General features: G+C 36.3%; 5 protein-coding genes across 15 annotated transcripts; 2 read left to right on the plus strand and 3 right to left on the minus strand.

The window, feature by feature from the left end:
* The first annotated feature begins 3,237 nt into the window (after positions 1-3,237).
* LOC149805847 (tektin-4-like) lies at positions 3,238-12,976 on the plus strand. Its single transcript, XM_089950570.1, has 6 exons — positions 3,238-3,919; positions 5,259-5,329; positions 6,299-6,442; positions 8,100-8,322; positions 9,679-9,833; positions 11,746-12,976. The coding sequence occupies exons 1-6, from the start codon at positions 3,374-3,376 to the stop codon at positions 11,960-11,962; spliced, it is 1,356 nt and encodes a 451-aa protein (XP_089806696.1). The 5' UTR covers positions 3,238-3,373; the 3' UTR covers positions 11,963-12,976.
* Positions 12,977-13,761: 785 nt separating this feature from the next.
* LOC149805848 (uncharacterized) lies at positions 13,762-65,219 on the minus strand. 2 transcript variants are annotated; one of them, XM_089950572.1, is made up of 12 exons: positions 65,177-65,219; positions 61,935-62,027; positions 61,299-61,360; positions 59,414-59,535; positions 58,188-59,011; positions 41,784-41,928; positions 36,674-36,782; positions 33,607-33,708; positions 32,609-32,710; positions 30,391-30,553; positions 29,426-29,579; positions 13,762-14,053 (listed from the first exon to the last, which is right to left on the minus strand). In XM_089950572.1, the coding sequence occupies exons 1-11, from the start codon at positions 65,209-65,211 to the stop codon at positions 29,456-29,458; spliced, it is 1,881 nt and encodes a 626-aa protein (XP_089806698.1). In that variant the 5' UTR covers positions 65,212-65,219; the 3' UTR covers positions 13,762-14,053; positions 29,426-29,455. The 2 variants fall into 2 exon arrangements, with proteins under 2 accessions (XP_089806698.1, XP_089806697.1); XM_089950571.1 differs by lacking the exon at positions 13,762-14,053 and having other exon boundaries at positions 27,139-29,579.
* A 46,799-nt stretch (positions 65,220-112,018) lies between these two features.
* Positions 112,019-189,562, plus strand: LOC149805849 (uncharacterized). Of its 3 annotated transcripts, none has more exons than XM_089950573.1 (21): positions 112,019-112,175; positions 117,464-117,578; positions 122,376-122,407; positions 131,752-131,907; positions 135,035-135,133; positions 136,270-136,407; positions 137,911-137,962; positions 139,971-140,643; positions 141,668-141,705; positions 142,313-142,398; positions 144,409-144,558; positions 146,007-146,100; positions 147,647-147,916; positions 149,297-149,613; positions 175,933-176,096; positions 178,486-178,614; positions 180,471-180,626; positions 181,826-182,050; positions 182,369-182,640; positions 183,103-183,264; positions 187,779-189,562. In XM_089950573.1, exons 1-21 carry the CDS (start codon positions 112,056-112,058, stop codon positions 188,129-188,131), a joined length of 3,801 nt encoding a protein of 1,266 aa, XP_089806699.1. In that variant the 5' UTR covers positions 112,019-112,055; the 3' UTR covers positions 188,132-189,562. The 3 variants fall into 3 exon arrangements, with proteins under 3 accessions (XP_089806699.1, XP_089806700.1, XP_089806701.1); XM_089950574.1 differs by having other exon boundaries at positions 181,826-182,041; XM_089950575.1 differs by lacking the exon at positions 181,826-182,050.
* A 13,618-nt stretch (positions 189,563-203,180) lies between these two features.
* LOC149805850 (serine/arginine-rich splicing factor 2-like) lies at positions 203,181-216,408 on the minus strand. 4 transcript variants are annotated; one of them, XR_016419805.1, is made up of 3 exons: positions 215,975-216,408; positions 206,366-210,314; positions 203,181-205,682 (listed from the first exon to the last, which is right to left on the minus strand). XR_016419805.1 is itself a non-coding variant. In XM_089950576.1 (2 exons), the coding sequence occupies exons 1-2, from the start codon at positions 216,310-216,312 to the stop codon at positions 210,059-210,061; spliced, it is 594 nt and encodes a 197-aa protein (XP_089806702.1). In that variant the 5' UTR covers positions 216,313-216,408; the 3' UTR covers positions 203,181-210,058. The 4 variants fall into 4 exon arrangements, 1 of the variants encoding a protein (XP_089806702.1); XR_016419806.1 differs by having other exon boundaries at positions 203,181-205,112; positions 205,498-210,314; XR_016419807.1 differs by having other exon boundaries at positions 203,181-204,101; positions 204,808-210,314.
* Positions 216,409-227,768: 11,360 nt separating this feature from the next.
* On the minus strand, positions 227,769-242,234 carry LOC149805851 (serine/arginine-rich splicing factor 2-like). Of its 5 annotated transcripts, none has more exons than XR_016419810.1 (3): positions 241,765-242,231; positions 230,832-231,161; positions 227,769-230,283 (listed from the first exon to the last, which is right to left on the minus strand). XR_016419810.1 is itself a non-coding variant. In XM_089950577.1 (2 exons), exons 1-2 carry the CDS (start codon positions 242,130-242,132, stop codon positions 230,903-230,905), a joined length of 627 nt encoding a protein of 208 aa, XP_089806703.1. In that variant the 5' UTR covers positions 242,133-242,231; the 3' UTR covers positions 227,769-230,902. The 5 variants fall into 5 exon arrangements, 1 of the variants encoding a protein (XP_089806703.1); XR_016419809.1 differs by having other exon boundaries at positions 227,769-229,114; positions 230,069-231,161; XR_016419808.1 differs by having other exon boundaries at positions 227,769-228,535; positions 228,961-231,161.
* Between the last annotated feature and the right edge of the window lie 1,559 nt (positions 242,235-243,793).

The raw sequence follows: 243,793 nt of genomic DNA on the forward strand, positions 1-243,793 counted from the left end.
AAGTCTGCATTTAGAGATTGGCAGTACGCAATAGGATACCATAGTCCACTATAGCCATGCCCAGAATGGAGAGAATGAAAGTTCAACTGAAGGAGGGGAATATCACTAAGAACAAATATGATGTGTTGGCAGCAGTTCTGGCCCTCCGAGCACGGTAGTCAATCTCAGTCACCGAACGACCCACACCAGTCCCCAAGCGATAAAAGGCCGCACCGGCTCCATGGCAGCCACCCATGTCGGTTCAATTCAGGCACCAGCGCCAGGTTCTAGGCTGTTAAATCCATCCTCGTTGTAGGGACGTTGCAGGGAGATAACCATACTGGTCATGATGCTATCCAAAGCACCTCCAAGAGCGCTCCCATAGTACCCGCTACATGATACACTCTATCCACTCTCATACAATAAGTAAGTCATTCCAGGAATTATAAAATTGTAGTCAACTATCAAGCCATGGCACTAAGAGGTCAACTCCAAGAAGTTGACCTCTTTAAGTTACTCAGAGCCATGACCCCTAGATTGATGAACATCCTGACACTGGAGATCTTAAAAGGTGCGTTTTATTTAACTTTAGCGTTAAGACTCAGTTAGGAAAGATTACAAGAGAAGAGGAGGCCTGCTTCTGCGACAATGTTGCCGGTTTGAGATAGCACCAAAAAAAGATTTGAATTGTTTGGGTGGATTGGCGGCTATCCTCACACTACTGTTTTTTTTTTTGTTTCTTTCTCAATATGTTTCCTACCCGCCTCTGTGAAAACGTCCGCTTCCTCTGTTTTGTCCTGGACGTATAGAAAAGCACCTTCTTCAACAGGATCTGCCTTGAGTGAACTCCTCTTACTCCTTCGCCGCTTGAACCCGCACACCGACGGGCTCCACCTCCATCAGCAAAGGCTCCAATGCTCTATTTGAGCTTTTCTGCGTTCCCACTCACAATCTGAATAATATTCTCACTGACATTAGACTTTGAACGTCATGCGCCGCTCTTGCCAAACTGCCACCCACCATCCCGAAAGTATCATGGAAAGATTCGCTAATTAGTGATCTAGTGTTCTATACGCCGTGTTAACAAATTTTTTTACACCAGCACCCTCTTCCAATCCCACCGTTGCCAACAATTTTTTGCGTGACGTGTAAATATGCGTGGATAAAAGAAGGTAGGGAGCCAATCCCTTACTGTTCCTACTCTAGTTCTCCAGAGAGTGGTATCATTCTCTGACGAATCTTCTCGAGCAATGGCACTTACCTATTCGTACAAGATAAAATAATTATTTATTTTATCCATTTTGTATTTGTTCGGGTATTTTTCAAAACTAATCATCTCTATTTATGCATTATGAGATTGCCGACTATAGCAAGATTTACTTACCTCCAACAATGAAAAGCTTGACAGCATGTAAAACTACTAAAACTACTATTATTTCACATTTTATAAAGCTATAGTGAAGCCAGCAAGCTTTTACGATGTAATTTAAGGTGAACTTATTAAAGAAGGATGAATTGCTCTAACTTGCCAGAAAATATTATTTACTTAGGCGAAGGCTTCTTAAACAAAGCAAGAAATAATAATATTTTGGTCGAATATTTAATGGAAAACAATGTTTTGGAAAATGTTTTGGATTTGATTAGTGGGTTTCCATCTAGCTCTAACATAAAATGTATTGTATTGAGATTAAAATACAAGAATGAAATAAAGTTAACAAAGATTGAGCTTCAAAAAGAAGAGACAAATGCAGTTACAGAAAGAAAGAAAAAAAAAAACAAAATGCAATTGGAGAAGGAGGAGAGAGAACGAAATTGCACAATTAATATTGCAGAGAGAGAGAGAGAGAGAGACTGACTAATGAAAAAAAATTATATATATATATATATATATATATATATATATATATATATATATATATATATATATATATACACACACACAATGAGACAAGAAGGAAAGACAAAGAGAAAAGGAAGAAAGAGAATTTCAATTTAGATTAAAGGAATTAGAGGTGGCAAGTGAAATTCACGTCCCCACTTTAGACACAAATTTATGTATGAAGTATATTAGGTTAGTACCACCATTTAAATAAAGAGAAGTAGATAAATATTTTCCTCATTTGAGAAAATTGCTGAAAATTTGATCTGACCAAGAGAGCATTGGACTCTGTTATTACAAAATGCATGTTTTGGCAAAGATCGTGACATCTACACTTCCCTGTCAGTAAAACAAAGTGTTGATCATGGTCTAGTTAAGGAATGCATTTTAAAGGGTTGTGATTTCGCACCTGAGGTTTCTAAGCAAAAGTTTAGGAACTATAATGAAAACTAGACAACTCCATGTCGAAATTGCAACAACAAAAAATGCAATTATTTGATAAATGGTTGTCAGCCAAGAAAGCTGGGTAAGATTAAGAAAATCTAAGACAACTCATATTGGTTGAAGAGTTTAAGAATTGCGTAATTTTATTATGCAAGTTCAAAATTGATGTATTTCAATATTTTTTATTTCTTTTTAATTTTTTTATTTTTTTTAGGGCACCTTTATAACATATACTGCAGGTCACACACTAGCTTAATCTGGCACTGGTAACCAATCTTCAGAATTCAGAAATTATGAATAATCTGGACGCTTTCACATCTGCACTAACAAGAAAACTGAATTTATTCAAAGTTATGTTATTTTTCTTCAAAACTCTCAAATTTCTCACTCGCGTAAACTGTACGAAGGGAAGTTAGGACAGGGAGATGATCAGATATATTTGCGATCTGAAACAATATTCGCAACTTCGAGGTCAAGAGACATATATAACACGTGTTATATTGGCCTTTGATCCTCCGGATCATACCTGAGGCGTATTTTTCTCTTTTCTCTTTAATAATACTCGGCTGTGATACTTATGTTCATCTTTCGAGAAAACAAACGCGTTCACCGAGTCAACCAACATTTATTGAACACAAACGTATGTATACATAATCATGCTGGTTTAACGTCTTTATTGTTTTGTTTTATATATATATATATATATATATATATATATATATATATATATATATATATATATATATATATATATATATGTCTTATCGGAAAACAAAAATGCTCATCAGAGCCTATGGTGAATTATTGTTTCAAATCATGCCGACTAGACATATAACTATTATTAATAAATACTGCGGCAGTAGTCTCCCTGCCAGAGGGCAGCATAAACCACGTGACAGCCGTGGACAGGAAGATAATGCAACCATAGCGACATGAAACAAATAGGCTGTTGCCAGACTGCAGTACATAGAGTTGCAATCGGTGGACGCATGAAAAAGTCGACTGGCAACTCGTGTAAATAATACAGGGTTACGTTATATTGCAACTTTAGGGTTAGAATTAAGATAGAGGATGGCGACTGCAGTTTTATCAAGTCGTGAAATTCCTCCAGAGAGACCCGAAATCCTTGTTGATACATCGGGAGGGTCTCGTAGTGCTGACATGGAGATAGCTTATACAGGAAACACAGGCTATGATATGGGTATATCTACTATGGGCTACAGGTCGGCCAAGTACAACCCTGCTGAATGGCATGAGAATAATTATTCAAAGTATTACCAATCCTTTGTAGATCGCGATAATGCTGAAAGAATCCGCCACGAGTCAAAACGCACTATCAACGAAACAGAGGAAACTACCAACAAAACACAGGCAGAGGTAACAAAGAAATTGGGGGAGCGCATTCAGGACATTAATTTTTGGAAGTTCGAGCTGGAAAGAGAAATAAGAGATGTTATAGATGAAACTGAACTTCTTTTGTCCCAAAAGAAGAGGTTAGAAAATGCATATCGAGCAACAGAGATCCCCCTTCATATTGCCACAGATAACCTCAACTGTCGGCAGAGAAGACAAGGTGTCGATTTGGTACAAGATGCTGTAGAACTTGGATTGCTCAAGGTAATTGTATGTTTTTTATTTGTAAAGCTTACAATATACTTAGATTGAAATAATTTAACTTTTAGTTTAGCCATCATCAAAAAGTTGTAGAAATAAAGCACAAGTCATACAGGTCATGTCAGCGTTGATGCATTTAAATGATAATTATTCACTTCATTTCAATCCCCACGCACTCATGTTCCTTTAAGGCCATTTTATACACACTCCTAAAAGGTATGGAAAAACCAATGCTAAAGTATGTGGATATTTTTGAACTAGGTCAACCTAAAGGTATGATCCAGCATCAACCAAATTGAATGTTGCATGATGTAATGTTACAGTGAAAGCTGCATGTTTTGAAAAACAACTGTACTACCCTGTTGTTGGTTGATTTGACCTGATGTCCTTTTTTTCAACCCAGTTAACTACTTGGCCATAGGTTTGTAAAAGTCCATCACAATCAATGATTTTCAGCTGGATGTTTTTTGATGAGATTTAGTGTGCAGAACATTCAACAATCAGGATTGAATAGACTTTGCTTAAACCTTAATAGTATTACATTTTAGAACAGTTAATAGTTAAGATAAGTAAATGTGCCTACATCACCACAGTGACATACACTAAAGTTCATTTAATTCTTAGTACAGAGTTTGTCTAACACAAATTCAGACCAAAACAATAATATATTTTTTCAAGGTTATTACAAATTATATGGTAACTGGTTTCTTGTGACAGCTAGTGTAGACTCTTTAAATATTGATTCTTGGAAAATGTCTGAGTTAATGTTGAACCATGGGAAAATGAATCACAGACAGTATCACATGCAAGAATAATACTTGTAGATAACGTGAAAACCAATATCCTTGTACCCTCAATAAAAATAAACCTCCTACATAACTCATTCAAAGGTGACATATGTTTGGTTTGATTTTCTGGGATTTAAGGCCATTTTTCAGCACATGATATGTTATATACAGTGGCCAGTATATTTGGTGGAGGACAAACCCAGAAAGATCCTGGGAAGAACCTTTGACCTGAAGGAAGCTAATGGCAAGTGAAAAGAGACAAACATTACTTATCAATCCTTTAAAATATGTATTTGCTTTGCACTAAAAGTAATAACAACCATATTATTATCTCTGGATATGTGAACCATTTCAAACTGGACAGTTATCATATTTACATGTCTTTGATATGGCACATAACAATGTTGATAGTATTTACTCAGCTCAATGTTAATTTAATCTGGCCAGTATAGAAAGACACTGAATATGTCAGCTTTGAAGATAATGCTTTCTTCATGTTTGAAAGCATATAAACATTGTCAATTATTAGTTGTCTCACTTTTCTTTTGTTGCAGGAGGTAGAAATAATAAACAATGTTCAAGATTTGCTCAAGAAAACAATAAATCAAGCTGAAAAACAGATAAAGTAAGTATTTCTTCTTTCAAATCACAGCATAATAAAAATGTTCAAAGGATTTGGTGAACTTAGTCATGTTGGAGATCCTTCAGTTATTAAAGAAATGTCTTAAATTCATATAGAGAGGAAAAATAGGTATCATAGCCTGTTTTATTATGGGCTATTAATTTGAAAATCATTTAAACACATATAAATAGTGTTGCATTATTTGATTAACAGAAGTAAAGTTATAAATCTGAATTTAGTTTAAGACCACCTTTTAATGCTTACTTGTCAGAATAAACTGATAGTGTTTATTTTGTTTATATAAATATATATATATTTTTTAAAATAAACCAAAAGATGGTGAGTAATAATATGCATTAATAAAAATTTGTTAAAATAATAGTGTCAACTATAGCTAAACATTTGTGTGTCCCAATAAGTTTTGTGTGACAAGATATTCATTGAAACAAGGTATGCATTACATACCAGAACTCTCATTGGTGAGTGCCTCTGCTTCCAGGACTAACAGATTTTTATGAAATATATAGACTTTCGTTTAAACATATTACAAGGAGCTCAGTATACATACTCCATGGTTCAAAATGAGTGCTAAAAGGTCCAGAAATTCATATTAGCTGAGTTCCTCAAGGGATACATCATTTTTTTTAATGAATTTTATGACTGCTTTAGGATCCATCTTTTGATGATGTTCCAGCTAAGAAGGACTGAGAAGGAATTTGTGAAAGATTGTGATTTATTAAAAAAAATTACTTTGTATTTTAAGGATTTGACCCTTTTCTATTGTTTTATTCATTATGCATGTTAATTTTATGAAACCTGAACTTGCTCTGCACTATAATATCAGGATTGTGCTGATGTGCTGTTAAACCCATACATACATCCATACATACATCCATGTATACATACATACATACATACATACATACATACATACATACATACATACATTACTAACATTCATTGTTTTTACAGAGCAAATCGTGATGCCAAACAGAATCTGGAAATGGATTGGAGTGACAAGAAAGAAGCACTTGAAATAGATTCATTATCGGGCGCATTGAAAAACCACCACACAAACAAACAGTTCTACCCAGGATCAGCAAAATTCCAGGAAATGTAAGAAAAAATGATGATAAAATCATAAATAGATAAACCATTACTTGTAAATTGAAAGTTATTAATTGAATTCATTTACATAATTAACAAAATCAGTCAATAAATTGATTGACTGCTTAATTCCTGACTGATTGTACTCATAATTGTATTCAAAGGTTGATTATGAATATCTGAATGATGAAAGTCACTGATTGATCAATTTATGTCTAAGTTTTCAGGTACCATAATCAATTGATTTATTAATTGGTCAGTTGTATGGCAAGTTATTTAATTTATTAATTAATTCTGTATCCATTGATTGATTCAACTCAGAGTGATACAGTTAATAATTAACAAAGCTAGACAATGTTAAGATCACTGAGAAGGATTCAAGAAGTCAGAGATCCAATGGATTGATAAAATGATGTAATTAAAGGTAGTTGCATCTTTAATTGTTGGCATATTTGTGTGTTTGTGTATGTATATATAAGGTAAAAGTATTAACCTGTGCTCCAGTGTGACTTGTTGCCTTGGAAAGTTAACTGTTGACTTAAATTGACTTGACTGACATAAACTGTATGTAGAATCACTTGATTCTGATGATTCTGAATGCCAGTTTGAAGAATTGGTAATATACAATATTGACATGGTTAGCTGAAGGTCGACGACTTGATGACATAGGTTCGTGTACATTTTATATGAAGTAAACACTGTTTACAGTATATTCAAATGTGAACACAAGTACTTGCTAAAAGTGGTTGTTTTGAATAGGTAGACTTTATATTAAACCAAATATGTATTGATATATGTCTAAATTGGACTCATTAAATTTAACCTTGTAGGAACATACTGAAGCTGGTTTGAGTGTGGTATATTCTAATATAAACAAAGGCACTTGTGAATAAAATAGTGATAACAGGAGTCATCTTATGTGGAAACCCATAGTAATAAAGAATGTCAATATTGATTTTCTTATTAATATTAATGATTCATGTGGACATTTTAATACAATTTAAGGTGTGAGTTACATTCTCGAGATCTAGGGTGTAAATTAATGGTTTTATCCGTAGCTCATTGTTCCAATAATGGAGAGTGTGGGTAGCTCATACTATTTTGTCCTCACATTCTTTTTGATGGAGTTGCTTTTAGGGTCACATTTAACATAATTTTAACTTTCAAGACCAAATTAAAACAGTTCTTATTGAATTGAAAGACTTACAGATGATGAAATAAAATTTGGTTCTTCTAATAAGATAATTTAAAAATGTAAGAGCATGAAATCAGGGAGAAGATTATTGTTCATTATACAAATATCTTGTTCAGCATATTTTATTCATTATATGATCAGTTCTGCAACTCGTTTATAGCTGCTTTTGCACCAGTACAATCAGACGTGAATTGTAAAACCTGAAAGATACTATTAAATAAACATAGTATCTGATAAACATAGTAACATATAAACATAAAACTGCACAAAGTAAATTGGTTTCCATTTAAGTTAAATGTTCCAATTCTCTGCCCAGTAAGGTACTATGTATCATAAAAATATTCAGTCTATATTGTACAGAGTAAAGAATTTCTGTGAAAATTTGTGTGTATACACATATTTTTGAGTCACCCTCTTTAATCAAACATTTATTATTTCTATTAATTTTTATTTTAAAAAACTTCCTTATAGTCAATCTACCCCTGAGTCCTGGGCCCAGTTCTCTCATGATAACATTGTGCGTGCAGAACATGAGAGGATGGCATCCATTCAGTTGCGTCAGTTGATTGACAATGTCCTGGAGGATACATCCCGTGATATGCGTGAGCAGTGCGACACTGTTGATATGGCATTCAACAAACGAGTCCAAGAGATGGAAGATGCTAAGACCAAGATGGAAGAGAACTTGAAAAAGGTACAGCTTTTGTAAACTTAACATGGAGAACTTTTAAGAACTTGCCAGTGTATGACTGGGACTGGTATTATTCAGGATCAGCTGGTATATTAAACAAACCAAAAAGAATGATAATAAATTTATACCATGTGATTTATTTGACATGGCTTTGATTTCTCTCCTTCCACTGTATTTTATCATTAGCAACCACCTATGGGAAAGGGCAGTGTAGTCATGTGTACACAGGGGACCTATGCATGCAGGTTCACCTTTTCAGACTTGGTTTTTAACAAATATCATGCATCAAATACTATTATTATTATTATTATTATTATTATTATTATTTGTATTGTTATTTTTACATTTATACTACATTACGAATGCAACTGTAACATACATGTACATGTTGTTCTCCCACAAACTTATGAGCCACACAAAATTAATGTATCTGCTCACTTTAATCAATCCTCTAAGTGAAATCATCATTGTCTCTTAAACAAATCATTGATCTTAGTTTTCTGCACCATGACAAAGCAAGTACCACTGTTAACTGAGAACCTACAAATGACAGTGAAACAGTGGACTGATTCTTTGTCTTGCAGGCTTGTATAATTAGACTTTGAAAAAGCTGTTCACATTTAAAACAATATTCAGATTATCCAGTTGCTCAACTTGCTTAAATCAAAAGGCAGTTGGCTTATGTGAGAGCATGTGATGAATAAAGAATGAAAATAAGCCTTATTTGTCTGTTGTTAGTAATACATAAATTGAAACATCACATGTCTTTACAGAGAAGATGTAAATAATGAATGATCCCTCACATTAATGAAAAGGGATGTAACTCATATCTCTCTTAAAAAAATGAAGCTTTTTTTTTATCAGAGACAGATTTAATTCACAGGTATATAACATGTAGATAAAGATATTGAACTATACCTATCACATTGGCACAAAAGATGACTCCCATTTTTGCTGCGATAACACAACTGCTTTTCTCACCATTCATCTTGGAGTTACACTGACATTTTGACTGGGGTACAGTGATCACAGGTGATACAAGAAAAATAAATTTACACATCAATTTACATTATGATAAGACTTTTTCTAAATAATGCCTTCTTCATGAGGCAGACATTTAGTTTGCATAAACAGAGCAAAAAACTTTGTACATTTTTTTGGCAAACAACAGTACTGGGTATGTTTCCTTTACTCATGTTGTGACTGTTGAAACTTTGGTGATCATTTGAGTATTTGATTTAGCCTCTTATATTTTGCTGACTGAGAAGTTTATTATTTGGTCTTCATGGTGAAGTGTGTCATTATAAATTTCCTTTACAAAAATAAATATTTGTTAAAGTTTTCTTTAATTTTCTGTAGGTTTGCACCGAGATTGCCAGTATGGAGAAGAATATTGACAACCTGAAGTTGGCTATTCGTGATAAGGAGAACCCAATGAAGGTTTCCCAGACCCGATTAGAAAACCGAAGCTACAGACCTGGAGTGGAATTGTGCAGAGATCCAGTGCAATACAAGTATGATGCTAGCTTGCAATAATCATGTTTATTATATGCTCATTTTTTTCCCCGTTAACTTTACATTGTCAGAATCGTGCAGTATTACCTGATATTGAATCCGTGCGACAATACACATATAGCATTCACGTACATAAAGGAACTACTTTCTTTTGTAAACAAACAAAGGACACAGATGCCAGCACTTTTGATTTGTACACAAATCATGTACACTCGCGTAAGAGGCTCTTTACATTGTGGTTGTTTAAATTTGTTTCTGAATGAACTAAAACAGATGTTTCATGGACTGCCACGTACCAGCTGCTTTGGCACATTCCGCATTGATACAATGTTACGGATTTAGGCTAGCTACATTATATAATTGACACAAGATAAGGTCCTTACAAATAACATACAAGTGACAAGTCATATACTCTCTTCTTTAGCTGGTGATAAGAATGGCAAAATAATATATACTTAAGTTTTACATCCTGAATTTCCTCAACATGTATTTTCTTAATTCTGCAAATCCGAATTACATGAGCCATGTCATAGGTTTTCAATCTGGATTACACATTTCGAAATTGTGCTGTAATTTCGATGATAAGTGTAATTGCATCCTTCTTACTGCACTCAAAATGAAATAAGCATTAAATTCCATAGCGTCTTTTTGATAATTTGCAATTGAAAGACTTCATATTTTTCCCACATTATGATTTCAGACATTCAGTGACAGAAACAGAAACACATTTGCAGATGTCAACACGCTTCTTCAGTCTCATGTATTTCATGAGGAATTGTCACATACAAATCCAGTCCATAATCATGAAATTACCTAGAATCGAGAACAATACCAAAATCTATTCATTCCAGATCAAATGGAAAAGTTGTTGCAATGCACATTCATTCACAATATGACTCCAAATTTCAATTTTAACTAGACACGCCATTTTCTTTCGAAAGTTATGTCAAGCGCATGACTAAGTTCAAATTTATCTTTGCGGAGTTATGTGCGCAGTAATAATGTTGATTTTTGTAATGATGAATATACGCTTGTGTATTTAGTTTGGAATGCAGCATACATTCATTTACGTTGTTTCTTGTAGTGTATTTTGTTTATATAATTAAACCTAAGGTAGAATTAAAAAAATGAGCATATAATAAAAAGGTTACTGCATTTGTATGGGAAAATATGAACTAATTTTGTCGGAAGGATATACTGCACTCCCAAGGTCGTGCAGTATTCCATCCAAAAACTCATTCATATTTTCCCATACAAATGCAGTAACCTATAAATATTCTGAACTAGCCATATCATTGCCAGTGTCCTATTGAGGACTTCTACTCTTTACTATAATTACTAAATAACCATATCATTGCCAGTATGCTATTGAGGACTTCTGCTCTTTACTATAATCAGTGAAGTATTTAAAAGACATCTTAAAATGAATATTTTCTGACTTTTGTAATTGGTGTTGCAATTGGATGCTGTTAAATGATATGGCTTTTAAGTGACATTTTTGGCCTGTTGAACTTGTTTGCCTTAGTTACAGAAAAAAATGTGTTTCTCTTAGGGGATATTTCAGCCAGCATAAAGCATACTTTTAATGGATTCCCAGCTCCTTTTTCTTGACCCCCCAACATATTTGAATCTAAAGAAACTAAACAGAAATTGGGAACGTTGCATATCATGAAGTATTTCTATTAATGGCCTTTCCCGTAGAACTATACAGGCTTTTAAAATGACAGGTGGGTTGTTTATTTAGTAGATTTTATCAATTTATCTCTCTATCTGCAAAGGAAGAATTTTACTGCCTTGTCTTTCATGATTGTGACTGGGATTCTGATGATCATGATGATGTAGTAATGGTTATGATGTGATGATGGTAGTGATAATAATGATAATAATATGAATTATTGTAAACTTTTCCAGGCTGGTAGGAGAGGTGAATGAGATCTCACAGTCAATTGATGCACTCTATGAGAAGTTGAACCATGCTGAAAATTCCCTCAAAGATCTGCAGGATAACCGAATGGCCCTGGAGAAGGAAATTTCCTGCAAGAAGAACAGCTTGTTCATTGATAGAAATAAGTGCATGACTGTCCGCACACGGTTTCCAACAACCCTTAAACTGCAGGGCTACCAGTGAACTACAGTGACTTGCTAGGAAATCATTAGTAATTGTGCTTATTCTCACCGGTATTATTTCATATTGCCTTGTGACCCCTGGGTGGTAATGGTATTACGGGAACATTATATTCAGTAACATGGTAGGGTTTCAGATTTAAATAATTTTTGCATTGATTGATATGGTAATCTTTAAATTTTTATATGGTGTGGCAAGGTGACGTTTATGTACACACATTTTTTTCAGATTTGATGAAAATTCCTTAATCTTTTAATCAAAATGTTAAATGTTTATCTGGCTTTAATGAAAAATGTACCAAAGTATATATTTAAATGCACTGCATATTATCTTGGTAACATGGAATGGTCAGGAAAGGAAAAGTTTGCATAATTAAATCATGGAAGTTAATTGGAACATGAACCAAGTAAATAACAGGATATGATAAACCTTGTGACATTTAACTTTGAAGTGTGTGAAGAATCACCATTTTTCATGTGAATATTTTTTTTTTAAAGAAAGAAAAAAAGTAACTTTGTTCAAGAATTCCCATTATTCCATTTGTATATGCTGCTTCCTACCCAAGTCATTTTGCTCTGTACCACTTGGCTGTAAGTTTTACCTGCACCCCTTTTGTGTTGATGTTTTTTTCTTGTATGAACTGTGATATTAGATTTGCAAGAGTCATCCCTATACAGCTTCTAAATGGAACAAAACAGGTTTCTTGTGGCACAAAAAGAGAGCCAGTTGAAATGAAACGTAACCTGTATTTTTCTTCAGACTTGTTATAAGCCATGTAATTCATGAATTTTATCCAATTTCAGATAGCTTTGCATTCTTTTCCCCCAGATATGCATTATTGTTATATTGGCAATGGGCTTTAAGTTGCATGTATTGTTCGATTTAAGGAGAATTGAAAGGATATAAGATTTGTGCTTATTGTAGTCAAGAATATGATGTACATATTGTTTGCATAAATCTTTGCTATTATATATTTAAGTGAAAACTTGTGTAAAATAAAACTTGTGAATTTATTAAGTAATTTTTGTCTCTTTTTATCCCCCAGACTGAAGGTGCAGGTGAAAAAAAGCAATAGAGCCATTTCCTTGTGTTGGTCCACAGACAAGGTTATGTCTGCAACATAACTTTAGTCTGCTGTAGTCTTTTTTCCCTCAGTCCTCATATGTGGCATGCAAGTTCAGAAGTTTTTTGATATTCATGCTTCTAGGTCCATGGTCAAAGTCAATGGTGCTGAAAATGCGATTTTATTTTCTGCACAAAGAGTTTCCTTGGCATCAAGCTTCATAGGCAGATTGTTCTTTGCATGTATTTTGGTTTCTGCCTGATGCAAGTAAATTTTCCAGAATCAAATTTACATCAAACTTCATTGGTGGCACAGGCACCTCTCTTTTGATTCTTGGGCCCTGAGGTCAAAGATCAAGGTCGCAGGAATTAAAATTTTCATTTTGAGTTGCATTTGATATGTCTGCTTTCCTCAAGTTTCTCACAACCAATTTTTATTGACTTCATAGTTGCATTTATATTTGTGGATTGGCAGCTCCCGATTGATTCTGCAATTGATATATCAAAGGTCAGGATCACTTTGTCATGATCCAGCTATGGTATTATAAATAATAATGCAGACGATGTACAGTAACAAATTTTGAGTACCCTGTCAGCAAAACTGACAGCCTAAATTCAAATAACAACTCAAGATTCAATAGATAAAATTTTATAAAAATGTAATGGATTAAATAAATATATTCAAAATAAAGACTTAAATTTCTGCTCAATACAATAGACATATTAATTGATCTGGTTAATGCAGTTCCCATTTAACAACTTAATTAATTCTGAATGTTTACGATCTACATGTGAGAGAGTCACTATTCTTTGTATTGTCCCATCTACTCATCTGCTTCAATCTTTCTCTTCCTTCCTTCCTTCTTCCTTTCCATCTCTTTCTCCTTTCTTTGCCCTTCCTTATTCCTTCTACTTCTTCCTACTTCCAACTTTTCTCCCATCTTTCTTCCTTCCTTCTTTCTATCATTTCCACCTCTTCCTCCTTTCTCCTTCCTTCTACTATTGTGCCACCTTGTCCATGCACCCTGGAAGCTTTGGAAATAATACAACAATGAACATAATTTCTTGCATTCCTACCCTATCTTTCAGGAATCCATCACTCTCTTGCGGACCCTTCATTGAATTTATGGACAACCAAGGTCCTATGTACAACCACAAATCTGTGTTTACATAGCTCATACATGCCTTGCACTACTACATATAAATAATACTACGTCTATGAATATAGTAACACACTACATATAAATAATACTATGTCTATGAATATGGTAACACACTACATATAAATAATACTACGTCTATGAATATAGTAACACACTACATATAAATAATACTACGTCTATGAATACAGTAACACACTACATATAAATAATACTATGTCTAGGGCCCCGAGTGGCCGAGTGGTCTAAAGCGCTGTCCGTTACGGATCACTGCCATCTCACCTCTGTCTGCGTGGGTTCGAGTCGCGGATTCAGCCAATGTGGGTATGTGAGAAAGCTTGCCAGTAGCTTCTCGTGGGTCGGTGGTTCTTTCAACGGTTTTCCCAGGGTTCTTCCTCCACCATTAATACCGGCCGCCATATATGGCCTATCGTGTGCTGAAAAATGGCGTTAAACCCTACAACAACAACAACAACAACTATGTCTATGAATATGGTAACACACCACACATAAATAATACTACGTCTATGAATATAGTAACACACTACATATAAATAATACTATGTCTATGAATATGGTAAAACACTACATATAAATAATACTATGTCTATGAATATAGTAACACACTACATATAAATAATACTACGTCTATGAATATAGTAACACATTACATATAAATAATACTATGTCTATGAATATAGTAACACACTACATATAAATAATACTATGTCTATGAATATAGTAACATACATACACCATCTAAATATTGATATATTCCTATATGGGAACCTACAAAATAGTTAATGAAGTATCATTCATACTGCATGTATAATAAAAATTAGGAAATATATGTCTAACTCAGGTTTTAACTTTGTACAACTATCGATCTATGCTTACTACATTTAATAAATGCAAATCCACATCCTAACAGAAGCATTCTAATAAATGCAAATACATGTCATAACTCAATTAAACATAATTATAGTAATTGAAGATAATATAATCTAATTAATTCAAATCAAGTACAAAATTCGGCCAAGATATATGATCTTACCTTTCGAAGCTTTTAAATCCAATTCCAATTTTCCTTTGTGAGAACTGTTACCACAAATCTCAGAGCAGCTTTTATTTAGAATTTGCTTAAACACAGTTTCCCTTTTCTCTGACACTATGATCTGAGTCAGACTAACATGTCTGTACTCTTCCAGAATTCTCAGCACACTGAAATCTTAGTAAAGTTTTCCTACACAAATGATGCCTCTTCCTCCTTAAATTTTACATCATGCGCCCATTCTGTTTGAGCCCTTAACACAACTATATTATAATGGTCGTTTGAATTTAACTCGGCATCAACCATCCCACTCTTATCAGATTTAATACAGGGGGTATAAGAAGCCAACTATGCCTACTGCATAATCAAAGCTAATCAAAGGGTTATGTTCCTTTGAAGTAATCTTGGTGGTTCTGGAGGACTGCATATTGCCTAGGTAGAACATGCCTTTAACAGGTATATGTAAATTAAAAATTCTACAGTTTGTTACACACTGGATGTGAATTTTTGTAAATTTTACATTTGTAATAGCTATGCTCAATCTAGAGGGTCAGACATTCTTCTGATGGCTAATTTTATATAGTAACACTAATGAAATTAGTGTATTCAATACAGACTTGACGTAACTAATCTTTCTAACCAGATGTGATTGTGGTTGTTAGGTACTTCATTTTCACTTCATTGTTTATATAAATATCAGCCAAATGTAAAGATGGATTCGAATCCATTGTCCTAGTCATAAATACATTTCTTCAGTTCCATTGTAATCTATTTATTGCTCCCTCAATACAAAACTCTCAATATACTCCCACCCTTGTATAATATTGGTATGGTAGTGATTCAAATTTATTATTTTAATTTTGCTTTCTCATTGCTAATTGAATAATATACATTTTAATCATGGGCTAGTGAAAACCATTTATTAGGTGATTTGGGATCCTTATATATTCTAGTTTTGTCAGTTTGTTTATGTGCTACTGTATTATGATAAAATCTTGCCGAAATACCACTCTTGGTAAGGCACTCTCACTAAACAACAACAGAGTTATAAAAAGGGAGGACTGTACTAGGTGTGCTCAATCTCCAAATTTACTTTTTGCATAGTCATACTTTGTTTAGCCACTAACCACTCTATGCCTTAGCATATTCTTTCATTTTATTAACCACTCTATGCCTTAGTATATTTTAAATTTTACTAACCACTCTATGCCTTAGCATATTCTTTCATTTTACTAACCACTCTATGCCTTAGCGTATTCTTTAATTTTACTAACCACTCTATGCCTTAGCATATTCTTTAATTTTACTAACCACTCTATGCTTAGCATATTCTTTAATTTTACTAACCACTCTATGCCTTAGCATATTCTTTAATTTTACTAACCACTCTATGTCTTAGCATATTCTTTAATTTTACTAACCACTCTATGCCATAGTATATTTGAAATTTTACTAACAACTCTATGCCATAGCATATTCTTTCATTTTACTAACCACTCTATGCCTTAGCCTATTCTTTAATTTTACTAACCACTCTATGCCTTAGTGTATTCTTTAATTTTACTAACCACTCTATGCCTTAGCATATTCTTTCATTTTACTAACCACTCTATGCCTTAGCATATTCTTTAATTTTACTAACCACTCTATGCCTTAGCATATTCTTTCATTTTACTAACCACTCTATGCCTTAGCATATTCTTTCATTTTACTAACCACTCTATGCCTTCTTTAATCTATATCAACAGGATTTAATAGATTAAAGTGTATTTTGTTAAAGTTTATGGAGAGAAGAAAAACAAATCAATACAAATATTTATTGTCTTTCTGCCTATTACAGAAATAATATGAATACAAGAAGACCATAATAGATGTTGTGAATTTGGCAATGAACACACACATACACATACATACCTAGTGTTAAATTGACTAAATTAAGGATTCAATGGCAGTCTCTGTCTTGCATACCACATAAATGTACCATGTCTGCCTTAAGATTGGTAACAAATAGACATTAAGCATGACTAAATTACTGTTCAAAACTTTCACACAGTGTATTTCTATTTTGAAAATTTCTCTGACTTTTGCTAGGAAATCAGTTATAAACAGTATGGTGCTCTATAAACTTAGCAAAAATGTGGCAAGTCTGGCAAAACATAAATGTTGTCAAAATTAGATTCACACAGTGGGTTCGAGTCTCGGGCTCGACCAATGTGGATATGTGAGAAAGCTTGCCGGTAGCTTCTCGTGGGTCGGTGGTTCTTTCCGGGGTTTTCCCGGGTTCTTCCTCCACCATTAATACTGGCCGCCATGTATAGCCTATATTGTGCTGAAAAATGGCGTTAAACCCTATAACAACAACAACAACAAGATTCACACACTCTTCAGTTTGGCTGCAAGCTAAAACACAGCTCTTTGAAAATTAAAGAGGAATAACCCAATTTCCATGGAAAGTTGAAAACAATGTGCAATTTCAAAAGTGGATGGTTCATGTTTAAAAAATTAGGTATTTATAATTATTACCAGAAGAATAATTGTGTTTGAGAATCCATTGCAATCAAGATTTGTTAATATCATCCATATTGTGCATCAATGTCAGACCAGAATCGGTAGGGCCTTGAGTGGCTGAGTGGTCTAAGCACTCTCCATTATGGATCACTGCCATCTCACCTCTGTCTGCGTAGGTTCAAGTCTCGGATTCGGCAAATGTGTGTATGTGAGAAAACTTGCTAGTAGCTTCTTGAGGGTCATGGTTCTTTCTGGGGATTTCCCGGGTTCTTCCTCCACCATTAATACTGGCCACCATGTATAGCCTACTGTGTGCTGATAAATGGCGTTAAACCCTACAACAACCAGTACTGGTCATTTAAGAACTGATGCTGTTACATGTAACCTTAAACAAGCAGCATGTTCAGTGATTAGGTATTAGCACTTTACCAATACATACCGTACATTAAGCCAACAAAGATTTATCTATCAATTACTCACTGATGTTTTGCAAAAGATCCCTATAGCCTTTGGTCTTGAAAGTGATGCCTTTATAATCAAAGGGTTATTGCTTACTCAGAGTACTTGTAGCAGTTTGTGTGCAATTTCGATTTTAAACATAGCTTTAACAATTTTTCAGTCATATTGCTACTTTGTCTGCAGTGTGGCAATTTATAGTGATGTCTAGCACTGGGGCATCATGCTGCAGACATGTGGCATCATGTCCGACTCTGTCACATTATCCTGACACCAGGCTGATCAGTCCTAACACTAACCTTTTAATGCTGAGCGCCAAGCAATTCAGCTGCCAGTACCATTTTTATAATTCTCATATATGACTTGGCAAGGGTTTAAACCCGCAACCTCCCACATCCAAGGCAGATGCTGTAACCACTTAGGCCACTGGAGCAGTCAGCACAGCATTTTAACACCAATATACTCTTGTCAACTGAAATTCTGTAAGGCAAATGGCTGAATGGAGAATGCCTTTAATTACTTATTAAGATTAATTTGTTCTCATATTATTATTAACCAAACACATAAAATGTTGCCTTAAATGCCTTAACAAAGTTTTGTGTTCTGTAAAGGGGTGAAATTCTCACTCTTATATAATTACAATCTTCACAAACAATTTTCATGGCAATAATAATGTATCACTGCATTTCTGGACATGTACAGATAGATGTACCCGTTCTTACGTTGATATGACCATCAGCTCAGGAATAGTGAGATCAATAGTCAAGATGGCCACCATTGTGGAAATATTGGATGCCCAATAGGCACCATTTTCATTTAGAACCATCTTGACATCTTAAAAAGTATTTTAGAAAAAAAAAAAACATGCCTATAAGACCATCCATTCAGGAGGAGTAGCAATAAAAACAATTGTTAAGATGGCCACTTTGGTGGCCATATTGAATGTAGATCAAGCACCATTTTAATATAGGACCAATTTGACAACATAAGCAATCATTTAGTGAAAAACCACTGTTGATATGATCATCCTTTCTGGAAGACAAGATTTTCAGCAGGGCTATGATGGCAGCCTTATGTCAGATAAGCAAGATTTTCATTTAGATTTGACTTTTCAAGATGGCAACCATGGTGGCAATACTGAAGGTCAGATTGGCATAATTTTCATTTTGGACCAACTAGACATCATACAATGTAAACCCCATGCTGATAAGACTTTCCATCCAGGAACAGTAGTGACAAGTTTTTAAAGATGGCTGTCATGGCAGCAAGGTCAGACTGGCATCATTTTCATTTAGGACCACCTAGACATCAAAAGATGTCTTCTGGTGAGAACTGTATGTTGATAAGGCTTTTGTTTAGGAGGACAATACAAGATGAGATTCTCAAGATGGTTGCCATGGTGGCCATATTGGATGTCAGATTGATACAATTTTCATTTAGGACCAACTTGACATCATAAAAAGTCTTTTTTTCTGAAAAGTTCATATTGATATGACCATCAGTTCAAGAGGGGTAGCAATAGCAATTGGCGATCATACTGGATGTCCAAGAAGCATTATTTTCGTTTAGGGCCAACTGGACATTAGGATGAATGTGTGTGCAAAGTTTTATGGCAATCCTCCACATAAGTTACAAGGAATAGCAATAAAAAACATGTGTTAACGGACAGACAGATAAACAACTATGGTATGTTACCAGTAGACCATATTCACATAAGAATGCAGTATTGATTGAGAAAGATGAAAATTTAGCCAATTTGATAGAACTGAACTGTTTCTTGGCATAACACGAAGATTTAAAATACACAGCAAAACTGCTTCATAATTTTGAAATGTGGAGGAAGTATTTTAGAATTGTTGGTTTCTTACATCTTCTATCATTATTGATCATGTGACAGATGTAAGAAATATTGTCAGTAATATGCTTTGTTGTATGAAATTTTACAAGCACTGTAAAACTTATTGTGTGCCAATTTTTAACCAACAACTATACCAATAAGTTTAATAAAGTCCTCTGGAATATTAAATATTAAGTAATATAATAATTTCATCAAATATGTTATTAAATGTACAACAGTGACTGCACTTGTAAAACTTTTACAACCATTCTGCCAAGAACAAAGTCCGAATCCACTAAAAAGTGGATTTAAATCCAACTTCTTTGCATTGCATCCAAAAAATGATTAACTATAACCAGTCTGCAGCAAAGTAGCTTCATCATCATAGTTTTTTAACTCTGTTATCCCTCTTTCTTCTTATATATTTAAGCAAATGTATCTCCTCACCCAAGATCTGCCCCAGGAGATAGATCAAAATTCTAAACCTGTTGTGTCTGTCTACAGAATATCCCCATTCTTATCTAAAGGTCTGAAGTTGTTATCTTCATTGATATAGGAGTTGCAGCACATTAACTATATAGTCATACAAACACATCCAGATGATGAGTGGGACACTGGAATTCCAGTGTTCTCTCCAGGTCAGTAAACTTTGGGACTCTATTGATCCCCCTACACCTTCTCACCCTACTTCACCATAACTGGTGTTGCCCAATCACACCTTTGACTGCTTCGTTCAGACCACAACGAGGCCAGTATTTAAGATCAGTATATAAAAAAGATATTCCCCTCTTTTTCTTTCATTTAACGATAAAGGCATGCATAAAAGGAAAGTGACTAACTAGAATACTGAGGTTGATCTAGGGTGTGGATGGATATATGGTTACGTATGCACATAGATGCTAAAGTGGTCACAATCATGACCTTCTGCCAAGGAGATATCGACAATATTGCATTTCTTAAGACTTGTACAGTATGTGAATCCCAACTGTAACATATTTTTTTGTTGCAATAACTTGGTTATAGCATGATCATTGTGTGGCTCTGACATTTTTTAACAATTTCAGAAGCTGATGTTGTTGTTGTAGGGTTTAAAGCACATGATAGGCTATGCATGGTGGCCAGTATTAATGGTTGAGGAAGAACCCGGGAAAACCCCGGCAAGCACCACCGACCCACGAGAAGCTACTGGCAAGCTTTCTCACATACCCACATTAGCCAAATCTGAGACTTGAACCCACACAGACAGAAATGAGATGGTAGTGATCCGTAATGGAGAGCGCTTTAGACCACTCGGCCACTCGGGGCCCCAACAGAAGTTGATAATTGTTAATCTAATTATTACTGAACCATCAACAATGAAACCATCAAGTCTTTCTTTGTGTTAGTGTTCGATGCTTCCTGTGAATAATTGTTGCTCAGTCCTGGGTAAATAATAGCTCAGTCATCTGCCATACTTGACCAAGCATCAACCCATGCATAGGTCTTAAAAGTATGTCATCCAAATTTAAAAATCAATTTATTTATCCACCCATTTAAAGGAAACAATAGACCACCAATACCTACTCAATCAACCATTATACCTGTGTGTTGAAACGTTTATCACCTAATTTTAGCCATTGTCACATCCCTGCCTCTTATTCCTTTTATGTCAGAGTCAGAAATGCAAACAGCATCAATTCATATATACAAACAATTGTAATGGTAAATATATATTTTGTACTGCTTTGGACCACTGACTGGAACAAAACCATTTAGGCTGTTGGGGTGTAGGATTTGCTACTACATGTATAATCAAAAATACTACCCCATTTTTTCATCTGCAGTAATGCAAAATCCAAGTCATAAAATAAATTTTTTATTAATATGTCATTTACTTTATATAAAAAATTGTTTTAGAGAATGACTTAACTCTTTTTTATGAAGATCTATTGTTACCATGAAACTAAATGGTTACTACCATACTGGATCCAGGCAACCATACACAAATTGTTACAACTCTATGGTCTTAAATTAAGTAACAGGAAAAAGCAAAACTAATTTTGTTTGCAAAATTCAACCAAAAATGTAATTCTCAAAGTTAAAAAGTGAACATTTAAAAGGAACTTACAGTAATGTGAATCCCCAAAAATCCTAAACGATCTATCACAAGTTCAAAAGTATAGAATATTCTGAATGAATTTCAATATTGCATTTGCTGATGTACCAATGGTCTTGAATATGTCAACATGCCAACAGCCTTGCTGTTTCACAATGATATAATCCAGAATGTTTTTGAATGAGTTCACAATTATCCCAAAATAGTGTTTAAGTCCAATACTCAATAATTACTTTGTAATTTCAATAAACAATTTAAATAAATAAATCCTCTCAAATTATAACTGAACAAAAAGTAAATTTGATTCCACAAAGACTGCTGTTAAGATAAGATACATTGCAATACATTCCCACCTGACACACATCGCAACAAATTCCCATCTGACATACACTGTAATACATTCCCACCTGACCTACATCGTAATAGATTCCCATCTGACCTGCATTGCAATAGAGCCCCACCTGACCTACATCGTAATACATTCCCACCTGACCTATTTCACAATACAGCCCCACCTGACCTACACTGCAACAATTCAACCATCCCAATGGAAGATTACCCCAAACTATAAACAGGTTCATTTTCTTGAACCTTCTAAGGTCATAATCAAGGCAGGGTCTAGAACTAAACCCATGTAAACAGCCTATTTATAACATACTAACAAGGCAAAGAACAGGCATGCACCAAGACTCTATTCTCAGTCATGGACAAAGGTCAAGCACACAAAATAAATTAAATATACATACCAAACTGTACAAGTAATAATGTAAAGTATATTACAAGGTCAAGGAATTTACAGTTTAAGTATTTTTTTTCAAGCCTAAATACATGCTTCTTTTAAGAAACTTCCAACATCTGATTTATACATTTTAGTGTCAGTCAGAAATCTAACCCTTTGAACATATTCAGCAAATATGTTTCAGAAATATAATGTTTCCTAAGTAAGTGTGAGTGAAATAGCATGAAAAAATTTGAATTCTAATGGATCTATAAAAAGCCCCACAGAAACTATGCTTTGTTATGGAATTACATGTACTATACCATGCACATACCCAGAGTTACTTATGGACTCTAATAAAAATAAACAATCAGCATATAAAAATATAAATCAATTCATAGACTCAGCAGGGCTTAGGAACAAAATATAATTACTATCCCCACAAAACCAAAAGACCCAGTAACTAGCTAAATAAATTTAGAAGCCACCACATAAAAACCCATAACATATCATTCAATTTTATAAAAGTATTAATAAACAATTCACTTACGAAGCACCTATAAAAAACTAAGGAAACCGCAAAATTGGATGTCCTAGATGTCCTTAACGAACCGAGTAATCAGCTAGGATTCCGGTCCTAGATGTCCTTAACGAACCGTGTAATTGGCTAGGACTCCGGTCTCTTGCTAAATAAAGTATAAATAACATTCAATCTCTAAAAACATCAATTAATAAATAACTTAAAGAGGTAATATCTAAAAACTTATAAATAACATAACGTAGGAAACACCCTAAACACCTCGACTAGTAATACCATAATAACCTTGAAAATCTCTCTTCATACATGATATCTACTAAGAACATCTATAAACAGCATAGAACATCCCCCCTCCTTTTAGAACATTTTGAAAAAAAAAAAAATCGAGGAAACAAAAAAACCCAAAAAAACCCCGCAAGAAACACCAGGCAAATGCAACAAGAAACTAGTGATGTAAAGCAAGCAGGACCGTTCCCGAGCTCTCCTTCCAACTAATGACAGTCAACCATTCAACTGTAGGGACCTTTATGGACCCACAGACTGAAGCCAAACTATCAGGGTTCCTTGAATCCATAAAAGCCTGGGGGAGGTGGCACCATCCCCTTCCCCAGGAACAACTAGCAGGCTGCGTTGCAGTCAGAAAAAAGTGGCACATGCACAATTGTGCCCACGCCACTACAATTAAACTCAACAACAAAAAAACCAGATCAGCACATTGTTATGGAATTACATGTACTATTAAGGATATAACCAGATCAGCACATTATTATGGAATTACATGTACTATTAAGGACATAACCAGATCAGCACATTCTTATGGAATTACATGTACTATTAAGGATATAACCAGATCAGCACATTCTTATGGAATTACATGTACTATTAAGGATATAACCAGATCAGCACATTCTTATGGAATTACATGTACTATTAAGGATATAACCAGATCAGCACATTCTTATGGAATTACATGTACTATTAAGGATATAACCAGATCAGTTGGCAATTAATGAGTACTCTATTTATACTTAAGTTACCGATTTTCAAACATATTTACATGTATGTACCAATAAATGGTTTCTCTGCCCAAATAATATTTCAACATACAATAGTTTTTTCTGCTGACTAACTTGTTTGCCTGTAGCATGATATGGTATATTGCATGACAGTATTCTGTGGACCCTGTTCAACATGCTATAGAGGGGTTTCACTGTACTTTATGCATATTTATGGTCAGATGGACTCTTTGTCAGTTACACTGCCTAACTGCTGATGATTTTACCACAATATAAGATCTGTGGAGAACACTGTAATCCCCATGTTTCTTTGAAAAGCAAATGGATAATAATACATTATTATGTCCCGGTTCCATTGGATTTGGAGATTGATAATGAGTGTTAATTACAAGTTTTTCTTTAATAAAGTTCCTAAAATTTAACTTTAAATGTAAGCTATCAGGAGAAAGTTTCAATAACATGGCTATCATTTGCATGTTTTAAATCTTTGGCATATTAGTCATAAAAATTAATTCATGTAGCCCTGTGTTTTACTGGAAAAGCTTGATTATTATCTCACTGCCTCAGACACAAATTCTTTATGCAGAAGTGTCTCCCATCCCCACAAATTATGACTGTCTCACTATCTTAGACAACAAGTCATATTTCACCTGCAACACTCTTGCATGATCCACCAAAAATCTAAAATAAACATTAATGCAATACAATTATATGTCACTGTGACCTATATCATAGGTTTATGAATATTAAAGCCTGAAAAATGAAAACAGTATTTATTTTATTAAAAGTCCAGGCATCTTGTATACTCACTAAACAGTAGTGGGATGGCATTGGCTTTAAATTATATAATAAATGTGTTAAATGTTTTATTGTGGGATATTTATCTAAATGCAAAAACTTCCAATTCATGTCAAGGCCACAACCTAAACAAGAGTCCCTCGAAGGAAAAGATGCTTTACTGTCCAAAAGAATTTCTGGGAATTCAAGATAATTTTTGCATTTTTATTTGCTGATAAGTGTTAGAACCATCTCTAATATTCTTCAGCAAGATTTTTAAACTAGCCACTTTAGTGGCCATATTGGATGCAGAATTGATACCATTTTTATTTACAACAAGCTAAACACTATTAGAAGCCTTTTGGTAAAAAACCCATGCCAATATGACCTCCATTCAGGAGAATTACTGACAATAAAATTTTCAATACGTTAACTGTGACACTCATTGGATGTTTGCTCTTCTCAATCTTCATTTAGGACCAACTAGATATTATAATAGGTCTATTGGCAAAGACCTTATATTGATATGATGATTACAATGATTAGATGACAATGGAGGATATCAGAACTTTACCAGACAATGAGGATGAATTCTTGGACTTTGTACCATCAGATAGTGATATTTATAAGATATTGTGAATCACAAAAATGTGGCTTCAACTTTGATTATTTATTTGTATAATGTGTGGAATTAACACATTATGGAATATTTTGAATCAGTATGTGACCTACATGTATTATTGAATTCATGGATTTATCATATAAATGTATGCCTAAAATGTTAAGTATTATGGATTTTAATTGATTTAATTAGGACAAATTTGTAAGTTGTCAATTTATTTGTGACATATTTCACTCAATAATATAACTGTATTTTACACTATTTCATCTTTATTTTCCCCATCTTTTCATCTATCTATCCAGTTTGCCTTGTTTATTTTTCCAAAGTGCAACTCTGGAAACTGATGGCAACTGATGACAAGTCACTCCTTGCGACATTTCTGACTGCAAAATTCACTCCAACTTAGAGAGAAAAGAGAAGCTGCCTTTTTATAGCCCTAAATGGGGGGGGGGGTTACTTATAACTGAGTATATATGGTAACCATCCATTATGCTGACGTAGCTGTGGAGACAATACTGGATATCTGGGCATCACCAATTTCATTTAGGACCAACTAAACAAAATAAGAAGTCTTCTGGTGAAACCCCGCAGCAATATATGATTTTTCATTCAGGAGGGCTAGCAATAAAAATATTTTTAAAATGGCTGACATGACAGCCATACTGGACATTGGATGAGCACCATTTTCATTTAGGGCTAACTAATATCTCATAAGAAATATTCTGGTGAAAACCTGATGGTGATATGACTTTCCATTTAAGAGAAGAAGCAATAACAAGATTTTCAAGAAGGACACTGTGGTGGCCATAGTAAATTTCAGAGTGGCACTATTTTTGTATAGGATCAACTAAACATGATAAAAAGTCTTGAGGTGAAAATGACATATCAATATGACTTTCCACTGAGGAGGAGTAGTGATAATTAGATTTTCAGTATGGCTGCTGTGGTGTCCATACTGAATGACAGATCCACACCATTTTCATTTAGAGATCATAAGAAAGTCCTTTAATGATTACCCCATGTTGATATGGCCGGCCATTCTGGTGAAGTAGCAATAACAAGATTTTCAAAGACAGCCAATGAGATGGTTCATATGGGATGTCCAAGTGTAACCATTTTCAGATAGGAAGAAAACTGCCAATTTGTTCAGGTGGAGTAGCGATAACAAACATGTAATAACAGATGGTCAGACAATGGAACTTAGATGATGGACTCTAGTCTATAACCAATAGAGATGAAACTGTAACAATACTGTCAAAAAATTATATGTGTATCTGTGTCTCAGTTATGAACTGCCTGAGACATAAAAACTGAAAACAAAATTAAGCAACACTTAAAATGTATATAATTGGAACTTTATTAATTTTATCACAGTAACGAGTAAATCCATGAAACAATTATTATGAAAATAAATAATCTTAACAACACTGGAAACTAACCCATGGTAAACATAATGTTGGTCCTTGAAAACTCTTATATAAAAATAAAACTAGTGTAGGGACCTTTACTGGGAAGTATTATAAACTGAAATTAATATATCAGATTGGTACTTACTTTTAAGGGGGAAAAATCATTTTTTTAAAAACAATTGATAACTTCTATTGATATAAAATCCGATTATTATGGATTTGAGCTTTAGTTATCAATGCTCAGGTTTTCCTTATCTTACTTTACAAAATATTTAAAAAAAGACATGAATCATGACAAGGATCATATATAAATAAATTGATCTTTATTTCCACAGACTATAAAGCTCTAAAATAACAATGATCCTTTGTTGTTGTTGTTGTTGTGGGGTTTAATGCCATTTTTCAGCACACGATAGGCTATGCATAGCGGCCAGTATTAATGGTGGAGGAAGAATCTGGGAAAACCCCGGAAAGAACCACCGACCCACAAGAAGCTACTGGCAAGCTTTCTCACATACCCACATTGGCCAAATCCGAAATTTGAACCCACGCAGACAGAGGTGAGATGGCAGTGATCCGTAACGGACAGTGCTTTAGACCAGTCGGCGACTCAGGGCCCCACAATGATCCTTTGATTTATTATGTAACAGACAAATTTATTTAAGCATGTTGGCTAAGGAAAAATGAATATATATTTTCAGCAGAGCTACCTTATAAATGCACATGCTTGATGCCCACTACCAGCTCAAATTTGGCCTAGGCAACTTCAAATTTTCACTTGTCCATGGGGCCAAATCCAAAAATATTAATGGAAGTTCTCATCAGTTCATAATGTTTTATGTTTTTCAAGTTTTATACTCTGTGATCTCACCAAAGTACATATATCAGTACTTCAGTTAGGCTTCATTTATACATACCACATTCTTATATTACATAACTGCCCCCAGTTCCTTTCATCTACTGATAGAGTTTTTATTTCCAATGATATCCTGTCAAATTTTGTTGTTTCAATATTGTAGTCAATGTCAGTCCCACATTTTCAGTTGCAGACATGATAATGTAAATATTTTCTATTTCACGTGATTTTTTATAAATAGGGAATAAATATTTATATTTTAATTGTCATATTTGTACACATATGGCATTAGCTGATTTTCATGTCCTAATTTTGCCATGGTCAGGTTTGAAATGAGCCTAGCTTGCCCATTCACTTTGTTCTGACACATGTCACTGATTTCAAGATGACTAGGTGATAGGCAATAATTCTTAATAACTTGTAAAATTTCTTTGACAGGTTCTTGTCTCTAATGTCTAGACACCTGGAGTTTGTTAAATTGATGTACCAAAAATTTAGCACCTATATTTGATGTTTATCATCCACTATTGTTTATGTGAGACAACTTAGAGAGACCAATACACACTCCTTAGCAAATAATTAAATGGTTAAAACAAACTGATCTCAAATCATTCTCAAAAGATTACTTTGATGCACCAATTTCAACGTGGTATAGAAGTTTCAGCAGGCATGAGCTGACACAACACTTCACAGAAAAAAGCAAATCGTAAAAACAATTGACATTGGAATATTCAAGTGACGGACATGTTTTTTTTACTGGATAGATACTTAAATCTGAGAACTTTAGGCTGGAAAAGTAGATAATAAGTGTTATGATGTACTATTATTTAAAATTATTTTTTATTTTAGGTGTGATCTTATGTTGTTATATTTTGTAGCAACTCAAATCTCCCAAGGGCAAGTTCAATTTTCCAGATAGCTTGTGCAGTTGTGTCACTAATTTTAACCACATAAAAAATATTGTCTTCTACAACCACAATTCTACTTGTTTTAAGTAATTTTTAGAGAAAAGGGTAGAAAACCATTATAAACCTTTAGATTCTATTATCATGATTGAGTACATAAGTGGACAGAAATGAATAATAAAGGGTTCAATATGTAAGAGTAAATGACATGATGGGAAAGAGCCCATTTCAGGCCAGCATAAATCATAATTCAGGCAGAGTATACCAAACATGAATACAAATCTGTATACAAAGTCAAGTTGTATTTTCACAAGACCATTTTCTACTTATTGTTGTCACAAGCATCTCCAGCTAGATGCATGGAATGATAATGAAACAATACACATCAGCCAACTAATGCTTCTGAAGCAGGTAAGATCTTTGGATAGGTTTAAAATGTGAAAGTAATTTGCATACATTATTAATTGTCCTTATATGCAGTATTTGTCATTCATGGTCTGGATTACTTGGTTCTTCTGGTTCCTGAATCGTATCCTTGACAACCACTGGGCAATGTTTGTTATCCATTATTAAAAGGTCATAAGATGCTCTTAGAACCCTGATAAACTCACTGAAAAATAAAAATAAAAAAAATAAAAATATATTTTACATGATTAGGCCAGAAATAATCTGACTAATGTGATCTTGTTACTTAAGGTGTACTTCAGAATTAAAATATGCCACTGAGAACAGATTTTATTTTATTTTATTGGTTAATTATAAACAGTGAATTAATTACTTTGCATGGGGTAACATTTGTAGACTTAGTGGTTGCTACAAATTTAAAGATTCAGAAAAAAATAATCCTTCTGTGGAATCAATAGCAACCCTTCCCTAAATTACAAATTTAAGTACAATAAAAGTTTCATTTTCTTCCAAACCTTGAAAATTTACACCAAAAAATAAATTCCCCTTTCCTTTTTGGCCATCTTTCTCCTACCCCTGGTGGAATATTCTCAGAACCTTCTATGCACAAAACTACTAACTATATAACTAGTAACAGAAAATAAACAATTTGGACTCTGATCTTAAGCTTCAGCTTTTGTTCAAATAAGTGTTGAGAAGATAAACTAGTTATCAAATAATTATTGTATAATATTCTGTCCTCCAGCACATATTAAAGTTTTGACAAGAAAATAACAAGAAATGTCAAAGTAATAGAAAACTTGGACATATGACCTTTTGTTCCTACCTCCCACCCCCAAATTGCTTTCCACAATTTTCATGGTCTCCAGGGGAGGGAACTCAAAGATTATACCCTTAAACACATGGTAACCATATGGATGAGGAATCTACCTAGACTGATATATTTTGTCAAGCATTTCAGGAAGAGAAAAAAGTGTGTGGATAAACATAAAGAATGTGGTACTGAAAACAGTTACCTAGAAGCAGGATTCAAAGAGTGAAGTAAGGGAATTAACTCTTTTGCTGCTGTATCCATGGAATCCATTTGAATTTTATGATGCTGCAACCAAAACAGAAGATCTCTATATTTTTCCAGTTCTTTTCTTGACCTGTAGAACATGACCTTTGGACTCGGATGACCTACAACACAACATAAAGGCATATGAATAACATTTATGACTTTCCAGACTGAAAGAAAATGTTTCTTTTCCTTTCTCTTTTTAGGTATAAATTATATTTAAAGGAAGATATTATATTGTACTTATGAAAACAAGGATTTAGTAAACTGCTGTTGATAACTGGGTACAGATTCTGAGTAAAAATTATCTTGCAATATTTTTGTTCCTTAGATTGTTAATGCCCAAAATTTCTTTCACCAAAAACAAATTACAGCCAGAAGTTTTCCTAAACAAACTTTAAAGAGAAACAAATCAAGAATAATTTTCATCCTCCATTGCTTTTAATATATCTCATCATGTAGACTTGTCAAGCATAACTATATATTTGATATTATTCATCTGAAGCGTACATAGAGAAGAGATTACAAATTTCTAAATGAATTAAGAGTATTTACAATTGGTATTATAATTAATCTTTACACTCTACAGAAAACTAACATCTACCATTAAAGAAAGCATAGACATATGAAATAACTTTTTAAAAAAGTATTTACCTATCATATCATATAATAGAAAACCAGGCCCCACCTTCATAAAACAATTTTTTTTCTAGTAAAATATGTTTCTGCAAGAATACTTACAAAATCATAATACCTTATGAGAACAACTACTACCTTGCAAATCCAGCACACCCAGATAACATGTTTAGGGAGCGCTCACCAGTTATTATGTACTTTTGAGAGAGTGGCGTATGTAAGGCGCAGTTGTTTGCATTTGAAACATGCACAGTGGAGAGAATGTTGGCATATCTCTGTGCTTCTTTCATGTAATGTGGCTGATATTTCTTCAGATATTGTACTTATGGAAATTGTACAAACTAAAATGACTGCTCCCTTGTGCTAAAAAAATCACCCTGAATTAGTCTAAAGTACATACTAAAGTTCAGCTATTAAAATCGGGAAAATGAATTTTGCCAGATTAGACAATACCAGCTTCTGAAAGTGCAATGAATGAATTGCCAAACATATCAAATGTAAAAAAAAAGTTATCAGCTCTTTTGTATACAATTTACCTATGAATTTCAGGAAGTGAAAATGACTAAGTGGAGATAGCACTGTTTTGAAAGGTGCACATCTGGAGTAAGGCCAAACTGTATACTCTATAACCCATATTACACCCATCAATCATACACCAAAATAAAGGGAATTAAAGGTTCTTTGAACTATACCAAAGATATACAAGGTCATTCTTAAATAGCCAGTATAACCATGGAGGAAAGCCAGGGAAATTCTTTTTCTTTAAAATTCTAACCCTATGCAAAATATGAAACTGTACAGCACCACCTTATAAGTGGGCGAATATGGTAAGCTTATTTACAGTGTTTGATAAATAAATACTGTCTCAAGGGAGATAAGAAACAAAGCCACTTGTCATTTTATTAATATGTATAGAAGTGATTCCTAACTCAGCCAATCCAAGATATTATTGATATGATTGACCAAAAACCTGATTAAAAAATCCAGAATCTAAATCATTAAAGAGCTCAGCCAGTCTGGCATGAAATCATTTCATTAATATGTACAGATGCTGTTTTTAGATTATGTAAGGATACATACCAAAATCTGATTAAAATGTGTCCAGGAATACAAACTCTAGAATGTAAGCATCTCTACCAATCAGCTGTCAGATCATCTCAATAGCACATGCATAAATCATGCATAATAAAATTAATTAAAAATGTTAACAATTTAAAACATTCCAAATCTTATCAAAATCTGTGACAGAAACAATGCCTCTGGAACAGTAACAAGTAATTTTGGATACCAAACACAATGGACAATAGAGGCAAGGTCATGCCAAAAACTGGCTTTAAAGTCAGGTTTAGTTATAAAGTCATTAATTGTCATCACAACTGCCATGTGAAAAATGAAAGATTTTAAATAAAAATATGTTTTAAAAAGGTTTTTGGTGGAGGAGTGGATAGAAGCTATCTGATAAAAAAATACAAACACTAAGAAAAAAAAACATTTTAAAATACTTGTAAACTTTTTCACAAGGGAGCATGCTTCTCTCTTACCTGGAATATGAAAATCCGGAATGATTAAGGAAGGTGATAATATTTTTGTTTTGGGTACATGCATCACATGTTGAGCTGCTGTGGACAAAGGTGTCAAATAACCTGAAATAACAAACCAAAACCTGGATTTTCATGAAGAATCATGTCAAATACAGAAACCTGAGAAAAGTTCTGTCTCATAGAAAAAAAAGCTGAGGTAAGGACTGTGTCACATTGAGAAAGATGAGGGAAGAACTGTGTCAGATACAGAAAATTTGAGGGAAGTCATCTACCCAAGAAAAAATCCAAAGAAATAAAGACATAAATTTTGGACATCTGAAGATAAGCATATTTCATTAGATCATTGAACAAAGAATTTGCAAGCTAGGACCCAAAAATATTTATGTGACAAGATGAATAACAAATATATGTCAGACTGTGAACTAAAATATTCATTGTTTAAAAAATCTCCAATACTGTCATAAATTAATTTATATACAATAAATAAATATAACAATTATTATTTTTATGTACTCTGTGATAAATGTTATGATGACAAAAACAAAAAAGTTATAAAGAACGATTATGTTCATCATCATATTCTAGAGATCTTATAAAACAAATGCCAAGCAAATCACATCTTTAAATGAATATCTGAATTTAAATAGCAAGTTATGATTGGTGGAATGCTAATGATGAGGTAACTTCTGATGGGTGGAATGCTAATGATGAGGTAACTTCTGATGGGTGCAATGATAATGATAGGTAACTTATCATAGTGATATGACTGAAAAACTTTTAAAAACACACACACACATGCACACACACACACACACAGAGTTTGGTGCAGTACTAATGATACAATTTCTGTAATGCTAATAATGAGGTAACTTATTGGTGTGATGCTAATGATGGGATAATTCTGAAAGGGGAAATGGTGATAACAAAAGTAACACTATATTGTGCACTGCATGGTACAGTGAATCAAATATTTGTATTGTTTACACAATGTCACTTACCATTATAATCATGATGGGCTTGTTCTTCTAGGTCATGAAAAGTTATCAGGAGAAATTCCATTAACTTCCTGACTCTCAGAATTTCATATGTGGAAGAATTTTCTAAAACGAGAAAGAAAAAAATCTGGTTTTGCCCCATTAAATTACCATTATCTATTATTCAGTATAATGTAGACCCTAAATTTACAGACAAACTCAAAAGAACAGAAACTGAAACACATCTAAGTGTGAGCTAGGCATTGCATAAAATGAAGCAAATACAACACATGCAGGTCATGGAGTTTATTATCTGTCAGGAAAACATACGAGATAAAAGAAGAAAAAAACTACAACGAGACAGAACAAATACTTAAATATACAATACTAAAGTAGAACAGAACAAATACTTAAATGTACAATACTAAAATAGAACAGAACAAATACTTAAATATACAATACTAAAGTAGAACAGAACAAATACTTAAATATACAATACTAAAGTAGAACAGAACAAATACTTAAATGTACAATACTAAAGTAGAACAGAACAAATACTTAAATGTACAATACTAAAATAGAACAGAACAAATACTTAAATATACAATACTAAAGTAGAACAGAACAAATACTTAAATATACAATACTAAAGTAGAACAGAACAAATACTTAAATGTACAATACTAAAACAGAAGAGAACAAATACTTAAATATACAATACTACAAACGAGACAAATACAATAAACAATGATACATAACCTGCATGCCATTACTTCTGAATATCAACACCATGATAACCTACCAGATATGAAGACCCTAAATATTCAAATGTGACAATTCTTTTGAATTGTGATTGCCACCATAGGCCTAGACAAAATGAGTAAGGTGTTGTTAATCCTGAGCCAATAGGACGGGTGCCTAGGGCTTTTATTAGATGCCAGGTGCTTGATGTTATCGCCCCCTTCATGGGTTTCATACAATGATCAATCATGCACTCATTCACGCACTCACTCATGACAAACACTCACCTGGGTCACATAAGAAGTTGTGAACAACTACTTCATCACTGTCATATTTTCATGTAACACAGCTTAAATTATAGACTTAAACCTATTAACAGGGCATATATATCATATAGATAAACCTGTTTGCTGGGTGCCAGTCAGAATCACAGTAATATTTACAAGATAAAAAGGAAAAATACATGTATTTAGTTTACATAATCAATGGACTTTAATAAATGACTTTATTAGAAAAAGAAAAGGGCTAAATACAATTCTGTTAAATGCAGCATCTATTCATCACAGTGTGACCATCACTATATCATTTGATGTAATAACACTCCTGGATCATTATGGTGTCGTCCTCACTATACATACACCACAGCCTCTCTTGTGATGCAGTAGTAGTCCTGGATCATTATGGTGTTTTCTTCACTATAGACTGCAGCCCCTCTCATAATGCATTATCAGACCCAGATCAATGCAGTATGGTCCTCACTATATACTGCAGCCCCTTTTGTGATGCCGTAATAGTCCTGGATCATTATGGTGTTTTCTTCACTATACATTTATTGCAGCCCCTTTTGTTATGCATTATCAGTCCCTGATCAATACAGTATGGTCCTAACTATACACTGCAGCCCCTCTTGTGATCCAGTGATGGTCATGGATACAAATAACTTAAATAGCTTGTTTTATTATTTCTACTTAATTTTTTCACTAAAGATTAGTTCTTAGCTGATGACAATCAACTATAATGTGGTATTTCATCATGAAATCTCCTATTTTGTGGGTTTTTGTTTAATGCCATGACACACCTTGCTGCAACATGCTACAGAACAGGGTAAGCTGATATATAACTCTGGTCAACCTTGCTGAGACGTACCTCAGTATAAGGTGAGCTGATATATAGTGCAGGTCAACCTTGCTGGGACATATGTTAGTTGTTGTTGTTGTTGTTGTGGGGTTTAACGCCATTTTTCAGCACGATAGGCTATACATGGCGGCCAGTATTAATGGTGGAGGAAGAACCCGGAAAACCCCGGAAAGAACCACCGACCCACGAGAAGCTACTGGCAAGCTTTCTCACATGCCCACATTGGCTGAATCTTTGACTCGAACCGCCGCAGACAGAGGTGAGATGGCAGTGATCCGTAACGAAGAGCGCTTTAGACCACTCGGCCACTCGGGGCCCCGACATATGTTAGTACAAGTTGATCTGATATATAATGCAGGTCAACCATGCTGAGATATACCTCAGTACAAGGTGAGCTGATATATAATGTAGGACAACCTTGATGGGATGTATATCTCAGTATATGGTGAGCTGATATATAATGCAGGACAACTTTGATGGGATGTATACCTCAGTATAAGTTCAGCTGATATACAATGCAGGTCAACCATGCTGAGACATACCTCAGTATAAGGAAAGCTGATATACAATTCAGGTCAACCATGCTGATAATATACTTCAGTATAAGTGGAGTTGATGCATACCTTGCTCGGACATACCTCAGTATAAGATGAGCTGATATATAATGCAGATCAACCTTGCTGAGATATATACCTCAGTATAGGTTCAGCTGATATATAATGCAGGTCAACCTTACTGGGTGATACTTCAGTATAAGGTAAGCTGATATCCCATGCAGGTCAACCTAGCTGGGACATACCTCAGTAAAAGCTGAGTTGATACATACTTTACTTGGACATACCTCAGCAAAAGGTGGCTAACATACCATGCAGGTCAACCTAGCTGGTACATACCTCAGTATAAGATGATCTGATATATAATGCAGGTCACTTTTATAGTTTTTGGGAACAATGTTAAAAAGTAGAAACTCTTTATTTTAAGTTATAACAAATTCATGAGCAAAAGTTCTATTTCTGTAGAGGTGGGTAGTGGATATAAACCACAGCTAATGAAGATAAAATTAAGTAATTATACTGGGTATTTATATCAAGTTTTATTAAAAAATGTCAAGAGGAAAATTATGACATTTTCTATGACACTTGTCCACATGAAATATAAAGCCAAAACAAAAAGAGGTCAGGAATTTGTACAGTTCATTCTGCTTTATCCTTACCACTTAAGTGATCTAGTCCCATATGGTTTATAAGTCTTGTGAGATTTTTGTACATGTTTGTCATCAGACAAAGCTTTCTGACAATTTTCTGTTCTGCCATGTTGTCAAACTGAAACAGAAAAAAATATTGGGATATCAGTTTTAAAAAAAATAATTTATATAATTTGTATTTTCCAAATTTGTCAACCCTTGGTGAAAAACAAATGTTTTCAATGCATTTAAATGCAACAAGAAAATTATCCTTTCCACTTAACTAGGAAAAACAGACACAAAGGAAGGAAAATGCAAATAGTAGCAATGCTGTGCATCTCCTAGCAACTAACATGTCCTGAAACTTGACAAGGACTGATAATTTGGCATGTTAGAACACAGAAAACTGTCACCTCCTGATTGAGAAATTGAAATTAAATTCAATATTGGAGATATTACATATAAGGGAAAGACTACCATATATACTTGCTTATAAGTGGAGTCCAACTACAAATTGCACAAACCCAGATCTGGCATTGCATAATGTGCTGGCAGATCTGGGTCTGTGAGTTTGTTAGGAGTAGACACATTATGTTATGGCAGATCAGGATCTTTATGGTCTGCTGCTCGACTCGACTTATAAGTTAATGTATAGGTATGTAAAATACAAGTCATCTCAAAAGAGACAAGAGATGAAGTCACATAATGTTATTAATATAGTGGAACATTTGTGTTTTTGTAAAAAGAAAAAAGGTATATGAACAAGAAAGGCAGACTACCTTAATGAAGGTAATCAACTATCTATAACAAAATAAGTGTACTCAATTAAAGCTGAATCATTCTGGTTACAAGGATACTGTAGTGTTGTATATAGAATTTGTGAAAAAAAAGGCCAACTCCCTCAAAGGAACTTTAAAAGAGGGCTATACCTGCAAATAAGTGAGTCATATAGTTTCATGACTTAGGGTCAAAAATGTTAAATAAAATCCATCAATACTCAGTACACATCTCGTGGATGCTATGCTATGTCACTTGCTTACTTTATGATGATATGCTATGTCACTTGCTTACTTACAATGCAATGCTATGTCACTTGCTTACTTTATGTTGCAATGCTGTCAATTGCTTAATTTATGTTGCAATGCTATGTTGCTTGCTTACTTTATGATGATATGCTATGTCACTTGCTTACTTTATGATGCAATGCTATGTCTTTGCTTACTTTATGATGCAATGTTATGTTGCTTGCTTCATGATGCAATGCTATGTCACTTGCTTACTTTATGTTGCAATGATGTCACTTGCTTACTTTATGATGCAATGCTATGTTGCTTACTTCATGATGCAATGCTATGTCACTTGCTTACTTTATGTTGCAATGCTGTCACTTGCTTACTTTATGATGCAATGCTGTGACACCTGCTTACTGACAAACATGACATTATTTAATTGCTACTTATTCTTCAATAGAACTAGTATGATAATTTATACATGTCCTGGACTGCGTTATTATTGTTTTGCTTAATACATACATCACACAATGTTCCGGTATCTTTTTCTTTTCAAGGAATGGCTATTTTTTGGTCCACCTTGTTTGAAACATGATACCATATTTCACCATTTTCAATGGCAGCAAAGACTCTGCTGCCCTAAAAATCAAAACCCTCTTCCCCAGTCTGAGATCCAGATGTCTGATTCACCCCTCTTAATCAGCTGAAATGTCTATATTTTCTAGAAATTGTTCTTTGGGATGTCTTCCAAAAATGAAAAAATTGGCTTTGGATTTTTAATGTTTTCTGTTGACAAACTATCTTCAACTATGTATGAAGGACAAAAATAGGCTATGTCTGTCATGTCCAGTTAGACTGCTAGATTACTGAAATCTAACAGATCATTACCTGCAAACCCTACATATTATAAATCACACTGCTGATAAGACTTGAAAATGTCTATAACATGAAGAATCTGAGCAACATGGATGCAAAAAGCCTTGATACATCAGTCACATTACACATCAAAACAAGGGAAATATTTCATATTTTTGAACTAAAAGAGACATTTTGTTGGCACAACTAGTAGCAGGGTTCCTGCGCTAAATTTGAGAGAGAAAAAATCCACACCTTTTCCAGTCAAAATAAAATTTACAGACAAAACATGACAAGTTTACTGACCTAATGGGGGTCTAAAATACTTAATAATTGCAAGTAAGATGTGAAGAGATAAAAAATATAATCTAAACTACATGATTTTATCTGTATACTAAAACTTCTCACAAATGCAAAGGAGCAGTGCCACTCTGGTTTCAATATTAATGAAAAATTATCAATTTTTCAAAACCTTTCTTCTGGTCATTTTTCAAATTTTCCAGACATTTACAAGACCTTGAAAAGCAATTTTCAAATTTCCGTCATGTTCAGTCATAGACCTACATCTATTGCATAGAATGCATGTGTCATAGACCTACAAATATTGCATACAATGTATGTGTCATAGACCTACAAATATTGCATACAATCTATGTGTCATAGACCTACATTTACTCCACAGAATGTATGTCATAGACCAACATCATCTATTGCATAGAATGTATGTGTCATGGACCTACAGTTATTGCATAGAATGTATGTGTCATAGACCTACATCTATTGCATAGAATGTATGTGTCATAGACCTACATCTATTGCATAGAATGTATGTGTCATAGACCTACATCTATTGCATAGAATGTATGTGTCAATGACATACATCTATTGCACAGAAATACATCTACTGCATATAATGTATAGGTCATATACCTACATCTAATGCATATAATGTATGTGTCATAGACCTACATCTGTTGCAAAGAATGTTTCATAGACCTACATATTATTGTATAGATTTTAATGTGCCATTGACCTACATCTATTGCATAGCATGTATGGGTCATGACCTACATATATTGCATAGAATGTATGTACCATAGACATACATCTATTGCATAGAATGCGGGGCCCCGAGTGGTCGAGTGGTCTAAAGCGCTCTTCGTTACGGATCACTGCCATCTCACCTCTGTCTGCGGCGGTTCGAGTCAAAGATTCAGCCAATGTGGGCATGTGAGAAAGCTTGCCAGTAGCTTCTCGTGGGTCGGTGGTTCTTTCCGGGGTTTTCCGGGTTCTTCCTCCACCATTAATACTGGCCGCCATGTATAGCCTATCGTGCTGAAAAATGGCGTTAAACCCCACAACAACAACAATTGCATAGAATGCATGGGTCATAGACCTACATCAACTGCATATAATGTATGTGTCACAGACCCCTACAGTTATTGCAGAGAATGTAGGCCTAAGACCCACATATCTTATACAGAATGTATGTGTCAAAGACCTACATCTATTGCAGAGAATGTATGCATCACTGATCTACATTTAGTGCATAGAATGTATGTGCCATAGACCTACATCTGTTGCATAGAATGTATGTGTCATAGACCTACATATGTTGCACAGAATGTATGGGTCATCGACCTACATATGTTGCATATAATGTATGTGTCATAGACCTACATCTGTTGCATATAATGTATGGGTCACAGACCTACATCTGTTGCATATAATGTATGTGTCAGAGACCTACATCTGTTGCATAGAATATATGGGTCATCGACCTACATCTGTTGCATATAATGTATGTGTCATAGACCTACATCTGTTGCATAGAATGTATGTGTCATAGACCTACAACTGTTGCATATAATGTATGGGTCACAGACCTACATCTGTTGCATATAATGTATGTGTCATTAGACCTACATCTGTTGTACAGAATGTATGGGTCATAGACCTACATCTGTTGCATAGAATGTATGTGTCATAGACCTACATATGTTGCACAGAATGTATGGGTCATCGACCTACATATGTTGCATATAATGTATGTGTCATAGACCTACATCTGTTGCATATAATGTATGGGTCACAGACCTACATCTGTTGCATATAATGTATGTGTCAGAGACCTACATCTGTTGCACAGAATATATGGGTCATTGACCTACATCTGTTGCATATAATGTATGGGTCATAGACCTACATCTGTTGCATAGAATGTATGTGTCATAGACCTACATCTGTTGCATATAATGTATGGGTCACAGACCTACATCTGTTGCATATAATGTATGTGTCATAGACCTACATCTGTTGTACAGAATGTATGGGTCATAGACCTACATCTGTTGCATAGAATGTATGTGTCATAGACCTACATCTGTTGCATAGAATGTATGTGTCATAGACCTACATCTGTTGCACAGAATGTATGCATCACTGATCTATATTTAGTGCATAGAATGTATGTGTCATAGACATACATCTGTTGCATATAATGTATGGGTCATATACCTACATCTGTTGCATATAATGTATGGGTCACAGACCTACATCTGTTGCATAGAATGTATGTGTCATAGACATACATCTGTTGCATATAATGTATGGGTCACAGACCTACATCTGTTGCATAGAATGCATGTGTCATAGACCTACATCTGCTGCATAGAATGTATGTGTCACAGACCTACATCTGTTGCATATAACATATGGGTCATAGACCTACATCTGTTGCATAGAATGTATGGGTCATAGACCTACAGCTGTTGCATATAATGTATGGGTCATAGACCTACATCTGTTGCATAGAATGTATGTGTCATAGACCTACATCTGTTGCACAGAATTTATGGGTCATAGACCTACATCTGTTGCATATAATGTATGGGTCACAGACCTACATCTGTTGCATAGAATGTATGTGTCACAGACCTACATCTGTTGCATATAATGTATGGGTCATAGACATACATCTTTTGCACAGAACGTACAAGTCACATGCCTAGTTTTGTGGCACAGAATGTATGGGTCATAGAACTGAAATTTTTTATAAAATAAATGCTTACTTACTTGCATTTATGAAAATGTGGCAACCTTGGCAACTTAATCATTAGTCACTGATATGCAATAGTATTCATGTTATGTTGTGTTACATATCTGTCCATAAAAAAACAATTTTTTTTCAAACTTATTGCAATTATTTGCTCAATTAGGCTTTGTAATTTCTAAAAAGCAAACTGTTCCACTTTATAATGATGCAAATTCCATACCTGCTGCTGCAATTTGACAAGAAGTTCCTGGGAAACTGGAGACTGGTTCACTTTCTTTGTTACATTCTCAGTTAATAACTTCTTTCGCAGTCTAACATTTGCGGCATGCAACCGTTTCAGCTTTGTTGGTATACAAAGCTTAGCACTGAAATTAATTAAAAGTAGCACAAAATAAGAGACCCTAAATGGGACTGATGCTCTTCTGGCCAAAAAGAATTTCCAAGAATTTATCATAAAACCGTTATTATTTCAAACTGCTGAGTGTTGAAACCATCTCTGATATTTCTGAGGAGTAAACCCGAGTTACATTGGTAGCAATGATGGAAGTAAGAACAGTATCATTTTTATTTTGGACAAACAAGACATCATTAGAAGTTTGGTGAAAACCCCATGTGAATATAATCATAAAATCAGGAGGAAAAGAGATAACAAGAATTTCAAAATGACCACTGTTAGCCGCAATGTATGTCACATCAGTATCATTTTCAATTAGCTCCTACTAACACCTTATGCACTCTTTTGGTTAAAACCCAATGTTGATATGACCATCCATCCAGGCAGAGTAGCCAAAACAGATTTCCAAGATAGCAGCAATGGCAGTAATAATGGATGTCAGATTGGCAATTTTTTCTTTAATTCAAACTAGAAATTACAAGACATCTTTTGGTGAAAACCAAATGTCAATATAACCATCCATTTAAGAGTAGCAATAACAAGATTTTTAAGATGGCAACCATCGCCATATTATATGTCAGATCAGTATCATTTGCATTTAAGAACAAAATGATACGGTCATCAATCAAGGAAAAGCCGACAAAACAGATTTTCAAGAGAGCAATCATGGCAGCCATACTGGATGTCTGATTGACAAAATTTTCATATAATTCCAACTAGATATCGTACAAGATTATGGTAAAAAGTCCATCTGAATATGACCATCCATCAGCAGCAGAGGAGGTGAACAGACCACTTGTCTGAAACGACATTTGCTTAAAATAAAAGCTCCTCCGAAATAAAAAAAATAAGGTCACAGACCACTTGTCTGAAACGTCATTTGCTTAAAATTACAAAATAAAAAATAAGGTCACTGACGCTATAAATCAAAGCGTCTAACTTGACCGAGAGTTTCTCTAATTGGATTACTTTATTTTTGTCGAAATTTGTGTTTACCCATCGGACGTCTCATTGAGGTCCCGCCCCCTCTGCTGCTATAATTAAATCATCATCATATTAATAAATGCCACTGGCTAGTAAATCTCACACCGCTAGATTAACTTGAGAGAGACTAGAAGCAATAAAGAAATTTCTTCCTGTTAGAGATTCATTTAGAGAAAACTTACGAGTGTAGCAGAAAGTACAAGTTGAGTATGAAGAAGACACTAAAAAACTACAGCTAGTGAAAAAGCTTCAGCGGCTGCTGAAAAAACTATATGGGGGGATATTAAGGAGGATGATGAGAAGGGGAAAAAGGGTATTTTTCCAGTATTAGAACAAACCGCAGAACAAACTGAAAAAATAGCAGGAAGAACTAAAAAAATAAAAGGGATTTTATGAAAACTTCCAACTGATATAGCTGCAGCTCAACCTCCTCCACCCGATGAAAAAATACTTGAAGGTATTGACAAAATTCGTACTGAAATAGGTGATATGAAAGATCGTGTACCAGAAACGGAGCAAAGGGCCAGGGTTGACATAACCGATAAATTTAACTACAGCAGTATTGATCAGATAAGAGGAGCTAGAAATGTAAGTGAACTAGCTGGTTTTGCTGTGAGAAGTTATGATAAAAGAGATAGCGTTTTAAAATCTGAGTATGCCAATGATCCGGTGAGTCGTGATAATTGGTACAAATGGATTTTTCGCATACATCATGGAGTTGATCAAGCTAGAAGCAGTGATACTAAATATATTGAATTTATTGATACAATAAATGAATATTCTACACTAATACAACAATGACGATCTTCACTGTGGCGATGAACTCCTCAATGACAATCTCCACCGCAGCGACGATCTACTCAACCACAATCTCCACCACAGCAAGAAGAGTTTCATGATGATGCACCTGGAGTAACAGGAAGTGGTCTTATTACTTGTCCTAACAATGTTCTTTCTGACGTAGAATGACTAGAAATACTGACTGGAGGTAAACGAGCTGGAAATAACTCGCCGGAGATAATTAATGAAGCAGTTGATATTTGTCAGCGATTATTTCAAGGTGGTATCATGGATATCAGTGTTTACTGAGAACTTATCGATGAACTTGTTGATGATTACAGTGACTAGTTGTTAGATAAATGGTAAATAAAATAAAAATGATTGTACACAATAATCATCGCAAATCTGTACCTGTCAGAGTAGTGAACTCACGATTACCAGTCTACGAGGTATTTTACGGAGATGGACTTGGTGATGTTGTACGGGGATTATTTACAAGGATGGCCCCAAAAGCAGCGCCTATTGCAAAACAATTATCGTTGAAGGCTATTGATATTGTTCATGAAAAAACTCCTGCTGCAATTGTCAATGTTGCTGGTAAGGCTTTCTTGGCAATCAAGGATAGACTAGCACGATTAATAAGACGAAAATCACAACCAGTAAAAATACCAAGTACTGAAATTATGCCAGCAGATGTCAGTAAATTAATAAATCAAGCTGCAAATCAGAGACAAGCAGCACTAGCAGATCAAGGGCTCGGTGAACCAAGGAATAATATTTCAAGTTTAATATCAGGAAGCGGAATTTCCTGAACACTATGATTCTCGTGTTAGACATAAATAATTATAATAAAATGTTCAAGCACGTATCTGATGAAGCATTTTATATGGAAGTACCTGTTCGTAAGGATGAATCGGTACGTGATTATCAGTTTTATTCTTATGACACATGATTACCAGATCAACCTGGAAGAATTGAACTACAAGTTCATGACACAAGTAGATATTTTTTACCCGCTGAGGCTTTTACTGAGGTAGAAGGTACAATTGTAAGAACAACCGATGCTAATTACACAGATGCAGTACAAGTTGGTTTTGTCAACAGTGGTATTATGGCACTGTTTGATAGCGCCACATATATGATTGATGGAAAAAATATTGAATCGATTCAGAAAGATGTCGACGTTGCTACAACAATAATTGGTCTAGCAAGATATTCTGATGATTATACAAGATCAGCAGGTCCCACAATAATGTTTGAAAAGGATAATACTGGTCACCCCGATGATATTCCGTATAATATAAGACGACCAAGAAACAATGCCAATAACGCTGATGCTGATGTGGCGCCAGTGGTTCATGGTTCTAACCCAAATTTCAACTTGGCATTTGCAGCGCGTAAAAGTATGTTGCTAGGAGCCAACAGAAGTTTTTCATGTACAATTCCACTATCGCATATTTTTGGATTTTGAAGGAATGTTAGAAAAGTTATTTTTGGAGCTAGACACACAGTTGTTTTTGCAAGAAAGAGTGATGATAACGTTGCTCTGTGGAGACCTGCTGGTGATGCTGGTAAAGTAGTATTAACAAAATTTTCCTTGTGGATGCCGGTGATGACTCCAATGAAGAACAAAAATTACTTTCTTTCATGGACACAGGTGGTAAATCCTTGTTGTCATGGTTGTAGCAAAAGCAGCCGCATTAGGTGCTGTTGGAACCGCTGCTGGAATGACATTAAAGAAAGCAACATGGCGAGGATTAAAAAAATGAGGACTGGGTCTAAGATTACCCAGATCTCATCGAGGAAGAGGTCTGAGGCTTCCAGGAACACTTCGTTAATTATTCCAGCATCAAATTTTGATTTACGTGATGCTGCTAAACAACTAAAAATAAAAAACTTCAGAGGTGTTTTTATGTGAGATCAATTGCCGGACCAACCAAACAATATTGAAATGGGTATTATTAATCTTGATGATAATTCAGGACCCGGTACTCATTGGGTATTATACGCAATTGATCCACGTGGGTTTATTTCGATTCATACGGGTTAGCTCCACCTCGTGAATTTATCAAGTATGTCGTGCCACTTCACTCAGCGGTTTGGTATTCAATGCTACCAACACAAACAATGACGGATCCGCCAATATGCGGCAGTGAAGTAATTAATGTACTTGACGCTATATCAAAGTCCTCCGCGGCACCTCATAAAGTCGTGCATCATTATACAAGTAACCGCTTTGTTTTAAACAGATCTTAGATCTTATATAATGGTTGATATTTACAGAATATCTTCTTCTACCAGTAAGAAAAAATCTGATGACACTGATTTGTCGAAGTACGCGACTAAAGATGAACTCGCTGATATTATGAACCTGGCTGGAGTTGACTGAGATGAAGTTGTTGTTTTTCAGGACCGATATGGAAAACTAGAAACGAGAACATCAAATGGAATGATATAGTTCGATGAGTACTCAGTGTGGTCATGGATAACATTCCCGTGTTTACTGACAGCGGTAGAATCAGGGATTCAAGTATATCGTTTACAACCATCAGAGATGAAATTGCAAAAAGTGTTACTAATCGTTTAAAAAATACTGGTGACATAATGACAGGTGAACTCAGCATGAACGGAAACAAGATAACAGTGTTAAGAGATCCAACATACGACGAAGATGCCATGATGAAAAAATATGTGGACGTCGGCTACAGCACCGTAGATGGTAAATTATCCACATTGCGAGCCGAGTATGACGTCGGCTACAGCACCGTAGATGGTAAATTATCCACGCTGCAGGCCGAGTATGATGTGCATGTGGGCGCTTTTGTAAGATTTCGAAGATTTTCAAAAAACCGATGAAGCCATAGATAAATTCTTTGGCACTCCGCATACCATTGACATAAAACTTTCTGATATCAAAACTAACCTAGACGCAACTAAAAAAACACTCGAAGATGTCGTAAGTGGAATTCCTGATATCGTTAACAAAATTAGTCTGATTAAAATTCCAGCCGGAATAACTCCCGGGCATATTACCAATATCGTATGCACAGTATCATCCAAGTTTGCAACATGGTCACAGCAAAATAAAACTATTAAATATACTGCAACAGTCACTGGTGTGTACAGGGTGTCTGTGTTCAGTGCTGCAAAATTCAAGATTTTCACAACGTATCCATGGTGTCATTCCACCGACATGTTTTCCAGAGTTGTGTCTATCATATTAAATAAAAGAAACGAAGAAATATTTATTCTGGAAGCAGCTGATAAGAAATTAACCGCAACATCTTTATGGTGGTGTCTAGAATTTGTAGCTGAAACACCTCAATTGGTTACTGTATAAAATATAATGAGTACCTCAATCGACGCTGCATCGCAACATTACAGGTAAAATCAAGCACGTGAATGACAAACTTAAAAGATCGAGTCAAACAATACACTGTAAAAATAAAGAAATATCAATGACGACCAGTTATTGTCGACATAATCGTTTATTCAGTATCTGCTATTGTTGTGTCCACTGGCGCATTATTATCAATGATAACAATGATGGTGTTAGTAGCCATAATAATCTGTCTTTCAGCTACAACAATGATTGCAGGTGTTCTTAATATCATCGCAAAAAAAATAAGTACTTGCACGAATGAAAAATTATCTGATTACATGATAAAATTACACACAGCGATGGTAGCATACTCGAAGTTATCTTCGTTGTTATCAGTGAGTCTTAATGATGGAATTATATCTGATTTTGAGTTTTCAGAAATGATTAAAATATATCACGAATGTGATGGTATTAAAGGTACAAATATATTAAATAATGACAACATCAGTAGAGCTACTTCAACAGATCGTGACAAACACAACTCCACCAAAAACAACGATGATCTCAGTAAATTCGACTAATCCTGAATTTAACGTCAGTTTTCCAACTGCGACTCCAGTAAAAGAAATCGAACTAGCACAATTACGAGTGTATTACAGCTGGCCAAATATCAGATCGAGATCATTTACTGGTACACCAGCAAATAATTTGCTTGTATTTGCTAATAAAAATAAAGATGATGGAACACCTGACTGGGTTGTTGTTGGGATACCCACTGGCAGTTATGAGATTGAACAAATCAACGATGAATTTGCGCATAGAATAAAATCAATAACCAGAAAAGAAGCAAAATTATCAATTAAAGTTCATAAGCCGACTTTATCTTCTACGGTTGAGATACATTCTCCTGATTATGCCGTTGATATTTATCAATCATCGATAAGATCCATACTAGGTTGGCCTGATATTGCGCCAGAATACCATGGACCACCAGAACCACGTCGGGATGATTTTATTACAGATGAAAAGAAATTTATAACAATTCCAAAATACAGAGAGAAATTTCCGTGGAATGGAGCCGGTGTGTATAAGCTTTATACTTTTAGTGGTGAAAATAGATATTTAGAAATTTATGAAATGTATTCCGGCCCTATTAATTCTGAAGTCAAACAATCAATCAACAATATACAAAATTTGTTTTTGTCATTATAACGATGATATAAAACAACAAATCGTTGAGTCAATAAAACATCTAAATCAATTAGAATCAGATTATAATTATGTTAATGAAACTTTCATTAAGGAAGTATTTATCCATGCTACTTCTCCCCCCCCCACCCTAGAAAACCATTTATCAATTATTATAGAATAACAGAAAAGGAATATGAAGGGAAAGATTTTGAGTTTTCAGTACCAAAATTTAATAAATTATTGATACAAATTTTCCTAAAATCATCGATGCATGGAAAACAATAGCTCCACCTCCAGTTGTTCTCAAACATGACAATGATCCATATGGCGGCGGCATACATATTTCACCAGGAATTGTCAATATAACATCAACGATCGCAGTTAATCTCGTTTGTGTAGTGATCAATGGCAGCTATCAGATAGATCTTGGAAAGTCAGATCAGGCTCAACAAGGATATATTTTATATACATTCACATACCACATGTCCCCCCTGGAAGTTTAATCGTGCAAGAACCAACTAATCCTGTTTATCTGCAGTGTCATAATAATATGTTAACACGAATAAATTTTAAGTTCACAGACCACCTTGGATGCTTAATTGGCCTGCGGGGAGAGGAATTAATTGTGAATCTGTATGTGAAATTGTAGATTTTTCAGAAATATTTTATTATTTTTCAGAAGTATTTTATTATTATTCTGAAATATTTTATTTATTCTGAAATATTTTATTATTATTCTGAAATATTTTAATATTATTCTCAAATATTTTAATATTCTGAAATATTTTATTATTATTCTGAAATATCTTATTTTTTATGAAATTGATGGGGTGGTTGGTACTTAAAATCATGTAAATCAATCAATTTTGTAATTCTGATATGTAGTTAGGTACTCAAAATTATACAACTCAATCAATTTTGTAATTCTGATGGGGTGGTTGGTACTCAAAATTAACAAAATCAATTAATTTTGTAATTCTTATATGTAGTTAGGTACTCAAAATTAACAAAATCAATCAATTTTGTGTAGTTTGGTACTCAAAATTATACAAATCGATCAGTTTTGCAAAAATTACTACAAAAAAATATTTTATTATTATTCTGAAATATTTTATTATTATTCAGAAATATTTTACTTTTTAAGAAATTGATGGGATAGTTGGTACTCAAAATCGTGCAAATCGATTAATTTTGCAATTCTGATGGGGTGGTTGGTACTCAAAATCGTGCAAATCTATCAGATTTGCAAATAATCTGAAATAATTATTATAATCTGAAATATTTTATTATCAAGAAATATTTTATTATTCTGAAATATTTTATTATTATTCAGAAATTGATGGGGTAAATGGTATTCAAAATCGTGCAAATCAATCAGTTTTGCAAATAATCTGAAATAATTATTATAATTTGAAATATTTTATTATTATTCTGAAATATTTTATTATTATTCAGAAATTGATGGGTAGTTAGGTACTCAAAATCATGTAAATCAATCAGTTTGTTGATTTTGATGGGGTAAATAGTACTCAAAATCATGTAAATTAATCAGTTTGTTAATTCTGATGGGGTGGTTGGTACTCAAATCAGATTTTATGATAAATAAAAAATATTTCAGAATTAAAAAAAATATTTCAGAATAAATAAAATATTACACGTACTCGGCATTTCACGATAACATAACAAAAATAAACAGTAGCCATGATGAGCAGTTATCTTTCATGGGGTCACCTCAGGCCTGTGTGTCTCCATGGGATCCTTTGTTTGATACTTTTGTCTTCATTTGAGACCTTTCTTATAGTCTTCTCGGCATCCCATGAACGTTTCTTTTTGGTCACATTCTTTCTGAATGTACTTGTGAGAGGTACCCCGATGAGACTTAGAGATTATACATCCACTCTACTGTTTATTTTGGGGGCGTCATAGACATATCTCCGGAGAATTTCCTAACCGAAATGAAATGTTAGAATATTCAGAAGATTGTACATGTGCCAGTTTAATGTACACCCCCCAGGAGAAAACCTGGGGTTGCAAAAATGCACTCACACTACGTGGTTTTTGTAGTGTGAGATGTACACAGGCTGCTGCCGCCCCCACTTTATACAGGAAAAACCCTACCATCGGTACCATCGACAATATGCCCGTTACGAGATTCGAACCGCTGACCCATTGACTGAGAATCAGCTGCTCAACCAACTGCGCCATGGCTGTAATCAATTCATATATGTTTCAGAAGTTATTATATATTTACCTTACAGATCGATTTCTGAGCACACTGTAAATTATATATATTTCTGCATTAAAACAATGATTTCTGCCTTGAAAAAATCTAGTCTTTTATCATAATAGCGAAAGTATCCTAAAAATCGAGTTATATTCACCAGAACTCTAACCACTGTGCCATCAAACGTTTTATAGTTACCTACAGATCGGTTTCTGAACGCTGCACTCAAACAGCGTGTTCTGCCTTGATAAAATATATGTACATCTCCTACCACGGCGCCGTTTATAATTATCCACAGATCGGTTTAAATATTTCTGCATTATAACAGCGGTTTCTGAATAGATTGTAAATATCTGCACTAAAAAAACAGCGTGTTCTGCCTCGATTTCTCGTAACAGATCTAAAAATAACTCGCTATATTGTACAATGTAAAATACGTTTATTCTTCTATTTTGTAAGTTAGAAACCATAAATATCCTTCTACTTGTTACATTACTGATATTAATTACGACGTAGATGGTTAAATGACTAATTATGACCGTAAAAATCACAAATCTAAGGAGAAAGATATATTTACAGAATTATCTCCCTTCACTATAGTCAAAAATTAAGTAGTATACGAGTGGAGAATGCTGACCACAAAAATAAAAATTAAACAATAGTTAATAAATATAATTTGAGGTAATTACTTGCTAAAGATGATAGTTTATACTCAACAATAATAGAAAACAATTTTCTGTTTATATTTTTCTGAGAAAGCAGATCTGGCTATATTTTCTGCAACTCTTTGTACTGAACATGGATTAATATCAAAATATCGCGCAGCCGCATTCATTGATTGAAACATTCTCTCCTTATCTGTCTCTGTGTTGATGGATTTGATTGTTCTAGGAATTTTTGAGTATTTACCAGTCCCTCCCCGTGCAGAGTTCTCACTCTGTGTAATAGCCTGAAGGTTGGATAAATTATTGTCGGTTTTAATACCGTTGATGTGATCGATCACAAGACCATCTTTGATCACCCAGAAGAAACACTCATATGTGAATCGATGACAGAAATACCTTTTCTTCCCAACAGTAAATTGGAGATAACTGGTATTAATAACAGTACCAACTGGTCTTTTCAACCTATAGTGTCTGATCACACCATCAAGATTTGATTCATAGTCTGTCATTGTAGGATGCTTTACAAACTCTTGGCTCATTTATATAATAATAGTATTTGTTTAAATCATAATGTGTCTGAAAACTTATTTAGATAGTCCTCTACAGATTTTATAGATCTGTCACTGTCATTATTTTTTTTATCATAATATCTTTTAAGTTCTCTGTATCTTTTACCACCACAACGTGCACACAACTGTGTTTTTCCTCGTACTCCGACACATCGTAGACATGGTACTGGTCCTAGACTTCCACCACGAACACTCTGTAAGTGTTGTCCGCAGAATTCCTTTTTACAGGATTTGTTACAAGGAGTTAATGAACCGATCATCAACCATCTGCACTGAGCCATTATACATAATATTTTAATTTAAATACTTGTTTGAAATATAATATGAACGAATTCGAAAGATTATCCAAGATCAAGCCCTGGAAAACATATAAATTTAATCTCAACAGGATATCTCCCTACCTACCAATGCGAGATCTGGTTGATCAGAAAAATAAAAGTTTGATCAATAAAATTCATGGCGCCAAGAAAGAATTTCACACAGATGGTGCATCTCATGTATGGTCAACATTCAAGAATATAAGCAACGGTGTCATCGAAGCTACGATGAATGACGAACGATCAGCAACTATCATTAATTACATTGATAATCGCAAATATCTTTTCAGAATAAAAGTTGTTGTGCTAACAGAAACAGGTAATTGGATTATCCGTGACAAATATGATCCTGTACACAAGGATGAAAAAACTGTCGTACTAAGTAGAAATTCCAAACCAGGAATATTGCCTGGCATTAACAAACCGTATTATGAGCGAGCGTATCCTGTAACAGCAGTTATTTATGGAATCTATCCGATAAATGAAAAACCCAGCACTGATAATCTGAAACCGATGAAATTTTCAAAAATAAACTGTGTAGCTGAACAAGAAACAGAACATTTTACCATTTTGACTCGTGGAAACGGTCTAACGGTCTAACATTTTTCAGAAAAAAACGTGGGTACCAACAGTACTTTTACAGTATATGCTCGATTGTGCGATATTAATATCGTTGATTGTAAATGAAGCAATTATATCATATCGGAAACAAACTGAAGTTTGGTTACCGCAACAAAAACAGTATTCTGATGATGAAAACCCGGACAAAACCGATTATGACAATAAAATTACAAAAGATCTTGGCAGAAAAATAATTGGCAAGTTCACTCAAGGAGGATCATACGATCATAAACGACATTGTACAAGACTGATCATGGACGATGCTGAGTTAGATTTTATAATCGCTGATACAACGAAAAGAAATACATTTATAAATCGAGAAATAGCTTTCTTGCCAAATGGAAAGAAACTAGGTACAATTGTGAGCTACATGGACGGTGAGTCGCCTCAATATACTCATTTAAGATCTTCAATGCTTGCATATGTTTCGATAAATCTATTATCGATGATAAGTAAGGTTTCTAAGTTTGCTATCAGAGTCACCACGGATTCATTTTATATCAATAAAAAATAATCAGGATTGCTAGAACAACTACATATCGATAATTGTGCACAGTGGGGTTTGTGGAGAAAAAAAAAAGAAAACATACTCGATTATTCCGAATCCGCTGATGTTATGATTAAAGATATTTACCTGATAAATAATCAGGTATCAAAATTATCATCTGCACCATCGGTGTACGATCCAATAACCAGAAATAAAATGGTTTATCTGAACGGACCGGGAGGTTCTGGTAAGATGACTTGAGCAATCAAATTATTTCAGAATTCAGATATGATTTTTTTAATGCCTACACATAGACTTGCGCGAGAGATGAAACAACGAGGAGTGCAGTCGTGTACCTATCACAGCTTCTTCCGATACAAGGGTGAGGCATGGACTCCTGATCGAATGGGAGAGAAATATATTCCAAGGATTATCGTTTGGGATGAAATATGTACAGTATCATTAGAAACATTAAAAACATTTCTTGATTGGCTATTAACAAAAAATACTGCTGTGATAATGTGTGGTGATCATGGTCGACTACCACTTTTTGTTGGACCATCTCCACATGATTGGCTGAAAGATTTTGTTGATTATTACTCGGAGATAACTGATATCATAGAGCACTTGATCCAGAATTAAGTGAGTTAAAAAAATTAATCAGACTACAGCCGAATAAAAGTCAATGTGAAGTAATGCGAGGGATAATTTCAGAAACTTCAATGAACGACTTTTTGCAAACGTGGAGACCAAACAATTTGATAGTTGCAAGTAGAAAGATAGTCAGAGACACACTTCAGCAGCAGTTGTTTCAGTTACATAAAGAAAAGTTTCCAACGTTGCCAGTTCCGTTATGTTATCGACCAGCAGATACACGGCAGCAGAATATTGATGTTGATATACCAGGACAGATCGAGAAACAGAATTTAGTATTAAATGATATTGTCACAGTTAATGTCAATGTTGTTGAGGATGCGCTAAAAACAAATAAATCCCCGTGGACGCTAGGATACGCGATGACGATTCATTCATCTGAAGGATTAACTATTACTGATGCAGTTGTTTGGATCATCGATGATCGTATCGAGTGGTCAAATTTGGTTTATCTCGCAGTGTCTCGAGTCAGAAGAATATCTCAACTACGAAGGATTATTATGAACGAGTCAGTGATCAATGATGATGATATTGACAGCGATATAATAAGAAAAAAATTAGCTGGTTATAAACAGTGTGATAAAATAAAATAAACGTGATTTTGATCTTGACACTGATTTCATCAGCGCGCTGAAACAACAGCAGAATAATCATTGTGCAAGTTGTAATTGTATAATGCTGTGGAAGTACTAGAGTAATAATCCAAGACAATTTACCACGGATAGGAAAGATAATCATCTTGGCCATACACGCGAAAATGTGATGCTGACCTGTCTTGAATGTAATCGACGTAGGAGTGCTAGTTAAGCGATTGCGGTGGTAATTGTGTATCCTCAGGAATCACCTGCAATTGTTCATGTGTAAAACCATGTTGAGGAGCAGCTGAATCCAGTCTGTAGATTGCGGGTCTACCACTAGATCTTACTATGTTAGATATCTTGTGTGTCGTAATACTCCAAATAGGATCAGTCGCTCCTTTTTTACCACCTTCAAGTTCACCAGATTCATATAAATATCTTACAGTAATATTACCCAGTACTGGCTGTGCTGAAAAATCACGTCGTTGTACAGGTATATTTTTTTTGGTAATTGCGTTAATAGGTTTCATGTTGGTTGTTTGAGTAATCTCGTTATTTAACGCAGCTATCACACTTGGTAATCTTGCAACCCATTCGCAAGATCTTTTATCTTGAATGAATTCCTTCACATATTGATATCCAAATAATTGCTCAGCAAGTGTTAGATTAAATCATTCAACAATTGCCTGATCACGATGAACTGCAGTATGTCCTTGTCTGATTTTGACATTATGTTGCTTCATTAACGATGATACTGGACTGAGAAATTCTTTGCCAGGATCAACCTGTAATAGTTGTGGCCATCGTAATGGTCCTCATTGATAAATTCGTTCAAACACATTAGAAACTTCAGATGATGTTTTAGTTGATAATTTTTCTGCCTCTTTATATCTACTTGCAACGTCAATGACAGTTAACACGTATTTGTATGTTATTTGACATCTACGTGCTTTAATCGTATCATGAGGTAAAAACAGAATATCAGCCTGATGAACTTCATTAGGAACACTAACATCGAAATATGCATACTGAATTCGTTTTGGTGATGGTAGGTAAATTTGCCATATTGCTTGTTTGGATAACCACGTTTTAGCAGTAGAATGTTTGACTTTTGCTGCATCAGGAGTTTATTAATTGCTGCTCTACCCCTCCAGTATCCCCTTGGACTATAATAAATTGATTCCATTTATAATTAATTACCAGCTCCTAATACGAGTTTACCTTTCATTGCAGATTTTAATAACCAATTAGCTAATGATTCTCTTGTATTTTTATTTTTTATGGAATCTAGCGAATGAATCAACTTCACATCTGCAATATGCCTATGTTGTAGATCTTTATTTTTATAAGCCACATCATGAACGTGACATGCTTTATCAATATCATTTATGGGATATTCACCTGGTTTTGGTTGATCCTGATTGTCAAGCCTAACATCAAGTCGAGTACTAGGACCACAATAATTATATCCTGGTAGATGTTTTTCTCCAGGGTATTTAGCCCTGGGGTTCCTATTTAATGTAGCAATATCACCACTGTCTTTTAATGGGTAAAAATAAAAATTTCTTCCTATTACATATTGCACATCTTCCACTGTATGCTATTCTTTTATTTTTTGTTGTTGTAGATAAAAGATCATTAGTTGCAGTTTTAGCTCTACAACGCAAACAATATAAAGTCATATTATTTATAATATGGATATAATTGATTTCTCAGTGACACGAAAGCAAGAGCCAGTTAAACACCATCCTGTGCTATGAATTCCATCAGAATGATAATAATAGGTCCATCTGGATCGGGTAAGATGCAATTATTACTTAATCTGATAATGAGATGGTTAAAGTGGGATAAGTTGTATTTAGTAGCTCCGTCAGTTGATGATCAACGATGTTATGATGTACTTAAAGATTTTAATGAAAATGCAAGATTACTGGATGAAGATAATGATGTTATTGAGTTTATAACCAATATTGATGAAGCACCAAGTGTTGATGTTTTAGACAGATTTATTAATAATTTAGTTGTATATGATGATGTGATGCTGGACAAACAATCAAATCCTGCCAGAATTTTTTCACGTGGCAGACATAAAAACACTGATGTGATTTATGTTACTCAGCAATACACACAAATACCAAAAGTGATCAGAGATAACTGCAACATTTTAGTTATGTTTAATGGAGTCGATACGCGAAATATTCATCAAACTTGGTGTAGCGGTGACAATGATATAATTAAATTCAGAAATTTCTTTTCACGAGCACAATCAACCCAGTATAGGTTTATAACAATAAATTTACATGATCCTAGAACAAGATATCGTATTGGACTTGATAAAATTTTTGGATAAATTTATAGCAGCAGAGGGGGCGGGACCTCAATGAGACGTCCAGTGGGTAAACACAAATTTCGACAAAAATAAATTAATCCAATTAGAGAAACTCATGGTCAAGTTAGACGCTTTGATTTATAGCATCAGTGACCTTATTTTTTTATTTTGTAATTTTAAGCAAATGATGTTTCAGACAAGTGGTCTGTGACCTTATTTTTTTATTTTGAAGGAGCTTTTGTTTTAAGCAAAGGACGTTTCAGACAAGTGGTCTGTTCACCTCCTCTGCTGCTCCATCTCTGTGGAGCAGTGATAACAAGAATTTCAAGGTCAGTTCAGATCAGCACAATTTTCAGTAGGGGGCATCTACACATCATTAGAAATCTTCAGGTGAAAACCTCATGTCATTAGGACTTTCCATTAAGAAGAAGTAGCAATAACAAGATTTTCAAGATGGTTGTCATGGTGGTGGATCAGCACCATTTTGATTTAGGACCAACAAGACATTATCAGAAATCTTCAAGTGAAGAAGTCCCATGTCAGTCTGACCTTCTGCTCTAGTAGTGATAATATTTACAAGATGGCTGTCATGGTGGCCATACTGGATTTCCATACTGCACCATTTTCACTGAGGACCAAGAAGACCATCTGATGAATGTGTGCATAAAGTTTCAGGGCAATCCTCCAAATGAAGGACTATGGATGAAAGACAATAAACCATCCAATATGCTCATCTGGTCTATAATTAGAAGAGCTAAAACTTAAAGCAACTACACTGAATCTGACAAATTCAATGCAACACTCTAGACTGAACAATTTTTTAAAAATTTCAAAATATTCAACATTCCTATAATGTCATTAAAATCTAATCAGCCTATCTACATATGCATACAATTATACATGCACCATATTTCATTTTACTGAGTGGCAGAGTGGTCTAAAGCGCTCACCGTTACGTATCACCTCTGTCTACATGGGTTTGAGTCTCGGAATCGGCCAATGTGGGAATGTGAGAAAGCTTGCTAGTAGCTTCTTGTGGGTATGATATTGGTATGAGTGCAAATGTTACACAATCTGATAAAGGTATTTGTGCAAATGTTTATGAGTGCAAATGTTACACTAACTGATATGTTTAAGAGTCCAAATGTTAAACTACCTGATATAGGTATGTGTGCAAATGTTTAAAAGTGCAAATGTCACACAATCTGATATTGGTATGAGTGCAAATGTTACACAATCTGATCCAGGCATGAGAGCAAAATTGCTAAATCTAATATGGATATGAGTGCAAATGCATTTTTCTTGAGACAAATATAACTGTGGACTCATTTACTTTCATGGGTAGTCAATCATGTGGATTTGAAAAACAGAGGACATTTTGTGGTGGAATAGGCTAGAAGCCTTATTGCTTCCATATAAGAATACGTCTGTTGGGTTTTTTAATTCGCTATTGTAGCATGAAATTTGTTGATTTATGAAAACTATATAATACTCAGTATTCATACTCACCCATCAGTCAAAAGATTCAAGTCTGTTGTTCTTTCTGATTCCTTTTCCACCTTATCTTCTGATAAATTTATATTTTTTAATGACTTCTCCGATTCCTGAATGTCCATTTCAGTATGTCTCAATGAATCATTTTTTGAAACATCTGCTGATGAAGTGATTTTTCCGTCAACTACATTCTTTTCTTCATTTACATTTATATGATGATCCTTTTCATGGCTGACAGGAGTGATTCGTTTTGTTTCCAAATCATCATTACAGTAATACTCTTCAATGTGACTATCTGGCTTTGAAACAGATTTAACTAAATTTGACTTCTTCACATAAGAGTTATGTGTAACTGCATAATCTCCCTTGGCTTTACTTGTTTTCCAATTAGATTTACCAGCAGTCACTGTAGCTGCTCTGTATGTTGTTGTTTTGTATGTTGAGGATGCCACTGAAGGATTGGTTTGAAATGGAGCCTTTATGTGGACAGGATGACTTCTTTTCTTACTGGATGCACTGGATGATCTTGTTTTATTTACCTGTGTTGATACTGCTAGACTATTGCTAGATTTTGAACCATCTAGTTTTGAGAGTCTGGCCTCAGCTGCAGTTTCTAGTGAGGTAGAAAGAGGTTGTGCTGTCAGAGGTTGATGTGTTGAAATGTCTGGAAAGGTTGCAGACACTGACTTGTTTTTTATATTATTTTCAGCTGTATCGCAATTCTCTGTGCTAGAAACTTTTTCACTCAAGTTCTTTTTCTCAACAGTGTCAGACTTATCAACCTTTGTGCCTTCTGAACTTGAATTGTGCCTCTGCTTTTGTTCCTTATTCTTAATGACCTACATTGAAACAAACAAGTTTGTTTTTTAATTTCATTTTCAATATGGATTTCTTATTTACTGTTACTGTGAGACACTTGGTTTAATCATTACATTTACATTTTATTAAACTTTAAATATTGTAAATACTATGATTAATGCTATTTTTTTATGATTCCTGAAACCCCACCCACATTCACATACAGTAAGAAATACTGACATAATTTCATATCAAGCATACTTGAAATGCTGCTTTGAACACTGATACCAGAAAATTTGCTATGACAAACTAAGGTTGGGGTGTGAATGTCACAATATAATTACTGAACAAAAGTGACAATATTGTAAAATGGCAAGTCTTCATATAGCAGCGCAATGCATGGGCAATACAAAATTATAATACTCTGAAAGTTATTAAATTACCCTTTTCTGGATTTCTCTTGCTTTCTGGGCCTTTGTTAGCAGTTTATCAAACATGTCCAAATCTGCTTTTTCTGTACTAGATAACTGCTCTGTCTCTGTTGTCCCCACATCACAACTGTTTTCTGTGCAGAAAAAAAATTTGCTGAATATTTACTCAACATAGAAATAAAAGACTTTTAAACTGGAAGACAAAATCTTTCATAGTAAGTGTATCAAACCTCAAGTTTTTAAACAAATCCTCAAGTTTTACATCAATCATAATTTGAAAATTCAAGCAAAACAAAATCACAAAAGTATGGTAGTCAATATTGTTTTCAAAGAATACAAATAATACCTTCTTCTAAAGAATAATTCTTCATAAAGAATTGAAGGTTCCTGCTGTACATCCCTGTATAATTTTAACATGCAAGGGCATCTGCTGAATGCAGAGTGAGCACCCTTTCTTTTATCCTAAATGTACATTAACCTCAAGTCCATTTGAATACGTCTATAAAATTGGTTCCACTAAACATTCTACTAGAAAGCTTTCATTAGGAACTTGTCACTCTTTATAATGAGAACTGTATTTGTTGGCTTATGTGTCAATGCAAGGTATAAGTTGAATTTGCAAATTTAGTAATTTTTCCATCCTTCATCTTCATATAAGTCAATGCTGAGTATAAGACAAGGCCAGATCAATACATCAGCTTCGTCTTTCAGACATGATTTTGGTCTTCCATAAAAAAAGCTGAAATTTTTTTATGGGGGTTTGGGGGGTCCACCCCCAATGGGATCTCAAGGGCAATGTACCCAATCCAAGGTTACAGGCCAAAAACGCATTTTACACTCATAAAAACTGCTCCTGGTGCAACTTATGATCATAAAATAAACCAAAATAATCATTTGAAGAACTAATAAACTTACCAAATATGTTCCATTTGACCTCAATAATTTCACAATATTTATTGTCACATGAATGTGTTCTCCAATATTACTGATGCTTAAGTCATTTCATGTGCATGTCAGTGTTCACATCATAATTAAGTCACAATAATTTGTCAATCTTTGCAGCAAATATATTATACTTATCTCTTTTCATACAAAATCTATAAAATAAACACCCAAGTACATTAACTATATACAAATAATCCCATACATTCACTTGTCTTTTTCTCCACTGGACACAACCTGTTGATATGCCAGTCACATTATCCTGATACCAGGCTGACCAGTCCTAACACTAACTTCTTAATGCTGAGCACCTACTGAGACACCTGTAAGTACCATTTTTGTAATTCTATGGTATGACTCAGCTGGGGTTCAAACCCATGACCTCCTGCATCTGAGGTAGACACTATAACCACTAGGCCACCGGAGCAGTCTGATAAAGAGTAGGTGGCTGGTCTCATTACGGACAATAATTAATCATAGTTGCAATATTGTTTTATATTCCAGTTCAAGTTATAGAGGCATTTAGGAGTCTGCATCAACTTATTACCCCAAAATAAGGTAGATGTGGACAAATACAAAAATCTGGATATTAAATACTCTGATAGACATAGCTCCTTTGTATGTTCATATTTCCATAGATATTCAGCAGAAAGAATTCTCTTGGAAAATATTATCCCCCAAATATTAAATCAGTGAGAGTAACAACCCAGTAAGTGAAAACTGATTACAATTTTGTCAAACAAAGAGAACATTGTTTAAATTTTCATCTATGTTATATGCATAAACGGAACTGTATTTGATTTCCATAACAATGCAAGGCTTTCAAGTGCATATGAAATCCTAATTGTCAATCCTATTTTATGCGTCAGGTGTACTAACAAACCAAAGTAAAGATTTAATTTTGAATATTGCTGACACATATTGAGTGTATCAGCTTAATGATATGAACAAACACCTGTGTTTTGTGCTGATCCTGCTTGATCCGTAGTATACAGACTACCGTCCCCTGGGGGAGGCCTGCAAAAAAATGTTGGAAATTCAAATGTAAATAGGAACCATTTTATATATCATGATATACCATTATACAAACTCTGAACCCAAGCAATTCAATCCTGTTAAAAACAGATAAAACTATAACCATATCAAGCAATACATGCATTTTTTAGAACTGGGTGAATTTAGAAGAGGAATAAATCCAGATTAATTTCACCAAATGTATTAATCTAACTTTATTCAATTAATTTTATTATGTTTGGAACATTTAACTGAAATAGTCAAATATAACATCAGATTGTGGTCAACCGAGACAAATAAGAGTTCTTTCCCTTTGATTGTGATGACAGTATATATCTTTTTAAGTAACAACAAATGTTTTTTATTTGTATACCGTATGATGAACAAATTCACGTTATAGAATGTGTGTATATATCTATATGTATCAACTCATCTTTCCTTCAAGTTTGATATGTAAACTTATTTTCTTTCACATACACAAAAGCTGACAATGCATCACAACAATTTTAGACTGGATCCACCTGAGTTGTAAATTATTTACTCACTAGAAACAGTGACTCAAATTTAAATTACTTACCAAGGTTTAAATAACTGGTGATAGCAATGGAGAACCTTCTGCAGTGTTTCTAGCTTATGCTGCATTTTTTCATACACTTGTAACACAGATATGCTGAAACACAAAGGATTTCAGAAACTGAAACACTTAAGTAAATACAAATGCAAGACAAATTTTGTTTGTCTTTTAATAGTTTTGTAATTAAAATAGAACATCTCTTTAAATCTTTAATCTTCATAATGAGAAAAATAATTAGGTCAATGACATATCTTTGTATATCACCATCATTCCGAGCCATGAACAGAAAAGTCTGAACCATATGACAATGTTCCAAGATAGCATATCTACACTGCCTCTATGGTGGGGGTATTTATAGTGTTATGCCCCTGAGGCAAAGTTCCCTAACCCAGAGGCATGACCCAGGGCCCTTTGTTGGATGAATATGTGAATTTTTCTGATGTTCATAAATATTTGGACACAAGCAAATGGACACGTTTACAAGTTCCACTGACCTATATTTCAGTTGGCTGGTATGTGATGGAAGCCAGGAATACTGAAACCAGATTAAGTTAAAGTATGTTTCTTTAATAAAATGTATAAAAAATATACTAAGATAGACGAAAGTGTTTAGATAGCTTCTGTTCAAAATTCTTCTTATCCTTTTATCCGATTTCAGCATTCCTGACTTCCATCACATTCCAACCAGTTTAAATGTAGGTCAGCCTCATGATTTCTGGGAATGTTTCATGCCTACCTCCCGAACTCATAATATCCACTGATATTTTGCAGAGAACTCCTGATTATTATTACATTAAGTCTGTTTATTTTCATTTCTCCCCCAAAAATTCCTACATAAATATATTTATATATATATCATGCAATCCATAGATGCCATGTTCTATTTGATCAAACAGAATGTTAAGTTTAAACATTATTCCCATAAATTTCAAAATCTGTAACCCTTACAACAATACTATAGTCAAAAGAAAATAAATCACAACAATAAATTGTCACCAATTAGTTTCAATGCAATCAGTGATAACTGTGAATGCTGTTCATTTTTCTATGCAACCAAAATAGCATCTCCATTTCAACCAAAGAAACTTACACCAGTAAACACCTGGCATTCCTGTACTGTGTGTGTGTGTATATATATATATCCAGAATCAAACACAAAATTTGTTCTCTGTGCTATGGTTCACTGTCGGACTCTAGTCCAACATACCTATCCGACCTCACTCATGTGTACACACCAGCAAGATACTTACGCTCCTCTTCCGACAATCGTATACTCATTATTCCAAGTATGAAAACAAAGTCATATGGACAGCGTTCTTTTGCATAAAAGGGCCCAGCAACATGGAATGAATTGCCCACTGAACTTAGACACAAAGACACAGTGATCACATTCAAGAGGGCTCGCAAAACTCACTTATTTCGACCGCAAGAACAAATTTAAAGACCTAATAATGTTTCCTACCTTAAATATTCTCAGCATGTTTTTTAATGTTTTCTAATTTCATGGTGTTTGTTTTTGTAATCATATCATTATGTTTTTTATCTTATAGGTGTTGTCTAATGTTGTAAAGCACTTAGAGCTTCTAATGATTAGGCGCTATACAAAGTCCTCATTATTATTATTACATACATACATACATACATACATACATACATACATACACACACACACACACACACACACACATACATACATTACCATGATTTAATTAAAAGAAGGAATGAAAATAAAATACATCGCACTGTATGTTCCCCAAAAGAACTAATTCAGAATACATATTTTATTTAGTAAACAGTGTTACATGCCTTATGAGCTGACCCTAAGAAATAAGGTGGGACATACATGGGAACAACATTTGCCACATGTATGGTAGCTGTGACTGCAGAACTGAACTGTTAAAATGAAGTCATAGGCATTGTAAGTTACAACAATACAGGGCAAGTTTTTTTTGCCAATCAATTGCAGGTGCCCCCACCACCATGAAACCAAAAAATAAAAGGTGTTTTATGTGTATATGTTTACCTCCTGATATGTTGTTTGTATTTTTGAAAAAGGTTTCTGATCAAAAATTTATTTTAAAAAATTTTTCTCAGGGTATTTATTTCAAGCCCTAGTGCTTACATACAGTTCATTTAACATGATAAATGCAATGACAAGGGTTAACTGTTAATTAGTCAGACTGGCTTTATTGCTTGTGTACATAAGTCTAACCTTTAGCTTTTGTGCAGTTTAGCCACAGCTGACCACAGTAGAAAAAGGAGGCATGTCCTGGGGAAAAATAAGCACATCAATGGGAGAACTGTGCATCCCATAAGTGTCCCCCCACCCCACCATTTCACCTTTAAACACGATTAATCAGCATCCTTAAAATTTAGTAGTTGACCATTACATGTCTGTTCCCCCCCACCCCCACTTTTCAGAGGGAACCCCTGGCACCTTTGAGAATTTCATGCATATTGGACCTGGAAAATCAATGTTTACATTTTATATGCTGAACAAAAGCTTCCCAATTTTAGGTCCCAATCTCCCTATTTTTTTATTCAATCTAACTACTTGGCTTTTGAAAAGTTGACAGGTATGGATCAAGCAAAAGGGTTCTATAATGAGACAACTGGATGTATTAATGGCTTCATTTTTGGTTCTGGGAAGCAAAACCAGTACCTAGGAATGTCCAAATAATGGCCAGATTTTGTACTTAAACATAAAAAAATCAAGTTGTTGCAACATCTGGCTATAGTGGGATTTTTTAAACATATGCATAATTCTTTATTTGATCAATTGCTTGTGTGCCAAGGTCAGATGGCAACAGACCTCTGATCAGTCATTTATTTCTTCGTTTGCAAAGCTCTATAAGTTATAACCATTCTCTGTGTGGCTTCATTAATAGTAACTCCGTGGTTAGTCCTACAACGTAAGACACATAATCCAATATTTTTGTTCGGGGGGTGGGTGTGATGGCACCAAAACATAAACAACATGTGATACATATTACACAGTAGGACTGCTCCGTGGTGACAACAGTTTGTCATCGTCAAGTAATTACATCAGCCCTTGCATGGCTTTTCTGGTTTCATAAACTTTGCTGACGAACAGCATTGACAGACAAAAACATATATTAAATTATCCTACAATATAACTTCAGATATGAAGCAAAGTAAATAATATGTACTTTCAAATATTATATAATCCCCTAGGTCATTAAAAAGAAAGATACATTTAAAAGGCTAGGGCGTCAAATATTTACCGGGAATCTAATTTCGAGTAGATGGGCGAAGCCATTTTGCTTTTTTAGTGTTGATGTTTCTAAGCAAAAAGAGAAAGGACAACCGAAAAACACCAGACTGGTGTAGGATATTGCTGACGGTCATACTAAACACCCCAAGACACCACAGGACACCCCCACCCCCACCCCCCCAAAAAAACCCATTAAGACTTTACAAAATGTCTACTGAAAAATTTCAACAACAACAAAATCAAACAAACAAATAAAAGGTATTAATAGTTAGCTATTGTTTGTGTAACAGGAAAAGTGGTGAGGTCAAGAGTTGCCAAGGGAAATAACTCCCGTTTTGACGAAGAGTGTACGGGTACAGTAACCTGAATATTTCAACATTTATCAACAACTAACAATACGATAGCGGAGCGAGACATTTCGAGAAAATTCCCAAGATATTTCGACCCCAAGACATTTGCACTCCAGCAATGGGACAATGCGATCCAAATTCATGCATATTTAAAACAATAGCTAGGACATTGCTAATGGTAATTTCCACTAATCACACGATTATTCAATATGTCTGCAATTAAAGAAGATACTTCTACTTACCGCTCCGGTGGCGTAGTGATCAGAGCGTCCGCATCGGATGCGGGAGGTCGTTGGTTCGATCACCGGCCGAGTCATACCAAAGGCTTAAAAAAATGGTACAAACAGCTGCCTCGCTTGGCGCTCAGCATTAACAGGTTAGTGTTAGAACTGTTCGACCTGATGTCAGGATAATGTGACTGGGTTGGAGATCATGCTACATGTTTGCGACATTATGCCTCATCGCTATAAAATGCCTCACTGCAGACATCGATATGACTGGAAGATTGTTAAAGCTAAGTTAATAATCCAAATCACACACACACACACACACACACACACACACACACACACATGCATATATATATATATATATATATATATATATATATATATATATATATATATATATATATATATATATATATATATATATATATATATATCATTAAATGACCTATATAATCAAACAGTTTAGACAAATTACATCCGCTATATCAAGCAATATACACACAGCAATTTTTCTTGACAGAGAAGTAAAATCAAGGGAATTGTAGAGCAATTTTCCTTCTCAGCTAATTAAAATCAAGGGATATCACTCCCGTGAAGTTTGTAACGATCATTGGTCATGCATTCTAAAAGTCTCTGTAAAAATATTTCGATGTACGATTTGAAATGAAAATTTGTATATAAACAGTGTATAACAAAATAAATGAGGTAAGAACGGTGTATTGCCACTGAATGAGGATTTTTTTATTAAAAAAAAAAAAATTAAAGAGATTTGATGTATGAGAGTTATTTTTCGTCGGTTTTCGGAAATAGGGTCATCAACCAAGTATATCTATCATTTATAGTATCAATGTCCATGTGTGTATGTGTTTGCTTTTTTTTCGCTTCTTGGTACGTGTTTGTGAGCTTTGGTGCGAATATATGTAATATTGACGTGTTCTTGGAGAGTCTTGTTGTGTTTTGTAAGACCGTATTGTTGCTGGAGCAGGCCAGTAGTGTATGGGGCCACCCTAGCGACAATGGGAATTAGCATTACAGAACCCCTTGGGCCACTCTAGCGACAAGGGAAATTTAACATGGAGAAAAACCCTGGATCACTCTAGCGACAAGGGGAATTGAACATGGAAATTGAACATGGGAATGTCACCTGGGGATCAGTGGGAATTAAACATTGGTAACGTCATAGGTTTATAGGGTCAAAACCTTCTATAGGGTGAAATGTATTTGTAGGGACAAAGGGTTGATAGGGACAAACATAGACATACAGAAACAAACAAATACACATTCAAACACACAGAAAAGAGGACAGAAATATTCTAAAGAAAGACTCACAGATAGAATAGAGACTCGATAAAGAAAAGTCTGTTGTATGGGTTCAAAACATTTATTCAAGTACATATATACATGGGCTCTCTGGCCTGTGCTTTGGTCTAAGCACTATCCATTAAATACATAAACATTTGAACATAAAAGAAACATATTTACGAGTTGTTTAGTTATTGACTCTAGTAAACTAACGTTTAAAATTAACGTTCACTCCTTTCTAAAATCACTTCATATGCAACGGATTTACATTAAATGTTCGTTTATAAGAAAAAGTTAAAACAAAACAAGTAACAAACAATCAAATAAGAGAAAGTTCGTGTTTGTCTCTCTATCCGTTACACACGTTGTTTAAAATCTGGTCAGCTACCACTTGTGTCCCAGCATAGATGTTTCCGATCTCGTATTCCCTGTCAGTCGTAAATCTGCTGTTACGTCCATCGTGCTAGGTACACTTATCGGTAAGCAGATCAAGAGCAGTGATCGTCTTCTTCCCATGGAGGTACAACATATGCCATATGAATAGTCACTTTTCCATCGGTGATGTCAAATTTTTCTCTCACCGACCGCACGTCTTCAATAGCCCTCAAAAGTTTGGAAGAAGTTATTTCTGCAGGTGTGCTAAATCCGAGACATACAGGCGAGTTAAAACTGTCGTGATACATAGATAGGCTCAAACGACCTTCATCTTTGACTTGGCAATGACATTTGAGTTCCTCTAACAGTGAGTCAAGTAGATCCGTAATGAAACCTGATACTTCCTCGGCTGGAGCGTCAGACGCGAAGTCTTTAAATTTCACGTTGTAGGTGTAAGTTGTCGTTCTAAATTTTCTCGAGGTCGCTGTCTGGGTCATTTGGATGCTAAAATACTCCTTTAGGTCTATTGAATCCTTTCCCTTCTTGAACGCACTTTGCTGTGACGGTATGGTGGTGAAAGAGGTCAATGATGTTTGTTCCTTCTCTATTTTCTTCTGCGTAGAGTTATTCATCTTTCTCGTCGCTTGTCCATGCAATGAAGTGTCGTTCTTGGAAGTCGTCCCTTTTTATACTGGGTGATATCAGCATGTCCATAAGGTAAAGTTTTGTGGTCTGGAAGTTTCACTGGTTGCACTTAGTTTGTCATGGCATTAGTACATAACAACTAAGATGTGGTATTGTATTGGTGATGTGATCGTGAGGCATAGAATCACACCCGAGTTTCTCGTTGGACTTGAGTCTTACGCTCTATACTTGCTGTTTGAAAGGATTCATTTTTGTCGTTTGGTCTTGGTAGTGACAATGAACTATTGGTCTTGGACGTTGTCCATTTTTATATGCTGACCAATATCGATGTGACCGTACGGCAACGTAAAGTGATTGGGAAGTCTCACTCGCTTCTGGTACACGATTTGATAGATTTTTTCCAGGGGTCGACTGACGATGTGGTGAGTGGGTAAACGTACAATCTTGTTCGGTTGGTGAGTGGTCACTTTAAAGTTTCCATCCTCTCCCGATTGCAAGGCTTCTTTCAATACCCCAAAGTTGACCACACGACTGGTACGATAATTCAGAGTCAGTCCTTTCACTTTACACTCTGTGTGCACTTCTCCTTGTTTGTCCCGGTATTGGTAGCCGTAATTTTTAGGACCACCACTCGCGAAACTTAGAATCTTGTCGTCGGGGTGTTCGTCTGTCCAGGCTCCTAAACGGTTTTCTTCGATGTCAGGGTGTTGCTGACCCGGTCGATCGATGTAGATGCAACTGTCCGTGTCAAAGTACAGGACGCGTTCCCCTAACAGTTCTAAAGCTTCGTACAATTTTAAGCGAGCATGAGCTGTCACGTAAGCCGCAATGATGACATTTCCAAAAGGGTCGTCTTGTACAAAGTCCAGATCTTCTTCGTAATTGACCAAGATCAAATTCTCTCGAACGACGTCCACGTGTTTCATGTATTTGGTTTTGTCGTGAATCATCTGGAAGTAGCGGGAAGGTTCTGTCAAATATTCCGTCTTGGGTAAACACGGTCGTTGTGCCATTTTACCCCACAAGCAATTTAACATCACTTTGGCAAACGATCGCCTGCCTTCGTTTTTCTCGATGTGGTCTAAAGAGATGCCTTCTTGTTCATAGTATTTCTCTTTGAATTGTATTTGGTCTTCGGGAGTGTGACACCAGGAAGGATAGCCGCTGGCTTCTTGTTTCAGTTTCAAAAAGGCATCCACGTAGTCAGCGAAAATGCCTTTCTGACTGGGATCACCCTTGTGGTATTGTTGTGTCTTGGGAAAGTGGCAAATTTCGTACACTTCTAACAGTTGGTATCCCATGTCCAGAGCTTTGAACAATTCTACGCTGACCCAGGTTCCCGTCAAGGCACGTTCTTCCTGGGTGTGCTGACAAGGTTGGTCTTGGTTGCACGTTTCGGCACAAGTACGGCACAATGGAAACATCAGTTTGCCTTGACAATGGTGAGGTAAGACGGGATGGTATAGGTTCGTGGGAGGCAAAACTTTACACTTGATCAGGCCTTCGTATTGTCGAATGTTTTTCAGGTCGATGTGTTCCGTTAACAATTGCGGGTGCCCTACAGGAAAGCGACAATATTTGCACACGTAGGATTACAGCGAACACACGTCCAAGTATTTGATTTCTTCTCCTTTCTCTTCGTCGGCTTGGTACAGCAAACAGGTGGCATTGGTCCTTCCTCCGTACAAACTATCCCTCGGGTTCAGCGGGTCCATGAACTGGTAACTTTCTTCCATGGTTCGTTGTAAAAACTGATTTTTAGTGCTACGATCAGGGTAACAGACGGGACATCCGTGAAATAAGCAACCGTTAAACTCGTACACGATCTTTGAGTTTTCTAAGTCCCAGCCATCTACCGAATACGTTCCGATGGTCTTTTCACCCCCTCCGTTGCGGGCATGCTGAATCCATTTGTTTTCCTTGTCGCACAAGTAATGTAACCAACGTAGGGCTTTGACCGAGTATTGACGTTTGACAAAGTTGGTCGTTTGAGGGCTGATGACAGCCACGGTGTTTTCAGGCATGAATCGTTGTCGATACACTAAGGAACACGCTTTGGCAATGGTGCAAGCTTCCTTCAAAGGATCGACCCCTCCGTGTTCCATGAACAGTTCTCGAAATTTTCCACAGCAACGCCGTAAAATGTCCACGTCGGAACGACAATACTTTAGCATTTCTTCCTGAAAGTCGAAAGGGTCCGAGGCGTGAGCCTGGTACCAAGCGTAGAAAGCTTCTCGTTGTTCGGTACGCATGTTGTCGGGGTCGTAATAGTGAGCCTCAGGTAAATGGGGTAGAACGGCGTGTTGATTGGCTTCCGTATTGAAAAAGTGTGGAAAGTACCCTTTAGCCATTTCTGTCATTCCAAACGTTTTAGGCATTCGACTCAAAGGCATGGCCAAATAGCTCATCGAATCTTTAAACTGTACTTGTCCCACTTGCGTGAAAATGATTTTGGCTCCGTTCAAAGTCACTTTAGGACGTTCGGTGCCATGTTCCGTATAGTATCTGAGAAGAAACTGTCCATCGTATCCGGAGAAATTGTGAGCCATCACCGTGGCATGACGATGACAATCTCCGTAACGTTCGATGTCCTCTTGACTCCACGTCTTGTCGATGGGGTCTAAGACCCATCGAGCGAAATCGGCTAGCGTGTTCGGTCCCCGAAAGATTTTTTCACGTCCTCCAGGAATCTTGCTGCAGTGAGGGCAATGACTGAAGATAGGTTCTTGAATGCACTTCTCGCACGCTCGATGAGCCACGCAGAAATTAGGAATGTGAATGCCAGTCTCTTGCATGCATTCGAAATCGAAAAAGATGAAATTGCTTTTCTTCTTGTGACCATCCTCTTTCTCTGGTTGGGGTTGGTATTTTTGCACGTAGCATTGGTGTTTCAAGTCCACGATGTGATGACAAATGTGACATTTTTTTCCCTGAACATACGTGTGCCTTGGTACTATTGGTACGTATGCCTTGTCTACACGTAGGGCACAATCTCAGGAGTTGACAAGCACATTTCTGCTGTGAACCTTGCGTCTTCAGATGTTGTTGGTAACAGGCAGGGCTGACAAACGTGCGCAGACAAGCAGGACAATGCAATGGTTTTTGCCTTTCGCTCAGACAGGGTGGAGAGGCCAAACATCCTGGGCATTTCGATCCACAATGTTTGTGTTGCTCTCGATTATTATAACCACGGTCACATTTCTCACAGTAATATCTGTATCCCAGGAATCCGGGGATGGCAGTAATGGTATCGAAATGTTCATTGTGATAATAGACATGAATGTATTTTCCGTCCTTAAAGTCTTGGCCTCGAAACAACAGAGGTCCGCGCACTTCTTGAGGGTGCACTTTCAAGGTGTATCGTGGAGCTAGGGCATCTTGCAATTTTTGCATCTCAGGAATGCCACAGGGTGTGTCTTTGGACAGTCCGGCTTGTTGTAACAGGAGTTCTGCTTCATTTCGTTGTTTGGCTCGATCGGATCGTTGAATAGTTTTCCAGGTTCTTTTCCATTCTACCGTGTCGTTCTTGTTGGCATAGGTTCGTCCCACCACGATGGCACGGGCTAAACACATCTGGTCTTGAGGGTTGTTAATTCGGACGAGACTTGTTTTGGTGTTGCGAAGGTCGTCCACCAATAAGACCTTTTTGCGTCCAGTCCCTTGAGGAGGAGAGACGTGGGCCATTTTCAGTGTGGCTTTACCATCGGTGATGTCAAACTGATCATTAGATTGTTGTACGTGTTGAATCTTGTCCATGACTTTGGAAGGGGCTAGTTCTGCGGGTCTGCTAAACTCGATCCAAACAGGGGATTTCAAGCTGTCGTGATCTATGGATAGTGTCAATAAATCGTCTTCTTTGGGTTGACATTGTCGCTTTAGTGTGGTGAGCAAAGAATCCCACATCTCGGTGATAAACCCTTCTGCTTTCTCCAATGGTACGTCGGACTTGAAATCTTTAAACTTCACCGTGTAGGTGTAAGTCGTGGTTCTAAATTTTCTAGAGGGTCGCTTTTCCGTCTCTCGAATGTGATAGTACTTTTCAGGGTTAACTGGTGGACTTTGGTTTGCAGTGGGCTCTCTATGTCTGGTCGCAGACGTGGAAGGTGTTGGTTCAGGTTTGCTCATGTCTTCGTTTTGAGCGAACACTTCTTTTCGTGCGTGAGGCGATACGTCACTTCGCTGCCTCTTACGTTCTTCTTCTCTCTCACTGAAATCGTGCGATCGTTTCATCTCGATTGCTGATTCAGAAATGATTTAACCAAGTTCATTCTCTCCATATATACCCTCTCTACCTCTTGTTGTCACAATGACTTGGTATATTTCACAAGGGCAAGTGAAAGCCAAGCATATAGGAGCCCAACGACAGCGGTGCGTCTTAAACACCTCATGCATCTTGATGACCCTTCGATTCAAACCCTACCACGAAAGAAAAAAGTTGCAAGAAAAAAAACCCAGACAGTTGGTGTCTTCAAGAGAGCTAGAGACGCCGGCACTGTGTCGCTGGGACACGTACGTACTCCAGAAAACTACGCCACTCGACAACGTTGTCTCCTTCTCTCAGTCACTTCTACTTTGTCGCTGAATACATTCTACCAACCCTGTTTTTTACACACGTTTCTTCATCTGATATTTTTAAAAAATATACTAAACGCATTTTTAAAAGAACTACCCTTTTTCGACAGCAGTGACGGTGTCTCCTCCTGCTGTTACCACTGTTGCTGCACAAAGATGATCTTTCCTTAAGATCAAAATATGAGACAGAGCAAGTAAGTTGTGAAGTTGAGCGGAGGTGTCTAAACAACAACTGTCAAGCCCCTATGTTCCATTTCTGTTTGTGATAATAACTTGTGATACTTCACATTTTCTAAAGTGGAAATCTTTACAAACCGTACAAAAGTTATATGACTTTGGCTTCTGACAGTTGTACAGACTCTTCACTTTATAAGTGTCACGAGAAAATAGTGTATCCAAGTTTTACCATTTTCCAGAACACCCACACACTTGCAACGTGACCAGAATCTGTACTTCTTTATTTGTGGATATCCAACAGACCCGTCCCAGCATATATAGCTGGTTAAGAACTGTAGGAATATCACCTCATTTTTTTCAGAAATATCAAAGCTTTTATGTGTATCTTCCCTGTTCCACCCTTTATTAGTGCTTAGGTATATTCCCTAAAAACACAAACAATTTGGAACAAAATAAAATTTTGAATTAAGGTTTCTCTCTGTTTATACATTTTTTTTTCAAGTTGTTGGTACATGGCATATGACATCCAAATACTTTCTCTAACTGAGAGGCATTTCTACACATGTCATTGCCTTTGTTAAATTCGGTTTTGTTGGTTAGTCATCGTTAATCTTTAATTCTATTTTTATGATGTATTTCTTTTTTGCTAGAAGATTTAATTTATTTATGTTGTTTAGTCTGTTGCTGCAATGCATGTATCTATAGCAAAGTGTTTAAGTTTGTTCAGTTTTTTATTTCAAGCTCTACAAAAGGTACCAAGTTTGCCTTTCAAGGGGATTGAAACTTTAAGTTACGCGGACGTGAAGGAAAACATACCTTTGTTACTACAATTTATTGTCTTTGTGTTCGTTCTAATCATGCTTGCCTTATATCTTTTTGTTTTAGGATCATATTTCTTCTGATGTAAATACATACATCAATGGATAGACAGCTTGGGTTATCATCCTTGAGGTTCACTGTACTTTTAGTTTCTTTACTTCATACAAACCCCAAAATCACTAGCTTGAAGGGAAAAAAGAATAACAAAAAACTGACACCTGGTACTGTAACACATCTGTCTCTGTTGATGTGAGTGTGCTTGACAAAGTGTTTGAGTAAGATTAAAAATGTTTGTCAGTTTCAAAACTCGAACCAGTACTGTGGCCGTTTAATATTTTCATGTGGCAAGAAGAAATGGTACAATACGCAACAAAGGGATTGTACATTTACACTCCAATCTGTCTGCACTGCAATGGTAACAACGCTCTTGCGTTGACATTATTTTGCCACACTACCTAAGAAAAAACAATTCATCACTCATCATAAACGATTTCATTGGCTATACATATTTTCTTACCGCTTTCGCTTCGAATTGACTTCAGTACCTTTTCGCACAGTGACAAGATCGGACGTGTTTTTTGTTTGTTTTTTTTTATTCTGCGGCTGGTCGCTACACTACTTGCTCTGAATTTACAAGCTAACATTGTGTTACGCATTGTAAGTGATTTCATTGACCAACCGATATTTTACACTTCTGTCTCTATTCATGTGAGTGTGCTTGTCAAAATGTTTGAGTAAGATTAAAAATGTTTGTCAGTTTCAAAACGCGAACCAGTACTGTGGCCGTTTAGTATTTGATCTGGCAAGAAGAAATGGTACAATACGCAACAAAGGGTTTGTACGTTTACACTGTCCAGTCTGTCTGCACTGCAGTGGTAACAACGCTCTTGCGTTGACATTATTTTGCCACACTACCTAAGAAAAAAACAATGCATCACTCATCATAAACGATTTCATTGGCTATACTTATTTTCTTACCGCTTTCGCTTCGAATTGACTTCAGTACCGTTTCGCACAGTGACAAGATCGGACGTGTTTTTTTTTTTTTTATTCTGCGGCTGGTCGCTACTCTACTTGCCCTGAATTTACAACCAAACAATGTGTTGCACATTGTAAGTGACTTCATTGGTCAGTCGATATTTTCCACCGCCTTAGCTTCAAATTGGTTTCACTTGTTATTCGCACCGCGAGATGATCAGACGCGTTTTTCTGTACCTGACCATTAGTCACTTCACAAACAATAAACTAACACACAAATGATCACGCCATGGGCGACTCATGGAAATTATGTTAGTCATGTTACGAAATATATCACGACTTGTTTGGATGTACTTTTCTGTGGTCACTCTTTAATCACATGCGTCTTCAGTTCACTCTTGTGATATTTTTTAAAGGGTGTATTTTTTCTATGGATGTGATTGTTATGTTCTATATGTTCTTTCATGTTTTCAGTGATTTTACTATATATCTGTATTTTAATTTAGATGTATAGACTATGTAGTCTGAAATAAAGAATTCTTATCTTATCTTATGTAAGTGGAATGAGTGTTTCTTTGAAACTTTCATAAGGAAAATATACCGTAAAAAAAACAAACGTACGTGCCGTGATATTTTTAAAGTAGGAATACATGCTTTCTCTCTCTCTCTCTCTCTGGTTTTGATTTATACCCTAATGAAATATGTTCCCGTTTGAAGATACCTCTCCAAAATTGTGATCAGTGGTCACCATAATTACGCGAACTGTTCCGTTTGTCATCTTATTTTTTTCAAAAGTTTACACTCTAAAAAATTGTAGAACGATTTTTTTTCTTCCATCAGTAAATCTTTGGATAAAATAAAAGCTTGAGTTTGCACAATTCTGGTATCTTAACTTTATCCTATTTTGGAACTGCAACATGTCACGGAATTTTTTTTTCTTCTAACATTAGATTTACAGTTTTTCAGAAAAAAAGACAATCACACGGCTTTTTCAAGAATGAAGCAAGCGACATTGCACTGTATAACCCTGCCTATGGTTAACTCTGAATTCTAAAGTCAAAACATGGGTTCAGGAAAAAATACAACAATGTTCGTCCTATCCTCCTAAGACGAACATTGTTACATTTTTTCCTGAACCCATGTTTTGACTTTAGAATTCAGAGTTAACCATAGGCAGGGTTATACAGTGCAATGTCGCTTGCTTCATTCTTAAAAAAGCCGTGTGATTGTCTTTTATTTCTGAAAAACTGTAAATCTAATGTTAGAAGAAAAAAAAATTCCGTGACATGTTGCAGTTCCAAAATAAGATAAAGTTAAGATACCAGAATTGTGCAAACTCAAGCTTTTATTTTATCCAAAGATTTACTGATGGAAGAAAAAAAATCGTTCTACAATTTTTTAGAGTGTAAACTTTTGAAAAAAAATAAGATGACAAACGGAACAGTTCGCGTAATTATGGTGACCACTGATCACAATTTTGGAGAGGTATCTTCAAACGGGAACATATTTCATTAGGGTATAAATCAAAACCAGAGAGAGAGAGAGAGAGAGAAAGCATGTATTCCTACTTTAAAAATATCACGACACGTACGTTTGTTTTTTTTACGGTATATTTTCCTTATGAAAGTTTCAAAGAAACACTCATTCCACTTACATAAGATAAGATAAGAATTCTTTATTTCAGACTACATAGTCTATACATCTAAATTAAAATACAGATATATAGTAAAATCACTGAAAACATGAAAGAACATATAGAACATAACAATCACATCCATAGAAAAAATACACCCTTTAAAAAATATCACAAGAGTGAACTGAAGACGCATGTGATTAAAGAGTGACCACAGAAAAGTACATCCAAACAAGTCGTGATATATTTCGTAACATGACTAACATAATTTCCATGAGTCGCCCATGGCGTGATCATTTGTGTGTTAGTTTATTGTTTGTGAAGTGACTAATGGTCAGGTACAGAAAAACGCGTCTGATCATCTCGCGGTGCGAATAACAAGTGAAACCAATTTGAAGCTAAGGCGGTGGAAAATATCGACTGACCAATGAAGTCACTTACAATGTGCAACACATTGGTTGTAAATTCAGGGCAAGTAGAGTAGCGACCAGCCGCAGAATAAAAAAAAAAAAAACACGTCCGATCTTGTCACTGTGCGAAACGGTACTGAAGTCAATTCGAAGCGAAAGCGGTAAGAAAATAAGTATAGCCAATGAAATCGTTTATGATGAGTGATGCATTGTTTTTTTCTTAGGTAGTGTGGCAAAATAATGTCAACGCAAGAGCGTTGTTACCACTGCAGTGCAGACAGACTGGACAGTGTAAACGTACAAACCCTTTGTTGCGTATTGTACCATTTCTTCTTGCCAGATCAAATACTAAACGGCCACAGTACTGGTTCGCGTTTTGAAACTGACAAACATTTTTAATCTTACTCAAACATTTTGACAAGCACACTCACATGAATAGAGACAGAAGTGTAAAATATCGGTTGGTCAATGAAATCACTTACAATGCGTAACACAATGTTAGCTTGTAAATTCAGAGCAAGTAGTGTAGCGACCAGCCGCAGAATAAAAAAAAACAAACAAAAAACACGTCCGATCTTGTCACTGTGCGAAAAGGTACTGAAGTCAATTCGAAGCGAAAGCGGTAAGAAAATATGTATAGCCAATGAAATCGTTTATGATGAGTGATGAATTGTTTTTTCTTAGGTAGTGTGGCAAAATAATGTCAACGCAAGAGCGTTGTTACCATTGCAGTGCAGACAGATTGGAGTGTAAATGTACAATCCCTTTGTTGCGTATTGTACCATTTCTTCTTGCCACATGAAAATATTAAACGGCCACAGTACTGGTTCGAGTTTTGAAACTGACAAACATTTTTAATCTTACTCAAACACTTTGTCAAGCACACTCACATCAACAGAGACAGATGTGTTACAGTACCAGGTGTCAGTTTTTTGTTATTCTTTTTTCCCTTCAAGCTAGTGATTTTGGGGTTTGTATGAAGTAAAGAAACTAAAAGTACAGTGAACCTCAAGGATGATAACCCAAGCTGTCTATCCATTGATGTATGTATTTACATCAGAAGAAATATGATCCTAAAACAAAAAGATATAAGGCAAGCATGATTAGAACGAACACAAAGACAGCAAATTGTAGTAACAAAGGTATGTTTTCCTTCACGTCCGCGTAACTTAAAGTTTCAATCCCCTTGAAAGGCAAACTTGGTACCTTTTGTAGAGCTTGAAATAAAAAACTGAACAAACTTAAACACTTTGCTATAGATACATGCATTGCAGCAACAGACTAAACAACATAAATAAATTAAATCTTCTAGCAAAAAAGAAATACATCATAAAAATAGAACTAAAGATTAACGATGACTAACCAACAAAACCGAATTTAACAAAGGCAATGACATGTGTAGAAATGCCTCTCAGTTAGAGAAAGTATTTGGATGTCATATGCCATGTACCAACAACTTGAAAAAAAAATGTATAAACAGAGAGAAACCTTAATTCAAAATTTTATTTTGTTCCAAATTGTTTGTGTTTTTAGGGAATATACCTAAGCACTAATAAAGGGTGGAACAGGGAAGATACACATAAAAGCTTTGATATTTCTGAAAAAAATGAGGTGATATTCCTACAGTTCTTAACCAGCTATATATGCTGGGACGGGTCTGTTGGATATCCACAAATAAAGAAGTACAGATTCTGGTCACGTTGCAAGTGTGTGGGTGTTTTGGAAAATGGTAAAACTTGGATACACTATTTTCTCGTGACACTTATAAAGTGAAGAGTCTGTACAACTGTCAGAAGCCAAAGTCATATAACTTTTGTACGGTTTGTAAAGATTTCCACTTTAGAAAATGTGAAGTATCACAAGTTATTATCACAAACAGAAATGGAACATAGGGGCTTGACAGTTGTTGTTTAGACACCTCCGCTCAACTTCACAACTTACTTGCTCTGTCTCATATTTTGATCTTAAGGAAAGATCATCTTTGTGCAGCAACAGTGGTAACAGCAGGAGGAGACACCGTCACTGCTGTCGAAAAAGGGTAGTTCTTTTAAAAATGCGTTTAGTATATTTTTTAAAAATATCAGATGAAGAAACGTGTGTAAAAAACAGGGTTGGTAGAATGTATTCAGCGACAAAGTAGAAGTGACTGAGAGAAGGAGACAACGTTGTCGAGTGGCGTAGTTTTCTGGAGTACGTACGTGTCCCAGCGACACAGTGCCGGCGTCTCTAACTCTCTTGAAGACACCAACTGTCTGGGTTTTTTTTCTTGCAACTTTTTTCTTTCGTGGTAGGGTTTGAATCGAAGGGTCATCAAGATGCATGAGGTGTTTAAGACGCACCGCTGTCGTTGGGCTCCTATATGCTTGGCTTTCACTTGCCCTTGTGAAATATACCAAGTCATTGTGACAACAAGAGGTAGAGAGGGTATATATGGAGAGAATGAACTTGGTTAAATCATTTCTGAATCAGCAATCGAGATGAAACGATCGCACGATTTCAGTGAGTGAGTAGAAGAACGTAAGAGGCAGCGAAGTGACGTATCGCCTCACCCACGAAAAGAAGTGTTCGCTCAAAACGAAGACATGAGCAAACCTGAACCAACACCTTCCACGTCTGTGACCAGACATAGAGAGCCCACTCCAAACCAAAGTCCACCAGTTAACCCTGAAAAGTACTATCACATTCGAGAGACGGAAAAGCGACCCTCTAGAAAATTTAGAACCACGACTTACACCTACACGGTGAAGTTTAAAGATTTCAAGTCCGACGTACCATTGGAGAAAGCAGAAGGGTTTATCACCGAGATGTGGGATTCTTTGCTCACCACACTAAAGCGACAATGTCAACCCAAAGAAGACGATTTATTGACACTATCCATAGATCACGACAGCTTGAAATCCCCTGTTTGGATCGAGTTTAGCAGACCCGCAGAACTAGCCCCTTCCAAAGTCATGGACAAGATTCAACACGTACAACAATCTAATGATCAGTTTGACATCACCGATGGTAAAGCCACACTGAAAATGGCCCACGTCTCTCCTCCTCAAGGGACTGGCCCAAAAAGGTCTTATTGGTGGACGACCTTCGCAACACCAAAACAAGTCTCGTCCGAATTAACAACCCTCAAGACCAGATGTGTTTAGCCCGTGCCATCGTGGTGGGACGAACCTATGCCAACAAGAACGACACGGTAGAATGGAAAAGAACCTGGAAAACTATTCAACGATCCGATCGAGCCAAACAACGAAATGAAGCAGAACTCCTGTTACAACAAGCCGGACTGTCCAAAGACACACCCTGTGGCATTCCTGAGATGCAAAAATTGCAAGATGCCCTAGCTCCACGATACACCTTGAAAGTGCACCCTCAAGACGTGCGCGGACCTCTGTTGTTTCGAGGCCAAGACTTTAAGGACGGAAAATACATTCATGTCTATTATCACGATGAACATTTCGATACCATTACTGCCATCCCCGGATTCCTGGGATACAGATATTACTGTGAGAAATGTGACCGTGGTTATAATAATCGAGAGCAACACAAACATTGTGGATCGAAATGCCCAGGATGTTTGGCCTCTCCACCCTGTCTGAGCGAAAGGCAAAAACCATTGCATTGTCCTGCTTGTCTGCGCACGTTTGTCAGCCCTGCCTGTTACCAACAACATCTGAAGACGCAAGGTTCACAGCAGAAATGTGCTTGTCAACTCCTGAGATTGTGCCCTACGTGTAGACAAGGCATACGTACCAATAGTACCAAGGCACACGTATGTTCAGGGAAAAAAAATGTCACATTTGTCATCACATCGTGGACTTGAAACACCAATGCTACGTGCAAAAATACCAACCCCAACCAGAGAAAGAGGATGGTCACAAGAAGAAAAGCAATTTCATCTTTTTCGATTTCGAATGCATGCAAGAGACTGGCATTCACATTCCTAATTTCTGCGTGGCTCATCGAGCGTGCGAGAAGTGCATTCAAGAACCTATCTTCAGTCATTGCCCTCACTGCAGCAAGATTCCTGGAGGACGTGAAAAAATCTTTCGGGGACCGAACACGCTAGCCGATTTCGCTCGATGGGTCTTAGACCCCATCGACAAGACGTGGAGTCAAGAGGACATCGAACGTTACGGAGATTGTCATCGTCATGCCACGGTGATGGCTCACAATTTCTCCGGATACGATGGACAGTTTCTTCTCAGATACTATACGGAACATGGCACCGAACGTCCTAAAGTGACTTTGAACGGAGCCAAAATCATTTTCACGCAAGTGGGACAAGTACAGTTTAAAGATTCGATGAGCTATTTGGCCATGCCTTTGAGTCGAATGCCTAAAACGTTTGGAATGACAGAAATGGCTAAAGGGTACTTTCCACACTTTTTCAATACGGAAGCCAATCAACACGCCGTTCTACCCCATTTACCTGAGGCTCACTATTACGACCCCGACAACATGCGTACCGAACAACGAGAAGCTTTCTACGCTTGGTACCAGGCTCACGCCTCGGACCCTTTCGACTTTCAGGAAGAAATGCTAAAGTATTGTCGTTCCGACGTGGACATTTTACGGCGTTGCTGTGGAAAATTTCGAGAACTGTTCATGGAACACGGAGGGGTCGATCCTTTGAAGGAAGCTTGCACCATTGCCAAAGCGTGTTCCTTAGTGTATCGACAACGATTCATGCCTGAAAACACCGTGGCTGTCATCAGCCCTCAAACGACCAACTTTGTCAAACGTCAATACTCGGTCAAAGCCCTACGTTGGTTACATTACTTGTGCGACAAGGAAAACAAATGGATTCAGCATGCCCGCAACGGAGGGGGTAAAAAGACCATCGGAACGTATTCGGTAGATGGCTGGGACTTAGAAAACTCAAAGATCGTGTACGAGTTTAACGGTTGCTTATTTCACGGATGTCCCGTCTGTTACCCTGATCGTAGCACTAAAAATCAGTTTTTACAACGAACCATGGAAGACTTGTACCAGGACACTTGTCAGCGGCGCCTAAAGTTGGAACAGGAAGGATACCAAGTGGTGGAAATGTGGGAACACGAGTACGATCACCGTATGAAAACCGATCCCGAGTTTAAACGCCTCGTGGAAAGTTACCAGTTCATGGACCCGCTGAACCCGAGGGATAGTTTGTACGGAGGAAGGACCAATGCCACCTGTTTGCTGTACCAAGCCGACGAAGAGAAAGGAGAATAAATCAAATACTTGGACGTGTGTTCGCTGTAATCCTACGTGTGCAAATATTGTCGCTTTCCTGTAGGGCACCCGCAATTGTTAACGGAACACATCGACCTGAAAAACATTCGACAATACGAAGGCCTGATCAAGTGTAAAGTTTTGCCTCCCACGAACCTATACCATCCCGTCTTACCTCACCATTGTCAAGGCAAACTGATGTTTCCATTGTGCCGTACTTGTGCCGAAACGTGCAACCAAGACCAACCTTGTCAGCACACCCAGGAAGAACGTGCCTTGACGGGAACCTGGGTCAGCGTAGAATTGTTCAAAGCTCTGGACATGGGATACCAACTGTTAGAAGTGTACGAAATTTGCCACTTTCCCAAGACACAACAATACCACAAGGGTGATCCCAGTCAGAAAGGCATTTTCGCTGACTACGTGGATGCCTTTTTGAAACTGAAACAAGAAGCCAGCGGCTATCCTTCCTGGTGTCACACTCCCGAAGACCAAATACAATTCAAAGAGAAATACTATGAACAAGAAGGCATCTCTTTAGACCACATCGAGAAAAACGAAGGCAGGCGATCGTTTGCCAAAGTGATGTTAAATTGCTTGTGGGGTAAAATGGCACAACGACCGTGTTTACCCAAGACGGAATATTTGACAGAACCTTCCCGCTACTTCCAGATGATTCACGACAAAACCAAATACATGAAACACGTGGACGTCGTTCGAGAGAATTTGATCTTGGTCAATTACGAAGAAGATCTGGACTTTGTACAAGACGACCCTTTTGGAAATGTCATCATTGCGGCTTACGTGACAGCTCATGCTCGCTTAAAATTGTACGAAGCTTTAGAACTGTTAGGGGAACGCGTCCTGTACTTTGACACGGACAGTTGCATCTACATCGATCGACCGGGTCAGCAACACCCTGACATCGAAGAAAACCGTTTAGGAGCCTGGACAGACGAACACCCCGACGACAAGATTCTAAGTTTCGCGAGTGGTGGTCCTAAAAATTACGGCTACCAATACCGGGACAAACAAGGAGAAGTGCACACAGAGTGTAAAGTGAAAGGACTGACTCTGAATTATCGTACCAGTCGTGTGGTCAACTTTGGGGTATTGAAAGAAGCCTTGCAATCGGGAGAGGATGGAAACTTTAAAGTGACCACTCACCAACCGAACAAGATTGTACGTTTACCCCACTCACCACATCGTCAGTCGACCCCTGGAAAAAATCTATCAAATCGTGTACCAGAAGCGAGTGAGACTTCCCAATCACTTTACGTTGCCGTACGGTCACATCGATATTGGTCAGCATATAAAAATGGACAACGTCCAAGACCAATAGTTCATTGTCACTACCAAGACCAAACGACAAAAATGAATCCTTTCAAACAGCAAGTATAGAGCATAAGACTCAAGTCCAACGAGAAACTCGGGTGTGATTCTATGCCTCACGATCACATCACCAATACAATACCACATCTTAGTTGTTATGTACTAATGCCATGACAAACTAAGTGCAACCAGTGAAACTTCCAGACCACAAAACTTTACCTTATGGACATGCTGATATCACCCAGTATAAAAAGGGACGACTTCCAAGAACGACACTTCATTGCATGGACAAGCGACGAGAAAGATGAATAACTCTACGCAGAAGAAAATAGAGAAGGAACAAACATCATTGACCTCTTTCACCACCATACCGTCACAGCAAAGTGCGTTCAAGAAGGGAAAGGATTCAATAGACCTAAAGGAGTATTTTAGCATCCAAATGACCCAGACAGCGACCTCGAGAAAATTTAGAACGACAACTTACACCTACAACGTGAAATTTAAAGACTTCGCGTCTGACGCTCCAGCCGAGGAAGTATCAGGTTTCATTACGGATCTACTTGACTCACTGTTAGAGGAACTCAAATGTCATTGCCAAGTCAAAGATGAAGGTCGTTTGAGCCTATCTATGTATCACGACAGTTTTAACTCGCCTGTATGTCTCGGATTTAGCACACCTGCAGAAATAACTTCTTCCAAACTTTTGAGGGCTATTGAAGACGTGCGGTCGGTGAGAGAAAAATTTGACATCACCGATGGAAAAGTGACTATTCATATGGCATATGTTGTACCTCCATGGGAAGAAGACGATCACTGCTCTTGATCTGCTTACCGATAAGTGTACCTAGCACGATGGACGTAACAGCAGATTTACGACTGACAGGGAATACGAGATCGGAAACATCTATGCTGGGACACAAGTGGTAGCTGACCAGATTTTAAACAACGTGTGTAACGGATAGAGAGACAAACACGAACTTTCTCTTATTTGATTGTTTGTTACTTGTTTTGTTTTAACTTTTTCTTATAAACGAACATTTAATGTAAATTCGTTGCATATGAAGTGATTTTAGAAAGGAGTGAACGTTAATTTTAAACATTAGTTTACTAGAGTCAATAACTAAACAACTCGTAAATATGTTTCTTTTATGTTCAAATGTTTATGTATTTAATGGATAGTGCTTAGACCAAAGCACAGGCCAGAGAGCCCATGTATATATGTACTTGAATAAATGTTTTGAACCCATACAACAGACTTTTCTTTATCGAGTCTCTATTCTATCTGTGAGTCTTTCTTTAGAATATTTCTGTCCTCTTTTCTGTGTGTTTGAATGTGTATTTGTTTGTTTCTGTATGTCTATGTTTGTCCCTATCAACCCTTTGTCCCTACAAATACATTTCACCCTATAGAAGGTTTTGACCCTATAAACCTATGACGTTACCAATGTTTAATTCCCACTGATCCCCAGGTGACATTCCCATGTTCAATTTCCATGTTCAATTCCCCTTGTCGCTAGAGTGATCCAGGGTTTTTCTCCATGTTAAATTTCCCTTGTCGCTAGAGTGGCCCAAGGGGTTCTGTAATGCTAATTCCCATTGTCGCTAGGGTGGCCCCATATACTACTCAGGCCTCAGTATTAAGGTGGGCCACCATAGGGACAATGGGACTTACCATTAAAAACACCCCTGGGCCACTATAGGGACTATGTAAATTTAACATGGGGAAAATTGCTGGGCCACTATAGGGACAATGGAATTTAACATGGGAATAGATTTTGGGCTTGTTTAGGGACAAGGGGAATTTAACGTGGGAGAAAAAAAACTACTTTAGGGACAAGGGGAATTGAACATGGGAGAAAAAAAAATAGCAATTCTAGGGACAAGGGGAATTTAACATGGGAATAGAGTTTGGGTCTGTCTAGGGACTAGGGGAAATGGAACAGGGTCGGGACCCTATTTTAATACGGTCCCGACCTGATGGGTCTCTATTTTTTTGTTTCTTTAAAAAATAAAAAAATAAAAAAATGGGGTAGGCAATTGAAAGTCTATCTCTTTTCGAGAGATGTGGGTGGCCCTGAAAAGGGTCTTTGGATTATATATGTCCTTAACATAAAGGGGATCTGTGACTTCTTCTTGTCCTTAGGCTTCGTCTAATGGTAGGACCATACACTAACACTCTTTTGAGGCATCCTTGCCTCTCCACGTAAATCCTACGTATCCATAGGCTTGTGGCGGTCCTATGGACAACTGTCCATTCGGACAGGTGAATCAATGCAGTGAACTGCGCTTATTTATAGGTAGAGGAAGGATTGAAACGGATTGAGTTCATTGACCAATCCAAACACGTGTTACAAAATTCAGTCAGCCCTCATCCAATCCGAAGATAGCAGCCTGTGACGTCACGTGGTCTATATAGATTCCCTAGCGCCTGTGTGCAGTCAATTCATGCGACAGTTATTCAACATGACGGAAACTCAGAAAACGATAAATTGGGGTGCACCAGCAGTGGAGACCACCCTTGGGAACCCGGACTTACTTTCAGAAGAGGTAAATTGAGATTTTGTGAATTTTCTTACCTCGCAAGAATTTGTTCCGGAACCTTTGTCACCTTCTTCATTACCGCACGTGGAGAATTTTAGACAGAGACAGAAAGAAGAATTGGAGAAATTTATACAACAGCAAAAGGAAGCGGAACAAGCTTTTCTCCTACAGCAACAACAGCAAGAAGAAGAGGTAAGAAAAAAACAACAACAAGAAGAAGCAGTAGCAGCAAAGAAACAAGATAGTGAAAATCAAACGGTCACGGTACTGTTAGACATTTTAGCGGAGTTAAGAAGTCTGAAACAAATGTATCAGACTTCTTTATCACGACCGAAGAGAATACGACCTTCCCGAGCTAAACACGCCAACCCTGTGACTAAGCCTACCATACCACCCTTAGTGATTTCAACCAAATCATCATCATCAGAAGTAGGCCTCGGCCGTGGCAAAGGCTTAAGGCAGTTAAAGTTGATTGCTTAAACTCACCCCTACACCAAAAAGACCCTTTTCAGGGCCACCCACGTCTCTCGAAAAGAGATAGACTTTCAGTTGCCAATAACTAAAAAATAACCCCAAACATTTTACCCTATAGTACGTGTGTATGAGTGTGTGAGTGTGCGTTCTTATTTTAAAATCAAAACTCAAAGACACTTACCTTTTATACCTAATTTATTCTTTTATAAATATTTACAATCCAATTCACAATTCACAATTCTCAACAGAACACTTTAAAAAGTTCATACACTTCTTCTGTCTCATTGTTTAGTCTCTCTGTTTTTAAATTTCTTCACCGTCACAGTCTTTTCCTCGTCTTCCTCCTCACTTTCTTCCCTTCTTCTCCTGTTTCTTTTACTTCACCTGTCTGCTTTCTTCCTCTTCTTCTTCCTCTGAACAATCCCTCTATTCTTCTGGCTCCTCTTCTTTCTTTTTTTGGGCAATCTGGAGACCAATGTCCTTTTTCTTGACAATAATAACAGGTATCTTGACTTTTGTCTTTTCTAACCCCTTTTTTTTCTTTTTTGACGGTCTGGACACTCTGAAGACCAATGCCCTTTCTTCTGACAGATATAACAAGTATCTTGACTTTTATCTCGCAAGAAAGGAGAGTACTCTGTTGGCTGGTCTGAAGAAAATTTTCTAATGACCCCTCGCAACGCTCTGATGAAACGTTCGATTTGTGTAGTCTCTTCCATCGTTGTGCTCGGTTTGAGAGTGAAATGAATAGTGAAAGGACACACACCCTTTTATACACGCTGGTGTGCCATGACTATAAATTAGTTCATGGTGTTTAAACTGTAGTTATTTGACTTTCTGCTATCAAGATGAAACGATCCAATTCATTCAAGAAGAAAGAAGAAGAAAGTAAGAGGCAGAAACGTGATCTATCGCCTCGTACCAGGGCTGAAGTCTTGGCACAAATTCATACCAGTGATTTTGAAGAGGACATGAGTGAACCAGAATCCAAACCCTCTAAACAAAGTTCACCGCCCTTAGTCAACCCTGAAAAGTACTATGACATTCGAGAGACAGAAAAGCGCTCCTCTAGAAAATTTAGAACCATGGCTTACAAATACACGGTGAAGTTTAAAGATTTCAAGTCCGAAGTACCGTTAGAGAAAGCAAAAGGGTTCATCACCGGGGTGTGGGATTCTTAACTTACCACACTCAAGCGACAATGTCAACCCATATAAGACGATCGCTTGAGACTTTCCATACAACACGACGGTTTGAAATCCCGTTTGGATCGAGTTTAGCACCCCTGCAGAATTGACCGCTTCCAAAATCATGGACAAGATTGAACACGTACAACAATCCAATGACCAGTTTGACAACACCGATGGAAAAGCCACACTGGACATGACCCACGTCTCTCCTCCTCAAGGGACTGGTCGCAAAAAGGTCTTATTGGTGAACGACTTTCGCACCACCAAAAAGAGCCTCGTCCGAATTCACAACCCTCAGGACCAGATGTGTTTAGCCCGTGCCATTGTGGTGGGACGAACCTATGTCGACAAAAACGACACGACAGAATGGAAAAGAGCCTGGGAGAACATTCGAAAATCGGACCGAGCCAAACAAAGAAACGAAGCAGAACTCCTGTTGCAACAAGCCGACTTGCCCAAAGACAAACCCTGTGGCATTCCTGAAATGCAAAAATTGCAAGATATCCTAGCTCCACGGTACACCTTGAAAGTGTACCCTCAAGAAGTACGCGGGCCTCTGTTGTTTCGAGGCCAAGTCTTTAAGGATGGAAAATACATTCACCTCTATCATCACGATGACCATTTTCATACCATTACCAGTTTCACTGGATTCCTGGGATACAGATATTATTGTGAGAAATGTGACTATAGTTATAACAATCGAGAGCAACACAAGCATTGTGGATCGAAATGCTCAGGATGCTTGGCCTCTCCACCCTGTCTGAACGAAGGACAAGAACCAGTGCATTGTTCTGCTTGTCTGCGCACGTTTGTCACCCCTGCCTGTTACCAACAACATTTGAAGACGCAAGGTTCACAGCAGAAATGTGCTTGACAACTGCCGAGATTGCGCCCTACGTGTGGACAAGGCATACGTACCAATAATGTCAAGGCACACGTATGTTCAGAAAAGAAAAAATGTCACATTTCTCACCACATCGTGGACTTGGAACACCAATGCTACGTGCAAAATTACCAATTCTAACCAGAGAAAGAGGATGGACACAAGAAGAAAGGCAATTTCATCTTTTTCGATTTCGAATGCATGCAAGAGACCGGCATTCACATTCCTAATTTCTGCGTGGCTCATCGAGCGTGCGAAAAGTGCATTCAAGAACCTATCTTCAGTCATTGCCCTCACTGCAGCAAGATTCCTGGAGGGCGTGAAAAAATCTTTCGAGGGCCGAACACGCTAGCCGATTTCGCTCGATGGGTCTTAGACCCCATCGACAAGACGTGGAGCCAAGAGGACATCGAACGTTACGGAGATTGTCATCGTCATGCCACGGTGATGGCTCACAATTTCTCCGGATACGATGGACAGTTTCTTCTCAGATACTATACGGAACATGGCACCGAACGTCCTAAAGTGACTTTGAACGGAGCCAGAATCATTTCCATGCAAGTGGGACAAGTACAGTTTAAAGATTCGATGAGCTATTTGGCCATGCCTTTGAGTCGAATGCCTAAAACGTTTGGAATGACAGAAATGGCTAAAGGGTACTTTCCACACTTTTTCAATACGGAAGCCAATCAACACGCCGTTCTACCCCATTTACCTGAGGCTCACTATTACGACCCCGACAACATGCGTACCGAACAACGAGAAGCTTTCTACGCTTGGTACCAGGCTCACGCCTCGGACCCTTTCGACTTTCAGGAAGAAATGTTAAAGTATTGTCGTTCCGACGTGGACATTTTACGACGTTGCTGTGGAAAATTTCGAGAACTGTTCATGGAACACGGAGGGGTCGATCCTTTGAAAGAAGCTTGCACCTTTGCCAAAGCGTGTTCCTTAGTCTACCGGCAACGACTCATGCCTGTAAACACCGTGGCTGTCATCAGTCCTCAAACGACCAACTTTGTCAAACGTCAATACTCGGTCAAAGCCCTACGCTGGTTACGTTACTTGTGCGACAATGAAGACAAATGGATTCAGCATGTCTGCAACGAAGGGGGCGAAAAGACCATCGGAACGTGTTCGGTCGATGGTTGGGACTTAGAAAACCCCAAGATCGTGTACGAGTTTAACGGTTGCTTATTTCACGCATGTCCCGTCTGTTACCCTGATCGTGACACTAAAAATCAGTTTTTACAACGGACCATGGAAGACTTGTACCAGGACACTTGTCAGCGACGCCTAAAGTTAGAACAGGAAGGATACGAAGTGGTGGAAATGTGGGAACACGAGTACGATCACCATTTGAAAACCGATCCCGAGTTTAAACGCCTTGTGGAAAGCTACCAGTTCATGGACCCCCTGAACCCGAGGGATAGTTTGTACGGAGGAAGGACCAATGTCACCTGTTTGTTGTACCAAGCCGACGAAGAGAAAGGAGAAGAAATCAAATACTTGGACGTGTGTTCGCTGTATCCCTACGTGTGCAAATATTGTCGCTTTCCTGCAGGACACCCGCAATTGTTCACGGAACACATCGACCTGAAAAACATTCGACAATACGAAGGCTTGATCAAGTGCAAAGTTTTGCCTCCCACGGACTTGTACCATCCCGTGTTACCTCACCATTTCCAAGGCAAACTGATGTTTCCTTTGTGCCGTACTTGTGCGGAAACGTGCAACCAAGACCAACCTTGCCATCACACCCAGGAAGAACGGGCCTTGACGGGAACCTGGGTCAGCGTAGAATTGTTCAAAGCTCTGGACATGGGATACCAACTGTTAGAAGTGTACGAAATTTGTCACTTTCCCAAGACACAACAATACCACAAGGGTGACCCCACGCAGAAAGGCATTTTCGCAGACTACGTGGATGCCTTTTTGAAACTGAAGCAAGAAGCCAGCGGCTATCCTTCCTGGTGTCACACTCTCGAAGACTGAAAGACATTCAAAGAGAAATACTGGGCACAAGAAGGCATCACTTTAGATCACATCGAGAAAAACGAAGGCAGGCGATCGTTTGCCAAAGTGATGTTAAATTGCTTGTGGGGTAAAATGGCACAACGACCGTGTTTACCCAAGACGGAATATTTGACAGAACCTTTCCGCTACTTCCAGATGATTCACGACAAAACCAAATTCATGAAACACGTGGACGTCGTTCGCGAAAATTTGATCTTAGTGAATTAGGAAGAAGATCTGGACTTTGTACAAGACGACCCTTTTGGAAATGTCATCATTGCGGCTTACGTGACAGCCCATGCTCGCTTAAAATTGTACGAAGCTTTAGAACTGTTAGGGGAACGCGTCCTGTACTTTGACACGGACAGTTGCATTTACATCCATCACCCGAGTCAACATCACCCTGACATCGAAGGAGACCGTTTAGGAGCTTGGACAGACGAGCACCCCGGCGACAAGATTTTAAGTTTCGTCAGTGGTGGTCCTAAAAATTACGGCTACCAATACCGGGACAAACAAGGAGAAGTGCACACGAAGTGCAAAGTGAAAGGACTGACTCTGAATTATCGTACCAGTCGAGTGGTGAACTTTGGGGTATTGAAAGAAGCCTTGCAATCTGGAGAAGATGAACACTTTAAAGTGACCACCTATCAACCCAACAAGATTGTACGTTTACCCACCCACCACATTGTCTGTCGATCCCTGGAAAAAGTCTATCAAATCGTGTACCAGAAGCGAGTGCGACTTCCCAATGATTTCACCTTACCGGATGGACACGTCGGTATTGGTCTGTATATAAAAAGGAACCCTAGGCAAGATCGATAGTTCATTGTGACTACTAAGACCAAGCGAACAAGATGAATACTTTCAGAGAAACACAAAACAAGTTCAGAAAGGCACAATTCAAGTTTGGGACTTCTGAAGTGGAATGCGATTGTGAGCCTTGCGATGGGATCGATGCTGTACGTTGTGACCTTAGCGATGCCGTAAAGCATCATGGGAACTTTGTTCTCACAACCCCTATCATGGAAAGTGATGCTGTTCGTGTCAAACCTGAGGGATGCGAAAGCGATGCCGCTCGTCCTGTTGGACACTTTACTGGGTTTCGTTTTAAAGGTGAATGTTCACCTTCACGTCTACCCCCTATGGATGTCATTCAGCCCTGAGCGAACTCCTGTCCATGTCACCCAACCCTCATCGAAACGAACCTGTGAAAGACGAATATTCGTTCCCTGTGCGTTTGTCGGAATACTGCGAGTTTGAAAATCGTCTTCAATCGTTCAAAGGAAAATGGCCTAAGTATCTGGGAGGACCGACCCCCGAAGAATTAGCCAGAACCGGATTTTTCTACTTGGGCGAAGGGGATAAAGTCAAGTGCTTCAGTTGCGGTGTGTCACTTCACCACTGGGAACCGCAAGATTCGGCCTACCTAGAACATGCTCGATGGTCACCGAATTGTCATTACTTACCCTTAGTGGGACCGAGACATTGAAGTAACTTACCATGTCGTTGAAGAAGAAGAAACCAGATTGGTTAGGAATTAAATGTTGGACATCACCGAGACCAGTATTTAAACTCCATTTCAAAAACGATATTGAATCATTACCTAAAGAACTGCAAGAGAAGATTTACAAGGAAGTTTGGCAGGGGTTTGCCACAATGAAATCTCAATGGGTAACTGTAGAACTTTTGTGCCGAGAAATTCACAAGAGGAAAGAGAAAAAAGTCAACCAGAGTGTTAGATTTCTCTGGGTCAAGTGTGCATTCGTCCTATTATATTACTCTAGACCGTTTACATCAAAAGAGTTCAACGACATTCTTGGACGTTACCCTGAATGGCAGTGGTCAGAAATTACTCACTATGTGGATTACTTTTGCTCTAGGAGAAGATTGTGAATTGTACGGACTGACCTATTCATGGATACTTTACAAGAGAACATTTGTGTTTCGCCTGTGGAGTTGAGAGAACGCATTTACCGAGAGCTGGTCAAAATGCAAGTCAAACGTAAAGAACAGTTGCATCCGTTACGTCACCAGATCTTTAACCACTGGTACCTGAATGGTATAAGAGGACTGATTCGTCAGAAATTGTTTTAGTGGTCAGACCTTGTTCAACACTTTCAGTTAGTGAATGAACTAAATGTTCGTAATTTTGGTTACTTCGAGATTCACCTAGAGCAACGTATTGAGGAAGACGAGTTAAAGGACTACCAACATATTTTACGTGGAATCTGCTTAGCGGAAGACGAATCATCTAAACAAACTCTGAAGTGTAGGTTACAGTATGCAAGATTTAGATTCCCTACTGGAGAACGAAGATGTCTAGTTAGAAAGTACCTTTATTGCTTCCGAAATAAAGAGACTATAAAATCAGGAATCCATGCCACGGCTTATGTCACAAGTGATTGAACAGATTCCGTGGAAGGAACTCAATGACCATATTCAAACCGTGGATCATTACCATCAACTATTACAAAAACTGAATCCATTCAATTTGGGTCGAGAAGTGGTGTGTGTCTTAGTGACTTGTTTTCTGGGATTTCGTTTACCATCCGATTCTTTGTGGGCTCTTTACGATCAGTACTTACCGCCCCAATGGCCTTAAATGGTCACGAAAGACTCCTTTTGCTCAAAGCCTTGCGTTTTCATCTGGATACTTCTCGACCTCAACAGGAAAAAAAGATTCGTCAACTTTTAGCTACCCAAGACGTGTATGACGATGTGTTTGTAGCTTGTGACTTACACCCCAATTGGACAGATGTCCGTGACTAGAAAAAATGGGATTTTGAGGCTTGGACCCAAGAAGTGGCCCAGTATGCACGAGAGTTGTTCAAGGAAAAAAGTCACTTTTCAACCAGTGTTAATGACAGTGCCAGAAGAACCCGTCACCCAGGACAGAACTGTCGTGGACATGCCTGAAAGACCCTTTCGGGAGGACACTTGTGTGACCTTACCCCCTATGGAACTGGTCAGAACCTTACCCAAAACATGTTGTACAGACACTTGTTTTTATTCCACGTTAATGGTTTTCATGTGCCTTTTATCGTTGTACTTAAGCCTTTGGCTTTTATGTATTTTTGTCTTTCGTATTCATGTTTAAAACATTCAATAAACGTGTTCTGAAAAAAGTATATAAACTCTTGTCTTGCTTGTTTTCGTGTCACAAGTGACATTCCAAACACTATGACTACCTCTGCTGTCTCTGCTCCCTCTTCCTCCACTGTCAAAGTCATCGACAAACACTTAGATCGTGTCAGATGGGAGGCTTTGTATCTTCGCCATCCCTTTAACATGCTCATTGCTGGACCTAGCGGTTCAGGCAAAACCGAATTTGTTAAACGTTTGATCGAACATACACATCATTTGATGAATCGACCACCTCAACGCATCGTATGGTGTTACAAAGAGTGGCAATCGGCGTACAGCCTCTTGCGAGAAAGTTAAGGCGATTCCATCGTGTTTGTGGAAGGCATTCCTGAAGAAGACGACGGCATCGCCTCTGACTCCCGTCAAACCCATTTGGTCATTTTCGACGACATGTTAGGAGAAGACGAAGAAGAAATTAAACTGTGGTTCACGCGCAAAGGGCATCATCGTAATGCGAGTGTCGTTTACATCACCCAGAATTTGTTTCAACAAAGTAAAGCTCACCGCACCATCAGACTCAATGCACATCACGTGGTCTTGTTTAAAAGCCCTCGAGATAAATCGCAAGTGCAAGTCTTAGCTAAACAGTTAGGAACGCCTTGGCTGACTCAGGCGTACGACGATGCCACTCAAACTCCACACACTTATTTACTCGTCGATTTGAAACCTACGACTCCCGATGATTTGCGATTTCGTACCCACTTGTTTCACCACTGGTGCCAAGACGGAGGGACTGTCCTGTACACGTCTCCGTCCTCGACTTAACTTCACTCAACAAAAAAATCTAGAAAAACCTCAGACACTTTTCGTCTGTCTCACACAGTTTGACCATGACGTCCCTTCAGTCGCATCTTCCCGTCAAATTGATTCGTGCCTTGTATGGCATCAGTCGAGAAAAATTCCACAAATACGGGCTCGTGTCTTAGAAGCTAGTCTCATAGAAGTCTTACGATGGTTCACGGTGACTGCACGTCAATTACTGCAAGGGATCATTCAGATTCCTCATCAAACCAAACGCTTTTTTGATCGAAACAAAGTCGCTTTGACCCAACTGGCCGATCCCCGCATCGACACTCAAACCAAAAAACAAATCATTTTGAAACCTGGAGGGAGCGGTACTCTAGGAGGGGTCATGATTCGCTCTCTCTTAAGATGGGATCCTAATGCCCCCAAAGTTCTCCCCAAGAAAAAAGTCAAACGAAGCTCCAAGAAGAAGAAAAAGACCAGGTCCCCAAGGAGACCTGTGTCTCCAAGAACTTCTCCAGTGGCGGGACCCTCCTCTTACCAGACACCACCCCGGAAAAAGAAAAGAAGCCCCCAGAAAAAGAAGCAGAGAAAAAGTCCCCAGAAAAAGAAAAGTCCACAAAATACTAGTCGCAAGAGAGGCACTTCGGCCAGGACGCAACCTTACACTCGCAAACCACGACCTGCAACGGCTGTGACCGCGTCTCCGGCAGCCTCAAGTTCATCCACTTCCCCGTTGATGACACCAAGAACTGAAGAGTACTTGGAGACGTTGATCACTCCAAGAACTTCTCCGTTGATGACCCCAAGAACTTCCCCAGTGGCAGGACCCTCCAATTTAGTGGCAGTGGCTGCTGCTCACAAAGTACCTGCTCCCAAAATCAAAGTTCAAGAAAGATCGGGCATGTTACAAAGTTTACTGGATTTGTCCAAGCAAGAACTGGCTCGATTTAGTCCGTTACGTACCCCTGCACAACGTGTCATGCCTGTCCTGAAGTTGATAAGACGTAAAGACAATCAGTGGCGACGCGTTCCAGTATAAAAAAGGTGTGTGACAAAGTAGGGTATCAGTGTTTTGGTGCTCCTGAAGATGTCATCCTCCAGAAAACATCCCTCTTCTGAACAAGCCCAAGGAAAGAAAAGGAAAGGACTACCTCCTCGTTTAGTCAAACATGGGGACATGTTATCTGTCCTGTCCGAAGCTTCTCCAGCCCTACGAAAAAAACTCATTCAATCAGCCTCCAAAGAGGTCATCGATACCGTGTGCGAATGTTGTTTGAACGTCTTGAAAGGCACGATCCATTTGTCCAAACACCAGAAACAATGTTAGGCAAACATCGTCACGTTCTTCGCCAAATGGTTCAAAAGAAAATCCCCATTCGTCAAAAAAAGAAGATGTTGGTCCAACGTGTAGGAATTTTACCCCTCTTGTTAGGCCCATTACTGAAAGGAGTCTTGGGAACCATGTTGGGAGGACTGATGGGAGCAAGATAAAAAGGCCCTCTGGAGTCCCAAGATCTCAGAATTGACCCCTGACATCCCATGGAAGGACGAAAACTAGCTTTAGTGCCTTACAAACGATGGATGGAATACCATCGTTAGAAAGAACAACGTACCCCGCATTTACCTCCCAATCCCCATTTGAGCGAGATGTCCCAGTTACAACACGAATTGCAGTCCTTAATGGATCGCCAAGATTTGTCCGAAACAGAAAAATCGCAAAAGTACGGCCAACTCTTGCAACGAAACCCTCAGACGAAACAGCTCTTCCCACTCTGAAAGATTTTAAGATCTTTATGAAAAGTCCAGCACCATCACCAGTACCACTACCACCACTACCAGTGATCAAGACAGAAAAAGGAGAAGAAGAAGAAGGGTTTCAAACTCCACCAGAAAAAGTACGCAAGTTAACAACACCACCTACCTCCAGAATTGGATGGATTAAAAAGATGATGACAACCCCTTCTTCATCACAAGAGAAAAAGAAGCTGAAGACAGAAGTGAAGACAGAAGTGAAACAAGAACCGATATCCCCTGTTCAGACATCCTCCTCCTCGACACCTATTGCCGGTCGCACACGCAAAGCATTGCAACCCAAAAAAAATACCCCAAGAGAAAAAGAGTAGCATGCTCCAAGAGTGGGTGTCTTATTAACAAACAAACAAAAAATGGAAAAAGTGCTAGCCAGTATTTACTACGATCCCTCCCATCCTGCAGGTTGCGCAGGAGTTCAAAAATTGTATCGTGCTGCCAAAACGCGACTGAAAAGTCTCCGTTTAACTCAAGTGCAACGATGGTTACAAGAACAAGCTACCTACACTTTACACAAACCCATTCGACACAAGTTTTCCAGAAGTCGCACCCGAGTGGAAGGCATCGATCATCAATGGCAAGCCGATTTAGCCGATGTCTCTCATTTGGCCAGCTACAATCGCGGCTACAAATATTTGTTTTGTGTCATCGACGTCTTTTCCAAATTTGCCTGGGTCGTGCCCTTGACTTCCAAATCGAGCAGCGAGTTAGTGCGAGCCCTGCAACAAGTGTTGAAACAAAGTGGTCGTCACCCTCTTCGATGGCAAACGGACAAAGGCACCGAATTTCTGAACCAAGCTTTCCAAAAAGAATTAAAGAAACGTGACATTCATTTTTTTACCACCGAGAATCCCGAAACCAAAGCCAGCATCGTAGAACGTTTTCAACGCACTTTGAAAGAACGTATGTGGAAATATTTTACGCATCACCACACTCTGAAGTACATCGACATCTTACCGCACCTGGTGCAAGCGTACAACCAATCTTACCATCGAAGCATTGGACGTGCCCCGTAAGAAGTGACTCCCGAGAACGAAGTGTTGGTGTTTGAGCGCCTGTTTGGTACGTCCCCGACGAGGGCTGCCCCCAAGAAAAGTGGAGTGTTGACCGTAGGAGATTGGGTGCGCATTGGCAAAACCAAACGCACTTTCGACAAAGGTTACTTACCTAACTGGACTACCGAATTGTTTCGTGTCACTGGACGAGTGCATGGCCGTCATCCTGCCGTCTATAAATTGGAAGACATGAACGGAGAAGTGCTCAAAGGAACGTTTTACTTACCCGAGTTACAACGTGTCACCAAAAAAGAAGACGACGTGTACGACATCGAAAGCATTCTCGACCGCAGAACCCGTAAAGTGGGCAAACGACGTGTCAAAGAAGTCAAAGTACGTTGGAAAGGATATCCACCCAGTTTTGATTCTTGGATCGACGCTTCGCAAGTCATCGACTATAAAAAGAAGTGACCATCATGCCCTTTCACACAGACGCAGCTACGTCGACCACTCCTTCACCTAGTTCTTCTCTGCAAGATTTACAAAAACAACCTTTGTGGGCGTGGTGTGGAGAACGTGTGCCTAAAACGCAAATCGTTTTTTTCTGCGAAATCTTCGTAGTGTATTGTGTCATCGGGGCAGCCATCGCCAATTTGAGTTTGCAACAAGGAGACAAACAATTGTGGACCATTTTATTCAGCAGTTGCATCGGTTACCTGCTTCCCAATCCCTCCCTGAAATTCTCCTCGAACGGGAACAACGGGAACCTTGTGTCCAGTGCCAGTGTCAGTCAGCACTCCAATAGCAACAACAACCCCATTTTGGGCGGAGACACTCCTCTGACGTCCAGGAACCCCTCGGACAGCCACAGAACTCTGGAATTATGAGTCATCAAAACCAATTTTACTTAACCTTACCCAGTGACAGTTCCATGGAGGTGTTTCCCAAGAGCACGTTGTGCTGTTACACGGCCAAATTACCTCAGGCCATCCCATTAGATCACGAAGCCCATTGGGAAGTGGCTTTGGTAGAAATCATTCACCCGACCCAAGTCTTTAATGTCCTTCCCAATCAAAATTTTTTTGATGTGGAAGTTCATGACGAACAATTGCAACAGTACTTGGATACCTATGGCAAATATGACAAGAAAACCCCTGGCACAAAAAATCAAAAGTACACCACCTATCACTTGTTCGTTCCCCCAGGCTATTATTTTGGTGGTCAACATTTGGTGAGCACCATAGCCTCCAGGTTTAATGTCGTGTTTCTGAAAGCTTTGGAAAGTGTCAAAAAAAGTGTCACCATGGAATACCACAAAGCAGCTCGTCGCTTCTTGATGAAATTTGACGGGGGTAAAATCATGTCTATTTTATTTTGTCGTGAATTGTTTGACATGTTGGGCGGAGACATGGACATGAGAAAGGCCATGCTCAAGAAAAACGAATTACCAATCATTTACGACAACGAGTCTTTTAGCAAGTTATTTCGTGCCCCGGTAGAACTGAACCAAGGACTGAATTTGATGTTTGTGTACTCCAATGTGGTGGAGTATAACGTGGTGGGACACACCTCTGTGCCGTTACTGCGTGTCATTCCTTTCAAAGTGGATTCTGCCACGACCGCTGACGAGGAAAGTGGAAACACTTACCACGTTCACCGCGAATTTGTCCATCCTCACTATTTGCCTGTCAGCAAGTCGTATTTGGACACGGTCAACATTGCTATAAAAGGAGATCTGGGACAAAATATTCCATTCACCAAAGGAAAAGTCACGGTGAAACTCATTTTCGAAAACGGTTCTCTTACGACTCGTAAGTCATGTATCCAGTGTACCGAGGGGTTGCTCGACAGCGAGGACACGGTTTAGGAGATATGCTGAAATCGGCCTTTCGTTCAGTGGCCGCGGTGTTGAAACCGATGGTGACACGCGGATTGCACGCCTTGAAAGATGCGGCACTGACGCAAGGCAAAGAATTTCTCCAAAATGTCATCATCGACAAACAAAACCCCAAAGAAGCTTTCTTGAGGGCAGGCAAAAATGCCTTGCTGCAAACGGGCAAAGACCTTTTGGGCCGACGAGAAACACCTATAAATGCCCTGCACGATACCGAGTCAGGCATTCAGCAAGGACAAGGCAGAAAAAGACGACGAAGAAAGCACCCTTTCACCAGACTTTACACTTCTAAAGCTAGAAAGGCAAAGAAAAGAAGAACCGTCCGAGACTTAGACGTTTTCGATTATTGAGACACAGAAAAAATGATGCACCGAGAGTCTTGCGCCTGTTCCAAGTCGGAACTGGATCTGTTTGCCATGCCCCCCACCATGATGACGATGCAAGAATCCCAATGCGTGGAATTTCACCCCGTCTCCTCTTTGACGGATTCCGCTCCCATCGAGTTTGAAATCAAGGGACAGTCCGAAGATTACATCGATCTGAATAGCAGTTACCTGTACTTGAAAGTGAAAGTGATCAAAACGGACAACACCAATCCAGGAGGCGATGCTAGAGTAGCTCCTGTCAACAATTTCATGCATTCCTTGTTCAGCGAAGTGGACTTGTACTTGAATAACAAACTGGTCAGCAGCAACATGGATACTTACCCGTATCGTGCCTACTTGGAAAATCTCTTGACGTACGGAAAAGAAGCCAAGAATACTCATCTGGATGCTTGCGTGGTATGGAAACCTGACACGGCAGGTGTAGGCACGTTTATCGACACAGCCCTAACAGAAGATGACAATCCTCACAATGTCGGGTTTAACGACCGTCGTAAGAAAATTCTGCAAGGGCGAAGTTTAGAACTGATGGATCGTTTGCATTTGGACATGTGGTTACAAGAAAAGTATTTGCTGAACGGGGTGGATATCCATCTGAGACTGAATCGTAGCAGTGCCGCTTTCCATTAGATGGCCCATGCCAATGAATACAGAACTATCATTCAAGAAGCCCGACTTTACGTGCGTCGTGTGGAAGTGTTACCCAAAGTGGGAAACGACGTCAGTCAGACGTTGAGCAGAACGACCGCCAAGTATCCGATACGACGCGTAGAAGTGAAAACGTTCACCATTCCTGCTGGACAGCGATCTATGATCGAAGATCATCTGTTCCAAGGACAGTTACCCAAACGTTTGATTGTTGGTATCGTCAGGAATTCAGCCTTCAACGGAATGTACAACGAAAACCCTTTTGAGTTTCAACATTTTGGCGTGTCCAAGATTGAAGTCAGTCGTGATGGAAGACCTTGTGTACCCGACCCTTTCAACCTAACTTTGGTGCCGCGAAGAATTACTTGAGATCGTACTTGTCCCTGTACGAAGCCACGGGACAGTTAGGAACCAACACCAGTCACGGTATTTCGTACGACGATTATGTAGGAGGCTATGCTTTGTGGGGTTTTGATTTCACTCCAGACCAAGGCAGCGACGAGGGACATTTCCACCCTATAAAATCTGGTCAGATTCGTGTGGAAATTCAGTTTGCAAACCGAGACCCTGATGTAACAGTGAACGTCCTCCTGTATGTAGAATTCGACAATGCCATAGAAATCAACAGTTTGAGAGAAATCATTCTAGACTATTAGAAGCCATGGAAGACTGTTATCCCTCTTTGCCTAGTGGAGAAACTTTGGAGATGGAATGTGAGGAGACCGGTGAAGAAGAATCTGAAGACAAAGACGAAGAAGTTATCATGATGAAGTCAAGATGGCCAGAACAAGAAGCCCATTTAGTCTCCTTTTTTGCCAAACACTTGGTCGAAAAAATGACGGAATTGATCAAGAAAGATTGCTATGGATGTCAAAACGATCATCCCAGTCAAATTCAACACGATAAATGCCTGATGCTGAGTCAAGAAGAAAAACTGAACGAGTATGTGGACGAAGCTTGGAGTCTCATCTCGGACGAAGTCGTGTTGCATCAGTGGTATAAAGACTTGCGTGAACATTCTTGTCCACCATTAACCACTCAAGAGATCCATCGTATCGAAGCTCTTCTGAATCAGAGTGGGGAGACGAAGCTAAACGCCTTTTACTTGTCAGACATTTTCAAGCAAAATGTCAGGATCGAATTGATCACTTATTATTACCTGTGAAGAAGAAGAAGAAAAAAAAAACACACAAATCAATGGATACCTGGGAACTTTATTACCTTTTGAACCACAGCTCGCACACGGCTTCTTGGAATCCTGTCGTCTGTGCTAAAGATGAACTCCCTCATCGCAAACCTCAAGGCCATCAAGCTTATGTGATCAACACGGACAACAGTCATCTCCCAGGAACCCACTGGGTAGCCGTCTACTTTCCTCAAGAAGGATGTGTGGAATATTTCGATTCGTATGGATTGCCTCCTTTGGAAGACGATATCATTAACTTTATGAGAAGAAATGCTCAGATCACCCGATTCAATAATGTGAAATTACAAGGCACAGATTCCTTGGTGTGTGGACAATATTGCGTGTATTTTCTGCATCATCGCAGTCAGGGCTATTCCTTTGAGTATTTAGTGAATCAGTTTGATCCTCGTTCTTCTTCTAGAAACGATGTGAAAGTAGATCGATGGTTTTGTGACCATTATGCTTATCTTTTGTCTCTAGCTAGGAAACGTAGTGTCCATCAATGGCCTAATGACTTCCAACAGTGGAAAACACAATTTCATTCACAACGTTGTCAGCCCTGTCCAAAATAATGTGTGAGTTGAAAAAAAATGTTTGTGATTTGAAAAAAAATGTTTGATGTTATATTGTTGGATTATTGTTAAAAATGTTAGAGTTGTTTGTTAGTGTTAAGTGATTTTTGAATAAAAAATGTTGTGTTTTGAAAAGAAATGCCTTTGTGGTTTGTTTGGCTATAGGAATCTTGATTCATGCTCTTTGACTTCTTACTATCCCTCTCATGACACTCATTGAACGTTGCGGCTCGAAAACCGTGGAGGGATGTTTTCCTTCACGTCCGCGCTTTGACTTTAAAGCCGGGGTAGTTTCCAGTCTAACCATCCATTGTCGACTCATCCTCCTACGAAGATGTGCTCCAAACTAGCTAAGCTAAACGAAGCCTACGTGAATTTGCATAGGGTCAGACACAGTCTGATACCGAAGCCAGAAGAGGTAGAGAATGTGAGAATGTTAAAATCACTGAAGACCTGATAGAAGAGCTCTTCAGAGAAGAAGTGAACAGGGAGAAGGAAGAATGGACAGAGAAGTACAGACTTCAGAAACAGCACAGAGAGCAGCAACAGCAACAACAGCAGCAGCAGGAACCTGAACCTGACAGAGGCTTTGTCGATTGTCGTATCGACACCAAATAGTTCTTCTTCTCTTTCCGAAGAAGCAGACCTATCGTCAGAAAGTCTATCGTCAGAGGACGTCGCATTCTTAGAAACTAAAAGATCGCCCTAGCTTCAACTTCGCACACAAAATACAGCCCTTTTCAGGGCTACCCAATACTCTTGAAAAGAAATAACAATAGATTTGCCAATGTATGTATGTAGAGTAGTGTGAATATAAACACTGACTCTTTTGTGGTGTGAGTGTATGTGTTTGTGTGGATAGTAGATAATGATAATGTTTTGTTTTTTTTTGCTGTTTGACGTGCGTGGAGAGTAGATTTGAGGTTTGATTTGATTGCTTTGAGTATGTGAATAGTATATTGAAGTGATTAATGAAAATTTTTAAATTAGTAATGGGTAGTAAAAAAGTGAGTGAGTGTTTCTTTTAGGTCCGCGCGTTGTTTGGTCATGATCTAGGTAATATAAATTTTGTTTTAGGGGATGTTTTCCTTCACGCCCGCGCTTTTAGTATAAATTGAAAACTGATCGTCAGTTGGGCTACCCATCGTCGACCTGTTAACAGCAAGACAATGAATACAAGGACTGTGAAACTGCTAGAACTCCAGATGCACCTGGAATATGCCAGGCGCATAGTAAATGAACTGGCTGCGGAGACCATAGTAGAAGAGGAAAGAATAAAGAAGGAAGAGGAGGAGAGAAGACAGAGGGAAGAGGAGGAAAAGAAAATAGGAGAGAGGATGGCTTACAAGATACCAGAGACAGAGGATTGGGGTGCTGAAGCCAATCATCCTCCCTCTGCGCTCTCAAGAAAAAAAGTAAAAGGAGACTGGGGAAGAAGATGTGTGTGTGGTGCCAGGCCTGGAAGGTGCCATCATTAACCAGGTGTCACTGGAGTTCAAAAACAAACAGCCCTTTTCAGGGCTACCCAAACCTTTAGAAAAGAAATAGTAATAGATTTGCCTATGTGTGTATGTAGAGTAGTGTGAATATAAACTCTGACTCTTTTTTTTCCTAGTGTGAGTATGTGTTTGTGTTTGTAAGCGCTCACGTACGTTTGTGTGGATAGTAGATTATTGGGTTTTGTAAGTGTTTAAGTTGTTTTGTGTGGATAGTAGATTTGGGTTTCATTTTAACGCTTTGGGTGTGTGGATAGTAGATTTGGAATTTGTTTATTGCTCCTTCACGTATGTGGATAGTAGATAATATGAAATGAGAAAAGTAGGGGATGTTTTCCTTCACGTCCGCGCGTTGTTTGTTCATAATCTAGTAAGATAAATTTTGTTTTAGGGGGATGTTTTCCTTCACGTTCGCACTTTAACTATAAGAACCCACAGTGTTCGTCGTTCGCACCATTCTACGGAATAACCAAAACGAAGATGGAGGTGTCACAACTGTTTAATGATTTAAGGCATGTTTATTTTTGGATGGTGGATGGGGAATATGGAGTTGAAAGGACTGAAAGAGATTGGAGGTTAAGAACAAGTCTGCACTACGTGAACGAACTAAAATTAGCCAGGGAGATGATAGAGGGATTAATTGAAGAAGAAGTGAAGAGATTGAGAGGTCTGATAAATCCCCCTTATGTCAGAGTGGGGACAATAAAAGAGGCCATGGAGAAGGTAAAAGAAGTAAGAAGGTTCTTGCAAGAGATAGAACAAAGGTCAGAGTGGCCCTTTGTCAAAAGGAATGTTGAACAATTGAAAAAAGGGGAAGAAAAGATGAGAAAGGTGATAGATGAAGTGCAGAAAATCAAGGACAGGTGGGCAAAAGATAGGAAAGAAGAAGAAAATAGAAAGAAAAAGGAAGAACTAGAGAAACTGAACGCTAACTGGATGAAAATCCAACAGCAGTTCCGAGCCATGGGTCACCCGGACTGGATACCGGAAACAGAAAAGAAGAAGAAAGGAATGATGGAAAAAATAAGGGGATGGATAAAGAAGTTACGGAGTTAGAAGAAGAAGAAGAAACCCAAAGGCCCTTTTCAGGGCCACCCACATCTCTCGAAAAGAGATAGACTTTCAATTGCCTACCCCATTTTTTTTAATTTAAAAAAAAAAATAGAGACCCATCAGGTCGGGACCGTATTAAAATAGGGTCCCGACCCTGTTCCATTTCCCCTAGTCCCTAGACAGACCCAAACTCTATTCCCATGTTAAATTCCCCTTGTCCCTAGAATTGCTATTTTTTTCTCCCATGTTCAATTCCCCTTGTCCCTAAAGTAGTTTTTTTTCTCCCATGTTAAATTCCCCTTGTCCCTAAACAAGCCCAAAATCTATTCCCATTTTAAATTCCATTGTCCCTATAGTGGCCCAGCAATTTTCCCCATGTTAAATTTACATAGTCCCTATAGTGGCCCAGGGGTGTTTTTAATGGTAAGTCCCATTGTCCCTATGGTGGCCCACCTTACTACTGGCCTCAGCTTTAAACCGCCGCTTCACTATGCGCCATAGTCGCTCATTAAGCGACTCTGCAATCTGGCGATATGCTATATATTTTTCGATATTACCCCTATGCCGACCAGCCCTAAGGACACGTTTGTATATATGCTAAGAGTAACAAAATAGTTCCAAACACTTGGCACGACCACTTTGTTTATGTTGATGACTTTTTACGGTCTTTCTAATATATACCTTGAATACAATTTCAACTAAGTAAAATTCTTCGTAAAAGTCTGTTAACACGTGTTTTTGCAAAACGCAGTATTTCTCATGCTTTTGGAGCGCACCCGTTTTCAAATCTTTAGCACAGGTGCTCGACGCGAGTTTGCTGTTAAAAAAAAAACAACAATATTTTGAAGGGGAAAAAAATATACCGAATGACAAAATTATCTCAGACTAACCCCATGACCCGTTCAGACATAGAACCCTGCCTAAATAGTATAGGAAAGTTTATGGATGAAACAAATTTTGTTCCTATCCTTGAGTTTATCGGATAACAAAGAAAACTAGCATATACATGTAACAAAGTTAATAACAAGTCAAAGGAATCAAAATAATTTTAGTCGGTAAGGTAAAAGAATTTATAAATATAGGCGTGCATTAGACGGATTTTCTGGTTATTCTGAGATGAAGACAATAATATATAATCTTTATAAAATTCAGACTATTGTTATAATAAAATCTGGTCTGTGTAATTTTGATGATAAGCGACATTGTTCTGATGGCATTAACACTTTCGCGTTAGGATATAAAAAGCCTGATAATGTTGATTTTAGCAAGGTGGATTTTTATATATATAAAATTGGTTATTACAGTATATTTTGTGTGAATGTTAAACATAGATGTGATAAACCTTTAGTATCTATCTCGAATAACCGCAGTAGTCTTATATAAGAGGATTATTTCTGAGCCAACACTATTTTTGTTTGACGACGATGATGGTCATATGTTGGTAATCACTGATGAAATCGATTTTGTTGAGAAAAAAATATTTAAATACGTTTTGATAAATCGTGAGGGGGGTATGATTGCGGTAGGGTGGGGGTAAAAATCATGCTGTCGTCCAAGTCCAAAAATAGCGTTTGGCTAAGAAACCCCCTTATATAAGATTACTCACGCCATAATTTTTTTTTTAAAGGAATCGTATGTGAAATCAGTTCTGTTAAGAATTCGTGGTAATTCACTAAGTCATGAACGCTGCCATTGACTTCCCTCGGAATTTGTTGCAACATTAAAGACAAAAGTTGTGATATATTAAATTTTATATCCACGTATGGTTATGTGTCGATGATAGTCTTTCTGTCTTCTTAACAATGTGGAAATAGTAATAGTTTAAAAATCGAGAAGTACTTTTGAGTTTGCGTTGCACTTGTATCTTGATAAACATCTTTGTAAATCGTTCTCGCAGCTTCAGAGGTCGATTCTGAATGTGCTTTTCTAAATTAGTCATTCGCTGACACGTCTTTTGTTGCAATGACATACTTTCTGTATAGTGCATCTGCTTGTACAGAGTGGAACCAAACTGTTTTGCTCACACACTGCACGACGTTTCGTCTTGAGGTGACATTTCTTGTGTTCATTATCTGAAAGAATTCTTTGTAGTGTTACATCTTTGTCGGTTTAAGTCCTGGCATTAAAATTATTCTGAGTCGTTGGTAGTTTATCAGTGTCTGACCATTTGAACACTTTCAAGAGAATAAAACCTCTTACAGCATTCAGGAATCACCGATTTAAAAGCCTGTGTCATAAAGGATGTAATCGTTCTTTGCGTTTGACTTGAATCTATACGAGCTCATTGTAAATGCGCTCTCGTGGCTCAGGAGGCAAACTGCCAATGTTATCTTCTAACGTATCCATGAGAATAGTAATCATGTCCACTAATGGAAGGTAGTGACAACACAGAGATCATCTGGCATGACCCAGGAAAGCTGAGTGTTTCTATTCCCATTCGTGGATCTTCACACCCTAAAGGGAACACGGTATCTGGGCTTCTCGTCGAGTAGACAAATCCGGATGTGGCTAACGTTTTTTGGTATATGGCAATCCATACAAATCTTTGGGCCATTTCTGGAATCGACTTTCAAAGTCACAATAGCATAGCAAAGACATAGGAAACGTGAAATCTTCTAAAAATTTGTGGATCTCGATGAGCTAGTTGTATTTTGGGTGGTTTGCAGTTTCCCCACTAACAATTTAACATGATTTTGGCAAACGATTGTCTTCCTTTGTTCTTGTCCACCTGTTCCAAAGTGATGCCATCAAAGGACCGGTACCGTTCTTTGCATTTGTCTTCGTCTTCTTGAGTCTGATATGAAGATGGGTAGCCACTAGCTTCTTGTTGCAGTTTGAGAAATTGGTTGACGTAGTCAAATATATTCCCTTTATTGCACTCGGTGTTTTTTTGCATATGTTCTGTCGTAGGAGCATGACAAATGATTTTTATCAGTTGGTATCTAAGATCCAGTGCATGAAACAATTAAATATGCATCCACGTTATTTTCAATGAACGTTCTTCATCCTTTTGGCAATAAGGTTGGTCTTGATTATATGTTTTATCACACATACAGAATAAAGGAAACATCCGTTTTCCTCGGCAATGATGTGGTAAGACAGGGTGGCACAAGGGGTTTGGTTGCAAGACCTTGTATTTGATCAATCTTTCGTTCTGATGAATATGTTCCACGTCGATGTGTTCTTTCAACAGATCATGGTGATCTGTAGGAAATCGAACAAAAATGCACCCACAACGATACAAAGAACACAACTCGATGCATTTGATTTCTTCTCCTTCAGATTCTTCCATGTCGTACAGCAAGGGTGTTGCTTTAGTTCGTTCTCCAAACAAACTGTCACGTGGATTCAAAAGTTCCATGTCCATCAAGCCGTAACTTTCAGCTATGCGTCTAAATTCTGGATCAGTTTTGATACGTCGATAGTACTCATGATTATACATTTATATCACTTAATATCCTTGTCTTTCTAACCTCAGGCATCGATGGTATGTTTCCACGAACAACTCTTCCATGGTAAACTGTGAGAAAAACGTTCTAGGTTTCAATAAGATAAACACTTGGTGCATCCGTGAAATAAACATCCCTGGCGTTCGTAGACGATCTGGGAGTTCCTCTAAATCCTAGCAATCCGCATAAAAATTTCCAAAGAACTAAATGGCCCTGACATTTCTTTCCGCAATAAATGTGTTGGTCCAGTTTTAAGAGTACTGATGAAACCCTACGATGGTAGTAATGTTAAAAAGTGGGCACGATGATGATACATTTGAATATTTTGTTTACATCTAGTAAATCAAGTCCTCGAAAAACTAGAGCTCTGCGGACGACTTGAGGTTATACTTTCAATGTCTAAAGAGAAGCCAACACGTCTTGAATCTGTTACATTTCCGAAATGCCACACACGGCCTCTTCGGAAATGCCTGCTTCCTGCAAAAGAAATTCTCATTGTTGTTTGGGTCTGTCCGATTTTCAAATGCTATCCCATCCTCTTTTTCATTCTGCTGTCTCGTTCTTCTCGGTATACGTTCGACCCACGACGATGGCCCGGGCTACGCACATGAGGTCTTGTGAGTTAATAATAATAATAATAATAATAATAATAATAACAATAATACAGTGTACTTTATTCATTAATTTAGACTACCAGCCCATATCACAAAATACAATACAAGTAAATATAGTGTGTGCCATGGTGTATAGCAATAAGTATATATACATAATTGTCCAATAAATAATCTTAGCATAAAGTTATAAAGGTGTTAATGCCACTAGGTATAGCATTCACCATTCGTATGAGTTGATATAGTTGATATAGTAAGACAGATTGTTTATTATTAATAAATCACTATGACTCACGATGGATACAAATTTTTCCACAGACGGATAAAGAAAGTAAACTTCATTAAAATATTTCTTTCTTAAATGACCATAAGCTGGACAAGCGCAAACAAAATGGAATTCATCTTCTACCAAATACATCTGTCTCAGTTACCTTAACTCCACAAAATGTCTTTCAGCACACACAGCGTTTGGCTTTCACTCAGTCCCTTCCGTCCTTCACAATTCTAAATTCACGACTTCTATTCTTCTTCTTGCTTTCTTTTCTTCTTCATGTCGTTGTTGAATAAATTCTTTGTGTACGTTTCTGTCTTTGCAAAAAGTCACCAATTCTGTCTTTTGTTTCGTCTAAAGTCATCAACCAGTGGTAACGACGGAGGCGGTGAAGGCAATACTACCATCGCAGGCAAAAATTCTTTGGGAGACGACATAAAAATCAGTAAAAGCAAGATGGCATCGTAGTATTAGAGAGCTTTGCATATTGGTCAAGATACAAGGTATAGGATAAACCTTGCGTAAAAATATGGTCATTCAGAATCAGTAAGGTATTTAAATGGTATATGGGTGGGTGGGGGAACGACGTGCATTGTCTTTTTTACAGTGGTGAAAATTATGAATAACTAAATAAGCAGACAGTATAGAAAAGGGAGGATGGAGTCAGTGAAGAACAGATTGTGAACTGCGACAGTTAATCAGCTTGTGTTTTTTGTTTGGAGCAGATGAGGGTACTATTATTAGTTTCCTTCTTTCTATTTATAAAATCAAGTTCATAAGGTAAATGGGGAGCGGGGGAACCAGGCAATAGCTGATTTCAGTCTTTTAATATCTATATTTAATTTATTGCGCCTTAAGAAGTTAGTATTTTCAACACTCAAATTCATTTTCAGAAGTTAGTACTGTCAACTGTCAAAATTTATTTTCCCCGTTGTAATAACAGCTAAAGTTAGCGCTCTTTGGACTAGTTTAATTTTTTCTATAGAGCAAAAGAGAACAGAAATTTCTATCAGTTTTCGGCTATAGACAACGTTTTGTTTCGCTAATACCACATAAAAAGAAATTTCAGTCACAGTACATGAAAACAGCATAGTCATATAGTTCTGCTAATCGGAAACACGTCGTAGCTTTCTACGTATTCAAAGTGGTTCTGGGAGAGAACATGTTTTACCGAGGCCTGGAGCTCACCTGGTATCACGGTACCAATTGTTTTTCCATAGACCTCAATGCTAATGTTTTGTGAAATAAATATACTTTCTATCCTACCTCAGCATGCATGTCACACACTGTCATAGTGAACAATGTTAGATTGTCAATTTGACAAGGACAAACCAGGTACTCCGTTACATTTAAGAGAGATAACTCTGCTGGAACCAGACGGGGTAAGAGTTATCTAGTCACTACATGCATTTTCAGACATGTGTACCACATTAAAAAGAAAAAGAATAAAAAATACTAAATACGATCTATATATATATATATGAATTAACATAATCTCACATGTTGCCAAGAGGCTTAACGTCTTTTTAAGCCTAACAGAAAGTACAACTCTTACATAATGCACCAATCACAGCTAGTGTTGTTGTTTATTCTGAATGCAATGTTCCTAGACCTTAAGCTCCGCCCACCTCGGGTTCGTACAATTGGTACCGATAAACCACCAAGGGCGGCCTGGCGGATACTTAGGACAATGTGACATTAAACCAGTCTGAGTTTGAGAAGGGCTTAAGGTGGCGCTCTTCAGATTTGTAATTTCCCAGGATGTTCTCACTACTGGGTATTTAATAAATGACTTCTATATCTCGGGTATTGTTCAAAGAACTTTAATTATTTTGGTGTATGAATGCTGTGTGTAATATGGGTACATAGAGCAGACAGCTTGGCCTTACTTCAGATATGCATCTTTAAAAAAACTGCTAGCTCCGCTTAGCTTTTTCACCTCCAGGACGTCAGAAGTAAATGGTAAAAAATCTCGATAACTTTTTTGTTTACACTTTATATATTTAGCGATTCATTCATTGCACTTTTAGAAGCTGGTGTTTACTAGTCTGGCAAAACTCATTTCCCTATTTTAATAACTGCTAACGAGACTGTATTTCAGACCAATTCAGGTTTGTTTGTTTTTTTTAGCAAAAGGGAGCAGTAATTTTAGTTTGAAATGTCCCTAGATCACGTACGGTGTCCACAAGTACAATATTCGAAGAAATTTCAGCCACAGTACATGAAAATAAAATCGAGTCTACCAACATTCTCTCTAATATGCATGTTGCAGATGTAAAGAACTTCATTCTACACCTGTCACTGTATCGAAAGTTCATAAGCGCCCCCAAAAATAATAAAGCATGTCACACATGGCAAGCTCAATTGGTTGGTGCCCAATTTAAGATAAACTGTTTAACTTGTTCCGACGATGGATCCTACTTATATAGACATGGCAATATTCCATTATTCGATTGAGGTTGTATCGGTTGCGCTAATCCCTCCCCCCCCCCCAGATATGATGCATATATAGGTGCAGATATGCCTCCACATCTGTCATAACACAGTGTGCAAAATGCACTCTTTATCTGTCTTTTAATGGTGCTAATCTCCAAACAAACATGTCCATAATAAACATCGCATCTTCACGATGACATGTGACATTAGTCAGAACAAGCATACATAAATGTGGTCTCGCGTCTAGTTTGACTTATCGGTATTTTCATATTTTGTTGTTTCTATATGTTTATGTTAACAACTGAACTGGTACTTTGTACCTTAGGAAGGATCGCATAGATCGAATTCGGCAAAATAGACTCCAAGAAATTAGAACGAGGATCAGATATGATTAGTTGTAACTTATACATCGTTCTGTATATTTACGTTACTTTAACTACATGTTCTGAAAGAAAGGGATCGCGTTCTTCACTTAGATATGCATCTTGTCTGCTTAATCATTAAACTCCTAAAACTGAGGGAATATTTAAACTCAAACTTTGACTTGAATATTTTCCAGGATCCGCAACAAGTTGAAATAAACTAGTGGAAACATAATACATTTAAAGTTTTAATTCCTGTAAAAACAGCGATGTAAAGTTTTCCAAACATAACCGTTTTTCTGTTTTAATTGTCGAAAGCGCCCGGGCTAGTTAGATACTAGTTTTGCACTGTTCGTTGTTAGTTTATTGCATACATTCATTCATATATATATATATATATATATATATATATATATATATATATATATATATATATATATATATATATATATATATATATATATATATATATATATATATATAAGGAATAAGAACTGGAGTTTGAGAGCACACTCAGGTTGAGGACTTGAACGTATGCGGGTTACTGAGAGTTCTTTTCTATACGTTTTATTAGCTTGAGACTCTATATGAAATAGAACGCAGCCATAGCTATTTTTAGCATGTTTATTTTGTGCGGAGATCAGTCGTACGTCGACTTAACATCCGGGAACTTCACTCTGGGCAGATGAAAAATGGCGACAGAAAAGAAGAAATTAGTCGATTTAAGAGTTGTCGATTTGAGGGCAGAATTGGAGGAACGGGGTTTAGATAAAACTGGAGTAAAGGCCAAATTGCTTGAAAGATTACAGAAGGTATGTATTTGTTTAAATATTGGGTTGTTCAATTCATACTTCCCATAATTGCTAAACATGGTTGCCCGCCTTGTTAGCTTCTAGCGTAACCACGCGGTCGTATCGAAAACAGACTTCAATTCGAGCGATTTTCACCACCGCTATTTTATATTTAATTAAAAACTGATGCGCTATAGTTATTTATTTATTTAAAAAAAACGCGTAAAGGGTCATGACTATCAACGTCCCATCAGAAAAATGTAGTGCTTCCGGACTACTGTGGTAGATCTTGTTAACTTTTTTAAGGGCAGTTGGTAAAGCACAGGTCAGTACAGGTGGGTGGGGGATGGTACTCTGAATATTTAAAAAAATTGCTAAACTTGCGGTATTATAGTCATACATTATAAGACTTCTCCCATATATAAAATGCCTTGTATATGGTGCTTGTATTATTTATAGAAAAATTGTACACATTTTAAACAAGTATCAGTGTTGCTTTTTGAATTGCACATAAAGTAGTATTTACAGCGACTGTTATACCTTAAAAAATTGCAATACATACCATGATTGTTACAAAAAATGTTAATGCTTAAAAGAAATTGGTGTGACAGTAACAACATTGAGTTGTTATGGAAATTCAATGAAAATAAATAAAATTGCTTCCATTGAAAAACTGCTGCTCGAAAAGGTTCTCGAATGTTTCCACATTTAAACTTTTTTTTATACTTTCAAGCAAGAACATGAATGTTTTTCACTCTGCAAAACTACCAGAGTTGTAAATCTCTTGAACATCCATTATGAAATGCATTACTTAAAGAACAAAAATTGTAGACAGTCTCAGGGTTGGCAACTTTTAAAAAATCACAAGCCCAGAATTAAATTCCACAAGCTCAGACTACAATTTCTACATGCCCAAGATGTCTCCTTTTTTAATATTATTTGTCACAGAAAATTGGACTGAAACACCTCAAATATGAATTCAGTAGGGTTCAGTGAGTAGTTTGAAGCTGATGCAAATGTTGTCAGTGTTCATCACTTCATTCATTAGAGACTGAAGTTCAGACTTCTACTGGATATTGAGTTAATCCTTTTCAAAACCCAGTTGTTCTGGACTAGTATGATGTTTGCATTGTTAAAACTATCATGCAGGCTGATCACAAGATGTGCTTGTGATGTACATAACTTTTATGACTGACCATTTCATTGTTGGAGGTGGTGGCATATGTTCTTGAACAGGGACTTTACAGTAATACAGCAGTAATAAATGCCTCTGTCCAGTATGGGTGCAAATACTTGATCAACACAAATCAGCTGTACAAACAATCATTTGCTTATTATGCCTTTCGATCAGTATTAAGGCTAAAATCAGCCTGACAAACATAGACAAGTTAGTATTTTAATAAGATTAAGATACATTGAGAACTAATCTGAATGTTCAGTTCGGCTTGTTAGATATGCAGACATGATTTTTCTCTTTTACAGCGGAATTCTCTCTCCTGGTTTGAATTTGTTTTTCATGGTATAGTCCATTGTTTATATCATCTCCAATCCGTTTTTTTAATAACTGTCTTTCCGGTCCCATTCTTTAACAACCCTTGTAATTTATTCATTCCATATATTAGGACACGACTCTCATAAAGTGTATTCTGATTGGTCAAAGGTTTAAATTCATCCAATGAATTTTCATGTAATGGAAACTGATGGCAATGGAAAGAAGCATACTTGCAAAACATGTCATCCCGAGTCAGACTTGCCATACGTCTTACGAAGACTTATGGCAAGTCAGACTTGCCATAAGTCTTACGAAAATTACCCTTAAAATACGAACTTACATCATGCAAGCAAAAACTATGGAAAAATGATGGTTGCCAAAAATTCTGGATAATCGGTTCATCCGTGTTTGAGATGGATCCGGGTTTCATATTAAGATTAATGAAATAAGTCAGGGAACCAGACTAATTTTACAGCAGCACTCCAGGTGCTTTAAACTGCACCTATCTGTTCATGCAAAGCGCCTAAATGATGAAACTGTTGATTATAGAATTTTTTTTATGACGTCCAGAAAGCGATGCATGTTTAGACAAAAGGGAAAATAGGTTTCTAAAAAAATATTAATCAACACAGAAGAATAAAAAGGAGTATTGAGATTATTGTGAATAAAAGCTGGAAAGGACACAATTACATTTATTGGACATCACATGCCAATTTTGAGTATGTCTCATGGCGGGATATATGATTGCCATCATCATGTGATATGAAAAAGAATTTCCAAGAATTATGTCAAGTTGAGAGATAGCAACAAGCCATTGAGTTGCATAGGGTTTAGAATTAAAGTTTGTGCAGCTGTTAAGTAAAGTCATTGCATACTTTACAAACTTTTCAGTTGAACATAATGTTTATTGTCGCTGTGTCGAACTTTTAATTGCATTTTCCAGCTTTACAATAGCAGTTATTAATATTTTGTTGCACGTTACTGAAAACTGGTCAATATTGTGGGGAAGAATCAACTGCCTTACATAGACTCGTCAGGATTGGCAGGTCTGCCGAGTTGAGAGAGAGAGCATGACACCAGAGGTTTACATAAAGGTTTTTAAAAAATGTATAGAAATTGGAATGGTTGGATCGAAAAGTTGACTGAAATTTAGTTGGTCACTTTATAAGAAAACTGAACGCTGGAGGACTGGCATTTTGTGACCTCTGCAAGAAAGATGTGAAGTACAATAATCACGGTTGGAAGAATTTGGAACAGCACCTACAAAAGAAGCTGCACACAGAAAAATCAAAGCTCAGAAGGCATCTGGAAAAACTGCAATTAATTACTCTAAAAAGAAAGCTCTCTTGCATGAGAGAACAGCTGTAGCTCTGTCAGAATATGTGCACTGCATGTCACCAATACAAGCACCAGCTTGAAAGGAAAAAGGCTCTCATTGAAAAGGAAAAGGAACCATTGCACATTGTGCGAAAAAAGTCAGTGGTGACAGAAACGAAGGCTAAAGAAATCTTTGCCAAAGCCACAAAATGAGCTTGACTGTCATATCAACAGCTTGTGTCCATTGGAGAAAAAGACAAGTGAATGTATGGGATCATTTGTATATAGTTGATATTCTTTGGTGTTTGTTTTACAGATTTGTTATGAAAAGAGATAAGTATAATATATTTGCTGCAAAAATTCACAATTTATTGTGACTAAACTACACTGTGAATACTGACATGCACATGAAATAACTCCAGCATTAAAAGTATTGAAAAACGGATTCGTGTGACTATAAATAATATGAAATTATTGACAAGTTTATTACTTTTTCAAGTTTATTTTATGATCATAAGTTGCACCAAAAGCAGTTTTTTATGAATGCATTTATGGTTTATTAAAAATGAGTTTTTGGTTGGGGGCTTTTGGCCCCCTGGATCCTTAGATTGGGGTGCTGCCCCTCGAGATCCCCATTTGGGGAGAATTCCCAAAACCCTATAAAAATGTTTCAGCCTTTTTTTATGGAAGACAAAAGTCGTGTCTGGATATGTTATATAGTGGGTTTGCCCTTATTTTGACAGACATCAGACACAGGAATGACATGTCAGTATGTTTGCCGTGTGTGCAAAGAATGAAATGCATCGACCCTTATCTTTTTCTGATGTGCTTCACAGAGTAAAAGTCGTTCGACCAAGAGTTTTGACATTTTATTTTTGCTTTGCCTTGCTTCCTAAATCGCCTTAAAAATCACACTTGAACATGTTCAACAGCTGAAACATTTCATTTTGTTTTATATCTGAAGTAAAATCTGACTTTAGAAACTTTGCTGCTGATAAAAATTTGTTAGTGTCTTTATGCAAATGGTATAAACATCCTCATTCATGGCAGTGATTTGTAATAACTTTTGTTCTATACACATCTTGCATCTTTGTTTTACCTTTGGAATTTGACTTGTTCCACTTTGTAGTTGTTGGGTTTAACGCCATTTTTCAGCACACAAATAGGCCATTACATGGCAGCCAGTATTAATTATGGAGGAAGAATCCGGGAAAACAGAAAGAACCACCGACCCACGAGAAGCTACTGGCAAGCTTTCTCACATACCCACATTGGCCAAATCCGAGACTCGAACCCACACAGACAGAAGTGAGATGGAAGTGATCCGTAACGGAGAGCACTTTAGACCACTCGACCACTCGGGGCCCTGTTCCACTTTGTAATGATTACCTATATAAATTAGCAAAATGCGTTCACCCACTGCCAATCGGCTTTAATAAGATCTTCACTCTTACATGATTTAAGTAATACATGAAATGGTGGTTTATACCTGACCTTTTAGCCTCTATTTAGACTGCCCAAAAGACATCAGCTCCAACCATGACTGTTTATTTTTCATACATGCTATGTGTAACGGGCATGCAAATTAGTACAATGGCTTGCCCACTGCAGTCTTCAAACATATCAAACTAGCTTTTGTCAAGACTGCTCCAGTGGTCTAGTGGTTAGAACGTTCGCCCCAGAGGTCGTGGGTTTGAACCCTGGCAGTCATACCAAAGACTTCTAAACATGATACTGACAGCTGCCTCGCTAGGTGCTCATCATTAAGAGATTAGTGTTAGGACTGGTCAGCCTGGTGTCAGGATAATGTGACTGGGTGGGACATTGTGCGGCATGATGCCCCAGTGCTAGACACCACTTTAAACTGCCACACTGCAGACATTGTTGTGATATGACTGAAAAATTGCTAAAGCTACATTATAAATCTAAATCACACACAGACACATGCACTAGCTTTTGTCAGCCAATTAATATAACAATGTGGTGGTTTACACCTGACCTTTTATACATGCCATATGTAACGGGCATATACTGGAGTGTTATTTTTGGGTAATATTTCAAAAATTATAGAAAATTGTTTTTCAAAACATTATGTCTGGTTTTATAAGTAAATATATATTGTTTAAGCTTAACACTGTGTGTTATGGCAAGCCAAAATCTTGAAAACAATTTTCTGCATTTAATCAGTGCGATTGAAGTTTTCCCAGGCAAATTAGATTATTTTAGACAAGCCTGATGAGCTCCTTATTTAGAATAATCTGAAATTAGAGTGGCTGTGAACATCATGCTGTTGGGTTTTTTGAGCACTGGAAATGGTAGGGTTTATTGTTGCATCATTTTAAAAAAGCGTCTTATACACCTAATTTTAAGGCTTTACCAGTCATTATTTAAAATATTTTCAACACCATATATATTTCGTATTTATGAATTATATAGCTAATGCAGATAACTTAGGTGGGTACAAATTTTAAATGTTTTTTTTTTTTCTTCCATACCATAGGCCTTGGAGGATGAAGGGAAGGATCCAAATGAATGCTTGTTTGAAATGGGAGATTCTGGCACCCCAAAACGCAGTTCAACAGCAGCTGCACCAGGTAGTGCCAAGAAATCACCAAGTAAGTTGACCACAAACTACTCCTTAATTTTAGTGTTGGCAAAAGTAATCCATTTTAAAAGGTAAATGTTGGGTTTTCATTTAAAACCAATATTGTAAATGTTTGGACTCATCTTACTTTTATAACTATTTATAACTAATTTTATTACCCTGGTAATTGAGGATAGGTGGGTACCCATGTACCCATTGACACCTATTGCTTGGCATGGTTCAAGTGTGAACAAGTTCTGATGAAAGCTGACAATATATTGACTAGCATAAAATTGAAGTATACAATATTAAAGTTCAAAACATGAAAGAAGGCTACCTTTTGCAGTGAACAACTGAAATTGAATGAAAAATGTAAAATTGGATGAATTAATAGAACCAGTCTTGTGTTCTGTCAGCTGTTGCAGGGATCATATTGAGGTTTGCAAATTGTGATATTTTTTTCTTTTTATTGGCGATATTTTTGGCTGTTAAAAATTGTATAGACAGTCTTGCGTTGGGATTGGAGAAATTCAAAGGCATCATGTCAGGAAGCCGAGAACTTGGGATATATAATCTTTTGTTCATATTGACAAACAACCCTAACAGTACATTCAGAGTTCCCATGCTACCGGGAAATAAGGGAAAAATCGTGAGAAGTGATAAAGTTTTCCCAGAAACAGTTATGTAATTGAGTTATAACTGAACTGTTCATGAGTTAAATTTATCGAGTTCTAACCAGAACAACTGTTATGAGTTAAATTTATCAAGTTCTGACCAGAATATTTGGAGATTGCAGAATGGATCATTTAGGTGTTTGCCATAAACATATTTCATAGCTGCCAACCCTCACAAATTTGGTGTGAATTTCACGACTTTTTCAGCGATTAACGGATTCATGCCACAAGCCAAAAATTCACTAATTCTCCATTTCTCAATTATTTTAAATCTTTAATAAAATAACTGATTTTCCGTTAAGCGCAAGATGTGATATTCGCAGTTGGTGAAACTGTCCGGTAATGCTGGTCGCGATATTAGTAGATCTACAGCCGATTAGTACAGTTGGCCCGGTAGCAAGCACTTTAGCCTAATTTAGTCTACATGTATAAGAGTAGTTTTACAAATGCTTTTGAGAGAAACGGGGCCTAACCGGAATTTTTCTCCGCGCATGTGCCACCAACACTGATTTGAGTTACTGTTCCGCATCGCATTAAGATCTTGAAAATGTCTTCACCACCAAGGAAAAAGAAATGTATTGCTCAAAAAGTGAAGTTTAATTTGGAATATATCAAAAATTGGCCATGCATTATGCCATTAAACATTGATATTCATCATGCTTTTTGCACTCAGTGTGCCATCGCAGAGACGATGTGAGGAAGTACATCTGTTGCAAAAACACGTATCAGTTGGGAAAATTAAGAATTTGCAAATTTCAGCTATGGAATATTTTAAGCCATCGGCGGAAGACCTGCAAGCTACCAACATTGAAGCTTGTTGAGTTTTCTTGTCGAACACAGTCTACCTTTATCAGCTGGAGACTGCTAAACATTTGTTCCGCCAAATGTTCCCCGACTCGAAAATCGCTTCCAAATTTTCCTGTGGAAGAACCAAAAGTGCTGCAGCTCTTGTGCATTCCTCACAGCAACAGTGACAGCGAAAGAGTATTTTCTCTAGTGAGGAAAAATAAGACAGACTTTAGAGCCTCATTATCTGTAGAAAATTTGTCAGCAACTTTAGTCACCAAGATCAACCAGCAGGCAAGAAGTCTGAACTGTTTTGAAAAGAAATTTACGATCAAGCAGTTGAGGAAGTTAAGTCTGCCACAGTATCATGTCTTGATAAATAAATAGTTCTGCATATATGTAGTGTTTTAGTTTTATATTGAGTGTATGGAGTTATTTTCATGGTATTTTTCACTAATTCGTGTCCACTTCACGACTTTTTATCCCTATTTTCACTAATTGTGAGCCTGGAAGGTTGGCAGCTATATTTGTCGAGCCAGTCCAAACATTTCAGTGTATTAGATTAGGCTAAAATACTTGATGTTGCACAGACAGCTCGATATCGGCATCCTTTCTTAACTGAAAAGTTGAAAGCCAGTCTATCATCACTAGAAGCCATCATGGTGTTGGCAAAGCAGTGTCGCTTAACACATGCCTTAGAAAACATGAATGCTGTTACATCGTGATATATCTGCTTGAAATCAATATGAAAATTATATATTTTCTGAGAAATGTTTGCATCGTTATGTCTTTAATCTTCTGAAAGACGAGATGAAACTATGGCATTGATGAAAATTTGACCTGGTAATCATGATTTGCACTGCTAGGCCTAATTGCACGAGTACACAAATTTGCAACCCACATGTTCATGACATCATAGTTACAGTAGTCATGTGATATCAATAATGACCCATTTCAAATGTTGTAGCAAAAGAATTTAATGAAAGTCATATACTGTTTATACTAATAAAATACACAAAACGAAAAAGAAAAAAAATTCTTTAAATATTTATTCCGACAAAAACTACATTGGGTTTGTTGTATGACATAACTAACAGCTTTGACATGGCCTATATGCTTGATGAATATGACTGTCCACATTGCAACTACAGTGACAAGTTTGTGGTCGTTCTCAAAATAAATATTTTGAGAACTATGTGTTCTTTCTGGTTTTTACAAAAGATATCCAACTTTCATTTAATATATCAATTTTTTTTACATCAACATTAGGTGTTTGCGCTAATATCACATGAATATTGGATCTCTGATGTCGTAGTCATGCTTGCCATTTCTGAGGAATAAATCATTTTTCCTATTGATTTCATGCAGGTATGACTTGATATAATTTAAGTTTGCTAGGTCTGCTGGTAGGTTACTACCATATGCTGATATTGCAGCGTGGTGGCAAATTCCAATTGTTATATATATATATATAGTAAAGGCAATTTATCTGACCTCACATTCCAACCTAGATGTCCAAATGTGAAAAATGTGGTGGGAATATTTGGAGTAAACCTGAATTAGAAAAACAGACTGACATTCATTTTAACCCTTTACCTCATGCAAGTGCAACTGCTCCGGTGGCCTGGTGATTAGAGCATCAGCCTCGGATGCGGGAGGTTGTGGGTTTGATCCCTGGCTGAGTCATACCAAAGACTTAGAAAAAATGGTACTAACAGTTGCCTCGCTCGGCACTCAGCATTAAGAGGTTAGTGTTAGGATAATGTGACTGAGTGGGACATTGTGCCACATGTCTGCGGCATGATGCCCCGGTGCTAGACATAACTTAAAACGGCCACACTGCAGGCATTGTAGCGATATGACTGAAACATTGTTAAAGCTAAGTTAAAAATCTAAATCACACACACACGTGCAAGTGCCTTTGGGCACTTCTACTCCATTCGCGTGAAAGTGCCTTTGGACGCCTGCTGTAAACATCAGCCATTTTTAGTGTGTTTTTCATAGTGCCACCTTCTGGGAAAACCATCTATTAGATACCTCATTGATTCCCGTGAATGGCCATTATGTCAAATCACGTGGTCGCTGTTTATGATCTGGTCGAAATCTGCTATTTAAAGTAACTGGGTCGTATTCTCCAATCTCCAAAAATGAGATCGCGGATTTCGTTCAGTACTTTTCATGATTAGAATCACAACTACGAAAGCTTCAATAACTTTGATAAAGGCTCTGATGTTGATGTAGGCAGCAATTAGTTTTTATAAATTATCAAATTCAGATGACTTAGTGATGTAGATGCAGACAGATAACTTGTAAATTTCAAGTATGAGAAATGGCAGCTACAGTTGGTCACGCGGTTTCATTGACTTGGCGATAAACAAGCTCTCTCAAGATTTTAAAGCACATAAAAAATTCTTCCATGAAAAATAATTACACAGCTATAACAATCGGACTTTACTCTTAAATATTTCCTCACATAATAGATGTGTACCAAAAATGTAAAATGGTTAAAATTGCTGTTAAACATGACATACACCACATTGCTTAACAGTTAACAGGCAGGCTTATGCGTATGTAGTTGAATAGGTAACAGGTGTTCTATTTGTAGCGTGCTGCACTGGGTAACTTTAATCTATGAGGTAATGAGTTAAACAACCCAGTTCCCCCCCCCCCCCTTTGCCGTTCATAGGACGTCTTAGAGCGGATTTTTAGGAGATTCCTCAATAACTCGTACCCTCGCTTTTAATGTGGTCTCTGTTTTTGGGCACCGATGTGCACGAGTTACCAAGGGAGAGGTGTAGTTTGTTGCTAAGAATAACCTGTTGACCAATGAAATTTGTAATTATTTTTTTTTTTTTTGCATTACATCGTAAGAGTTGTCCAGAACTCATTGGTATGATTACCTTCCTAAAACAAATGCCAACTACTTCCTTCTTTACAGAAACTACATAGATTTTTGTTTCATGTACACCTATCTTTCTGTCTTGTTTAAGTAGTCTTGTACAGGTAATATTCTGTGGAGTTTAATAGAATGGGCAGATGTAGAAAAAAAAATGAATGTATTGGTGCATAGTTTACTCTTGCCAATTTTACTTTCACAAAATATTATCAGACTCCTGGTGAACAGAAATATCTGAATATCTAGTTTTAGAAAAGATATTTGCTTCCCCCCCCCCAGTTTTATTAAAATGTTTGGTTATTTGTTTCAGCTCTATATATTTTGGGACAATCTCAAACCTTTCAATGGCAAGTTCAAGTTTCTTTGTAAAACGGTAGCCCTTTAGCAGCGAAAATAAATCTTCAAAGTTTTAAAAGATCTTGTGTTTTTTAATATGTAGAAATTGACCGTTTTATCATTCTTTTTATTGCAGGATTGAAAGACAAGGGGGAAAAAGAAGATAAGGTAAGCAAGTTTTAACAATTAATGCAGAAACTGGCAAAACAAAAACTCAGTATTGTGTACAATTAAATTGATATTTTTGGGAGTTGATGTCAGTGTCAGTCTTAGCTGATGAACTTCAAAGTGTCCATCAGGTAAATTTCTGGTCCCGATGGCTGATTCTCATCGTTTTCCATCATTTATTTGCACCATCAAAATAAAATTTTCTTTCGTTTGTACTGTATTGTTTCCTCTGTATACTGAAATTTGATTGGTTGAATGACCTGTGTACTTGGCAAAATTAATTAATTAGAAATCGGTTGATTTCCCACATACACTGGTCCACCTTTTCTTATACCCGCTGCCTGTTCTCTTGGTACTGATAAGTTTGTGTACAAAAGTAGCCCTTATGGGCAGCTACCCCTGTGATGTTGCAAGCGGACACATTTTATATAATATTTAATTCATATGGTAAAGTAGGCAGTCTGATTATCTATACTTGTGTCTGTTTCCTGTTGCCAGATTTTCAATACTGAGAGATTGATGGCTGCAGGTCAGGGTTGCCTACCCTTATGATAATGGTGTAAGCCTCAGTTTTCAGGGATAAATTAATTCCATCACGGTTTTACGTTTTTCCCTTATGGATTGCAAATTTTTTTGTAAATCCTGATAGGGAATTAGTTTCCGTTTGTTCAGGTCCAGTATTACTCCGTAAACATCACTCGCCACGTCTGTGACATCATGAAATAACCTCAGAAGATATTGTATGAATACACATCAGTTTTGATGTGTTACATGATTTGTGTTAGGCAGCATGCACCACTTATGTTACAACAAAGAAGACGATGATTGTTTACATTGTGACCCTGTCTTTCGCTGCCATAATATACTGCGGTATGAATGAAGTAATTCAGAGTATAGTACTCAATGGCAATGAATTACATCTAGGGTTTCATTCTTAACTTAAAAAATAAATGCATTTGTTTCTTGATGGAAACAAACAAGGATGCTCCGACTGAGTATTAGTGACTCCAATGATGGGCAACCAAGATAGATTACACTACAACAATGGGCACAGAAGTTCAAACCAGAATGCATGCAATTCTTCCCTATTATCCAGAGATCAGTAAAAAGTGAAACATTTTAATTTTTGTAATTCATGTAGTCAGCATTTCAACATGGCACACATATGGAATGATGATTGTGAAAACGTTTGTATTGTAGAGATATTGAAGATATTGTATGAATACACATCAGTTTTGATGTGTTACATGATTTGTGTTAGGCAGCATGCACCACTTATGTTACAACAAAGAAGACGATGATTGTTTACATTGTGACCCTGTCTTTCGCTGCCATAATATACTGCGGTATGAATGAAGTAATTCAGAGTATAGTACTCAATGGCAATGAATTACATCTAGGGTTTCATTCTTAACTTAAAAAATAAATGCATTTGTTTCTTGATGGAAACAAACAAGGATGCTCCGACTGAGTATTAGTGACTCCAATGATGGGCAACCAAGATAGATTACACTACAACAATGGGCACAGAAGTTCAAACCAGAATGCATGCAATTCTTCCCTATTATCCAGAGATCAGTAAAAAGTGAAACATTTTAATTTTTGTAATTCATGTAGTCAGCATTTCAACATGGCACACATATGGAATGATGATTGTGAAAACGTTTCCACAAAGAAACACAAAGATTTAGCTGTCTTGCTATGATATATTTTAAAATTTCATTCTTCTTTGAGCCCACAAGGAATTTTTGCACTTAGATGTTGCCATTATCTATAAATAAGAGTGTCAATCATGCGAGCAAGTTGTTTTTCAAAATGTTGCCCAACTCTAAAATAGCTGTCTGATACAGCTGCAATGAGTAAAACTTCAGCATTTGTAAATCAGCTTTCTTTAGTAAAGAAGGAAAACATTTTTGACATTATAAAATGCAAAGCCTTTTCTGTTGCTTTAGTGGGAAGTAGTGAGACTTTCAACTTAGAACCGTGTCCAGGTGTAAGATACTTTGAGAATAAGGGCAAGTTATTTCTAGGATGCTGCCTGTTCTTATTTGTGAAGAGAAGGCCTCTGGAGAAAATATATTTATTAATTGATTCTGAAATGAAATGTTCCATATAATAATGAAGTTGCTTTTGGATGTGATAATGCTAATGTGATGGTTTGAAAAAACTGACTATTTGGTTATTTCTTACATAAACAGCCAAACTTATAATGCTCCAGTTGCCCATTCATTTAATTTACATGGTAGCAGAAAAGGCTTCTGTCAAACTTAACAAGATTTCCTAAAATTATAATAAGAATTTCGCAGCTAAGAAAATCTAAAAATGTTAGAATGTATCTGTACTCAGTGGTTATCACTATTCAAGTGTTTGAATTGTCTCTTGGACCATTGCATCCCTTGGAGGATTTTTGTAGGATATAATGAAAAGGGTTAAACTCAGGTTGTAAGCAGTTATTTAAAGTAACTGGGTCATATTCTCCACTCTCGAAAATGGAAGCTGCAGATTACATTAAGTACATTCTGGAGTTTGGCCAATTAGAATCATGACTTTGAAAGCTACAATAACTTAAGTAAAGGCTCTCATGTTCATGTAGGCAACACTTGGTTTTTGTAATTTATCAAATTCAAATGATTTAGTGATGTAGACATATGGTAAATTTTAAGTATGACAAATGGTGACTATGGTCACACATGGCTTCACTGGCTTGATGTTAGTAAGTTCTCTAAAGATTTTAAAGCACATAAATATTCTTCGAAAAATAATTATACGCTATAGTGATCATATATTACTCTTAAATCTTTCTGTACCGTGTACCAAAAATGTAAAATGGTTCAAATTGATATGATTACACTTTATGATAGTTGACAGACAAGCCCTGTGTGTATCTAGTCAATTAGGCAACTGGTGTTCTGTTTATAGTGCACTGCACTATGTGACTTTGGTACATGTATATCAGCTGCCTTCAGAGCAGTACACTGAGGTAAAGGATTCAGGTGTGTAGTTTTTTTGTTGTTTTAACATTATATATGATATAATGATTGTCAAGGGTCAAACTTGACTTGAATTTTAGGGAGAAGTGACTTCTCATTTTGGATAGAATAGAGAGAAGTGGAAGCTGATCGGGTAGATGGTCAGAGGTCATTTTAGTTAAGAACAATTGCCAGACTTCGTTGTTAATGACAGGACCATGATATGAGCTGCCAAGTCAGGTAGCTTCGTGTTTATCAACACACCTTTCCCAAGCAGAATTTGAACTGTGTTGATGCTGACATTTTATTACAGTGCTTTACAATTGTTATGTGTTTAGGCTCTTACAAAATGTAACAGAAAAGAGTGAAGACAAGAAGCTTTGTAAAATTTAACAAATAATTTATTTCCCTTGAAAAACAAGGTAGAAGTGAGGTAAAGAACTTGAGGTTTTACAGATCAAATCCAAAATTAATCCAACAATAAAAAAATCAAAGCCCTATTATTAAAAAGTCCCGTTCAAGCCCCGACAGTATCCAAAATGGAATGCAGTGAAGTCTGTTGCAACCTTCAGAGTGCTGTTGTGTCAACAATTCCTTGTTTAATCAGAGAAAAATTAATCCAATTTTGAATTCCAAATATATTTCAATGAATGTCTTTGTCCAAGAATTCTGTATCAGCACTTGTATGTTTCCAGGGAAAAGAGTTGCTTTCATTCCATATTCATGCCCCCAAAAATTAATATTCAGCATGTAGATTCATTTGTTCTACTGCCAATTCCAGCAATCTGTGTGGTGAAAATAAAGAAATATGTGAAAAAGGAGGCTGAAAAAAGAAAGAAGAAAACGAAACAAAATTCTGAGACAGTTTGTGACGAGCAATAATAGGTTACAAAAAAGAACCCAAGGAGGGATTTTATATGTTCAGTGCCGAGAATGTAAGAAAGAATCCCTTTGATAATAAAAAATGGTAGCACAAGACATTGTTCTTCAAAGGCAACAACCATGGCTTAATACAGACTTTCAAAAATGCGATCCTTCAGCTTATAAATATCCTGGGGACAACATGATCAAGTTGTTGAAAATTATATTGTGAATATGATGAAATCCGTTTCCCTAATTTGTTTAAATTGGTCAAACTTGCAGTCATTCTCCCATTACAAGCAGCAGATTGTGAGAGAAGATTTTTGTTCCAAAACAGAATTCACAATGTTCATGATATCAGAAACTAAATAAAACCATTCTTATATGTTTGGGAGGTCATATAGACCATTCCCATTTTCAGAGAGAAGCAGAGGAAAATATTTATCTGCTTGACAGACTCAATTGGACATGCAGATACTTTATATATTTGTTGTCGAAGTGATCACCCATCAGCTCCCATTTGGCATTGTCCCTACCCCCACAAACACCCCCCGCCATCTGCAGCAGGGCCTTCCATTAGATTTGAATGGAGGGTGAGTTGCCATTGTCTGGGGATACTGTTTTTTTATTTTTTATTTTTAAATAATTGATGGGTAATTGACAGTAAACCGATATTAAATAAATAATGTTGAAAATAGCTGAACCAGAAATGGCATCTAGGCATTCTTGCACCTTTTCGTATTGGGAAGGCATCAGGTTTTGTTGCTGCATTTAGTTTATTTTAACACCAGGTTTGCTTTTGCTTTTTTTCTTCCATACAAGCACTACTGGTAATGCCCATGGAGAGGATGACTTTCGAACAATACCATTATCAAAAAGTTGGTTGAGGGAGGATACTTCCCATTTCTCATGTGACCTACTTAAGAATCAGTTCCATTGTCTCAAGATACACTTTACGGCTTGTCATAAATTTAGCTGTTTTGAACAGATATTAGCCTACACCAAGCCTGAGAGCACAGTATTCCATTCAGTGTTTTGCTCCATCATGTCAGGTGGATATAACCATGGATGTGTTAGAATGGTAACATTGGAAAATGGGCTGACATTCCTTCAAGTTTGGAAAGCAAGTCTGATTTGGTTTAGGTTATGACTAGGCAAATTTCAGTTCTATTGTATAAAAATTTGACATTAAAGCAACGATCTAAGCCCCTTGCATATAGTGATGAATATCTACAAGTATTTAGTGATGGTAAGGCTGGTAATGTGAACAGAATTCTTTTGTAAATTAAAATCTAGAGTTAAAAGAGAAAAGCTGTTAAATTGTTATAAAAATGAAGAATATCTTTCTGATTACATTTTGTTGGGCATTGAAGTTGGAAATACTGAAAATAACTTTATTATTAGTGTGTGTAATGGTTGAATAGAATTAGTTTGTATAGAAATCAGTCTACCTAGAATATAGGAAACGCCCAGTATATATCCTGTTTCTAATTTAATTCATGATATCATATTGAAAAGCGATTTAATTTGATGGTATCCATCCATGGAAAAATGCAGCCATGTGAGGCGCATTCACTTTAGAAAGAAAAAAAAAAGTAGATACCATATATACTCTAAAACAATACCAGTTGCAAACTGCTCAGACCCAGATCTGCTGTGGTATGATGTGCCGGTTGATCTGGCCAAACAGATCAACTGGCAGTAAAATAGTAAATAAGTTGAACTGCAGGTGCATTATGTGACGCCAGATCCAGATCTTTTGTTGTTTGTAGATTAAACTCAAAAGTGAGAGTATATACAGTACTGCTTGCTTAAACCAGCATTTTTCTTCTTGCTTGAATTGAGGTCAGGTATACTTTATTAGATCAGTAAGGTGATGTTGAGATTCCCATTATCTGTCCATAACTTTTATGGATTTTATGAGACCACTAAAGGGATGTTGAGGTTCCCATTATCTGTCCATAAATTTTAATCTCCTCAATTTTTACCAGACTTAGTACTTTGTTTGCCGGAGTAGTAACCTTTTGCAAGAGGAATGCAATTGTTTGGTTTCATGCGTGAGATCCATAGAAAACTGTGAAATGTTAAATAATGTGACACTTTCAAAAATACTTTTTGACTAAATCATATAAAGGCAATCTAAATGGAAGAACATGATATTCAGGGTTATTAACTAAGACAACAGTGGGGGTGATGGTGGCTAGATGACTTTCAATGTTTATTCAGCTCCTACAGTAAATCTATGTAAACATCATTTTATTCAAAATCTAAATTTATGAATACTCGTGATGAAACTTTTATGTATCGTATAGCCATGTCCTTAATGAAAGTGCTTCTATAGAGAAAACTGCATGAGCTGCAACATTTTTTGGACCTACATGTGTTTGAAACATGCACTTTCTGTTCCACTTCAGAGAGTGAGAATGCTAATTTTAGTTAAAAGTTTTCCCAACTTGTGTTTGTAAAAGGACTGAAATTTCATCAGTAAAACTGGTTGGGATCGGTGGGGTTTACAACTTGGATAAGCTCTAAAAAGATGCTTTTTGCTAAAATCTTGCCTTCATTTTCAAACAGTCCTGCTCAGCCAAACTCGTATATAAGTTTATCTGCACCCATTTCTATACTTTTTCATTCTTTTATATCATTAGTTCTGTGCGTAATAAAAGGAACAGTTCCATTGTTAGTGTTTAGCTGTAGCAGCTTCACACATTGATGGCTTGTACACGTGAAATTACTACAGCCTACAAATTGCATCAAGCATGGGACTGTAGCATGATGACTTGTCTGCCCATATTTTTTGTTTTCTTATCTTTTGTATTCCCTGCAATATTATATTAGTAGAGGTTAATTAGTGGAAAAATACCTGTCAACTTTGGCAAATTCACTTTTTGTTTATACAACACCATGATAATTGATACTCATGAAATATATGAAACAACTATATTGTTGTATAATCTTAGAATTCTGAGAATACTTAAAATGCGATGTACAAGCTGTGGCACATAGCCAGTGACAGTTTCTAAGTCCAGTATTCCATGCAGTTCATGTACAGAAATTAGATTATAGAAGACAGCTGTTAAAATATTACAACCTCGAAAGAGATCAAATTTAAATAAACATCCTGATTTGTTAATATGTAAAATTAAATAAAACTTGACATAATGTTGCACAGAATTGTGGAATGTTTGAAAACTCGTGCCATTCTATCATTAATGACATATTGTGGATTAAATGTCAGTAATGATTGTGTCGCACATTACTTATTTAACCCTTTACCTCATGCACCTTTGGACGCCTCTACTCCATTCTCATGGAGTTTTCAAACATTCTTACCTGTATTTGTGCAAAATTTCAACTGTTTCTTGGTGCTTTGACCCTTAAATTATTTCGTTTTGCTCCCCATATAGGTAAATTGTAGACAACAATATGAGTGCCTTTGTTCTAAATCAGTGAGCTTAACCCATTTTATCCTGTTTACCAATTTCAACTGCAGTGCCTGATTCATGAGAAGCAATTCTAAATACATTGTGGTAAAACAGCATCATACAGCTGCAGCTGCTGAAATTGTGACTACCTTCACCATGTTTACTAAAAATGTTGTAACAGTGTTATTTCTTTTATAAAGTATATAAAACTATATATCTCTGAAAAGGTAATAAAATTAGCAACACAGTGATATATGTTTTGTTATCATTTACCAATGTATATGCTCACAACTTTATTTTGAAATATGACTTGAAAGGAAAAAAAAAAAACTTACCATGATGTTCAGTGAATCTTTTGTCCATGAAAATGAATGAAATGCTCAAATATTATGCGAATAAAATAAAGATAATTAAATTTCTAGTATTTTGGTCCAAATTTGAAGCTTCTAGCACTGTTAGTTCAAAAGTTATAATAATTTTACTAAAATTGGACAAGATGACACAAGGAACAATTTGTTTACTTCACATTCTGGAACATGTACTTAAGCGTGCAGTTTCTCATGAAAATTTGTCACAAATTAATCCTAGAAATCTTTCAGCGTAACGATTTGTTTCATCAACAACTTTTTCCAGATTAAATCATCCCAGAGTAACTCAAAATAATGTTTTGCATTGGCTTCTCCTGGGTGTTGCTCCTTCTATCAATTTAAATCTTGGCTGCAACCGAAGTGAAAAATCATCCCAGACCCATTTTTCTTGAAAGCCTTCAAAGTCCGTTTCATTTTCCGAATCGCTGTCGAAAAGTGCATGAAGCCATGCATCGTCTCTTTCATCAACTTTATTCAATTCTAACCCATCATTTAAGTCAATATTATCGTCAGATCATCCAAATCGTCAACTTCAATGTCACTACCCTCGATATCAACATCCATGTTTACATCAGAGTTGTCGTTAATCATTTTATCGATCGATTTTCAAGTCAACAATTTCTTTTCCAACCGCGTTTGTTTAAAAATAAATTTCACTGCGCATGCGTGCTTTAACCATTTCCTGTGTAGGTGAAGAAGTACACATATATTTGTGATGTATAACACGTGTTTCTAGAGACGCTACACACATGTAGTAGAGTACGACCGTAGTCGTATTCCAGATAAAATGGGATACTACAACTGCAGGCGTATTCAGGATAGAATGAGGTATTACGACCGCAGTCGTATTCAGGATAAAATGGGTTAAGCAGGGAGCATGTTTAGCCATCTGGCAGCTGTTTGGAAAGATTTACTTGCCAATTAGAAAATTTGGGTCAAAATTTCAAGTACTTCGCTTGCAAAATGGTGCCCTATGGATCCAAATATAGCGAATAATCAGCATGTAAAGCATGTTGAATCAAATTTTAAAAATCTCATTGAAATAATGGTACTGAACACATATATGACCTGTATGACTTTTACAATGAACACGGAAGACATTAGCGTTGTCTTTAGAACAGATGAAATAGTGCAATATCGTTGTTCAAGGAATATCTCATTTAGAACAAGTATGTGTATGGGAGTGGGGATGAATGCCTACAAATTTAATCACATTATACTTGCTTTCAGGCATGAATACATTGCATATATGAGCATATGCTTAAAAAATGTGTTTATAATATACATACAGCACATAGTTTTCTACTTGACAACATACAAAGCACACACACAGCATTTCTTGTATTGCTCCCACTTCTCTCTCTTCACCTTGAGCTTCTCCCTGTTTTGTCCAAAAGAAGTCACTTCTTCATAAAATTCAAGTCAAGCTTGACTTATGAGTAGAGACATTGTCGTGACTTGACAATTCAAATAAATTTGTAAGCAGTAAAAGTGCTGCATATTTTGATCTTGATTATTTTTCTATACCATCAGCACTAAATGAAGCCATTGGTACACTGAACAGTATTTGTACTCTGTTACATGATAGATCACATTCTGATGTCGTTCGAATTGCTATTGAGCAGGATTTGTTTTTTGTAATTGAAGTAATGAACTTAATGCAAATGAAGGTTCATATGCTATGTGTACTAAAAGTGGGCTTCTCTGTTGTAACTTCATAGGATGAAGATGATGATGAAGAGGAGGAGGCTGTAATAGATGATGATGAGGATGAAGAGGAAGAGGAGGTAGTAGTAGCTGAACCTCAAAATGAAGAAAATCAAGAAACCTTTGTGGAATTGGATGATCTAACGGAAGATGATCTGTTAGGGGACAAGGTACTAGTCTTGTTCAATTTTTACCATTGAAACTTCGTGTGATACAGCCATTTCTATGGGCTTGTATTATATATTAAAAATTGCAGTTTTTGTTTACATTTATTATTTAATCCACTATATCAGGGGAAAAAAACAATTTTGCTCTTCATATAAAATTCTATTGCATCATTTACCAACTGCATTAAAAAAAATTACCCTCTTGTTGGATCAGGCATCTTCTTCCCATGATACTTGCATAGAAGTGATGTCGCGGGGAATTGTGTATCTTGCTTCAGCAGTGCTTCCAGTTGCAACTAACTGTTTAGAATTGGCAAAACGGTCAAATGTTGTCCTCCTGGAGACATTCAGAATCACAGTGTAGCTCTTGGAAAATGACACAAGCACATGATTGCAAAAATACAATGTTCTATGTTGAATAATTTGAAAGTTGCTATTCAGCGCATACTTTTTTAAAAAATTCTAAGACTACCAATTTCTACATGAATTACATCTTTAAATATGACTAGTCTGGCTTACAGCCTGTAAGTGACAAGTCTAATTCAGACCTGTGCTTTCAACCTCAGGTATTGATGTCAATCTGTAAAATATAACTATCAGAGGTCTTGCTAGGATTTTAAAACTAGGAGTCCAGGACTCCCATTTTGGTAAAAATAGTAGTCCCACCATCAAAAGTTGCAGTCCCTTTTTTTCTTCAGAATCAACACAGACGTGAGTGCATCTATTTTTAGATGAGAGGTTTTCATAATGTAATCACTCACTATACTATAGCTTCATTACAAGAGTCCATTGGCAAGATCGCAGATATATGGTTTATTTATTTGTATACGTACTTGTAGTAATTTTAGGCAAATAGTATCTGATTTGCTGGGTTTTTTTCATATGCAAATACGTGTCAAGTCAGAAAACAGCTTAGACCTTAAAGCACATCTCGCGAAATCCACAACACTGCATTGTCCCATACGTTTCTGACCTACATAATTTGCATTTCAGGTTAAATCTTTAATAAAATAATACCTAGGCTTTGGTTTTATTGATTTGTATACTTGTTCTGAATATATTTTCCCGGTGATCTAAGAAAACAATCTAATAAACTGGTACATCCCAGGCTTGGCGAAGTCAGCAATTATTTCCCATTAGGCCTACTGGTTCGCTTACAGTTTCAAACTAATTTTATGACGAAATAGTGTATGAGAGGCAGTTAATATATATCCAGATCACCGATTCTGATCTTAAAACACAAGTTTGTAGGTTTTATCATCAAATGATAGCATGCAGGAAATTGATAGTTGCTACCATACTCGAAAAAGGGTTAATGGTCAATCAGCTATCAAAACATAATGCTTGTGGATGGGCAAGAGTTTGCTTGTCAATGTAATTGATATAAAAACTAGAGGCCTAGCTACTGATACCTTGATGAATAATACACTAGAACCAACCGGGCTGAGGCGAGGGGCATTAAAAAAAATATGGTATGGTCAATCAGTGTACCTTTTAAATAATCACAATGTGAAGTTGTTTTCTCTTTTCTAACAGAAGATGGCAAAGTTTACATTTTTAGGTGACTTGTCACCCACTTACGAATGGCATTTTGTCTGAGTTTCAACATGTCTTGATTCTGAGGTCACGTGCATGGCTTATTTCACTACATTCAGAAATGAACACAATAACGAAAGCTAAAGTTGTTTATTTGATGTACTTTTATAAATGACCACGTGTACATCTCTGGGTTTGCCGCTGAATTCAGTCCCTGTAAATATCTACATTTTCCCATGCGGCCACTAGTCAAAGCCTTTGAACTTGCCGCCCAGCTATTGCATCATGTTCTTTTTTATGTACGCTTATAAAATGGCTCAGTCACTTAAGTCTGTCATTGTAAATATCAGCACATCTAATTAATCAACACATTTTCCCACAAAGCAGGTGGCTTAAGCAGGACTGGCAAGTCTTTGAATTTTGCTGCAAACCTGTTGCATGCGAACGGAGGACTCCCGCCTCTGTGATTTTTCTTGCGTCCCATATAAAAAAAATTGGCATCCAAATACGCGTAATTAAGCGTTTCTGAGATCTCTGAATATACTTGATAAACATGCAGCTTTACAAAACTTGTTTATCATAATGTTTGCATTCACTGCATTTGTTCCAGATCACACTTCTGAACTTTCTCAATGTAATTTTGCATGTAGACAATAGCAATATATGAATTTTTGTTACATTTTGAAAATTTATCCAAGTTTGGGGAAAAATTTACTGCCTTCCTATAGATGGTATGTTGTCTAGTCAGTCAATTAAAAGTGTGGCTGCTCTGTAATCTGGCATTATTACACATTTTTGTATCAAATCCAGTGAATTCAATAGAATTTTTCTCCATGAAGATGAATGAAAAACTCAATATTATTAGAATGAAATAAAGACAATTCAATATCCAGCATCTTGGTCCAAATTGGAAGTTTCTAGCACTTCTAGTGCAAACATTATGAGTTTACTAAAATTAGACAACAAAATTTCTGAAAAAATCAAAGCTGCAACTGACGTAAAAAAAATATTACCCCTGACCCTTGGAATCTTTTAAAGTCCACTTCATTCTCCAAATCACTGTCGAACACTTCATGAAGCCATGTGTTGTCTCTTTGTCACATTCTAACCCATTATTTAATTCATCATTATCATCAGAATCATCCCTACCATCAGAGAAGTCCCACTAGTCATCATCCCAAGTTAAATTGTCGTCTGTTTTGAGATAATCGATTTTCACACCAGCAAGGACTTTTCCAAACCATTTTTTAAACATCTCACTGCACATGCATGCTTCAACCACTTCCTTTTCTGATGACAAAATTCACAATTATTTGTGATATATAACAAATGTTTCTTTGGAGACAAAGACGTGTATATTGTATATTATGACCATAGGTTATGCATCCTGGATAAGATGAGATACTGTGACCATGAATAGAATTAAATATTATGACCTTAGTTGTAATCGGGATAGAATGATAAGTGTCCCCCTAAATGTTGATAATACGGAGATTTGGCAAATGTTTAGTGTCACCAGCATTGCCATGTAGGCAAATGTCACTAATGGTTGCTGAGTCATTTTCAGAAGAAGGGTTTAACTCTTTGTTTCCAGGATGAAAAACATGGGGAGGAGGTTGGGAAGGCGACTGAAAATAATGTGGAACTTGATGGATTGACTGAGGATCAAATACTAGATGATGATGTGGAAATGGTAAGAGTAGTATGCACACTTGCTGTGATGTATTTGAATTTGCTGAGAAGGGTGTTTTAGTTTTATAATGACGCAACTTTTTTAATTATTTATTAAATTTTTTTTGTTGGAATTGTAGTGTTTGCTGCAAACCAGATTTAACAGCCCAATGAATAATAATCTTTGAGTGGAAACTGTAGGAATAGCTCATTTTTTAAGGGAATTTAATGTTTCAGTGTAATTACATTTTCTTCAAAAATATAAAAATTGATACTAAAAGTTAATGGAATTTATAGGTTATCTAGCTTTTCATGAAACGGCCATGATTGAGTTTACTGTGAAGACCAGTGTGACTGTTGAAAATACATTTTTGTTGCTGTAGAACAATACAATTTAATCGAGGCAATGGTCACTGTATTGTGATAAAACGGCCCTCAATCAGATGCAACTTTTTCTCATTCACTTATATCTGAGTTTTGGTTGCTTTGCCACATAACTGGCTTCATAAATATTACATTCCCTTTTTTTAAAGACTCTTTTGCTTCTAATTGCTTTTTAAATGAACTGAGTGAGATATCCATTATAATGGGTAATTTTAAATATCTGTATTGTACAGATGCTTGCTTCCTAAAGTTCACATGACAAATCCATAGACATTTGAGTCAAGTTGCATGACCAAAAGATCCAGAACTTTAAAATGGGGAAAGATGCTTCTGATTGGTTGTTGGATCTGCTGGAATACCTTGAAGTAATAACGAAATTAGAAATGGTGACATGAGGTAGGATTGTGTTATTCCAGGTGGATTTACATGTAATAGGACTTGATCCAGAAAAATTCTGTAATATCAAAAGGATCCTTAACCGATGGGCAAGTGTCAAAAGTTGCACCGATGTGTTATGGACAGATTTGTTGGCAATGATGTAATGAATAGTTGAGATGAAAGCCATCAGTATCTGTACAGGTTTAAGGGCAGATATTTTTGGACCAGAAATCTGCATCATTATAGTGCTATTGACATGAGGCACTGCAGAACAAACATTCTTTAAAAAGTGTATGACAAGAAGGAAACAAGTTTATCAAATTGTATCTATATCTGTGAAGCCATGTACTAAAGGGATAAAGCTTTTCTTTCATATTTTCATTGTTTTATATACAGATTGAATTGAAGCCAGTGGAAGGGGAAGATGAATCTTTGACGGATATTGTGGGAGAACCAGACAACATTGAGATGGGTCCTAATATGGAGATTGAAGAGAGCACTATAGCTGATGCTTCTGCAGAAGACAAACCAATGGTGTGTGAAACATAGTTTGTGAGGATTTGATTGTGCTTTAGTCAATGATATATGTGTGTCAGTTCCACTGCCTTATATGTAACAAGTTAACTTGATGATTTTCAAAAAATTATTCTCCAGTGATTAGCCACATGACAAGTATCATTGCGACCTTATTCTTTTGGGATGTGTGTATGTGTCTGTGCTTTTAACAGAACCTCATCATGACATGGTGCCAGTTAAAAGATCAAAATAAACCTTTCCATTTCAAGGTAAACAAAGAAATACATTATGAAAGGTATAGATGTAAATAATATGTAAAATATATATATATAAAATATAAAAGTAAAAAGGACAAAATCTATAAATATAGGATCAAAATATGTTTTACTTTGATTGCATGTCCCGGCATCCATAATCTGTCCATCAACATTTGCTGGGTGGCACTGTCTAGTCCATATTTCAAATCTGATGCAGTCAAACTTGTATGTATGATTAAATCATCAAAATCTCTGTTCAGTAATGAGTAAGACCCAATCATTAATGACGTGATCTTACACCTGACTGGCTAACCACGTTACCTGTCTGGAGCCATGTTTCTGATCTGATTTTTCTAAAAACTGGAATATACTTATATCATGAGGATCTTGGATGAGTTTGATAGTGGTATCAATGCAGATTGATAAAGTGAGCTTGCATCTATTTGACTGAGCATGTTACCCATATTTATTGTCTAATATTGATCAGATATGAAATGTGAGCTTATAACATCAATTGTAAATGATTGAGAAAATTATTAAAGGTTATCTTCCCCACTTTCCCTTCAGACATGTAAATTTAACAGGAATATATCGTGGTAAATCTTTGCGTGTCATTTGATAGTTCACACCATTTGCTTATTGTTTGGTAGTTTACACTGGAAACTGTGTTAACCCAAACCTACATTTGCAGCAGAATCCCATGTTCTGGGTGTCATTGTAACTACATTAAATACAGAGTCCATAGTAGAATTACATTGAAAGATGTTGGGGCACCAACTAGACATGTATCATACTTAATGCAAAACACACCTAGATCAAGTTACTGTACTATTAACCAGTCTTGGGTTTCTGCTTTTAAAAGACTGATGGAAACGAATATCATGAACTGTGTTATTTATTTGTAAACTCCAGTCCTGCTTGTATTTTGCTAATGTCAGTTGACACAGCTTCATGGTTTTAAAATGTTAAGTGATATTATGGTATATTGATTATTTTAGTAATCATGGAATTCCATTATTTGTGAGCGTATTTAAATTATAAATTGGCTTTAATCAGTTTTCCTTTGACGCCATATGGAGAGTTCCCAAGTCAGAAATAAGCTCCATATAAATAGTATTTATGCTCTTAATAGGACTTTCAGCGCTGAAATGATAAGAAATACCTTGTTATTGTGCCGCCGCCCCCCCCCCCCCCCCCCCCCAGTATAATGTTACAGATTGCTTGTTTCAAAGTGTGGAGATTAAAGGCTTTCAAAATTTTGCAGGATGTGGAAGAGCAGCTGGTGACAGATGAGCAGGAAAAACAAACAGAGTCAGGTATTGTATGGAAGAGGACTGCCACAGACTCCTTCCTTGTCCATCACAATTCTTTTTGTATTTAAAGAAAAAAGTAATGTTTAAAAAAAATCCACTTGCATGTTGCAACTCCCTTTTGAAAAGATATCCCACAAAAATTAAACATGGGTATTCATAAAAATCGGGTGTGATGCTTCTCAGTAACCTCAATAAACAGCATTCATAAAGCTTGTAATTGATTGATTTACATTAGGTTCATAATATTACATTCAAACAAATCTAGTTGGACTAAAATATAAGCTTGCCTTGGTTGTTCAAAGCACCCCATCTGCCATTTTGTTCATACTGCCTGTGACAGATTGGCAGGCGTGGCACAATTCCAACAACAGCCCCAGTAGCCACCATAAAGACTTCAACCAATAGATGCTGGAGATGTGAATGATGAGCACCATCACAATTTTAGAAGCATTATGATGTCTTGAAGAGATCCTGGGTATCAACAAGTGATGATGGGTATAAACTGGATTTGGTATCTAAAATGCCACTTGACATTTGTGGTAAGAGATAATGTTTGATTTTAATGAACAAACTTGTAATATCGAGCTCGTGCTGTTTTCTGAAGATCAGCTGACTGCTAGAATTGGCAAAATTCATGACTGTTAATGGCTGCTTGAAAAATATGAATAACCAATGAAGATTAACAAGCATGGCAGGAATATTGTGTCAGAGATTTCACATTATGTCTGTTGTGATGATGGATTCCATTTTACCAGCACATTTTGTCCTGGCAGACACGTATATACTATAGGGAAAAGAGTGGTGCTGAATGTTTCAGCGTTCGTTTCTACAGTTGATCCAACAGTGCATGTCTTGGAGCAAGGTCGGAAAAAGGCTTTGGTGTACTTTATAGCATCAGGAGAAGCCTCTTTTGGAGAGCAGACAAAAGATGGTTAATAATACGAAACTTCTACAGGGACAAGGAATACCTACAGCAGTTGGGACTTTAATTCTCTTGAAAACTTTGAAGAATTCCAAGATGAATTAATTGATAATGAGGGAAGCCTGTAAATGATGCTCTGAAGGCTTTTGTGATGACCTGAATACGTGATTTTTAAAGGACCAAGGATATAAAAGGCATGTTGTTTTGGGGGATATTATTGTATTCTTTGAGTTTGAGAACTTACAAAACAAAGAATATCATGTACTTTCAAATATGCTGGCAACCTGTGCAGAGGTTGATTTTCCTGTGTTTTGAGGATGTTATAGAAGATCCACAACATTGAAAAGGATGTTGTAAACAAACTAGAAATGGATTTCATCAGTGGATTCCATGTTGTTTTGATCCTAAGAAGACTTAAAGAGATGAATCACATTTCAGCTAGTTTGGAAAGATTGAGTGCTACATAAGACATGAGACATTATTTGAAAACTACATTTTTAACAACTTGTGATGAGACAGACTTGATGAAAATTTCTAAATGTCACAAGCCCTTCATTTGTGAGAAACTTCTAGGACAAGGTGGACTGTTAAGAATCCACTTTATGTTGATTCTTTGGAGATTGGGATAAAGGTGTGTTAGCAGATGTTAACAGCTGTTTAGAGAAAGGCTGATGAACTACACACCCTCATTCAAGCTGATCCAAGGATATCAAGTGATAGTTTAGAAGCCACAGAAGGGGCAAAGCAGATGGCAATGGGGCATCATTGATTTTAATTGGATATGTTAGAAAGCTGTGCATTATCACTAACTATCAATACGGTTAGGTTGACTATTGTAAAAGTGCTAGGAATATTAAATAAAATGTGCAAGTTGATGTAAATTAAGTTTCGAGTTTCTTCTAACATGTTCCCCCCATTATCACACCTGATTTTTTTTTACTTGTAAAAAAAATATATATACATATATATACATAAATAAAAAGGTAAGTAGATGGGTGTATGACACATGCATGGTCAACTGTTTTCAGAATACCTGCGCAAATTTTGAACACGTCAATCACACATTGTTTCTGACTTGACTTTCTTTAGCCTCGACATCTAGGCCCACCAAGGCAGTTGCTGAAGATGTCAAAACAAAAGAGAAAAGTGAGGCGAGTCCAGAAGTTTCAAAATCTGCACCTGCACCTGAGAGCCAAGCAAGTGCTTCTGCTGATGGTGGTGTGAAAACCGCACAAGAATCAAATGCTCTCGCCAAAATTGCCACCACTTCATCCACTGATGCAACAAAGCCAAGTGATCTTCAAGCTTCTTCAACCAATGCAGGAGATATTGCAGACACCAGCAAAAATGCTACACCAGCAGTGGCTGAAAAACCTGCCCATGAGGAGGCACCAAAAGCTGACGGTTTGACAGTAGGAGCCATTATCAGTACGGTTACATCTGTCGTTAAAATGGATCCAGAGAATGAGTCTTTAGATGTGCATGTTGATGATACCCAGAATGACTTGGATGCAGACCTCCTAAATACGCCAAAGGAACAGAGCAGCTCTGTTGCTGCAACTGAGGAACGGGTGGAAGGTCAGGACACGGCAGCAAAGGAGGAGGAGAAAGAAGAGAAGGTATGTGAGGAGAAAAAGGAGGTCAAAACTGAGGTAAAACCTGACGAAAAGCCTCAGGCAGGAGCCACTAAAACAGATACTAAAGCTGCAGAGAAAAAATTGGAGCCTAAGAAAGAGGAGAAAGATGCTAAGACCACTAAGAGGTTTGTTTGGTTTGTATACCATGTAATTGTTTCCTTCCACTACCAATTAGAGACAACATGCTTTCTCCCATACGATTGTTTAGACCTGCAAGAAACGTCTGACAAGTGCTAGAATGGCAGGATTAAGATGTTGCAGACAGGGCAGAAAAAAATGCTTGCTTTGAAATTTATTCATCATTAGATGCCTTTTAGTGTCTGTTCATACATTGCTGAACCTACATTTTTAAATGTAGCCAAGTTTTTTTTTTTTTTAAAGCAACCTTAGTATTCCTTTTAAAGTGACACAGGTCACATTGATTAAAAATTTTAATGTCCTGTCAAACAAGGATGTCCTTTTTGCAGCCAGTCGTTGAGGAGGCCAGTAATTTTAAAGTTGTTTTACATCAATCTTCGAATTTGTGAAATGCTTTGTTATGTTAAATGGTGGTTTGATACATCTTCTTGTGTTTTTTTCTTCTTCTTTCGACTTACAGTTCTCTCCGGCTGTGTCCTTGTATCGTGTTCAAGAAAAAAAATCTGGAAGGAATAATGATTAAGAAATTTGCTTCCTTTTCTGTTTCTTTCTTTACACCATCATTTAAACAAACTTATACCAATTCCTATGCCAATAGCACTACACGCCTTCTACCACTGCCTCAACTTTTCATCTATTTTAGTCTGGGTTATTCTCAATTTCTATCATGCTCTCTATCTTTACACAAAATACTTCAAAACATGTGATGTGTAATTTGTACAAGCAAAAGACCAAATCTGTTGTTTCTAAAATATACGTGCACAGGTGAAAAATCTTTAAATAATTGTGTTTAAAAACAGTTGAATATCATTTCATGGTTTGGGATAAGGTGATGTGTCTTCCATTATTTTGAAAAGAGAATATATTGGAATTGGAGAGAAGATTCTGTGATTGTGCACTTTATAAGATCGGGGGAAATTTCATAATAGAAAATTTAGTGCTAGATAACCTTCCTTTTATTAGTTTCTTTCATTTATCTGTTACTAATGCAGTTGGCTTGCATTTTTCCAGTTCCACTGCCAAAACTGAGAAGACAAAGGATGAGAAAGGTAAACAAGCACGATTGATTTTCACTTATGTTCTTAAAATACTGTTGATGCTCAAAGTTCTAAATAACAAAGAAAGAGAACATCAACTTGTCTAGCAAGGACAATCACTGTTGCTATCCATTTTATTTTAGGTTGTGTCTTATTAACTTAGCAGTCTGTGTGTGTGTGTATGTGTGTTTGTGAGAGAGAGAGAGAGATGGCAGAGCATAGATTAGGCCAGTAATTGTTGGGTTTGAACATTCATTAATTTCAGCTTGGACTGATCTTGAATCCATTTGATTTTTGCATTTTCTCAGTTATTTAATTTTGACATGCAACAATGGGAATGTTAATATTTAGTGAGCTTATGATTGAAGTTTTGAATGCCCAACAAGGACAGTACACCCGTTTCTGTCAAATAGACTCGTACATATTTGTATACACTGAGCCACCAAATTATGCACACTATATGCTTAACAATAATTTAACAAATTCTAGAATTTTAAGAATCTTGGTCATGTCTTGGACAATGTATTTTTGGAATACTAGAAACTTTGCCATCTTTTCCAGAATACTGTTTGAGACTGTTTAGAGCAAATAACCTGAAAGACTTAAAATTTCTTTACAGCAAGTGGTCGTAATTTATGGGTGAGTGGACTGTCGGCATCAACAAGAGCAACAGACCTGAAATCATTATTTAGCAAATATGGGAAGGTAAGTGGTCTCTTACAATGGTTATCCCCCAATGCAATGTTGGCTGTAGGTCATCCACATTTATTCTAGTCTTGGGTCTTGTGTAGGGTTTGGAGTACACTTTAGCCAGTGACAAATTTACTTCCTTTGTTTTGGTTTTGCTACCCTAATGCAACATCTATTTAAAAATTCTGCTACTAATAATTTGGACAAAACAAAGACTCCCAAGTATACCAGGTGTGAATTTACTGATTGAAATGAGACTTTCAAATACCTTTCTTCTGATGAGGATAATGCATAAACCTGAAAAAGAATGCATCAGATCTGCCAGCTGTTAAACTGTTGCCATAAGTCTTATGGAAATTAAACTTTAAATAGGGGCTTTTGGAATAAAAGCACAAATTACAGAAATACAATTGTTTGCATTATAATCTTGATACAGGCTTGTCCTTGCTTGATTCAGATTCAGGTTTCATATTATAGTTCACAGGAATTGGCAAGGGAATCAGAGTAACTTGACTGGAGTACCTACGGTTTAAATTACATATATAATGTGATGAAAATTGTATGCATGATCCAGTTGTTTTTGTTTTAAATGGCAGCCAAAAAGCGAATGGTCAGGATGAAAGGGACAATAAATATCTTTAAAACTTTCAATAATACAGAAGTATAAGATTGAATATTCAGATTCTTGAAGAAAAATGCAGGAAGGGAAACAGTTATATTTAGTGGACATGATGTGTTGATTAAAGAATGTCACATGGCAGGAAAGATGAGTGCTTTTTTGTTAAAGGATTACATCAGGTTCAGAGATGTCAAGAAGTCATTTAGCTCTATGGTTTGGAACTGCAGTTTGTGAAAATGACTGGAGATAATTAACGTCAAAGTTAACTTTACAAACTTAAAAAAAAGTTGAACACAATGTTTACCATAGGTACATCAGTCTTAAATCAAAATTTCTATACTTTTAATGCGTGTTTTCAAGCAGTACAGAAAAAAATAGCCTTACATTCTTGGTAGGGTTGGCAGGTCTGCCATACTGATCTTTGCAACTATCATTCCTTATCACTGACAAGCCACTTTTGCAAAACTATAGAATAAATGATAAATGATGGACCTCTCTGGTATCTGGTGTCCAGAAAATTACTATAAGATATTCAGAGCAAAATAGACCATCTCATCAGACTTGAAGCATTTATTAGAGAAGCTTTCATAAAGAAATAGCATATTGAATGCCATCTTTTTTACTTGTAGAAAGGTAACATCACAAGGAAATAGGGCATACAGAATGACCATGCTGCCCGTTTTATGTACTTGACTAAATATGTGGAAGGAAAATTCCACAAACAAACCTTCATATAATCAAACCCGTCTTTTAAGAGTTCCCTGCCAGTGTACACTTAATGCATGTACTTCCGTCCTGTGAGACAAGTTTTTGTTTTTAATGTGAACTCGGTTAAGGAACTTGATGATATACTACCCAAGAAAATCGTGGAGTTTAAATGTAAGGTGATTAGTGTTTGGGTTATTCATTGAATTTTCTAGCAAGCACCTTCAGAGTGATGATGAAAGACAAATATTAACAGATAAAAACATAATATAATATAAAAATAGATGAAATAATTTCGTATTGAAAGTGTCTTTAAAATGGGAATTAGTTGCACGAATGGGCATTTGAGTCATGTGTCGAGTAATTGTTGCTGCCCATTGATAAATCATTTGCTGCAGGATAAAGCAATAATTTGCTACCTGCTACTTCGTATTTAGTTCTGTTGTGATAGATATGCAGTAAAACTTAATCCATCAGTGCATCATATTGCTCCAGTGTTTTGTTCAACACATTTTAATGACTGAGCAAAGGTACCAACCTAGTATTATGCCTTTTGGTCTTCTAGCTTCACTAAGGGTGAACTTAAAATTTCAACTTGTAAAAATTTCGACTAATGAAAAATTCATTTCTCAAGATAGGAAGATGTAAATTTGAAACATAACAAGAACTTCATGTACACTATGTTGCTTTGACCATTTCAGGTTGTTGGTGCCAAAGTTGTTACAAATGCTCGCAGTCCAGGATCTCGGTGTTATGGATTTGTCACCATGTTAACTGCAGATGAAGCCACCAAGTGTATTCAGCATTTTCATCGTACTGAACTTCATGGCAAAATGATCTCAGTTGAAAGAGTACGAGTTTCTTTGTTCTATTTTGTTTCATCATTTTACGATTTGATCCCAGATTTTTGTTCCTGGTCCAAAGGACTTCTATATACTTTGTTTTTTTAAAAATCTTATTACGGATATTGCTTTTCTTAAGGCATATATCAATAGTTGTGTATCTAGAATGATTCTGCCAAAACATTATACCCTGGGAAGGTATGTTCAATTTGGGCATGATTGATGTAAATTAGGATTTTGCACGAGTTTCTTCAGGAATATATATATCCATGCAGGTATATAAACTGACAAAAAGTATGCATGATAAATTTAAAGTCTGTTTAATATATCTAGTCTCCATGGCAAGCCACTGATACATTTTTTCTTTAAATTTATTTTGATGTAAAATCTAGAGGTTAATTCAAAACGACCAGTATAAGCTCACCCGAAATTATTACGGTCAACATGTCCATAACATTGATATTTCTATTTTGTTGTTGTTGAGTTTAATTATAGTGGCGTGCACACAATTGTGCATGTGCCACGTTTTTCTGACTGCACCGCAGCCTGCTAGTTGTTCCTGGGGAAGGGAATGGTGCCACCTCCCCCAGGCTTTTATGGGTTCAAGGAATCCTGATAGTTTGGCCTCACTCTGGGGGTCCATAAAGGTCCCTTACAGTTGAATGGTTGGCTGTCATTAGTGGGAGAGATAGCTCAGGAACGGTCCTGGTTGCTTTACATCGCTGGTTTCTTGTTAAATTTGCCTGGTGTTTCTTGCTTTTTTTTTCCTTTCTTCAAAATGTTCTAAAAAGGGATTGTGTTCTATGCTGTGTATAGAGGTTGTTAGTACAAATCATGTATGAAGAGAGATTTTCAAGGTTATTATGGTATTACTAGTCGAGGTGTTTAGAGTGTGCTTCCTACGTTATGTTATTTATAAGTTTTTAGATATTGCCTCTTTAAGTTATTTATTTATTAATGTTTTTAGAGATTGAATGTTATTTATACTTTATTTAGTAAGAGACCAGAGTTCTAGCCGATTACATGAGCTCTTGCAACATAAGTCGCTGACAAGTTTTGAACTGGGTACACCTTAGAATAGCCATGTATAACATTACTGGATGGCAATAATTACAAAACTGTTCAGTATAAGTGTAATGTTCAGAACTAGAAAAATATTGTCTTGACTATATGCTGCAATGCAATATGGGCCATATTTTCAAAGTGAATTTTTCTTTTTTATCATTTTTAAAAAAAATTATTTTGCTTATCAAAGGGTTTAGTGAGCACACGAAGATATGTTTGAAACTTTTTAAAATGGAATATTACATATTTTAGTATATATTTCATTTTGAACTCAAAGATTTTGGTCAACAATTGACTGATTTTAGGGATGGCGAATTCAGATTTTCACAACTGCGGGCTGATAGGCTAACTGTATAGGTACATGCCATAACAAAAATCAATTCTTGTTCCAGGCTAAACATGAACCTGGAGCTCCCACAAGCAAATCTACACCTGCAGCTAAGAAAGCAGAAGACAAGAAATCTCCATCTTCCAAGAAGGAGGAAGGTTTGTTGCTTTAAAATTTACCTTCAAGACATGGAATTCATACCAATAAGTGGTTTTGAGAATCTTTGATTATTTATCTTAAATGTAAGTTTTGGATCTATGGAACAAAATGAATGTTGATAACAAGCATTGAAATCGGATTTCTTTATTGCATGCCTACCAACCATTCAGCAGTCTGCAACCGCTCTAGTGGTTAGAGCGTCTGCCTCGGATGCGGGAGATCTTGGGTTCAATTCCCATCCGAGTCATACCAAAGACATACAAAAATGGTACTAACAGCTGCCTTACTTGGTGCTCAGCATTAAGAGGTTAGTGTGAGCCTGGTGTCAGGATAATGTGACTGGGTGAGACATTATGCTACATGTCTGTGGCATCATGCCCCAGTGCTGGACATCACTATAAAACTGCCACACTGCAGATATCATAGCGATATGACTGAAAAATTGTTAAAGCTACGTTAAAAACCCAAGTCACACTCGTGCCAACCATTCTGATTATCAAACCAGTACTCAGAATGCTAAATTTTAAACCAAAAATTAAATATTTACACCAGTTTAACTCAGAATAAAAGAATCGTTCATTTCCATCAAGTTGTGTTTATTTTCATGGGCGTATACTTGTTTACAATAGAATCTTCCTCGTGCTTGAAACGAGAAGTATGTTGAAGATAAAGTTAAACAGAATCAACGTAATGATACCCCAATACATATCCAGATGTCATAAGCAGTTCTCAGGAGAGTGTTGCACCTATTTGCAAGATTTAGGCGTGGTTAACCCATGAGTCATGCTTAACTGAGTTGCCATGCTGATTGTTATTTATATGGCTGGTGAAATAGAAGATGACTTTCATACTTTGATTTACTTGCCAAAAATAATATGAATTAAGACTGAGGTTTCTATAGTACTGATGTGAATACACATCTCATGAAATATTTTGCAATTTGTAATTCTTCTGATATAATCTGAAAAACTGCAGTTTGTATTTTTGGCTGTGAAGTTGATGAATAATACTTACGTTGACTTAGAAAATACCCATGTTTCTACCCCTGTTATTTTTTTCTTTCTTCATTGTATAGTTATTTGTCCATGGACTTGTATGAAAAACTACAAGTTCTTCTGTATCAGTTAGGGGGACTTCTGGGCTTACATTCATGTGTGCACACACATGCACGTCCACACACATTCAGAGGATTTAAAAAAATTTTTTTTACTGTATTTTAATTGTATTTGTGCCATCAGCATTTCTGATGTCTCTCTATTCAGACAAACTGTTTTAGGGTGGAACCTGTATATTGCAGCTTTCTACATAGAAAGGTCTTGGTACATCAAGTCCTTCATGCATATTGAGTTAGTACTCGGATATAAAGATCACTAACTCTCAGCTAGTTACAATGAGTGCTTGTTTAAACCTGTTTGACTTTTGTCATCTGTAAGTAAACTTTGTTAACTTTTGACTTCTGTTTCATTTGTTGAAAAGTTTCAGTATTTGCCAAGACTGATCATTGTCTTTGGTGCCTCTTTAAGTTGAAGCTTTTTTGTTTTTTAGTCAAAAAGGAAGAAAAGAAGGATGAGAAGAAAGATGATAAAAAAGATGATAAGACTGATAAAAAAGATGAGAAAGAAGTGAAAAGGGATGATAAGCGGGATACCAGGAGGCGAGAGGGTCGCAGAGATTCACGTGATATTCGCCGCACTAGTCGTGGTCATAGTGGTGGAAGACACTCAGCACGAGGACTAAGCAGCAGTAGTAGTCACAGACATGCTAGAGGATCATCTTCACATCGCCACTCCAAAGATAGAACAAGGCAAACTTCAGGTTGTTACTTAGTTTTGAAAGTAGTGAAAAAGTCTAAAAGTTTTGACTATACATTTTGAGTTGATTGTACATAAAATCCACTTGAGAGCTAAAATGTTGGCCACTTCAGATGGTTGTAGAGATTCCAAAAACCGGAGAACCTGGAGGAAACCTGCAAAACTTGGATCTGAAAGTTGCTTGGCTTTGCAGATGTTCTAAATAGGAATTGAACTTGGGAGTAGATTTGAAAGCAAGCATGTTATTGTTGCATTTTTCAGGTCTCTGGTAAATGTGGTACTTTTTTGTGTTCTTATATTGACTGCTTTGTCCTACAGTTCCACCTAATACGTATTTAATTTTTAAATATTTGATGCTGCTTCAGACAGTATACTACAAGATAACTTTTATGATGGTACTTACTTGATTATGCTTATTTTCTTGAATGATTTATTTTTTCTTAGGAAAACAAATGGCCACATTTTGTATCCTTAGAGCTTTATTGTACTTGATTGTATTAGCTTGTATATCTATGCAGAATGTTGCATAAATCCAATGGTGAATTTGCCCAATGGTCAAGTAGTGGGTGCCCTGAAAGTTCAAGTCATTGATTTAAACATGTACGCACATTCATTGATTATGGTCATGTTTAAAGGTTGGAGTTTCTGACACAGATAGGGGGAGGAAATATTGATATTTAACTCTGCATGATTTCTATTTTCTTCAAAAAAATAGTACTGGAGCTACCTTTAAATAGAACTTTGCATTTGAAAATGTCTTGAATACTTGTAATGGGACAATTATTATTATCTATTGTGCTGGCAAGGGTAAAATTATGTTATTCTCTCAGATTGTGTTGTTGACAGTATTTATAATTCTTACATGATTTAAGGATTTCTGTCCACTACCAATGGGCATTCCAGGTTTGTCCCTAATCTTATCAATATTTTTATATAAAATTTAGCAGTTTCCCTTCACATGAGAGCAGCATGGAGTTGCATAGTATTTTGACTAAGTAATGAATTTGTATTTTCAGTAAAATTGTCATGATTCGGGTTCACTGCCAGGCATCCTTTTTGCGAAGTGAATTGAGGGGTATCATAGTCTTTGAAAATATACACATTGTGATAGGGCAGGAAGCCTGCCATCATGAAGTATCATTGGGGAACACTTAATCTTTCATACTGTTTAAGATTGAAACCTAGAAGTTTTAGATATAAGTTGGAGTCAGTTTATATAAAGTTGATAATATTTATATCGGTGATAGAAAATTTAATTGGAGAATGATTTGAAATGGGGTAGAAGATGGGGATAGAGTAATTACTGATAATGGTATGGAGACTAGTACTGATATTGTAGGGTTCAAATATGTTATGTACAGCAAAACAAATTTTACCTTCTCAGGAGACAAACATCGCAGTGTTGCCATGGACAAAGAAAAGGGACCAGTGGTGACTGTAAAAGGAGATATAAAAGAGAAACCTGACGACAAAAAGGACAAGCCTGCTGAAAATGATAGCACAGAGAAGGATAAATCAAAAACTGAGATGGAGGAAAAGCCTTTAGCAAGTGGAGCTGACAAAGAGAAAATTGGAGAGAAGGATACTACCTCTCCCTCGAAAAAGCCAGATGAGAAAAACCCAGAGAAGCCATCATCTAGGGCAGGTTCCAGGGAGAAGACATCCAAGGATAAGGATATCCTTTCCTTTGACAAAATTAAGGTAGGAATTTTGTAATAACCTGGACCCTTTGCAAAGAAAAGACTGGATTGCTGTCTTTTTAATGTATTAATGGAAAATTGGTCTGTTAAACCCTTGTAAAATTTATTTTACAAAAAAAAATGACCATATTATATGGGATTAAAAAAACACAAAGATAACATCAAGTTGAGACATCTAGTAAGATGCTGTTGAGCTCCCCGTTGTTTGAAACTGCAGTTTCTGATGCTATACTGGAGGTAATTTAGGTCTGTGTGCAATTTACAAACTTTTTAGTTGAACATTATGCCTTGCACAGTCTCTGATAACGCTTCTCAACTAATAAATGCATGTTTTCCAAGTCATCAATTGCAGTACATGACAGTTCATGACCTAACTGGAAATTGCTTAACTTGTGGTAAAAATATTGAGTGACTTACTGAGCCTAGTTATGGTTGGTTGGTCTGATGAGGAAATGTTGGAGAAGCGTGTATAAATGCCTATGTACTCAACATAAAAATTAATTGTAGCATTTTTTTTTCTTTATATGCCCACTGTAAAGCATTGTGTATGTTGTTTTCTGTCTGTTGTCAGTTCATTTCTGCACAAATAACTTGAGTTGTGCACGTAAGTTATGAAACTAAATGGCTTGCACTTTCGATAAGGAACAGTGCTGCTGATTTCTGGGTCAAAATAATGAATTCAAAGATTACTGTGCAAAAAGAAACAATTACGCACAATAACATTGAGTTCTCCAACTTACATTTGGGGCAAGGAGAACCCTAGCGATTTTGTGGTTAAAACATCAAAGTCACTGAATAAAGAAGATTATTACTGTCTGCATTATAGCTTCTTCACTATGATCCTCAAATACCAAACTTTGTGGATGGCTTGCACTTTGGGTAGGAAGAAACTTATTGATTTTGGGTCCAAAAGATGACATCTGGTAGTCACATGTCACCTAGACCAACGTTTGCAGAGATGCGGCCAGGGTGCCATATGAATTCCTGCACTTTCAGGCACTAGAACTCCAGCAAATTAGTTTAAAGTTATGCATATAAAAATGCAATCTGTGCAGTATATACAATTTTTATTTAACTGTTAATCCACAAAGTGCTTGTCATGACATATGTCATGCTGCTGGTAGAGATATGATAGTGCTTGTCACAACGTCTTTTTTCAGGTAGGCAGCTGTTAGAACAGCTGGGTTCTTCAGTTTGACATAAATGGTTGTTAAACTAAACTAAATTTGATTGGCATGTTGGGCCCTGGGAAAAGCGTCATGTTATAGTTTGACCTTTGCATATCAGAAGTTTTAAAGTGTCTGTTTAATAGTATGCCTATCCAGAACACCAGAATTATTTATTCCCAGCATGGTTCATCTTTGGATTTAGAAAAATCCTGATAGCATTTCTGAATTATAGATGGCTTGCATTTGTAAGGAAGAATCCTATTGATTTGTGAGTCAGAAAGTCGAGATCACTATGAAGAGGGAAAAAAATAGTTTCCTTAAGAAAATTTACAAATACCAAACTTTGGATGGCTTGAAAGGAAAAATCCTGTCACTTTTGTGGTTCAAAGATCAGAATCATTGATTGCAAGAAGAAACTGTTATATTGTGGATAATAAGATTAAATTTACATGACATTCCTGAAATGTTACTTGAGTAGAGAACAATCCTATTGATTTTGGAGTCAAACAGTCAAAGATCACTGTCACTGACTGAAAGAAGAGATATTGGTTTCTGCACAATAACATTGGTTCTACACTATTGACCAGGACCAAACTTTGTTGTTGTTGTTGTGGGGTTTAATGCCCATTTTTAGCAATGATAGGCTATCCATGATGGTCAGTATTAATGGTGGAGGAAGAACCACCGACCCACGAGAAGCTACTGGCAAGCTTTCTCACATACCCACATTGGTTGAATCCTAGACTCGAACCCATGCAGACAGCAGTGAGATGGCAGTGATCTGTAATGGAGAGAGCTTTAGACCACTTGGCCACTTGGGGCCCCAAACTTGGTTGTGGCTGTTACTTAGGATAAGGAAGGAATCTATAGATTTTGGTGTCCAAATGATCAAGATCACTGTCTGAAAGAAGAAAAGTGGTTTCTGCACACAATTTCAATTTTCTACATACAATATTATTAAAGATGTGACTGGCAGATGATGTTCTGTTTATAATACTCTTGTTTTAACAGGTTTGCAGGTAAGACGTTTTTTGTTGTAGTGAGATGTTTTCTTACTCCAGGTGTGAATTAAAATTTTCATCAGAGTTGTTCATGTCGATTTTGCATTAGGTTGAAATTTATGTGTATACAAGCAAGGTTGGAATTTTTTAAAAATTGGGAACAGTTTTTCGAGGCATGGCCAAGGTTTATAAACAAAATAAGTGTTATTAAAAACAGAAAAAATGGGGTCCACTTATTACCATCATCACCATGTAAAAAAATAGGGATATTTATTTGGGGTGTAATGATACACCTTCATTACTAGTTTTTTGCACTTAAATTTGGAAGGCATTAGGATGTCATCTTTAAAATAGAACAAATAGCATAACTTCCTCGTGCAAGGAAAATTCAATCTAGATTCAATCCGAGTACAAGAGCAGAGTTGACTAACAACCAAATCCTTCACATTGTATTTCTTGCAGATGCAAAGCAACTGCTTTACATGCACCTTTGCTTCTAAGAGTGAAAAATATATTATTGATGGCACCCACTTCCCTTCTACAGATTAAAAATGTGATTATATCTTGCACAGTTTGGACTCTTATTTCCCTTGCTGATCACCCTGCTCTATCTCCCCCTACCCCTGCTGATTATGCCAATTTGTTTTGTTGTTGGTTTTTTTTTGTTTTTATTTTCTGTTGTGTTGGCACATTAACTCACAGATTACCTATATCATTGTAAAAAGAGACATTCTATTTTTCCCATGTAAGATTGCTTTCAGTATTTTACAGATCATTTTATTGTCACTTTTGAGCAAAGTTTCTTTATTGAATTCTGTCTTGGATGCTCTGGTGAATCACACAGTGAACAATTTACATGGTGGTTATTGTTTTACTCCGGACTTGAATAAACAAACAATAACCACTTATTAGAACTGGATGGAACATTTTTCACTGCAAGACACATGTAAATATAGACATCATCTTTATTTAAAAAATAGACCAGATGTGATGCAGCAGTGAAATTTTAGTGTAAAGGTGCTATTAAATTATTAGTAAGTACTTAAGTGGTACACAGAACTAGTCTGTAGTGTCTTCTTTACATTGATGGATGGTATCAGTTGCTGAGCATACAGACGATAAAATGATCAGCATAGAATTAGCTGGGGTGGGGGGTGCAGATTTCAAACCATGCAAGTTAATGACCTCATGTTGGCTAGTTTTAAAGGAAAATGGGTGTTCGGAATAGTTTTTCTTTGTTACTAACATAAATAAGTGCATGTGCTTGCTACAGTTGTCCCAGATGAATACTGTTTAAAAAATTAAAAAGGCAAAACAACTAATTATTCATGACTGCTGCTTATGATCATTTTCAGCCTCCCATGTTGTGGGCCTCAAGTACTGAGAATTTATATTTTTGAATGTTCAGGTTTGCATGTTTTATTCCCTGTATGCTAGTTAGGGAAATAGATGCAGTGGTGTATTTGGGGAAGATTTTATCATCTTTTGACATTTTCTATCCATTTTACCCAAGCTGAAAGAAATCATGAAGAAAATCAACCAGTGAAATTGATCATCTTATACTGCATTGGCATTGGGTGCATTCTGTTCGGTTAACTTGGGATTCATTCAGAAATATGAACAACCTGTTAATGGGGTGTCTTTTTATGTGCCTTATCTTTCTTGCACCAAAGATGGAAAATAAGGATCAGATGGCATAAGGGCAGAGCCTAAAGGAAATCCAGCAATATGCAGCAGATGTTTTAAAAATCTATTCAAGTTGCATGGTTTGGTGCAGGCCTCACAGCCACCAAATATTTTAAATAATTCCAGTAAAATCCCTGGTTTTGGGGGGTACCCCCGCCACCCACCTTAGAGCCAATGGAACATTGTAATGACTTGGGCATCTGTGGGCACATCTGTCGATATGTCTGCCTACACTTCACACCCAAATTGTTCTCAGTGTTCAGGTTCTTTGCTAGCTAAATCAATTATGTAATTGAGAGTGCTGCTGCACCACTCGATACTAGGATGAGTAGCATGAAAATTGAGAACTGGCCAATGAAGTTCTTTTAATTGGATTCTTTACACAAGTAAAAGTGAGGGGATGTGTCATTATTAAATAACTCTTGTTAGACAAGTTCCATGTAAAATCTAAACATTTTTCCCAATAGTTATGAGACCAGAGATCGTTTTTAAAAGTCCTTGTACATTTGAAAAATATAGTTGCCTGCTTAACAAATATACCTTTAGGATCTCTAGACTGTACAGATTACCATCCAACATAGCTCTTGGTAAGAATCTATTAGTACCTATTTTACTGAGACAGATCAGCTAAAAATGGCTGACAAGAAATATTCAGACGTGTTGAATTGTGCAAAGCAGTCTAGTTTTCAGCATTTAATCCACTTGTCATATTGCTCCAGCTGTAAGCACAGCTCCTTTTGTATTATGGTGGATTTAGTCATTATAAATCATGCTATTTTGCATGTTCAGAATGAGAAAACTTGGGTGTAATTAGAGCTGTTTAGCTGAACGTTTTGCAAGTTAACAAGAAATTGGACTCTTTCTAAAAGCATTATTAGCATTAGAATGATTATAACTCGGTCTGGTGACTGTTCCGGTGGCCTCGTGGTTAGAGTGTTTGCCTTGGATGCAGGAGGTCGTGGGTTTCATCCCCAGTCGAGTCATACCAGAGACTTACAAAAATGGTACTTTAGCTGCCTCGCTTGGCGCTCGGCATTAAGAGGTTAGTGTTAGGACTGGTCGGCCTGGTATCTGGATGATGTGACTGGGTGGGACATCATGCTACATGTCTGTGGCATGATTCCCCAGTGCTAGACATCACCATAAACTGCCACACTGCAGACAACATAGCGATATGACTGAAATTGTTTTAAAGCTAGGTTAAAAATGCAAATCACACACACACTCATATCATAGGTTGTGTAATGTAGTACATATTGATATGTGGCATAGGCATATTGTATCACCCCTAATTACAGAGCTTTTTCTACATGTGACTTAATTCTTATTCCTTAAAATTTCATACTTCAAAAATGTTATACACAATACTTACCTTCATAAAACCGGCAAAAAAAGCTATATATAACCTAGAATTGTATCTGCCATGTGCTTTATCGAAACATGCTGTTTGCACCAAGTCATACCTTGAGAACAAGATAGATCCAGATTTGCATTATCTCATTAGGTTCTGTGATGTTTGCACTGTCATATGTAGACAAATACACCACTCCCTCGATAACTCATGGGGTCAAGCATGGATCCCATTTTTAAAACCAGAAAATACCTCGAAGATTGATCCCTATTCACAACATCAATATTGTAGTAATTGAGCAATACATAAATTGAGTTTCACCGTAGACATTTGTCTCACAAAATAAATGTTACGTGTTTTTAAATGTAGGAATCTTGTTTGGTGGTGTATCAACAGTTAGTCTAGTTCCCTGCTCTGTGGACTCCTGATATGATAGGATAATATTAAACACCACTACGGGAACGAGACTCAACAAGAAAACAAAAAGCAGTGACATAATACAGATTTTGTTTTCACGTACGCGTGATGGTTGTTGAAACCAGCTGGAACAATCTTTCATATGTTGGACATTTTGAAAATAAATGTTATTTAAACAGAGTAACGAACAACTTCATTAGAAAAAGTGAGGATTCAGTAACGCCTCATCCACCACCCTCGCCCACCCCATTTTCTCGATTTCAAAAACGATTTTTTTTTTTTAAATTGGAGGGCCCTCAGTAACTCATGCCTTGCTTATAGTGCGGTCCATGTTTGTGGACCCTGTTGTGCGCGAGTTATCGAGGGAGTGTTGTATACACCCAGATTCCAGATGTGCCTGATGTATTACGAGATTGGATCCTGTCCTGTTAGTATAATGGTATATACTCACTTGAAATACAAGTCTGACTGCAAACTGCACAGACCCAGATCTGCCATTACATAATGTGCATGTAAATCTGGGTCTGTGTAGTTGGTTATAAGTGATCAATAGAACAAACAACACAGCCAGATATCTAGATGGTCAGGGAACAAGTTCAACATTTACAATAATATCTTGGAACTGCCCATCTTTTTCATGAAGAATATCTGCATGTTCAGATTGATGCTTACAGAGTTTTATACATAAAAAAATAACACAAATTACACTGTACAAAAATACTGTTAAGATGTTAAAACATTAAACGCTTTACTACATATTGTCTGTTTCTATGTAGGCTTTTGATACATGTGTGCCAAAGCTAAGTACTTTGTGTTATAAATAGAACACCTGTTCCCTAAATCAGGGTGGTCCAACACCATGGGGCACATTGACCAAAATTTGTAAAGTTTGTGGGCCACACATATATATTATAGTAATTATACTATAATTATAGAACTGCCTATTAATGCATGTGACACAAAAATGACACACGGGCCATATTAGACCCATGAGCTTGTAATTGGATCACTCCGATCTATATTATTCTTGCAAAAAGGCTTGCCTGTAAAAAATTTCTATAAATGTTAACTTCAGAATAAATTACCATCTTACATTTTTTGTACCCTTTTGTTATCTAGAGATTAGGTTCAAGATCTTCATGGGTGTATAATTACTTTTTGCCAGCAAATTTTTGGAAAAATGTATTAACCCTTTACCTCATGCAAGCGCCTTTGGACACCTCTACTCCATTTGCATGGAAGTACCTTTTGACGTCTCTACCACATGCATGGAAGTGCCTTTTGACGTCTGCTGTAAACATCAGCCATTTTCAGCTGGTTTTCGTTGCACCACCTTCGGGGAAAAACCCCTGTTAAATACTACATTCATTTCTGCAAATGACAATTACGTCAGATCACGTGGTAACTGTTTATGCTCTGGTCAATATCTGCTATTTAAAGTAACTGGTTCGTAATCTCCACTCTTCAAAATGGCGGTCGCGGATTTCATTAATTACTTACGAAATTTTCACTATTAGAATCACAACTATGAAAGAATCAATAACTTAGGTAAAGGCTCTGATATTGATCTAGGCAGCATTTAGTTTTTATAAATTATCAAATTCAGATGACTTAGTGATGTAGACGCGGTAACCACTAGGCCACCTGAGCAGTCAGAATATGTTGAGTATGTTTTGTGGCAGAGAGATGATTGCCATCACCACTTAAAAACTGGTAAAAAGAAAAGGCAAATTTGGCCACATTCATCTCAGATCACACTTACAAGCTTTTTAAAGACCTGTTTCCATATAGACAATAGTAGTACATGAAAAAAATTCCATGCATCTTACTGATAATTGGTCCTACAGAAAAATTTAGACTGCCTTACTTTGAAGGTCTTGCTAGGAATGGCAGATGTGGCAAGTATCACTTTAGTCTTAGGGTCCATAGTGGTACATGTCAGAAATCCTGTTTTAATGAAGTGCATTATAATGATGTAGAGCTATAGTTCTCAAACTGCCCATAAGATAGGACTAATTGAGTGGGTGCACATTTCATTATTTCCTCCAAAAGGTAATGGTAGACAATTTGCACAAAACTAGTTTGATTATATAATGGATAGAGGTAAAAGAAACTTAACCTTGTAAATGTAAAAACATTTGCCACTTGGTAAAGAATTTTATTGCCAAATTAAAATATAGTTAACAAAAATTTACCACATGCTGCTAATGGTTCATTATAACCCTGCATTATTTGAGGGCTTTGGATTAAGGCTCTTTGGCTTTATACACTGGATGACAAGTTCGGTGTTTGTCAATAGGGAAGAAGATAAAAGGTCCAGTAGTTATATGTCCAGGCCAGCTGACATCTCTTGGCTGCATGCTTGCCAGCACTAGCACTTGTCATATTACCTGGGGTTAGAAACCTTGACTTGCATGGGATGCTTGATAATGTCTACTCTGGCTATTACAGTTTATAAATCTATTCTCTGTGATACTTGGAGTCTTATTTAACAGAAAGTGAAAAGATTTTTTGGTTGAGTGATTATTGTATTAAATGTTTTACAGGCTAGTGGACCCCATGATGTTAAAATCTAGCCTGTATCAGATACAGAATGAATCATTATAATGTCTCTGCATAATCTATGTGGCAACACCCTCACTCATGATCAGGGCCATCATTGAAGCTTTGCAATGAGTTTTAGCTCTACTGGTCATAAACCAGAAGAGCTTATATGATGATCTGCTGCTCATCTGTCAATCTGTCCACCTATTAGCACATATTTGCAATCACTGCCCATTCTAAACTACTCTGAAGATTACCTGAAACTTTACATGTGTATTCATGCAATGGTCTAGTTGGTTCTAAAATAAAAAGAGTGCTGTATGGACATTCAGTATGGCTACCACAGTGGTCATCTTGAAAATGTTACTATTGCTACTCTCCTCAAGGATGATCAGGTCAGCATGGGATTTTCACTAAGACTTTGAAGCTGTCTAGTGGTTCCTGAATGAAAATGGTGTCTGTACAGCATGCAAGGTTGCTGCTCACCCACTGTTTCAATGCCAGCCAATTTCAAGGTTGACCAGACAAAAAATTACTAGATAGTCGACGACCAATTTGATATTTTAGGAATATCAAAATAAATTTAATCATATTTTATAATTTGTATGATAATAAAAGAAATGTTAAAACCCAATTGAAAAATAATGGTTAATTGTTTCTGATGACCATTCGTGAATCTGGGTGGTACAAGAAGATAAATAACTTGCATTTGATCGGCATTCACTAGATGCTTGTAAATAATAAAAAAAAGACAGTTCTCCAATGTCACAACTGATGATTCATGCTACTTCCAATTCCCTATGTGAAAATGTTTTAGTTTTTGGATGACTACACACCACCAGAGGCTTAAAAACCAAATACAACTATACAGTATTCGAAAATGAAAATGATAGAATGGTTAATGAATTTGCTTTGAATTTGGAAATAGGATGCATGATAATGCTTTTACAGTTTGTACAGCTCATTTTCACAAGTGATTTCCAAGACTAGCTCTATGAATTTTCATGCGAGCCTCTCGTGATTTAGCTAAAATTACCAAATTCATTTTGTGCACAAATGATTTCAACACCATTTGAATCGACATGCAGAGCAACTCGACTGGTTATCCAGAATAATAGTCTGCTTATATCGTAATTGGCCATGGTGTTCCTAATGTTACAGAAGAGCTTGTGTTTGAATCATGTTGTGACTATGTGGTCTTATGGTAAATAACGAAAAGAAGAGAGACCAACAGATTTATTAAAATTAACAAATAAATTTATTTCTCTGTTACAAAGCAAAAGTTTAAGAGGAACTAACAGTATTGTGAATTAAATCCCATGTAGTCCTAAATGTTCTATCTCAAGTCCAAAAGTATAAAATGTTTCAAATGAATTCCAATAATCTTGGACGTGTTGATGTACCAGTCTTAAATCAGCTGATGTACCCAGTAGTCTTGACATATCTCAATAATATAAACCAGAATGTCTTTGAATTTACAAAAATCCCATAGTAGTGTTTTAGTCCAAAATGTCAATGATCACAGTAATTACCATGAATACATTTCAATGAGTCCTCTCAAATTATATCTGAACATAACTAAAATGATTTGACAGACTGATTTTAAGATATGAATTGATAATTTTGTTACCTCATTCTTAAATTCATATTGTCACCAGACCCTGTTATGCAATAAGTATTTGGTTTTTCACATCGAACGCACTTGCGGCATAGGATGAACTGAACTCACTGTTTTGAAATATTGTACAATATACATAAAACACCCTCGGGTATCATTGTACATGAAACCTGAGTACATGTACTTAATAAATAAGTAAAGGGATTTATACAGTTCTGAGAGTCTGATATAGCCACCACAAATGCTATCATGCAAATCTTGTTATTGCTACACCTGACTGGATAGTCTTAATATCATGGGGTTTTCAGGTAAAGACTTCTTATGAAGTCCTGTTAGTGTCAGATAAATAAAAATGGTGCCAGTCTGACATCCAACATGGCCACAATGGAAGCCATCCTAAAAAAGATCTTGCTTTCGTAACTGTTCTTGAAAAGAAAGTAATATTGACCTGGGGATATCACCAGAACACTTTAAATAGTGCTGAACTGACACCCAATATATTACTACGCCTGAATGCAAAGTAAAGCTAGCTACCATGAAAATGTTTCACTGCAATATTTTTGAACATGCCACAAAAATATGCACCATGGTATACCATAATTGATCTCTCTGCATAGCACATGTAGCTGGATTCCCATATGGGAGATGACCCTTGCTGCTGCTACCTTAGACAAACAAGTGTAAAATATGAAGCCTTCATCGCTAGAATGCTGTTGCACAAACCATAACTACACCTTTTTACCATTTTAAACTCTCTCTGACACGTATAAATGTTTACACAATACAAAAAAACTTGACTGCCAAGGTTGTTTACTTGGACAACTGATAGAGTAGAGCTTGTCTAAGGTAATGGTGGATGGTGTAATTATGTATGGGAATCCCACTTTGATTTCATAAAAGCAATGGGGAAGGTCAGTTATATTAAGGACCATCAATTTAGTGTTATGGGGCAGGGGCCTGACACCTTTTTGTGCAGTTTATTGTCAATAGCACAAGAGAAATTAAATGGCCAGTAACATGCATAAGATGAATTTGCTGCATGTATGTTAATTGTTGTACAATTTGTACTCTAAAGGTTTTAACTGAAGTGGGATGATTGAATTTCCATTATAGCTGCTTCTGTGAAAGACATCCTGCTGACATTAGAGAGCCAGTAGATAAAAGTAGAAAGTGTTAATAGTGAAACCCATGATTTTCTAGCCACACTATTGATATTATCAGCAGGGAAACTTTGGGGTGCTGACACCCAGGCAAAATGTTTATCAGAGAGGGCTAAGCAAACAAAACACTAAACCAATGAAAAAATATTTAATGGACTTGAGAAATTACACCAAGTTAAGAAAAGAAAACAAATGACCTTCTGAAAATCAATGGATAATTTGCAGTCTTACAATGGAATACATTTATTTCACTCTTTCGCATTCACTAGTAACTAAAGCATGACATGTATATTTTAACTTTTAATTGTTTAATTTTTTATTAATTTAAAAGTTGGATTTGGCCAATGTGTTTTGCAACATTCCATTTGACCACCTCATTGGCATACATGACACGTGTCAAACATGGTTAAAGGATCATAAATATAATTATATTATTAATATTCACCATTAATTTGTGACAGATAAAACCATTTTAGACTATTTTAGACAATTTTAAAACTATTTTGTCATGAATCATTAGGCATGTAGTTAATATCTTTAAATTTGTAACAAAATTCTTCTGGTGTTTCTGTCCATTTCTTATGGCAGAAACTACTGCTGTACCAGTAGTGAAAAAGTACCGTGGTACGAACCACCAGAACAAATTACCACAGTAAACTGATATACCGATAACACCACGTATTTCTAATGCAAAGTCATATGTTGAAAATGTTATATTTACTCTCTAGATGGATGGCTATATCAACATGAGGTTTTCACCAATACACTTGTAAGACTTTAATCATATATGAAATGCCCACTCTATATCCTTCTTCCAAACACAATATATCCAGTGGCTTCAGAGATGCAGCTAAAATAAATAAATTCCTTTGTATGAGGGCCTCAAGGTAGATTAGTTCTTAGCTAATTGTGTTACCCTCTTTAAATAATGTCATCATTATTATTATTGTTATTATTATTATTATTATTATTATTAATCTCGGTTTTAAATACAGTACTCTAATATATGGATTACATTATATGTATTTAATGTTATACTATGATGTGCATTTAATTCACTTATTATACTTTATGGTTCTGTTTGAATCTTGAATTTTTTTGTGTGTATATCATGTTGGGAGGACCCACTTATCTCTTTGTTAGTCCACATTTTTTAAACACTGTAGGGGCAAGTGCCCTCATTTACTAAATTACAGACTTAATCCTACATTTGGCATATTGTTTGTGCAGAAAGAATTTTCAAGAACCTAACACCAACAGCATATGAATAGAGTAAATTGAGTCATCCCCATCCCCCAATCAGATTGGTAAAATTGTTTCCTTCAATACAGTGTTGTGCCTCTCGTTTTCGTTTGTAGGTTATGGAGATTTTTGTTACCCTTCTGTGTGTCTCTTTATATATTCTTTTTCATCCTTCTACTAAATAAACATTTAACATTATAAAGAGGCCATTTATGTGCCCCTTCATGCATCACTATCGATTAATCTTGTATTCAGCATGCAGATTTATTGCAACTCCACCCATGATTTCCTAATCAGATTTTGTGTTAATGTCATGCATGCTAATAGTATTTCAGTTTTTGTACTCCATATGCATACAATTCAGGAAGTTTAATTTGGAAGAAAACTCCTAGATAAACACACCCAAATGATAACATTCAGAAAAATGATGTGATAATGAAACATCAAGTATTTATACATTTTGGTATGCCATCAAAGTGTAGTAATTTGGTCAGAAAGTAATATCAATTATTGGATACTTAGTTTTGTACCTTAAATTAGACAGGCTGTAACTGAACAGAAATTTCCAAGTATAGTGTCAAATTGTACTTCGTGTCAACAAGGATGTGTCGCGGCATAGTAGCTTCATCTCTATCTCTGCTTTATATCATCTGACTTGCCCAATACATAGTCCATCTTTAATGAAATTATTAAATAGTTTAAAGAATATAAAGAGCAAATTTATTGAATATTTTTAACCCCACCCACCCCCACCCCCAAAAAACATAAAAAAATTCTTTTGGGAATTGATGCTAATTAAAACGTGGTAAACGAGTATCTGATTGATATGTTATTAGTTGGGTGCTGTCTGATATCTGGAGTGGATTAGTTGGTTTGGGATAATAGCTACTTCACAAGCTTAGTGGTTATATGCCAGAAAAACTTGCCTTTCCAAGATACCTAACAGTACTCATACAATAACTTGTAATTATTCTTTTGATGGATGAATTCATAAATTTCAATCTTAATTTAAAATGTAAAGGGTGAACTTCTGACATAGGTCATGAAAATTTCACCCATTTAAATACGGGTTGGGAGGGAATTTACTTTTTGCTGCTTACATATATATATATATAGAGAGAGAGATTACGAGATTACGATTATATGCATTGTTAGTCTTCTGTCCAAACCTGTCATGCATTAAGTATGCAGATCAATTTATGGCTTTAGAAAGATGAACTAAATGAAGTACAAGCATCTCTGGCCGAAGGTGGCAGTCAAGGGTATTGGGCTAGTTCTTTGATGCCCCAAGTTGTAATTACCCTTTGCCTTCATTCTGCCTTTTCTCCTTCATAGATATCTGGCTTCAATAAGGTAGTTCAGTATAGACAAACCTCTTCATTTGTAGTAGTAGAATCATCCAACCGTGATGAGTGAAACTGTTAATATATGAAGACTGAATGATGTGGATGCGTTGTAGCATGAAGTTTAGTATTAACATTCTGAAGAAGGTGGACAGCCAGATGAGCTCAGCATGAATACTTGTTTGCAGGATTTTGATTTTAATTCTTTTTAAACTGAATTTTTGACAATTCATGGACTCCTCTTTACTCCTGATTACAAATTGTAGCAGGCATTTATTAATACTATTTATTTTTTAAAATAACAAAACATATTGGTGTTTGAGGTGCGAGGGACATGAAATAAAGTATTGTTCCAAATTTGGTCAACATTACATTTGGTGTGCTGCTGATTGTTGTTTAAAAAAATCTTCAAGGGCTGCAAAAGTTCGTTGGATTTTACCCAGTACATTAACTTTACACTATGCATGGTGTTGTGCATGGAACAACTGCATGTTGTCATTGCAGAGATGAAGCAGAAATCAAAGTAACATCATCAACTAAAGATCTGGTGAGTTTGATTATTTTATTTCTTAATCATTCAAGGCATGGCAAAGTATATTGATCAGATCCAGTCATTTAAAAGACTAATGTCATTTTTAAAAACCCACAAGTATAACTGTAAAACCAACGTAATTTGAAATATGCTGAAAAATGATTTATGTTCAGCCTTCACTTTAGTGTTTGTATGTAACTTTAGCTGAACAATTGTGAACTGGAATTCTACAGTGAGCATGATTATGTGCTCAAAGTGCTTTATTGCATTATTTTCATGTTGGCCTTTCAGAGTTGGTAAAGCTGAGTTGATTCATTCTAATTTCTGATCTGACACGTTTTGAAGTTTGAAAAGATTCATCAGTTCTAATACTTTCCATCATATAACATTCAAAACTCGCACTGTAAAACAGTTCGCTAAACATCTGATGCCATTTTCTTTAAAAATATAGACTGGTCTGCTAAGCTTATGAATGGTGGCCCCCCATCTTATATAGCCATGTGGTTCTAGAGACATTAAAATAAAATGTGGCTGATTGTGAGGGGTAAATTTTACATTTTCCACTAATATGCTGGCCATGTTAGAGCAGTGGCCTTTCTTGAGGGGTACTTTTGAACACAGATTCGTCAGTGCTGAGAGATTCTGGCTGTAGACTGGGTGGCTGCTGGTCAGGGGGCCGTTCATGAAGGGTATCAGTGTAAGGAATCTGAGGCAAAGTACATATTTGAAGTAATGTTTTCTAATACTTGTGCTGATTATCATAACTCTCTACCCTCTCTTTATGTCAGGCTTATTGAGTGTTAATTCTAAAGGACAGAACAAAACCCAGAAAAATATCGACATACATATGCAAGAATCTGAACATACACGTACATCAAGCAGGCCTAGTCAAACAGTGAAAAACTTTAGAACATGTTTTTGCCAAGGTGATTGTATTTTGCTTTATTATTCTATAATTAGTAACACTTGAACTGCCAAAATATCAAGCCATATATATATATACATGTTATCATCAGAACTTTGATGTTTTAATGTCATTTTTGCATACAGCTGATTGCCTTGGCATTAATTCCTTCAGCCCCAGCACTGTTATCAGTATCACTGTTGCTTGTGCCCCAGAGAGTTTTTGCCTGTTTGGAAAATTTTGTAAACTTGCATTCACTCTTACCTTAATTTCTCTTATATCCAATAAAAATCCACAAAATTTTCAATAAGTATTCCAAATGAATTTGTCTCCACAGTGATGTATTTTTTTCTTCCTATTTGTCCAAGCCTCTCACAACTTATTTATACACTATTTACAAAATTATGTGCAACATTTTTAGAAATACCACATCATCAGCCCTTAAATTCATTGAAATAAACCAGGAAAACTTAGAGAAACTAAGTGTCCGAATCTAAATCTCACAAAATATCCAACTGCCGAACATATCTTTCCTCTGCTTGCTCAATATTTTCAAGATCAAACCAGAGAAACTCTTCATTTTTGCTCTCATCATCATTAAAAATCACTCTTACATCCACCATCATTTACGACTTTTCATGAACAGAACACATGTAGTGAAACTGCTCAATTAGTAATCCTTGGCTTCTGAACAATTCAAATTTGCACAAAGGAAAGTAAAATCATTTCTGATTGGTTTAATATTGGTCTGATTCTTAAAAAAAAAAAAACGACATATGTAACAATCGGCAACGTTTTTATCTAACGCACATTCACCACGACTGCAGACATGATCGGCCATTGAATGCAGTAAGAAACCACAAATATAGGCGGGATTGGCCATTGAATGCAGAAACTGGATCACGTGTACAGACTGGATCCGGGCTGAAAGAGTTAAGTGACCTACTTGTGTTGCATTGCCATTGACAGCAACAAAGTCTAAAAATATTATGAAACCATTCTTAGAAGAATGATTACAAATATGGTAACCAAATGCCATTATGAAACTTCATAGAGATTATTGAACACTGGTTAGTGTCATGTAACATAGCATATAAAAGTTTTTACTTTGTGAGTAGAAAGTGATTGCTAATTTAATAGATGCATGTCATGCTTATTACTCAAACATTACCTTTTGGTCAACATCATCACAGAAAAGGGGCCCCGAGTGGTCTAAAGCGCTCACCGTTCCAGATCACTGCCATCTCACCTCTGCGTGGGTTCGAGTCCAATGCTTGGCTAGCATGGGTACGTGGGAAAGCCTGCCAGTAGCTTCTCGTGGGTTGGTGGTTATTCCCTGGGTTTTCCAGGGTTCCTCCTCCACCAGTTATACTGGCCACCATGTATAGCCTATCTTGTGCTGGAAAATGGCGTTAAACCCTACAACAGCATCATCACAGAAAAATGCACTATTTAGCTCATCTCAAGCATACTACACACCTTGAATACCAGAAACTCCGTGTAGACTTTTCCTTATAGTAAAACAGGTCTGTAAAGTAAAGTTGAGGCCAAAATTTTATCTTTTCGAGGTTTCATGTTAATGAAATGAAGAAAAAAAGTTTGTAAATGTCCTTGATATATCCAAATGATCAGTGTTTTCTTTTAGAAGGCAGACAGTAATTTAGAAGAAAAGTGGACACTACTGTGATCCTCTTACAATCCACTCCTTCTCTGGCAGGAATGTAGCCTATAGGGGGTTTCACGGTTGCAATGGAGTTACTGATCATAGCGCCTAAAATTACCTCCCTTAGCTCCAATGCGCATGCACACAAAAAATTTCTAGTTCCGGATAGTTCACCGTTCTACACTTGGTTTGCAAAACATATAGTCAACAAAGGAGAGTCTTAGCTGTACTACAGATCATAATGGTTAAATCAATGAATCAGTTATATGTCAAACATCTTTTGTTCATACTAGGAGAATAATTATAGACATTAAATCAGATAATTAGATTCAGTGTCCATACTTACATTATATCAGATAATTAAATAATAGTTACTTTCCATACTTAAATGATATCAAATAATTAAATTAAATACACAGTCCATACCTGATAATATAGATTCATTATCCATAATTTCAGATACATCTGTAGGAACATTTCACTTTGCTCTCCGATTTTAAACATGTATTGCACATTTTTGGCTATATAACTTAACAAAAACAATCTCAACAATTTGCATTTTTCATATGTTGATACATCCTTCTTTCTCAGTTACTTTTGCAAGGCTAATAGTTCGTTTATAACACGAGTGAAGAAAGTTATAACACAAGTTCAATAAGAAAATTATAACACGAATTTGATACATCAGCTGATTTGTAATGCTGAATATTTTAAACCAGAATTTTTTTTTTTTTTTAAATGGAACACATTATTTTAATGTATTCAGAGGAACTTAACAAAGCAATAATTACATTAGCTATCATAACGATAAATGAGTAATTAATGCAGACGGAATATTTATTCATATTTGGGTGTAAATGTCGTACAATATTGAGATTATTGAAATTAAATAACATGCCCAACGACATTTTTTAATTTTGTTTCATTTCCTTTTTGACTTTTGAAACATCAAGTATCGAATGGTACATGCAATAACTTTCAGCATGAATTTTCTTTGCTCATGCTGACACGTAATAACTCACAAATTTGCTGGGGTCTTTAGACAACATGTCTGATTGCCACCAGCAAATTCATCTGGAACAGCCTTCTTAAAATTAGTTTAATTCTGTTTAACTTTCCTTGCATCAAATATGTAAGTTTTATAGATCCAATTTTTTCACAAATTCCGTCCTATTACTTTGGTTTGCCTTTAAATCAATATTGATCCATGTGACCAAATGTAAAATTGCAACAGTATGATTTAAAAAAGAAACTGCTTGTAAGAACATGCTCTACAAGTCAATAATAAATGGATACTCACAAATATTCATATTTGTTGTCTTTATCTATGACTCTTTCTGTCTTAGCATAATTTTATACTCATTTTTAACCAGAAGTATGTTTATGTAATATACGTATGCAAACACACATTCATTCGAGGATATACATACCCATGCACCAGATGAAAGGAGATATACATACATACAGACAGACAGGCTGATAGGTGAGGGCCACAAATGTCAATATTTCTCCAAATTGTATCCTCTAAAATTTCCAACCGTTCAAGGAAGTAAAATAATCATCAAGGAGACTCGTATTTGCACCTGTCTGTGTAAACGTGGTTGACATTTGTGCATTTTGAAAAATATAATGGACATTAATAGAAAAACAACAGTCTAAATCAATAATAAAAGAACCGTAAGAAGTTAAAATTTGTTTCTTGTTGTTCAAACTCCATTAACTGCTATGATTGAAGCTGTAAAAAAAATAAACATATTTTCTATATTCTATATTCGATTCTGCTTGCATAATGTGAGCAGTCTGTCACATTTTCTTGATCTACATCTGATATCTTAATTGACTGAACTATCCAGAAGTGAGTTGCACCGAGATGCCCTCTGGTGTTTTCAAGGGGAGATACTAACCGTGAAACCCCCTATAGAGAGGGATCACACATACTTTTAATAATTATGTAATTATAAAAGGTGTCCTGAAGTCAATGTGATAAAATTTGTATCCGTGTTACTTATAATTGTGAAGAAACATTTATCAGTGTGCAAAACCATCTTGTCATTAAAATCAAGACATTTGGCTGTAATTATTGTCCAGTTTTTACCTTTGCTGTCTAGTGTATAACTAATATTATTTGAAGCTTTCTTGCGTCTAGTGATCAAAGGACTTGCCTTCTCTATTTATTTAGTTGAAATGCTTTCTCATTCCCTTTTCAACTGAGAATGTCTAAAGATGGCATGCATTTTTGGCAAGATCTTATTACTGTATTGACAATTTGTAGTTGTTACACAAATGCTTAGTATTTACGAAGGAAGTAAGCTTGTGTGATACATTAGTATTAGTCTGGTTCCCTTTTCATTACAGTTTGTACTGTATTGAAGAGAAGCCACAATGGCTATGTACCATTTTTACTTTCTGATGACAAGATGTCACATTGACTTGGGGGCCGCTCACCAGTTAATATGTACTTTTGAGAGAGTGACGTATGTAAGGTGAAGTAGTTGGCATTTAAAACATGCACAATGGAGAGAATGTTGGCATACCTCTATGCTACATTTATGTAATGTGGATGATATTTCTTTGGATATTGTACTTTTGGAAATTTGAACATGATTTAAGCACACTGCTATTTAAAGTAACTGGGTCATAATCTCCACTTTCCAAAATAGCAGTCGTGGATTTCATTCAGTACGTACAAAGTTTTCACGATTAGAATCACAACTATGAAAGATTCAGTAACCTAGGTAAAGGCTCTGATACTGATGTAGGCAGCAATTAGTTTTTATAAATTATCAAATTCAGATGACTTAGTGATCTAGACGCGGACAAAAAACTTGTAAATTTCGAGAATGAGAAATGGCAGCTGTGGCCTCACTGACAAGACGGTGAACGAGTTCTCTCAAGATTTTAAAGCATATAAAAAATTCTTCTGTGATAAATAATTACACAGCTATAACAATCAGACTACTCTTAAATTTTTCCACACATAATAGATGTGTATCAGAAATGTAAAATGGTTAAAATTGCTGTTAAATGTAACATACACTACATTGCTTAACAGTTCACAGGCAACCTTATGCGTATGGATGGAGTCGACTAGGTAACAGGTGTTCTGTTTATAGTGCGCTGCACTTTGTAACTATGCTCTATGAGGTAAAGGGTTAAAATAGGGAAAATGAATTTTGCCAGACTAGACAATACCAGCTTATGAAAGTGCAATGAATGAATTACCAAATATATAAAATGTAAAAAAAAAAGTTATATGCTCTTTTTTTTATACAATTTACCTCTGAAGTTCAGGAAGTGAAAACAACCAAGTAGAGCTAGCACTTTTTTGAAAGGTGCACATCTGAAGTAAGGCCAAGCTGTATAATCTATAACCCATAGTACACCCATCAATCATGCACCAAAATAAAGGGAATTAAAGGTTCTTTGAATTATACCTAAGATATACAAGGACTTTTTTAAATAGCCAGTATAACCAGTGAGGAAAGCCGGGGAAATTCTTTTTCTTTAAAATCCTAACCCTATGCAAAATATGAAACTGTAGAGCACCACCTTGAGCTGAACAACACCATGCTTCTTAGCTTTTGTTATCTTGATCAGTAGCACAGTAGAACTTGACCACTGTTATGAAAACCATCTGTTTTAATAAACCATATTTAAAAACAAGAAGATTTATTATTTAGTATTGTGACTTGTCATGAGAAATCATCTATCTCAAGATCATAAATTTTATGGCAGGCAATTAAAAAAAGACACCATGAAACACACATCAGTAAGGATATTCGATTTGCTTGCCTCTCTGTATGTATTAAAGTGGTTACTTTATCTATTGTTAGAAACCAGGTAATATTTGAGATTTCTGTTTGTTAACTTTCTGTGTCTACTCGAGGGGCCCCGAGTGGCCAAGTGGTCTAAAGTGCTTCCCGTTATGGATCACTGCCATCTCACCTGTCTGCGCGGGTTTGAGCCTCGGATTCGGCCAGTGTGGGTATGTGAGAAAGCTTACCAGTAGCTTCTCTTGGGTCAGTGGTTCTTTCCAGGGTTTTCCCAGGTTCTTCCTCCACCATTAATACTGGCTGCCATGTATAGCCTGTCTGTGCTGAAAAATGGCGTTAAACCCTACAACAACAACATTTACTAGAGGTGGTGTGGGGGATTTAACCAGTTTTGCACTAATATACTGGCAGCATTAGAAGGGTACTTTTGAACAGGAATTTATCAGTGCCAATTGATTCTGGCCATGCGAGTGGCTACTGGTTAAGATTGGAACCACTGCACAAGCCTTCATTTCAAGTTTTTAGTGAATATTATGTCATTTGAATGGCCTACCCAGGCCAGTTAGGGTCATCTGCTGCAGTGCCCTTGGGAAAGGCACTTTGCTCACATTTTCCTTGGTGTGGTAAAGCCAACAGTTTGTTAAAATTGCAGTTTTAAAAACCTCAGAAAACTTGCCGAGTTGTATAAATTTTACTGTTTTATTTGGACCATAACTAATTTTGAATGGGGAATTTTTTTAATGTGAATATTCGTATGGCCCATTATTCCTATCCATCCTTCCAAAAAGAATTCACCTTTTAATATACTGTTGCATTTATTTTGCATTGGAAAGGAGAACATTTGTTGATGTTAAGTCTAGCGAACAGTAATTAATTTCTCTACTGCTGGGAAGTTCAACACATGAGCAGTCATCTTGATGTAGATTGGATCTTCAAAGATGAAGGAAATAACTGAAGTATAAAGATTTTATGATGCATATTGAGAACAAGGAAAGAAAAAAATTAGTGTTTTGATGGCATCTGGGATTTTTTTATTACTTTAATGCCAAGCACAGTCATACCCAGTTACTTAGTAAAATAAAGTAGATTAATGGAAAGACTGTGAATGGCTTAAGTCACTGGAACAGGATGCAGGATTAAAAAATATATACCAACTTGTTTCTGTTTGCTGAAGTATGGGGGTTCATATTATATATTCTGAAAACGATTTATGTACCAAACTCACAGCCATAACCAATTCAAAAAAAGGTTTAAATTTGTCAGGCATGACAGACTTCCATTTTCTCTAATGGCTGTCAATAAAGTTTGCCCCATTTATTTTCTGAGCAGCATACAGATTCATTTGATATAAGAAATCCTTAAAAAATAGTTTGTATGCTTGGTATTCTTGATTTCGACATTTAATTTTGAAATACTTCTTAACACATTAACCCCTGGAGCTTTTTGTCATTTTTGCCTGAAAATCGAGTAGGAAACACATTTTGAGAAGCTATTTCTGAATAGACTCGCAAACACCAAATCCCCGGTCATCTTTCAATAACATACTGCCTAGTTGTGTTAGAAACATCGTTTTTCATTTGCTATTTAACTCACGCATGAGCAGAAGGGTAAAAGTTTGATTTGTTTTTTTTTTTTTGTTTTTTTGTTTTTGTTTTTCTAAACGGAGCCAATATTTTGTATGGAGACCACTCTTTATTCCAAATGCCCATCTTGTCCTACCTTTTGCAAAGGCTCATCTGTCTGTTTGCAGTTCATACCGGTTTGCCTTAGATCTGAGACCAAAAAGTCTAAAATCCAGACACAAAATCGGATTCCAACCATGGGCGAATTTTGGGTTTAAAAAAGTTGGGTCCAAAAAATGAGGTTTTTTAATCGGTATTTTGTAGTGCAACTAGATAATCCAGAGTATTTGGTATTATTGTAGAGCTACATCTCTCTACCTTTCTATAGTACCATAATACCCCCATACACTTTAGTGTATCATGCATGACCATGACACTACAGAGCTCAGCAGTAGGCTACTACCTCCTGCCACGTTAAGTCGTCGCTAGGGGTTAATGTGTTAATAGGGGGTTGATCAGCATGCTGGGTTTTTTTGGGGTAGGGGTCCATCCAGCACATACATTGTATTCATCATTTTCAGGCTAAAAAAAATCACCCTAAAGATTAACCATGTTGGAAGTCAGTCAGTATGGGTTCTCAAAGTAGTTTGTATTTTAAATAAACAATTTTAAGGCTTTCTTGATGAATGCAAGGTTAAAACTCTGACAGAATGCTTGTTCCAGAACCTAATGTACCAGCCAAATTTATTTAATAGCCATTGATGTCAAGCTGAAACACCCAGATGAGTAAACAGTTGCCCACCTGAAAAACGACATGTTGTGACAAGTGCTACAGAATTCCTACCAGCTGCACCACTTGTTTCTTGACAAGTTCCATAGATATTCACTTACATGTCAACATTTTTTTCCTGAAAATTCTATTCATGCTGAGTAATGGTTTTCTTGTCAGCACAACATAAAAGAAAATCATGGGGTAATGTTGGAATCTCAGTTTGCAATTTTTTCCCTCTGCTTTTATGCCACAATTCTCATTTTTTATGCGTATCTGGCATGCACAAATGCATATGTGGTATGCACTGTGTTTATCCATTTCATGATGGTATTCATTACACAGTACTTGTATCTAGACTTTGTTGGATTTTAATAATTTGAAAACCTGACCAATAAATTATATACTACCAACCACAAAGTGAAGTGTATGTCAGTGTTTTTTTTTACCATGGTTGTTTATTAGTAAGTATATTGATTCCATTTTCTTGCAAGTCCTAACAACCAGTATTTGTAATAATTTATGTTTTGCTGTATAATCACTGATGCAATAAAAGTTTTGATTTAATTTGTATTTTCATTTTCCATTAGCTAGGTTCAATTTTCAAGTGACTTTTCCCACTTTTATGCCAGTGCCCAAGAAACCCATTGCTTGTAAAGGCATCACTTGCTTTTTTTTCCAAGTTGACAAACCTTTTGATCGAGTGCATGTTTGACCATAATCCCTTAGTTTTTAAGTCAGACCCTCTCTGATTTCCCACATGACAACCCTTTAATTGAGTTATGAGTTGGATACTTTCTCCGTGCAACATAACAGAGGGTAGTTATTTGAACTCCCAGTGATCCAAGTGTTATTTACAGAGCCCAGGGTCAGTTAATACATAAGCACCTTCACAAGACAATAAAGCTGAGGAAACAAGTCGATATTTATGATAGCTAAACGATTTACAAGCACTAGTCTACTATATAGAATTTCATAACTTAATGATTATGAAGTCTTGGACTTTTGAACCAGATTACATTTTATCAAACATAGGCAACTTACTCAAGGTCATGGGCTGATGAGTGATTTTTGAAGACATACTGTGATGTAAATTGATGGATAAAACCAGACCATGGGCTGCATGGTGCCTGCCACTGCATTAGATAGTACCATATATAGGATACTGTGAATCATACAAATGTGGACTTTAAGGCATGTGGAATTAACACATTAGTATATTGTGATTTGGATCATTTTAAACCTTTCATATACCTATAACTGAATTCATGGATTTATCATAAATGGATTTAAAATGTCAAGCATTATGGATTTTATTACTTGAAGATGGACAAATTGTGAATTGTCAGTTTAATTGTGACCTTGCTCTCAGTAATATAAATGTGTTTTACACTGGTTTTGTCTTTATTTCTCTCTTTAAATACCTGTCTGGTTTGGCTTGTTTATTTTCCAAAGCGCTCCTCTGACTTGCTGACAAGAAGTCATCCCTTCAAATGCTGACTTAATAACATATAAGACGGTCAAAGAGAAATTGACTTTTTATAGTCCTAGAAAGAGGGAGTCAACTTGTAAATGAATATATATGATATTTGAAGGATTAATATAATTGACGAGTGGGCATGACCTTGCTTAGATGTTTGTTTAATGTACTTGTAGTTAAGATAACTATATATCCTTTGTATTTACTGGATATAGCTTAGTCATTTGCAGTATTCGTTCCAGTAATGGAAAATGTGATGCCAAAGACCCTACTTAGGTCAAAATTGGGGTCAGTTACAAACAAGAAAGCTAAACTGGATTCACAAATATTCACACCCATTTATCAGCTTCCCCAAGTGTAAGCCTTTCATGCAGGGTTCCTATTGCTTGAAAAACCATCCTCTGGAAGTTATTTTGGACACAGAAATCTTTTATTTCTTTCTTCACTCCAGACTGTTTTGGAAATGGACATAAAATGCAGCAGTGATTTTGCTGAAGAATTCATCTTTATAAATATTGTATGTTTGATAAGCAACCGTGTGCTGTCAGTTGGTGCCCAAAGTAATCAAAATTAGTGAGACATTTTTGTCAGCCGCTAAAATTGTCTTTTGCTTCTGTGGCAGTGAATGCACTATATTTAGTAAGCCAGTCAACACCTTTACGCATTGACATTGTCATATGTCGTGTCATTCAGGAAAGTTTTCCGACATGTAAGTTGTTTTGAAATGAAACCAATATTTGCATATTTATTTATTAAATCAGAATGAAATCTACATTCTCTGAGCCATAGTGTAAATTTATAGCTCTAAAACATTGTGCACATAAATGTACTTGGCACTTTATGAACAAAAACTTCGTCTTGTCTTCCTTCCCTTGAACACCTCTTGCATCTCCCACATTGCTGTAGTCATTGTAGTTCTTGCATTAGCTATATTTCTGGCATAAATGTTTCTTTGCAAAAAATTTCACCAGATATTCAGAAGAGACAAAAAATGGAGAATAATCTTGCCCGTGTCTTTGTAGTCCAGGCTTGGCAGTTAAGCTAACATAAGAATAAAAATCATAAATATCTCCCACTCCATTATGCAAGTGAACAATGGCCTCCTCATTGGGTTCCAAATTGCTTATCTCAGGTGTTGAAACTGGATTGACATCAATCTCCCAAGTCAATTTCACATTCTCCTATATCACTTGGATTAAATCTTTATAACTTGCTAATATCCAATTAAAACCCATCTTTGTTTACATCAACTACACATAGCTATAAATTGCAAAACAAAATTACCATTGTGTCTAAATCTATAATGTTGCAAATTTCTTGGGGTACAGTCCTCATTGGTTGTGATAATCAAAAATGTGTAAAATTTTGTACCTGAGCCAATCAGTGTAAAGTTAACAAAAAGCAGAGGACACAAGATCCTGGCACTTTTAATCTTCGGGCAATGGTTTTCACTGCTTTATTTCTCTCGTTTAAAAAGAAATTAGAATTATTTTTTTGAAACCTTATTAAATGGTTTGCTCCATAAAGTGGGTGTTGTGCATTACTTTGCACAAAGATACAGTCTGACAGTTTTCAGTTCTATGAGCCATACAAGAGACAATGCAATGTTGACAATGCAGTGTTGTTTAGCTACCACAATAATTGTTCTTAATGCCCAACCATCTGCCTATATGCCCTGTTATTTCAAAACTTTTCATTTGACTTAGACTTTTTTAAGAATAATACTGGATAGCAACTTAAAGGAATGGCTTCATGTAAAGAAGTACAAGTTGGGATTGATATCACCTTCCTACTGTCATATTTGTGCCAAGGTGTGTTTTGATTTGACTTTAAAGTTTTTCTTGCATAAGTAGTTTTTGTCAGCATAAAGAATTTCATGGATTTAAGTCCTGTTTGATATGGTGCCTAATATAATAATCAAGTTCAGAGTTGACTATCACCCTTTTTATATACAAATCATAGCCCTTGTCTTTAGATGAGAGTTTGCCCTTTGCATGATTAATCTGAGGTTCTCGCATTCTCGCACTTGAACCTGTTAGCAGGGTGTCCATGTATTCTGGACAGTTTAGTTTCTAACTATTTCTCAAGTCATTTTCTGGGTTCCAGGAAGAGCGGGAGAGGGAAAGACTCAGACAAAGGGAAAGACAGCTGCGAGAGGAAGAAAGGAAGAGGAAAATGGAGGCCATTCGGGAGCATAACCGTCAACGAGAGGTGCAGAGGAAACAGAGGGCAGAGGCCATTCGATTGGCCAAAGAAAGGGATCGACTGAGGTACTGTACATATTACCTCAGATAGAAGATAACTTTACCTTGTCAGAGTTTTGGTTATTCTGGCAACCCTGAAGTTTTTATAAATTTATATATTCTCCATTGCAATCTTCAGTTATTTACTGTCATGACTTAATATCACATCTTATAAAGCATAAACAAGTTTCTTAGAACTAAAACAAAATTGATTCTGCTTTACAGCAAGGTTTGACTTCTATGATACTGGCATCTTCTATGTACTGAATAACTCGTTATGGTAACAACTCTGTGTTAACAGAACTGTATGGATTTTCCAGCTGATAATGCATTAATAATGAATGGAATTAATAAAGAGTTGCATCCAACATTTTGTAGACATTTAAACTGACTCACACCAGAGGGTTCTCTAACACTGTCGACTTGTTGGCATTCAAAGCAAATGCCAGCTCCCAGTGTAACCAAGCAGACAGACTGCTTGCTGTCCTTTTCTGGTTTCAAGAATAGTCCATCTCAATAAAAACTGTGTCATCTATGTCCAATACTTGCAGTGTCTAGTTATAATAATTCTAAAACTAAACTGAACAAATAAAAAGGAACTCTTGTATACACATGTTAAAGAGATGTAGCTCCAAAATTTACAGAATTATTGATCTTATCAAAGACGGTGAACTTCATCACATCTGTTGCTTTGAAACCGATTGGCCCAATATAATGAACTCTCGTATTATTAGAAATGTCAACATATTGATGGTATTTGGGATCCCTTGGCAACACTCAGGTTGGTACTTGTAAATCTATGAATAATTGGTATCTTTGCCTTCTGTTTTTAAAATCAGTAGGTGGGGGTTACAAACAAATGATGTGAGAATACTAGAGCTGCAGATCCAGGTTAGTAAAAGGATAAATGCGATAAAAAAAATAAAACTTGGAAAATTTATAGACCTGTGAATTCATCATTATTTGTGGTAGACCAATTTTACTGTATTATATGGTTGCTAGAAAGATAAATTCAAAGACTTTTAGAAATTTTCATTTAGACTTTCTTTTTCTTTTAAATATGAAAAAAATGTTTAACCACAGGTTTGGATCATATCACAGGTGCCTTAGACAGTGTATCCCCCAGGGGTGTAAAATTGGGGGTTAAAATAAATTTGGTGTCAGAACTGGGGGTCAAATAAAAAATGTTTTTTTTTATACAAAAAAGATGTACTGACAAATTTTCATCTGACCCTTACTTTTTCAGCTTGAAATAGGATAATTCAACTTGTGCAACAGTGTCTCTCTCTCTCTCTCTCAACATGCACAATTAACAAACCAATGCATTGATAATTTTATTCATTTTTCTTTTAAAGTCATACTTTTAACAGTCACCTTATTATCATTTTGAAGCAATATTATAGACCAACACTTTACATATAAGCCAATACAAAAAGCCAAATAAATCTTTTTAACCAAATGGCAGTTAATTTACAGTCTGTCATAAAATGTGTACTATCATCTGTTTCATTGTACTTCGTCCTAGAACACATTTATCCAAAAATCAAGGAAGCCAATTATCTTCTTTCTAATAAGTTACACTTGAACTTTAAGATCTTTCTTTTATTGCAGCAAAGTTAAAAACCAACAAAATCTACAATGACCCCCTGACTTTGTAATCCAAATAACGCATTGTCTCGGCAAGTTTACTGATTTCTTTGTTGTGGAAGAATTTTGGGTTATAATGTGTTCTCCAGATACCTTGTCATGAATGAGGACAGATTTGTTAAAATTCTTATACCCTATCAAGAATGGATTTTTCACTTTTGCAGTCTTAGCAAGCACGTGATCAGAAGTCTCACCAATAATCTTAATGGAAGTGCCGTATTCCAGTCAAGGGAATTGTTTCCTCCATTTTTCATTAAAGTTAGATCCACAGTTACTCTTTTGTGTTCTGCTTCTTTCACTTTCGTGGCTAATGATTCTTTCTGCATGTCATTTTAATCTGGAGATCACTTTCTAGTGCAGCAAGCATTGAGGTTAAACATCTAGACGACATCTTACTGAGCTCGATGAAAATCGTGTGAGAGCTCATGAGATATGGCAAGCTACTCTGTCATAACATTGTCTGTGCTATTCTGGTTCCCTGTTTCGTATGTTCCCTGTGTTGCACTCTGCTATATAAATAGAGGTGTGTAATGCAAAGAGCAAAGCAGGGAACCAGTCTATGCCTATGCTCGAAGCATACACGATGCCATCCCTCATCCAAAGCATTGAATATTACATAAATCCTGATCACATTATGCAAATCCTTTGCGTCAAAATAAAATGCATGGCAACAAAACGTGTCAATTTTCTCTAGCGTGTGTCCCTGACGCACAAATGTGCATAAAGGGAAACACTGCTTAGATCCTGATTTTCTATGAATTTCTTGTAGGCGAGAGCGTGAGCAGCTTGAAAAGGAAAGATTGGAGGCCCAGCGACTGGAACGGTTGAGACTGGAGCAGCTTGAACGCGAGAGGATTGAAAGAGAACAGGAGGAAAAACGGCGCCTTGAGAAACTCAGGTAGGTAGTGAATGTTTTCCTTGTCTTATAGTTGTAAACATGAATTCACTGACACTGTTGAAGACTATGCTGTCTTTTATGTAGTGGATTCTATAAAAAAAATATATAAAGAACATTTTTCTTTAAAGTTAAAACTTTGATTGGTAATTTATGCTGATTGAAAACTTTTCATCCTGTGCATTTAGCACACTCGACAGCCTATATGCTGTTGTAGAGTGGTCTCTTGACATGGAGGACACATTAAAAACAAAGAAAAGCAGCAGTAATTATTCTTTTACATATTGGATCTGGGGACTAAACATTGTGACACAAGATGTGCAAAGCGAGTTCATTACAGCTGGTCTTTTCAACAGAAATTTCTTGTGTCCATTGTTTAAAAAGAACTTAAATACTTTTAGGCCTTTAGAGGGAATTTCTTGAGTGACAAATGTTATCACCTGCTGAATGTACCTAGTTGACACTGTAGTCAATATCAAAACCAGTTGCATCATTCATGACATAGTGGGTATTTTGTATGTGATCTTTGTTGGTGTTTGTACAGGCCATAGTGTATAGTCAAAATTACAACAAGACCTTAGTACAGTCTCAGTGTTGAGAGTACATGGAAATTGAATTATACAGGTCCATTGATGAGATTGAGAATTTGGGATTGTAAAATGTATAGTCATAATTTCTGGAATCCATAGTACAGATTAATTGGATGTTCATAAAAGAAAAGAACATGATTGAAGTCTTCTTTAATCATATCCAATATATGGATATCATCCTATTTTCCATAGATTTTTGTATTGTGGCTTCATTTCAAACATATCCTTTTGGTGGTGGTTTAGTAATTTCTCCCCAGTCCTTGCTGTATTTGAATGCATCTGTGTAAATTTTTGCCACTTTTGAAGGGTTTTTGCACCTTGCTTAGAGGTGTGGTGCCTTAGTAAATTTTTACCCCTTGGTATTGTTGTATCCTCAATCCATTTTTAGTTTGGTTCAATTCTTTTTCTTTCTCTTTTAGTTTCTAATTGTGTTGCCAGGTGTGGGTAAATGCAGTCATAGGAAGGCTCCCTGGGCCACTCGCCCAAACTGTTTATCGTGTATTAAGGGTGATTGTTCCCCACTCCCACCCATGTTGCCATTTAATCCCTATGATGATGATGAGTTTTGCTTTGCTCACCTGTCTAGTATTAGAAATTGGATCAGCACCCCTCCCCTTTTTTAAAAAAAAATAACATTACCTTTCTTTCCTTTTAATCCCTACTGTATTTTGAGAACCTCAGTTACCCTGTAGTTAGTCTTAATTTTACCCCATCATGTCTCGTCTTTGGTTTCGACATATGTTGGACTGGGCTGGCCATAGACCTCTGCAATATATGGCCTTGTTCAGCAAAAAAGAGGCAGGCTACTGCTCTGTTCCTAGATTGTCAAGAGAGTAATTTATTCAGTATGTTGGATATGACTAATGAATCAGACAGGGATATTGTGCATTTCTCTTTTAGCCCTCTCGTCACTAATTGGAAAGAATAATTAGCTAGGAATGTGGACTTTGCATCCTAGGAAAGGGTTGCAGTTCAATAGTAGCAGATTAGACTTGCGTAATTATTAAAATTGGCCCAAGAAAAAGATGTACAATATATATACTTCTCAATCTGGTTTAGAAACCTTTAATATTAAACCATTTAATTAACCTAAACTTTTAAATTAATTTTATACATACAGACTTCATAGACCAATAATTTTCAATAGCGCAAGAGCATTATGAACTAGATTGATGTTTACTTTTACTGTCTTCACATAGATTTACAAATATATATTAGTTTTTGTACTTTGAATATCACTTTCCAAAATGCTCAGATTGTATTTTCCAGACTGCAAGAAGAACAACAGAGAAGGGCCTTGAAGAGAGCCTTTGAGATGCATGAAAGTCGTGAGTCTCGTGGGAGAGAGTCACGAGAGCAGGGTGGATTTTGGTCTGAACCTAAGAGAGCAGCTGCATCTGATAGATATGATCAACCTACAAACAGGTGAGGTGCTGTTTGTTATAGGAATACTCTCAGCTTTTGATTCCAATCACAATATATCATCAGAAGTTAGAAAGGGCTAAATTACATTAGTGCAAAAAAGGAAAATCTGTCCATGCGTAACAAGAATGAAATTTTGCAGACAAGCTGTTTCCATGTAAAAGTAGTGCATATATACTATTTGCATAAGGGACATATCCAGGGTCTACTACATGCAAACTCAAACTTTTTTTTATTTCTTGAATGCTCAACATGCTAATGACCATTTAACCTTTAAGAGTCCATTAAAATTAGAGTTTTTCATGTTGCTGTTCCTAGTATGCAATACAGATGTAATTTGAGCTCGACTCATATGATACATAGGCCGATGTATTACACAGCTGCATTGTTCCTGATTCATAATGCAGGGCTAGAAAATTACATTTTCTGGCTGTCTGGTCCAGGACTAGGAGGATCTATAAGCAAAGCATTGATCCAGCAATTACAGTGCATAGAACATAAATGGTCCCCACACTGTTGGTTATCTGACACCATATTTCTGGTGGCTGAGTGGTCTAAAGCTCTCTCCGTTACGGATCACTGCCATCTCACCTCTGTCTGCGTGGGTTTGAGTCTCGGATTCGGCCAATGTGGGTATGTGAGAAAGCTTGCCAATATCTTCTCGTGGGTCAGTGGTTCTTTCCCAGGTTCTTCCTCCACCATTAATACTGGCCGCCATGTATAGCCTATCATGTGCTGAAAAATGGCGTTAAACCCTACAACAGCAACAACCATATTTCTGCTTAGTTTCTCACTGCTCTAGAAAATTCTACATGCTTACATTTCTTTCGTAGGAATAAACCCCCTGACAGAAATCCACAATCTTTGCATCACACATCTAAGTTAAAATTTCGAGAGATTAAAATCACAACAAAAAATATATGAAACATTGGGATAGGTATACTCTGCCAAACGGCATTATAGTGATGCTCGTTTGTGTTCTAAAATGTAGACATAACTACTGGCATTTTTTTTTGCCATTATTTCATAGACTTCTAGCAGAAACCGTCCATCACAACAGCATATCTGTATCTCCCTCAGTTCATGGTTGTTAGTTTAGTTTCATTTTTTCTTGTAGGGGACTTCTTTCCAGGTTTTATTGCATAATTTAGGTCTCAGTTTGTGCCTTTATTGTTAAATGCTGATACCTTTTCACACTGTAGGATAGAACCAGATAACAGGGGGTATAATAGGGATGAAAGACTTGCCAGCCGTGCAAGTGGAGTAGCAAAAGACAATTTTGAGCGAAAGGTAGAACGCTATGATAGAAGGGATGGCAGGCCTATTGAGGCAGATGGAAACCGTCGATTTGAGAGGGACAGAGATTCTGGACCCATGAGACGAGAGTCAAATTCTAGGGAGCACAGAGTTGATGATAGGTATGACAAGTAAGTATGGACTTAAGGTTTGAAAAGTTGCATAATTATTAATAGCATAGGAATAGCTGATCTCCAGAATACCAAAATGGACTCTTCTCTTACCATTGGATACAAATTAGTTGCTTTTAATTGTATAGTGACTTCGATTCACTTACTAAGAACAATATTACCACTGTTTTATGCTAGATTGAACACTTGTGTTTAGGTAGGGAAATGTAACTTTCTTCTTGTGTGAATCATAGGTGAGACTTAAGGAACACTTTGGCAATGGCTTTGTTGCCCTTTGAGTTACAGGATTATGACATTAACAGTATAACGCTATTTCAGTTTTAGTGACCGTAGTCATGACAGAAGTGACAGGGGTGGCAGAGAAATGCATGAAGATAGACGAGACATTGTCTACCGAGATAGTCACAGAAGTCGTGATGGTGAACGACGGGAGAATATTGCAGGTCATCGCCAGGAATCAGACAGACGGAACATAGGACGCAGCAATTCTCCACGTCACACAGACAGCCGTTCTGAATGGAAATCAGAACGCAACAGCATGCAGCATGGTGCTCAGTCATCTGGAATAGGACAGGGAGAGCCACGCAGGGGTAATGGCCTGTTTTAAAATTGCTTCCTGAGATCTGAATTGTGATTTTTTTTTACTTCTTCCATAAATCGATCCATTATATTGTTTCCTTCACGTGAATTGCATTGAAGCATTTGAGTGAAAGCAGTATCAACTACTAGAAAAACTACAATCCATTGCTATAATTGAATTGCTGGTATGTATATAGTGTTTGAAAATGTAAAAATGGATTGCACAAATACACCCTTCCAAATTGAACAGGAAATACAGCAAAATAAAATACAAAACATGAAGATTTTAAAATTCAGTGCAGTTTTTTTACAGGTTTGTTGTGGATATTACAAATTACACTGACGCAATTCCAGAATATAAAAATTGTATAGGATAAAACTCTAGGGAGAAAGGTAGTGATGCACCAGTTCATTTTTTCATTTTGGCATCCTGTACAAGTGATAGCAGTTGCCATTTGAATCTTTGATTGCAGACAGTCGCACAGGGGGATCTGGGATTGGAATATCTCCGGGATCAAGGGAAAACTGGCAAGTCAGTCGAGGTGGAGGTCACGGCAGCAGCACTCAAGGTCCATCTGATGATCGCTCACACAGCAAGGGTGGTTTTTCACGGAACCAAGCAGCAGGACTATTAGGTAAGCTTCGAGGGAGAGAATTTGTATTTATTTCCTTGCTGGGTGAGTACATTGACCCCAGGGATACTGTCAGAGGCCATATGTAATTTAAATTTTTAAAAAGCACGAAGATTTAGGTTGGCAAGCCATACAGGTGTGACTGGTTAACTCGTCTGGCCATAAGGCCAAGTAAGTTTATGGTATGGTCCTGTGTCCATTCAGGAGTTGTCAATTGACAATCCATCCATCTAAAAATGCTTGTTACTACTATACCTTGGATCTGATTGGTCACTCATGGAATACAAGTTATTGATCACAAGCTATATGGTTAAGAAAGGGGATCCTGCATCTGATAGACCAAGCTTGTTACGGTGGGGGTGGTGGTGGTCATATTTCTGATTTGAATTTGATACATTTGAAAAACATGTTTATCTCTTTAAGATCATGGATGGGTTAAGTAAGAATTGCACAAATCTTGTATCTGATTGGTTGAGCAAGTTACGACTCTTGAAGCCATTATTTTGATGAAGATTTAATAATACTTGGAATGTGGTTTTTAATTATATGCCTATCGATTCTTTATTCAAGAAAAAAGAAAAAGAAGAAAGTTTACCATCATTTGCTAAGCAGGAAAATGATACTTGTGTTTTCTGAATCAGTATCATCAAATGCATATGTAGTAGTTTAACTTTTATATCGTGCTGACAATTAGATGTGATTTAGTAATCAAGATTGCCAGCATTTTTTGCCACTCTAATGACTGTATTTTGTAAGATATTGATTAGGCTTGGTAAGTAGGCTTATGTCATCAAGATCTGGTTTAACAGGATTTTGGCTGAAATTCATGTGCATTAATGACATGACTTTGCACCTGATTAGCTGAGCTTGTCAACACTAGCAACTCTATTTCTCGTCAGATTTTGATAGACATGTTAAATAGTCTTGTATTATCAGGATGTGGTATTCAGTTTGATTACATGTTAGCGAAGTAGTATTTTTTCTGAATGGCTTAGCATTTGATTATTCTGGAGAACAAATTCTAATTGGATTTGTCCAGTGCAGTAAAATAAAATTGAATTGTATTAAAGACATGTTCTGGAATAAGTAAGATCTGGACGTATTAATGATGTTACCTCCCAAAACTAGAAACTATTTTTCTTGCCCAATTTCTATCAAACTGTGTAAATGAGTTTATCTTATTAGGATCATGGATAAATTGCATTACAAGCAAGAGATTGCACATTTAATAATACTTTTATCACTGTAAGGATCAGTGATTCTTTCTGGGATTTTCCTGAGTTCTTCCTCCACCATTAATACTGGCTGCCATTTATAGCCTACCATGTGGTGAAAAATGGCATTAAACCCAACAACAACATCATCACTGTAAGGATACTGTAGCATGGTAAAATCAACATGATGGAAATTTAAGATTGTTTACATGGTTGTGTTCTTATAATACTACATGGGCCAATTGTGTGAATTTGTCAGCTGTCAATTAGACGTGCTAAACCAACTTGGGCTTTTTGATTTTTGTGTTCTGTGAAGTCATGATGCACACTTATTGTGGATTAGTTTTTATGTGTATCAGTTTCGTGATTTGGTAAAAAAAGTATTTTTGAGAACATTATTCCACAGATTTAGATGGGTGTTCTATTATTTTTCTATTAATTTAAAATTAAATTCATGATTGGTTGAACTTATAAAATCCACGAAAATTGGTTTCCCCCATGGTAAATTCTTTATTCACATTATTTTTTCATGTGCATCACAGGTTTACAGACTCTTGGTACTAATTATATGGAAGGATGAAAACTAATCTAGATAGTATGTATCTTGTGAGAGGTTATGCAATTTGTAACTGAAAAAAAAACTAGAGACAATGTTTTATTAATTGAATTAAAGGCCTTTTACAGACTTGACTTTGGAACACATGTTACTGAAATTAGCACTTGATTCTCTAGGTTCATTAATGATTTTTGTTTTTAACTCCATGAGACACAAGTTTTCTCCATACAGAAGCTTGCATCACGAGTGAGTCTTAACTGAGAAATACAGGTTTAATCATGAGCATTCAGAAATTGAAAGTTGTTTTGTTGTTAATTATGATGTTTTTGTTCATTTCCAGTGGAGCTGAATTAGTATTGGAAGTTCTGAAAACACGCCACAAACATAATTAGTCCTGTAAAAACATGCTATGTGTGTGATTAGGATTTTAAACGTAGCTTTTTAAAAAAAAAAAGTATCAGTTGTATCGCTACGATGTGTGGCAGTGTATGTGTGAAACTTGAGCTTAATGTACAAATTGCAGAAATTTTAACATCATTACTTTTATTCCGGATATTTTGCAGCTGCCCCTCACCTGCATGCTAAATTTAGATGTACTGTGCCTATTGGGGTGAATGAATGGCAGATTGATATAGAGTTTTGTTTTCAGAACATTTTGAGAGTGCAGTGCAATTTTGCAGAGCTGCATCTGAGGCATCTACCAGATTACTTGTTGCCCCTATTTCTACTGCAGGGGTGGTGATTTCAGTCACCAGAACATCAAAACAAACTTAAGAGATTCTATGGGTATATCTACTCTGAAAAATTTAATGAGCATTTCTTTTGATGGGCCCAGTGTTGAGAATGTTTGTTTCAGGAAGGCATTTAAGAAATGGTCTGGGGAAAAATTGAGGCAGATATTGATGAAGTGTCAGTGACATTGTTCATAAAGACTAAGCGTTATTTTTTATTAGCAGTTATAAACATTCTTATTCATTCTTGCTTTTCATATGCTTTACATTGAACTTCATGTGTATATAATGGTATTTCATATTATTCTTGTTCTTTGAAATGTAATAAAAACATACAAAAACTGTGTTATTGTCATGTTCATATATATTCAAAATAGGACCAATATAATACTATGCATCCATTTAAGACCCTGCATCATGGCATAAAATTACTCCAGGGGCTAAAAAAGTGGCTCCAGATTTTTAAATTGGCAAATATGGTGCAAAAAAAAAATATTTCCAAGGGAGGCCCCGCAAAAGTATTTTTTCATTGGTTGAAGTATACAAGTCAGGTTGTGTTTTGCAAGTTTGATCCATCTGGAGGGGTGGCTTGACGTCAGAGAGTCCGAGTTGCATTGTAGAAAAATAAAGAAGCAGAACTGGATCGATAGATATAGATGGATAGTAGGATAGATCGATTGGAAAATTAAACAACAGAATTGTGTAAGATATGCTTGTAACGAGTTGAATGTCACAAATGAACGTAAAATTTGTTCAAATTCAAGCCTTTGAAGTCAACAATGCTTGTAATTTTAAATCCATGAATTAAATTATAGGTCACAGAGAGGTATAAAAATAGTTTACAAATGTTCAGATTTCAGTGTTATTTCCATGCATTTTGCCAAATAATAAAAGTCTATGATTTTTATAATTCACAGTATACTGCAAATGTCACTACGTAATGTCGTCTGGTATGAAGTCCTAGAATTCATCCTTTTTGTCTGATAAAGTTCTGAAATCATCCATTGTTGTCTAGTAAATCTGATCTAATCGTAAATATCATCCAACTCCCTTCCTTGGCCTCACAGTCATATGCGAGTGCTTGTGTAGAGACTGAGCTTGGATTCTGTAACACTTGGATCAGCTTGCAACTTCACGTGCCAGTTGTGCAGCAAGATCCAATAACCACCCTCTTACTAGTCACTGAGCAAGTATTGCTGCTTAATCAAAGAGTTGTCATGTGAGTCAAGAAGCTTAGAGATTACGGTCAAATATTTATTGGAAGAGGCAGAACTCTACTTGGCACTGAACAAGAATGTGTATTAAATTTGCAGTTCAATCAATAGATTGTAAACTTGAAAATAGAAGCGAGTGCTACCTTTACAAGCCAAGCGCTTATGGGGGTGACATGCTTTGGTAGAAACTTTTGTGCAGTAAATGGGTACCCAATGGTTTATTTTATTACCCAGGTTATTATTAGCAGGCTTGTTATACAAGTTGTAATCGAAAAACTAACATAAGTGGAATAATTAAGCTCGCACTGTTTTTTATACTGTGAAAGACGTTGTGCCAGCATTGGAAACAAGTGCCCTCCTAAAATAAAAGGAAGATTTTCTTTCTTACAAAGGAATACATACTTAACACATTGACATATGCTAGTAAATCAATAAAATATGACAGTAACTAGTTAGTCATGAATCATGAAAATGTGCTGTTAGTGTCAATGAAAGTTTTAACAAGATTAAACCGGAATTTCCTACATTCCATACTGATGGTAATTAATGAAAAAGTCATGTGGTACACACCACCAGAACAAATATGGTATACCGGTTATAACTTGTGCCTCTAGTATTTACTATCGTCAAAATTACTGGCAGAACCTTCATAATAAGAAAAACTTAAATATGCATGTTTTTTCCCTAAATGTTGGTGATTTTTTGAAAATGAAATGAAAGATGAGAGTTGATCATAATAATGTACATTTTACTTCTTACTTGTAATGTATTGATTAGTTAGAAATTTAATTTTTATTTTAAGGAACTGCACCACAAAGCCACAACCAACCACAGTGGGGATCAGGAGCTGAGCAGCGCAAAGTGGAAACCTGGAATTCCCGTGTGGAGTCTACTTCAGTCAACAGGGGCAATGACCGATGGGCAGGAGGCAACTCCATTGTACAGTCAGACAATCGCCCAATCACATACCAGACTGCAGTGGCAGCACCACCTGGAATTATAGCCAATGTACCTGCAGGCATGTATGTGACCACCTCCATGGCTCCTGCAGGAGCCATAATGATGGCAGGAGGTGGGGCTCTTCAAGGGGGCAGGCAACAGGAACAGAGATTTGATGCATATAAAAGCTTACCTTCCAACATTAGGAGATACTAATAGAATGAATATTTGTTTCCACAAATGCACTTCATGTTTTAAAGATTATATCAAAGACTTTAGCATATTACATTAAATATTTGGTCACTTTCTTGTGGACAGATATCTTGCTTTAAGTATACTTTTTAGCAGTTTTCAGCAAGAATTTCTCATGGATTTGGATTTTTAACAAGGATCATTGTGTGTGAGGTTTATATGAAACATGAGATGTAAATTGTTGCCATTAAACATCACTGTTTGTCATTTTACCAGAAAAAAAGTATGTTGAAAAATTGCTTTTGCAGGCACAATTGAGGGAAAAAAATTGAATGTTCATTAATAGAATGTAAAAAATTGTTCTTGCAAAGAAATATGTGTATATATTGTTCACATTGTCATATCTTCAAAGAATTTTGTGAGGAAGTATGTAAGCAAACATTCTGAAATCTTTGTATCAAAAAATTACAAAAGTGTACGAGTTTATATAGTCTTTTGATGGAGAAATTAGTTCTTGTCTTGAAATCTTGTGGTCAGTTGCTGCCAATATATTGAAAATAAAGGCAGGGAATGACTTGATATGTGTATTCATTCATGTTTCAATTGTAACTTTGAATTCTTCATGTTTATATCCAGAGACTAGAGGTTCTAAGATATCTGCAATAGCAAAACTGATTGATCACTGGAATCCTATAGAGTAATAAATAATTTTTTTAAAATTAAAAATTGAGTATACATGTTCAGAATGTATTGGAAACTAATATTTAAATCAAGAGTGTTGAGCAGAATGAGTTGTCGAAAATGAGAAATTGAAGATTTTGTCGTAAACTTTCATTGTATTGAAACAGTGGAACAAGTTTGTTATAAAAACCCAAAGAAATTGTAAAGTTCATTAGTCCCATCAGCGTGATGTCCAAGTTGCACAGCAATTGTCATGGCCCATTTTAGTGTTTAAAAATAATTTTAGCTTAGGAACATGTATGTATGTGTGTACATTTTTGTATTGTTGTGAGTACATTTACTTTTGTCAATCCTTATTAAATGATAAATGTTCCAATTGGTTGACTGCAGAGTTTTATTTCTGAACAGTATGGATTCTCCAGACTTTTGATTGCTCTTCTTGACTAGGGGATTTATACCTGTTGCTATGCATAGACATTGTGTGACATTCATGTGATATTCTAAATATATCATTGCCTTCTGTCTTGGGAACTCTACAGTCTTGTCTGGTGAAATATAGAGCACTTGCCTTAGGTTCAGGCAATAACTCTACCAAACAGTGCTGTAGAACAGTTCCCAAGGATGATGTACACAAAAGATTTATGTTCTACGGATGATAATTTCCCATGTTAATATTGTTTAATGACTTGTATTCTCTGTACAAATGGGAAGATGTAGTAAAATCATTCATTTGTTAGTATTTGTCATTGAAATAAAGAATAACAGGTCAAATAAGATTTCATGATGTTATTTTAACCTGCAGGGGTGTTTAATAAACCTATGTCAGATAATCCATCTGTGCTGTACTTTTTGTTTGTACAGTATGTTAATGGCAGGAACTATTTTATGTAGGATGTGAAATATTTGAGTGCCCAAAGGCCAAGGTTACTAGCCAGATAACCAGGCTGCAGTCAAGTTTTTATCATGTGACAGGTTAAAAAAAACGTAAACAGAGGGGTTCAGATAAAAGTTGAATTACACGTAAAACAGAGAACTGTGTCGCCTGTACATGTTGATCTGACTAGATAGATTTGAATGCAGTTGTGCATCTGTCTGTCTGCATAAGTTTATCATTCCTCCTCCTACACTACTTGAAGAATTACCATAAAACTTCACATGTGCATTCATCCTATTGTCCAGCATTTCCAAAATGAAAATGGTTATCCTGAAATTCCAGTATGGCAGATTCAGCAGCTTGAAAATCTTGTTATCCTGAATGGATGGTCACATCAACTGAATGCTTTCACTGCAAAGAAACTTGCCATAAAAATTGACAAGCACATTCTTCCAATGGTCTAGCAGATTGTAAATGAAAATAGTGCCTCTTGAACATCCAATTCAGTCTTTCCAGTGGCCTTTTTTATTTTTTCTACTTACTTTGCCAAAATATGCCACTTATCCATTAAAAAAAATCCAACTTTGTTGAAAATTGATTACATTTTGCATGAGCAGTCAATGAAGCAAATTTAGGTATGGTCTCTATAGTTTGAAGAATTTTTTAAGATGGAGGCAAGGAGGACTAAAGAGACATCAAGTATGCAAGTAACAGTATGCATTTGTTTAAGTATATGAAGGCATGGCTAGTTCAGGTTTTATAAAAATGTTGCCAATGTGGTGTCCTGAATGGATGCAGACCTGCCAACCCTTATGATTTTTGCCATAAGTCATATGAAAATTACCTGAAAATTCTGACTTCAGGAAGAGAAGCAAAAACCACAGAAAAATTATTGTTGCAGAAAAATAGATTGTTTCATCCGTGTTTACTTAGGATCCAGTTTTCATATTAGAATTAGTGGAGTTGGTTAAGGAACCGGACTAACTTTACAGCACCTCAGATGCTTTAAACTGCACATATTTTTTCATGCAAAGTGTATGATCAAACCTTTAATTTAAAAAAAAAAAAAACTTCAAAATGGCATCCAGTAAGTGATGCATGTTGATGATGAAAGGGAAAATAGGCTTCTTAAAATGTATTAATAATCGGCACAAGAATAAAAATATTCAGATTCTTGTAAAGAAAAGCCGGAAGGGACACAAATTTATTAGAACGTCACATCAGTTTGAGTATATCGTGTGGCGGGAGATATTATTGCCTTCGTAATGTAAAATGGGGAAAAAATCCAAGAATTAATGTCAGGTTGAGAACGAGTCATTGAGCTGCATAGGGTTTGTGCACCTGTACTAGGAAAATGAGGTCTACATAAGCTTTACAAACTTTTTTAATTGAACATAATGTTTACTGTGGCTCAATGTTTTGAATACCAAATTTTTAAGAATGTTTATTTTCTTCAGTTTTACCATAGCAGTTTGATATTGTTATGCCTTACTAATAACTGGTTAAACTTGTGGAAAAAAATCAGCTGCCTTACTGAGACAGTCTCATCAGGTTTGGCAGATCTGTGGATGGGTTGTATCAACATAGGGTTTTTATAAATTACTTCCTATGATAACAAGTTGATCAGGTATAAAAATGATGGTGCTGTAGAAACATTTCAATATGTTCATCACAGTAGTCATCTTCAAAATCTTGTCAAATCTGAATGAATGGTCATGTCAGCATGGGTTTTCACTGAAAGAAGTATCATCTTGATTGTAAATGAAAATGATTCCAATGTGGCATTCCTGAAAATCTTACGGCTGGTGTGATGTCAACATTATGGGTGAAATTTCAGAACGTCCCAACAGGTCAATCTTCCAAATCATGCAAATCAACCTTTTTGAGGAGGTGGGGTAAGGGATTAAAGTGGCTGGAAACAGTTTAGTGTGGGAAAAAATCAGTGCTTAGGGATACTAAATTTTAAAATTTACAGTTGAGCAAGTTAACAGAAGTTCTCATGCAGTATTCAGTGCACTCAAGGCTTCTCAGATGTGTTCTGCAGAATTGCAAAGTACAAACATCATTTAATAATTTAGTACCCTCTGTGGAAACCGAATAAATCTTTCATTTCATTCCATTGCCGTTTCATTCCCTACACTTGCCTCCCAGAAATGACAGCGGATAGAAGACACTAATGAGACACCTTAACCAGTTCTATATACCTCAATGTATAGCATTTTACCATTATTTTCTTTCTATCCCCCCCCCTTCTTGCTTTATAGAAAGATTTTTTTAAATCATTTTAAGTAATTTGTTGCAATATCTTGGCTTGATAGTCATCAGTCAGGATGATTGCAATTTTGCCCATGCTAAATTAGCAGGCAATGCATTTATTTTTCATCTTTGCAATTCAGTACAAGTACAAATGTATAAATGGATAAAGATCAGCACACTTCTTTTCCTTCCCCAAGTTGAAACTTAAAAGCGCAACTGTCTTCAACCGACTGCTGGTCCTGTATGGAGGAAAATGCATGGTCTATTTCAGCAGCTTTATACACTGTGTATATATACTGATGACTTCTATGGTAAGCACATTCTGGATGAACAGAAATTAGAAAGAAATGAAACAATCAGTTTGATCCCAACAAGATTTTTACTGAATAAAAATAAAGCACCACCCATCGTAATTTTATCACTATTTAATTTACTTGACAAAAGATCACAATATCTTGTATGTTTTGGGGTTATCCATTGTGGGTACATGTTTCCTTTTTTTATGCTTACTGTTAGTATTAGATGGAGAAAGCTTGCCAGTAGCTTCTCGTGGGTTGGTGGTTCTTTCCAGGGTTTTCCCGGGTTCTTCCTCCAACATTAATACTGACCACCATGTATAGCCTATTGTGTGCTGAAAAATGGCATTAAACCCCATAACAACTGTTAGAAAATTTCCTAAATACTTGTACCAGGATTTCAATTTTTGTTCTCGTTTTATATATAGAGAGAGAGAGAGAGACTTTTCATTTTGAATTTTGTGTTAGCTCAATTTTCACATTTAGAGAGTATCAATGGAAAATTATTTTGACATAAAGGAAGCACTTTTTTCTGAAAATTTACGAGACATTTATGATTGTTCAAGTACAACTTGCAGAAAATAGTCAAAATTGCTCTTTTTTTTTTTTTTTTAACTAGACCCCACCACCATGCATTTGACTTGGACCCACAATGTGGCATAGGTGGCCCACTTGAACCCCCAACTTTTCAGGGCTGTAATTTTTCCAAACTTTCACCCATGTGTGCATGAACCAGATGATTTCTATGATGTCTAGTTGATCCTAAATGGAAATGGTGCCAGTCTCATATCCAGTATGGCCACCATTTTGAAAATCAGTTATTTCTGCAAAATAGAAAGTCTTATGAACATGAGGTTTCCACAAGAATTCTTACGATGTCTTGTTGGTCCAAAATGAAATTTGTGCCAATCTGACATCCACAGCAGCTAATTTGAATATTAGCATTGGTTTCAATACCATGGAGTTAAAAGGAGGAAATGGTCTTACCTTAAAAGTCCTGGAATTAATTTTGGCCAGAAGAGTTTCAGTCCTTTTGAGGACATCTTTTTTTTACTCTATAAACTAGCAGGACTTTATGATTTCCTACACTGATATTTTTCCGTTTTAAAGCGGAATTTCATTTTTCTCCTGACCTAAATCTTATTTTGCTCAGTATGGTCATATTTTTAAATATCTTCTTAAGGTATGGTTTTTTTTAACAACAGTTTGTCTGGTCCCATTCAGTAAAAATTCTGGTAATAGTATTTGTTCTGTATATTATTTAACAGGCGGATTGCTCCAGCGACCAAAGTGGTTAGAGCATCTGCCTCTGATACGGACGGTAGTGGGTTTGAACCTTAAAGGAGACCAGAAACCAATGGAAATGTAGAATAATAATAAAAGTACTATAGCAGAAAACCTTATTCTGAAGTATCATCTGCGACCGTAATGCCAATATTTAAATATTGGCCTATCTTCTAGGAGCTGAATTTCCGTGACCTCGTATGCAAAATTTCCGCGCCTATTCGGTTACTTTCGGGATGTGACGTCATAGTAGCGACTCCAGCAGCCCAAGTGGGAGTTGCCAGAGTAAAAGACAATATCGTTTTGCGTTGCTTACGGGTGTAATAGAACATTAAGAAAAGCCTGTTGACATAAAAAAAAAAAAAAAAAAAAAATCTTTTCCGAAAGATAAAGGCATAATGAAAGAATGGGTACATTATTACAAACCAGTCGATTTCAAAGCAACACCATACAGCACTATGTGCTTGTTACATTTCTCAAAGGAATGTTACGAGAGGGATCATGAAAAAATAGCAGCTCAAAGATACGCAAATGCTAGGCCTAGACTAAAAGTTGGCGCTGTTCCAGACATACCTTTGGACATTTTAAATCCTGGGAAAAGTGTTAAATGTGTGAGTTACGAAAACAGGCAGAAGGACGACTAAGTGACCATAAAATGCAAACAATCAATCCACACATCTTTTATCTAAAAACAGCAGTGCTTAAAACAAATCTGATAGCCCGACACCCTGGGCCCCTTCTGGTTTTAGTTCCGGCCCATCCTGTATTCAAAGTGAGGTGCCCGTCAAATTGTCGAAACAAAAATTGTTTGCCTGAGGAAACTTTGATTGCGCTGGTGAAATGAGTAAATGTATTTTCAAGATGTTGACATACATGCCTTAACACGGCACAATCTAAATCAAATCACCACTGTCCTAGGTGAAATTTAGATTTGATTTTAATCAAATGGAAACGTTTCTAAAAATAAGATTCTAAACCTGTCGTGTTTCGAGAAAACATACTTCAAAGAAACCATGTTCGACAGTGTGTGTATGCGTAAGCACCAGCACTTGATTACCAAATAAACGAGGCCTATTTTGTTGTTACTTACGATGCCATGGACTTAATTTTAACAGTTCAAATCTGCAGTCACAAGTTACCGTACTTGTGGCAACTGTTTTTCTCACGTTTTATGCCCCACCTTATTTCCTTAGGTATAAGTCTTAATGCATGTAACACTGTTTGCTGAATAAAATATTTATTCAGAATTAGTTCTTTAGGGCCACATATACTGCATGGTATATTTTGTTTTATTCCTTGTAATTTAATCATGATAATTAAACTTTTCATATACGGTAGAGGAATGTCAGGTGTTAACTGGCCGAGTTTCTTTGGCGGAAATGGAGATGCGATTTTGTTTGCAGAGAAAATTTCAAAGTGATCATTCATTTAAGCTAATTGGTGACAATTTTATTCTTTTAATATTTTTTAATACTATAGTACTGTTGTAGTTGTTTAAAAAAATCTGAAATTTACTTGAATAATGTTTAATCTTCACGTTCTATTTACTGAAGAAGAAAAAAAAAGAAAAAAAAAACTGTTGTATGATATTAATTATTTCGTCTAGTGCCGGTTTAGATGTGTGTGCGTGTGATTTGAATTTTTAACGTAGCTTAAACAATTTTTCAGTCATATCGCTACGATGTCTGCAGTGTGGCAGTTTAGACTGTGGATTGCATACGTTATATTTAAAACTGGTTTGGGGTTGTTTTTTTTTTTCTTCTGACAAATGAAAATTGACAGACATAATGTAATAATCGGGACTTCGCTGCGCAAAATTGAGAGATATAACGAGATCTGGAGGTAGAAGAGGAAATACCCCCAAAATCGGGAAGTTTTTCTCCCGGCTTGAGAGTTGACAGGTATGAACCGTCCGGGCTTATGGAATTTCATTCAGGACTTTAGTTTATTTAAGTCACCAGCCCGGGGCCGGTGCCTAACAAATTTCTTTTAGCACTTATAAGTACAGTACATAAACTATTATATCAGATTGCAGATTCAACTGTTGAATGTGCAGCCCAAATGAGGTCTCCTGTCTGCCTCGCTCGCCAATGTTTATGTTTGTATTCGAGGACTAGCTAGTATAGCGTCACGGTACCACGTGATCTGTCGTCTCATCAAAACTCGGAAAAACTCGGCAATTTACGGAATCGTGGTATCTTCCACGCAATATAATCACTACCCGCTTACGATATTTAATTTATGAACATTGCAGTCGAATTAAAATCTGTAGAGAATTACATACGTAAAAGGAAAATTTTGATTTCTAGTCTCCTTTAAGTCTTACAAATGCTTGTAGAAATGGTACTAGCAACTGCCTCGCTTAGCGCTCGGTATTTGGAGGTTAGTGGTGCGACTAGTCAGCCAGGTAAATGCGACGACTGGGTAGACATTATGTTACATGTCTGCAGCATGATGCCTCAGTGCTAGACATCACTATAAACAGCCACACTGCAGACTTTATAGCGATACAAGTTAAAAATATTTAAAGCTTCATTAAAAAAATTAAAAATCTAAATCACATATACCCACACACACATATTTAACAAGTGATAGCAATAAAGAGCATTCTGATTTATCAGTAGTTTCTATTCATTGAATCTTCCTGGAATGGAAGCTGATGGAAATGAAAATAAAGAAGCATGTTTACAAACATGGCATATCAAAGACAGACAGGCACAAAAAGTGATTAAAGGTTTGAAAAATGTGTGGAAATGGGAATAGCTTGAATGCAAAGTGGTTGGGAATGTAGTTGGTCAAGTTATAAGAAAACCAAACACAGAGGACATGCATTTTTCGATCATTGCCAGAAAGACTGGAACTGCAGCTGCCCAACAAGCATTGAACGTGTTAAGTGAGAAGATGGACCAGTATGATTTGCCATTCTCCAAACTGATTCTCTTCCCAAAAACAATGAGAACAACATATCGATCAGTGGTGTGGAAGATGATATTGCTGCCATGTACTCTTGTCTATTGAAGAGGGTCATGTCTGTTGAGTTTTTCTCGTGGCCCACAAGTAGTCATCCTTTATTGTCATGAATGGATTTGGAAAGGATAAACATTGACATCTACATTCAAATATGATCTCTAGGTATTGGGTAAAAGTGCAATATAGTAGTTTAAGAAATATTTCTTAACTGAGAGGGCAAATGTAAGCCAGTGTTGGAATATACAAAATGCATGTCAGCAATACAAAGAAGAGTTTAAATTGAACATGATTTGGGAATGAAAAGAAAAAATTGAATATGATAATTTTTTAAAAGTCTGTGAAAAAAATCTTGGCTAAGGCTTCATTCAAATATGATCTCTAGGTATTGGGTAAAAGTGCAATATAGTAGTTTAAGAAAGATTTCTTAACTGAGAGGGCAAATGTAAGCTAGTGTTGGAATATACAAACTGCCTGTCAGCAATACAAAGAGTTTAAATTGAACATAACTTGATTTGGGAATGAAAAGAAAAAACTGAATATGATCATTTTTTAAAAGTCTGTGAAAAAAATCCTGGCTAAGGCTTCGAAAAGAATATATTAGACTAACGCATCAATATCAACAGGTTGTGTCCAATGGGTAAAAAGACATGAATTTATGTGGAATATTTTTATATAGCTGATTATATATATATATATATATATATATATATATATATATATATATATATATATATATATATATATATATATTACAGATTTATGAAATCAGAAAAAGTGACGTGTACTGCAAAAGTCAAATTATTGTTACTGAATTGACAATACTGATGTGCACATGCAATAACTTCAGCACTTATATTATTGGTGAGCAAGTACATGTAGATGTGTCAGTGAACATTGTGAAATTCCTCAGGTATATTTTTAAGTTGGATAAGTTTCAAATTTCAGGATAAATATTTAGTCATTTTGTCATAGAGTTACCTAACTGTAGTACTGGTCAACCAGCCAACAAGTGCTTGATTTGTAAATATTTGGTGGAGAGTGAACTGGAGAGGTAGCAAATACTCTGCAGTCCCCTTCGAATTGATGAACCTATGAAACGAGGAACGTTTATTTCTTACAATAGAACCTTCAAACTATCAAAATGTAACTAGTGCTATGCATCTTCATCCACATTTGATAGAAAGGCCTCTTGACCAGGATTGCTTATTTCAAAGTTTGTGCAGTTATGTTCTACAGCTTACAAAGATAAAATTGTGTAAATGCTTTTCTCTCATTTTTTTTTTACATTTAAGAACATTCTTCTGAATGTGAAAGGCAATCGGTTCAGGGCACTTTCTGCTGAATTTGGTTTTTTGTTTATTTTTTTTAAACAAGTCTTAGTAATGCCAGCTGTTTGATGGCAGATGAACATCACTTGTAAATGCCCTTCATGCCAGAATGCATTCAATCAAATTCCATTGTGGTTCAAGATGTGTAAATGATTTTCCATTTTCTGTAACAGTGGGCACACTTGATGGCAAATCTAGATCGTTTCTGGGGTCATGCTAAAGGATGATTCAGGTGAAAATATTAATTACTTCATTCCAAATTTGAATCCAGTGTGAACTCTCTTTTTAAATGTTGTAGCAACTGGGGTCTTCTCTGATGACTGATCAAGTTTTAAAACAAAAATTTTAAAGCCTTCAATCCAGAACAATTTGTTTAAAATATAGTTCCTTTCTAGACAGCAGTTTTGGAATTGATATCCAAAGATTTTATTTTAATTTTGGTAACTGTTTAAAGGTTTTGTTATTTCTTATATTATTAATAATGATGGCAGACTGACATAAATGTAAACATATTTATAACATCTTCGTACCAGGATGCCTTATGTCAAGTTTGGTCAAATTCGTGTCAATGGTGTTGTAAAGTGTAGAATAGTTGTATGAATCACAATAATTATTATAATATACAGTTAAAAATGCTTAAGTTTAACTTGAATGATAGCACAAAAGTTTCAAGTCTTCCAAAAACAAGTTCCTGTGGAAGATTTTCAGCATTTGGAGATTTAAAATAAAGATCTTCATCAAGGTCTGAACCAACGTCTTTTGTCCAGACTGGAAGAAAAAAAAAAGATGGTGATGGTTGGAACATGCAATGCCATCATGTGCACTGCCAAGAGCAGCTCTCTCCTGGACCCCCAACTCGAGACAAAAAAAAAATAGTCACATAGAGATGTGGAGAAAGACCGTTTAGAATGAAATGAATTTGGATGTGGAAAAAATAGGACTGCAGACGGTCAGCAGTGGTGCCTTTTCATTAAAGCTTTATGTGCCAACTGAGGCAACCCTTCAAATTTTATGAAAATAAAAAAAAGGCACAGAACTTAATAGTTTCATTAATTCATTTTTAATTTAATAATCAGGTTAGAAATTATAAATAGATGAATTAAATGAGATTTGTGCATTTTTTATAACTATTTTCGTTTATAAAACCATGGAGTGGGGTGGTACAAACAGGGAGTGCAAATATTATAATGCAATGGATTTCTTTAAAAGAATTTAAAGTAATGTCAGTTCTTGGAAATAAATTATGTCAAAATAAAGATACTCTAATAAACAACAGTGAAATTCACAAAAATTGGCATAAATCTCCCAGCAAGCATGGTTTAAAAATTTCAAGAGATATAATTTAGGTCTATTTAATATTCACAAGATACATTTTTTAAAAATTCTCTTTCTAATACAGTTGGCAGGTATTTTTTTCAGCCATATTTTCATAGAAATATGGAAGATGGTACCATTTGCACAGGTGGTTTCTGTAATGTACCCTGCAATGAATATTTGAATCTTAAACATACATAATTATTACATTTAAATTTCAGCATTATAACTGATGGACCTTGTTAATATTTCCCAAAACTAGTTTTAACATTTTGTACCAAGAACATAATTCTCAAGCATCTGTTTTAAATATAAACTTCTATTTTATGAGTATCAATCTCAAGACAAGATGGTTGAAGAGCTTTTTTAACTGGTAATAGAAGAACCAAAGATTAAGTAATATCATTTTTTTTTTAAATTGTTATTCATCTGTGAAATTATTAAAATCAGAAAAAGTTAATGTTTAAAGTTTTCCCCAAAACATCTTTAAATGCTCACAACTTCAGGACTCAACTGATTTTTTTCACCATTATTTCTATCGGGATGTCTGCTTTATTTGTGTGTTATAGTTTAAATTTCAGTGTCACTTTAATTAGTGTAATATAATACCTTGAATAGCTTGCTGGGGGAATCCACAATGAATACACCTTTTCAATAATTTAATTAATAATTAAACATCCTAGATTTATAAGCCTATTATTGAATGCACCTAAGGAAAGTAAGAACATAAATTGCTTGGTGCATATTAGAAGAATGCAAGGTTTCATAATTTAACTTTCCTTTTACAATGCAAGATGCACAATATTTAAACAAAATGTTCTTACAAATGCACCTAGTAAACACATTAATGTCACTCTTTGGATATCCAAATGGACACCATGTTCATCCTGGATCAAGACATAACAAGAACTCTTAGTGAAAACCCAGTCACTAAGGGTATCTATTTTGGTAAAGTGTCAAATGCAAGTCATCATGATGGTCTTGATAGCATCCATATTGGCTTCAATAGGGCACCAGTTTTATGAAAGACTAACTGGACATTGTGCAAAGTAAAAACACAATGTCATTATGATCATTTCATATTTGGAGCAGCATTAACAATTTTCCAGATGGTCTATCAATGCATCTATCTTGAATTTCACATCAGCACCATTTTCGATTAGGTCCAACCAGACACAATAAAGTAGTTAATTTTCAAGATGGCCACCATATTGGATGTCCATACAGGACCTTGGGATGAATGTAAGTCAAGTTTCATGGCAGTCCACCCAGCAATTTAAAAAAGAAAAGCAATTGTGCTAACAAATGGAGAATGGACATAAAAAAAATTCATTCTGCACTTTTCCAGCCCCATGTGAATACTTAACAATAGTTATACAAGATACCTTGGTATGCACAATACCAACCAATCAATTCACTTAAAATCTCATTGTGAGAAATTATCTGGAGTTTGTGTAAACAATTTAGCAGTGTAGTCCAAATATAGAGATACCATGAATAAAAACCGAATAGCTTCATGTTCATTTATTTGTGGAAGAAATCCATTTTGTACTGGTTTATTTAAAAATAAATATTTCCTAATAAAAGATACATTCTGGATTGCAACATGGTACTATAAAGACTGAGCTGCAACTGTACCTACCCTACCTAGAAAACTGTGAAAACAACTTTCAAATTTTTTAAAATACTTTTTTATGCAATTATTTTGCACAATCTTGTGAACAGGCAAATTATCTTGGTACACAAGTTTCTCACAAGTAACGTGTGTTAAAATGTGTGTGATTTGGATTTTTACGTAGCTTTAAAACAAATTCAGTCATATTGCTACAATGTTTGAAGTGTGGCAGTTTATAGTGATGTATAGCACTGGGGCATCATGCCGCAGACATGAACATGATGTCCCAATCACATTATCCAGACACCAGGCCAACCAGTCCTAACACTAACCTCTTAATGCTGAGCACCAAGCGAGGCAGCTGTTAGTACCATTTTTTGTAAGTCTTTGGTATGACTCGGCCAGGGATCGAACCCAGGACCTCCCGCATCCAAGGCGCACATTCTAACCACTAAGCCACTGGAGCGGTCCATGTGCTAAAATAGAAGTTCTCAATAATGTCAAATGTATGATCCATGTATGTAACTATATTCATCCACCAAATCTTGCATGTATCTGTCCAAACAATTGATCTACAGCCTTGCATTTTTTCATCGACAATACCATTTAACATTATGCAGGTAACCAAGTATTTAATGAATTACAAGAAAAAAACAGCATCACATCAGTTATATGATGCAGTAGCTAAAGCAGGGAAATTACAAAATACAGCCTGGGAAGCATTATGCATGTTTTTCTAAAGATACAGATTTTGATGAAAAGGTACACTTATCCTCTTTGTCATCGTGATTTTTTTTGCAACTTACTGATAAATTAGAAATGGGAGAGTATAAACAGGTGTATGTAAAATCAGACAACTTTACAAAGAGAACTGACAATTTTCAACATGTGAAAAGAACCATTATTCCATCTATCTGTACTGAAAGTCTCTTGTACTCTGCATCCTGTTTCATATGGATTCATGTACACTTGTCAACAAAGAAAAATTACTCTGGCCTCGTCATCCAATGCAAAAACTGCAATAAATGTAAATTTGCCATTTTCTACATTCTTTTACATTTCTCACCCTTTTATTGCAACAGATATGAAAGTATCTTGCTTGCTATAGCAACATGTTCTTCACACAATACTAAGCTCAAACTCAATGAGACAGAACAAAATGCATTTTCCGGAAATCAAGACTTTTTTTAAAAAAATTTTAATGACCAAGTGTTAAAATACCCAGACATCCTCAAATTACAAGATTTTCAAATTAGCCAAATTAGTCTCTGTGGTAGCCATACTGGATGTAAAATCGACACTATTATCATTAAAGACAATCTAAACTAGATCTCACAATTTCCTGGTGAAAATCCAATTTGACTTGCCATTTATGTGTAGCAATAACAATTTTCAAGATGGCTGATGTGATGGCCATATTGGACATCAGATTGTCACCATTTTTATTTAGTGCCAACTACACATCACAAGTATTTCAGTAAAACACCATGTTGATATGCCCTTGGAGTAGTTAAAATGATTTTAATTTAGGACCAACTAGACATCATAGGAAATCTGACCAAAAAAACCCATGTCAAAGTGACTTTCCTTCAGGGCAAATTTTGACATTTTTTTAAACAAATTGTGGCAGCGATATTGGATTACAAATTGCACAATTTTCATTTAGGACAATCTACACACCATAAATTCTTTAATGAAAACCCCATGCTGATATGACCGTCCATTCATAAGGTGTAATAATACCTAGATAATAATGGTTTGCCATACTTATGTCCATGTTCATAGGCCTTCCATAAGATTTTCAAGATGGTGGCAGTCATATAAGACATCAAATTGGCACCATTTTCATTTAGGACCAAATTTACATCACAGTAAGTCTTTCAGTGAAAACCATGATTTTCATATGACCATCCATTCAGGAACAGTAACAAAAATCTGAAACTGGCTGCTGAGGTAACCATATTGGACATCTGAACAGCACCCTTTTTGGGATGAACATACACACAAAGTTACATGGCAATCCTCCAGGTAGTTTAGGACAGGCAGTAATGACCCATGTTTATTTGCCGACATCTGATGATGGACAAATGGATCATCCAATAAGCTTGTCTGGTCTATGACCCATCGAGCTAAAAACCTACGGCAGCTACATGACATTGTAAGATACACAGGATCTCATCATTTTATGCATTATCAACAGTGACCGACTTTAATCCAGGTGAGGGGAAAGAGAGAAAGGATTTCAAAGAGACATACTCTCTTCAATAAAGTAAAACAGACTTGCCACATTGCTTCTTTGCAGAAAGGAGATGTTATTTTACCAAACAATATGTGCTAAATATTGGATAGGTAACACACAACAAGGGATTTGTATCTTAACTTTCAAATGCAGTATTTTTGAAAGAAAGGATTTAATTTAAGCAACGAATAAACTCAAGGAAAACAAAAGTACAAATTGCTACAAAGATTTTATTAACACATCAGCTCTTCAAATATGCTAATACTTTGAGACCAACCATTTAATATTGGAGGGTAGAAGTGATTTAAAAAAACAAAAGTATCAAGACCCCAAAAAGCTTGAAAAAAACATTTAGAACTCATTATATAAGTTTGCTGAAATAAAGAACTTGAAGTAAAATAAAAATCTGGTTTGCAAAAAATCCCCTTCCCTCCAATACAAAAGGGATAGTCCCTTAATGGAGTTGGTTTCCAGAACAAAATGTTTTCTTTGTAACACAATTCTCTTCTACCACCAAGTATGACAACCTGATACCATTAAAGAAATCATCTTTACATGGTTTCATGATAATTAAAATTCCACTATCAATGTCAACACTACCATAGGTTGATTAGTGGAATATATTATCGCTAACAAGATTTCATTTAACAATAATTCCTGTGGGATTTAAAGCGACTAAAAAGAATAAATGGCTTAAACATACACGTTACTTCAACACCCCACTATAAACCACAACTGGTCAAACTTGTATGCCAATGCACTAGATGCAACACAGGTATAATTTTATACCACATATTTCAGGCCAAAATTTTTTTTACATTCTCCAAGTTATCCAGACCACCGCTGTTTGATTTTTATTTAATGGTTATGCAAAAAAAAAAATAATGAATTTGAAATATTTCTTTCTTCTTGTTAAATTGGGGGTAAGTCTTCAAATGCTCTTTTCTTACATTTCAAATTGTAATTGCTCATTAAGGGTTTCCAAGACAACCTAGAATATACCACTCCTGAACTTCTGATGGAGTTGCATCTAATCAGGCCAATTTAAGGTCTGCATAGAATATGCCTTCATCAATGAGTGCTGGAAGACTATGACATTGGCTTTTCTTTTAGGTGCAAATTTTCAAAATGTCACATCTGAAAATAAGAATAAAATTTTTCTGTTTAAAATCAGTGAAAATGCTGCAAAATGAATCTAAAACTACTGAAACACTGCAGCTGCAACCTCTGCTTGGTATGGAGTTGTACAGCATCTCACAACATTAACAGCACACCTCCTGCAGCGAGTTAATAAATTAATAAAATGTGAAAATCTGAAGCAAATAAAATGTGAATAAATTGATAAGAGTTTAAATTAGAAAATGAGCATCCATGAAGGAATTTTTACACTGCCAAGTTTTACCACTTACAGCTTAGGAAATAGATCTTTTGACAAACTGTGTACTTTTATTCATGCAATATCTCACCATTTCAATTTTAGAAGAAGAAAAAAAGAACATGGAATAGCAAGACTGACATTTCATTTACAAAAAAAATATAGAGCAATTCTGTTGCACAGACACATGGAATATGTTATTTCAATTACAAAAGAAATCTGCAATTTTATCCTACAGGGACAAGGGACATTTGCATCTTCCAGGTCATCTAAGCACATCCAAGGCAAGGTTTAAGAGGTTTATTGCAGCCTTTTGTTAATTATTTTTCTTTTAAACTGATACTTGCCACAAAGTGCTACTAAATTGAAATCTGCATGTAGAGTGGGAAGGCAACTTTATTCTAGGCCTACCAAAATCAGAAAAGAATTAATATCATGCAGAAAAGTAGTTCAAACTCCATCCCTTACATGAAAAAGTATGTTCCCCTTCTCACAGGTACATTTAAACAGAACAGCCAAACATGTCTTGCCTTTTCAGATGGTTGGAAAGAGTATGACAAAAATTTGGAATGTATGGAAAATATGGCATTCCAGAGTGACCCTTAGATTGGGACTGTAAACAGCCTACATCAATGGACGGCAAAACAGGAGCATAGGCACAGCTGCACAAGAGTTGATTTACACCAACTGCTAACAGCAAACCAGATTCCACCACCTCTGCCATTTTAAACAGATGAACTGCACTGCACAGCAGTTGCCGCAACTCACAGCTCCTAGTGTATACAGGAATATGGGTTAAAACAATCAAGAATAAAAAGGTTAATTTATGCAAAGTAATAATACATATAAAATGTATAATGGAGCCCGTTATTCCAATTGTATCGAATAAAATATCAGAATCACTGCAATACTTGCTGCTGGCAAGGTATGAAATGCTGATGACTACAATTGTTATAGCTTCTTTAAATATTCTTCAAAAACTTTTGTTTCTTTCTATCCAACAAGTCAACTAAACAATCTTATTCATGTAGCATGTACAAAAAGCATTACAAGGAACATGATAACAATTAGTGCTCAAAACCGTAAACAGTTTTCAATTTCAAAAACTGGAAATACTATTAAAAAAAAGTCTAATTTGCGTTTAATTGTCAGACTGACCTAGCCAAAAACCTGCTTAAATATCTGCTGGCTCATTACAGCATCAGCAACAAATCTGTAACAGACTGCCACAGCATTCAAGCAGCTCACAGCTACCGCAATGTCAGTCTATATCAGCTAGAAAGCCATTCACTGCAGCTGTCCATATCAACTCCTGTGGTGTACATGAAGACAAATATTATGTACTGAAAAAAAAAAAAAGACAGTCCTTGATAGTAGAAGAGATGCATTTTTAATGTTTAGTTCTGCCCTTCCCCATTTGGCTACCAGTAAAAAGAACCTTTTTCTTTCAAAACTCAATATAAATAATGCATCCTTTTTTGCAGAACCAAATGAAAACTATATCTATGATAAACTGCTTTAAAAAAAGCTTGAGTACGTCTAGCAATACATGAAGCATTATCACAAAAAATGTCCACTGTACAAGACACTAGGATCACACGCTCAGATTAAGAAAAGTGATGGGGATTACAAAGCATAAAATTTCAAGCGAATAGTGGCATCTGATTTGAAGCAAAAAATTATACTTACATGTTAAGGCAAAGTTCTGCCTAGTAAGGTATTACAATTACTGTCAGGGTGCTATTTTATGTTTATAACAGGTAAGCCAAACTATTGCTAATTACAGATTATAGCAATCAAAATATTTATGACAATGAGGTGCTTGGAAAGTGATACCTTGCTTTAAGCAGAGTTGGAGACAACTATGTGTGCACATTTCATTGCACATGTACATGCTTTTCTGAAACCATTTTATGCTGATCATAAAATCAGAATTAAGCTGATGTAAAATTTCAAATTCATCATAATGTCCATAACTACAATCTACAGATGAAACCCTTTAAAATAAAAATCACAAACGAAATACCATTTAATAACATATTAACAGTATATCTGAATACTGCAGTAAATGCATCATCTGCATTTTGTTGCTGCTAGTAACTGCAACTGCACCCACTGCTAGTACAGCAAATCTGCAGGTAACAGCACTGCACTGCTCCCCAGTCCCCAGCTGTTACATGGCCACACTTCCTAACAGGAGTTAGCTGCCTCCTACTGCTATCAATATCGCAGTGAAAACACCTGCAGTATATATAAAAGGCTACTATTACAGTCAATACAAAATTATGAACTTTAATTTTCTTGAAATATTTTCTTCTAAAAAAAAAGGACATTTTAGAAAGAAGGATTAAATGATGTTCTGAGGGACATAAATGTATAAAACACATTTCATGGCTTTTAAAGATTTAGGAAAAAATTTCAGTCTTTTCAAGGAGTATTCTTTCCTATGGAAATTAACTTTCTCCACAAGATTATTTCTTTCTTGCTGCATAAATAGTTACAAAAAAGAAAAAGGGTTAACTGAAAGATTAAAAACAAAGGAACATTACCCAATCAGGTTACTAGAGTATTCACACACCCTCCTGTTTGTTTGTATCCCCTTACTGATTTAAAAAAACAAAAATCATGAAGGGATTCAAAAGGCACAAAACGCAATTTCATTCACTGATTTACCATTTATAACCTGTCACCTAGGAGTCAACAACAGTCAACTTATTGGTGATTCAAAGCACATGAAGCTCCAAATGTAAAAATAACCAGACTGCTCTATATCCTTTTTCTTATTTCAAGAGCAGTCCATTTCAGTAAAAACTGTCAGCTCCATCCAATATTTGCAATGTCTAATTTCAATATTTCAACAACAAAATGAACAAATAAAAAAGCAGAACTCTTGTATACACGTGTCTGCACAGATAAAACCTCCAAATTTATGGAATTATTTAGATTATCAAAGACCTTGAACTTGTCACATGTTGCTTGAAAAATACTCACCCATGCAAATATGACTGCCATGTTACTCAAGAAACTCCCATTTAATTCAAAATGCCAACGAGCTTTTAACATTTGGGAGCCCCTGTGAAAACTAGGTCAGAACATGTAAATGAATTAAAGAAATGGCCATGTTCTGTGCCTTTTCTATACCTCTGAAGCCTTTGGTTTTTAAAAATATGGGGTGGGTGGGTACAAACAGGATGGTGTGCGAATACTATAGTATCATGCATATTTTTGCTCCACCATTTTATCGACTTTCATTAATTTTGTTCACTGACCTACTGCCCAAGCAGACAACACGCACCTCAATATCAAGGCACTTCATACAAAATCAAAGTATTTCATATTTACACTTACCCCGTGCTATTAATGTCAACATTCTAAAACAAACCAAAGATTTACTGAGATATGGTTGAAACCTGTTCAAGCATTGATTTTAATTTATATTCAATATATAGTAACAGTCTGCTAAATGATGACATCAGGCCTGAATATCTGAGGTGTTGCCAGTGCAGATGTAAATCCTGGGATAATCACACGTTCGTCTTTGGATACGAGTGCCTTGACAATATGTCACTTTTGAAAATTACATCAAAGAAAAGACTTTTAAGCAAATTCAAGAACCTGAAGCAACCACATGCACAGCCTTGAAAAATCCGTGAATTTGGTTGGTTGAACATGACACATATCTTGCTATAGTGATAAAAAGAGAAATAAAGTCAAGACCATTTCTTCTTGGTAACTGTTGAACACTGAAACCATCTCCAATATTTCTGAGCAATAACAAGATGTTCCTATTGTTTTCTGTAGCAGCAATTTCACAACATCAGCACCGTTTTAATCTAAGGCCAACTAGTCATCATGAGAAGTATTTTGATGAAACCCCATTTTTAATATGACCATCCATTCAAGTGGAGTAGCAATAAGTGTTCGAAATGGCTACTATAGTGACAATATTGGAGGTCAAACTGACACCATTTTCATTTGAACCAACTAGATTCCATAAGGAGTCTTCTGATGAAAACTCAACGTGGATATGACTTTCCCTTGTGAAAGAGTAGCAAGAACAAGATTTTTAAGATAACTGCCATATTGGAAGTCATACTGACACCATTTTTATTTAGGATCAACTACATATGGCTAGAAGTCTTTTGATATTGATATGACCAGCATTCAGGAGGAATAGCAACTTGATTTTCAAGCTGGCCTCTGTAGTGAGCATATTGGATGTCTGAACAGCACCATTTTCATATAGGACCAAAAACACCATGGAATGGATGTGTCAAGTTGCATGGTAATCTTCCAAATAATTCATAGCAGCAATAACAAACTTATGCTAATAGACAAATGATTGACAACAGGCAATCTGATAAGCTCTTCAGGTCAATAGCTAGACGTAGTAAAAATTAATGCACAACTTTTCTGAAAATAGTGCAAGTACAATAAATGGTCATTATGTGCATCTTCTGATGACATTATCAACTGAAAACTGTAAAATAGTTGCAGTCAGAAAATTCTGTCAAATACATTAAGCTGAAGAAAAAAAAAGGGGGGAATAAAACTTGTACAAGATATCCCTAATGCACCCAATACCTTTCATTGGGGGTATCTACATCATTTCTAAAATGTGAAAATTAGTTATCTATGCTAAGATGCCATCAAAAGTGGTCAAATTATGTCGAGGCAAGAATAAGTTGCTTCAAAGTTTCTAATATTTAAAACTGGTGACTGTATTTGATGGCAGCCTGGCATCACCTGAACCAATTTTAAAAAGCTTCATGCCAGGACACTTTCTCTAATTTGCTAAAAATCTATGGGGCAATTTTGGAGACAAGTTTTATTCTTCTTCCATTTTTCGTAACACTAACCAATACCATATCTAAATGCAAATCAGTCTTAGTTAACAAATCTGAATGCTTGCTTCATGTCAGCAGGCTTTCTATCAAATTTTGCTCAGAGGTTTTTATGAAATTGCTGACTTTTTTTAAAATAATTATCAGTAACATATGGCAGGATATTTTAACATTCTTTCAAATTCTGTTGAGTGGTTCTTGAACAGTGTTTAAAGATTTTTTAAAAAAATTTTTTTTATTAACAGTGGCTACATTTGATGGGGGATCATTATCACCTTAACAACTTTTGAAGTTTCATACCCTTTTGTTTTGTGTCAAATTTGGATTCTGTTGGGTGACACAAATTTTGTATTTGGCAATTTCTGATGCTAGATCAGCATAATATTAACAGATTTTAAAGAGCTTCATGCAAAGATGTTGTAAAATCTGATAAAATTCAATACAGCAGTCTCTGAACAGATTTAAATGGCAATCATGAATGGATGAGGGAGAAAGAATCAATTGGTATTTCAGCCAAGTGAGCAAAAAATTGCCAGGTAATGATATCAATGTGCACATCTTCAGATGATCTATCTAGAACTGCTGGATTCAATATGCTAACAAGATTGAGTACCAGACCAAATTAATGACACAAGTATTGCTTGAGGCAGAGGGATAAAAACTGGAGATAGGCTTATCAAGCATGGATTAATCATCAGACAGACACAGTATGTTTAAGTCCTATGGCAATATACAAATGTGACATATAAAAAAACTATTAAAAAAGATTCCACAGTACACAGATTGTGAGAGGAAAAATGTCAACAATCAAATGCGAGTGTAAAGAAAAGCTGCATGTTTCATCATGAAGTTATTGACATTTAAGTCTTCGTAGTTCATTCTGCACCATCTTGTGGCTCTGTTGGTCCATTCTTCTCTGCAGGTGTGGGTGATTTGGAACGAGATTCTGATCTGGATCTTGATCTTGATTTTGACGGAGATCTTGATCGGGATTGAGAATCTCTGCTTTTTGACCTAGACCTGCTTCTGCTTCTTGACGCACTTCGACTGCGTGATCGACTTCTGCTGCGTGAATAAGACCTTTTCCTCCTGGGCCTCTCCCTCTCCCTATCCCTGGATCTTGATCTTGATCTTAATAATAATAATAACAACAATAATAATAAATGGATATATTACAATATGCAAGTATAATAACAGTCACATCTCATTTCGATATACAAGGCTTGGAGTAAAAGATTTACATTGTCCACAACATCCATTTTCAGGTGGCCGTAGTACTGGGTCAAAAAGTGCAAATGAATGTTGGAAATAAGACAAATTTTGTATCCATTTCAGAAGATAAAAATCCGTTTCAATATTTCCAAGTTTCACACAATTAACTCATGCTGGAACACTCAGGATTATTTAAAACCGTAACAATGAAAATGTGCATTTATCAACTGAAATTGAAACATGTACCTCTTAATGAGACTATATCTTAACTTAAAAAAAAATACAAAACACAAAGTGGGCATCTTTTTAAACTGTATTTACCCGTGACAAAGTTTTCTTTCTATTTTCTGAGCTCTTATTAAGTTAATAGGCCTTGTGATATTTGTTTTTTTAACACAAAAAAACAAGACTTGCTAAAAATAGTTAAAGTGTTGATGGGCTTGTTATCAGTCAAGGGCTAACCTGGGGGAATCATTGTTATTTAAAAAAAAGTATGCGCTGCTATTACAAGTTCAGTTTTGGGTTTCAGCCATCACTAGTCAACTAACACAATGACGGTAATACATCCCATTACTATGTCATATTGAATGTGTGTGTGTGTATGGAGAAGTAATTTAATTAATGCAAGCTACTATTGCATAACTTTTGTTTTCTGGTACTCGTAGTCACCATTTACGTTAATGATTCCTTCCTCTAAGCAGTACTGGCAGCCAGAAATGAAAAGAACACGATGCCAGTCACAATCCATACTTACATATGGAATACCATCCTTTTTTTTTATTTTATACTTGGACCTAGACTTTCATATCATCAGTAGGGGGTGGGGTGAGGAGGGATATTTGGTAAAAGCAGCAGGTAGGCATTACATAACAAAATTAATACCAGTAATAAATCACCTGCTTCTACTGCATTGCTAAATTTACCAGTCAGAAGGGAGGCTGAAGGCCTCAACAAATCCGTTATTAAAAAACTACTGTACTTACCATTATGGTAGTAGCGTCCAGTAATGAAAGCTGGATGAAGGTTGGGCCATGTATTTTCCCATTACTATAGCCCCCCACCACCAAGGCCACCGCTCTGATGTGCCAAAGATTGAAGATAAACAAAGGTAGTTATGAGACTGCCAGAAGGCAGCTATCATAACATCATCCAGAGTGATTCAAACAGTCCCCAAATGAAAGCCATAGCCCCAACTTCACAGGCTGCATTTCTCACAAAAGAATGGACTCTCTTGGTAAGGGACTGATAATAAGGCCAATCCACCTGGAAATAGTGGCCGCTGTAATATATGAAAAGTCCTTTATCTATTCTCCCCTGGAGATCTTTTAAATATCTGACTGGATATAGGGTAAGAAATGCATTTTTGTTTTACTTCTGACTGTATACAAACACATCTATTTCCAGAAGATTTTTGTTTAGCTGGATGCTGAGGTGTATAAAAATACTTTTTCAATTAGTTATTTTGCCTACAAGAGAAGGGACAGGTGAAAATTTGACATTTTTTTTTCCTTTCTGTGGATTGGATCAAAGATTTTCATGTCCTGGCATCTCTTTACTCAGAATATCAAACTTACCCTACTTATTTGTAAAGGTTCATTTATCTGTGTGCAGTTCAGACCTGATTGCTTTATATCTAATGCAATAAAAGTCTCAAAATCAGAAATAAAACTCTAGTTCCAAAAACAGAAATTTTCTATCTAAATAAGGTCTCAAAAAATAGTATTTCCACCCTATATTTTAACGTGAGGATAAAGTCTCTCTTTTTCTGTAATACCACCTGCTTTGGTGTATACAATTTTGACAATTCAGTGCTCTGAACAAAGTAAAACTTCAGAACATGTAAACATGGCATGGGATTCAGAGTTAATAGGTAGGAAGAGACACTTCCAACGATTCTTCTCTATTTAGAAGAAGCTAAAACAATAGGATGCTAACTGGGCAATGAAGCCACAACAAGGGAGAAGTACAAAAAAAGGAAAGGGGATGAAATAGTTTAATATTTCCCACCACTTAAATATCCATTGCTATTCCTGTTTACAGTTGTCAAAATTTCAGGATATGTCACCCAGGTACCTGTTGATCCTAATGATGTTATCCTGGTAACCCAATCAAGAGGGAAATTATATGTGAATCTAAACTGCCTTGTTGTAATCTAAATCCAAATATATGCTGAACAAGTCTATTTTGAGAAGAGGTAACTATTGAAAGAATCAATTTAGCCAAACAAATTCAACATCAACCAAACAGTACAAAATGACTCGCTCCTACAGACCGATTCAGTCACAAAAGTACAGCAAGTGAGGATTCACCACAATCAACAAATATTTAAGTGACCTGGACAAAGATGTCGAATGATGAATAGCCAGCACTTCATGTGGATTGGAAATTGATAAAATACTTCCAAAGTTTGCTTTGACCTTTCATACCTCACTTAAAAGATAGCCATTTATAGTTCACAGCATACTGCCTTTGAAAATACGAAATTTGCTGACACCTCGCAGTAGCAGCATTGGATAGTGCCTTTAAACCTGGACTAACAAATAAGTGATTTTAATCATTACCTTCCATGTAGCAACAATAAAATGGATATGAAGCAAAAGCCAAATTTCTCATTTGCAATCTCTTTCACTGCATACCCACATGATCCAAAACATACCATCAAACATATTTCTAGACATCAGAGGTCAAAGGATCAAAAATGAGTTGGGGAAAATGTTGATTTTGATCAAATACACTTGTCTCAAGATTTGGCACACATGGGACTAAGCAACACTGCATGTAAAACTAAAACATTATTAAATACTTGATAATCTGCTCATTAAAATTCCAATATGTGCCATTTGCAACATATACAAATATAAATATTCTACTGAATTGTGCTAGCCTGTTCAAAGTCTAGTGGTGATACAAATAGGCTTAATAGTGTAGTTGGGTGTGGTATTGCCAAATATATCAAGTGATGAATTATAAAATTGCTGAAAAAAGTATATGAACTGTGTTGCATCACGGTTAAGCAGGATGCTTCAAGTGTTAAATCTTTAGTGTACAATGGGCTTGTGTACAATGCATAATGTCATGTAATGGGGGCTACTATACTGGTCTTCTTCCAGTCAACCCAGTCCCTTAGCTTCGAGTCATATTACATTCATACCTGCAACACGATTGCTATTTCCACACTAAAATTAGTTGTGGACAGTACTAAGGATAGCAAAGAGAATAATCAAACATTCCTTAAATACATACTATAAAATGACAGTTTACATTTTAGTTCTTTTCATCTCTTCTTGCACTGCATGTAGTTCTTTAAATAACTATCCACCAAAGTGTATATCTTCGAGTTTCAACAGTTGTTCATTTTTATTAGATGTCTGAAGATAATGAAAGTACTTGCCATTTGCAACTCTTCCTAAACAAACATTATATGTATGCATGAATAATATATATTGAATTTGCTTATATCTATGTATTGTAACTGTGGTGTGTGTTTCCACTTCTGTGTGAGAAGGCACTTCCTGCAAAGAAAGCAATTCAACTTAAAATTACAAACTGATTATGTAAGATACACAAGCTGTTGGATACTTTACAAGACTGAACTTCATTCAATTCAGTTGGATTACACAACTATCACTAATAGTGAATGTTAAACCAAGTATAGCGCAACATACTTAATGATGGTGAATATGACATGTGGTTTTCTATAGTGGATTCTACAGTATGGAATAAGCCATGTATATGGAACGAGTTCACACTTATTAGTGCAATTACTTGAATACATATTAACTGAGATTTAGAGACATTTTTCTGTATTTGTAACTACTTGTTTATTTGTATATGACATTTGAACACTGGGTAAATTAGTCTTTATTGCTGTACTGTGTAGTTATTTGTAAAGACATTGGGTGCTGTAGAAACCAGGATACAAGGAGGCAGCAAAATATGGTTAGTGATCTACACAAAAGGGAAAGACTAGACCAAAGTCTCACTCACTGTCTTCTGCTCTGAACCCACTGTGCAAGACTTTGGTCTAATCCAGGGGTTGGAAACCTATGGCATGCGTGCCACAAGGTGACGCATCAAGAGGTTTTGTGTGGCACGCAAAGGGCAGCCAAAAATATAAATTTTAATGGTGACACTCTCTTACTGATGGCATGTGTTCATTCATTTTGTAATTAATCCACAAAAAGTGGCACACTAAGTAAAATAGGTTGCCGACCCCTGGTCTAATCTCCCCCTTTATGTAGAACACAAGTCATATTATGCTGCCCCCGTTATCCCAGTTTGGGTTCAAGGCAAACATCAAAGTGCAAGACTTTGGTCGAATCTTTCCCCTTTATGTAGACCACCAGCCATATTATGCTGCCTCCTTGTATCCTGGTTTCTAAAGTACCCAAAGTGCTAGGGTATCAAGAAAGGAATTGGAGATTTAAACTCAATATTCATTAATGAATAAAGTTAAGACCCCTGAACTACCAAAAGTTGTTGTTGTTGTGGGGTTTAACGCCATTTTTCAGCACACGATAGGCTATACATGGTGACCAGTATTAATAGTGGAGAAGAAACCAGGAAAATCCCAGAAAGATCCACCAACCCACGAGAAGCTACTGGCAAGAACTACCAAAAGACACGAAATGAACACGAAAATATTCCAGACATTATTTTTAAGGATTATCAAAGTTTTTGACTAAAAAAAATTGTGACATTATTAGTACCAAAATACATAGGTTGATAAATCAGCCCTTCACCCATGATGCTGCTCATGGTCAATATAGAAGCCTTCCTACTCTTCACCCGAGGAACTGTCAAGGCTGTTCAAGACTGAACCACTCTGGTGGCCTAGTGGTTAGTGTCGACCTTAGATGTGGTTGGTAGTGGGGTCGATCCCTGGCCGAGTCATACCAAAGACATAAAAAATGGTAACAACAGCTGCCTCGCTTGGCGCTAGCATTAAGAGGTTAGTGTTAGGACTGGTCGGCCTGATGTCAGAATAATGTGACTGGGTGGGACATCATGCCACATGTCGGCATCATCAGAGGCGTAGCTATGATATTTTGCGCCCGGGGACGAACTATAAAATTGGCGCCCCAGCCCCCTTCCCGTTTAATCACATTTTTGAATATTACCCTTGTTTACTTATTATAATGTAACGTTGTAAGCCTCATTTTGGCGCCCCTGTACCTTGGCGCCCGGGGACATATGTACCCCCCCCCCCACTAGCTACGCCTCTGGGCATCATGATGCCCCAGCGCTAGACATCACTATAAACTGCCACACTGCAGATATCGTAGTGATTACTGAATTTTTTTAAAAAGCTACGCTAAAAATCCAAATCACACACACACACAGAGAGGACTGAACCCTGAAAACCAGTATAACAAGATATTGTTTGCAGGTTATGCTGACCCCATCACTTTAAAATTGCTAACTTTTTTAATTAATATTTTCCATGCAGATTATAAGAATAAATTTGCTTTTTTAAATATAAATATGTGTACACCCAGACGGCCACGGAGAAAACGATACTAATATTCAATTAAATCGAAATAACTAGGGACTATCCCATGCAAAAACGCATTTGGCACCTGTTTCGTCTGGAACCATATCGACGTGGACCACCTCTTCTATATGGCTCTTCTGGCCGCCCGTATCTCGCCATTTGGACTCTCAACTCTCTCCCATCCATAATAATTCCATCCATTGCGTCCATTGCATCCTCTGCATTTCTCTTGTCGTAGAATCGGACAAAGGCAAATCCTCTACTTTCTCTCGTGAACCGATCGCGTGGAATGTAAACATCACCTACTTTCCCGTATTTCTCAAAGGTTCTTTTTAAATCTTCTGGAGTCGTTCTATATGTAAGATTGTCGACTTTGAGGGATACCATTCCCACTAGAGCTGGTGGTCCTCTTCCGTAACTCATTTTATTTATCGCGAATGGGCTTTAATTTGTGTTGAAAGTAACACACTACAAGATGGCTTCTCCGCGTAACTTAAAGCGCCTTGAAGTAGACTGGTAACCTAAAATTCTATAATCACGTGCCTTTTGCCGCCAAATTTCACAGGCGGAAACAATATGAGATATCGATAAGGCTATTGAGCTTATGATGTGGAGTCGAACACCGGGGAAATCCTAGTTTCTGCGAACCGTGAACCTGAAGTACGCATCATTCAATGCACTTCAGTTAAACGTTAGCTAAAAAAAAAAAAAAAAAATGTGTAAGGGAAAAATAAGTTATAGCTAACAGATAAGATATTGTATTGTTTTTCATTCAACAAGAATACGACAATGGTAACACAATTATTATCTAATATCTAATGCACGGTTGTATGTTCTCTCTCACTGTCGCATTTTCATCCGCTTATCCTTTAACTGTCGCATTTTTATCCGCTTATCCTTTAACTATCGCATTTTTATCCGCTTATCCAGGAACGTCATTTCAACTTTTTTCGGGGGGGGGGGGGAGACTTGAAGGGCTTGTTAATTTTCGTATAACAGGCTACAACAAATTTACAGCACATGCAAAGGGGTGGGGGGCATACATAATTATAAGTTAAGGTGTCATATAATCATCAAGAATCACTTGAATTCTGAAGAAATGCATTACCAAACAGCAGGCTCGGCCCTAGGGCAAGGCGAACGAGACAACTATCTTGGGCCTCGCGCTTTCAGGAAACCAACTACCTACTACATTTCTTCTGATGCCTTTTGTTCGTTTTTTAACTTTATTAACTGACAGTTTTAAGCAATACATCTTACTTCGCAATCCGAGTCCGTAGTTATCGACGCTGACATCTCTGAAATTTTCAAATATATCCGTGAGAAACAAGACACAAGATAAGAAACAAGTCATGATAATCACCAAAGTTTATACAGTCAAACGAATTCCAAATCGATTTGGCATAAACATAATCATCATCACTAACACTCTCAAGATTTAACTGAGAATGAAACCTATCTTTGTCAAGATATTCGCATGGAAAGATATCTGGGTTTAGGCAATTTACCAATAAGTTTGTTTATTAATAGCCAGATCCGATTACAGCTCGCTGATTACAACTCTTGACAGTGTTACTATTTTATCCTGCTCGAGACACAGATCGTAGTCAGCTTTACATTTGTAATGAAATGCTCTGCATTTTTTGTATAATTTAATCGTCAACTAAAATAACACCAGGAATTCTTTGCATTCCATGATCCCAAGATAGTGAGTCACTCAGTTTAAGAAACATACCCTTTCCTGCCTCAGGTAGCACATTAGCCTTTTATTTTTTAGTTATTTCCATAGTTTCATTTGTATTTTCTGTTACTTTAACACTTGAGGCAATATGAAAGTAATTTTTTATATTTGCTTGGTAGATATAAAAAAATTAATAGTCATGTTTTCGTTTTCCAAGCTTGTTTTAGGTATAAACTGTAATATAAATTTCAGAAAATCACCCGCGGACTGCTTTGCACTCGTGGACATTTATTTGATAAACATAACACAATAATATCCGCAAGCTGCAGTTCCAACTGGCTGAAGTTGATTAGAAGAGTAATTGATTTTTTTGTACTTTGCAAATGCAAAAACTTGTTTGATAACATCACTTGGAGGTAGACCAAACGAATCAAAGTAGTTGTTTTTGTAAAGCGCTAGTCAATCTTTACTAGATCCATCATTAAAATTTTGAATATGTATTACACAGCTTTCTGCAGCTGTTGGCAGAGAGCGAAGATCTTCGGGTTGTGATGATAACTTGTGTTTTGAAAATACTCCAGAAATCCGTCTAAATCATTCAGGTTATCTAGAATCTCAAAGTTGTTTAGTGTAGCTACCTCCTGGTACCGGGCAGTATCAGGCCTTTACCACGTCCTATACCCAGCAGATTTGAAAGTAAACTTTCCGTTATCCCTGCTATCAACGGCCCTATGAATCCGCCTTGTTTTGTCTTTTGTCCGCTTTGCGTCGTCTTTGTTTAGTTGTTGCCTTACATTTCGTTGCTGTTTTACTTTTCTGAACACTTCGCGTCTCAGGCATTTTTTATCACTGTTGACAAAAGTGAAATGCTTCGCACTTTACACAAGTTGTTTAATTCCATCACCGTACACAGCCTTTTTTTTTTTTTTTTGGGTTGTCACATCTGATGCTGCACTATTCCTAATGTTCCTAGTACTGGCAATAATTTCTGTAGTACCGTTTTTGCAATAGCTGCAAGTGCAGAAATCCTCGACTTATTTCTATACCTCGAGCCATTGCAGTTACTTATGCTGCTGATAAATTCAAAATAAATGGCTTGCACAATCGCTCGCGATTGTGTAATTTATTGATTTGTCTTTGTATTAGCATCAGTTTTGTTGTACGTGGATCCCTTTGCGTTCGTTACTCTATCTTCAATGAAACAGATTGTCGTTTAACGATAGCTTGTGGGTTTTTAAAAAAAAACTTGTCCCGGCAATAAGTTTATTTAGTGTACAATATTTTTCATGGTATTTTATTGTTCTTTTGTTGGATAAAATTGTACCGCTTGCTGTAAAAAAAAAGTTTTCTGCCTTTTTGTAGAATCGATTGTAATGAATCAGACACAATTAGCGCATATGCATAATACGTAACAGCTGTACTAGCTGAATATCTAGTGTCCATATAACCTCAATATCAGAAGTTGATCCAATAGGTCGTTCTGAATATTTCGAAACGTTAAAGTGAAATATCGAATAAAGTGTTTTAAACTCTTCTATTAAAATTTGAGATCCGCTATCAGCATCCTGATACATTTGCATTGTTTCCATATATATATATATATATATATATGCACGAGATACATTTCTATGATCTCCAAGTTTAAAATTAGATTCGATCGCTCCTTCTGGATATTGTTTCGAGTTAATTCTGATAAATATTTATCTGACATTTCCATCGTCGAAAACTGAATTGTTTTGTAGTTGACTATCATGTTGGTCTTGTTGATGAAACACAATAAACACGTGTCTGGGTAAATGTTCCTTTGGTGGTGTTGTTATTCGCCATGTGTTATATTTTTCAAGGCCTCTCAAGAATAATTAAACAACAAAAGTGACAGATTTTATGGAAAATACTGTTTGGCTTAAAACAGTACATATTGACTCTTTATATGATGTAGCAGTTTATATTCAAACATCAAAATTTTGATACGTTTGAAATGGTTTTAATAAAAGTACCTTCACACTCGGTCGTCCTGTTGGCTTCCTGATAAAACATAAAAGACATTTTATGACCAGAAAGTATTTTCTAACTTGAAAAAATAAATACTTTTTTTTTACTACGATCCTGACAACCCAGTTGCTTATATAATAAAAAATATCATCATTGTATGTGTGTGTGTGTGTGTGTGATTTGGATTTTTAACGTAGCTTTAACAATTTTTCAGTCATATCGCTACGATGTCTGCAGTGTGGCAGTTTTTAGTTATGTCTAGCACTGGGACATCATGCCGCAGACATGTGATACGATGTCTCATTCAGTCACATTATCCTGACACCGGGCCGACATGTCCTAACACTAACTTCTTAATGCTGAAAGCCAAGCGAGGCAGCTGTTAGTACCATTTTTGTAAGTCTTTGTTATGACTCGGCCGGAGATCGAACTCACGACCTCCCGCATCCGAGGCAAACGCTCTAACCACTGAGCGGTATTCATCATTGTAAATTGTCCGTTATCTCTTGTACCTTTAGCTACAGATAAAACTCAGATGGAATTTGTTTGGTAGCTGTAATTGTCCACAATATGCCATCATCATTTGTTCATGCATTTTGTGTAAATCAATGGGGACGAGGTACATCAGATCAATGAAGCCGTGTTTATACCGGACATGAAGTGTCCGTGTCATGTTCTGCATACTTTACGTACACTTTCACACAGTATATAAAGATATATTTTGGTAAAGATTCTAACATTTTTAAATATTTTAAAGTAGAAGTGACTTTGTCAAACATCAGTTCTATATAACAGTTTTGTGTTGAGAATTTTTATGGTGTATAGAAACAAATCAAACATATAAAAAAAAAGTTTCAATCATACAGGATGACAAGAACTTTGTAACAAATATTTTTATTCCAACATAATGGAATCTTTCCAATCATTAGGACCACAAGACAAAAATAATGAACCTACATCATATCTTTTATTATTTTAGTTTTCTGATTTTTGAGTTTTACCTCCCAAATATTTGGTACACATTTATAGACACATCAAATTCGTTGTCACAATTTTGTCTTGTTCACTTTCACGTGGTGTATCTTTTCTAGGTCATATCGTGGGATAGCTTAAACCAATAGATACTAAGGTCAAGGCTATCTCTGAATTCCCTGTGCCTGTATATAAAAAGCAACTGATGCGATTTTTAGGAATGGCTGGATACTATCGGAAATTTTATTCCAATTCTTCTATAATCGCTGAACCCCTGACAAATTTATTGAGTAAGAAAAACAAGTTCCTTTGGACTGAAAAATGTCAGGAGGCTTTTGACAAGTTAGAAGCCATACTTAAAAGCGCACCAGTTCTTACAGCTCCAAATTTCAGCAATCATTTAAATTGTCTGTTGATGCAAGTTATATTTGGGTTGGAGCAGTTTTGATTCAAGATGAAAATGGTATTGGTCATCCAGTGTGCTATTTTTCAAAGAAATTAAATAAGTACCAAATATATTATTCCACAATTGATAAAGAATGTTTGGCTCTGATACTGACATTCCAACATTTTGAAGTTTACATTAGTTCAGCTCCTTTTGCAATTATTGTGTTTAGTGACCCCAACCCTCTTACTTTCATCAGGAAGATGAAAAATAAAAATCAAAGACTACTAAGGTGGAGTTTGTTGTTTCAGGAATATGGTATTGACATCAGGCACATCAAAGGAAAAGATCATTTAATAGCAGATGCACTTTCCCTGATGTATAATTTAATGTTCACTTTGTTATTTTTTTAACCTCATTAATCTATGGTAAAAAGAAAGCTTTATCATATAAATCTTTCTTTTTCTTTATGGGGGGGAGTGTTATGTACATTTAATTTCTATTTGATTTAATCGTTTTAAGTTTTAAAATCTTTATTTTTTATTTTATTACATGTCAAAGTAATATAGTTTTGTTTACTAGGAACACGATGCTTTTTGACTGTTCATTTGTATACACCTAAAGCTGCCCTAGTTGCTGACCTTAATTCACAAATCACTTTAAGAAGTAAACAACTTATTTTTATTCTTATTCTTTGAGTAAAATGATTGGTTCTTGTCAAGGTCATACTAGGACTATGTTTTTAGACAAATACTTCTATAAGATTCTGGAAAGTTGACCCTCATCCGGGAATCTGCATTGCATTTCAAGTTACTAATAATCTTTTTTTTATATAGAGATATCTCTGTTGGCCTTCTAAACACTGGGACGTAAAGGTGTTTCTTTTGTTGCGTCATTTTGGTAATTACAATCTAATGTTTATTCGCATTATTTGGATTCAAAAAGATTAATTCTTATTCCTGGAAATATACAAGTCCTCATACAGAATTATTGTACAAAGACGTTCATTAAATTTTATTTGTAAATGCAAACACCGCATTGTTTGTGAATAACACAGAACTGTAGATTTTACACCACAACAAGTAACACAAGAATATATAGTTATTTTACACGTTAAATATCATCATTTATTAGTGTTCATATTCATTTTTTATGGTGTACATACACATTACCATTTCTTGTGAGTCTTTACATTATCACTGTCAGGTCTATTTTAATTAGATAAAACTTACATTTATTCAAAAATACTTTCAGGAAGATCGTTTCTTCTATGTGGAACAAACAAATATTTAATCTATAGATAGTTGAAACACGTTTTTTTTATTATAAAATTTTGTTTATATTCCAGATTCCTTTATCTTGCCTTGAAAGTTAAGACCAATATACAGTGACCCACTATAGCATGATTCGCTACAACACAAATTCAGTTATAAGACGATCATGACATGGCTCCTGAAATTTCTAATGCACGTTTTTTCCTCACAGGCAAAAAAATATTTGTAAAAATTCATCATTTTGGAGAAGAGAATGTGTATGAACTATAAGACAATTGTGTCGTGGCTCCTGAAATTTTGTGTACATGTATTTTTCTTGTACACAAAATACTTTATTCTTCTCATAAGCATGAAAATAGCCTGTAAAAAATGACAATTTGGGGACTGCACTGGGTTTCACTAATGTCGCAAATTGCTGTTTTTCCTTATTGTGGACAAAATAAAAAAAAATTGCGGTAACTTGTGACACTTGTTGACAATGCGATATAGTTCAAAAGGGATGAGACTAATACAAGAATTTTACATGCGATTTATACTCGAATTCATGGAACTTTCATATACGTCTACAGTACTTGACACATTTATGGACTCTAAGACACAAATGTAAACTTTCAATAAGCAAGTGTATTAGTTTTGTCTTCAAGCCACCACATCCAATCAAAATCAATTTGAACATTGTTCTACGTGATTGAGACAAGGAGAGTGCACAACTTGGACTGATAAATAAGCACTTTTCCAGTGCCAGTCAGTGTTTGCACAAATACCTTTCACTCAAATAGACCTGTAATGGCTTCCCTCTGGTACGCAGTCATACTTTTGATGTTAAACTTACAAAGTATCCCTTTTAGGTAAATTGACACTACCATTTTCGGCTGATGTACAGTGCACCATGCTATTGGTTACTTAGCATTATATACTAAGGTAGGCAACACATGAAATCCAATAGATGATGCTAGGACAAAGGACCAATACAGCTGTTTGATCTGTCAAGGTATAGAGTGAATTATAAGAACCTTGACTACTAAGGGAGGCAATACATGATATAGCACATATATAGCTGTTTGATCTGTCAAGTTGTAGACAGGGTTATCGGAACCTTGGCTAGTGAAGATGCAATTCTGCAAGATATTCAATTTGTGTACATTTGTTTGTTCCTCTTGTGTTATCTAAAATTGGTTTTTCATGCTCATGTTCTGCTATGTCAACAAAATAAATGAAAAGAATCTTGTTACCCGTTCTGTTTACCCACATTAGCCAAATCCGAGACTCAAACCCATGCAGACAGAGGTGAGATGGCAGTGATCCGTAACGGAGGGCACTTTAGACCATCCTAAAATGTCTGCAGTGTGGTAGTTTATAGTCATGTGTAGCTGGTCCATCATGCTACAGGCATGTAGCATCATGTCCCACTCAGTCACATTATCCTGACACCAGGCCAACCAGTCCTAACACTAACCTCTTAATGCAGAGTCCCAAGCAAGGCAACCGCAAGTACCATTTTGATAAGTCATTGGTATGTCTCAGCCAGGGTTCTCCAAATCAAACCAAGAGAGGTTAGAACAACAGAAAAGGATCTAAAGTACTCCTATAAAGTTGGTTCCTTGACCATCTCAACTGCATCTAATGAAGCCAAAATATCTTTATGACTGCAATGATTACATTATATTTTCTTGCCATTATTAAGTCAGCAACTTAAATGTCCTTTCAATGATATATATATCCCCACAAATCTGCGTCCAAGTGATTTCCACTTGGCCTGGTGTATAGTTGTTTTTCGTTGGCCATTTCACTCGTGCATGTGCAGAAGGGTAAGAGTTTGTTGTTTTGCTTATTGGACCCATCATTTTCATAACCAAGCCACTTTTTATTTGAAATCCCCAAGTTTGCCTACTTTTTGCAAAGGCTCACCTGTCTTGTGTGCAGTTCAGACTGGTCTGCCTTAGAACATGGGCCAAAAAGTTTAAAATCTGGACACAAAATCCAATTCCGATGACATGCCAATTTTTGGTGTAAACAAAAAAAAGAGGCCTGAAAAAAACCTTTTCCTTCCATTTTTTAAGGGGCCATCCATTTAACATGTATATACGTTTTCTGTATAACCCAAACGCATACATTTGTGTATGGTGGGGTCTACTGATAATGCACAAACACGTAGTTAACGGGGTGAAGTGGGGAGGGTTGCGGGTGGTGAAACCTCAATAATAATTTGTCTAATACGTAACCTGTTCGACTGGGTTCCACTGGCATTTGAATTGGTTCGGACAGGTCAAACTTTTTAAAGTTACACAGCTTATTTCTTTGATGCATCCAGACATTCAACATCAGTGGATTGTTTTATTAAACACATTATTATTATTAATCCTTGTTTCACCTTGGATTAAATATAGGCCGTTCTATTGAATTCGGGGGGGGGGAACAAGTACACAGGTGGATGTGTGTGTAAAAAAGTATGTATGTGTACAGGGAGGGGACAAGCTTTGCCAGATTTTTGCGTACACACTAAATGGATAGCCCTAATGCAAGTAGAGAGTCCAGATATTTGGTATCTTTGTAGAGCTACATCCATCAACTTTTATGTAAATACCACCCATTTTGGTGCATCTTAAATGAACTCTGCTTCAGTGCTTGGAAGTAGGGTACTACCTACAGACATAAAAATATGCCAGGGCTTAACGAGTTAAAGATGCATCAAACTTCATTGATTTGAGGTCATACTCTCATTTCTGCCATCGAGTACATATTTATCAGTGCCATAACTGACCAACAAGTTGTTTGCGATCTTTTTATTTCTATCCAACATTAAAGGCAACACAACAGTTTAGGGAAAGATTTGTGTTTGAGTGTCAGTTTTGTTAATCAGGAAGATTACTGGGCTGCCTGCAACTAATTAACTACACTCAAAGTGGAGCTGCTCGAGATAATAGGTTTCTTCCTGCACCAATCACAAGACATTTGCCACTTTGCATCGGAAACCTTACACATGGAGCATCTCCCAGCCTGTTCAATGCAGGCAGCAACCTTACTAAAAAACAGGTAATTGTGGATTGACTGCAAAAGTTGTCAAGTGGGAAGGTTGAGAATATCATGCCACAGCGCAGTCACATTATCTCGACACCAAGCCGACCAGTCCTAACGCTAACCTAATAATGCTGAGCGCCTAGTGAGGTAGCTGTTAGTAGAATTTTTTTACAAGTCTTTGGTATGACTCAGCCGTGGTCTGTTGTGGAGTAGAGACCACATGTGCTGCACCAGCAGGTCCCTCCTTGGTGGTCCTCTCCTGGGCTTGTCAAGCAAGCCACTGAACAATGACTGCTGGGGTCACAGGGATGGGGGGCAATCAGGATGAAACAAGCAGTAGTGACCCTCATTTAATGGAGGACATGCTGAATCAATATGAAGGGAATTGCAGGGAACATAAAAAGGGAGCTTGTGATGAACACATCCAAAGTTTCACAAGTACCTCTGCAACTGAGTGACAAGAAATTACTGTGCGAGGACTCCACTCAACCCCGCCTCACCATGTGAGACTGTCCACCAGGATATTCCTCTTGCCTGAAACAAGAGAAGACGCATGTGTACTTCCATTCATTCCAAGGTACATTTCTACTGAAAGCTTGTCAGAGGCTATCGTAACACAATCGTACAAGACTGACAACCTTGTAGGTTTAGTGACACTAACCACATTCACAATTTGTTTATGTGAAGGATTTTTTCTTCCCAGGACCATGAAACCTGAAAGCTCATGCCCTCTTGTTAAAGCTGAAGCATCCGTTTAAAAAAAGGAGTGGAAGGGGCGTGTATGGTTACTTTTGTTAAAAAAAAAATGCACAGGACTGAGCCACCAACTCAGATGGAAGTTAAAATTTTCTATGAATAATAATGGAAATGCAAAGTCCTTCTATAGGAATCAAGGTGGAGAGGGTAAAAGTGACAGATGATTTGCCCATGACAGCTCACTTCCCAAAGATCCGACTTCTCTAGGTTAGGAATAAGACTGAGAGGACTGCCTGTGGAGGAGCAGAGCAGGTCCTTGTGAAGGGTATCTTGTGCATCAACCAGTCAAAACACTGGAGGATGAGAAAACCTTGGGACCTCAAGTAAGCTGGGACTACCCTCATGACCCATGTAAAGGCCACAGGCAGAGGCAGTGCTTAATTTTAGAGCTTTAAGATAAAATAAATAATTTTAGGCAAAACCCCTGCAGTATTTTTTGTATGTAGGTAATAAGGGGATGTGAATATACAAATCATAATGATCAACTGAGACCTCCTAGTCACAGGATCTTATAATGTTCCTGACCGACACAGTAATCTCCAGCTTGAAGCATTCACCTCTCAAGACTTCAAGGGGGAAAGGTCGAGAAGTAAAAAAATTCTACTTTCCTTGGACACCAAGAACAAAAGGTCAGTCTGGTCATTTTTCAACCTTTTGTCTGTGCTCTCCTGCAGAAGGGTTGAACTTTCCTTTAAACACTCAAGTGAAAAGGGATAGGGATCCATGAAAGCAAATGATGGAACTGAAGCAAATCTTGCTCCAGGACTGTCCCTTCTTGCACATCTCTGAAGGAGAGAGCAAGAAGCTATCCCTTGTTCTTCATGGGGTGGGGCAGGTTAGCGAGTGCATGTTATACGACTTATGTTGTTGTTGTAGGGTTTAATGCCATTTATCAGCACACGATAGGCTATACATGACGGCCAGTATGAATGGAGGAGGAAAAACCCTGGGAAGAACCACTGACCCACAAGAAGCTACTGGCAAGCTTTCTCACATACCCACATTGGCAGAATCCCAGACTCGAACCCATGCAGACAGGTGAGATGGTAGTGATCCGTAACGGAGAGTGCTTTAGACCACTCGGGGCCTCTACATTGACTTAGCAAAGTCACACACTTCCTTGAATCATAGAACAGGGTTTTCTTGTGCCCCTCCCCTTTCCCACACCTTGTGACATTATAACAAAATGTTGAACAATTTTAATTTCTTCTTATTTGGAACCAAAGTTGGGTAGGATATCTTTAACCTAGCACTGGAACACATACGTGGCATTCAAACCCATGAAAGCTAGAAAGGGAGTTATATTAATGTTCAATAAATGATAGGACTGCATGAATTAACACTCAAAAATGATCCAAACAGATAAAAAGGCATTATTTTTTCTTTTAAATTTTACATTAGATATAAGATAAAGGTATCTTTCTGAAGCAAAACACGTGTCCAACAGTTACAAAAATTCAAGGAAAAAGATAAGTTGCCAAATATTGGCTGTGATGCAGAAGTTGGACTGGCCCATGCTCTTCCATTTTGAGAACATTTCAATGATCCACTGCCAACCTGAGATTATTACTGGGTTGGGTGACTTTTAGCCCTCGGCAATAAATGCAATGCAATAGCAGGTATTGTATTACTGATCATAAATGAACAACCTACTAATGAGCTATTCCATGTTTAATCAATATCAGATCAGAAATACAATTTTCTGAGTGGTAAGAAGCAACTGTTGATGGATACCAGGCCACACAATCAGGCTAGCTAGCATCACGGCCAGAAGAGAGGAACACAATAAAAAATGAAAATATGAAACTGATGAATGACTTTTAATTATTTGAAAATATGCATGAAAGAATTTCTGCTTTTCTACAATGCATTATCTAAAGTATGTGAAAAACATTTCTATAAAAGTGCATTTCCATTGAGGAACTGTCTAAAATGTTTCAGTATGTTATGTAAAAAAAATAAACAGAACACAAAATAGTAAGATTGAAAGTCCACTTCACAGGAAAGTAATTATGACCTTCAGGCACAAAGGACTGTTGGGATCTTCCTTGTTGTCCAATACCTCTGAGGCAATTTTTAACAGCAGTTTTTACTGATGATATCACGAGGCATAGGTAATAAAAAAAAATGAAAGGACCAAAACTCGTGATTAGTGCTATTCCATTGAAATCTGCCTGGTAAGGGGAAAGGCAACATTTTCTTTTTGGATACCAGCATTAGAAATTAAAAATGTGCAGAAAAAAGGTTTTGACTCCATCCTATACAGATAAAAAAGCATGATCACCCTCTCCAGTTACATTTAAATGGAACAGCCCAACAATTTCTTGCCTTTTCTGATATGCAGGAAGAGTACGACACAAATTTGGAATGCATGGAATATATGGCAATCCAAGAGGGATCTCAGGATTGGGACTGCAAGCAGCCTACAGCAATGGACGGCACAACAGGAGCAAAGGCACAGCTGCACAAAAGTTGATTTACACAAACTGCTAACAGCAAACCAGATTCCACCACATTTTAAACAGCTGCACTGCACCGCACAGAAGTTGCCGCAACAACTCACCGCTCCTGTTGTATACAGGAATATTGGTTAAAAATCAAGAATATAAAAACTTGTTTATGCAAGGACAGAATACATATGAAGTATAATAGAGCCAGTTATTCCAATGGTTTCATGATAAATAAAATTTATCAAAATCACTGCAATAGGTGGTGCTGGTTAAGGTGGCAAGTTAAGGCTGCCACAATGCTGGCTATATAACTGATATTTTTTCATAAAATATTCTTCAAAGAGCTTTTACCTCTTTCTATTGGACAAGTCAACTCAACAATCTTATTTACTAAGGAGATACAAAAAAAAAAAAAAACACTATAAAATATACATATTTCACTTTGATGGAACCTGACAGAATTAGTGCTAAAAACTTAGAACAAATGTTTCAATTACAAAAGCTTTAATTTCTGAAAAATGTACCATTTTATTTTGGACTGACCTAGCCAAAAACCTGCTTAAATATCTGCTGGCTCATTACAGCATCAGCAACAAATCTGTAAGAGACTGCCACAGCATTCAAGCAGCTCACAGCTACCGCAATGTCAGTCTATATCAGCTAGAAAGCCATTCACTGCAGCTGTCCATATCAACTCCTGTGGTGTACATGAAGACAAATAAATAGTATGTACTGATTAAAAAAGATTTTTGAGACAAGAAGTTACATATTTTTTAAATGACATGGTTCTATCAATCCACATATGCATGCCACAGAAAGATAACCTTTTGTTTCAAAACTCAACAAAAGAGTATTTTAACTTTTCTTGAAACATTATTCCAGATGAAATTCTACATTACACACACTCAACAATACTAGTTGCAGTATGTCATAAACACTCTTCTTTGATAAAAGATAAATCATACTGTAAAAGTGTAGCAGCATAAAAGTATATGACAAGAAAAGATGTATCCTTTACCGAATGGATTAGTGGCCCAAGTTTACATTAAGAAAAAGCAATGGTGATAAAGACGAATGAAATTTCAATCCAAAGTGAATATTAGCATCTAATGAGAATGCAAAAAATATTATTTACTACAAAATGCCTTAGTCTGTATGAACAACATAAATGTCATTGCTGGAAGTTTTTGTCATATGGACTGCACATTTGAAGAAAAGAGCAGAAAAAAATGGTATAACTACTGTCACAGTCCTGTTTTATTTATTTATAGCTTGCAAACAAAATAACCATCAATAATGGCATACAACATTAACAATGAAAACACTCATGATCATGAAACTCAAAAGATGTGGTACCTTTGTCTTGTGACATGCTCAAGAGGTTGAGACAACCTTATTTACATTTCCATCCTATGCCTATGTGCTTTTCTGAAAAAATGTCCAAAAAACACCATGTAAATTTTCTCTAGCTGATGTTCAGCTAACAAACCAAATCATTTACAAACCTTTTATAGAGATATCTTTTTATCTTTTTTTTTATTCACACAATAGACATGTGTTAAATTTGCAAATACTGATTAAAATTTCGAGTTCTGGCCTAAAATGAAAACTCCTCAAATCTCAAGGCAAAAGAAGCTCACAAACAAAATACCAGTCAGTAACAAACAGATGTATATCTGCACACTGCAGTAAATGCATCATCTGCATTTTGTTGCTGCTAATAACTGCAACTGCACCCACTGCTAGTACAGCAAATCGGCAGGCAATAGCACTGCACTGCTCTCCTGGCCCCAGCTCTGTTATACGTCACACTTCCTAACAGGAGTTAGCTGCCTCCTACTGCTATCAATATCGCAGTGAAAACACCTGCAGTATATACAAAAGGCGACTATTACAGTCAATACAAAATTATGTGCTTTAATTTTATAAAGTTAGCCAGAAACATTACTTTAAAAACTAAGGACAACTTTTTAATTAAACAGGATGCTAAAATTTTCAAAGTGACAAATGGCTACAACACATTCATTACTATGAAAATTAACATCTTGCTAAAATAAAAAAACTCAAAACTGAAGTTAATTTAACTTGATTACTATTAGGTTTTATCAATTACCTTGCTTATTTTCTTAGATCTGTCTATGGTTAGAGTAACTATTTACATTACATGAAAAGACACCAATAAAAACAAAACAAGAAATGTTCATGGAACATGGATGCCCAACCAATGCTTGGTGATGGACTAATATTCAGGAAAGGGTAGCACCTTATGCCTCTAACAGCATAGTGCTGGGAAATAAAAAAGTTTACACACATTACAGGTAGGATGAAGACTGAAGAGAACATGCAAATATGACTAAAAATATTCATTTTTAAAATGTTTAAAGGTACAAGGTTGTGAGATGACAAAATTCAACCTTCAAATGTGAAGTGTAAAAAGAAGCTGCATGTTTCATCCTATATTTTATAACAGTAAAGTCTTCATAGTTCATTCTGCCACATTTTCTTCTTGCTCTGCTGGTCCATTCTTCTCTGCGGGTGTGGGTGACCTGGACCGCGATTCTGATCTGGATCTGGATCTGGATTTTGAAGGAGATCTGGATCTGGATCTGGAATCTCTGCTCTTTGATCGAGATCTGCTTCTACTGTGCGATGCACTTCGACTCCTGCTGTGTGACCTGGACCTTTTCTTACTGCGTCGTTCCCTGGATCTGGATCTTCTGCCTCGTGACCTGGACCTTGATCGGCTGAAAGGTATATGACATAGCATAATAATAATTTAAAAAAAAAAAACTATATATAAATTATGGACAAGATCCTGAGAATAGCATTTTTGCTGGATACTAATCTTTCTTCCAGCCAGTTTCTTGGTCAGCTTTGCCAATATACCCATCTGCAATATCATATAGATTTCCAATCCTGCACTCAATCAGAAATCTACTTCCAATTCACAACCAAAAGTATCAACAGAGCGTTACTGTTTACTGCAATGAGTGGCATCCTAAGCAATAATGTTTTTCAGCTACAGGTAATATTTAGTGGTGGGCTCTCCCTATCATCACAGATTTGCCTGGCTACATATACTTTTACACCAGCTATTTATTTTTAATAAGAAAAACTTTATCCATGTTGAAGGTCTCCCCTCCCCAACAACTCATCATCCAACTTTAAATGTAATGGAAGGCCCTGAGTGGGAAAGGAAAATGTGGTCAAAAATGGCAACCATAAACATTACCATGCAAATTAAATTGAGAATAAAGTTATCTGCACCTACAAGATGTTGCACCCTCCATGATAGGGCATAAAGACAAACAACAATTAAAAAAACAAATTTTCTGACAACAAACTAGCAGTACTAAAATTAGTAGACAAAAAGACCCAGATTCTTTTGCGTGGATCAAGTACCATTTTATTGGACCAAATACACATACAATGAATACTTTGGAGTGACAGCCAATATGACCATTTTTAGAACCAGTCTCTTCATACATCAGTAATTACCCAACACATCATTCCAACCAAGGCCTCTCACACAATGCATGCAGCTCACTTGTAAAATTCCCCCTCTTACATATGTACAATACAGTTTTTGAGGACATATAAAAGTAAAACCTGCTGTACCTTCACCATTTTATATTAAGCACATCGTCTCAATGGCAATTTTTTTCTCTATAAAAGCTGTGTATTCAATGGTCAATTGCATTCTCCAGTCATAAGCCAGGTCATTACTAAAGAAACTGATTTGTCATAGAAATATGAACATAATGACTATGCAAATAAAGCATCGTTTTGTTGTGGGCCTAATGCTATTTTTGTTTTAGCTTTAGGCTATACATGGTGGCCAGTATAACTGATGGAGGATGAAACCAGGCAAAACCATCAGCTCATAAGAAGCAATAACAATATTTTCATATTGGCTTGCGCTTTCTCACATGCCAACATTGACTGAGCGTGACTCGAACCCACGTGGACAGACGAGAAGCAAGGTGAGTGCTTTAGACCATTTGGACACCTGTGGCCCTTGCTACATCTTGCTTATCAGTACATACATAAAAAAATTTACATACAAGATCTTAATTAAATAACATTTGTCTTTGATGAAAATGTTAACAAGAATCTAATCTTCTGGTTATATTTTTAATCCCAAAATAAATAATGTATAAAACTGCATACAAGATAATCTGTTCTTCATAATCCTCAAAAATATATGCTCAATTCTGCATGAGCATGATACTTTGGATGAAAACTCTTGCATATTTGATATAAATACATGAGAACAGTTGATCCCATGGGTTAGCTTGAAACAATCCTCATTTCAAGTCCCACGTAGGTACAAAGTTTGAAGATAAACAGCATCAACAATATTTAAATTTTCATTTGAATATTGCAAAAATTTACTTCAAACCCATACTGTGTCATTAGACTTGGTTTTAAACAAAATTTTCACGACCTCTGTCAAATGTAATTACAAACACTAACAAACAACAGTCCCTTCAAGAGTATTGACACAATACTGTGTGAAAAGAATTCCCAGGAATTCAAGACCATTTCATAAACTGTCTTGTATTGAAATTATCTGATATTCTTAAGCAATAATGAGATTTTCAAATTATCTGCTGTGGTACACATCATTTGCATATGCCAAAAAAGACTGACATGGTCACTGGCACCGTTTCTGAAAAAACAACTGACATATCTAGTAATTAACACAAGGTGACTAACTGTAACAGTTTGGAATCTTCTCCCTCGCCAATGTGCTAATTTTGTTTTAATCATTCAGTTGCTGATTAGACATACCAATGTAAAAGGAGACATTCCAAACTTGTTCCCCAATTACAACTCGAGTACTTCACAGACCATTTAAAAGTTGGTTTTGTAAGAAGTTTATCTGTTGCTCTGTACCTATTTGGAGTTCTAATACAATGCTTACCGCATGTCACACTTTTACAGATAGTTCTGAGATGTGGTTATTGTTTAGCCCTAGACTTAGTAAACAACCACCTCCAATCCAGAACTGAATGTAACATACATCACTGCAATACACACTGAAAGTATAGCCTTCAAATTCAATCCAACAAGGTCAGTAAGTTTTGTGTGTTTTAGTTTTTGAACGTATTTATTAATTTTAGTCATATCGCTATGACGTCAGCAGTGTGGCAGTTCTTATAGTGATGTCTAGCACTGGGCATCATATCACAGACATGAGGCATCATGCCCCACCCAGTAACATTATTCTGACATCAGGCTGACAAGTCCTAACATTAAACTTAATGCCAATCTCCAAGTAAGGCAGATGCAAGTAGATCAGTAAAGTATTTAAATCATACAGAAAGAACAAGTCTGCAATGTCTCCATAACATTAATATATGTTATCATTTGCTGAACATGCGGATTGTATTTATTTATTGTTGAAAGCAAGTGGGTGTTTTTTGTTTTGTTTTGTTATTATGACAGAAATGAGTGCATGTGCCTCAGCTAAAGGATGAAAAGGCAAATAACTAGTATTATTCACAATTTCTGAAGACTGAATGATTGTGAAACAGACTGCATACTCCGTCAAATCATGTTACACAGCTGCTGTAGCCGTTTTAAAAAAATATTCACTTGAGAACCAATTGCAACTGCTAAACCTCCTGCATTGGGTTATAAAAAAAAAGAAATACAAAATAACAGTGCACTGAAACAACAATAATGTCTTTGAGGAACGGGGTTAGTTTCAGAAGTTTTTATGATTAGCTAAATTATCCCTAATACAAAGTTACATACTAAAACTACTTTAAATTATGTTTCTGTTTTAACAAACTTTATATACTAAACAAATGCAATTCCATGTGATGTTACATCATCAAATGTGATATTTTTATTAAAAGGTCTATGGATGACTGCTGGTTAATCTCCATATGATCTGGCACAGCTGGATTGTAAATTCTGATTCAAGAGCCATCTAGCAATTAGTTCAGAAGAAAAGAAATTAACTATTGGGTAGAAAATTAACTGCAGTGGTATTTGGTTTTAACATGGTTATCATGAGAAAACTTGAGCAATACTGTAATGCATAGATTCAACTCAAATTATTGAAATGGATCTGTACCATATGAAAGAAACGTGTAAAAATTTTATGACAACCTTTGTAATTTAGACAAAAATCCAGTGGATACAGATATAATTAATTCTAGAACATCAACCAAACTTCTTGTTAAAGAATGCTACTTTCGCTATGATCACATGTTAATGGATCTATTTCATTTCTCAAAACATGTCAATTCTGACACATTTATTAAAATGTAGCAGCCTTCTGTAATGGAAGCCATTGTGTTAGCCTTATGTTAATAAAGGTATAGCTATACATTGAAAAATATTGTTAAAAGGAAAACATTTATGCAGGGGCTGGAAAGAGAAATTGTAATTAGATTTTTTATCACCGGGTGCTGAGGTGTCCATATTGGAAGGTCACATCAGCATCATTTCATAAAGGATCAACTGGAGTGAAATCCCTGTGACATGACAATCCCTCTAAAAGTAGTAAAAACAAAGATTTTCACCATGGCCACTGGAAGTTGGATCATCACTAATTTCATTTATGATCAACACATATCACTAAGAAGAAACCATGGCACTGCAACACCTGTCCTGGAGAAGTAACTTTAACAATCTGTGTTCATTCCAGAAATGGAAAAAGTGGGTCCCAAAGACGTACAATTCAAAAAGTGGCGTAAGTTTAAAGTTTTTAAACAAAAACTTGGATTGCAAATATCCTTACCTCTTTCTTGTTAATTCAAGAAAATTCAAACACATATCATTATCAGCCTCCCCTGCCACAGGCCTTCCATACCAGGATTCGATTTCCTCATGCTTGTGATCGATTCCTCCTCAGGGTCCACACTATGGAACAATTCAGGCGAAATAGTTTCCCAGTGCCTGTCATTTCATCCAAATATGCTGAGAAAGCGAAGCTGACTTTGCCTTTTTTCTCGAACTGACTCCCCCCTTTCAAGCCATTGAATGCTTTCGTATTCTGAGTGCAATATCAACTCTTGTCTCTCTATTCTGTTCAATGAGCAATGTAAATTAGTTTAAACATATAATTTGGTGCTTTCTGAATGGATTTTTGTAGCAACTGATTAATTTTATGCAATCTTCGTGATTCCAACCAAATTTCATACAAAAAGCTTTAAGTGGTTAAATTTCCATGCATCTGTAGCCCCATCATGAAGAAATGATTACAGATTTAGACTGGCTTCAAGGAAAAGTACATAAAGGATATTTTCCTTTCCTGCATTAATACTGGATATAATTCATTGTGTGGTAGCAAAAACATGACATTTTAGCAAAGTGACAAGTTAAAATGTATCATTTTTGGTACTTCAAGACGAAATATAGCAGCTATTAATGTAGGAAAAGAAAATTTTCTTTTATTATATACAACACTTGATCCAGACTCAAAGTTTACAAGTTTAAACTCTTCTGCATAAAGATATTCACCCCTACCACCTTTCATAAATTCAGTCTGACTTGAGAATGTGGTAGGACCAGGTAGACCTAATCTGTCACAGTAAATTACATTTTGGTCATTTTGTAAACTATCTGACCCTATCTGAAAACAATTCATGTCAGATTCAGCGATGTTTCACAGTTGGTTTGTCATTGTTGCCAAGGAAGTAATGGTAAATAACTTCAGAGAGACGCAAACAGTGTCTAGTCAATTATCTTTATCAATTCCCACTTCTGAAAAGCAAGGGAGTTTCTATTTATTTGTTCTAGATGACAAAGTACTTAACTTTTAGTGCTACAGGTACAACTTTAGTAGGCACACCCAATCAAGCATCACATGGCACGATGGGAAATCATATTTTCACATGTGAAAATATGAGCATGTTTTTCATGTGAAAATATAGGAATGCAAAAAATAAGAAAATTGTTTTGCCAACAAGTCTCTAGATTTTACACTTAAGTATATAATAATAAAAGTTTATTTCAAGTTTCAAAAAATAAATATGCGCCACTTCAACCCAAAAATATGTACGTGGACCATTCCTTTGAGAATATAGTGTAGACATTGGAGAACATCAGAGATGCTACTTTGAAAATAAATGCTGCAGTATTCTGAAGATGCTATCTTCACTCATTTTTATTTTATCTACTACTGCCCTAAATAAGACAAACCTATCATACAATACTGTAAGCCAATGTAACCAAATGTATGTGCCTTTGGCACTCTGTTTAGTACCCTAGATTGGGGTGTACTATACTCAGTCTCCTAATATCAAGCGTGATCTTTTACCCTTATCTTCTTTTTGTATGAACCCTATGATACGGTTGCCATAAGGGCAATTTCTTGCATCAAAAGATTATAAAGACCAAGGCTCTCAGTTAAGAGGCATTTCAAGCAAATATACACAGCCCATAAGTTCACTTTGCCATATGTCTATTTCCAGCCATTTCCCATATTGGTTTGTTTCAATATACCCATTATCAAATAACATAAAATGCTGATTTTGTGTTAATTTCCTTTGAAAGATGAAAGTGCACAGTTTGAAAAATAAGTATGTGCTTTTAGTCAATGCTAAAATGCTTGTTTTTTAAATCACAAAATTGAGTTGGTTTACCCCAGTATTTAAAGCACATAGCATTATATATATATATATTTTAAATATATATTTAAATATATTTTAAAAAAATTACTACCTACCTACCATCATTTTAAAAACTGCAAAGGAAGCACTGTTGGGGGGCATAATTCGATGATCAGAAATGGCAGAAATTGCATTTGCATTGCTCCTTAAAAATACTGTGACTGGCTGAATCTGTATAGCCCAAGCAGGAAGCAAAGTACGAGTATATATCCATATCTTTTTGTAATAAAATCATTCATTTTACCAATATCTTATTCAACAAACATATCAACTAAAGATTTGTTTTGTTGTAATTTTCAAGTTAACTTATTTTCAGGGTTGTCATTTTATCCATAAGCATACATATGCAAGCAAAAGATGGGGTGAAGCAAAATATAAAAAAATGAATGTTTTCCTCAAATTATTCTTATTTTGCATCAAATTTTAGAAAATGGTTCAGAATAGCAACATAAAATAGAATGTACAATTAACAAGATTTTCAAGATGAACACAAGTGTCGGATGTTAAAAAGTTTTGTGCCAACTTTTGGTGATGCAACCACCCCATAAATCATCAGAGCATACTTTTTAGGAAATTTTAAAAATAAATCACCTTTATTTTCTTTAATACACAGCCACCCATATCTATGCTGGTTCTAGCTATGATAAATCTTCCTGATGACAATATCAATTTTTATACAACACATTTAGCGATCAAATCATTCAAGGTACCAAGGTGCAATGCAAAGTTAATGACTGATACTAATCAAATCACTGAATGACACGATTTAAATTTATGACTAAATACATGTAATAAATCTTGCAGTGAAAATGAACCAATATGATTAATGACTACCTGTTCAGGAGTACAGGTGATGCTTGCCAAATGCCAGTTCGATTTACATTCTTTCATTTTATTAACATTTATAATGAAGAAATGACCATGCCACTGTGCTCATTTATATGCCATCACTCCTGCCATGTGCTGCAACTCTCAACAGAATTTAAGGATGAGGCCAGGACTCCTCACTCTTGGAATTCAAGAGTGCACAGCAATCTCTGAAAGTCCCTGGCATAAACTTGGGAGTTCCTTACTTTCAAAAGGATAGAAAGGAAAATGAAATAGCACATGCTCATTAATCTAATAATACCAGGACTGAAATCTTGGCCATTTAAAATGTCTAGCCTTAAAAAAAATAATCCTCAAACAGCACTTAAAAAACCCCACAAGAATAAAACTGTCAACAATTTTTTTCAATACCATGAATGATCATTTAAAATGCATAATTCCCACCAAGAAATTGATACAAGTAAACACCTGGCATTACAATGTACATGTTCCATATATATATACATAATATGAAACAGAAATAAACAACAAAAAAGTGAAAAACTACACCAAGCAGCATATGTGCAAAATAATGAATTCAAAATAAATATGTTAATTAGTAAACTGTTGCATGCCTTAACAGCAGATGAAATAAAGTTGGGATACAACACTGTCTCAATTAAAAAGATAAATTAATCTTGGCATATGTATGGTGCCTGAATGCATGTAATTTAAGCTTTAGGTACTGATAATCAAGTACATTTATCACCAATCAAATGCAACTTTCACCTATTGCTTTTTTGTGCTTTTGTTGGCATTAGCATTGTTTTCATCACATGTTAATTTCCTTGCAAACGAAAAAAGATTTTGATGACTTGTATTTACAAGTCCATGTATTTCTCCACTCTTAAAAAGTCTCTAATGATATTGTAGTGCCCTATAAAAATCACGTTTAAATAGCAGTTTTTATCACTATTATTATTATTGCATATTGATGATTCAACAATAGTATTCAAATCAAACACTGAAAAAAGATGAATTGTCACCAATTTCATTTAAACACCATACAAGATAAAAAAAAGTAGACCATATCTATATGCAGGTGCTTACATACACACTAAACAGAACATCCGATTCATGGAAGACTTTGGAATGGCATTCCTGTTCACATCACAATAATATGGATTAACTATTAAATAACCATACTGGCTTCATGCCTGTTAAGCATATTCAGTAGACTAGCCACTGCTGATCAAAGACAAAATGGGAAAGCGTTGTGCGGGTGGGGAAATGGGGTATCTTGTGGCTCCTTTGAGAACTCCATCCATATTTGACCTGAAAGCTTGGGTCCCTGAGAACCCTGCTCTGGCAATGCTTTATCACAGAACATACTCGACCTACTAATAAAGGATGAAAGAAGAATAAAACAAATCAAATGTTTTTAACCATACTGAATAAATAGTACATGTGACCTTGAAATCAACACATGCTGAAACTTAGACAAAATGCTGTTGGCAAATCTGGGCAAGTATTTTGGGGTTAAAGTGCAGATTGACAAAGATTTAATGAGATTCAGAACAGTGCTAAAGGTTGTTACTGACAGTGCGGATGGGACAGTAGCCAACTGTAACAAAGTGGTTCATGACTGGCTAATTGTCTGGAATAGGACCTTTCCTTGATTGACAAAATTCAGTCTCATTCTTTCCTTGATCGACAAAATTCTGTCTCATTTTGAAGAACAAGAGCAATATGTCAGTGGCATAAAGAATGTGGAAAGTAAACACTGGCAGCCTATAGTTCTTCAAATCTTCAAGTTCCACATTTTCTGGAAGGGACTGCAACTTTAGCTGGTGTGACTCTTATTTTTACCAACATGGAAGTCTTGGATTCCTAGGTTGAAAATCCTAGTGAAACATCTGGCATTGTGCTGCAGACAGGTGGCATGTCCCACCCAGTCATATTATCCTGACACCAGGAGAAACAGTCCCAACACTAACCTCCTAATGCTGAGTGCCAAGCAAGGCAGCTTCTAGTACAATTTTTACACGTCTTTGGTATGCCTCGGCTGGGGTTTGATTCTGTGACTTCTAGTATCCAAGGTGGATGCTCTAACCACTTAGGCCACCAAAGCAGTATGAAATATATTAAACTGAATAACCAATTGTGGTAGAATAGATACAGCACGAGATGTGTGAGCAGAGAATGAAAATATTCCAGATTCATTTTGAGGATCATCAGTGTATTTGGAACCAAAAATGGATTCATATTACCAAAATACATGAATCGTGCTATTGTCTTCATCATAAAATGCTGCTTATGGCCAATACAGACTCTGCTACCTTCTTATAACAACTACTATAGATGTCATTTAGGACTGAATAGAATCTATTTTATTTGCAAACAAGAAACTATGTGCTGGAAAACAAGTGTTCAATTTTTCAAGGTTTAATTCAAAATAATACAAGTCTTCATGCTATTAAATATATTATTCATAAGGGTCTGTGGGGCATGTCATCGTCACTACATAGATTCCATATTGCAGTACATATACCGTATCAAAGTCTGTGGCCGAATTGGAATGGAATTTTTTTAGAAGTCGTGATAAATTATTCTTTAACAAATTGCTAGATATTACAGAAATGGGACATCACTATTACTACCAATGTACAAGCAAGGTAGGGATAACTCTTAATATGCTTTTGAAAATTAACATTTGGTCTGGAGAACAGAACACACCACTCTTTGCACCAAACATTTGTTAAAATGATCATGTCTTGCATGGAATTACTGGCTTTTATGTCAAGTAAAAACCCAAAATCCTTACTGGCTTTTATCTTAAGTAAAAACAAAAAAATCCTGGGTATCTGTAATTATTTTAATTTTAACATGCATTTTAAAGCGAGCAAGGGCACTATGAATTATTTACATTGCATTTTATCCTCTTATTTAGCCAAATACCTTCTCTACACACATTTCTAGAAAGATCAATGATTTTACTATTTTTAAAGATTGTTTTGGAAAATTTTAGCTGGTGCACTTTGTATGTAATTGAGTTTTGAATTAAGTGGGTCAGACATGTTATCCAAGCCAGAATATGCATTGCCAGCATGATGGAAATACGACTTAACCCTTCATCTTGCCAAAGTGCCATTAAGTATAGTCTAAATTTTTAATTTGCTACTCAAGTGTTTAGGAACATGTTCAGTGAAATTTAAACAATGCATAGTAATGAGCATTTTGCATTTCTGATTCACCCGGACTGTGCTAAAATTTAGGAGTAAATCAAATAGACATGAATCATAATACACAATCAGTGACCATTTTCTCCATTTACCGTACATAGCAAAAAAATTGAATTCGTTTTAAATGTCTTTTTTATTTACTCATACAAATTCATTAATACTTTAACATTTATTTAATTTAAGGTATTTTAATAAATGTTTCCATTTTTGCAAATTCCCGATTGTTGAGGGGAAAAAACTTGATATCCAAGAGTCGAAAGTTTTGACGGCCAGTTAATTTTATATGTCAATTTCGGAACAGTTCCTAGCGTAATATCTAAGGGTTTATGAGGAAAAAAATGTAATATATAACGAGGCCATGATAAATCCAAGGATAATGTTACAGCCTGAAAACGCGTTTTTCAAAATACCATGCGCATAGCTACTATTACCATCATTTGTAGCCATCTCTTAACGATCAGAGTACCACCCACAACCCACTTGTACTTTGCATGGTTCCCACTGTGCATTGCCAATGGCCCTTAACGCATTACTAACGTACGCCCATATTACGATGACTTAGATAATTAGAAAAAATATACGAATGAATACACGAGCTAGTAATATCCAAGATAAAAAAAATGAAGGCAAAGAAATAAGATTATGGTAGATGCAAAATGGAGTCGCACCTGTATCGCCTTGAACCGCCGCCACCACCACCACCACCACCACCTCCATATCGTCGTGGAGGACCTCTCCTGTAGGGCTCTTCAGGTCGGCCGTACCTCGCCCGTTGGACTCTCAGCTCTCTCCCATCCATAATAATTCCATCCATTGCGTCCATTGCATCTTCGGCATCTCTCTTGTCATAAAATCGGACAAATGCAAAACCTCTGCTTTCTCTCGTGAATCGATCTCGTGGTAAGTACACATCACCTACTTTCCCATACTTCTCAAAAGCTCTTCTTAAATCTTCTGGAGTTGTTCTATATGTAAGATTGTCGACTTTGAGGGAGATCATTCCCGCAAGTGCTGGTGGTCCTCTTCCGTAACTCATGGTATTTATGCGAATAAACGTCTATTTGTGTGAAAGGCGAGCTCTCAAAATGGCCTCTCGTAAGGCTAGCGTGGAGTAGACTGGTAACCTAACGTAAATTTAGTCACAGAAATAGCGTCATACCTAAATACCAAAACGAGGCGCAAAGACGGAGAAAAAAAACACCCAAAAAATCACATTCAAAAAAATAACACATCAACAACAAAAGATTCTAGAGGACGAGTGGAAAAGTTGCGACTAGAGACTTTTTGCGGACACAAGCAGCTCAGACGAGGTAAATAAAGATCTGGAAGAGTCGAAACCAAGAGAGGTTTTAGAGGCAATACAGGAATACTCTACACAAAATGGACTAGTGGTCTAGCGGTTAAAAGGCCTGGTCCAAAAAAAGGCCCGATCCAAAAAGGCCCATTTCTGCATGCATTACAAATTACTATCATATATACTAATACAAATAAATAATACATAAATATCAAATCCTTATTTTTTATTGTGAAATATCGATGAATAATGTGCAGTAACGTATCATTGCACAATACGTCACATCAGTGCGTGAAAAGAGACTTAACGGGTTATTAAAATTGTTTGTTACCGTGACCGTGGGGTAGAAACACGAGAAGAAAAGGAGTAATGTTAATGCTCACTGACAATATAGTATCAGCAACAAAAGAAAATAAAAAAAAAAATCGGAAAAGGAAATGATAACACAATGACAGATTTAAGAATTTAATAATAACAACAATTCGTGATAATATAAGAATATTGAATTCTCCCTAATCTAATATCAATAATACTGTAGATCTAAACCAACTTACAGTGGAATGTCCAAATGAATACATATTCCAGAATGAATATGTTTATAATTAATATTCATGTTCTGACAAATAAAATCGGTCTTAATCCTCACTGTTAAAAAGGTAAGCGACTAAGGAGTAAATAGATATTGCAGATAGGATGTCATTAATGCGACAACGAAAACAGCATAATGATTAATGAAGCTTTGAAAGAAGGTAGGGCAAATGACTTTGACTACGGATTGCTAATACGACTTTGAAAACATTTTTAGTATGAACTGCAGAGACAGTCTGAGAAAAGGAAAAGAAAAAGTGATTAAAGGCTTATTTAAACACAAGGACTCAAAACTTTTAAATCGTATTATTATTATTATTATCATTATTATTTAATCTTTTAAAGCGGTCCTTGTCAAACCGGGTCTTTTCTGTCCTGGTTCTTTCTGTCCCGACAAGGGGCCGTCCATTTAGTACGTACGAAAGGGGGTGGGGTAATCCAAAGGCATACGCTTGCGTATGGGGGTGGGGTTGTCTACTGATAATGTACGTATACATAGGAAATGGGGGGGGGGGGTGAAATCTCGATAATAACTTGTCTAATACATAACCTGTTCGACTGGGTTCGGTCGGCGTTTGAATTTTAGCGGACACTAGAAAAACTGTATAAAGTTACGCAGCTTATCTTTGATGCAGCCAGACATTCAACGTCGATGGACTATATTTTATTAAATACGTGAATATTATTAATCCTTTATGGTTTCTGCGTGGATTAAACAGAGGCCGTTCTATAGAATTTTGTTGGGGGGGGGGGTGCGTCAAGCGTACTTACACAGGTGGGTGTGGGGGTTTTAAAAAGTACGCATGTGTACAGGG

The sequence above is a fragment of the Sinohyriopsis cumingii genome, chromosome 2, assembly GCF_028554795.1.
Source record: "Sinohyriopsis cumingii isolate HCF-2022 chromosome 2, ASM2855479v2, whole genome shotgun sequence".
Classification (NCBI taxonomy): Eukaryota; Metazoa; Mollusca; class Bivalvia; order Unionida; family Unionidae; genus Sinohyriopsis; species Sinohyriopsis cumingii.

What these genes read in the sequence shown, in the direction of transcription:
- LOC149805847 (XM_089950570.1), top strand. Translation starts at nt 3,374, where the DNA reads ATGGCGACTGCAGTTTTATCAAGTCGTGAAATTCCTCCAGAGAGACCC. An exon ending in TAGAACTTGGATTGCTCAAG is followed by an intron (nt 3,920 to 5,258) that starts GTAATTGTATGT and finishes CTTTTGTTGCAG; the next exon opens with GAGGTAGAAATAATAAACAA. An exon ending in CAAGCTGAAAAACAGATAAA is followed by an intron (nt 5,330 to 6,298) that starts GTAAGTATTTCT and finishes TTGTTTTTACAG; the next exon opens with AGCAAATCGTGATGCCAAAC.
- LOC149805848 (XM_089950572.1), bottom strand. Translation starts at nt 65,211, where the DNA reads ATGGCTTCGCCCATCTACTCGAAATTAGATTCCCG. An exon ending in TACTCGAAATTAGATTCCCG is followed by an intron (nt 62,028 to 65,176) that starts GTAAATATTTGA and finishes TTTGTGTTTCAG; the next exon opens with CATATCTGTGTTACAAGTGT. An exon ending in TCTTTGAATCCTGCTTCTAG is followed by an intron (nt 29,580 to 30,390) that starts GTAACTGTTTTC and finishes TTTATTTTTCAG; the next exon opens with TGAGTTTATCAGGGTTCTAA.
- LOC149805849 (XM_089950573.1), top strand. Translation starts at nt 112,056, where the DNA reads ATGGCGACAGAAAAGAAGAAATTAGTCGATTTAAGAGTTGTCGATTTG. An exon ending in TTTCCTTTGACAAAATTAAG is followed by an intron (nt 149,614 to 175,932) that starts GTAGGAATTTTG and finishes TCTGGGTTCCAG; the next exon opens with GAAGAGCGGGAGAGGGAAAG. An exon ending in TATGATCAACCTACAAACAG is followed by an intron (nt 180,627 to 181,825) that starts GTGAGGTGCTGT and finishes TTCACACTGTAG; the next exon opens with GATAGAACCAGATAACAGGG.
- LOC149805850 (XM_089950576.1), bottom strand. Translation starts at nt 216,312, where the DNA reads ATGAGTTACGGAAGAGGACCACCAGCTCTAGTGGGAATGGTATCCCTC. An exon ending in TATGGTTCCAGACGAAACAG is followed by an intron (nt 210,315 to 215,974) that starts GTGCCAAATGCG and finishes ATTATTATTAAG; the next exon opens with ATCAAGATCAAGATCCAGGG.
- LOC149805851 (XM_089950577.1), bottom strand. Translation starts at nt 242,132, where the DNA reads ATGAGTTACGGAAGAGGACCACCAGCACTTGCGGGAATGATCTCCCTC. An exon ending in GGCGGTTCAAGGCGATACAG is followed by an intron (nt 231,162 to 241,764) that starts GTGCGACTCCAT and finishes TATACCTTTCAG; the next exon opens with CCGATCAAGGTCCAGGTCAC.